The 288,358-nt window shown below is 48.2% G+C and overlaps 1 protein-coding gene and 2 pseudogenes across 5 annotated transcripts; all 3 read right to left on the reverse strand.

Moving 5' to 3' along the window:
* Nucleotides 1-18,422: 18,422 nt before the first annotated feature.
* Nucleotides 18,423-130,512, reverse strand: dag1 (dystroglycan 1). 5 transcript variants are annotated; one of them, XM_070895856.1, is made up of 5 exons: nucleotides 130,374-130,512; nucleotides 113,078-113,318; nucleotides 110,714-110,876; nucleotides 55,661-56,094; nucleotides 18,423-22,477 (listed from the first exon to the last, which is right to left on the reverse strand). In XM_070895856.1, the coding sequence occupies exons 4-5, from the start codon at nucleotides 55,919-55,921 to the stop codon at nucleotides 20,078-20,080; spliced, it is 2,661 nt and encodes an 886-aa protein (XP_070751957.1). In that variant the 5' UTR covers nucleotides 55,922-56,094; nucleotides 110,714-110,876; nucleotides 113,078-113,318; nucleotides 130,374-130,512; the 3' UTR covers nucleotides 18,423-20,077. The 5 variants fall into 5 exon arrangements, with proteins under 5 accessions (XP_070751957.1, XP_070751959.1, XP_070751956.1 ...); XM_070895858.1 differs by lacking the exons at nucleotides 110,714-110,876; nucleotides 113,078-113,318 and adding an exon at nucleotides 80,093-80,336; XM_070895855.1 differs by lacking the exons at nucleotides 110,714-110,876; nucleotides 113,078-113,318.
* Nucleotides 34,284-34,462, reverse strand: LOC139277876 (U2 spliceosomal RNA; annotated as a pseudogene).
* On the reverse strand, nucleotides 34,607-34,845 carry LOC139277778 (U2 spliceosomal RNA; annotated as a pseudogene).
* Nucleotides 130,513-288,358: the final 157,846 nt, after the last annotated feature.

The raw sequence follows: 288,358 nt of genomic DNA on the forward strand, positions 1-288,358 counted from the left end.
GGAGAAATTTAGAACTCAGCAAAGGAGGACAAAGGGTTTGATTAGGGCAGGGAAAATGGAGTACGAGAAGAAGCTTGCAGGGAACATTAAGGCGGATTGCAAAAGTTTCTATAGGTATGTAAAGAGAAAAAGGTTAGTAAAGACAAACGTAGGTCCCCTGCAGTCAGAATCAGGGGAAGTCATAACGGGGAACAAAGAAATGGCAGACCAATTGAACAAGTACTTTGGTTCAGTATTCACTAAGGAGGACACAAACAACCTTCCGGATATAAAAGTGGTCAGAGGGTCTAGTAAGGAGGAGGAACTGAGGGAAATCTTTATTAGTCGGGAAATTGTGTTGGGGAAATTAATGGGATTGAAGGCTGATAAATCCCCAGGGCCTGATAGTCTGCATCCCAGAGTACTTAAGAAAGTGGCTCTAGAAATAGTGGATGCATTGGTGATCATTTTCCACTATCGACTCTGGATCAGTTCCTATGGACTGGAGGGAAGCTAATGTAACACCACTTTTTAAAAAGGGAGGGAGAGAGAAAGCGGGTAATTATAGACCAGTTAGCCTGACATCAGTAGTGGGGAAAATGTTGGAATCAATTATTAAGGATGAAATAGCAGCGCATTTGGAAAGCAGTGACAGGATCGGTCCAAGTCAGCATGGATTTATGAAAGGGAAATCCTGCTTGACAAACCTACTGGAATTTTTTGAGGATGTAACTAGTAGAGTGGACAAGGGAGAACCAGTGGATGTGGTGTATTTGGACTTTCAAAAGGCTTTTGACAAGGTCCCACACAAGAGATTGGTGTGCAAAATCAAAGCACATGGTATTGGGGGTAATATTCTGACCTGGATAGAGAACTGTTGGCAGACAGGAAGCAGAGAGTCGGGATAAACGGGTCCTTTTCAGAATGGCCGGCAGTGACTAGTGGAGTGCCGCAGGGCTCAGTGCTGGGACCCCAGCTCTTTACAAAATGCATCAATAATTTGGATAAAGGAATTGAGTGTAATATCTCCAAGTTTGCAGATGACACTAAACTGGATGGTGGTGTGAGCTGTGAGAGGGATGGTAGGAGGCTGCAGGGTGACTTGGACAGGTTAGGTGAGTGGGCAAATGCATGGCAGATGCAGTATAATGTGGATAAATATGGGTTATCCACTTTGGTGGCAAAAACGCGAAGACAGAATATTATCTGAATGGCGCAGATTAGGAAAAGGGGAGGTGCAACGAGACCTGGGATGTCATGGTTCATCAGTCATTGAAAGTTGGCATACAGGTTCAGCAGGCGGTGAAGAAGGCAAATGGTCTTCACAGCTAGGGGATTTGAGTTTAGGAGCAGGGAGGTCTTACTGCAGTTGTACAGGGCCTTGGTGAGGCCTCACCTGGAATATTGTGTTCAGTTTTGGTCTCCTAATCTGAGGAAGGACGTTCTTGCTATTGAGGGAGTGCAGTGAAGGTTCACCAGACTGATTCCTGGAATGGCAGGACTGACATATGAGGAGAGACTGGATCAACTGGGCCTTTATACACTGGAGTTTAGAAGGATGAGAGGGGATCTCATAGAAACATAAATTCTGACGGGACTGGACAGGTTAGATGCGGGAAGAATGTGCCCGATGTTGGGGAAGTCCAGAACCAGGGGACATAATCTTAGGATAAGGGGTAGGCCATTTAGAACTGAGATGAGGAGAAACTTCTTCACTCAGAGAGTTGTTAACCTGTGGAATTCCCTGCCGCAGAGAGTTGTTGATGCCAGTTCATTGGATATATCCAAGAGGGAGTTAGATATGGCCCTTATGGCTAAGGGGATCAAGGGGTATGGAGAGAAAGCAGGAAAGAAGTACTGTGGGAATGATCTGCCATGCTCTTATTGAAATGGTGGTGTAGGCTCGAAGGGCCGAATGGCCTACTCCTGCACCTATTTTCTATGTTTCTATGTTTCCTTCGAAATTGAGGAAGACTTGCTTCCACTCCAAAAGTGAATTCTCAGGTGGCTGAACAGTCCAATACAGGAATTACAGTCTCTGTCACAGGTGGGACAGCCGTTGGAGGAAAGGGTAGTTGGGGAGTCTGGTTTGCCGCACGCTCCTTCCGCTGCCTGCGCTTATTTTCTGCATGCTCTCGGCGACAAGACTCAAGATGCTCAGCGCCCTCCCGGATGTTCTTCCTCCACTTTAAATATGTGTGGTCTGTTTTTTATTTTTTATTATTGTGTGTTTGGTTTTTCTCGCATTAATAGCAATGAGAACTCGTAGATACGGAGTTCTCAGTGCTATTTATGGGAATCTGTGAAATACGTACCTGATTGGCTGAGCAGTCACAAGTGACTACAGCTTCTGCGTGGGAACCCTCCGGACAGGAGCGTGCTTCGCAGCACGGGAAGAGAAGGCCTCCCCACCAGATTCCGGGGCGCCTCCGGGACCAATAGGTACTTTCGTAAAAATTCTCCGGTCGCGAGGCAATTGCCCGTGGGAAGACCTCGAGAGGAATTTCTGGGCCATTATCTTTGATCTGCCCAATATTTAGGTGGGAGGATGGGAGGAAATTTCTGCTCATCCAGTACTGGATGCCGGATAAACAGTGTGATAACTCGGAGAGAAAGGAAGGGTTGAGAGAGGTGGTGATGAGGCAGAGCTGAATGTCATCAGCAATTCGGCCAAATACCGCCCCATAAGTCTACTTTCAATCATCAGCAGAGTGATGGAAGATGCCGTCGACAGTGCTATCAAGCAACACTTACTCTCCAATAATCTGCTCATCGATGCCCAGTTTGGGTTCCGCCAGGACCACTCGGCTCCAGACCTCATTGCAGCCTTGGTCCAATCATGGACAATAGAGTTGAATTCGAGAGGTGAGGTGAGAGTGACTGCCCTCAACATCAAGGCAGAATTTGACTGAGTGTGGCATCAAGGAGCCCTTGTAAAACTTAAGTCAATGGGAATCAGGGGGAAAACTCTCCACTGGCTGGAGTCATACCTAGCACAAAGGAAGATGGTTGTGGGAGGTAAATCATCTCAGCCCCAGGACATCGTTGCAGGAGTTCCTCAGGGCAGTGTCCTAGGCCCAACCATCTTCAGCTGCTTCATCAATGACCTTCCCTCCAGCATAAGGTCAGAAATAGGGATATTTGCAATGATCGCACATTGTTCAGTTCCATTCACAACTCCTCAGATAATGAAGCAGTCCATGCCCACATGCAACAAGACCTGGACAACATTCAGGCTTGGGTTGATAATTGGCAATTAACATTCGCACCACACAAGTGCCAGGCAATGACCATCTCCAAAAAGCGAGAGTCTAATCACCGCCCTTTGATATTCAATGTCATTACCATCACCGAATCCCCCACCATCAACATCCTGGGGGTCACCATTGACCAGAAACTTAATTGGACTAGTCACATAAATATTGTGGCAACAAGAGCAAGTCAAAGGATGGGTTTTCTGCATTGAGTGTCTCACCTGACTCCCCAAAGCCTTTCCTCCATCTACAACACACAAGTCAAGAGTTTGATGTCATACTTTCCACTTACCTGGATGAGTGCAACTCTAAAAACACTCAAGAAGCTCGGCAACATCCAGGACAAAGCAGCCGCCATCTACCACCTTCAACATTCACTCCCTCCACCACCGGCGCACCGTGGCTGCAGTGTGTACCATCTACAAGATGCACTGCAGCAACTCGCCAAGGCTTCTTTGGCAGCACCTCCCAAACCCACAACCTCTACCACCTAGAAGGACAAGGGCAGCAGGCGCATGAGAACACCACCACCTCCATGTTCACCTCCAAGTCACACCCCATCCTGACTTGAGTCAAAATTCTGGAACTCCTTCCCTAACAGCACTGTGGCAGTACCTTCACCACACGGACTGCAGCGGTTCTATAGGTATATAAAAAGGAAAAGAGTGGCTAAAGTAAATGTTGGTCCCTTAGCGGGCGAGACCGGGGAATTAGTAATGGGGAACATGGAGATGGCAGAAACTCTGAACAAATATTTTGTATCAGTCGTTACGGTAGAGAACACTATCAATATTCCGACAGTGGATAGTCAAGGGGCTATAGGGGGGGATGAACTTAACACAATCACAATCACTAAGGAGGTGGTACTCAGTAAGATAATGGGACTAAAGGCAGATAAATCCCCTGGACCCGATGGCTTGCATCCTAGGATCTTAAGAGAAGGAGCGGCAGGGATAATGGCTGCATTGGTTATAATTTACCAAAATTCCCTGGATTCTGGGGAGGTCCCGGCAGATTGGAAAACTGCAAATGTAACGCCCCTATTTAAAAAAGGAAGCAGACGAAAAGCAGGAAACTATAGACCGGTTAGCTTAACATCTGTGGTTGAGAAAACATTGGAGTCCAATATTAAAGAAGCAGTAGCAGGACATTTGGAAAAGCATAATTCAGTTAGGCAGAGTCAGCATGGATTTATGACGGGGAAGTCATGTTTGACAAATTTGCTGGAGTTCTTTGACGATGTAACAAACAGAGTGGATAAAGGGGGACCAGTGGATGTGGTGTAGTTGGACTTCCAAAAGGCTTTTTACAAGGTGTCACATAAAAGGTTACTGTACAAGATAAAAGTTCACGGGGTTGCGAGTAATATATTAGCATGGATAGAGGATTGGCTAACTAACAGAGAACAGAGAGTCGGGATAAATGGTTCATTCTCTGGTTGGCAACCAGTAACTAGTGGGGTGCCACAGGGATCAGTGCTGGGACCCCAACTATTTACAATCTACATTAACGACTTGGAGGAAGGGACTGAGTGTAACGTAGCCAAGTTTGCTGACGATACAAAGATGGGAGGAAAAGCAATGTGTGAGGTGGACACAAAAAATCGGCAAAAGGACATAGGCAGGCTAAGTGAGTGGGCAAAAATTTGGCAGATAGAATATAATGTCGGAAAGTGTGAGGTTATGCACTTTGGCAGAAAAAAATCAAAGAGCAAGTTATTATTTAAATGGAGAAAGATTGCAAAGTGCTGCAGTACAGCAGGACCTGGGGTTACTTGTGCATGAAACACAAAAGGTTATTATGCAGGTTACAGCAAGTGGTCATGAAGGCCAATGGAATCTTAGCCTTTATTGCAAAGGGGATGGAGTATAAAAGCAGGGAGGTTTTGCTACAGTTCTACAATGTATTGGTGAGGCCACACCTGGAATACTGCGTGCAGTTTTGGTTTCCATATTTACGAAAGGATATACTTGCTTTGGAGGCAGTTCACTAGGTTGATTCTGGGATGAGGGGGTTGACTTGAGGAAACGTTGAGTAGGTTGGGCCTCTACTCATTGGAATTCAGAAGAATAAGAGGTGATCTTTTCAAAACATATAAGATTATGAGGGGGCTTAACAAGGTGGATGCAGAGAGGATGTTTCCACTGATGGGGGAGACTCGAACTAGAGGGCACGATCTTAGAATAAGGAGCCGCTCATTTAAAATTTCTTCTCTATGAGGGTTGTAAATCTGTGGAATTTGCTGCCTCAGGGAGCTGTGGAAGCTGGGACATTGAATAAATTTAAGACAGAAATAGATAGTTTCTTAAATGATAAGCAGATAAGGTGTTATGGGGAGCGGGCGGGGAAGTGGAGCTGAGTCCATGATCAGATCAGCCATTATCTTATTGAATGGCGGAGCAGGCTCGAGGGGCCATATGGCCTACTCCTGCTCCTATTTCTTACGTTCTTATGTAAGGTGGCGGCTCACCACCATCTTCTCAAGGGCACTTAGGGGATGGGCAATAAATGCTGGCCTTGCCAGCGACGCCCACATCCCGGGAACAAATAAAAAAAACACGTGGAACCTGATGTGTTTTCAGATGATGTCGCCGAGGAGCAGTGTGTAGACGAGAAATAGGAGGGGACCATGGATAGATCTTTGAAGGACTCCAGAGGTAATAGTGTGGGAGCGGGAAGAGAAGCCGTTACAAGTGATTGTCCGGCTAATGAGTGGATAGATAGATAAGAACCAGACGAGAGCAATCCCACCCAGGTGGATGACAGAAGAGAGGCATTGGAGGAGGAAGATGTGGTCATTTGTGTCAAAGGCTGCAGGCAGATACACTGGTTAATGGGATTTATAACAGGTGTATTATACCATGAAACAAACAATGTATAAGGAGGAAAAAAATGGATAAATCCAATTTACATTAAAAAGAAAATAGGCACTAAATCATGTCAGGCAGAAAGTAGGGCCCAATGATACTTAGAAAGGTCCAATTTGAAATGAAAACAAACATAAAGGAACACCATACAAAAATCTGAGAGAAATAATTAAATGAGGAAGTTATAAACACTGGAAGAGAAAAAACAATGGGCTCCCAGTTAAAGGCAAAATTCTGCAGGACTAAATCAAAATACATCCAGGAAGGGAAAGAAAATAAAAATGACAAACAGAATATGAATTTAGAAAGGATTCCACATGGGTAGAAACTTGGAGCCACTCACTACGCGTACACAGGTATGTTCAAATTTAAAGGGAAATGAACAGGCGACAAAGCCCAACTGAACCATTCAGCCTGGAGGCAAGCCCAAGACCTGGATAGGCCTCAGGAGGTGAGCAGTAAAGGCCCAAGACCAAGATAGGCCACAGGAGATGAGCATTAAAGGCTGAAGACTTGGATAGGCCACAGGAGGTGAGCAGTAAAGGCTGAAGACTTGGATAGGCCACAGGAGGTGAGCAGTAAAGGCCCAAGACCTGGATAGGTCTCAGGAGATGAGCATTAAAGGCCCAAGGCCTGGATAGGCCTCAGGAGGTAAACAATAAAGGCCCAAGGCCTGGATAGGCCTCAGGAGATGAGCATTAAAGGCCCAAGGCCTGGATAGGTCTCAGGAGATGAGCATTAAAGGCCCAAGGCCTGGATAGGCCTCAGGAGGTAAACAATAAAGGCCCAAGGCCTGGATAGGCCTCAGGAAGTGAACAGTTAAGGCCCAAGGCCTGGATAGGCCTCAGGAGGTGAGCAATTAAGGCCCAAGGCCTGGATAGGCCTCAGGAGGTGAGCAGGATCACCAAAATTACAAGCTTTTATCAGTTCTTGTGCCACCAGCTCCTAGTTTCTAGAAGCACAGCAACACAGAAGGAGGCAATTCAGCTTGAGTCTGCGCTGACTCTTTCAAAGAGCAATCCGGTTAGTCCGACTCCCCCGTTCTTTCCCCATATCCCTACAATTTATTTTCTCCTTCAACTATTTAGCTAATTCCCTTTTGAAGGCTGCTATTGAATTTGTATCAGGCAGTGCATTCCAAATCCTAACCACTCATTGAGTAAAGAAGCTTTTCTTCATGTCACCTCTTTTGACAATTATCTTAAATCTGTGCCCTCTTATTGACCTGGTCAGCCATTGGAAACAGTTTTCCTTTATTTACTCTGTCTAAACCCTTCATAATTTAAACACCTTTATCAAATCTCCTCTTAGCCTCCTCTGCTCCAAGGAAAACAATCCCAGCTTCTCCGGTCTATCCACGTATCTGCATTCCCTCATCCCTGGAACTATTCTGGTAAATCTCTCCTGTACCCTCTCCAAAACCTTCACATCCTTCCTAAAGTGTGGTGCCCAGAATTGGACACAATACTCCAGCTGGGGCTGAACTAGTGTTTTATACAGGTTTAGGACAACTTCCTGGCTTTTGTACTCTTGTGTCTCTATTTATAAAGCCCAGGGTGCCTCATGCTGTATTAACGCCGTTGTCCAGCCACCTTCAAAGACTTGTGCCCAAAAACTGTGTTCCTAGACCCCCTTTAAAATTGCACCATTTAATTTGATTTGTCTCTTCTCATTCTTCCTACCAAAATGTATCTCCTCACATTTTTTTGCATTGAATCTTATCAGCTATGTGTCTGCCTATTGCACCAGTCTGTCTATGACTTCTTGAAGTCTATGACTATCTTCCTCACTGTTTACTGCAATTCCAAGTTTCATGTCATCTGCAAATTTCAACATGGTACCCTGTACCCCCAAGTCCAAGTCATTAATGTATATCAAAAACAGCAGTGGTCTTGGTACAGAACATCGGGATCTCCACTGTATACCTCCCTCCAGTCCGAAAAGCAGCCATTCACAACAACTCTGCTTTCTATCCCTTGGCCAATTTTGTATCCATGCTGTTGCTGCCCCTTTGATCCCATGGGCTTCAATTGTGCTAACAAGCCTAATATGCGGCACTTTTATCAAATGCCTTTTGAAAGTCCACATACACTGCATCAACAGCACTGCCCTCATCCACCTTCTCCATTACCTCATCAAATAACTCAATCAAGTTAGTCAAACACAATTTGCCTTTAACAAATTCATGCTGGCTCTCCTGTATTGGTCCATACTAGTCCAGGTAGCAGTTAATTTTCTCCCGGATTCTTGACCCCGAAATCTCGGTTCTGGGCTTCCTGCGGGCGATCGCCTGAAAAGAAGAGAAAAGATGCGCACTTACCTTCCGCTCGGGCGCCCACCAGTGATTGCGGTTTTAGGCCTCTTCTGCATACGCATCGGAGCACGTGCATGTCTGAACGTACGTAGAGCTGGAGTCACGAGGGCCTGGACACCCAATCAAGGTAAAGTATTTTCTCATTCATAATAATGGGAACTCCGTAAGTAAGAGTTCTCATTATTATGAATGAGAACCTCCCCCCCGCAAAAAATAAATCATCCAAACACCTACATTTTAAAAAGACATCCCACATATTTAAATAAATGTGTAAAAAAAATATATTTTTCCGATTTTTAAAAAAGTTTTGTAATTAGGTTTAAAATAAACTTACCTTAGTGGGCAGGGCTTTTAACATAACATATGTTTTAAAATTTTATTTTTATATTTTTTGTATGTTTTAAAACTCTTGCGCTGGTAAAAGTAGGCTATGCACTTGCTTTTACCAGGCGCAAGAGTTTTAAGGACATTCGCTGGACAAGAGATAGGCAATTAGCGCAATCTTACCCATGCGAATGTCCTGGCTGCCGAGATGCGTTGGATCGGTCAAGCCAGAACTTGACAGATCGGAAAAGTCCGTTTTTGGCGCATGCGTATCGCGTGCCGGAAATCAGCTTTTGTGATGCCTTTCCGGGTCTGTACATAGTCCGTATGGACCTGGGGAGGCCGGGATTTCAGGGCCATTGTTATTAGACAATGCGCACAGAGGAAAAAGTGCAAAAGGAAATAAGAGGGGCAAAGAGACAGTACGAGAATAGATTGATGGCTAATATAAAAGGGATTCTAAAGGTCTTCTATAGGCATATTAACAGTAAAATTTAATGTCGTAAATGCCTGTAATTTTATCCTTCTCCCTTGAACAAGAGTGTAACAATCTTCCAGTCCTGTCACCACCCCTGTATCTGATTGGAACATTGTGGCCAGCACCTCAACAAATTATACCCTTACTTCCCTCAGCAGCCTTGGATGTATCCCATCCAGACCTATCCACTTTTAAGTACTGCCAGCCTGTCTAGTACCTCCTCTTTATCTATTTTTATCTCATCCAGTATCCCGACAACCTCCTTATTTACCGTAGTTTTGGCAAAGTCCTCTTCCTTGATAAACACAGATGCAAAGTACTCATTTAGTACCTCAGCTATGTACCTGCATCCACCAATAGTTCTCCATTTTGGTCCCTACTCTGCCCCACCGCTCCTCTGACGACATTAAATTTTACTGTTAATATGCCTATAGAAGACCTTTAGAATCCCTTTTATATTAGCCATCAATCTATTCTCGTACTGTCTCTTTGCCCCTCTTATTTCCTTTTGCACTTTTTCCTCTGTACTTTTTATATTCAGCCTGATTCTCCCTTGTGTCATCAAACTGGCATGTGTCATATGCCCCCTTTTTCTGCTTCGTCCTACTCTCTCATAACTCGGTCATTATCCAGGCAGCTCTGCCTCTGCTTGTCAGCCCTTTCCCCCTTGTGGGAATGTATCTCGACTTTACCTGAACCATTCTCCTCTTTAAAGGCTGCATTACATTTCTGCCTGCGGGTCTTTGACTAATTAGAATCATAGAAATTTACAGCTCGGAAGGAGGCCATTTCGGCCCATCGTGTCCGCGCTGGCCGACAAAGAGCTATCCAGCCTAATCCCACTTTCCAACTCTTGGTCCGTAGCCCTGTAGGCTTTGGCATTTTAAGTGCACAACCAAGTCTTTTTTTAAATGTGGTCTTTCTGCCTCTACCACCCTTTCAGGCACTGAGTTCCAGACCCCCACTACCCTCTGGGTGAAGAAATTTACCCTCATATCTCCTCTAAACCTCCCCCCAATTACTTTAAATTTATGCCCCCTGGTTGTTGACCCCTCTGCCAAGGGAATCAAGTCCTTCCTATCCACTCTATCCAGGCCCCTCATAATTTTATACACCTCAATCAGGCCTTCCCTCAGGCTCCTCTGTTCCAAAGAAAACAGACCCAGCATCTCCAATCTTTCCTCATAGCCAAAATTCTCCAGTCCAGGCAACATTCTTGTAAATCTCCTCTGCACCCTTTCCAGTGCAATCACATCTTTCCTGTAATGTGGTGACCAGAACTGCACGTAGTACTCTGGCTGCGGCCTAACCAGTGTTTTATACAGTTCAAGCATAACCTCCTTGCTCTTGTATTCCATGCCTCGACTAATAAAGGCAAGTATTCCATATGCCTTCTTAACCACCTTATCTACCTGGCCTGCTACCTTCAGGGATCTGTGGACCTGCACTCCAAGGACCCTTTGTTCCTTTACACTTTTCAGTGTCGTACCATTTAATGTGTATTCCCTTGGCTGGTTAGACCTCCCCAAATGCATTACCTCACACTTCGCTGGGTTGAATTCCATTTGCCACTGTTCTGACCACCTGACCAGTACATTGATATATTTCTGCAGTCTACAGCTTTCTTCTTCATTATCAACCACACGGCCTATTTTGGTGTCATCTGCAACTTCTTAATCATACCCCCAACATTCAAGTCAAAGTCATTGATATATACCACAAAAAGCAAGGGACCCAGCACTGAGCCCTGCAGAACCCCACTGGATACAGCCTTCCAGTCACACAAACACCCATCAACCAGTACCCTTTGTTTCCTGCCTCTGAGTCAATTTTGGATCCAACTTGTCACTTTGCTCTGGATCCCATGGGCTTTTACTTTCATGACTAGTCTGCCATGTGGGATCTTATCAAAAGCCTTGTTAAAATCCATATACACTACATCGTATGCACTGCCCTCATCGACCCTCCTTGTTACCTCCTCGAAAAATTCAATCAAGTTAGTCAGACATGACCTTCCCTCAACAAATCTGTGCTGACTGTCCTTGATTAATCCATGTCTTTCCAAATGAAGATTTATCCTGTCCCTTAGGATTTTTTCCAATAATTTTCCCACCACTGAGATTAGGCTGACTGGTCGGTAATTACTCGGTCTATCCCTTTCTCCCTTTTTAAACAACAGTACAACATTAGCAGTCCCCCAGTCCTCTGGCACCACACCTGTAGCCAGAGAGGATTGGAAAATAATGGGCAAAGCCTCTGCTATTTCCTCTTTTGCTTCTCTTAACAGCCTGGGATACATTTCACCGGGGCCTGGGGATTTATCCACTTACAAAGCTGTGAAGCCCCTTAATACTTCCTCTCTCACTATGTTTATCTCGTCTAATATTTCACACTCCTCCTCCCTCATTGCAAAGTCTGCATCGCCCCTCTCTTTTGTGAAAACAGATGCAAAGTATTCATTTTGTCTTCTGCCTCCACACAGATTTCCTTTATGGTCTCTAATAGGCCCCACTCTTTCTCTCGTTATCCTCTTGTTCTTAATGTATTTATAAAACATCTTTGGGTTTTCCCTAATTTTACTTGCCAACATTTTTTCATGCTCTCTTTGCTTTCCTGATAACTTTTTTAATTGCACCCCTGCACTTTTGAGTTTCTGCAGTATTGAGTTCTCGGTATCGGTCATAAGCTTCCTTTTTTTTCTTTATCTTACCCTGTATGTCCTTTGACATCCAGGGGGCTCTAGATTTGTTAGCCCCTCCCCTTTTTTCTCCTCCTTCAATGCCTCCCACTGCTCTGACACTGATTTACCATCAAGTAGCCGTTTCCAGTCCACCTTGGCCAAATCCCATCTCAGCTCAGCAAAACTGGCTTTACACCAATGGAGAACTTTTTTTCCTGGTCCACCTTTGTCCTTTTCCATAACTATCCTAATTCTTACTAAATTATGATCACTAGCACCAAAATGCCCTCCCACTGATACCCCTTTCACCTGCCCCTCTTCATTTCCCAAAACCAAGTCCAGAACTGCCCCCTCCCTTGATGGACTTGTTACATACTGGCTAAAGAAGTTCTCCTGCATTCATTTTAGGAATTCCACACCCTCTGTACCATTCACATTGCTTTTTTCCAGTTAATATTTCGGTAGTTGAAATCCTCCACTATTACAGCTCTACAGTTTTTGCACTTTGCAGCAATTTGCCCACATATTTGTTCTTCTATCTCCCTCTGACTGTTTAGAGGTCTATAGTACACTCCCAGTAATATGATTGCCCCTTTTGTTCTTCAATTCAACCCACATGAGCTCGTTTGATGATCCCTCTAACATATCATCCATTCTTAGCTGTAATTGTTTCTTGAATTAATACTGCGACCCTCGCTCCTTTTTTACCCCCCTCTCTATCCCATCTGAAAACCCTGTAACCAGGAATGTTGAGCTCCCATGCCTGTCCTTCTTTCAGCTATGTCTCAGTAATGGCAATATCGTACTGCCACATGTCTATCTGTGCTCCCAGCTCATCTGCCTTATTCCCTATTCTCTTTGCATTGAAGTATATACCATTTAGTGGTGCCAAACTCCCTTGTTATGTTTTCCAGCCTTTGTTCCCTCGGTCTTCCAAACTCACTTTCTACTTTTCTGTTGCCCAATTCCAGCTTTGCTTCTCTCCCCACTGAATCTATTCTCTGGTTCCCATCCCTCTGCCAAGCTAGTTTAAACCCTCCCCAACAGCACTAGCAAACTCTCCCATGAGGATACTGGTCCTGGCTCTGTTGAGGTGCAACCCATCCGGCTTGTACAGGTTCCACCTCCCCCAGAAACAGTCCCAATGCCTCAGCAATCTAAAGCCCCCCTGCCTGCACTCTCTCTCCAGCCGCACATTCATCTTCTCCATCCTATTTCTGTACTCACTAGCAGGTGGAACCGGCAGTAACCCACAACCCTCCTCAATTCGCTGAAATTAGCTCTCTGCCAGTTAAGTAATTTTATTCTAGATTGCTCTTTGTCTTTGTCCATAACTATTCTAAACGTTATGATATTACGATCACTATTCCCAAGCAATGTTCCCACTAATTTTATTTTGCCGCTGCGTGATCCCTTTAAAGGGCTGTGCGGACCATTCACAATACCTCACATACGCGATGTTTGTAATGAAAATCCGGCTGTGCAGGATCCCTGGAGTGCTGCACGGCAGCACCGCTTACAGGGAACATTTTTCCTGAGATGCTCACTGTGACATTCTCGACTTAACTCACTTCATTCCACAAGAATATGAGAAATAGGAGCAGGAGTAGGCCATAAGGCCCTTCGAGCCTGCTCCGCCATTCAATACAATCATGGCTGATCCCATCATGGACTCAGGTCCACTTGCCTGCCCGCTCCCAATAACCCCTTATTCCCTTATCGGTTAAGAAACTATCTATCTCTATCTTAAATTTATTCAATGACCCAGCTTCCACAGCTCTCTGAGGCAGCGAATTCCACAGATTTACAACCCTCAGAGAAGAAATTCCTCCTCATCTCAGTTTTAAATGGGCGGCCCCTATTCTAAGATCATGCTCTCTAGTTCTAGTCTCCCCCATCAGTGGGAACATCCTCTTTGCATCCATCTTGTCACGCCCCCTCATAACCTTATACGTTTCGAAAAGATTACCTCTCTGAATTCCAATTCAGAATTCCAATGAGTAGAGGCCCAACCTACTCAACCTTTCCTCATAAGTCAACCCCCTCATCTCTGGAATCAACCTAGTGAACCTTCTCTGAACTGCTTCCAAAGCAAGTATATCCTTTCGTAAATATGGAAACCAAAACTGTACACAGTATTCCAGATGTGGCCTCACCAATACCCTGTATAACTGTAGCAAGACTTCTCTTCTTTATACTCCATCCCCTTTGCAATAAAGGCCAACATTCCATTAGGCTTCCTGATCACTTGCTGTACCTGCATACTAACCTTTTGTGTTTCATGCACAAGTACCCCCAGGTCCCGCTGTACTGCAGCACTTTGCAATTTTTCTCCATTTAAATAATAACTTGCTCTTCCATTTTTTCTGCCAAAGTGCATGACCTCACACTTTCCAACATTATACTCCACCTGCCAAATTTTCATCCACTCACTTAGCCTGTCTATGTCCTTTTGCAGGTTTTTGGTGTCCTCCTCACACATTGCTTTTCCTCCCATCTTTGTATCGTTACACTCGGTCCCTTCATTAATATAGATTGTAAATAGTTGGGGTCCCAGCACTAATCCCTGCGGCACCCCACTGGTTACTGATTGCCAACCCGAGAATGAACCATTTATCCCAACTTTCTGTTTTCTGTTAGTTAGTCAATCCTCTATCCATGTTAATATATTACCCACAACCCCGTGAACTTTTATCTTATGCAATAACCTTTTGTGTGGCACCTTGTCAAATTCTTGCTGGAAGTCCAAATATACATCCACCGGTTCCCCTTTATCCACCCTGTTCGTTACATCCTCAAAGAATTCCAGCAAATTTGTCAAACATGACTTCCCCTTCATAAATCCATGCTGACTCTGCCTGACTGAATTATGCTTTTCCAAATGTCCTGCTACTGTTTCTTTAATAATGGACTCCAACATTTTCCCAACTACAGAGGTTAGGCTAACTGGTCTATAGTTTCCTGCTTTTTGTCTGCCTCCTTTTTTAAATAGGGGCATACATTTGCAGTTTTCCAATCTGCTGGGACCTCCCCAGAATCCAGGGAATTTTGGTAAATTACAACCAATGCATCCAGTGATGGTGATTGTGTTAAGTTCCTCCCCCGCTATCGCCCCTTGACTATCCACTGTCGGAATATTGTTTGTGTCCTCTACCATAAAGACTGATACAAAATATTTGTTCAGAGTTTCTGCCATCTCCATGTTCCCATCACTAATTCCCCGGTCTCGTCCTCTAAGGGACCAACATTCCCCAGGACTAGATCCAGCAATGCTAACAACACTTCCCAAACCCGCAACCTCTACGATCTAGAAGGATAAGGGCAGTAGGCACATGGGAACACCTCCAAGTCACACACTATCCTGACCGAAATATATCACCGTTCTTTCATCGTCGCTGGGTCAAAATCCTGGAACTCCCTCCCTAACAGCACTGTGGGAGTACCTTCACCACACTGACTGCAGTGGTTCAAGGCGGCGGCTCACTACCACGTTCTCAAGGGCAATTAGGGATGGACAATAAATGCTGGCCTTGCCAGCGATGCCCACATTGCATGAACGAATTAAAAAAAATTAAAACTGGTATCCCTCCTCTTGTTTCTTCCCTGAATACACTGTACCCAGGAATATTACGCATCCAATCCTCCTCTTTTTTGAGCCAGGTCTCAGGTATCACCACGACATCATATTTCCACGTGGCTATTTGTGCCTGCAGCTCACCAACCACACATGCACTCCAAACCTAACTTAGACAACTTTGTATTTTCTATGATCCCACTCTGTCTCTCCCAGTCCTCTATGTACCTGTTTTTTTCTTTGTAATACACCTTGGGTGCCCAACCCCCTGCCAAATTCATTTAAACCCCACCCCCCCCCCCCCCCGCCCCCCCTCACAGCATTAGTTAACCTGCCCATGAGGATATTGGTCTCTGTTCTGTTCAGGTGCAATCCGTCCATTTTGAACAGCTCCTGGTCCCAATGTCCCAGGAATTTCAAGCCCTCCCTCCTGTATCACATCTCTAGCCACCTGTCATATCCTCCTATTTCTACTCTCACTAGCACGTGGCACCAGAAGTAGTCCAGGAATCACTATCTTTAAGGTCCTGCTTTTCAACTTCCTCCCAAGCTCCTTAAACTTTTTGACTGCAGGACCTCAACCCTCTTCCAACTTCAAGTGGCCCTCTTTCCCCAGCCCTGTTTTTTTGTGTGAAAAAACCTGGGCTGCTGAGCCAGTGAGCAGCCATAGTGCATTCTTAAGCCGTGACTGGCCTGCATGTATGCACAACATACTCATCACAGTACATCGTACACTGAGAGCCCCACAAACACAGGAGAACTTCATACTCAGTCTGCTATCCTGGCTCAGCCTCAAGGTAAAAGAGCCTTAATACACCCAATGAGCAACATTATGGGGGTGTTTAGTCATTTTGGATTAAATGTACTTATGCTAAATTTTATTTATAGACTAGTCCATCTCCTGTTTCATTGCACACAGGGAGTCGAGACCAACTGCAGCCTTCCGGTGAAGCAGAATTGGTGAGGGATAATTGGACCAGGGTCCACAGAAGTAATCCATTCCCCATTTTAAAAGTCATTATGTCCTTATCTTGTATATTTAGTATTAGTTAGAGGGGTAAAGCTGTTTCGGGCAGCAAAACTGGTCAGAGCATGGAGCTACAAGCGGAGTTATATCCAAGTTTGCTGGCAATACCAAGTTAGGTGGCACAGTAAGTAGTGGAGATGGGAGCAGAAAGCTGCAAAGGAACATTGATAGATTAAGAGAGTGGGCAAAACAGCGGCAGATGGCGTTTAATGGGGGGAAATTTGAGGTTGTCCACTTTGGACCCAAGAAAGATAGATCAGAATATTTTTTAAATGGTGAGAAGCTAGAAACAGTGGCGGAGCAGAGAGATTTAGGGGTGTAAAGTACAGAAATCACTAAAATATAGTGGACAGGTACAAAAAAATAATTAAAAAGGCTAATAGAATGTTGGCCTTTATCGCGAGAGGATTGGAATACAAAGGAGGCGGAAGTTATGTTACAGCCGTATAGAGCTCTGATTATACCCCATCTGCATTCAGTTCTGGGCATCTCATCTCAGGAAGGACATATCCCCAAATAAATTGGCAAGAGGTAGTGAGAGCACGATGGAGTTTACAATGTGTGCAGGACCCCTTCTCATTCAGTATGCAAAAAGCCAAAGAGAGAGGGCTGCTGATCTAGTAATGGAAAACGAATCATAACGATGAGAAGCAAGTGTCAGGGAACAATTAGGCAATAGCTATCACAACATAATAAGGTTTAAGATAAAGATCGAGAAGTACATAAGACAAAGACCAAAGTAATAAATTGGGGGAACAAGTAGATTTTAAGGGGGTGAGGATGAAACTAAGGAAAATAAACAGGAAAAATTTACTGACAATGAAATAGAGCAACAGTGTGAAACGTTTAAAATGGTGATCAATAAAGTCTAGGAGAAATGTATCCCACTAAAAAGCAAGAACAAACTAGCCAGTAACTACATGCCACAGATGAAGAAAGAAATAAGGGCAACATTGAAACTAAAGAAAAAGGCATGCACTAATTAAGTACATAGACAAAGGAAAGGATGATAAAACGGAATACAAAAAGGTTAGGAAATTAGTCCAAAAAAATTAGGAAGGCAAAGAGAAACTAGAAAATCAAATTATCAAGGAGTATAAAATGAAATAGAATATTCTACAGGCACAAATACAAAAGAAAAAACAGGAAAGGGATAGGGACACTAAGGGATATACATAATAAACTCACAGGTAATGACAGCAAAATGGCTACTTTTCTCCAAATCAATATGCTGTACGCCCATCGATATGTTTAGTCTGACTGAAATTTTTGAGGGGCAAGAAATTTGAAGTGGGACAGCCGTTCCGCAGATGGAAAACTTTCAAATGACTGAGCACATCGAACTATGGGCAGTGTGGTGCTGTGACTCTCTCCCACTTCGAGCCAGGTCGAGACTGCCCAACCTATTTCACCTCCGGACCCTTATAGCTTTACATGACTGCACAGAGTGACACCACGGCACAGAATGGAGACGATTGGGTAATTCCCCCGTTAATAATGTCTGGAGACCGCACTGCTGTAGGTGACTGGGATTGATTTAATGCACATAATTTGAATGATGTTACTATCCTCCACTCATGGCATTTTGCTGGTGAAATAGCCCGGCTTTTTAAAAAATAGAATCGGGAGACTTTGCTGTAGTATCGTTCACGTGTTCGGTTTGCTGTAGTTCATAGAGTCTGTTTAAATAGACTGCTGTAAGTCCTGTCCTGCCTCCAATCATTCACTAACACAGTGCTCCCCATTGGCTGACACAGTGGTGTCAATAGGCACTGTGGTTTAATGTAGAGGAGAGTTTCATTCCATCAGTCTGGGCTAGATTCAATTGCATGCCTTTGGGGTAAAAGACCAGTGCTGAGATCACTACCACTCAATCCCATATATATATATATTAAACATCTTACAAGGAACAGAAAGAAAATCAGTTTGGTGAAAACACATTTTAATACAAGACTTCCAACATACAGTGCCTAGTGGCATAAATAAAATGTTTACTAATAACTGTAAAAAGTAAAATCGCTAACAATGCATTATTCTGTTTTGATTTGCCCGCCAATCACCGTGGTGATGGATGAATCAGTTCTCTCCTGGCCACTGCAGATCCAAGCGCACACGCGGGGCATGTGTGCCGTGTTCTATTATGGCTTCAAGATCCCATGGCGCGCGCGAGCATTAAGCCAGCCCTAGAGTCTGACCACCCAAGCTAGCGCAGCACGCGATTATTGCAATGATTTTTGCGAGTCCAAGTTCCAAATACCATCTCTTTGTGGTTCAGTCCAGTAAAGTATGGCAGGCATCACACCTACATGATATCCTGTGAGAATAATCATTTTTAAAAATAAAAGCAGGAAAACTTTTTTTTAAAAACCCCTCTAAATTAAAATTTATAAGGTGATCTATGAGAGGGAGGAGAGATAGAGACAGAGAGAGAAAGAGAGGAAAAAAATCAAAACCAATTTCATTTTAACAATTCCTAAGAAGCCAAGCGTTTACAAATTGCAGTATGCTTTTAATAAAAGGATTGAGGCTGTATCAAAAATTTAGTAAAAAAATTAGATTGAATTTTTTTATTTTAATCATTTCTGGCTGACTAGAATATAATCTACCATAAGACCCCTGTACGCCTGCAGCCAAGGAGCTGAGATGGGAGTAGCTGGATCTGACAAATGAGCAACTTTATACTAACTGCACAGATTGGAGAGGGAGAGGTCGCAAAGGAGCAAGAAATGGGGCGCGAATGAGGGGAGAGAGAGAGAACCCAGAGAGATAAAGAAAGCGTGCGAGGCGGAGGAGAACTGGTGAATGGTGCGCCAAACTTCAGCGTGAAAAGAGCGTGCAACGAGAGAATGGGCAGCGCCTTCACGCAGGGTGATGGCGCGCCGCGCGGCTTTGCAAGAGCGCCGGTGCCAAAGGGGCACGCAAGCCCCGGTGATGTTAAAGGAAACACAGTTGGAGAACCAGTGACAGGAGGCCAGACAGCAAGAAGTGGAAAACAAGCAAAATCGAAAGTTGACGAGGTGTCCCGAGAGCCAGAGAGCAGAGTAAAGTCCTACCTTAAAACAATTAACATGGCCAAAACTAGAAGTATAAGTTTAGGTACAGTGGATTAAATGTAAAACAAACTGATTTCAGTACAGTCTCTTGACATTTACATTAGGCTACCGTTTTGTTATACTTCCGTTGCTAGACACGTGTGAATAGAAAACAGTACAATTAGTGTTAAAGGCAAACCGTATCAAACATCCCCCAGTGCTGCCCGTGGTCTCTTTAGCATTTTAAAACAAATGTTCTGAAGCCTGCGGTAACAATGTACAGAAGAGATCGAGGAAACGATGCTGATTGGTGGAGACCCTCCCGCCAATCGGGGGAGGTGAACAACAGCGTTAAGGGCTGCAGTGGAACTTCAGCAATACGTGGCTTCCAAACCAACAAACCCAGTGCTCCAAAATTTTAAAATGGTGGCAGGCTTCCATTCCCCTACAGACAGCACTAGTGTGGAAAGGTGGCTGGGGGGGGGAGGGGGGGAGGGGGAGGGAGGGTGGGGAGGGGGCATGGGGGGGGTTCCAGTCTCCTCTGTGTATTAGGGTGGGACGTAGGGTGGTGGGGATCTGTATGGGGTCATGTTCTTTGGACGACAGCCTTTCCCTTCCATTGGCGCTGTGAAGGGCGGCGGAGGCTGGTAGGGGGGTGCGTTGGGATCTTCTTCCCTCAGAGGCGTGTATTCGCCAATCAGATCCTGGCCCAGGGGAATAGCCTCGTGGCCGGACTGACTGGGATACTCGGGGGGAGGGAGGGGGGGCTTCTCTTCCTGGAGGATGAGCGGGGCGCTCGATGAAGGTGGGGGCTTGGAGTCGTCGAGTTCGTCTGCGAAAATGATGGGAACGCCCTTCTTGATGAAGGTGGCTTGGTCCTCGATGGTGAGCTTGCCTTTCCGCTTCTTGCGGTAACAGATCATGGCGATGATGCCGGCAATGAGGAGGATGGCGGCCACCACCACTGCTGGAATGACCGTGTGCAGGTACACGTCATCGTTGCTGGTCCTGGACGGTCCCCTGCCCGCGCCCGTCGCCACGGTGGGCTCGGCGGGCGGCTCTCTCAGCTGAACCGCCGGCACAAACTGGATGTTCTTGCAGCCCCCTGTTCCGGTAACGGACACATTGATGGGGGAGAACTCTGGCTCCATGATGGCCTCGAACAACGCAGTAGGGTTGCCTTGGTCATTCGCAATGCGTCTACTCAAGGACCGAATCTGCTCCTCCGGGCAGGGGTCGAGTGGCAGAGTGTTGTTGGTCCATTCAACCACAATGGAGCCCTTCGAGATGCTGTGCAGGGTCACGGTGCTGCTGTTGCGATCACTGAAGACGTTGGCCAGCTTCTTGATCAGTTGGATTTTCTTGTTGACATCGTTGGCCACCTTCTGGTGATCCCCGTGAAACCGAGCGGCGAATTTGGCGCTCGACTTGCCGCCGTGAGGCCGGCTGTGCACGTGGACCTCGAAGGCGTCCACCGCGGTCAGGCCGTCCTTGTTGGCGGCATGCATGAAGTACTCATGCTTGCCTTCGTGGCCGGTGTCCGGCAGGCCATACAGCAGCTGGCTGGTGCCGTTGAACTTGACCCACGAGTTCTCGGCCAGTGGATGCTCCTCCTTGAGCTTGAGGGTCAGCTGCAGCTTGTCGGTGGTGCCGTCCACGACATCAAAGAACGTGTCGGACGGGATCTTCACCTCGAAGTAGGTGCCCACCCACGAGTCCACGCGGTCGATGGGGTTGGTGAGTTGAGGCCGATGCTTATCGGCCATTGGCTGCCGCGGAGACTTGGTGGCGTGGACGGGGCTGGTCGTGCGCCTGGCGGGGGGAGAGGTGGTTTGCAGCTTGGTGGTGGATGGCTTGGCGGTGACCCACGGCACCTTAGGGCGCCCCTTAGGCTTCCTGGTACTGGTGGTAATGGTGGGCGGAGTTGTAACCTGTGGCTTCAAGGTGGTTACCCGGGGCTTCTTGGTCGTACGTGGAGATGGCACAGCAGTGGGCTCGACGTAACCGGGCCTGGTCACGGTAGGTTCAATCTGACCAGGGACGGTTGTACTTGATTTCTCCAACACCCTGGTTGGCTGCACAGGCCCCAGAGTGGGAGTGTGGGTAATTGTATCTTTTGGTCGGACAGTTTTAATGGGTCGGCTGATCAACGGTTTCCTAATTGGTGGCGCCACTCTGTCCGTGGTGGGAGCAATAACCGGAGAGGTGGGCGTTGGGACTATACGAGTAGGGGGCTCTTTGATGGCGGTGCTTGGTGGCAGCGCTACAATGACAGCCGTTGGAGTGGGATTTATCTGCCTTCGCACTCTCTTAGTCGCGTGCAGTTTCTTGTTGGCAATGTGCCACCCTACTACGGGATAGCCAAGCTGAGCAGACATGGTCCCCTCCTTGGCGGAGATCTCGACGCTGCTGATGTTAGGGACATTGTTCTGGTTTAAGAAGCAACCAATTTTCCAGGACAGCAGAGCCCCGTTCTCCACGACCTTCTTGGCATTCCCGGGCCCGGCCATGAAGGCGGACATGTCGAACAGCCGGTTGTTGACAACGGGAACCAGCTTCATTTGATGGAGTCCCACCTCAGCAAACTTGCGCATTCGGTCCAACAGCCCCACACGTTGCTTGGCCGTCATCTTGGTCAGGTCCGCGTCCAGGATCACAGTCAAAATGGTAAGGGGCTCCTCCTGTGCACAGACCAGCGGCGTGACCTCACTGATCAACTGGGACGACAGAGCGAGGGGCGCGCTGTCCAGCGGGTCGTCCGGCAGAACCTCAATGGAGAAGACATCTTCAGCAAAAGGCACCAGGCTTCCATTGGCAGCCAGCTCCAGGGCAGTGGCCGAGATATAGTGAACTCCTCGGTCTGTGTCCAGCGGGAGCCCCTGCAGGGAGTGACTGATGTGATCCCAATGCAGCCATGAGGGCAGTGTCTCCTTCCCAGACTCCGTAATCTAGGAAAAGAATAGAGAGATATTGATTTACTGCCTGCGGCTCAGCACTTTCATATTTAATATCACCACTCAGGGATAAAAGCCCATTCAATTATTTTCTCAGGGTTCCATACAAACGGAATCAGCAGGCCGGATTCACTTTTTCCACTCTCTCAATTTGGCAGAATGTACCATTTAGTAATGCATGGCTCAGAGCATTATCTAAGGCATCACAGAACAGCCCTGCCACATTTGTTCAACAGGCAACAGATGCTATTAATTCCAGACACCAGCTTTACAAATGATGCAACACATGTTCAGAGCTTCTGTATTTGTAGAACACATTGGCCCGAGCTCATTTTGGTTCACAGAATGTAACGGCAAGAAAAGACAATTCTACCCCATTGAAGCTCTTCCCTTTCGTACCTTAGCACATCCTTCCATACCATCATTCCCCCAAAGCCCATCCCTCCAGTACCCCAACTCTCCCAAAACCCATCCCTCCAGTACCCCAACTCTCCCAAAGCCCATCCCTCCAGTACCCCAACTCTCCCAAAGCCCATCCCTCCAGTACCCCAACTCTCCCAAAGCCCATCCCTCCAGTACCCCAACTCTCCCAAAGCCCATCCCTCCAGTACCCCAACTCTCCCAAAGCCCATCCCTCCAGTACTCCAACTCTCCCAAAACCCAACCCTCCAGTACCATCACTCTCCCAAAGCCCATCCTTCCAGTACCCCAACTCTCCCAAAACCCATCCCTCCAGTACCCCAACTCTCCCAAAACCCAAACCCTCCAATACCCCAACTCTCCCAAAACCCAACCCTCCAGTACCATCACTCTCCCAAAGCCCATCCTTCCAGTACCCCAACTCTCCCAAAACCCATCCCTCCAGTATCCCAACTCTCCCAAAGCCCATCCTTCCAGTACCCCAACTTTCCAAAAGCCCATCCCTCCAGTACTCAAACTCTCCCACTGTAGCAACCAGCAGTCTGTGAACATCCCTAATGTTTTGTCTTCACCACATTCAACATTGCCGCTGCTTTACTTGCTTTGTTACATTGCCTTGACATTGAAAGTGACCACTGCCTATCATCACTCTCCCTCTGCCAGTTCTATTTATTGTAAAATTATGATTCACATTTTTTTTAACCAATGTACATGCTTTAAATTCATTAAATTTCATTTGGCATTAGTTTGTCCAATTCCATCGGCAAATCAAGATCCTTCTGCAAACTGCTCTCCACATTTTAATGTTGTAAGCATATTTGAGAATCTTGCATGTAGTTTGAATATACAGATCTGTAATGTAGATGACAAACCCAGTATCGATCCCTGCAGGACACAGTTCAACATTTCCCTCCATCCCAGTTGGACAGCGCACCTCACATGCAATGGTTTCTTTTCTTCCTGCCCTGTAGTTTAAAGATACTTGGATAATATAACTATCGTAGCTATTCACCTATCACATATTGCCTTAATTTACAAAATTGAACTTTTAGATATCTTTTGGAGCCCTTGTTCGCAGCTTTCATCCAGAGATAGATATAGGTAGTGTGAGTGTGAGTGATAGAACTAAAAAAAAGAGGCAAAAGAGAGTGAGAAAAAAAAAGTATTGCCCAGGACAGCGGCGAGAACTCCCCTTTCAAAATACTGCCATGGAATCCTGGTCCCATCCGGAAGACTGCACTGGAGTTTCATCCTCGGTTATGTGCTCAAGTCTTTGGACAGACTTCAGCACATATCCTAAGCTACACTAACAAAAACGCAAATGCTGGAAACTAGAAACAGAAACAGAATCTGTAGGGGACTCAAAACCGGCCATTTCTCTTTACACTTTCTGACTGACTATTTTCTAGAAATATAAAGCATGCCAGTCAGCATCTGTAAAAGAAAAGGCAGGGTTTGAGCAGTGTTATCCGGTTCCATGTTCTGGTTCCTAGTTGATGAATTAGAAGTCTTTCATGCAGAACTTTGCCAAAACCTTTCTGAAAGCTTAAATAAACGATACCAGTGGGAGATTCACGTTATACTTTATCTGTAAACTGCTCAAAGAAATCAACATGGTTTGTCAGGCAGAATCGTCCCCTTACAAACGCTGTAATATTTTTAAATTAAGTTATTGTTGTATGGGTTCTACTGCTTAGAAGAGAGTCAATGACTTTGTTCATTATAGACGTTAGACTAATGGGTCTGTAGCTGCCAGGGTCAAGCATGTCGGCCTCTAAAATATAGACGTATCGTCTTGCTTCCTTTGGGAGATCAGTCGCGCCTATTGATTAATTACAATAACCGCTGCCCTGTAAATCTCCTCCCCCATCTCCTTCAAAGTCCTAGGATATAAAGCATCTGGCTCAAGGAGAACTATCACTCTTCTGTCCTTTTCGCTTAATTACTGACAAGAATGAAGCGTTTGTGTCTAGTCTTTGTCTAGTGGCAGCACCTTTAATTCAGTCGCAATATGTAAAAGTGTTTAAAAACCAGCTGCATTCAAAGTCACGCCCCACTACCCAGCCTAATTCAACACAAGTGGCCAAAGATCTGTTCGCCTTGTGTTGTCTCAAGAGAATGCAGGCTCGAGGGAGGTGCCAAGCTACATTCAAATAAAAAAACATAAGTGTTGTTTGCCTGGTTATGTAATTTGCAGTTGCATGCGAGTTTAGCAAATCCATAACTGTTGGGGAGGGAGTAATTACAGGGTGAAATTACTGAGTTGGTTTGGAATTCCAAAGAACTAGGCCTGGCCTGTTGGCTCCTACAGTTAGTCAGACTATAAGAAAAGAATAACGGTATACATAAGAACATAAGAAATAGGAGCAGGAGTAGGCCATTCGGCCCCTCGAGCCTGCCCCTCCATTCAATAAGATCATGGCTGATCTGATCTTGGCCTCAACTCCACTTCCCTGCCCGCTCCCCATAACTCTTGACTCCCTTATCATTCAAAAATCTGTCTATCTCCACCTTAAATATATTCAATGACCCAGCCTCCACAGCTTTCTGGGATAGAGAATTCCAAAGATTTACAACCCTCAGAGAAGAAATTCCTCCTCATCTCAGTTTTAAATGGGCGCCCTCTTATTCTGAAACTATGCCCCCTTAGTTGTAGATTCCCCCATGAGGGGAAACATCCTCTCTGCATCTACCCTGTCAAGCCCCCTCAGAATCTTATGTTTCAATAAGATCACATCTCATTCTTCTACACTCCAATGAGTATAGGCCCAACCTTTCTTCACAAGACAACCCCTTCAGCTCAGGATATAAAAGTTTACATTGCGATTGTAACCATAATTTCCCTTTTGGCATATCATCTACTGTAAATATATCATACGTTATTGTGTGTCAGCTGTGGCTCAGTGGGCAGCACTCTCACCTCTAAGTCAGGGGTTGTAAGTTCAAGTCCCACTGCAGAGACTTGAGCACATAATCCAGGCTGATACTGAGGGAGTGCTGCAATGTTGAAGGTGGTGTCTTTCGGATGAGTAAGTGGACGTACAAGATCCCATGGCACTATTTCGAAGAACAGGAGAGTTCACCCTAGTGCCCTGGCCAATATATTATCCCTCAATCAACATCACTAAAAAACAGATTATCTGGTCCTTTTCACGTTGCTGTCTGTCGGTCCGTGCTGTGTGCAAATTGGCTGTAAAGTGCTTTTGGGATGCCCAGAGGTCATGAAAAGCACTATATAAAATGTAAGTTCTTTTTTTTATTATAGTACAGGGTACTGTAATTTATTTTATTTATCTACTGTTCAATAAATTTGCTAAAGTCTGAAAATCTAATGCTTTTGAAGGACTGAGAAAAGATCTACAGGACAAAAATCAAAGAAAACTTAGAGAAAAGAAAGAAAGACTTGCTTTACAACCAATGAAGTACTTTTTTGGAGTGTAGTCACTGTTGTAATGCGGGAAGAACGGCAGCCAACTTGCGCACAGCAAGCTCCCACAAACAGCAATGAGATAATGACCAGATAATCTGTTTTTGTTATGTTGATTGAGGGATAAATATTGGCCAAGAGAAAGGATTTCTGTTGATCATCAGCATGCTACCAAATCTTGAGAGGCCAGGACTGGTGAAGTTACAGTACTCACCAAGGCAGCGAGGAGCTAACAGCTATGGGAGTAAGTTAAAATACAGAAGCTTAAATATCTAGGATAGGAAGGGACAGAAAGATCGAAACACCTCAGCCATATATACTTCAATATCCTCTAGGATACTGGATGTACTACAGAAAACTGGATAGATAGCAAGTGTCTTTGGCTGATCATATTACTCTGTGCTTCTGGACTCTGTTCCTAGACGTTACATATACACAAAGACAACCCTGAAATTAGCTTCTACACAGGTGACATTTTAAGTGATTGATCTGAATAGGATGGTGCCACTAGTGCTTCCACTATATCTGAAGGACCCATCTTGCATGGGTTATATTTAACACCCACTCCTTGATGGTTATCAAACCATCCCTGCTGGGAGTGCACGTGTGTGGACTTTGGGAAGATGCTTGGGTTCAGCTGTGGTGCTGAGACAGTCTAGCTGGCCTCAGGAATGGCCACTGGGGAAGCTATTATTAGCTGTTTGTAGCAGTGTCTCATTATGTACAAAGAGGGCGGTCAGTGTATGGACAATGAACACGACAGTTGAAGAGGGGAGAAACAAGTGGGCAAAAGCACAGATGAAGGGGGTGTCTCGAGTTTTCTTTTTAAAAGGCAGGGAGGTGGCAAAGGTTAGGTGTGAGGGTAGTTCCAGAGGGACAAGTGTAGATGAAGGGGTGGCTGCAAATGGAGGAGCAGGGAAGAGGTGGGCAGGTGTTGGGATGGGTGGAGGGTGTACAGGGGGAACATCATGTTGAAGATCACTGAGGCCTTATCGGGATCAAAGGGAGGCGGAGAACCGAGAGGTTGATTTTCTGGGGCATTCGAAGGGTAAGTAGTCTCTTTGGAACTGTACCCCAGCATGAGTCAGTGCAATTTAGGCCAATTTCAAGTGACTTGCAGTAAAACAGTATGGGGCCACAAACTAAAACTGGTAACTTCCCCACAGCTAACAGTCTGTGTGGGTGGAGGAAAGACAGAACCTTTGGGAGCAATTTATTTCTTTTCTTTCTTTAAATGTGCCAAACAACAGGTAGGATAATGCCCAACCAATCCGACCCTCACAGCCTTTTCCAACAAGGCCCAGGCTGCTGTTGAAACTGTGCAGTACTTGTCGCAGCCACTTGGGGCCCTCAGCGAGCTGCCGGCTGCACAGCTCCATCTATTGGCAGGAAGCGGCAGTGAGGCGTTCCGATTCACTCCACTGGGCTCTCTGTTATCAAACACTGAACCAATACATTCTGAAATGCAGACAGACAGCATCTTTCCCAGTGATCCACGACGCCTGAAACTTTGATCATCTTGGAACAGCGCCACAAATGTAACCTTCAAGTGAGGATGTAATTGCGCATTAACTCAGGGATGTCCCCGCTTTCTGCGTTGATAGAAACATAGAAAATAGGTGCAGGAGTAGGCCATTCGGCCCTTCGAGCCTGCACCACCATTTAATAAGATCATGGCTGATCATTCACCTCAGTAACCCTTTCCTGCTTTCTCTCCGTACCCCTTGATCCCCTTAACCGTAAGGGCCATATCTAACTCCCTCTTGAATATATCCAATGAACTGGCATCAACAACTCTCTGCGGCAGGGAATTCCACAGGCTAACAACTCTCTGCGTGAAGAAGTTTCTCCTCATCTCAGTCCTAAATGGCCTGCCCCTTATCCTTAGACTGTGTCCCCTGGTTCTGGACTTCCCCAACATCAGGAACATTCTTCCTGCATCTAACCTGTCCAGTCCTGTCAGAATCTTATATGTTTCTATAAGATCCCCTCTCATCCTTCTAAACTCCAGTGTATAAAGGCCCAGTTGATCCAGTCTCTTCTCATATGTCAGTCCAGCCATCCCTGGAATCAGTCTGGTGAACCTTCGCTGCACTCTCTCAATAGCAAGAACGTCCTTCCTCAGATTAGGAAACCAAAACTGAACACAATATTCCAGGTGAGGCCTCACTAAGGCCCTGTACAACTGCAGTAAGTCTTTCCTGCTCCTATACTCAAATCCCCCAGCTATGAAGGCCATCATACCATTTGCCTTCTTCACCGCCTGCTGTACCTGCATGCCAACTTTCAATGACTGATGTACCATGACACCCAGGTCTCGCAGCACCTCCCCTTTTCCTAATCTGCCACCATTCAGATAATATTCTGCCTTCGTGTTTTTGCCCCCAAAGTGGATAACCTTACATTTATCCACATTATACTGCATCTGCCATGTATTTGCCCATTCGCCTAACCTGTCCAAGTCACCCTGCAGCCTCTTAGCATCCTCCTCACAGCTCACACCGCCACCCAGTTTAGCGTCATCTGATGGGCTGCATAGGTGCATATCATGGAGCCTCCCCTAAAATGCTGTGGGTGCTGGGTCAATCTCTAAACTGAGATTAACAGATTTTTGTTAGGTTAGTGTATTAAGGTGGGGGAAATGGCATTGAAGTACAGATCAGCCATGATCGAATTGAATGGCGGGACAGGCTCGAGGAACTGAATGGCCTCCACTATAAACTTTAAACCCATCAATTTAGAGAGCTCACGTTGCTGTCATGAACAGCTCTTGGGAAGGTCTGATTTGGGATTTATCTGCTCAAGAGGCAGCAACACTAAAAGCGGCCCTTTCCAAACCTCCCGGCCACAACACTCAAACAGGGCAAACCAATATGAAACACAAGTACACCCAATTTCCTGGGATTGGAGGGGCAGCTTGCCAGGATTTCAGGATGAACACCCCTGCCTTAACCAAAACCCACATTATATTTAATTTTCTTCCCTGTCTCTAGCCTGAAAACACTGGCTCTGTGCTGGGGATACGGTTCCATAAATGCCCAGTGGCTGTCTGCTGGATTGCGGTGAGGGGCAGGAACCTCGCCCAATCTTTCCCTCCCGGCGCCGACTGCAGCACCCTCACACCCTCTCCGCTTTGGATCAGCTAACAGCCAAGAGCTCTGTAAAAGTTCTTACACTCACTGGATCCTGAGCCGATCTACCAGGCAGTTCGAGGAGTAGGGCAGCTTAAATCACACTCAGCCCCTGGTCAGGTGTTCCCCACCAGCTCCCCCTGGAGGCCCAGATTCGAGAGGGAACCGAGTCTATTTAACTGGGGTAACCCTGACTCCCAGAACCTCAGCGATCACATATCGCCTTCTTTTACAAAATGGATCTTTCAGATGTCTTTGAGAGTCTTTACTTGTAGCTTTCATCCAGAGATGGATAAAGGTGTGTGTGTGAGAGAGCGCGAGAGAGCGCAAGAAGGAGAAAGAGCAAGCAGCGTGAGAGAAAAAGAATGAGAGTAAAAGTGGGAGAAAAAGTGAACGAGTGAGAGTCACTTTTCAATAGCTGCAAAATGATCTAATTCAAAGAATATGGGAAATCTTAAAGAATGCCAACTTCAAAAGTTGAGGACGCCCTGAAGTACTCCGATGGGACAATGAGACTGCAGTGGTAGATTATCTACTATGGCTAGAATCTCCCTCACTTTTACAAACCTCCAAATACTAGTGTGTGCTGCCTCACCCATCCTCCCCCCACCATCTCTGAAGTGGGGACTGACATATGAGGAGAGATTGGATCGACTGGAGTTTAGAAGAATGAGAGAGGATCTCAGAGAAACATATAAAATTCAGACGGGGCTGGACAGATTAGATGCGGGAGGAATGTTCCCAGTGTTGGGGAGGTCCACAACTAGGGGACATAGTCTAAGGATGGGGGGGGGGGGGGTGAGCCATCTGGGACCAGGATGAGGAAAAACTTCTTCACTCAAGAGAATTGTGAACCTGTGGAATTCTCTACCGCAGAAAGTTGTTGAGGCCAGTTCGTTACATATATTCAAGAGGGAGTTCGGTATGGCCCTTATGGCTAAAGGGATCAAGGGGTATGGAGAGAAAGCAGGAAAGGGGTACTGAGGTGACTGATCAGCCATGATCTTATTGAATGGTGGTGCAGGCTCGAAGGGCTGAATGGCCTACTCCTGTACCTATTTTCTATGTTTCTAAGTGAGCAATCGGTCCCCATGCAATCCCAGGCTCTGTGCCATCGGTTCATGGTGCTCCTCCAACAGACACGGGGTGCGACTTGGCAGGTTCTCTCCGGAGCATCTGGGAGACCAGTGGGCAACAGGCTGTTGGAAGAGAGTCACTTCCTCTGATAACAGCAAGGATATTTAATCAGATACCAGCACTCATTTTAGGCTGACAAGCCAAAGTACTGAGGGAACGACGCACTGTTAGAGGTACCATCTTCCGGATGAGACATTAAACCGAGGCCTGCCTGACCTCTCAGGTGGACGTAAAAGAGCCACAGTACTATGTCAAAGATCAGCGGGGGAGTTCTCCTAGGTGTCCTGGCCAATATTAATCCCTCAACTAATACTGCTGAAAACAGATGATCTGGTCATTTATTTATTGCTGTTTGCGGGAGCTTGCTGCGTGCAAATTAGCTGCCATGTTTCCTACAAAACAGTGACGAGACTTCATTGGCTGTAAAGCGCTTTGGGGTTTTCCGAGGTTGTGAAAGGCACTATATAAATGCAAGTCTCTGCCTTTCTCATTTACTTCTTGCTGTGAACTGCTGTGCTCATCAAAATGATGGATAGCTGTGCTGGAAAGTAGAACACTTCCCCATTTTAGGCCCCCAGTGTCAGCATCCAAGTGCTCCCAAGCTCGGGTACACAGTGGGTAGGTGCAAAGAAAGGCTTCTCTACTTTCTATACTCTGTCCCCTGCCTCAGCGTGGTGTTATTTAATTTCCTGTGACAACCACTCAATGGTCTCTCGGAGTGAGATTGACAATTGAGTGACATGTCTGGGGTAGCTCCTTGCTGTGGGCCCGTGCCTACTAGGAGCTGGATCAAGGCAGCCCGAACTCATTTCACCCCTTGCAGCCGGTGGACTTTCTCCCCTGCAATCCGAGCTGGATTTGAAGCCGAGTTATCGGAGGCAAAGGGTCTTTTCGCTTTAACCCAGTGCACCCCTGCGAGCTGCTCCAAAACAACGTACTTGCAAGCAGGAGAAAAAAACACAGTGCCAGCTCCCTTTAGTCAGGGCACAAGTGGTGCAAAATCGTGCCGGATCGCAGGAACCAAATGTGATCCTGGCAACAAGATCTGCATCTTTTACAAATGGCCCTTTGTGCGTAAGGGGATGAGGGGGGGGGATGAGGGAGGGCTGACCCACTTTTCATTGCAGTTAGGTCTGGATTAATTCCACAAGGACTATACAAGAAAGGCAGCTAATAAAGTATTTAACGTCTGCTAGGAATACTGCTGAACAGTTACCATACAACTTGCTGATAGCAGCACTTCTGGCCCATCCCCACACCTTCTCTTTAAGCTAGTCTTTCTGCAAAATTAACAATTATGGGGTTTTTTTTTGGTGGGGTGTAAAGGAGAGTAAAACTTCGCTTTAAAACACCGTAGAGATTGCAGGGCTGCATTGCGAACTTGGAAACCCATCCCATGCACAGCCTGTCAGGGGTGGGGCACTATTTACCGTAATGTTCATCAGCACCGATTCGTGCAATCTTTGATTGGTCCAGGAGATGCACCCTCCATTCCCAGTTCACCACTCATCCCCCACCCCTTGCCCCTCGCACCCTGTAACTTCAATCGTTGGTTCCCGCCCTCTAAATCTCGAAGACTAGTCTCTCTCTCTCTTCAAAGGCCTCCTTAAGACCAGTCTCTTAGATTATCCCTTTGCTCCCCTAAATCCCACCAGGCTCACCCGTTTTCTTTTAAAATGTAAACTTTATTTTAAAGGTGGAATATAAATCAAAGTTACTATTGTTTTCCCAGGCTCCTGCCAGCAGCTGTATGAATGGCCATTAAAATGGCTGTGCTGGGCACCATTTTCCAGGGCACATTCAGGCTGATCATGTGTCTTCCACAGCCATCGGAGTAAGTTCGACACTCTGGATGGGTGCAGCTCCAACAACACTCAAGCTCAACACCATCCCGGGACAAAGCAGTCCGCTTGATTGGCACCCCACCCATTGGCTTAAACATCCACTCCCTCCACCAACAGCACACCGTGGCTGCAGTGTGTTCCACCTATAGAATGCACTGAAGCAACTCGCCAAGCCTTCTTCGACAGCACCTCCAAAGAACCGCCAACCTCCACCACCTAGAAGGATAAGGGCAGCTGGTGCATTTACTCAAAAGACAGGATGCAAACTTCCAGCAGGGTCATGCAGCAGTGATTAACAGTAGGGAGGGAGCTTTGGCTCAGTGGCAGCAATCCCAACCTCAGTCAGAAGGTTATGGGATTAAGTCCCACTCCAGACAGTCCTGCTAAGCGGAGACAAGAGTACTGGGTTGTCATCAAATGGGGTACTTGCATCCGTTGAGAGTGGAGTTGTTCCCATCCGCCCGCCATCGTATCTAGCTGCTCCTCCTGGTAAGGAGTTGTGGCTCAAGCTAATGACCGGTTGATGTAAACAGGGATTTTGTTACGGAAACAACCCCTAGGGAGATCTGCTGAATGTAAAGCTAGATGTGGAAGAAATGGGTTGTGTCATGTCCCGTTAGGAGGCGGATAAGACGGAGGAAATGGAGAAGAAGGATGTTTAGCAGATGAGGGAGGAGAAGTATGGGGAGAAAGAGGGAGAGGAAAAGAGGGAGAAGGAGGGGGGATGAATAGAGGGAGAAGGAGGGGGGAGGAATAGAGGGAGAAGGAGAAGGCGAATCAGCAATTGGAACCCCAGCTATTTTTTCCTTTCCCTGACCCCTAGGCCCCGAGGTTAATTGTAGCACACCGGTCGCTATCCTGGCAGTGACTTGCAGTCGAGCATTGGGCCATCTGGCCTGTATGGGTCAGTACTACTCTGGGCTGTGTCTTTACCCACTTGGCCATCAGGGGAGTCGAGGAGATGGGTTCCAACACATGAGTGGATACTATTTGGGAGTTTTTCATCAGCTACAGGAGAAAAGAAAATTTGGGTGTGATAATTGACCACTGAATCCGATGCACAGCTGTTATTAACAGACTAATCTAGTGTTGGAATACATCTCAAGGGCATTTGAATAGATCAAAAATCAGGCTATTTTAGATCCTTCATAACTCATGGTATGTCCAGATTTAGAATGCTGTGCAGTTTGGACATCTTTAATTCTGAAGGGCACTGATGTATTGGCACAAGTTCAGGCCAATGTAGTAAGATTGATTCAGAGGCGAGAGAAAACTCCAGATTGTTAAGACAAGTTGCCAGAATAGAACTTGTTTTCACTGGAATGAGGAAAGATCAGAACCTCTGGCTGAGTTGTTCAAGGCACCAGTCTGTTGCAAGTCTTCCGATCTCATCTGGAGTGGCATTAGGGCCTCGACTGATCACAGCAGCCCCCGTACCCCCCTAAGCTGAGGGAGAGGGGTACACTATTCAAATGTCCTTCTAATTGGATCCTCATCCAGTTTGTTTTAATAATGATTTACCAACTGTTTCTCTTAGATGCCTGAACAACAGATAGATGATCTTTAAAAAAAAAATGTATTGCTGGGATGTGGCCGTTGCTGGCAAGGCCGGAATTTATTGCTTATCCTTAGTTACCCTAAAGGTGGTGGTGGTGGGTCATTTTAAATTGATGTTAGGTAGGAAGTTTCAGGGTTTTGACGATGAAGGAACAGTGATATATTTTTTTTATTTAAAAAAAAATTTTTTTTTATCCAATTTCTTTCCAGATCAACTCTAACGCCAAAGATCACTTTGCGCCAATATATTTGATCTTAGGCCAAAAGGCCGAGAGGCCGAGAGGCGAAGTTGCACCGTTCCTGGAAATATTGCAATACCAGGTCGGTGCATGGAGTGGACGGGGCATGCCCCTGATCCAGCTCCCTGTCCAAAAATCAATTCAATATCATGTCCCCATCGGGGATATTAAACTGATAAGAACAAATACTACACTTGATCTTAGCCAAAAGGCCGAGAAGCGATTTGACGATGAAGGAACAGTGATATTTTTTTTTTTTGAAATTCGTAGCCAATCGTTCCAATTCTTTGTCAAATCACAAACGCCAGAGGTCACCTTGCACACATCAAGGATCACTCTGCGCCAATGCTCTTAGCCAAAAGGCCTAGAGCCACTGCACCGTTCCTGGAAGTACTGCAATACCAGGTTCGTGCCATGGAGGTGGATGGGTCAGGCCCCCCACACACCTCCGTGGAGGTGGATGGGTCAAGCCACCCCACCCACCTCCTATTTCCAAAAAAGCAAGCATATACCTTCCTGATCCAGGGAGAACCACCTTGGGGTTATGGTGGTTACTCCCCTGTCAGGTCAGTTGCGCATGATCTTAGCCAAAAGGCCGAGAAGCGAAGGAACAGTGATATGCTCCAAGTCAAGATCGTGTGCAACATGGAGGGGAACGTGGAGGTGGTGGTGTTCCCATGTATATGCTGCCCTTGTCCTTCTAGGTGGTAGAGGTCACGGGTTTGGGAGGTGCTGTTGAAAACTGGACGGGGGGGCGGGGAAGAAAGAGAAGAAAGCTTAAAAAAAGGCACAGATACAGTAAACTAGGTAGAGAGAGAAAATTAACAAGTCTGAAACTAAAAGAAATTAAAATAAATTTGGCCCCTCTCTCAAAAGGGTAACTAGCTATGGAACAGGCATTTCATAAACGCTGTTCATGTCTTAACTTCAGGATGCAGATCCAATCTGCAATGAGATTGAAGAAGAACTTGCATTTAAATATCGTCTTTCACAACCTCAGGATGTCCCAGTGTTTCACAGACAATTAAGTACTTTTTAAAGTGCAGTCGCTGTTGTCATGAGCAAACGCGGTAGCAATGAGATAATGACCAGATCATCTTTTAAATAGAACCATAGGATCTCTTGCGTCCACCTGAGTAAACGTCTCATTTGAAAGATGGCACCTCTGAACCACGGGAGGTGTTAAGTTGAAAGGGACGACACTTGGTAGTGTAAATTGCAATGTTAGCTGGATGGCCAGGGGTTTCACTAATTACCTCAGGGATCACAGGACACTTTGCAGAGATTTACCTTGATGGAAGTGTTACCCACGGTTACTCCAGCTCCCTCAGATGAAACTGTTGGCTGAAGTGCATTACAGTACAGACTGTGCACAATCTGTGGCAAGGAGGTGGTCAGAAGAGTCAAACAGCTTCTGTTTGCTGTTGCCTACTTTATTTATTTTCTCAGCCCTTAAGCACTATTTCCCATGGAGCCAGGGCACTTCAATGAATAGTTAGCGATTGGGGAATAAAGTGATCTGATATCATCCAAGTTGCAATATTGACACTTGGTCTTTGATACATCACTTGTGTGCTAACATAAATATTGGATTCAAAACGCAAAAACCTGTTGTACAAACAGGTTAATTGTTGTGTACTTTGGCCCAAGTGTGTGAACGCGTATAACAGCATGCTTTGTAGTGCTACACAGGGGAACGATTTTATGTACTCACAAGCATGTGGTGCAGTGAGCATGTTTGAGATGGAGATACCAGCTTACTGGGGAGGAAAGGTTAAAGAAGGAATAGAACATTTTAAAACAGAACAAACAAATGCATTAACACATGCTCAAATACTGGACAGAGTCTGTGACTTCTAACACTTCAGCATTACCACTGGCTGGTTTCAATGCAACCCTGACACTTTAGGGGTGGGATTTGACCGTGGAAACCACTGATCTAAGTGTGAGCTGCACCAGATTTCTTTATATGCATTATCTTATTATGCAAACCACAGGAACAGGAGGAGCCCATTCAGTCCCTCGAGCCTGCTCAGCCATTCAGTTAGATCATGGTCAATCTGTACTCCGTGACATTTATCTGCATTGGCTCCATATCCCTCCGTAGCCTTACCAAACAAAAATCTATTGAACGGGAGTGGATTGTAGAGAGGAAGGAATAGGTGCGCCCAAGAGATTGGTCAATGATCGGTCAGCACTGTCCATATCGGTCACAAGACAGGCAGCGAGAAAGAAAGGGAAGGCAGGGGCCAAGCAGGAGAACGAAGAGAAAAATAGAACAGATTGGAAAAAAGATTGGAGCTGGATTGACAACTGCCCTAATTTACAGCCAGCAGAGACCGGAGACGTTTATCCCCTCAGCTTGGGTCACATTCAAACCAGTGCTCCCCGAGGTAACTGGAAAATGTATTAACCCACTGCACCATCCAGCACCGTGCTTGGCCACAACAAACACTGCTGGAAGAACTATAATCGACTTATACAAATGAAAAGCCTGTACTGATTACTACTATCAGACGGGAGCAAGTGAAAGCGATATCTACGTTAAAAATAAATTAATTCTAGGAAATGGGAGGCATTGGAAAGGGTGGCATTTATTGTCCATGCCTAATTACCCTAGGAGGTGGTGGTGGTGAGCCCTCTTGAACCGCTGCAGTCCGTGTGAAGGTGCTCCCACAGTGCTGTTAGGGAGGGAGTTCTAGGATTTTGACGATGAAGGAATATGTACTGTAGTATTTAGGTCTGTCCTCACAGGACAGCACGATGCACTTGCACCGTATCCTCGTGGACCAAGGCACATCTCTGGAGACATTTACAGGGTGCTGGACGAACATTACACACTGAGCAGGAAGAAGGCAGATATAAAATAGGAGTCAGGGGATCCGAATACCAAAAACTGTATTTTCCACTCCGGGCTGCCTCGGTTTTTGCCCCGGAAGGGTGGCAATAGTGGCGGTGAGCTCTCCCGGGCAGACGGCCAGCTTCTAGCGGGGGTTTCTGGGGCAGATTTCAGAGCATTGTCACCCCGAAGAGGCAAGGCGGTACGTGCAACATCCCTGGTTGCGACACCGGCTCGATTTTTGGCTCCCGCCAAATCTGTGGCCCTCCGTAGAGCACCGTGCTGGGACCACCTGTGAAAGCGGGTGGTTGAAGCTGCAGCGACTGCAGTGAGGCAAGTAATGGCCACCTCAGGTAAGTGTGATTGTTTTCCTTTTTTTGGCGATTTATATTGTATTGGGAATGTTGCTGGTGGGTTTTTTTTCTCCCCCGGCCTCGGAGCGCTCAGGGGCCGGCTGTTTAGCTCGGAATTTTCGCATGCTCAGCCGGTGTCTAGCTCCCTAAGAGAGGTGTGCAACGCCTCCCTTAGCGTTCCGCTCCACACTCAGGGCCCAGCTGTCCAATTTTGCTGACTGAGGCCCAAACTATTCCCGGGCGCTATTAGGACCATCCCGCTGCCATTACCGCCCCAAAAATGAGCATAACCGAAAATCCAGCCCCAAGGGTCTTAAGGCAGGATGGAAGGTGACATCACAATGGTGCAGCATGCCAAGGATGAATTCTTGGGACACGGAATCAAACACTTGCCATTTATTAAAGATTAAATGTTACACACACAAACTCGCGACTAACAGAGATTACAAAAGGATGCTTTGCCACAGAAGAGACACATATTACAGCTCAACCCTCCAGATATCTCCCTTCATCTCCCATCCTATGGCTATGATCTTACTCCATTTATACGGTTGCTATCTATGCTAATCCTACAGGTCTCGGCAATCCTTAACCCCTTGCACCCACTTCTCAATCTCCATGCTGACGTTTTATGGGCTTGGCTTGTACAGAAAAGCATGAATGTTTTAGGGTTGGCATCACATAAAAGGAGCCTTCCGAGCAAAACAACGACATTGAGTCTCCAACTTAGAGCGACAAAGTGAATGTAAATGTAAACATGTGCCAGCTAGCCTTAGAGAATGCTGTAGCAACCTTTTGTACAGATACATTTTCAATCTTTTCTGCAGTCGTTCAATTTTAGTTTTTTTTTCAAATTATAGAAATAATCCAAAATGGATTGTAGTATAATACAAGTCATTTTTTTCTTGTAAAATGGATTTCTTAACTATTTCTCAATCTTAATCTCCAACACTGGCAACATTACTTTGAGCAACAAATCTGCTCACTTCTAAAAGATCCCATTTACAATGAAGAAAGTAGCATGTTACTTCCCCAACTGACTCAGTTAGTAAGCGTCCAGTAGGGAGCCGAGCCATAAAGTTTGCTTGTTTTCCTCGCTTCTCTCTGGGATGGTAGGTACAGCCCAGCAATGGGCAAAAATGCACTGCTGGCTTGTTTAGACAGACTGAGAAATGGCGATCGGTGACGTCCAGTCCCAGGATGGGACAGTAGATAGAAACAGACCATTTCAGTGAACGAGGGGTCTAGAATGAGGGGACATAGATACAAGATTAAATGCAAGAGATTTAGGACAGAGAACAAGATTTGTTTTTAAATGCAGAGTTGCGCGAGCCTGTCGAACACACTACCAGAAACCATGCTAACTTTTAGATAAATTATTCAAGGAAAATAGAATAAAGGGAAACAGGAACAGGGCAGGAACATGGGATTAGGACTACAGCTCATGGATGTTAAACAACACAGACGGGATGGACTGAACAGCCCGTTTCCCTGTTGTAATATCGATGTACTTTCTCTGCTTCGAGGAGAGGAAACTAGTTCCCGAGGTGGACCTTTATGCTGCCTAGTTTACACGGCAACTTATTTGCGAGAGATCAGGTGGTGTGCTGCAAAAGAGCTGCCACCTCCTGCTAGCCAATTATAAAACAGCTGCAATGCCTGCTCGCCAGACCATCCTGGCCTCTGAGCTCATACGAACCCCTGCCTCCGCCAAAAACAACTTATTCAGCCCTGCCTAGTAAACCAAGAGGCCATCAAAACAGCTTCACAGCCGGCCTGCACGTTCAACCCCAGAGACAAAACAATGAGACGTTCCACCCGAAGGGGCAGATAGGGCCTCGGTGTATGTAAAAGATCCTATGCCAATATTCGAAAGTGAACAGGGGCGTTCTATCCGGTGTCCTGCCCTAGATTGATCCCTCAACCAACATCACATTGCTGTCTGTGGGAGCTTGCAGTGCGCAAATTGGCTGCCGCGTTCCCTACCCTACAACAGTGACTACACTCCAAATGTATGTCATCAGCTGTATCGCGCTTTGGGACATCGAGGTCATGAAAGGCCCGAATAAATGCAAGCTTATTATTTATTTAGACACTGTAAAATGTCAAAGGAGGCTTTGAATCTGCAGGTATCGCTGAGATCACACAGTGATAATATATGGCTGGACAGCAGTGTTTATTTATAGTGCATCAGGCCCAGTCCACATACATCCGTGTTTCTGCACAGGCGCACAACTGGTTTCCGTTTTTGTGAAAGAACTTGGACTTCTATTGGACCTAGAAGCATAGAAAATAGGTGCAGGAATCTTCGAGCCTGCACCACCATTCAATATCATGGCTGATCATGCAACTTCAGTACCCCATTCCTGCTTTCTCTCCATACCCTTTGATCCCTTAAGCCATAAGGGCCACATCTAACTCCCTTTTGAATATATCTAACGAACTGGCCTCAACAACTTTCTGCGGTAGGGAATTCCACAGGTTTAAAAACTCTGAAGAAGTTTCTCCTCATCTCGGTCCTAAATGGCTTACCCCTTATTCTTAGACTATGACCCCTGGTTCTGGACTTCCCCAACATCAGGAACATTCTTCCTGCATCTAACCTGTCCAGTCCCGTCAGAATTTTATATGTCTCAATGAGATCCCCTCTCATTCTTCTAAATTCCAGTGAATATAAGCCTAGTCGATCCAGTCTTTCTTCATATGTCAGTGTTGCCATCCTGGGAATCAGTCTGGTGAACCTTCGCTCTACTCCCTCAATAGCAAGAATGTCCTTCCTCAGATTAGGAGACCAAAACTGAACACAATACCTCCAGGTGTGGCCTCACCAAGGCCCTGTACAACTGCAGTAAGATCTCCCTGTTCCTATACTTAAATCCCCTAGCTATGAAGGCCAACATGCCATTTGCTTTCTTCACTGCCAGCTGTACCTGCATGCCAACTTTCAATGACTGATGGATGTACCCAGGTCTCGTGGCATCTCCCCTTTTCCTAATCTGTCACGTCCTTGGGCTGTTCCAAAGCATTTCACAGCCAATGGATAACTTTTCAAAGTTGAGTTAACTTTGTTATGCAAGCTGTGCTACTTGGCAAGTCACCGAGCGGAACCAGATGCTCTCATCGTTTTAACATTTCACGTCAAAGCCCATCGGGTTATTGTTCAACCAGAGGGGACGATCTTTGGCTGAGCTTAGAACTGAAGCAAGGGGTGGAGATCGCTACAGGTAGGGTGCAAGACAAAGGGAGGGGTGGTTATTTTTTTTTTTATAATTGCCTCGCTGTTGAACAGGACTCACAGCTACGGTCAGTGTTACGCAAAGTTTGGTGACATAGAAACATAGAAACATAGAAACATAGAAAATAGGTGCAGGAGCAGGCCATTCAGCCCTTCTAGCCTGCACCGCCATTCAACGAGTTCATGGCTGAACATGAAACTTCAGTACCCACTTCCTGCTTTCACGCCATACCCCTTGATCCCCCGAGTAGTAAGGACTTCATCTAACTCCCTTTTGAATATATTTAGTGAATTGGCCTCAACTACTTCCTGTGGTAGAGAATTCCACAGGTTCACCACTCTCTGGGTGAAGAAGTTTCTCCTTATCTCGGTCCTAAATGGCTTACCCCTTATCCTTAGACTGTGACCCCTGGTTCTGGACTTCCCCAACATTGGGAACATTCTTCCTGCATCCAACCTGTCCAAACCCGTCAGAATTTTAAACGTTTCTATGAGGTCCCCTCTCACTCTTCTGAACTCCAGTGAATACAAGCCCAGTTGATTCAGTCTTTCTTGATAGGTCAGTCCCACCATCCCGGGAATCAGTCTGGTGAATCTTCGCTGCACTCCCTCAACAGCAAGTATGTCCTTCCTCAAGTTAGGAGACCAAAACTGTACACAATACTCCAGGTGTGGCCTCACCAAGGCCCTGTACAACTGTAGCAACACCTCCCTGCCCCTGTACTCAAATCCCCTCGCTATGAAGGCCAACATGCCATTTGCTTTCTTAACCGCCTGCTGTACCTGCATGCCAACCTTCAATGACTGATGTACCATGACACCCAGGTCTCGTTGCACCTTCCCTTTTCCTAATCTGTCACCATTCAGATAATAGTCTGTCTCTCTGTTTTTACCACCAAAGTGGATAACCTCACATTTATCCACATTATACTTCATCTGCCACGCATTTGCCCACTCACCTAACCTATCCAAGTCACTCTGTAGCCTCATAGCATCCTCCTCGCAGCTCACACTGCCACCCAACTTAGTGTCATCCGCAAATTTGGAGATACTACATTTAATCCCCTCGTCTAAATCATTAATGTACAATGTAAACAGCTGGGGCCCCAGCACAGAACCCTGCGGTACCCCACTAGTCACTGCCTGCCATTCCGAAAAGTCCCCATTTACTCCTACTCTTTGCTTCCTGTCTGACAACCAGTTCTCAATCCACGTCAGCACACTACCCCCAATCCCATGTGCTTTAACTTTGCACATTAATCTCCTGTGTGGGACCTTGTCGAAAGCCTTCTGAAAGTCCAAATATACCACATCAACTGGTACTCCTTTGTCCACTTTATTGGAAACATCCTCAAAAAATTCCAGAAGATTTGTCAAGCATGATCTCCCTTTTACAAATCCATGCTGACTTGGACCTATCATGTCACCATTTTCCAAATGCGCTGCTATGACATCCTTAATAATTGATTCCATCATTTTACCCACTACTGAGGTCAGGCTGACAGTCTCACAATCCTGGTCACGATTCTGCTCTCTACTTGATAAGCTGTGGACTTCTTGAACTTATCAAAAAGTGGTATAGGCCTCCACTCATCGCGAATCAAGGTGGATTTACACATAGGGCAGTAGGCAGAACTTTATATACATTAATTTTTATATAAAACTTAGTTAATCACTGTTCCTGGGTACGAATGTGTGTTAATGAGACAACAGCAACTGTCCAGATATCTCGCTCTCGTGCTTGTTCTTCCCCTCCTCCCCCCTCCAATGGTCTTCAACTCCACATCAAAAGATGGTAGCACAGCCAGTTTATCTGCAAGGCCGGCCATTCCATCTTCAAAGACCCCAAATGGCAAATGGCAAATGGCTACCAAGCGTCTCAAAGTAAATGGAAGGTGATGGGTTAGCCTGCCATACATGGAGAATGTGGCTGCCTGCCAGCTGGCAGGGAAAAGACTAGTCTCCCATTATGAGACTGACTTTCCATCTATTACAGCCTACAGAATTCCTTACCCGTGTCAACTGCAAACACTTTGGGCAACTTGTGCACTACCTTAGCGTAGTGGTACTAATGTGATACAAAAAATCGTTCATGTGAATACATTTAATGTGCCAATATGTTTCTCATGTGATACACTTGATATCCCATGATCTGGAATACACTGTCTGAAAAGTTATTACATAGTATTTACAGCACAGGCCATTGGGCCCAACAGGGCCGATGTATATGCTCCACACGAGCCTCCTCTCACCATTCTTCTTCTAGCTCCATCAACATAACCTTCTATTCCTTTCTCCCCCATGTGTTTATCTAGCTTCCCCTTAAATCTATGCTAGTCGCCTCAACTCACTAGTCGCTAGTCACCTACATTACAACAGTGACCGCACTTCAAAAGTACTTCATTGGCTGTAGAGCGCTTTGGGAGGTCCCAAGGTCCCGAAAGGCTCTATACAAATGCAAACTCTTTCTAATGAAATTCTGTGGTTAAGACATTAACAAATAGAAACATTTTAGAAGATTAACTGCTCTTTTATAAACTTCAACTTGCCTCACATTGTGTAAATGCCGAAGGTGCTGTCTGTATGTTGAAAAATAATTAGACAGTTTAGGAATAGATCAGAAAGCAGCCAATTGCATTGTATGTGCAATTCAAGGGATCCTATATTTGATTTTCTTCTAATTTGCCTTTAGGGTTTGTACTCCTTTGACAGGCTAAGCAATTATTGCTATTTGTACTCGTTACCATATGGGTGGTGTAAGCAGATTCAGTAGCAACTTTCAAAAGGGAGTTACATAGAAACATAGAAAATAGGTACAGGTGTAAGCCATTCGGCTCTTCGAGCCAGCACCACCATTCAATAAGATCATGGCTGATCATTCCCTCAGTACCCCTTTCCTGCTTTCTCTCCATACCTCTTGATCCCTTTAGCCGAAAGGGCCATATCTAACTCCCTCTTGAATATATCCAATGAACTGGCATCAACGACTCTCTGCGGCAGGGAATTCCACAGGTTACCAACTCAGTGAAGAAGTTCCTCCTCATCTCAGTCCTAAATGGCCTATCACTTATCCTAAGACTGTGTCCCCTGGTTTTGGATTTTCCCAACATCGGGAACATTCTTCCCGCATTAACCTGTCCAGTCCCGTCAGAATCTTAAGTTTCTATGAGATCCCCTTCTAAACTCCAGTGTTTAAAGGCCCAGTTGATTCAGCCTCTCCTCATATGTCAATCCAGCCATCCCAGGAATCAGTCTGGTGAATCAGTTGGATACATACTTGAAAAGGAAACATTTGCAGGGTTATGGGGATAGAGCAGGAAATGTGGGACTAATTGGATAGCTCCTTCAAAGTGCCAGCACAGACACGATAGGCCAAATGGCCTCTTCCATTGTTGTATGATTCCATTACAGTGTTGCCCTATAAATGAAGTGTTGTATCCGCTACTAAATACTGAAGCCATTTTCAGGGGCAAAAGCCAATAAATGGCAACAGCAAACAGTGGCTGTTGCAGCCACTTGCTGTTGGCTAGATTTAGACCAACTGCATGTTATTCAGAAGATCAGAAAGACCATTTGGCCCTTGTTATAGCTCAGCCTCCCTCAAAGGCCCTACAATGTCCCCATCGCAGCCTCCAATTGATTCTTCAATGATTCCAGGGCTTTCACTACCCCAGCCAGAATTCCATTGCAGGATTGTGCGATATCAGTCGTAAATCTTTTATTGTTTTGAACCCACGTTTTTGTCCTGCGCTCATAAGTTGGTTTAAAGTAGTTTTCTGAATCTGCCTTCTCCATACCCTTTACGATCTTACTTTGATAGTTACCCATCAGTCACCTGTTTTTCCAGGGTGAACAGCCAGAGTTTCTCCACACACCAGTCCTGACACCAGGGATTATCCTCTTGGCCCTTCTCTGAGTTGCCTTCGTGTATCCTTTGTATCCGTGATCAAACTGCACAGATCTGAAGGAGTGGTCCAACTCTGTTTTGGCTCGATTGTTTAACATTCCAATGCTTTTGATGATTGCAGAAGTTGGACATGTTTAGCGCAGAGTCTAAAGAAATCCCCTTAGATCTCCCTCAACTTCATCCGTAGCTATTTCGACACCATTTACGGAGTATCACCCATTTTTGCTTCCCATGTCCAGTACTTTAACACTGCATTCAATTTAATTTGGCATTATTCTTCAACTTTATTGGCTTTTCCTGTCCCTGTGGTTACTTTACGTCAGTGTTACTCAGCCGCAAAAGGCTTTCTGCAAACACAATCCAAATTTGGAAGGGCAGAATCTGCACTTCCCACAGTTCAAGTGGACATACTGAAAGTGTCTTAGCACAAACATTTCACACGCCCCAGTGAAAGCACTACCATCTACATTTAGCAGGTACAGCAGATATTCTGGGCCCCATGAACTTTAGCCACCAGGCAAGTCTCCACCTGAAAACATCTTGGTAATGAGGAATGGATTATAGTTGCAATTGGCCACAGCAACGAGAGATAGTTGGGGCGCATGTGCTCTGGCTCTTAAATTGATAAACGCCCACTAGGATTTGCACCATATCCACTCAGAATTCCTCATACCCTTCCCTGCCCTCATGGGAAGTGTCGCTTCCCTTCAGCACAACTCATGCCTCCTATCTCAGAGCACCACTGCTCCCTTTGTTCCTTATTTTCTCCCCTCCCCCGCCGATTGATGCCAATTCCTACTGGGGTGTGGTGGGCATGCAATTCCCACAGGAATTGCAGCTCTTCAGTACCCAGCTCGAGTCACCTGGACAGGAACCTAGTGGGCTACATGTGTGCAGGAAGTCGCAGGCAAGCCCATCGCTGTCCCCACCCAGCACCCAAGCAGCAGTGGAACCCCACCAAGTTGTTGCACAGCCCATAATAAAGAGCTCACTCCCACTTTGTACTTTGTAGCATACCAATCAGTGCTCAGTACCAACCTGCCAGACATCATCTGTTTTTAAATACAGCTGGCAGCGCTGCTCTAAGTGGCAGCCCTTATGAGGAAGAAGTTATAGTTAGGTCCTCGTTGAACTTCACAAACGTGAGCCACTGCCAGACATTTACTGATCAGCAGTACTGCAGTACTGCAGAATCCAATAGGCAAGTCACAAAGATAGCTTCAAGGTTAAATATACTTCCCCATGTGGTAGAGCTAAACAGAACGGGACGGTGTCACCTTCAATCCACTTTGTACCAAGTGTCAGCCGTGGCTCAGTGGGAAGCTTCCTCGCCTCCCGAGTCAGATGGTTGTGGGTTTAAGCCCTACTTCAGGGGCTTGAGCTCAAAATCTAGGTTGACACTGCAGCACTGAGGGAGTGCTGCACTGTTTGAGTTGCCGTTAAACTGTGGCCCCATCTGGCTGGACAAGACCGATCCCAGGGAACTATTTTGAAGAACAGCATTGGAGTTCTCCCCGGTGTCCTGGCCAATATTTATCCCCCAGCCAACATCACTGAAACGGATTATCTGGTCATCACATTGCTTTTTGTGGGACCTTGCTGTGCAAAAATTGGCTGCTGTGTTTCCTACATTACAACAGTGACTACACTTCAAAAGTACTTCATTGGTTGTAATATACTTTGGGGCATCCTGAAGTTGTGAAACACGCTATAGAAATGCAAGTCCTTTTTGAGTGCACTGATCTCAGCCAGCATAGTAGCAGGAGTGCCACAATCAGGTTCCGTGTACCTGGGCTGGGGCGAAGAAATCTCAACCATTGTTTCCACTCTCAGTCGCTGCCCAGTGTCCTTGGTGGGGACCGAGTGTGGGAGTGTGGCGAGGGCAGGTCGCGGCTTGGCAGTGATCCCTCACGTAGTCAAACACAATACCAATACCTGTATTCACACTTGGAAAGAAACAGTCGTTTGAGGCGAGCTGCTTAGGGCCGCCAGTTCCTGTGGAAGGCATAAACCCAGACACCAATGAGCATCTTCAAGTAGCAACAACTTGCATTTAAAAAGTCTCAAGGCGTTTAAAATCTGCTGGCAGCGGAGGTCAAAGGGTGGAATGGAAATTTAAAAAACAAATGAAATGTATAGCAGAAGTTTGGAAAAGTTCCCTTAGAGTAGTAAAGCCAAGTAAGTAAGTAACTAAGTAAGTAACTAAGTGTGTGTATTTTATATTATAATATATATATATTTATATATAGATGTAATTTTTTTTTTTTTTAAATCGGTGGATATGGAATACTGAATTTTGATCCGAACTCTTTGCAAGGGTTTTTTCTAAGTGTTAAATAGTGCTGGCTACTTGAGAACAAGTGTGGAGTCTGAGCTTCCCGTACGTGCACAGCTGCAATATAAAGGTTCTTTGTGCAGTACAACAAAAACACTTCTCCTTTATTGCACAAGTTCCCAAAAGTTTTTCGGCGCCTGCGTTTTGTTCACAGCACAATTTTTTTTAAATTCCTTCCCCAGAATCAAAGCAGGGGTGGTGGGGAGTGAGGGCCCCAAATTCTACAGAGGAATGACGAAGAGGTGTGGGGGGGGGGGGTTGGTCAGGTTGCGATCATAGCAGATCGGAGTGACAAGGCACAAACAAAATATAAAGCTAAACCCATTCTAGCAGCGCCCTTTCTCCTCCTCGTCAGCAGCACATGAAATCACTAATCTGGCTAGGATGGAGCACACAAGCATCAGCTTGTTCCAACGGGATGGGGGGTAGAGGCGTGGAAGAGAAAGATCCAAAGCTCATTACTAAACATCTGTTGCATACCTTAATTATATACCAGCTCACAGCCTTGCTGTGTTCCTCTCGCTCAACAAAAACTTTCACACTACCACCCCAATTTACACGGAGGCGGCATCTCTCGCTAGCAACCCACGTTGATTTCGCAAAAATAACGTTGAGGTTAGCGTTGATTCCAATCTCCCAGCCCCTTGCATTTAATTCTCCACTCCACTTCTCCAAAAGGTGCAGTTCCACAGGCACGGGTCATCGTCCATTACCTTGCACCAAGGTCCACTTTTCGTTGACACTGCGGGTGGGCTATTCAGTCATGGAGGAGGGGCATGCCAGCGGAACCTGCTGCTGTCCTCACTCGTGACCCACACGGGTGTACTTCACCTCCTCCCCCGATCAGCAAATCCAAAGGCACAGAGGTCAAGTGCAGCGTCTTGCCACTGGCTCAGCCACCAACATGACCCAGTGCCATCAGGGAAGGAGGAGAATCATATGGGAGAACACAAGTACACAATGGAGATCTTGGATGACTTGCCGCTCATACACGTGAACTCCTCGGGCTGCAGTTACCACCCTCCCCCGCTACAATACAACTTTCTCTCCTCCTCTCCTCTCACTGGGATTATAGCCCTTATCTTGCCCAAGTAGCCATTCATGTGCAAGCGTTAGCTGGTTATTCAACCAAGGATGGTATGACAGCCAAACCCAATTAACAGAAAGGTGGACATTACAGCAGAGATCACTGGGTAGCAATGAGGAATGGAAAGGCTAGTCGGTTTTCACCTCTTCCAGACCCAGGGACACGATGGCCAATTGCATCAACTCAACCTCAATGTCAGCTAACTGGGGATAGACAGAGAATCAAACTTCTGGTCTGTACTGGTCAGCGTTAGCAGATTATTGGATGCAAAACACCATTCGTCACAAAATCAATGTGCACCTACGCTGGCCCAAGTTTAATCGTTAAAAGGATAATTAAAATCGTCTACATCAGGTAACTGGACCACATGCAATGCAAGTTGCTTATGAATTATGTTAATCAACCCCTCTGCTCCTAAATCCCAGTTCCCCACATACCCTCCATCTAACTACACCCTTGGTTGTTCGTAATATCTCAAGTTTTTCTCCTTCAGCAAGCAGATTTTGCCCATGAAGCTCACCACTTGATCCCCCCCCCACCCCTCCATCACATGAACATCCAAATTCACCCCTTCACGTCCATCTTGCAGACATCAACCGGTCTCTTGCTGCAGTATGCTTCTCCACCTCCTTCAAAACTGCCATCATTCCTCTCCTCAGCAAACCAACCCTAAATGCCACATCCATCATCTCCACCCTATCTCAATCCTTCTTTTGCTCGAAAGCATTACTGCCTCGCAACTATGCCCCCGTTGCTCGCCGCTCCTTATCTATGATGCCCTCCGATGCTGATTTGAAGTAAAAAGAACGAACTTGCATTTGTATAGCGTCTTTCCTGACCTCAGGACATCCCAAAGCACTTTACAGCACTTTTGAAGTGTAGTCACTGTTGTAATATAGAAAACGTGGCAGCCAATTTGTGCACAAGGTCCCACAAACAGCAATGTGAGAGTGACCAGATAATCTGTTAGTGATGTTGGTTAAGGAATAAATACTGGCCAGGACACGAAGGAGAAGTCCCCTGCTTTTCTTTGAATAGTGCCATGGGATCTTTTACATCTACCCAAGGCGGTAGACAGGGCCTCGGTTTAACATCTCATCTGAAAGACGCCACCTCCGACAGTGCAGCGCTGGAGCGACAGCCCATATTTTTTGCTCCAGTCTCTGGAGTGGGACTTGGACCCACGACTTTCTGATTAAAGGGGAGAATACTACCACTGAGCCATGATTGGCACCTATCATTTGTATGCAGGCCCTCACCAGCCAAGCTCATGCGAGTGGCCATTTGGAAGGCATACTGTAGATTGGCTAGCCCCTGGACCCGCGCATGGGTCAGCAACTTCAAGACAGGTCGAGGGAGCAGAAAACTGGACACAAAGGAGAAAACCAAAAGCAGGTCCTAATGACACGTCTGTTGCAGCCTCGACAGACGCTCTGTTTGGAGTTTTCTGATAATGCTGCATTTCACCACTGGGACTGCCCTCTGGCTGCTTTTTATTATACTTTTGATCTAATTTAATTTAATGACTTTGCACTGATCCATAAAACCAGCGCTGTATCCAGCTTCCGGACATGGGGAGCATCTGAACAAGTCCTCGAGTGCTTCCCACAAAATAAACTCCAAACTGTGAGGCGGAACAGTGCCCAGGTCTCAGATTCTCATTTTTTTTTTTAAAAAAGGAATCCCTAAAAGGAATTGCAATCACGTCCATCTCTACGATACCACGCCATACACAGACGCTAGCAAACCTGATCAGAGCTGCTATCTTTGCCCATTTGCCAGATTTATGGCAGAAACATGACGCACAGTCACCAATTCATTTGGGGAGGAGAGGGAGTCTTGTTGAGGCCTTCATGGCCTCGCCCCTCCCCATCTCCGTAACCTCCTCCAGCCCTACAACTTTGAGAACTCTGCACTTATGGCCTCTTGACCATGCCCCACCATTGGTGGCCGTGCAACATCCCCACCGACACCTGGGAGTCCCTGGCCAAAGACCGCCCTAAGTGGAGGAAGTGCATCCGGGAGGGCGCTGAGCACCTTGAGGCTCGCCGCCGAGAGCATGCAGAAATCAAACGCAGGCAGCGGAAAGAGCGTGCGGCAAACCAGTCCCACCCTCCCTTACCCTCAACGACCATCTGTCCCACCCGTTACGTGGACTGTAATTCCCGTATTGGATAGTTCAGTCACCGAAGGACTAATTTTAAGAGTGGAAGCAAGTCTTCCTCGATGCCGAGGGACTGCCTATGATGATGATGGGTGGCCGTACCTTCAGTTGTCTTGGCCCCAAGTTCTGGAATCCGCTCGCTAAATATCTCCCTCCCGATTATCACCCTCCATAACTCCTAGCTCTTTAGCTTTTAGTCACCTGTTCAAATGTCTCCTTCTTTGGCTCAGTGTCAAATTATTGTCTGATTGCGCTCCTGCAAGGCGGCTTGGGACGTTTTCCTACGTTAAAGACACTATATAAATACCGGTTGCTGTTGATGAGGTGTGACTGTGCCATATAAGGGAACATGGAGTATTTCTTCGGTGACTGCTTTCATCTCCTCACTGCTATACCGTCTCCTTGATCAAGAAGGGCAAGACTCCTTGATGGACAAAAAAGTTGCTTTTGTGAAGGCGCTACCTCCAGCTCAATAAATAGAACTCCCTTTGAGGATATGGACAGACAGGCACGCCAAGATATGGGATGTGATTCCATGGCTGGCGAGGTCCCATCCAGACCAGGAGGTGGCAATGCACAGCGTTGCACCACCAGGAACGCAATGGTGCAATGCACAAGCTGGTGAATGGTCTTTTTACTATATCCGCCTAAATTATGCGGAACACCCATTGCTACAATTCTGGATTTTGTCCTTGCACGAGTTGTATCTAGAGAGAACCTTTTTGGGTTAAACACTGGGTCAAAATATAGGTGGTCAGGGGGGAAAGCACTTTGTTATATGATACTCTTTGTTCATCTCGCTGAAGTGTATCGGCTCAAGTGTGATTGTTCCTATAACCAGCGCACGAAACAACTCTGGTGACAACAACTTGAATTTATATAGCGCCTTTAACATAGTAAAACGTCCCAAGGTGCTTTACAGGAGAGTTAGCAGACTAAATTTGACATGGAGCCATGCAAGGAGATATTAGAGGTGACTGTAAGCTTGGTCAGAGGGGTAGGTTTTAAGGAGCATCTTGAAGGAGGAGAAAGACGGAGAGAGGCGGAGGGGTTTAGGGAGGGAAAGCGGAGTTTTGGGCCTTGGCAGCTGAAGATACGGCTGCCATTGATGGGTGATGGAAATCGGGAGGGTACGCAGAAATCTCGGAGGGTTATGGGGCTGGAGGAGGTTAGAGAGAGAGAGGGAGGGGCGAGGCCATGGAGTGTTTTGAAAGCAAGGATGAGACTTTTAAGATCGAGGCGTTGCCAGGTCTGGAGCTTCTGTTCAGGTTTAGCAGAGTCTAAACAAAGCTCGCTGTGTGGCTTTACACTGGCGTGCTCTGTGTAATCTAAAGAGCGTGGAGGCATGCCACGACAAGATACAGCGCATGCTGCTGGCTGCAGGAGGGCGACAGCTGTGAAGAGGGCAACTGGGTTTGACATCACCCAAATCCACGTCGTCGATTGAAGCGTGGCTAGGTACAGCAGGAGTGGTGAGGTCGGGGCGAAGGAGCGACGAGAGTTCGTGGAGCGACGAGAGTTCGTAGAGCGACGTGATCGGACGTAGGAGGGGCGTGAGTTTGGGCCCAGAAGAGGTGAGGGCCCAGGTGGGCCCAGGTGCAGCACGGGCCAGCCCACACTGCGATATGTGTGCGCACTAGGTCAGTGCAGCAGAGCAGGTCTCCAGTCGTCTTGGTTAATCCTTGCCACTGGACCAAGACCTAGCTCTGTCAAGCCCGTGTGGTGGCTGGTGTGCAACGGCCACCCCACGTTAAAAAAATCTAAGCACAGGCATCTTCCACCCTTCAATATGTAGTTCGGGATCTGGAATATTAGGTCCTTCATTGAAACACCTGTGAACTTATCGCTTTTTGCCATGGAAGCAAGTCATCCGCGATTCGAGGGAGTGCCTATGATAATCTAAAAATCAGCTGCTCACTATTTTCCTGATTATGCAGGGCAGAAATCTCCGGTAACAAAAGAGGGAGAAACCGTGATGCTAAAACCCGAATTGTAATTGGTGACAGCCAAAAGGTGGAAGGAAATATCATGCAGCCCAAAAACAGACAGCTCTAAAATGAACAGCATCTAAACAACAACGTTGCTGGATGTGTGTAAAGCGAACTCAACAGTCCTCGCTTCAAAGAGAGATGCATCTCTGAAGCTGGGCGACAACAGATCTGCCCAATCCTTCCTCGCTCGGAATATAGCAAAAAAAAGTTGTTCCACAGTGAAAGCCTAGGTTAGGCTACACTCACAAAGGGAGCCTACACACAGAACTGGTAGCAGTGTAAAGCTTGTTGGACAGGAAAAGCAGTCATCGTAAATTGCCGTTTTAATGGCCTCCGTATATCTCGTGTATGACAAGAGTTTTGCACACACACACCCCCCCCCCTCCCCTCTCGATGCCTCAGGACTGTGCACACAAGAATTACAGATAAGAAAGGCCATTTGGCCCACCATCGTTCATCCATCCTGGTGCCTCCCATCCCCGATCATTGCAGCATCCAACTACAAGTGATTCCAGGCTTCTTGCCTCCACTACTCTATCTGGAAGTTTAATCCACAGTGAAGAAGAATTTCCTGATATTGGTCCTAAACTTACTGTTTACTGGCTTGAACCAGTGTCCCCGAGTTTAACTCCCAGTTGGAGTTGGATAAATACTTGAAGGGAAAAAATCAACAGGGTTATGGGGCAAGAGCAGTGGGTGTGAGACTATATTATGATTTGATATCTTTAATTTTATACTCCTCCATAAGATCACCTCACCTCCTCCTTTCAAGATCAAATAGCTCCAGTCTTTCCTCAGAACTCAGACCCCTGACACTGGGGATCAGCCTCATGGCTCTTCTCTGCACGACTAAAACTGTCTTATACTGCTTACTATTCGCCTCATCATCTTTACTTTTATAAGTCTATGAATTTAGTAGGAGATATTTTCCTTCTAGCGAGACACAGTGACTGTGCAACCTCCGGTACAGTTTACCACTATTAATTGGACTGGTTTCTGCTCGCAAAAGTTAGAAAGCAAAAGACCCCGATCTCAGACTGTTAGGAGCGAAGTCACTGTCTACAGGAGACTGAAGTTTGAAACTGTTAACGTGGAGATTGGAGTGTAGGGTCTGATCTCCACCACCAGAGGGAGCAGTCTTCTATTCAGCCCTCCGTGTAAAACAGCCACTCTGACCAAGAAAGCCTCGTGTTCAATCCCTGTTCTGTTCTGAGCTGGACCTGTTGTACGGGGGGAGCAACAACATATGGGGGTGGGGGGGTTGCTCCCCTTGTTTGGCCAGCGACAATTAGGGGAAAGTGGGTGTCACTCCCAAACCTACAATCTTCACTGAAAGTGCAACGGCAGATGTACGGGAACTCCATCACCTCCAAGTCGCACACCATCCTGACTCGGATATATATCGCCGTTCCTTCATCGTCGCTGGGTCTAAATCCTGAAACTCCCAACCCAATCGCACTGTGGGAGCACCTTCAGTTCACGGACTGCAGCGGTTCAAGAAGGACCATCACCACCTTCGAGGGCAGTTAGGGATGGGCAATAAATGCTGGCCTTGCCAGCGACACCCACATCCTGTGAATCTTTTTTTTAAAAACTATAAAGTGAAGGTGCGGTCAGCGTTGGCACTGGTGCTCACATTCAATACCTGTGCTCACAAGGAGGACCAGCATTTGTGTGAGGTACAGCGGGCTGACTCGTGCCCTTTGGAACCGACCCAAGCAAAGAGACGGAGGGAACAAGTAAAGGCGAAGTTAAAAATAAAAAGCTCATTCACAATATGCAGAGAGAACAGGCTACAAATTCCCCAGATTCCGGAGATAAGCTGCCCTGATACATTAGTCCCTCGTGAAATTGTTTTGAGATGCAAAATGTGAGAATTTATGAAAAAAATTTGCACAGTTATTAAAATACTGCAACATCTGCAGAAAGTTAAAGCTTTACATTGTGGCCAGACAGCTGTGGGTCATTGCTGAAGGCAGTGTACAGGCCTTCAGCTGGGGCTGCTCAGAATGTAATCCCGGATCTTAGACTGTGCAAATCATCTGGCTCATCAGTCGGACACTGGAATCACTAAATCACAATGAAGCCACACAACATCATCGCAAACATTCACCGTGTAAGGAAGGAGGATTAGTTATCATGGCACAGACCTGGGATCAAACTCCTACTGCTCAGTGCAGGTACCATTCGTCTGTGTATCTCAGTACAGGAATCTAACCTGGGCCCTCCCAGTCTGTGTCTCTCAGTACAGGAAACTAAGCTGGGCCCTCCCAGTCTGTGTATCTCAGTACAGGAAACTAAGCTGGGCCCTCCCGGTCTGTGTATCTCAGTACAGGAACCCAACCTGGCCCATCCCAGTCTGTGTATCTCAGTACAGGAACCTAACCCGGGCCCCTCTCAGTCTGTGTATCTCAGTACAGGAACCTAACCCGGCCCATCCCAGTCTGTGTATCTCAGTACAGGAAACTAAGCTGGGCCCTCTCGGTCTGTGTATCTCAGTACAGGAACCTAACCCGGCCCATCCCAGTCTGTGTCTCTCAGTACAAGAACCTAACCCGGCCCATCCCAGTCTGTGTATCTCAGTACAGGAACCTAACCCGGCCCATCCCAGTCTGTGTATCTCAGTACAGGAACCTAACCCGGCCCATCCCAGTCTGTGTATCTCAGTACAGGAACACAACCCGGGCCCCTCCCGGTCTGTGTATCTCAGTACAGGAACACAACCCGGGCCCATCCCAGTCTGCGTATCTCAGTACAGGAATGTAACCTGGGCCCCTCCCGGTCTGTGTATCTCAGTACAGGAACCTAACCCAGCCCCTCCCGGTCTGTGTATCTCAGTACAGGAAACTAACCCGGCCCCTCCCGGTCTGTGTATCTCAGTACAGGAAACTAACCCGGGCCCTCCCGGTCTGTGTATCTAAGTTCAGGAGCCTAACCCACCCCTCCCGGTCTGTGTATCTCAGTACAGGAACACAACCCGGGCCCCTCCCAGTCTGTGTATCTCAGTACAGGAACACAACCCGGGCCCCTCCCGGTCTGTGTATCTCAGTACAGGAACACAACTCGGGCCCCTCCCGGTCTGTGTATCTCAGTACAGGAATCTAACCTGTGCCCCTCCCGGTCTGTGTATCTCAGTGTATCTAGCAAATGTGATGCATGCTAGTGGAAGGCATGAGCTTCCCACTGTTAAAGTCAGCAAGACCACACTGTGGTAACGGCCTTGTGCAAAACCACGTGTAAAAAGCACATGCCCCAGTCCTTGTCGCTCACTGCCAACATCAACGATACAGTTAGATTAGTTTAGGACTTTTGAGATTTGTAATTTCATGCATTTTGGAAGGAGAGAGGGGTGGAAGAGGAAAAGGTCTGGTGAAAAAAAATTGACTGCCGAATGCTAATTCCAAAAGTAACAGGCCTTCTGCAATACAGAACGCACCTAGCTTGCAGTCGCTGTGCTCTCGTGTGGAGTTACAATGGTGCAGTGAATGTTGAGCAAGGGACGCTGGTTTACCTTGAGCATCGCGTGGGCGGGCAGCACCTCAGTTGGGATTTTCATGGTAAAGGCCCGACTGATGTACGCAGAACCGTCTGGCACGCTGAAGGACACGGCGGGGGTGTCCGGCCCCGACAGCACCGAATGCATGGAGGCCTCGATCTGGCTGTCCAAGTCTCTCATGATCTGCACTGGATCGTTCTGCCAGTGTGCCAACGCGGCAGCCTCCAGCAACTCCAATATCAACAGAGTCCTCCCCAGTCCGTGCAGGAGAAACATGCTCCAAATCCAGAAGAGACAAATTTTTATTAAAAAAACGTAGAGAAAGTTGATTGCGTAGTAAGCAGCCGCACAGAGCAAAAACACCAACACTGCTGCGAGACTCTTATTTTTAAACTCACGCCAGTTGCAATCCTATGGTTTATCCTCTGCGCTGGGCATCTGACAGTAACCTGCAAATAAAGGAGAAGAAAATAAATACATGATTTCTTTTTTTAAAGAGAAACTATTTTCTCGAGTGGGGGAATCCAGCACAATGGATTATAACCTTAAATTAGAGCTAGACCGTTCAGGGATGAAGTCAGGAAGCACTTCTTCACATAAATGATAGTGAAAATCTGGAATTCTCTCCACCAAAGAGCTGTTGAGGCTGGGGTTCAATTGAAAATTTCAAAACTGAGATCGATAGATTTTTGTTAGGCAAGGGTATTAAGGGTTATGGAACCAAGGCGGGTAGATGGAGTTAAGATACTGATAAGCCATGATCTAACTGAATGGTGGAATTACGCTCAAAGTGCTGAATGGCCTCCTCCTATCCCTAAATAGAACAGCATGAACAAATCTCATTTTAAACCGTGCAGGACCGTGTGTCTTACACGGAGCACCAACTAGTAAATGCAAATTTATTCAACTTGGGGCCCCACCCGAGTTGCTTACACTGTTCGCAGCCCCCAAATATTTGGGACGTGCGTGTGGCTGGCTAGTTGTGTTTCCCCCTTTGGGCCAGCATGCGCGACCGGCTGAATGCGGCGACGAGGTCAGCAACCAGCGGCCAGGCACGATCTCCAACAGCAAGGCAACGCGCAGTGCCACACCCACGCTGGAGCTGGATTAGCGCCGGTGAAGGAACGCAGATGGTCAGGAAAGATCGACTTTAAAAAGTAACATCTTCTCGACGGCCGGTTGGCCTCAGTGAATCAGACATGTTTATTGTGGGGGGGGATTGCCGTTGGCTGCAGCGAGACCAGATTGTCGAGGGCCAACAGCATTAGAGCAGCTCAAGACTCCACCGCCCATGTAATTCCCCACATTTTGTTCTGCTGTTAAACAGACATCATCTGAATACAGAGTGTGGAGCCAGGTGTGAACGGCGGCCAGTGGAATTTCATTAAAAGGATGGCCCAGTAATCGAATTCAGAATAAGCTCCTTTTCAAATGAATTTTTGCTGTGCGTAACGCTCGATTTTCAGACATGCTTTTTGCTGCCTCCTCATATCGCCCAACCAAGCTCATTTTCAGTCAAGCCTTTTCTTTGTTCTTTCCCCTTTTTGAAACCCCAAATTCTACACATCTGCTTCAATCTCTGGGACACAGCTCTGTTACCCCGGTACCAGGACTCCCAGTGAGAGAAGACATTTTTTTTAAAAAAGCATTAACCCTTGAGACCTGCAGCACATTAAACCATTGCTGCGCTGAGTACAGAAAGCTTTCGTGTGGCCGCTTTGTAGGATAAGTGATGGCTTCTGTTGTATATTTTTATAAAAAGCGACTTGCCAGGGTAAATCCTTGCATTGCCCATATATCCGTTCTTCTCTCAAGCTTCTACATTTGATCCTTCCAGAGTTTTACCTTCTGAACTCAGTGCACCAAAGGGCACTTTTCTTTTCAAGTTGCCTTGTTAAGACTTCAAATAACCATTTCAGCCAAGTGTAAGTAAACTGTGGCATGCTTGGGCAGAAGAGGTGACTTTGGACCTATGGTTCACAAAGCTCTCCCCCACAGAGTTTGCACACCTCGTGTCTGGGTGTGTTGTAGACGAGACTAATCGATAGAGGTTAATTGTCAACAATACCATTCACATTGAACCGTGATTACCAGGATGGTCAAAAGCCAGCTAGATGGACCTTGGCCTTCCTTAGTCCGACAACTTCTCCTACCTTCCTAATTTAAATGACATCAGAAATTAAATTACATATTCCCTCATTTACCCGATTAGGAAAAGGTACAAATCATACAGCTGCTATACAGCTTCCCTGCTTCAAATCCCGCTTGGTGTTAAGTTTGCTGATCTCAGGATCGGGAATGAGACGTTAGTTAAGTTGCCTCGGTTCGCATGTTTGCTTGGACTTCAGGAAGCACGATTGGGCTTGGCTGCAATGGCCCCATGCATTCTCCGTCAAAGCTCACATGTTAATGGCCACTTGGGTGAAGCCAGACAGGATGGTGGGCATCAGTAGAACTGTGCTCCAGTAAGAAACAGCACCTTCGAGCAGTCCCAGGTCACTCTCTACATTGAATAGGCAACTAGAGATAAGCAATAAATGCTGGCCAGGCCAGTTGCCCCATATCCCATTGACTAATAAAATATTGTTTTTCGCTTGGTGGGGAGAGTGTGCACTCTACACCTGAGCAAGCTGTGAATTCCTCAGTAGCTTGATTTGAGAGTCCGAAAGAACAATGATGCGATTTTATGGGTACAAGACTGACCATGTCAGGATTTTTCTTTATGGTGTACAAAAAACTGAGAGGTGCCCCATATCTGAGCAGTCCTACCCCCCACCCCCCAACACACCTTTTTAACCGAATGTCATCTCTCTGCCCATTATTTGGGTTTAACAACAAATCAATAGTTAAACTTGGTTGACTCAAACCAGCAATGGCCCAACTAGAGAGAGACCAGAGAGTACACTCCATGCACACACGGTGCTGCGTGTAGATTTGATTAGGAGGTAAGTCAATGTTTTGTTTCATGTGGGGCAGAGATTCCAGTTGGCTGCTGGTTCTGTGGTCTTCAAATGAAATACGTGACTGTGTGTGTGTGTGTGTGTGTGTGTGTGTGTGTGTGTGAGAGAGATCGAGCCATACTTCCACTGTGTCATTGGGTAATCAACATTCCAATTCCACCCCAAAAGAAAGGATCGATGGGGCCCAAACTGGACAACCCAATAAAATGAAGAACAGTATTGATATTCTAATACTAGATGCCACTCGCATTTAAAAATGCCAACATATGTACAGAAGTATGAGGGACAGTCTAAAGGGAAGAACATAGCTACTGTTCCAAGACAACAAAGTGCATTTATACGACGCCTTTAAGGCCCCACAGCAATGAAAAGGAGCGCCATCAAAGAAAGTCGACCTCTACTTAGACACCTCGAATCACAAACTTGACCCAAGTACAAATATAGGATCCAATTGGAGCTCCATCACAGCAAGCGAGCCCCAGGTGGGCAGAGGAAACCCTTCAAGAATACCCTCAAAGCCTCCTTGAAAAAATGTAACATCCCCACCGATTCCTGGGAATCTCTAGCCCAAGACCGCCCAAAGTGGAGGAAAAACATCCGGGAAGGTACTGAACACAGAGTCTCTTCGCCGGGAGCAAGCTGAAGCCAAGCGTCAACAACAGACGGAGCACATGGCAACCCAGGCACCCCACCCACCCGTTCCTTCAACCACCGTCTGCCCCACCTGTGACAGAGACTGTATTGATCTCATCAGTCACCTGAGAACTCATCTCTAGTGTGGAAGCAAGTCACCCTCGACTCCGAGGGACTGCCCATGATGGTGATAATTTCAATACCTTCTGAATCTCCGCAGCACAATGTAATAGTATTTTCCCTGCTCCCCAGTGCATGGACTCATGCCGAGGTACTACAATAAGTTACTATCCAGTACTGTACCAAGTGGCCACACTTCCCATGCAAGTGACAGTGAGGGCTGGCAAACTGTTAGACTGGGAGGCTGACACTTACTTACTTACCAGCAGGGGTGGGGGGAACCGGTTAGTTATCAGGAACAACAGCTCTGGGATTGATTTTCCCCCCCCCCACCCCCCCGATTGTAATGGCTTAGCTATCGCCTTGGCCGGGGATGGGACTGGCATGCCTCTCGCCTGTATGTTGCACGACCATTGGGGATGGTGCACGTACCAACTGAGCCACCAAGGAGAGCCCTAAAATAATTTGTAAGCTTAATGCCGTTGGCAAGTTTGAGGAGCAGAATAAATCACATTACACCTTCAATTGGAAACCTTCACTTGACTTGGCACCGAACAACCATTTCATTCAAGATCCTCCCGGGGGCCTTGGAATTATGTATCTAAACATATTCCTGCAGCTGAAGGTAACATACATTTAACAAGCAATTCATGACATCCCCAGTAAAACGTCGGCACGGAACATATACAATACATAGACTTGCATAAATAGACACACGATAAGGGTCGTCTGCCATTTCATATGGTGAAGTGAGTCACACAGAAAAAAATCCCACTTGACTCACATTTCTCGGGAGTTAATCAAAACAAAAATTACTGCCTGAACGTATTTCTGGTCAACCAGACTCCCTTCCCACCATCCTCAAACCACAGACTAGCTACATGCCAACATGGGATGGGACAGGAGTACAGCTGTCTTGCCGTATTTTTGTTTAAGGGTATTACGAGATATGGAAGCAAGGCGGGTGAATGGAGTTACGACACAGATCAGCCATGATCTAATTGAATGGGGTAAACAGACTCGAGGGTATGAATGACCTACTCCTATAGAATCATACAGCATAGAAGGAGGCCATTCAACCCATTGTGCCAGTGACCTTTGAGGGAGGGAGAGCAGGAAGGGGAAGACTTGCATTTATATAGTGCCTTTTCACAGCCTCAGGATGTCCCAAAGCACTTTACAGCCAATGAAGTACTTTTGAAGTGTAGCCACTGGTGTAATGTAGGAATTAACACTACTCCCCTGCTCTTCCCCAGAGCCCTGTAAGTTACTATTGAATCAGCTTCCATCTTTCAATCAGTGCACGCCAGATCAGAACTCGCTGCTTGGAAAAAAATGCTCAGCTCCCCTGGTTCTTTTGCCAATGACCTTAAATCGGTGTCCTCTGGTTGCCGACCCTGCCAGCTCCTACCTTCTGAAGCAGAGAGTCTGCAGAGCTTTCGAGCCCTACATGGAACTTATACATATTATTATGTAGTTAATTAAAAAATGCCGACACACAGAGCAGACTAGGACACGCCCATTCGGAGTTTAAGCACACATTAGTTGGAATGATTTGCTTCCAATTCTCACCCCACGGTTTCCATATATGAGAAGATTGCTTTTGTTTTGAAAGGTTTGCCTCTGGGCAGGGGGAGGGCGGGAGAAAAAAAACAGCTGATTTTCAAAGCTGAGCTACAAGTTCTTCAAAACCTTTTTTTGACCTTTCCGTTCAAGTGGATTAACGTAGTCTTGTGGGTGAAATTTATATACTATATCCAAAACAAACCCTCAAATGTTTTCTTTAACTCTGGCCTTGTCCTCTGTCCATTAGGGATCCAACTAAAACGGCCCTTAAAGCTGCAGTCTCCTTATTTATAGATGAGGCCCGCTCGTCACAATCCTTTCCCAACATTCACACAGCCTTTGCAGGTTACCCTGAAGTACTTTTCTTAAAGTCTGAAAGAATAGCCTTTTAATTCCCATTTGCCCAAGCTCTCGAAATAAAAAAAGCACCATTTCCCATCTGGATTACTCCCAACCCTCCCATAACTAATGCTTTGGAAAATAACCACAATCCACACAATTAGGGATCAGCTGACCTTTCCCACACTCAGTCTGCAGGCTGTGCACAAGTCAGTGATTCTGCTGGATTCCAATCAGTACCACCGGCAGCAGGAATATTTCAGATGGCCAATCATTCAAAGACTGTAAAGGTTCTGTACTATTCTCTACCAGTGGCATAATCATTATTTGGTTGACCAGATATATTGCCCGACATTCTCCACATCCTCTTGATATCAAGACTCATTGGACCATTCTCGGCTCCAAACTCTTTATTGCAAAGGGGAGTATAAAAGCAGGGAAGTCTTGCTATAGTTATAAAGGGTATTGGTGAGGCCACACCTGGAATACTGCGTGCAGTTTTGGTTTCCATATTTACGAAAGGATACAATTGCTTTGGAGGCAGTTCAGAGAAGGTTCACTAGGTTGATTCTGGAGATGAGGGGTTGACTTATGAGGAAAGGTTGAGTAGGTTGGTCTCTACTCATTGGAATTCAGAAGAATGAGATGTGATCTTATCGAAATGTATAAGATTATGGGGGGTCTTGACAAGGTGGATGCAGAGAGGATGTTTCCACCGATAGGGGAGTCTAGAACTAGGGGGCATAATCTTAGAATAAGGGGCTGCCCATTTAAAACAGAAATGAGGATGAATTTCTTCTCAGAGAGTTGTAAATCTGTGGAATTTGCTGCTTCAGAGAGCTGTGGAAGCTGAGTAAATTTAAGGCAGAGAGAGACAGTTTCTTAATCGATAAGGGAATACGGGGTTATGGGAAGTGGAGCTGAGTCCATGATCAGATAAGCCATGATTGTATTAAATGGCGGAGCAGGCTCGAGGGGCCATATGGCCTACTCCTGCTCCTATTTCTTATGTTCTTAAACTCATTCTTTCCCAGGATCTTCAACTATGGAACTCCGCACCTCGCTCCGTCCTCCCTGCCACCTACAATCTACAGGTTCTTAAACTCCAATTTCAGTGCTACCCAGTCACAGCCGCTCGCTCGTCAAACATGGTGGCATCTAGTGCCAAAGGCTTTGGCCTCGCACTTAGGTACCTCCATTTTTTTTTAAAAAGCATTTCCAGGAGCTAAAGGATCAGCAATACAGATGTTTTTGCCCATGCTTATTCATCTGCATTATCTATCCAGGCCACGGTGGCTGCAACCCACTCTTTTGGAGAAGGTCCTCTACTGGCACTCACAGGGCTTTGGCTGAAGCCTTCCAATACTGCTGTATCATTCATGGTTATTGAGCCACCCAACTTCAGGGCGATCAGTGAGGGATATTAATGTTCAAGGCGAGGGTCATTAGTGAAGGGGAATGGAATAGTTTTAGGCATCTAAAGCCGGCATCGAGCATTCTCAAAACTTGCAGTAGCGTAGCAGGATGTAGAGTAAGGTTATCTCCATACCACCTCAGTCGCTTCCAAGTCAGATGTATAATGCAGTGAAACCTCCATTATCCGTGCTCTGATTATCCAGTTCCCAATTACCTTCCAGAATTTTCAAAGCTCTGCTTGACACTTCGCCTCATTGCACAGCTCACTAACAGCAATTCCTTCCCGTCTGACAAAAATCAACCTTGCAGCCCATGAAATATTAAATTCAGTCTATGTTGTTTGTATTGCACTTTTCTTCATCCCTGTGCCTACAACACTGCTGTGGCAGACTTGCAAGAACATAACTTGGGAGCTCCCAATTATCTGTTAATTTCCATTAACTAGCCGATGAGCGTTTTCACTGTACTTTGACCCAGCTGAAAGTTCCCATCGAATGGAGAATCTTAGTTATGAGGACAGATTGGATAGGCTGGGTTTGTTCTCATTGGAACAGAGGAGATTGAGAGGAGACCTCATTGAGGTGTACAAAATATTGAGGGGGGCTGGTTATAATGGATAGCAAGGGCCTATTTTCATTGGTGGAGGGGTCTATTATTACAAGAGGGCATTATTTTAAGGTGGTCGGTGAAAGATTTAGAGGGGATTGGGGGGGGGGGGTGGGGGGTGGCTTCTTTACACAGAGGGTTGTGGGGATCTAGAACTCGCTGCCTGGAAGAGTGGTGGATGCAGAAACCCTCACCACATTTAAGAGATGGTTGGATGGGCACTTAAAGTGCCGTAACCTGCAGGGTTATGGACCTAGAGTTGGCAATTGGGATTAGACTGGATAACCTCTTGTTGGCCGGTGCACAAGTACTGCAGCAAATCGAATACGGCCAGGGTGATCGCCTGGACTAGTTTCGATCACCTGGATGGGTCAGAGAGGAATTTTCCCAGATTTTTTCCCCCAAATTGGCCTGGGTTTTCATCTGGTTTCTGCCTCTCCCAGGAGATCACATGGCTCCGGTTGGGGTGGAGTGTAGAATGTTTCAGTGTAAGGGGTGTCGTAGTTGTATGGGGCGGACTGGTTGGACTCTTTACATTTCCGCCTTTGTTCATAGGTTTATATGTAACCTTCAGGGCTGCTGACCGAGGGCCGTGTGTCTCTTTGTCGGCCGGCACGGACACGATGGGCCGAAATGGCCTCCTTCTGCGCTGTAAATTTCTATGTTTCTATCGTCCATACTGCTCCATCAATATACATTATTTGAACCTCAGGTAAACACCTTCTACTGCACCAGCATGATTTCCTTTTCTATTTTCCATAACTGTTGGTGCTAAATTGTGAGCAGTTGGGATAAGAATGCTCAATGTGGGTCCTCACTTATAAGCACAGAGATGAGAGATTCCCATTTCAGTAATTGAGGTTGGATTTGAACCGAGACTGCAGAGGTGAAAGAAAAGCAACTTGCATTCATATAGCGCCTCTAAAGTGGTAAAACGTCTCAAGACAAGAGTAATCAGACAAAAATTGGCACCGAGCCAAAGGAGGAGACATTAGGACAGGTGACCAAAAGCTTGGTCAGAGAGGTAGGTTTTAAGAAGTGTCTCGAAAGGAGGAGTGTGGTAAAGAGGTTTACAGAGAGAATTCCAGAGCTTATATTGTTCCTAGATTGTTGAAGGCATGGCCGCCAATGGTGGGGTGAAGGGGGCGGGGTGTACAAGGGGCCAGAGTTAAAGGAGCGCAGAGTTCTCAGAGGGTTGTAGGCTGGAGGAGGTTAGAGAGATAGGGAGGGGTGAAGCAATGCACTAACTTACTGCACTACCCAGTACCCTGCCAGTGAGTGAGTCATCCTCGATCCAAGTCTGCTGTATTACACACCTCCAACGTACTGGAGCCTCCCGTTTCTCCAAGGAACTATAACTTCTATGGGCTTTAATGGAATACCTCTAAAGAATCCTTAAAAAGCTGAAGCCATGGGTTTGCTAGATCAGTGTCAGCTGTAGCTGAGTTGCACCCTCACCTCGGAGTCCGAAGGTTGTGGGTTCAAGCCCCACTCGAGACGTGAGCACAAAAATCTAGGCGGACTCTCCAGTGCAGTACTGAGGGAGTGCTGCACTGTCGGAGGTGCCGTATTTTGGATGAGACGTTAAACAGAGGCCCCATCAGTCCTCTCAGGTGGATGTAAAAGATCCGATGGCACTATTTCGAAGATATGCAGGGGAGTTACCCCTGGTGTCCTGTCCAATATATATCCCTCAATTAACGTTATCAAAAACAGTGCATCTGGTCATTATCAAATTGCTGTTTGTGGGAGCTTGCTGTGCGAAAATTGGTAGCCCCGTTTCCTACATTGTATCAGTGACTACACTTCAAAAAGTACTTATTTGGCTGTAAAGCGCTTTGGGATATCCAGTGGTCATGAAAGGCGCTAGATAAATCCGGGGGAAAACTCTCCACTGGCTGGAGTCATACCAAGCACAAAGGAAGATGGTTGTGGTGGTTGGGGGTCAATCATCTCAGCCCCAGGACATCGCTGCAGGAGTTCCTCAGGGCAGTGTCCTAGGCCCAACCATCTGCATCAATGATCTTCCCTCCATCATAAGGTCAGAAGTGGGGATGCTCACTGATGTGCAGTTCCATTCGCAACTCCTCAGATAATGAATCAGTCCGTGCCCAAATGCAGCAAGAAATGGATGACATTCAGGCTGATTAGTGGCAAGTAACATTTGCGCCACACAAGTGCCAGGCAATGACCATCTCCAACAAGCGAGGGTCTAACCACTGCCCCTTGATATTCAACCGCATTACCATCACTGAATTCTCCCACCATCAACATCCTGGGGGTCACCATTGACCAGAAACTTAACATACTGTGGCAACAAGAGCAGGTCAGAGGCCGAGTATTCTGTGGCGAGTGTCTCACCTCCTGACTCCCCAAAGCCTTTGCACAAGTCAGGAGTGTGATGGAACACTCTCCACTTTCCTGGATGAGCGCAGCTCCAACACGACTCAAGAAGCTCAACACCATCCAGGGCAAAGCAGCCCGCTTGATCGGCACCCTATCCACCAACTTAAACATTCACTCCCTCCACCACCGGTGCACCGTGGCTGCAGTGTGTACCATCTACAAGATGCACTGCAGCAACTCGCCAAGGTTTCTTCGGCAACACCACCCAAACCTGCAACCTTTACCACCTAGAAGGACCAGGGCAGCAGGCGCATGGGAACACCATCACCTGCAAGTTACACACTATCCTGTCTTGGAAATACATCACTTGTTCCTTCATCGTCGCTGGATCAAAATCCTAGAACTCCCTACCCAATAGCACTGTGGGAGCAACTTCACCACACGGACTGCAGCGGTTCAAGGTGGCGGCTCACCACCACCTTCTCGAGGGGCAATGAGGGATGGGCAATAAATGCTGGCCTTGCCAGTGACGCCCACATCCCAGGAACGAACAACAAAAAAGTGTCCGTTTCCTTCTTTATCCAAAGTAGTTTTGACATGTGTTACTAAACTCAAAGTAGCACTCGCTATTCTGACGGGGTTGCCTGTTGCAAGGTGGGCAGTTCTGATGGATTTGTAGCAACATAAATTAGACAGTTCAGTATCAGAACAAAGTCAGGTGGATATTTTTTTAATGAACCAGGGAGCAATTGAATTGCTGAATATGTTACCACGGAAAATGAAGCAGACAGTATAGTTGGGCTCAGGGGGGAAATTACATGCATTTCTGGAGATTGTGGAATTATAGCGGGGTTGATCTGTGGAAGAGTGGGCTTTTGGGGCCAAATGCATAAAAAAAAGGGCTAGATTTTTCTCTCTCCTAGCCCAGGGGCACTGAACCCAATCAAACCGGGGACTTTGATTGTGTGATACACCTACACCTGGCTTTATTAAGTCAGCGATCGGGGAGCTGCGTATGCACTACCCTTAACATTGCACTACACGTACTTCATGTTTAGCTTCACCATATAGAGAACACTGTGCAACATATGTAGGGCAACAGCTCCCCACGTGTTCCCTGGGATAGTGCAGAAGGTTAATACACGATTTATAAAAACTGATGAAGGCGGCAGATCCTGCTGCTGGGAACTGTTGTTGATCTATCAGCCGCAGACTCTTCACCATATCACTGGCATGCAGCTCCGTTAATAGGAATGTTTCTTAAATTCACAATCAAAAGTTTTTTTTTGGAGAACAGCAGAGCCCTCAGCAATCCTGGGCTCAAAAAGAAAAGGTCAGCCAGGTTTCCCACTCCCGATTATTACCCGGCTCGGCTACATAACGACCACTGCATACACCGCCAGCGAAGCTCTTTGGGAATGTTTTGCAGTGACGCAATAAGACACTATATAAAGGCAAGCCTTTCTTTCCTCTTTCAGTGGTCCACCAGTCCTGCTGGAAAGTGCGCTTGTGAACTTTGGGCGAGGACAGGGACAGGCTGAGCTATAAAACCGCCCCCCCCCCCCCCCAATAAAGCTCGCTATCTGGGCTTGCTCAACCGAAGGTGTCCGTTACCCGTTTAGATGGTACTTCAGTAAGAGGCTGGATGTTGGGGGGTGGAGGGGGTTGGAAAGAGAGAGAGAGGAGTCTGGGCTGAAAGGAGTGGGCAGAAAATGAAAACAAGAACATTTCAAGACTTCAACTGCTGAGCAAGGTTCTACTGAAATAGTTTACTTGGATGTCGGGGGATTCCACAAGGCAAAGGAGAAAAAGACTTGCATTTATATAGCGCCTTTCACAACCTCAGGTTGGCCCAAAGTGCTTTATAGCCAAGTCTGAAGTGCAGTCACTGTTGTAATGTAGAAAACGCAGCAGCCAATTTGCGCACAGCAAGCTGCCACAAACAACAAGGACCTCAGTTTACCGTCTCATCCGAAAGCCGGCACCACCGACAGCGCAGCACAATCTCAATACAGCACTGGATGATCAGTCTAGATTATACATATGCTCAGGTCTCTGGAGTGGGTCTTGAATATCGAAGGGTTAATCTCAGCGTTGGGGGAACATGCTTCAACATGGTCGCCTGATGCTGATGAGTAGAAACACTGACAGTAACAAATGGATGGCAAGTCAACACTACTGGGCTGAGCTGCCAGCCTGCATCACCTTCGATCCACATCGCAAAGCCGACTGTACTGACACAACGAACGCACTCTCACATCAAATCACTCCAACCCACTGCGCCTGGGAAACACCACACCCCAGCTGTTTACAACTGGCTGCTTTCCTGCTTAATGCAAGGGCCTCAAGGGACACAAAACAAAGCCATTTCAACTCTAGTCAGACACCAGAGTCTGGACATAACCAGTTGGTGGTGCCTCGGCATCAGCTGCTAAGCGTTTAGGACTCCCAACTGTGAGCCATCAAGCTGGGCTCAACATCTCGCTTAAAAGCACACACTTCGTATCTACCACAGAGTCACTCAGGCAGCTATGGAGCGAGAAAGGTGGCGGGGGCAGAATGAGTTAGCTTAACATTAACTAATGTACCTCATAACACAGCTGGTGGGCGACAAATGTAGAGTCCTGCCACTTTAAGCTTAATACCTCAACCAAGCAGACAGTCCCCGGATCAGTTCGAAGCTGAGTAAACCAGTCACACAAAAGAAAGCTTTCTAACAGCCTGAAGGCTGGGACTTCAGAAGACCTTGAGAAGGGAGAGTTTGAAAGAACCAAACTAAAAAGGGAGACTTCAATTGAGCCTTGCATAAGAACATACGAAATAGGAGCAGGAGTAGGCCACCTGGCCCCTCGAGCCTGCTCGGCCATTTAATACGATCATGGCTGATCTAATCATGGACTCAGTTCCATTTCCCTGCCCGCTCCCCATAACCCTTTATTCCCTTATCTCTCAAAAATCTATCTATCTTCGCCTTAAATATATTCAATGACCCAGCCTCCACAGCTCTTTGGGGCAGAGAATTCCACAGATTTACAACCCTCAGAAGAAATTCCTCCTTATCACCGTTTTAAATGGGCGGCCCCTTATTCCGAGACTATGTCCCCTAGTTTTAGTTTCCCCTATGAGCGGAAATATCCTCTCTGCATCCAGAGCCCCCTCATTATCTTATATGTTTCGATAAGATCACCCTTCATTCTTCTGAACTCCAATGTGTATAGGCCCAAACTATCTTCATAAGTCAACCCCCTCATCTCTGGAATCAACCTAGTGAACCTTCACTGAACAGCCTCCAATGCAAGTATATCCTTCCTTAAATGCGGAGGTCACCAACCAGTAGTCGAGATTTTTGGGTACAAGCTACAGATTGCCTGGTACAGAAGTGTCATGTGGAACATTTTCTAAATAACAGGTGTCCTTCAGTCCCAGGCCATTCACATACAACCCAACTTGCCAAGTGATTATGCAAAAAATAGATGTTCCTGTCAAACTACATTTTGCAAAAAAATTAAATCTGGGACACCCAGACAAACGAACTAAGAACCTCAATGCACCCACACTGGCAAATAAAACACAAACTGTACAGGACAGCGAGCAATACTGGAAAATACAATCATATATAGATCCTTTCATCAGAACCCACCCAGAAAATCACATGGTCAAATGGATTATTATATACACCCCCCACCCAAAACAGATTCATCACACTAGACCCAAACAGATTTATATGTACATCTCCTCCCCCCTCCCATAACCAATCCAGAAAAATCACCAGTCCAAAACAGATTTATATGAAAATATATATATATATATATACACCCCCTCCGCAAAACCCACCCACAAGACCCAAACAGATTATTATATATAAATAAATATGTATAAACACACAAAATATATATATATACACACACACACACCTTCCCCGCTGCCCCCCGGCAACCCCTTCCTCCTAAAAAATCAAAGTGGATCCAAATCAAATGCAAGCACAGAAGTGCCAATCAAGCAACTTTTGCAAAAGTGAGTGGGTGCGAGTTGGAACTGTTTTTATTGCAGCCTGTACAGCAGTGAGGACATAGTCATTAATTAACCCAGGAGTTTAACTCCAATGATCCAACTGCACAAGATATTCAAGTGATGATTTACACTCAAACTCGGCACGCCGACAATGTGACCTTCGGGCAGGAATAGCATCTTAAACAATTTCTGCTCAAAAATTCCAACCCCTTGCACGCAAGAGAAAAATAATTTCTTCATTAAAAATATCCCAGCCTAGCAAGTGAAAAAAGGCAGAGGGGTGTTCAACTCTCTTTTTGCTGTTGTTAAACAGGCACCATATCTCATTCCCCGGAGGCCTCCCACCCAATGCATACACAATCAGCATTTTAACATTCCAAAGATTGCTGAGTGGGCCCCACACAAATATTTTCGATGCAATGCATTCCGTTTTTCAGTTACAAATCATGTGTTTCTTTCCCCTTCAACTGAGCCACATAGTAACTGGTTAGATACATCAAAGTTGACAAACTATTCCCTGGTTAAGGGAAAAGGAGTTGGTCTTGGCTACCAAATCCTTACTCTGTACAAGGCATTGGGTCTGACCACACCTAAAATACAGTGTCTGGTTTTGGTCCCTTCACATGGCGGGGGATAGATGTTCCGAGGGGAGCTAGATTGATGCCGAGTTTAAACGGCCCTTGGTTACTAGGACAGATTGAGAGATCTGCGGCTTTTTACTTTGGAAAAGTGTAGACTTCAAGGAAATATAATTGAGCTGTTTAAAATAATCTTCCAACTGTTTGAGCAAATAGGTTAGGGAGGATCAGGGGATATAACTAAGTTATGAGAGCATAGAGCTAGTTTAGATGCAAGGAGTTACTTCTTTTTGCAGAGGGGTGCCAACCTCTGGAATAAGTTACCGACATGTAGTGAGTGCAGATCCACTTTAATTGTTCATAAGGGCGAGACCCCGAGAGTGACCACAGAGAAAGTAGGTGGGTTATTGGTTTCACGAGCCACCTTAACCTCCTGGAGCTTACTCTGCGCATCAGAGATTAATGTTTCTCCTAAATTGACCTCTCCTGCGAGACTGCAGTGTGGGGCTGGAGGAGAAATTGGTTGTGATGGCATGAAGCAATTGCACCATGCAGGATGGACTGGCTGGGGTTTAAATGTCCTTTTTCGCATCTTTTTTATGTATGGATCTCAAATGAGGGCAGAATCAGGCTCAGCTGTGGTGCATTCCGTGGTTGAGTAACCTTGCTACATTCACTAGCATGGATCACACAAGAATGGTTATCTGAGCGAGTAGTTGAAGCCCTGCTAAAGACTTAAGCATATATCCTGGGCAGACACTTCAGTGCAATACAGAGGGAGTGCAGCATTGTCAGAGGTGCTGACTTTCAGGAGAGACATTAAACGGAGAGCCCTCGACCTGTTCAGGTGGACGTAAAGTCCAAAATACTGTTCCGAGAGCAGCGAGTTCATCCGACATCCTGCTCAACATTTATCCTTCAACCAACACTATCAAAACATACCAACCCGTCAGTTACCGTTTGTTATTCACGGGATCTTGCTATGTACATATTAACTGTACTGCTGGCATACAAAACAGCTGTTACTTGCACTTCAGAAGTAATGACTTGGCTGTGCAATACTTGGGATGTCTGCGGGATGTAAAAGATGCTCTATCAATGATAGCTTCCTTCTGCAAGCATTAATCAAATGTCTGCAAGGGAAAATTGGAGAAAGGGGACTTTTAAAACGTGCTCTTGTACTAATGTCACTGGCCTCAGCAGCCATGTCTGCACTGTGCTTTCAAAGATCTCAATCTGCTCCCAATGTAGGGAGAAGAGTGCAATCTGTCCCAGCTACAAAAGGGCAGATGGTCCCTGATCACCATCCAACCCCTTAAAAAAATGGGCTTCCACAGTGCTATCCTTCATTTGACACAATGGTAGCCAATAAAACGTAACACTGCAAACTATTCTGGTACATATTTTCTTGTAAAGTTCCATGTTTTGTCAGCAAAAAAAACTAACTTTCTTTAAAATGTAATGTTCTGATGAAAGATTAACCTGAAATGGCAACTCTGTCTCCACACACATGCTGCGTGACTCGATGAATGTTTCCAGCATCTGCAGAATTTTGCTTTTAAGTTTCTTGTTTGGTTAATTTAACTACAGGTCTTTCACTATCTGCTCACTATAGTCCTGTCAATTGGCAATAGGACAAACTGCACAAGTAAACCAATATGCTTTAATGTCATGTGGTGAGAAGTTCTTAATACAGCTCTCACCACCAATACCAGTAAGAGACCTAGCCATCAGTAACTGACCCGAGTGCAATGTCACTTCTATAACAGTGTTTCTATACTTCTGGCCACAAGAAATCAGGGTGTGTGTGCCACTTTCCCATGTTAACTAGCTCTCTTATCCCAATGGCAGGATTGCAAACCCACATAATAGGACGAGAAAGTTGGGTTGAACTCTGACCTCAGCTGCAGAACTGCCAAATGTAGTAGCACATTTATACGTCTCAAAAAAAGCTCACTCCAGCCACAACCCAAGCTTGGAAGAGAAGAATCTACAGTTGGATTACCCAGGTGCCTCTCATGTGGACATGGTATGAAAGTTTCATGCACCCACGTTATGCTTTACTCAAATCCTAGTGACATAACTGGCCGTCGATAGGCTACCATTGGGTCCTTGCTGGTTTGATATAATTAGGACTACACAACTGTGTGCGCGCGTGCGTGTGGGTGCATATGCGCGTGCGCGAAATACAAATGTATCTATGTGTGCATTCGACCTACAGGAGCTTCTTCACAAACTGAGTCCAACAGTTTAGAAGACAGTAATAGTCTCAGTTGTAATCATGCCTCACATCCAAGTTAACTACGCAAAATGGGGAGGCGGGAGAAATAGGAAGGAGTTGCGGGAGAAATAGGAAGGAGTTGCGGGAGAAATAAGAAGGAGTTGCGGGAGAAATAGGAAGGAGTTGCGGGAGAAATAGGAAGGAGTTGCGAGAGAAATAGGAAGGAGTTGCGAGAGGGTTCAAACTAGTGGATTAATCACAATCAGCCAGGCTTCATACATCTGGAAAGCAATTGTTTATGAATATCGACATAAAAGAAATTGCATTTCTATAGCGTCTTTCACAGACATGTCCTAAAGCGCTTTACAGTCAATGAAGTACCTTTCAAAAGTTGTAGGGCAATGCAGCAGCCAAATTGCGAACCCCCTCCCCCACCCACATCTTGCGATGTAACTATTTGTACTGCACTTTTTTGCGTATGCGTCTGACAAGCTCCACCCCCCCCCCACCCCCCCCATCATGCCGTGTCTGACAAGCTCCACCCCGCCCCCCCATCATTCCCTCCACGTGGTGCCAAGAAACATAGAAACATAGAAAAATAGGTGCAGGAGTAGGCCATTCGGAGAAGCAGAATCCGAGGCCAGAAACTGCCGACCTAAAAGAGGCGGGCTGAGGGGGGGGGGAAAGGGAGGAGAGGGGGAACTCAGGGAAGGCGGATAACATTCTTCCAACCCCCTACAAGGGACATCATTGGGGTGGATGAAATCCAGAAGTCACGACACTGTCACTATTCACTTCATATCCAATAAACCTGTTAACAATCTGTACACAATGGGGGGGGGGGTGGGGGGGAGGGTAAGGTCATGCACTTGCGCTGGTGAAAGGAGGGACTTTGGCTGGGGGAGGCATGCACTTGCACTGGGATAAGGCACTTTGGCTGGCCCTTGCTGTCTTCTGGGGAGCTCTGCCCTCTGTCGCTTCAGGAAGTCAAAGCAGATCGAGTTACAATTTGCAAAGTCAGTGAGACCTTGGGATGGCCAGTTCCAATTACACATTCCTGGGAAACTTCAGAGTGTGGCTTATCCTCCTAAGGTACCAATCATAGACAAAGGGTGGAGCATGGCAACCATTTTGGCAGTACAAATAAGTATGTCCCCGATCATGGTTTTTTTCTCTTTGTCTCCAATGGCAGCTGGTCATTACTCTGCCATTCATACTCCATCTGGATTAACCTTTTTCTAACTTCTGCTATTACCATTTCAATTTGGCCCATCATCCCTTTTGTGTCTCTAATTTCTCCTGCCTCCCACCCTATCACAGACCTTCCCTTTTGTTCTTTCTTCCCCTCCTCAAGAATGTTCTTTTTGAACATTCGCCAGTTCTGACGAAGGGTCATCGATCTGAAATGTTAACTCTGTTTCTCTCTCCACAGATGTTGCCTGACCTGCTGAGATAGCCAGCATTTTCTGTTTTTATTCCAAGATTAAAAAAAACTTGTTTTATTTAGAAGTGATTTGGTTGAGAGATGAATATTAACCAGGACACCGGGGCGAACTCCCCTGCTCTTCCACCATGGGCAGACGGAGCTTTGGTTGAACTGCTCATCTGAAATACAGCACTTCCAACAGTGCAGCACTCCCTCAGTGGGACTTGAACCCACAACATTCTGACTCAGAGGCGTGAGTACAGAGCCAAGACACAGCTGACACCAGAGCAAGGAGAGAATACAGGTGTTAAAGGCTCCCATGGTCAAATCACCTGTTCACACATTGGGAGGGGAAAGCTAGCAAAGAGCCACACATACAGCACAGCAGTGTTACTGCTTTCAGGCTGGAGGAAGGAGGGTTTGAAAAGTAAAAGTAATCCAGTTTCAGTTATGTGTAATATCAAGAAGCAAAAATGCACAAACCATGCTCTTTATAATGTTTACAGATCTCTGCAGCACTATCAGAAAGAATTCAGCAAACCTCACCACTACAGTGGATTTAAAAATGCCATTAATTTAAATAACCATGTAATCAGTGAGCTCAGTTAGGCAGAAACTCAAGGGCTGGCCTGACTAGTGAGGGCTAAAATCTCTGAACTTTCCCAAGGCTGATTTACATCAGCGGATATGGGAGGCGGAGGGGGCTGGCCCCAGACAACATGGCCCCATCCAACAGCTGCTGGGGAACAGGCCAAGGCGAGCACAGACCCCAGCAGGGACAGAAATAATCAACTCTGTCTGTCCTGTCTGAGCAGATATCTATGAATACATGTTGACCCAATGAGTCTTCCCAGGCCCTTATCACCCCTTTATATATAAATATTAAAAACACTTCACATTAAACAAAGTCAAAGCTCAGATTAACCCAACTCTATGGACAGCGATTCCCACAAGCAGAGTTATTTTATCTCTTCACCTGCGTGGGGAAAACTGAGCAGCCCACCACAACTCACCCAAGCATCAGTTCCCCCACTACCACCCTCCTCACCCCCCGGATTGTCTACAGGTTATTCAACAGTTGGAATATTCACGGCCAAGTCCAATCTGGATATATACTTGAAAAGGAAAGATTTGCAGGGCTATGGAGAAAGAGCAGGGGAAGTGGAACAAATCAGGTAGCTCGTTCTAAGACCTGGCACAGACACGATGGGCCCAATGGCCTCTTTCTGTGCTGTAAAATTCTACGATAATCCTTCCCGCTGACTCTCGATAAGGTCAATTGACAATGATTAGAAGCACAAACGCAGGCCAGTCAGGTTCTGATTGCTGTTCATTGCCCCCATCCCCTTTTCAAAAAGCCTTGAGGCATCAGCGGAGAGCTCCACCATGATGCCATTACAGTTGAATAGCCTGTGCTTACCGTCTGTAGGCGCAGAGTGGTACGGATATTTGGAACAGGTGTCAAGAGGCTGACGCGCACCTGGTGGAGCCTACCCCAATGTCAGTCCATGGTCTCGGGAAAGATAGGGAGAAAACTGAAGGACAGAAGAATGAAGTATGTTGCTTGTATCGAGCCTGGAGATGGTTGCTGAATTCACCCTGGCCCATGCCCGGATTCCAGTGTTCATCTCTGGCAAGGTTGAGAAATGTTTTCCATGTAAATTCGCTGTGTGAATCTCCTGCTTTGGGTAAAGGCACCGTCCAATGTACTCATCATAGACAGTCCCTTGGAATCGAGAAGACTTGCTTCCACTCTAAAAATGAGTTCTTGGGTGGCTGAACAGTCCAATACAAGAGCCACAGTCCCTGTTACAGGTGGGACAGATAGTTGTTGAGGGAAAGGGTGGGTGGGGAGTCTGGTTTGCCGCACGCTCTTTCCGCTGCCTGCGCTTGTTTTCTGCGTGCTCTCAGCGATGAGAGTCCAGGTGCTCAGCGCCCTCCCGGATGCACTTCCTCCACTTAGGAATGTCTTTGGCCAGGGACTTCCAGGTGTCGGTGGGCATGTTGCACTTGACCAGGGAGGCTTGGAGGGTGTCCCTGTAACATTTCCTCTGCCCACCTTTGGCTCGTTTGCTGTGAAGGGAGTTCAGAGTAGAGCGTTTGCTTTGGGAGTTTTGTGTCTAGCATGTGAACAATGCGGCCCTCCCGGTGGAGCTGATCAAGTGTAGTCAGTGCTTCAATGCTGGGGATGTTGGCCCCGTCGAGAACGCTAATGTTGGTGCGTCTGTTCTTCCATGGACAGTGTAGTATTAAGCCGCACTGACCACAAGCTCGGACCTGCACTGACTTAGCTGATCTCAGCAGAAGTTAAGAGTTGGGATTTCACAACTCCCGATGCTGTGCACTGTCCAGTGACGCTTACTGGAAAGTGGGGAGTGCGTGTGCACGTGCCTTCAGGTTAGGACAGTACTCAACTCAGCTGTGAAGAAGAATGGAGATGGGGCCAAGATACCAGAGACAGGAAAGAACAAACTTGTATTTATGCAGCACCGTAACACGTTCACAACCAATGAAGTACTTTTGAAGTGCCCTCTCTGTTGGTATGTAGGTAAACACGGCAGCCAATTGCGCACAGCAATATCTCACAGCTCACTAACAGCAGTGAGATGCATGACCAATTAATCTGCTTTTGGTGGTGTTGGCCAAGAGATAAATGCTGGCCAAGGCATTGCGAGAACGCCCCTGTTCTACTTCAAAGTAGTGGCGTGGGATCTTTTACATCCACCTGAGAGGGCAGATGTTCAGGTTAAAGTCTCATGTGAAAGACAGCACCTCCAACAGGGGAGCGCTCCCTCAGTATTGCGCCGATTATGCAAAGTCTGTAATTGGGCAGGAGCACACATCCGATTCTAGGCGAGAATGCTACCAACTGAGCCAGGCTGACAAACACATGAACTTTTACCAAAAACACACTCCCACTAATGAGTCTATTTATAATAATGTGCCATTTACCTCCTTGTACGATTCATATACTTCTGCCACAAGTCATTGTGAGAAAAATCCTGGAGAATGAAAGAACTGAGAAACTGAGGGTAGTAACATCGCAGTTTTCTAGTTGAGACTCCCCTCTACGGGGACTTGGAAGAATTTGCTCCATTTAGTGGGAGCACAGCAACCAGCAACAAAACAAAACACGACTCAGCCAGACCTCTGTTCAAACATTCACATCATTGCACACAAGTACAGCGACTGATTTAAATCCATCAGACCTTCTTCCCTACCTCCCCCTGCAAACGCCCATGTTTATTAAATTACTGAACACAATACTCACAGATAAACTGAGAGGGGAGGGGGTGGGGGTGGAAGCTTTTTGCCAAAGAAACACTTACTTCTTCCAAGGAATGGTTAAAACCTGCCAACGTGCATTCTCCCTGAAGCTGAGATGGGCTCCCTTCCAGTCATGCATTTTATTTCTCTGACCAATTCCAAAAGCAAGATCCGAGATTACGGTATAATCGCTGAATAGCATAGCCGTATCACCAGCCTTTCAACAGCAGCTGCCCTGAAAAGGTTTGCCAGGCAGCAGAGTATTTTAAGTTTGTTGGCAGTGGTGCGAGGCTACATACTCGGGAAAAGAGCTCGGAATAAAGCAGGAACATTATCCAGCGGTCCTGATAAAAAAAAGCCTGTTTGCATTCACTTATACGTGAAGGTCATCAAACAATGACCTTGACTGGACATGACGGGAACAAAGATGGTCACACCCTAACCCAGGAACCTCCTCCAGTCCTACATCGCTTCTCGAGGGCTCTCTGTTGCTCCGACAGTGGCCTTTTAGGAACAGGAGTATGCCATTGAGCCCCTCGAGCCTGTTCCACCATTCTACTGGGGCACAACTGAACTGCATCTTAACTCCATTTACACAACAGCTGTTATTTATATAGCACCTCCAACATAGCAAAACAGCCCAAGGCACGTTTAGACAAATTGTGATACGGAGCCATATAAGATGTTAGGACAGGTGACCCAAAGCTTGGTCAAATAGGTAGGTTTTAAAAATCTGAAGGAGGAGAGGTTGAAGGGCAGAGACATTTAGGGAGGGAATTCCAGAGCTTAGAGCCTACCCACCCCTGCTCCATATCCCTCAATACTCTTTTATGTAACCCTCTGCCTCCCTCCAACTCCACCATTGGGATCATTCAACCATGGTCCTACTTATTGGAACTCCCTCCTTAAACCCCTCCACCTCTATTTCTCCCTCCACCTTTTTTTTTTTTTTAAAAGTGACATAGGGTGAGAGCCCCATATCTTGCCACTCTAATATGTTAGAAGTCTTACGCTGGCATACATCACAACTTAATTAGCCTTTAGCTTAAAAACCTCACGTTGGCACTTAAGAACGTGGAGCTAATTTTAAAAAAAACAGGGTCTCCTACCATCCATACCCTTAAAATCTGCCCGACCAATGCTCCACGACATCCAATAGTAATAGTATGTTATGAAAAGGGACAGGGCCAGTGTATTTGCTGACCGATTCTGACAATTCTACATGCCCTATAGGTTGCAGAGCCAAGCATACGTTTGATCTCCGGTATTATGCAGAGTTAATTAATCTCAGTTTGGACAGCAGCTGAAGTGTTGCAGTTAACCTCAGCACGGCTGGGTGGGTGGGAGGGGGGGTGAAGAGAGAAATTCAACCAGAAGTCCCACTCCTGACCGCTATCCAGTGTGTCCTGCTGGAAAGCATGTGCATCAGGCAGAACACAACCCAGTTCATCTGCCTGCTGACACGGTCTAGGCTTAAGCATGAAGAACTGTCACTTCAGTGTCACAGCGAATGGAGGATGCCTACCATCCTTGAAAGCATATGAGAGGAGAGCTGGGGAGAAAACTGGAAAGATAAATGCTATGAAGTGAAACAGAGAGGGTTAATGCGACAGAGTACAAGCTGCCTGGAAAGATCAGTGCCTCTGTGGCTCACACGCCCCAGAATTTTGCTGCTGAAGTCCCTTTTTAAAAAAAAAAAATCAGACCATCATTCCTGGGGCTAAAAGCTTCTTTTATATTGGGTTAATGAGGCACTCGGGGCCATTGACTCCCAACACACGGTTTCTCAGCCAGCGGCAGGGTCTGCTGCCTCTCGCTGGGTTCAGCGAGTGACCTTAGCAAAGTTTATTTTGCACGAGCATCCACTAAACGCAACAAAGAAGCCTCAAACTTGCTCAGCACAGTGGCAGTTCCGCCCCGTCCTTTTCACGAAAGAACATGATAGGTTCCACAACTCTGCCTACAGAAACCAGCAGCTCCCATATTTCAACTCTCATTCCAGTCTGTGCCTATACCTGTACACAAAATACGAGTAAGCAGTAACAGATTTTCTATAAAGCGTCACAAATCAACACCTGTTATTGCATCATTTTCCTGTCAAGAGATGTTACCAGAGTGGGCTCCATTCCTCCATGAGACATCTCCCACTCAAAGATGCTGGATTTGTGCCAGCACTGTATAGCCTGACTACCTGCTATCCTCCTGTTCCAGTCCCACTCAGCTGACATTTCAGTCTAATACTGAGGGAGGGCTGCACTGTCACAGGGCTCATCTTTCGGATGAGACATTAAACTGAGGCCACTTCTACCCTCTCAGCTGGGCATAAAAGATCCCACGGCACCATTCAAAGAAGTTTGGGAAAGTCATTTTGAAGTGCTGAGAACACAAACTCAAACGCACCAGCCGCATAAATGATGTGGCTACTGGTCATTCTGCGACGAGTGGCTCACCTCCTGACTCCCCAAAATATCACTGCCACCTCCAAGGCACCTATGTGAGAACACCACCGTAGGCTATAAATAGAGCTGGAGCGCCGGGCCCTGGAACATCGTGGGCGGAGGTGCAGCGAATGAGGGTACGGGGCCCAGAAGAGCCGAAGGCCCGGGGCAGTACGGACTAGCCCACACTGCGATATATGTTTGTGTGTGTGTGTGTGTGTGTGTGCACTCGGTCAGTGCAGCAGAGCAGGTCTCCAGTCGTCCTGGTTCAACCCTTGCCACTGGATAAAGGCCTAGCTCTGTCGAGCCCGTGTGGTGGCTAGTGTGCAACGGTCACCACACGTTAAAAAAATCCATGCACAGGCATCTTCCACCCCCTCAATTGGACTTCAGGACTGGAACATCGGGTCCTTCATTGAAACATCTGTGAACTCATGTGTAAGCAAGTCATCCTCGTTCGAGGGACCGCCTATGGCATGACATGACAATTAAGAAGTACGATGGAATACTCTCCACTTGCCTGGATGAGTGCAGCTGCAAAATCACTCAAAAGGCTCGATATCATCCAGGACAAAGCAGTCCATTTGGTTGGCAGCCCATCCACCACCTTAAGCCTCCACTGCCAGTGCACTGTGGCTATTGTGTGTACTATCTACAGGATACCCAAATGTTTCACCACAAGAACTGCAGCGGCTCACCACCACCTTCTCAGGGGCCACTAGGTATGGGCAATAAATGCTGGCTTTGCCAGCGACCCCCACATCCTGTGAATGAATAAAAAACAAACAAGTTATACAGAAGCAATGACAGAATATTTTGTTTGTAAATGATTTTCTTTGTGGGTAGGGAAGGTCTGGAGAGAATTTGAGGAGACTCTGCACGTCCCTTGCCATGACCCATTTCGCAATGACCACAGTCAGTACATAATAAGCTCACTATAACTTTGAGACTGTACCTGCCTTCGGGTGAACACACTAGAGGAAATGGAAGATATTTTTTTTAAGTTAAGCAAAGAAAAAATCCCCACAAGTTACAGCTGGAAGACAGGAAACAGCAGGCCATGTTTCTAAAATAACTTGCATTTAAATTAGGTCTTTCACAACATCCCAAAGAGATTCACAGCCAATTAAGTACTTTTGAGTAGTCACCATTGTGATGTTGGAAACATAACTACTTTGCGTACAAGCAAGCTCCAACAAACAACAATGAGATCGATGTCAATCTGTTCCAGTGGTGTTGGTCGAGGGATAAATATTGGCCAGGACACCAGAGAGAACTTCACTGCTCTTGTTCGAATAAGCCTGTGGGATTTTTTACAACCACCCGAGGGGACAGACGGGTTTAATGTCTCATTCGAAAGACGCCATCTCCAACAGCGCAGCGTTGCATCAGTACTGCACTGAGGTGCCCTCCTGAAAATAACGGGCTGAAAAATGAAACAACAGACGTACGTTTTCCCTACATCATGAGATTTAATTTACTGCTTGGTGAAATGAAACCAACCCAGATAGAAAACAAATATATAAACCCAGTTACTCAGCAGTAAATATTAGATTGAGGGTAATTACTGAATTGATACATTTCTCTGTTGATCTGCTGCCTATGTCAAATTAAGGCAAAATGTTTCCATTTATCAGTAAAGTACAAATAATCCTAGAACTAGTTTGTTTCACTGGAATTATTTAGCATATTGGTGCAGTACCAAAAGAGTAAGAGACAGCATACTTAACTCAGATACACTTTTCAGATTGCTTGATACCCATCCTCTGATGCTTTTAAGTATCACTTTGTACTTCTCCCACTGCAACAATCATCATCAAAGGTGCTTTAATATTTAGTTGTTAGTTCAGATCTAGGTAGCCCAGTGCATTCATTCCAGTTCCCCATTGGTTAACATGCTAAAACCAGAATAAAGGAGTTGGTTTTAACAAGGCGAGTTGGCATCGGAATGGCTTATCTCGAACTTCAAAAATAACAAGGCTAACGGTACTTTTGACTAAGTGCTTCACCCTAGTATTATGCAGCTTAGAAAGGCTGTCTGCAACTAAGTTTTATACATTAAGAAAATTCTGCACGCCCATTATTATTCTTACTAAAAGCCCGACACAAACACTGCAGCTCAGATTAAAACTTGTACTGGCATACGACAATCCACAAACAAGGGACACACCCCTGTTGTTCTTGTCTGCACAGCACTGGATTATACGCTGTCAAATATGATAATAAACACAAGTTCAACTTTTCCTCAGGCTGGGACTACAATGGACTCCTGTGTTACTCAGAATCACTAAAACAAAGGCTGTTTCAATGACGATGGAAATTAAAAAGTCTGAGCAACGTGTTCGAGCTTCCTACACTTGATCTTTATCAAGTTCCAGACTTGCTCAAAGGCTCCTTTTCAACAATGACAGTTACAAACTCGCAACCTGTGCTGGCAAAGAATTAGGCAAAAAATAAAAAATCTTTGAGCTATGGTAAAGAAATGGACCAGGTTGCCTACCCACCTGCGACATGAAGCAGACACGAAACTGTGCAAAGGATAGGAAACAACATTTCAGGGTTCACTTTTCAGTTCTCCACCCCACCAATTTTCTCCTCTCCTGAAGGTGAAGACTCTCGATGAACTACAATCATTGCTCATGCCTAGACAAGTGATGGCTTTGCGACTAGGGAGTCACCACAGCCAAGCCTGATTTTGTCCTCACCCGATACGCACACAGACCCACTCCCAGGACTCACTTCGACAGCATTCAAATGAGATCTGGGTGAATCGTGAATAAGATGGCTGCTCACTGACCACAATTTGATACACTGCCTCAACCGTGCTCCAGTGTAAAATCTTAACCCTAAATCAGTCCCTCACACTGGGCTCCCCATGTCCCACCCGGGCACAGAACTGGCCCCAATACTACACCTGACAATGACCGCCCCACCCCGCCATAACCCACACCTGACACTGCCCCCCCGCCCCCACCCCCCGAATATCCCACACCTGGCACCCTCCCCCCACCCCCGCCATATGCAACACCTGGCACTGCCCCCCCCCCCCGCCCCCGGGATCCGTCGCACGAGCACTCGGGCGGTCAGCGGTGTGAAGCCGGGACCCGGGCCATGCTCTTGCACGGTCACACCAGCTCCGGACCCAGTGCTGGTCTCGGGACCAGGACGGGCACCAAGCACAGCCCACCTGAGGCCCCGCGCACCCGGAGCAGCTGCTGCAAACTGTCCCGACCCTGGGCCCGCCCCGCAGCGGCTCTCAGGCCCGACTGCAGCCCATGTGCCGTCCGCACACTCACCCGCCCAGGTTCCTCACACAACACGGCCCGAGAACCGGGGGGAAAGCGGGAGAGGGGGGGAAAGCGGGAGGGCAAAAGAGAGAGGGGAGCGAGATAAAGGAAGGGGTAACCGAGAGTGGAAAGTGAGTGGATAGTGAGAGCGAGACAGAGAGTGGTGTGAGATGGGCACACCGAGGGGGAGCTAGGGAGGCATGGGTAAAGAGGGTAAGTGCGAAAGAGACACAGACAGATAAGCAAACAGAAACTCAGATATTCTGGCAGAAAGAGGAAGGGTGAAACACATAGATGTAAGCAACCATGTTTTTGAAACTCACTAGTCGCACTTGCAATGTTCTGACCTTGGGATAAAAGTGTCACTTGTGTATGGGGAGTTGGCTCTCTCTCACACTCAGCCAGAGTTTGTGCATGCTTCCCTGCAGCTCAGTCCTCCTTGCTGGAACTCACTGCAGCTGTCTGTGTGCGTGTGTGTGTGTCTCTGTGACCCCAACCCCAAAAACAGGTTATTTGAAACCTTTGAAAGGAGGCAATTTACATTCAATTGGAAAGGGGGCCAGCATTTCAGCCCCTCTGATCCTCCATTGCCAGAGAAAAGCCCCTTGTATAGCTGAACAAAGAATGGCTAAAAAAAAAATCTTTGACCCCTTCCCTTCGTGCAAAGGAGTCAATTCCTCAACATCCTGTTTCTATGGTAACCAAACAAAGGCCTGTTTTTTTTAAATCAAGCTTGCTGGAATTCCAGGGAAATCGTGCATTTTGGAAGGGAGGATTTTAAAATGATCAGCTCCTGCGTCTCACTCTGTAGGATACCTTAGTTCCAATTCATACACCTGGGGGAAGAGAGTTTACTAGACTGGACAGGAGGGGTGGGGGGGCGGGGGAGAAATGACTGCAGCTCTCAGTTTGCTGACCAGCAGCTCTCCCTTCCCCCATCCATCTTTAGTGCACAGCCACCAAGGTAAAACAAAACACAGAAAATAAAATAATGAGAGCAAGTGTTGTACCCAACTCAAGTCTTGCTTTTACTTTCCTTACGTGTCTTCGGCCAGTAACTGCAGTGGGCAAGATGGGTTAGAGAAACCGTGCAGCGGGAACTACATGCTATGTGCATTTAATCTGCACTGCTGTTAGTGATCGGGGAGTCAGGCCTGAATTTATGCATAGCTTTGGGATAAACGATGGCTAGTAAGTGCCTCGATGTACCAACTCCTGCCTCAAGGCATTAATGCCCCCCTTGACACTCCGTGTAAACCCAGCCTGAGCACTCATCATCATAGGCAGTCCCTCGGAATCGAGGAAGACTTGCTTCCACTCTTAAAATCAGTCCTTAGGTGGCTGAACAGTCAAATACGAGAACCACGGTCCCTGATGGAAGGGGTGGGTGGGACAGGTTTGTCGCACGCTCCTTCAGCTGCCTGCGCTTGATTTCTGCATGCTCTCGGCGATGAGACTCGAGATGCTCAGCGCCCTCCCGGATGCACTTCCTCTACTTAGGGCGGTCTTTGGCCAGGGACTTCAGGAAGACTTTGAGGGTGTCCTTGTAACATTTCCTCTGCCCACCTTTGGCTCATTTGCTGTGAAGGAGTTCCGAGTACAGCGCTTGCTTTGGGAGTCTCGTGTCTGGCATGCGAACGATGTGGCCCGCCCAGCGGAGCTGATCCTCGCACTAATGCAGCTACTAAGTCATCCCAGATTGTCCTGGAGTCTCCAGGAATTGAAGACCGCAAGTGACCTGGGAGAGAAATTGTAGGGAATTCGAATATAGTGCAGCTGGTCTCTGACATGTCGCGGCTGTGCGATCTTGCCACCTCTCAACTATCTTATCGGTATACGGACAATGCATCTTGCGGGGTTACAATGTTAGTGCTGGCTCACTTTACCATGGCTCCTGTGCAATCTCTCTATCAAATAGGAAAAACCTCCTGGAATACATCCAGGATATCGAGCGATAACAACAATGTCCCAAGATGCTTCACAGGAGTATTGAGACACAACAGCGCAGGAGGGGACTGCTGCGAAGCCAGGTCACTGATTGCAGTGCGGGCAAGTACAACAGGAGAGGCGAAGGAGCGGCAAGAGGTTGTAGAAGGAAGTGACCAGGGCCCAGGAGAGGCGCGAGTCTGGAGCCCGTGGCAGCATGGGCCAGCCCACACTGCGATATGTTTGCGCACTGGGTCCATGCAGCCGAGCTGGTCTCCAGTCGCCTTGGTTAATCCTTGCCACTGGATAAAGACCTAGCTCTGTCAAGCCCGTGTGGTGGCTGGTGTGCAACGGCCACCACATGTTAAAAAAATCCACGCACAGGCATCTTCCACCCTTTAGAATGTAGTTCAGGATCTGGAATATTAGGTCCTTCATTGAAACACCTGTGAACTCATTCATTTTTGGCGTGGAAGCAAGTCATCCTCACTTCGAGGGACTGCCTATGATGACAATGGATGAGACAAAAATTTTTGACACCGAGCCACATAAGGAGAAATTAGGACAGATGACCAAAAGCTTGTTCAAAGCAGTAAGTTTTAAGGAGCCTCTTAAAGGATGAAAGAGAGGTAGAGAGGCAGAGAGGTTCAGGCAGGGAATTCCAGAGCTTGGGGCCTAGGCAACAGAAGGCACGGCCACCAATGGTTGAGCGATTATAATCAGGGATGCTCAAGAGGAGCGCAGACATCTTGTGGGGGGGGGGGGGGGCACTGGAGGAGATTAGAGAGATAGGGAGGGGCAAGGCCAGAGAGGGATTTGAAAATGAGGAGAATTTTGAAAATCGAGGTATTGCTGAACCGAGAGCCAATGTAAGTTAGCGAGCACAGGGGTGATGGGTGAGCAGGACCCTGTGCAAGATAGGACACGGGCAGCCGAGTTTTGGGATCACCGTTCGTTTACACAGGGTAGAATGCAAGAGGCCAGCCAGGAGTGTGTTGGAATAGTCAAGTCTAGAGGGTAACAAAGGCATGGATGAGGCCTTCAGCTGTAGATGAGCTGAGGCAAGGGCAGAGGCGGGCGATGTTACGGGAGGTGGAAACAGGCAGTCTTACTTATGCTGCAGATATGTGATCAAAGGCAAACTTCCTTTCAGGGTCAAATATGACACCAAGGTTGCAAAGGCTGGTTCAGCCTCAGACAGAGGTTAGGGAGAGGGATGGAGTCTGTGGCGGGGACCAAAAACAATGGCTTTGGTCTTCCCAATATTCAACTGGAGAAGATTTCTGCTCATCTAAAGCTGGATATCAGACAAGCAGTCTGACAATTTAGAGACCGAGGAGGGGTTGAGAGAAGTGGTAGTGAGGTAGAGCTGGGTATAATCAGCGTGCATGTGGAAACTGTGCTGTGTTTTCGGATGATGTCGCCAAGGGGCAACATGTGATGAGAAAGAAGAAATAAAAAAGAAATAGATCCTTGGGTGACCAGAGGTAACTACGCGGGAGTGGGAAGAGAAGCCATTGCAGGTGATTTCTGGCTACGATTAGATAGACAAGAATGGAACCAGGCGAGTGCAGTCCCACCCAGCTGGACAGCAGTGGAGAGGCGTTGGAGGAGGATGGAGTGGTCAACCGTGTCAAAGGCTGCAGACAGGTCGAGAAGGACAAGGAGGGATAGTTTGCCTTTGTCACAAAGGATGTCATTTGTGACTCTGATGAGAGCCGTTTTGGTGCTGTGGCAGGGGCGGAAACCGGACTAGAGGGATTCAAATATGGAATTGCAGGAAAGATAGGCACGGATTTGACAACATGTTCAAGGACTTGAGAGGAAAGGGAGGTTGGAGATGGAGTGGTAGTTTGCAAGGATGGAGGGGTCGAGGGTTGTTTTGAGGTGTGATGACAGCAGATCTGAGGGAGATTGGGCCAGTACCCGAGGAGAGGGAACCAGAAAAGGAAGGTCAGCAATTTGGTGGGAATAGGGTCAAGGGAGCAGGAAGTGGGTCTTGGACAGGATGAGCTGGGAAAGGTCACCACGGGAGATCGGAGAGAAACTAGAGAAAGATGGGAAGTCATTGAATATATTTAAGGTGGAGATAGACAGATTTTTGAACTATGGGGAGTCAAGGGTTATGGGGAGTGGGCAGGAAAGTGGAGTTGAAGCCAAGATCAGATCAGCCATGATCTTATTGAATGGCGGAGCGGGCTCAAGGGGCCAAACTGACCTACTCCTGCTCCTATTTCTTTTGATCTTGTTCAGGACTAGGGCAGGGGGGATCCTTAAAGGAAGTTCGGCCCAGGTAGGCTAGAAGGAAGGGAAGAGGCAGAGGCAGCTGAACGGATGATCTCAATCTTAGAGACAAAGTCGTCCATGAGCTCCTCACACTTATTGTCAGAGGTGAGACTGGGGAGAGGGGTTTAAAAAGACAGTTAGCAGTGGTAATAGAAGCAGCGGTTGATCTTTACTTCCAGAATGATTCTGGAATAGTGAGCAGTTTTGGCAGATGAGAGCAAGACCCGATAATGCTTTATGTGGTCCAGCCAGATCTGGCGGTGAATGGCTAAACCAGTTGTCCACCATATCCATTCCTGTTTGCAACCCTTGGACTTAAGGGAGCGAAGAGGGGAAGGGAAAGAGGCCAGATGAGACGGTAATTGTTTTAACAGGGACTAGGGCATCAAAGGTGGTGGTGGGGGTGTGATTGAGCAGATCAGTTACTGCAGAAATGTCATGGTGAATGGAGGGCCAAAGGCTGGACAGTTGAGAGTTCATAAGTGCAGTCGGGAGAGAGTTATTTTCGTTAGATTTGGATAGCCCACATAAGCCTTCTCCAGCTATTGGGCAGGTGCAACGGTCAAGAAACAATGTCACAATTCACAATTTCATACATGGGGGAGTTGGGAAATCACCCGACTTAAAGAAATAAAACAAGGCTTAATTCACATAAAATCAGCTATCTTGTATTGTAGATAAGCTTTTGAAGGACTATGCGTAGCAGCAATCACACCAAGGCTCTCTCCCCAACAAAGGCCGGCTCTGCATGCCATCCATTATACGCATTACAATGAAGGGTGTGTCAACGTTTCTGTAATACAATGCAAGCCTGAAGCAACAGAATCGGAGGTAGTGGCACGCATCAGAAAGGCTGTTTTACAATGTTATCTGGAGCTACTATGCTGCACATGCTGATCGAATTCAAGCCCTCGTTATATGTGCATTTGGTAGCAGAACTCAACCATCTCTTTGTTCCAAGTTAATTCACCCATCTGTCTCCCCACCCTGTCTGTATACTGGTATCATTGGTCACTCTGCTTCCAGAATGGTTTTTGTGTTTTGTTTCGGGGGGTCATTGGTATCTCCCAAATCTGGTCATAAAAACAGGGTAGATGATGAGATGGTTCCAGATTAAAATGCGAGGTCCCCAAGGAAGCAGCTGAAAGTTGAGACCTGCAACTTCTATGCACTGAGTCTCTGAGGAGTTCGCCAACCCCATGTTAGCGACCACCATCTGCCATCAACTTCTAAACATGACAAAACAAACTCGGAGGTGGGGGGGGGGGGGGAGGAGGGGGAGATCCATGATGTCAGATTTCTGATAGACTATCAAGGGTTTCGGTATTTTTCCCTATTTGAGATTTGCTCATACATTACTTCCGATGAAGTAGGTGATGCCGCTGTTTTCCGCTCCGGTGGACATAAAAGATCCCATGGCACTACTTTGATGAGGAACACGGACGTTCTTACAGGTGTCCTAGTCAATATAAATCCCTTAACCAACATCACAAACAGATAATCTGGTCATTTATACTCTGTGGGAGCTTGCTGTTCTCCTACATTATAACAGTGACTACACTTCAAAAATACTTCATTGACTGTAAAGCGCTTTAGGGAGTCTTGAGGTTGTGAAGGCATTATGTAAATGCAAGTTACAAAAGAAGTAAAAAAGATAATTAAAGCATTCTTTCAAACTACAAAGTGACCAAGATCGATCAGAATTAATCCAGACTTTAAAAATAAAACAAGTATTTCTTTGTTTGCAGACAAAATTTATGACCTTTCTGAGCAAGTGCCTGCAGATGGAACAAATCTCGGCTAACAATCGGCCTCATTTCCTTCCCCCACCCCCAACCCAGAATGAGTTTTGGGGAGGGGAGGAGGACGAGGAATCTACCAAGGTTCACGATACACTACTGATCACTATCCAGGGGATTGCTATTGGAAAGTACGTGTGGGAGGGTTGAGCGAAGACAAGATCACGTAAAGCCTACTTGGTGAGCAGCAGAGTGACCAGGACACAAGGGACGGTACCCAATGAGTCAGTGTCAGAGCAACCAGAAAGCAATACCCAAGGGACGGTACCCAACAGGTCAGTGTCTGCAGGCAGTAACCATGACTCAAGGGATGGTACTCCACAGGTCAGTGTCTGCAGACAGTAACCATGACTCAAGGGACGGTACTCCACAGGTCAGTGTCTGCAGGCAGTAACCATGACCCATTGGACAGTACGGTACCCCACAGGACGGTACGGTACCTCACAGGGCGGTGTCTGCAGGCAGCAACCATGACCCATGGAACGGTGAGTCAAAATCTAAGATAGAAAAGTTTGGAAAAAGTTAAAATAAAAAAAGCATTCCACTCACTTGGATTCACATATTGAGCCCACATTGCACCAAAATGGCAGAGATAACATTCCACTCTTCACAATGTGCCAAGAGCAGACTTAAGTGCATCTCCATGAACCACACTGGTTACTAGGACAGGAAACCCTACATAACAAGCACTGAAGACACCCCTACCACCCCCCCCCCCCCCACCCACACACACTACCCACCACCAAGGAAAAAACTGTCTTTGAATTGCTGGACAGAAAGCCCAAACACAATACAGTTCTTAATATTTTATCTGCTTCATCCATTTTCTCCTCCCACGTGCACCTCCCCCAGTGTTTGTCTTTTCCCATGGGTTTGCCAATTTTACAGCAGGTTTGGCCAACTGTCAGTATGGTGTGGATGGTCTTTGCACCGAATGTGAATGGCATCCACATGTGTGATGGTTATCGTCCTAGGCAACCATACGCAATGTCATGAGTTCAAATACCACTATGGGAGGTTGGCACCTCAACCTGGTCTGGCCTATCCTTGACTGCAATCCTGGAGAACAAACACTGCTCCAGCGTTCAAAGGGTGAGCAGTGGATTAATTCTGGCCAAGTATCGCCATGCTGACTGCATCCAGATCTTGCTCGGTAAGGAAATAAAAAGCAGATTGCATTGGTTGACTGGGTCCCAATCTCCCAACATCTCCTGTATTGATTGAGAAATAAACAATTGCTTTTTCTATTTTAGGCTATTTTTCTTCCTACCCAGTTTTTCTCCCCCTCCTTGCCTGAATACAGCGACACTTCCTGGGCGCCCAACAGGCCACTCCCTGAGCGAGAGTCTAGACCGGATATTTGACCATCAAAGGCATCACAACCCAGCCCAATCTCATTCTCGCCCATCGTGCACAGGCACACACTTTCCAGTGGGGATTGCCAAGCGGACTAAGGAACATCGACCCTGGCTGAAAGAAGCTAAACACTCTGGAATCACCAAACGATCCACTCCTGACCTTATGACGAAGGGAAGATCGTCGATGAAGCAGCTGAAAATGGCTGGGCCGAGGAACACCTGCAGTGATGTCCTGGGAGCTCCGACAACCACCACAACTTTCCGTTACGTCAGGTATGACTCCAGCCACCAGAGGGATTCCCCTTTAACCCTCAGTTTTGCTAGGGCTCATTGATGCCATATTCAGTCAAATTCTGCCTTGATGTTAAGGGCATCTACTCCCACCTCTCCTCTGGCATTCAGTTCTTGGATCCATGTCTGGATCAAGACTATAATGGCATTTGGAGTTAAATGGTTCTGGCTGAACCCAAACTAAGAACAAGTGAGCAAGTTATTGGATGAGTACATGCCATTTGATGGCACTGTTTTTGACTCCTTCCTTCATTTTACTATTGATTGGGAGGAGACTGATATAGTAGTTGGCCAGGTAGATTTATCCTGTTTTTTGTGGATAGGACAAATCTGAGCAATCTTTCACAGTGCTGAGTAGATGCCAGTGCCAGCTAGACTGGAACAGCTTGGCTAGGGGAGCGTCAGGTCATCAGCACTGCAGCCGCAATCTTGTCTAGGCCCACAGACTTTGCTGTGTCCAGTGCCGATGGTGAGCTACCAAGACCTTCTTGGGTCAGTTAGCGATAGGCAATAAATGGCAGCCTTGCCAGCAATGTCCACATCCAGAGAATGAATTAGGATATATATATATGGTACTAATGCACAAGTGTGGGATGGGGGTAGAGGTAAATAATCCCACTCCTTGAATGATTTTAACATCCCCTGTAACTGCTCCCACCACTACCTTCATCACAGGCCTGTAACCACCATTCCTTCACCCAGCAGCAAAATCCGAGACCCAGTTTCTCATGGGTCCAGGGCTCTGCTACTAGGATGAGAGCACTGCTTTTCATCATCATAGGCAATCCCTCGAAACGAGGATGACTTGCTTCCATACCAAAAAAGGATGAGTTCACAGGTGTTTCAATGAAGGACCTAATATTCCAGATCATGAACTACATCCTGAAGGGTGGAAGATGCCTGTGCGTGGATTTTTTTTTTTTTTTTAAAAACATGGGGTGGCCGTTGCACACCAGCCACCATACAGGCTTGACAGAGCTAGGTCTTTATCCAGTGGCAAGGATTAACCAAGACTACTGGAGACCTGCTCTGCTGTACAGACCTAGTGAGCACACATATCGCAGTGTGGGCTGGCCCGTGCTGCTCCTGGGCCCCTGGCCCGAACACACGCCTCTCCTGGGCCCCGATCACATCGCTACACAGTCTCTCACCACTCCTGCTGTATCTGCCCACGTTCAAATCACCGACCTGGACCTTGATGGCGTCCCTCTTCGCTGCCGTCGCCCTCCTGCACCAGCTTGCGCTGCTCGAGGGCTGCTGCACCTCCGCTCCCTTTATGGCCCCGACCTGCCGCTGGCCGCCACACCTCCACAATCCACACGTTCAGCTTTGTAAACACGGAGAGCTAGTGTAAAGATACATTTCCCCCCACAACACCAGCTCAACAAGCCTCAGCGTAAAAGTATTTGACAGCTAAAAATATACTCTGGACTGTGTGTAGTCTGACATGTGGGTGTTTTTCACAGTTTAATTGAATGTGGTATTAAACTTTCACGCTCGTTATACTTTACGGAAACCCTAGTGACATCACTGCTGCGCGATGGGTTGATTTCCCAGAATCTATTCAAGACGTCAGCAGTGGCTCCCACTTCAGAGACGTGAGCATGTAATCCAGACCAACACTCAAATACAGTGCTGAGGGAGTGCTGCACTGTTGGAGGTGCCATCTTTCAGATGAGACATTAAACTGAGCCCTGTCTGCCCCCTCAGGTGGGTAAAGAACTACCCATGGCACTATTTCAAATCAGAGCAGAGGAGCTATCCCCATGACCCTGGCTAATATTTGTCAACCAACATCTACAACAGATTATCTGGTCATTTAACTCATTGCTTTTTGTGGGACCTTGCTGAGCGCAAATTGGTTGCTGCGTTTCCTAAATTACAACAGTGGCTACACTTCAAGAAAGTATTTAATTGGCTGTAAGGCACTTTGGGACATGCAGGGGTCATGAATGGTGCTATATAAATAAAGGCAGGAGCGAGGAGCGTGGGCAGGTACTGCAGGAGCGGCGAGGCTGGGGCGAAGGAGCAGCAAGACTTCGTATAGTGATGTGATCAAGGCCCAGAAGAGGCAAGGGCCCAGGGGCAGCATGGGCCAGCCCACACTGCGATACGTGTGCGCACTAGGTCCATGCAGCAAAGCTGGTCTCCAGTCGTCTTGGTTAATCCTTGCCACTGGACCAAAACCTAGCTCTGTCAAGCCCATGTGGTGGCTGATGTGCAACGGCCACCCCATGTTAAACAAATCCACGCACAGGCATCTTCCAGGGATCTAGAATATTAGGTCCTTCATTGAAACACCTGTGAACTCATTCTTTTTTGGCGTGGAAGGTGGTCATCCTCGTTTCGAGGGACTGCCTATGAGGATAAATGCAAGTCTTTCTTTTGTTTTTAAAAGAGGTTATTCAAGCCTTTGGATCTATTTGGTCCCACTGTTGAATTGGGATTTTACTTTCTTTCCCAGGGAACAGGGTGTCTCATCAGTTTCTGAACTCCAGACTTTTCCACTCGTCGTCCTCAGGCCACTTAACAACTGGCAGGGTCTTTGAGCCGCGTAGCAATGACAATCAGCGCTGGGGAGGGAGCGAAGGGGCTTGTGCAGTGGGGGGGGGGGGAAAAGAGACTTGGAAATTGCTTTGTTTCTGAATCCCGCAAGAGGGACAGCTGCCGAGCGTGATACAACACAGTGATTGGGGGCCAGCAGTAATTCGGGCATTCGTTTGCACCCCATAGTTCTGGCTGCACATTACAAATGCAACAAAAAGCTGGATCAATGAGTCCCAGTCAGATGGTGATCAACGGCATCCCCCGACATTCTCATCATTGTAACTTAAAAAACAGCGTCACTCATTCACAAATAACCCTCCCCAGCGCAGTCTGGTAAATGACGTCTTCCTGTATTCACTTATGTTGTTTCTTCATGCTGGAATCCAGCTCCGCAGGTCCCAGCCAACCCGTGGCACCTCACTCAGACTTCGCACTCAAAACACAGAAAAACTTGCATTTATACAGCATTTTTCACATTCCTCAGGATGTCCCAAAGCGCTTTTGCGCACGGCGAAGTTCTGCCAACAGCAACGTGATAGACAATGACCAGATAACCTGTTTTTCAAATCCCTCCATGGTCTCGTCCCTCCCTATCTCTAATCACCTCCAGCCCACAACGCACCCCCACCCCCCTCCAAAAGATGTCTGCCTTCCTGAACATCCCTGATTATAATCGCTCAACGATTGGTGGCCGTGCCTCCTGTTACCCAGGCCCCAAGCTCTGAAACTCCCTGCCTAAAATCTCCACCTCTCTCCTCCTTCAAGACGCTCCTTAAAACCTACCTCTTTGACCAAGCTGCGGTAATTTCTACTTAAGCAGCTCGATGTCAAATTTTCATTGCATAATACTCCCGTGAAGCGCCTGGGGACATTTTTAAGGTGCTATATAAATACAAGTTGGTTGATGGATAAGTATTGGCCAGGGTACCGAGGGGAATGCACCTGCTCTTCCAATAGCAACGTGGGATCTTTTACATCCACCTGAAGGCAGACAGGGCCTCGGTTTAACTTCTTATCCAAAAGACAGCACCTCCATTTGTGCAGCACTCCCTCAGTACTGCACTGAAGTGTAAGCCTAGATTCTGTGGTCAGGTCAGTAAGGCTTGAACCCACGACCTTCTGACTCAGATGCAAGAGTGCTACCAATTTGTAAATACACGCTCAGTTGGCAGCACACTCGCCTGAGTCACGGCAAACACCCGGCGGCTGGGCCTTCTCAGCCTAGGCCGAGTTGCTCCGAGGAGAACAATCCCAGCTTCTCTTGTCTCTCCACACAACTAAAGTCCCTCATCTGACTTGGAGGCTGGGTACTATGATTGGCCTTGGCACCCCAGGGCCTCAGGTGGGGAATATCAGCCAGGGTACTTGTTTCTAATGAGTACCAGTGACCGTTAAATGGGCATCAGGCAAGACAGGCTCGGTCAAATAGCCTCACATACAGAAAACATGCGCAACAGAGTTACGAGATATAGATTTGATTAATAAAACACAATTGCATCCCAACATACACTCCAACTGTACAGTGCACCACTTCTGATATAAAGCACATTGTTCACAGCTGTCTTGTTAATGGAGAGCCAGTGTCAAACTCACTCTGTGGGCCCAAGTTTCCACACGCGCCTAGAACGGCGCAGTCCCGACCTGGACGCCTGTTTTTGGCGCCACAAAGTGCGTCTAAAAACATCCTCGGTATTCTCCACCTCCTTGCAGGTCCTCTGGCCCTCGGCGCAGCGCAGCACGAGCTGTGGGGGGGCGGAGCCAGGTCCCTGCGCTGAAAACAGTGCCGGGACCTCTGCACATGCGCACAAGTGCAGTAGCTCCAGGCGCCCGAAACTGTGTGGGAGGGGCCAGAAGCACGCAGCCCCGAACCCTGGCCCAATGGCCTCACTGGGACTGCGTGAATAAGGCTCCTCCCATGGCCAGCTGCTGCTCCACCACCCCCCACCCCCCCGACCAGACCTGACACCCCCTCCCCCACCCCCCTGCCTCCGAAAACAGATCCGACACCCGCTCCCCCCCCGGACCGACTCCCTCTCCACCCCCCCGCCCCCCGCCTCCGGACCCGACCCCCGCTCCCCCTCCCCACCCCCGACTGGACCCGACCTGACTCCCGCCCCCCCCCCCACTCCCCCCACTGGACCTGACCCGCGCTCCTGCTCCAGCGACTGGACCCGACCGGCCCCGCGCTTCCGCCCCCCAACCCGACCACCCCCACCACCACTGGACTCGACCCGACTCACGATCCGACCTCCCCCCCTCTCTCTCTCTCTCTCACCCCCCCCTCTCTCCCCTCCCCTCCCCTCTTCGCACACTCTCTCCCCTCCCCTCCCCTCTTCGCACACTCTCTCCCTCCCCTCCCCTCTTCGCACACTCTCTCCCCTCCCCTCCCCTCTTCGCACACTCTCTCCCCTCCCCTCCCCTCTTCGCACACTCTCTCCCCTCCCCTCCCCTCTTCGCACACTCTCTCCCCTCCCCTCCCCTCTTCGCACACTCTCTCCCCTCCCCTCCCCTCTTCGCACACTCTCTCCCCTCCCCTCCCCTCTTCGCACACTCTCTCCCCTCCCCTCCCCTCTTCGCACACTCTCTCCCCTCCCCTCCCCTCTTCGCACACTCTCTCCCCTCCCCTCCCCTCTTCGCACACTCTCTCCCCTCCCCTCCCCTCTTCGCACACTCTCTCCCCTCCCCTCCCCTCTTCGCACACTCTCTCCCCTCCCCTCCCCTCTTCGCACACTCTCTCCCCTCCCCTCCCCTCTTCGCACACTCTCTCCCCTCCCCTCCCCTCTTCGCACACTCTCTCCCCTCCCCTCCCCTCTTCGCACACTCTCTCCCCTCCCCTCCCCTCTTCGCACACTCTCTCCCCTCCCCTCCCCTCTTCGCACACTCTCTCCCCTCCCCTCCCCTCTTCGCACACTCTCTCCCCTCCCCTCCCCTCTTCGCACACTCTCTCCCCTCCCCTCCCCTCTTCGCACACTCTCTCCCCTCCCCTCCCCTCTTCGCACACTCTCTCCCCTCCCCTCCCCTCTTCGCACACTCTCTCCCCTCCCCTCCCCTCTTCGCACACTCTCTCCCCTCCCCTCCCCTCTTCGCACACTCTCTCCCCTCCCCTCCCCTCTTCGCACACTCTCTCCCCTCCCCTCCCCTCTTCGCACACTCTCTCCCCTCCCCTCCCCTCTTCGCACACTCTCTCCCCTCCCCTCCCCTCTTCGCACACTCTCTCCCCTCCCCTCCCCTCTTCGCACACTCTCTCCCCTCCCCTCCCCTCTTCGCACACTCTCTCCCCTCCCCTCCCCTCTTCGCACACTCTCTCCCCTCCCCTCCCCTCTTCGCACACTCTCTCCCCTCCCCTCCCCTCTTCGCACACTCTCTCCCCTCCCCTCCCCTCTTCGCACACTCTCTCCCCTCCCCTCCCCTCTTCGCACACTCTCTCCCCTCCCCTCCCCTCTTCGCACACTCTCTCCCCTCCCCTCCCCTCTTCGCACACTCTCTCCCCTCCCCTCCCCTCTTCGCACACTCTCTCCCCTCCCCTCCCCTCTTCGCACACTCTCTCCCCTCCCCTCCCCTCTTCGCACACTCTCTCCCCTCCCCTCTTCGCACACTCTCTCCCTCCCCTCCCCTCTTCGCACACTCTCTCCTCTCCCCTCCCCTCTTCGCACACTCTCTCCTCTCCCCTCCCCTCTTCGCACACTCTCTCCTCTCCCCTCCCCTCTTCGCACACTCTCTCCTCTCCCCTCCCCTCTTCGCACACTCTCTCCTCTCCCCTCCCCTCTTCGCACACTCTCTCCTCTCCCCTCCCCTCTTCGCACACTCTCTCGCTCCCCTCCCCTCTTCGCACCTCTCTCCGCTCCCCTCCCCTCTTCGCACTCTCTCGCGCTCCCCTCCCCCCTTCGCACTCTCTCGCGCTCCCTCCCCCCTTCGCACTCTCTCGCGCTCCCTCCCCCCTTCGCACTCTCTCGCGCTCCCTCCCCCCTTCGCACTCTCTCGCGCTCCCTCCCCCCTTCGCACTCTCTCGCGCTCCCTCCCCCCTTCGCACTCTCTCGCGCTCCCTCCCCCCTTCGCACTCTCTCGCGCTCCCTCCCCCCTTCGCACTCTCTCGCGCTCCCTCCCCCCTTCGCACTCTCTCGCGCTCCCTCCCCCCTTCGCACTCTCTCGCGCTCCCTCCCCCCTTCGCACTCTCTCGCGCTCCCTCCCCCCTTCGCACTCTCTCGCGCTCCCTCCCCCCTTCGCACTCTCTCGCGCTCCCTCCCCCCTTCGCACTCTCTCGCGCTCCCTCCCCCCTTCGCACTCTCTCGCGCTCCCTCCCCCCTTCGCACTCTCTCGCGCTCCCTCCCCCCTTCGCACTCTCTCGCGCTCCCTCCCCCCTTCGCACTCTCTCGCGCTCCCTCCCCCCTTCGCACTCTCTCGCGCTCCCTCCCCCCTTCGCACTCTCTCGCGCTCCCTCCCCCCTTCGCACGCTCTCTCGCCCCTCCTCCCCCTTCGCACTCTCTCGCGCTCCCTCCCCCCTTCGCACTCTCTCGCGCTCCCTCCCCCCTTCGCACTCTCTCGCGCTCCCTCCCTCCCCTCTTCGCACTCTCTCGCGCTCCCTCCCCCCTTCGCACTCTCTCGCGCTCCCTCCCCCCTTCGCACTCTCTCGCGCTCCCTCCCCCCTTCGCACTCTCTCGCGCTCCCTCCCCCCTTCGCACTCTCTCGCGCTCCCTCCCCCCACTCTCTCGCGCTCCCTCCCCCCACTCTCTCGCGCTCCCTCCCCCCACTCTCTCGCGCTCCCTCCCCCCACTCTCTCGCGCTCCCTCCCCCCACTCTCTCGCGCTCCCTCCCCCCACTCTCTCGCGCTCCCTCCCCCCACTCTCTCGCGCTCCCTCCCCCCACTCTCTCGCGCTCCCTCCCCCCACTCTCTCGCGCTCCCTCCCCCCACTCTCTCGCGCTCCCTCCCCCCACTCTCTCGCGCTCCCTCCCCCCACTCTCTCGCGCTCCCTCCCCCCACTCTCTCGCGCTCCCTCCCCCCACTCTCTCGCGCTCCCTCCCCCCACTCTCTCGCGCTCCCTCCCCCCACTCTCTCGCGCTCCCTCCCCCCACTCTCTCGCGCTCCCTCCCCCCACTCTCTCGCGCTCCCTCCCCCCACTCTCTCGCGCTCCCTCCCCCCACTCTCTCGCGCTCCCTCCCCCCACTCTCTCGCGCTCCCTCCCCCCACTCTCTCGCGCTCCCTCCCCCCACTCTCTCGCGCTCCCTCCCCCCACTCTCTCGCGCTCCCTCCCCCCACTCTCTCGCGCTCCCTCCCCCCACTCTCTCGCGCTCCCTCCCCCCACTCTCTCGCGCTCCCTCCCCCCACTCTCTCGCGCTCCCTCCCCCCACTCTCTCGCGCTCCCTCCCCCCACTCTCTCGCGCTCCCTCCCCCCACTCTCTCGCGCTCCCTCCCCCCACTCTCTCGCGCTCCCTCCCCCCACTCTCTCGCGCTCCCTCCCCCCACTCTCTCGCGCTCCCTCCCCCCACTCTCTCGCGCTCCCTCCCCCCACTCTCTCGCGCTCCCTCCCCCCACTCTCTCGCGCTCCCTCCCCCCACTCTCTCGCGCTCCCTCCCCCCACTCTCTCGCGCTCCCTCCCCCCACTCTCTCGCGCTCCCTCGCTCCCTCCCCCCACTCTCTCGCGCTCCCTCCCCCCACTCTCTCGCGCTCCCTCCCCCCACTCTCTCGCGCTCCCTCCCCCCACTCTCTCGCGCTCCCTCCCCCCACTCTCTCGCGCTCCCTCCCCCCATTCTCTCGCGCTCCCTCCACACCGAACCGAACCTCCCCGACCCAACGCCACCTACCTGTAAATCTGGTGCTGGGGACGGGCCCTGCCCGAAGTCTCGGGCCGGCCCGTTCAGCCTTCGGTCCCGAAAGGCCTGCCTGAAGCACTTTCACACAGGTAGGAAGATGGTTTATTTAATCTTTTCTTTGCTTATAAATGTTTATTCAGGTTGGATTTATTTGTATAATATATGTATAAGTATAAATAAGGATTTATTATAGAATTTAATGACTTCCCTTCCCCCCCCCCCACCTCGTTCTGGACTCCTAATTTGTAACCTGCGCCTGATTTTTTTAATGTGTAGAACAGGTTTTTTCAGTTCTACAAAAATCTTCACTTGCTCCATTCTAAGTTAGTTTGGAGTACGTTTTCACTGTGGAAACTTTGAAATCAGGCGTCAGTGGCCGGACACGCCCCCTTTTGAAGAAAAAATTCTGTTCCAAAGTAGAACTGTTCTACCTGACTAGAACTGCAGAAAAAAAAATGTGGAGAATTGCGATTTTTAAGATAGTCCGTTCTCCACCAGTTGCTCCTAAAAATCAGGCGCAAATCATGTGGAAACTTGGGCCCATAAAGGGGCGCCTCACAAGCACGCCCTTTCGCCAGGACTTCTAATGGCAGGCTTACAGAAACTCCACTGTACAGCAGATGGTAAGAAACCCATCGAAGGCAGTTAACACAGCTCCGTACCACAGGCTAAATCAGGCTGTTTTACTCTGAAGGAGTGTTGCTGCTTTTAACACAAGTTACCTCCGCCATCAACTACACTAGTTGCACTCTCCAATATAAGCAGGGCACCACTTTTTAAAATCGGTCTCTGATTCTATTGCTGGGTTAAGGGAGCTTAACCCAGCAAGAGGCTTCAGCGGGGTAAACGCTGGGAGCAAATGCACAGATTTTACTCTCCACAGGTTTAAACAAACCCCAGTGTAAAAGTGCCTTCGGAGTGGTAGCAGGTAGAGGGGTAAATGAGGATAGCAGCACACGGAGCTGGTGGTCTCCCTTTGAGCACTGCACTCTGGGGTACCATTTAAATGTAAAAAGTGCCTATTGTCTCTCTCCTGAGGACATGGCCTGGATCAATAAGCACAGCCTTAATGAGTTTCTTACCCCAGAATCATTGTCTTCTTCCTGTCAAAGATCACATACTAAGTTTGAATAGTTTTAACAAAGAGAAAACCGCAGCAGAGGTAATCTACAGCCAATGCCCGTGCAGTTTCCTTCGGACAGAAGTTGAAGCAGGTTTAGAATTGTAAACAGTCCTCTTCTTCCCATCGCCCCTCCGTCAATGGTCCAGTTAGCTGAACGCTCAATCTGTCCGCTGCTCAAATCAAAATGGCAGCTAAATGCCTGTGGGAAGGACGGCACAGTGACCCTACGACCCAAGTGAGGGCTGCCAAATCTCCTGGATTATTCTAGAATTAATGCCCTGGAGAAACCTGAGAGTAAAGTCTTTGGGGCATTAAAAAGAAATTGGGCAAAACAGGTTGTTTGACTGACAGTCAAGAATCATCAAATTGGGTAATAAAGAGTGTTCACCCACCAATTGGCATGGGGAAGGTTGAGGCGCCGCAAGGATGGGCGACCAATAGCGGGAGCATTGGGACGGGGGGGGGGGGGGTGGGGGGTAGAGCAATGGGGATGGTAACATGATGAAACCTCCTAAAATACATTTACCCAGATTTGGAGGGGATGGAGGGTGGGTTATTTACATTTAAGGCAGCCTCCGACAACGCTGACCATCAGAGGCAACCCCACAAGGCAAAGACACCCACAGGGTGTAGAGCGTTTCCCGAACTAAGCAGCATCAATCATTTTGGAGTGCACGCACCATGAAAAGCAAAAACAGTACCAAGCACATTATCCCTTAATGAATGGCAGCTCAGTACACTAATAGACTCAGAAAATAGGAGTAGTAGGCCATTCGGCCCTTCGAGTCTGCACCACCATTCAATATGATCATGGCTGATCCTCCATCTCAACACCATATTCCCACGTTTTCCCCATACCCCTTGATGTCTTTTGTTTCTAGAAATCTATCTATCTCCCTCTTAAATATATTCAGTGACTTGGCCTCCACAGCCTTCTGTGGTAGAGAATTCCCTCTGAGTGAAAACATTTCTCCTCATCTCGGTCCTAAATTTCCTACCCCATATCCTAAGACTGTGACCCCTTGTTCTAGACTTCCCAGCCAGGGGAAACACCCCCCCAGCATCCAGTCTATCCAACCCCATCAGAATGTTATACTTTTCAATGAGATACCCTCTCATTCTTCTAAACTCTAGTGAATATAGGCCTAGTCGACCCAATCTCTCCTCATACGACAGTCCTGCCATCCCAGGAATCAGTCTGGTGAACCTTCACTGCACTCCCTCTATGGCAAGTATATCCTTTCTTAGGTAAGGAGAACAAAACTGCACACAATACTCCAGGTGCGGAACACATGGAATAAACTGTGACTTAACATCTACACAGTGCGTCAGAGCTTCATAAGGCAAGTCACTGGCATCAAGCACGAGTTGGGAAGAGAAGGAAGGATGGAGACTGAAGGTACAACAACTTGCATTTGTATAGCTCCTTTAACATAGGAAAATCAGTAACGAGGCAGAGGTTTAGGAAGGAAATTCCAGACCGAAGACACAGCTGCCAATGGCGGGGCGAAGAAAATCGGGGATGCACAAGAAGCCAGAATTGGAGGAGAGCATGATCTCGGAGGGTTGTAGGGCTGGAGGAGGTTACAGAGAAAGGAGCGAAGCAGTGGAGGGATTTGAAAACAAGGAAGAGAATTTTAAAATCGAGGCGTTGCTGGACCAGTTAAAGGAAAATCTATTCTCACAGTTAGGGGAGAGATAGATTTTTTTTTAAGGGAGGCTTTTGAAAGCAATGCGGCTTTAGAAGATGATTAAGAGCTGAAAGATCTGATGGCAGAGAGAGGGCAAGCAATCAAGCAATAACCAAATCCAGGGAAATGGTGGGTTACAGGAATTAGATTACCTAAAGAGGCTGGGACAAGGCCACGGAGGGAAACTGAAACAAAGAATTCTGAAATCGATTCAACAGGAGCCAGCAGATCTGGATGTGCTGGAGAAATTGGACCGCAGAGTTCTGGATTAGATGAAGGTGGGAAGCTCAGTTCGGGCATTATTGGACAAATCGACCCTCGAGGTAATGAAGGTTTCAGCAGTGGACAGGGGAAGTAGCAGCAGAGACGAGATCAAAAGGTCCTATATGTTGGTTCTCAGTTCCCCAACGCAAAAATTTTAAATTCTCACATTCATCCCTCCCTATCTCTAAGAAACTCTGTAATCTTCGAACTCTGACCTCTTCACATCCCCCACTTCCTTCGCCCCACCACGGTGGCCATACCTGCAGCTGCCTAGGCCCCACGCGCTGAAATTCTTTCCCTAAACCTTTCTGCCTCTCTACTCCTCTCTCCTCCTTAAAACCCACTTCTTCGACTAGACATTCAGTCACCACTCCTAATATCAGCTGCGTCGATTGCTGTCTGATTACACATTGACGAAGAGTCTTGGGGCACTTTTCTACAGGTCAGAGGCCGGTGCAGTATGAGCTGTGACTGATCTTTTAATGTCGAAATTTAAAGTCAGTGCGGAATGAACACTCCCCGCACTCTAACCACATTGGAATCCTCTAGAGTACAGTTTAAATAGTTTATGCTGTAGGAAAAAACTATTACTTCACACAAACAGGGACTGCAATTGTGGCAGCCTGAAAAAAAACAATTTAAGCATTGTCTTGTAAGTCACAGTGGCTACACTGAGCATGCTCATTTATTTTCCCAGTGACTCCTCTATGTCAATTTTCCTCACAATCACCGGAACCACTCCAAACCAGCAGTCCGGCATAACGCAGTGTCTGCTCTTATAGCAAGCCATGAACCCCGCTCGCGGCGCTGGTCACTTATCCACGCACCTTCTTCGGCTGAGCGATACTTGAACTCATGGATTCACCCCCACTTCATAGACTTGAGCGCACAACTTAGGCTGACACCTCCATGCCAGTACTGAGGAAGTGCTGCACTGTCAGAGATGCTTTCTTTCAGATGAGACGTTAATCTTCATCATCATAGGCAATCCCGCGGAATCGAGGAAGACTTGCTTCCACTCTTAAAATGAGTTCTTCGTTGACTGAACAGTCCAATACGAGAACCACAGTCCGTCACAGGTGGGACAGATAGTTGTTGAGGGAAAGGGAGGGTGGGACAGGTTTGCCGCACGCTCTTTCTGCTACCTGCGCTTAATTTCTGCATGCTCTCGGCGATGAGACTCGAGGTTAAACCGAGGTGCCGTCTGCCCCCTCAGGTGGACATAAAAGATCCCACAGCTCTATTTCGAAGAGAAGCAGGGTTCTTCCCCATGTCCAGGGCAATATATATCCCTCAATCAGCATCATTAAAACAGATTACCTGGTCATTATTTCATTGCTGTTTCCGGGACCTTATTTGGGCAAATTGGCTGCCGCGTTTTCTACATTGCAACCGTGACTACACTTCAAAAGTACTTCATTGGCTATAAGGCACTTTGGGATGTCCTGAGATTGTGAAAGGCTCTAAATAAATGCACGTTCCTGTGTTATCCCAAAAATAAACTTGATGCGATGTTAAAGAGCAAGGCAGGACAGCCAGTTCTTTACCAGGATTATAGGGCCGCGAGGTTTACCCCCTCCAGCTGAGGTGCACCGGGAGCTTGTGCCACTCCCGCGTAATGCACAAGCTGCTGCAGACTGTACTGTACACAAGGGTCCCCTAGCAGGGCCCTCACCTGCTCCAGCATTGCCCTAGAGTGTCTAAGAATTGAAGATTAATTTCCAAGACACTGCTTGCTGTGAGCAAACCAGGTTACACGACTCCAGGTGGGTAGGGAGTGTCTGTATCATAAGGCATCACAACTATAAGAAAAATAAGAACTTGCATTTATATAGTGCCTTTCATGATCTCAGGGCATCCCAAAGTGCTTTACAGCTAATGAAGTACACATTTGAATTGTAGGAAACAGGGCAGCAAATTTGCGCACAGCAAGGTCTCACAAACAGCAATGAGGGGCCAGATAGGGCCTCAGTATAATGTCCCACTTGAAAGACGGCACCTCTGATAGCACTGCAGTGTCAACCTAGATTTTATTCTCGGGTCCCAGGCCCAGGACTTGCCCCATGACCTTCTCACTCAGAGGCGAGTGCCCTACTGCTGAGCCACTGTGGGACAAGCTTGATGGACCAGTGGACCTTTTCCTGTCCGTCATTTTTGTATTCATCATTTAAGCAGTGCCAGCTGTGGTTCAGTGGGTAGCACACTCACCTCTGAGTCAGAAGGTTGTTGGGTTCAAGTCGCACTCCACTGGCTGCTGTGTTTCCCACATTACACCAGTGACTACACTCCAAAAGTACTTCATTGGCTGTAAAGCACTTTGAGACGTCCGGTGGTCATGAAAGACGCTATATAAATACAAGTCTTTTCTTTTTATATTTATGATCCGAGAGAAAAATTAGGAGTTAAAAAAATGCTTTAAAATTTTCCACCACCACTTTGGTTATAAAAATATTGGCGATGGGAGAAAAAAGTATTTTTGACTGGCATTTGACTCTCAAGAAGCATCCAATCAGGAACAAAGAGTCTGTTCTCCTTCCACTTGGCGCGAGTATGGACCTGCAGGGAGACCATTGGTGCGAGGGCAGGGGGGTGGGGCAGTTGGAGGTCATGCGATTAAACCTCCAGGAATACATCCAACCAGAATTGGTAACCCTACCCACCAGGGACATCGAACAATGTAGATCTTTGTCTCATACGTTGCAGGTACGGTATCTTAGTGGTTATAGTGCTGACTTGCTCCTCCGAGGTCGAGAGTTTAATTCCCACCAATGCAAGCTGTAAAATAAATCAATGCACCAGAAAATAAACTGACCAGGGAGTGTGCAGCTCTAGCACAGTTTCCGTAACTCGAGTCCCACCCAATGCCGCTGACTCAATGCCTTATGAAGTGGCTCAGCTTTATAAAAATGATCACTTTGGCTGAGGGATGGGCAAAAAAGTGACCCAGCCCACATACCAAGAACAAAAAGGAAAAAATGACTAACAGATGTACCTGAGGTTACGGAGAATGTGGGTGATGCAATTCGAAGGAGCTCAGAGGCAGTCTTTGCTAGCACATCTGCAGGCAGCAATATGAGCCCCCGCCTCCAATGTCCCCGGGACTATGGGTAGGGCCGTCACGTGATGATCCACATCAGCCGAGGATGCGATTAAGTTCTGCTGTTACGTCCCCGTGCAGCAACAACTTGCATTTATATAGTGCCTTTAACGTAGTAAAACCTCCCATGGCACTTCAAGGAGCGATTATCAAACAAAATTCGGCACTGAGCCACACAAGGAGATATTAGGATGGGTGACTAAAGGCTTGGTCAAAGAGATCGGTTTTAAGGAGCGCGTTAAAAAGGAGAGAGGTAGAAAGGTTCATCGCTCCACGATTGGCGACCGTGTCTTCAGTCAAGTCAGCCCCAAGCTCTGGAATGCCCTGCCTAACCCTCTCTGCCTCTTTATCTCTCTCTCTTTCCTCCTTAAAACCTACCTTTTTGACCAAGCTTTTGGTCACCTGTCCTAATATCACCTTATGTGGCGTGATGCAAAATTGTGTCAGACAACATCCCTGAAAAGTCTCTTGGAACGTTTGACTATGTTAAAGGTGCTCTACAAATGCAAGTTGCTGTGGCCTGGCCGGGCAGAGCCAGTCCCCGTGGCGAAAGCTCCCTCATGACGCACACCAACTTGGATCCCTGCAAATCCTTAAGTCGGGTGGATGGTTCCACTCCTCACCAGGGCCTCATGGAAGAGGGGGAAAAAATGGAAAGGGTGCAGAGCTGTTGCTTGTGATCCTGCTCTTCTGGCACTCATTTATAATGCTAGAGCTGCACTCTCCCTGCCTGCTCACAAATTCCATGCCCACATGTGCCCTTCCCCAACGTGCAATGAGTCACACAGCTGTTTCCGTCAGTTAGGAAATTTCCCGAAGCCTGATGCTCACAGTGCAATCACTGAAATTACACACTGCGCAGTTTAAACCCAGGGCTGGCTGGGAGGGGGGGGGGGGGGCGGGGAGGAAAGAGAAGGGCCCAACGTGTTGGGTTCAGAGGGTCATTTCGCTGTAACTGAATGCCGAGTTCACATTACAGCCATGTTAGGATGTGTTGCTATCCAAAGGATCAGATCCAATGGCAGATGCAGGGCGAGAGGATAAATGATTACATTATGTTAAAGATAGAGCTACAGCAATACGAGATCATATCGCCCTACGTCCAATCGCTGAGACCAATATCTCAGCCAACATGGTTAATTAGGAACCCAGATGTGGCTAATTGAAATTTCTGATCAACAAATTGAAAATGAGTAACAGACACCGTCGTTGGGTATGTGATCTCGTACGCATGTAAACTTTAACCTTCTTGCGAGTTTGTTGGTAAAATGGTAAGGTGAAAAACAGAGTGTGAAATCAGCATAAAGTAACCTCACCACTAGCAGCTCAGCTCGCAACTCCTCTGCACTCTCAAACCCATTCTAAGATGAGGAATGTGGTGTGTGCAGGGGTGGAACTGGGGGCGGGGGGCAGGTTGTGTAAGCAGCCCAGACTCGATGATTAGCCGTTGGGCTTATCTGGCATGGCACAGGTTGGGGCTGGTGGGTAAACCTTCTTGAAACAGAGGAAGTGGTAACAAAGGAAACTGTGTCATGAACAGCTGAAATGTATCAAACGAGTACGAGAGGGCTCTTCTCGTTCTTATTTCTGCAACACTTCAAGCTTTACAGCAAAGTTTCTCCCGCAGAAGTGTCTCATTTCTCATGGTGGATGCCGAGTGCTGTGACTCATCCGCTGTCGCCCCGACTTGTGAGAGACTACCACCGCAGGTCAGGGCTATATATAGAGCTGGAGCGCCGGGCCCTGGAACATTGTGGGCTGTCCCAACCTGTGTGAGAACACCACCGCAGGTCAGGGCCATAAATAGAGCTGGAGCGCTGGGTCCTGGAATGAGTGTGCGTGCGGAGCCCAGGGGCAGCCCACACTGCGATGTGTGCGCACTAGGTCCGTGCAGCAGAGCAGGTCTCCAGTCGTCCTGGTTAACCCTCGCCACTGGATAAAGGCCTAGCTTTGTCAAGCCCGTGTGGTGGCTGATGTGCAACGGCCACCACGTTAAAAATATCTACCCACAGGCATCTTCCACCCCTGGAGTTCAGGACTGGAATATCGCGTCCTCCATTGAAACATCAGTGAACTCATCTCTTTTGGTGTGGAAGCGAGTCATCCTCGTTCGAGGGACTGCCTATGATGATGATGATGCACTCTTGCTGTGGTGGAGTCAGAGGATTAGCCTGATGAGGATTACGCTAGTCACCCCACCGCCCTCCAACAGCACCTTTAAACAGTCTCTGAAGGACGATCTTTATTTTTGTTGGGCACAGTATCAAGGGATATAGAGCAAAGATGGGTAAATGGAGTTAAGGTACAGGTCAGCCATAATCTAATAAAAGGCGGAGCAGGCTTGAGGGGCTGAATGGTCTTCTTCTGTTCTAATAAATGCAAGAAAGAACTTGCATTGCTCTAGCACCTTTCACAACCTCAGGACGTCCCAGAGCGCTTTACAGCGAATGAAGTACTTTTGAAGTGCAGTCACTGTTGTAATGTAGGGATGTTACGGTGATCTGACGCAGCAGGAAGGTGGAAGGCTTCCAAGGAAGCTCACGAAGCTTAACGATATGGGAGAACCGTGTGTCACATTCATCGCACAAACGGCAATCCCAGCCCGGCAGGCGAAGCCACACGAGGCACTAAGGACTGCCAAAACACACTCATCACTGGCACATTTTCTCAGCTGCCCCCTGTGGATCACTGACCTTAATTTAACCAGAGAAGCCAAGTTCTCTCCCGCTTCCCCATCTGCTCCCTTGACTCACTGAAAATGGCATTCTTTAAATAAGGTGAATGAAACACCATTAAACTTCGCTGTAGCATCACCCACATAAGACTTGGAACCTCGAATGGCACACGAAGAGTCCCACAATACAGTGGAGGTGGCCTGCAGGCTTCACACTTTGTTCGACCCTTCACAGCGTGTGGAGGGAGGCGGAAAGGCAGTGTTGGGTTTGATTTGGCCGACTTGGCAGGAAGGGGGCTCTGCTGGGAACTGGGGGCATTACCGAGTTGGAAGGCCGAGCCAGGAACCGCACGGGACTCGCCAGCGAACCTGGAGGCAGAAGACGGGCGACAGCGGCTCCTGGGAGCAAAATGGAGATGGCCCTCCAAAGCCACGTTGGCCGATCACAAAACGATTGGGGTCACACCCCTTGTGAAAGAGAGAAGATACATGTTCATATTGGCAGGGTTTGCGCTTTCTCTGCTTGCCAACCCACCACCTTCCGACCATTCATTTTAACAGGCAGAAAACGACAGGCTGCTGAGCTTAGAAACAAGAAACCCCAACCACTACGTCCACTCTAATTCACTGGCACTACCATTAAACATTTTGTCCTCACAAAATTTGGGTTGTGTAAAGAACAATTCAAATTTTATTAACACTAGGGTGAAGTACTGGTAGTTGCAGATATTGGCAACACAATTTGAAGGGACGAACGGAGATCTCACAAGCAGCATATTGATACAAATTTTAAGCAAATATACAAGTTTGGTGTGATTTTTCACACCATAATGCACTAAACAAGCACACGGACAACTCTTCTGCCACTAGATCCAGGTTTCATTGTGACATATGGATATGGACAACACCGGTATCACGGGACTCGGGTCCCACCGACACACAGACAACACAGGTATCACAAGGCCCAGGTTCCGCCAAATGGAGACAGCACCGATGTCACATGACCCAGCTCCCAGTCACATGGAGACAGCACCGACATCACATGTCCCAGCTCCCACAGTCACATGGAGACAGTGCCGATGCCACATGACCCAGGTTCCGCCACATGGAGACAACACCGATGTCACATGGCCCAGCTCCCACAGTCACATGGAAACAGCACCGATGTCACATGGCCTAGCTTCCAGTCACATGGAGACAGCACCGATGTCACACATCCACTTAATACCGACATCACTGCGGTCACTAGCCCAGATCCTACAATCACAATCGACAATACTGTTGTTATGAGTCCCAATTCCTGCCAACATATACCAGACCCATTTGTTCGAGGCTACAGCTGATAATGAAAACAACAGGTTCAACAGCATTAAAAGTGCATTGGGTGTTTCACTTCAGTGAGCAGACATTCCGTGCATACATTCTTCAACTACAAAAGATACACAGTTTGGTAAGCCAGCACCAGCTTTGACTCTTTGCCCAGCTTAAACCTTTCAAATCCAACTCTGCATGAGACACACGTGCACAAATTACATATTTGTACAGGCAGAAAGCAGCAAGCAGTCAGTACCTTGGCTACTGGGTTTTAACACAGGCCTAATGTAACCCTGTCCCCTTTATACCACACGGAGGCCTTGCTGCATACAAATCCTACCAACAAACTACTTCACAGAGTGGTCACATGGTTGCTTCCTCATCTCCACCACCTCCATCACACGTTCCTCATATCACAAGATCCCAGGGAAGTGAAGAGTGAAGTCAGGGGAAACAATGAAACAATGGCAGCAGTGGAAGGTCAGGATCACATACAAAGCATGTAGGAAGAACTTGCAGTTATATAGCACCTTTCATAATCTCAGGGGGTACCAAAACGCTTTACAGCCAATGAAGTACTTCTGAAGTGTAGTCACTGTTGTAATGTATTAAACGCAGCAGCCAATTTGTGCACAGCAAGCTCCCACAGTTATGTGAATGACCAAATCTGTTTTTTTTAGGCATTGGTTGAGGGATAAATATTGACCTGGACAGTAGGGAGAATTCCCTTGCTCTTCAACAGAATAGTGCCATGGGATTTTTTTTACATTCACCCAAGGTGGCAGGCAGGACGTCGATTCAATGTCTCATCTGAAAGACGGCACCTTCAACAGTGCCTGTAGATTGCAGGAGATAGGTGAAGAACTGCAGTTTTGAGGTCCTGGGAGAAAGAATGCATTAGAGTAGGTTGCAGTGCGATAAGTCTTGATTCCCTAAAGATGCACGTCGGTGTACTGGCAACTTATGAGGAAGAAAAAAATTCAGAGCAATGGCCGCAGTAAAACAGACCCAGTGCGTCACTTGGATGGTACAGGGCTGTTGTACGAGGCTCTGGATATCAATTCAAATGACTCAAATTTCAAGATTGGGCTCCAAATTATTATTGCACACACTGCACCAACACAGGTTAGACCAGTGATGCTCGTAATACTGCCCAGGGACCATTTGCAACCCACCTCCTCTTCACCCATGGCCCCCGGTTCACCCACATTACACAGTGACTGTAATTCAAAGTGATTCATTGCATGTGAATCACTCTGGGATGTGATGAGATGCTTTTTAAATGCAAATCTTTTTTTCCCCTTCAGTAGACTGTATGCGCCTTGTGCCCCCAGGGCCTCTCCGTCCCTGTCCCAACCTGCTGTAGAATGTTGCCAGGCTGGGAATAGGTGCTGTTCCCCCTGGTTTTTAATCCCTTGCCAATGAAAGGCTGGTTTATCCTGTATTATCCCAGTTTCCGTACACCGAGTGAGAGAGACTGCTGCATTCCAAGAGTGATGTCTGAGGAAGACATAGGTTTCGATTCCGCCTCAACAACTGGCACGACTGGGTTAGATAAGTGTACCGAGTGTGAGAGCAGGGTAGGATATTGTACATACGCTGTTGTAGTGCAGTACGCACAGAGCAAGGTACAGCATAGATCATATAGACAGAGTGTCTAATCTATCATAATATACCTGCTTTGGCGGGGCCCAGGTACGGCGGAGGAGCGGTGAGGGCCCAGGGGCAGCACGAGCCAGCCCACACTGCGACACGTGCGCGTACTCAGTCCGGGCAGCAGAGCTAGTCCCCAGTTGTCTTGGTTAATCCTTGCCACTGGACCAAGACCTAGCTCTGTTTCTATAGATATGTAAAGAGAAAAAGGTTAGTAAAGACAAACGTAGGTCCCCTGCAGTCAGAATCAGGGGAAGTCATAACGGGGAACAAAGAAATGGCGGACCAATTGAACAAGTACTTTGGTTCGGTATTCACGAAGGAGGACACGAACAACCTTCCGGTTATAAAAGGGGTCGGGGGGTCTAGTAAGGAGGAGGAACTGAGGGAAATCCTTATTAGCCGGGAAATTGTGTTGGGGAAATTGATGGGATTGAAGGCCGATAAATCCCCAGGGCCTGATGGACTGCATCCCAGAGTACTTAAGGAGGTGGCCTTGGAAATAGTGGATGCGTTGACAGTCATTTTCCAACATTCCATTGACTCTGGATCAGTTCCTATGGAGTGGAGGGTAGCCAATGTAACCCCACTTTTTAAAAAAGGAGGGAGAGAGAAAACAGGGAATTATAGACCGGTCAGCCTGACATCGGTAGTGGGTAAAATGATGGAATCAATTATTAAGGATGTCATAGCAGTGCATTTGGAAAGAGGTGACATGATAGGTCCAAGTCAGCATGGATTTGTGAAAGGGAAATCATGCTTGACAAATCTTCTGGAATTTTTTGAGGATGTTTCCAGTAGAGTGGATAAGGGAGAACCAGTTGATGTGGTATATTTGGACTTTCAGAAGGCGTTCGACAAGGTCCCACACAAGAGATTGATGTGCAAAGTTAGAGCACATGGGATTGGGGGTAGTGTACTGACATGGATTGAGAACTGGTTGTCAGACAGGAAGCAAAGAGTAGGAGTAAATGGGTACTTTTCAGAATGGCAGGCAGTGACTAGTGGGGTACCGCAGGGTTCTGTGCTGGGGCCCCAGCTGTTTACACTGTACATTAATGATTTAGATGAGGGGATTGAGTGTAGTATCTCCAAGTTTGCGGATGACACTAAGTTGGGTGGCAGTGTGAGCTGCGAGGAGGATGCTGTGAGGCTGCAGAGCGACTTGGATAGGTTAGGTGAGTGGGCAAATGCATGGCAGATGAAGTATAATGTGGATAAATGTGAGGTTATCCACTTTGGTGGTAAAAACAGAGAGACAGACTATTATCTGAATGGTGACAGATTAGGAAAAGGGGAGGTGCAAAGAGACCTGGGTGTCATGGTACATCAGTCATTGAAGGTTGGCATGCAGGTGCAGCAGGCGGTTAAGAAAGCAAATGGCATGTTGGCCTTCATAGCAAGGGGATTTGAGTACAGGGGCAGGGAGGTGTTGCTACAGTTGTACAGGGCATTGGTGAGGCCACACCTGGAGTATTGTGTACAGTTTTGGTCTCCTAACCTGAGGAAGGACATTCTTGCTATTGAGGGAGTGCAGCGAAGGTTCACCAGACTGATTCCCGGGATGGCGGGACTGACCTATCAAGAAAGACTGGATCAACTGGGCTTGTATTCACTGGAGTTCAGAAGAATGAGAGGGGACCTCATAGAAACATATAAAATTCTGACGGGGTTAGACAGGTTAGATGCAGGAAGAATGTTCCCAATGTTGGGGAAGTCCAGAACCAGGGGTCACAGTCTAAGGATAAGGGGTAAGCCATTTAGGACCGAGATGCGGAGGAACTTCTTCACCCAGAGAGTGGTGAACCTGTGGAATTCTCTACCACAGAAAGTTGTTGAGGCCAATTCACTAAATATATTCAAAAAGGAGTTAGATGAGGTCCTTACTGCTAGGGGGATCAAGGGGTATGGCGAGAAAGCAGGAATGGGGTACTGAAGTTGAATGTTCAGCCATGAACTCATTGAATGGCGGTGCAGGCTAGAAGGGCCGAATGGCCTACTCCTGCACCTATTTTCTATGTTTCTATGTTTCTATGTGTGGTGACTGGTGAGCAACGGTCACCACACATTAAAAAAATCCACGCACAGGCATCTTCCACCCTTCAATATTTCGTTTGTAACCTGGAATATTAGGTCCTTCATGGAAACACTTGTGAACTCATCCCTTTTTGGTGTGGAAGCAAGTCATCCTCGATACGAGGGACTGCCTAAGAAGTAGTATACCCGAGACGGTATATATTCACAGTGAGCATGAGCTTTACATTACCAGTCCCATGTCCTGATTAAGGTCTCCCCGCAGCTCGGTTATTTATTAACTACCCACAGAGCAATTTATTAACAAACAGGCCCCGCTAACATCAGCATTCAGACAGCAAAGTCGCCCTGACCTGACGGCAACAGACAGCTCAGTGCTGGCTCACACCACTTCATTTCTCGTGCGCAAATGGGAGTAGAATTGAAAATCCAGGGATGGACAGATGGAGAGGCAAGAACACAGGTGGTTGGGGGTACGACAGTGACTCAGTCACTGGCTCAGGTACAGTCAGATCAAGATCCCAGGTTCCATCTCCAGTCTGCGCTGGGCGAGTGGATCACAGCCAGTGCAGCAATTGGCCTCTACATCGTGGCCTAAACAGACAGGAAGGAAGGGAATAATATCAGCCAGGCTTCCGACCAATGTTCCCTCTCATTTTTTGTTGCGCAGTCTCTTTAAATTGGGGACACACCGTGGGGGGGGGGGGGGGGGGGTGAAGGAGGAGACATTGCATCCTGCTCCTGATTACTATCCAACCATTTCTGCTGGAAAGTTATGGGCGAGGGAGGTTGGGAGGAGCGGAGTGGGGAGGGAAAATCAGGCTTTTGAATAGCCTACCACCACACACTGAGGAACAACCACTTGGGTGAAGTACCACAGCATCGTCAACGACTGGAACTGCACCCCACCAAACTCATCACCTTCGCATGAGGAGAGAATATAGGCCGAGCAGTGATACCTCTATTGCCACAGGACTATTTTAGACCATCCCAAACCTCGCCTTTGACCAGATTCCACATCACTGCCTTCGATATACAACCATATTCTAGTTCAAAGAGAAACCAAAGTGCACCACACAGCCACCTCCAAAAAAGAACCCCTTCAATAGTTAGGGATAGAGAGATAATTTACGATCACAAATATCTCAAAATAAATATAACTCCATGCACTACATTCAAACACAACGACGCCCCTCTCCCACCGCACCATAAATCCCAGCAACTGAGCGATTAAACTCCAGCTCCACGCTGTAGGGGCCACAGCAAAGATATACATGGAAGTTACAAGGAAACAGACCAACCAGTCCCCATTCGTTCTCACACACACACTCTCAACAACTTGTACTTATATCGCGCCTTTAGCATAGTAAAACAACAAAATTTGATACCAAACCATACAAGGACATGGCTCCAGTTGGGGTGGAGTATAGATGTTTTTAGTATAAGGAATGTTGCAATGGTGTGGGGTGGACTGGTTGGGCTGGGTACTCTGCCTTTCCGTCATTGGTCATGGGTTTGTATGCAACCTTTAGGGCTGCTGACAAAGAGCCTTGCAGTTCTTTGTCGGCCGGCACAGATACGATGGGCCGAAATGGCCTCCTTCTGCGCTGAAAATTTCGATGTTTCTATACTGGGACAGGGGGTAGGTTTCAGGAGCCTCTTAAAAAGGAGGAGAGAGCAGTAGAGAGGTGGAGGGGTTTAGGGAGGGAATTCCGGAGCTTGGGACCAAGATAGCAGAAGACACGCCAATGTTGGAGTGATTAAAAGTGGGGTTGCTCAAGAGGCCAGAATTGAAGGAGCACAGAGATCTCGTTGGATTGAAGGGCTGGAGGAGATTACAGGTGAAGCCATGGAGGAAAGTGAACACAAGGATTAAATTATTATTTAAAAAAAAATAAAATCGAGGCTTGAACCACGAGTGAACCGTCGAGCCTGTTGGGTAGTATAGCTTAGCACAGGGCAATGATTAAATTAAACATTTTTTATATTTGCTCAGGGGGGCGGAGGGGGGGTTGGGGGAAGAGCAAATTCTTGGAGCTCCGATGGACAGAGTCACCGAAAGGTTGGGTGATTAAGGAATCTTTGGGGAGGGGGCACAATCACGGCCCACCTCAGAGCGGTTGCTATGGAGAGGTACTTTCTCTCTCCCCCACCCCACCGAGGCTTACTGCAATGAGATATAAATACTGCATCGTTAGATGTGGAAGTGGTGGAGTCGCTCTGAAGATGGATCTGAGCAGCTTTAAACCTCCCTCCCATCATGGGTATTGAAACGACCTTTCACCTCCACGGTACAGGCCAAATTATTCAACTCTGCTCTGCGCAGTGAACGAAGACACGTAGAAGGAATCTCGATACTGAAGAGCAAAAGGGAGAGTCCCCTGCTTCATTCAATGCTCGGCAATCAAAAAAAAATACCGCACAGACACTGAATTAGCCACCCAAAGGCCACAGGCTTTTACTACACCATTAATTAGTCGCTTCAATCAGGCAGCTTAAACCTACTCCTTTACTACAAGCAGTCCACGCCATCTAAAAATACCTGCACTATGAATATCCTGGAATATTTTTAATCACTGAATACACTCAGCAACTTTAACCCTCTCATTCCCCACCCCCACCAAATTATCGGGGCCCATGGACTGTGCTTTCCACTGCTCACTTCTTTTAAATTAGTCCTGACACACAGTTAGCACGGATTCTAGGCCCTTTTGGTTCATGCAGCATCTAGCCTCCTGCTTCACTCCTTCCATTTTCTCCCCTCCTGTCCTTAAGCATTCAAGGTTTACGGGAGGTGAGAGGTCTCTCTCTCATCATTATCATAGGTAGCCCCTCAGAATCGAGGAAGACTTGCTTCCACTCTTAAAATGATTCCTTAGGTAGCTGAACAGCCCAATACGAGCGCCACAGTCCGTTACAGGTGGGACAGATAGCCGTTGAGGAAAGGGGTGGATGGGACAGGTTTGCCGCACGCTCTTTCCGCTGCCTGCGCTTGATTTCTGCATTCTCTCGGAGACGAGACTCAAGGTGCTCAGTGCCCTCCCGGATGCACTTCCTCCACTTAGGGCGGCCTTTGGCCAGGGACTCCCAGGTGTCAGTGGAGATGTTGCACTTCATCAGGGAGGCTTTGAGGGTGTCCTTGTAACGTTTCCTCTGCCCACCTTTGGCTCATTTGCCATGAAAGAGTTCCAAGTTGAGCGCTTGCTTTGGGAGCCTCGTGTCTGACATGCGGACAATGTGGCCCGCCCAGCGGAGCTGATCAAGTGTGGTCAGTGCTTCAATGATGCCAGTCAGTGCTCTGTCACTGCTGCAGCAAACAGGTGCCCTCCCTGCATGGAACATCGAGCAGAAAGATCCCAGGTTCAGTGGCCAGGCTGAACCGTTCTCAACCAACGCGTCAATTGTCCTCATCTAGGCAGGGGCCGGGGGAAAGCTCCCGATTACCATCCAGTATCTCTTGTAGATCGAGCGAATACGGGATTGACTCAGTTGCGATGCGCCCATGGTTGAACAGGGTGCCGGAGCTCACCGTCTAGGCTTAAGCACACAGAAGACACTCGGCAAGAGTCCCGAAAGCCGGACGTTGCCTGTGGAACTGCACCTAATGTCTTCAGGAAGAGAACCGGGGAAGAGGTAGAGACTGGGAAAACAGCACTTTCAGATTTAAACCGTGGAAGCACTGTTGTTTCTCACCAGTCTGTCACACCGCAGCGAGGCCAGTCACTGGAGAATTTACTCCAAGAGCAAGCGAGGACCGATAACTCACAGGGGACCAAGTCTCCAGGGAAGACAGGTTGGCCCCACAAGTACATAATTGGTGTTCCTTAAAAGTGCAGCAAGTTGCCCTGTGAGGGATGCACAGGAAAGGATGTTACTGGCTAGCAACTGATGGCACCTGCACAGGCTGTACAACTGTGCGCGAAATGAAACACAGACATCAGTTAGTCTTCGCTGGCCCAATGACTGCGCTTAAGGAGTCTCATTCATCACAATGGGCTAATGTCTCAATGGTGTGCCGCAAGAGCATGGATTTGTGCCCTTGACCCACTCTCATGGCCAAGGAGATGGGAAGAAAAAAAAAAATGGTGAATGCAGGGCAAGGTGCCCCTCAGAGATGGAGAGAAAAATGTTCAGAGGGCAAGTGAGCAGGGACAGCTGCCTCATACCTCTCAATCATCTGACTACTTGCTGCAGGGTGCCCAAAGAGTTTTTGTGAGAGGGGGGGGGTTGGGGGGGCAGGCAAAGAGGAGCTGGTTATTTCTGTGGCTCCATTGATAAATGCACCACAGTGAACCAGGAAGGTCCGAGGCTCAATGCCAGGTCTATGGTGAGCTAGCTGATCAAGCCAAAACAGGAGTTGGTATGCTACAAGTGGCCACAGGGCCTCTCCCTGAAGGCCTGCTGCTCCTCATCTCTATCCATTCACTCCCATTGGGAACTACATGCCTGGATGTCAGATGATGTACTGGAGGGCGCCAAATGCAGATCTGTGGATTGAAATCATCAGATGTGCATGTGGGAAAACTTGGTTGGGGGGGGGGGGGGGGGGTGGATAAGGGGAGGGACGAGCCACTCAGATTTACTTGTATTTAAGCAGTAGTATCTAGCATATCACAATCTGACAGCCTTTCAACAGCTATCAACATCCTCCATCAAAGCTGCTTTCAACATGCAGGTGAAATTATACACAAAATGGATGTCAGGGGCACTTCAACATTACAACTGCAAACTGGGCCTACCTTGGAAGGAGTCAGCAAGAAAGGCAAGAAAAACCTCAGAATCCTCAGTTTTGAAATGAGGCGTATGAGCGAAGGACCTTGCAGAGAGGAGCCAAGGTAAGGAGTGGAAAGGGAAAAGTTAATCCAGGACACTATTTTAAGGTAACCGGCAAACTGGTTCAGGGGTGCTGTCAGGGTGGGCCTCTCTTCACACAGGGCAATATCTGGAGTGCTCTCGAGTACGGAGGTCAAAACTCTGGAATCAGTCAATGGAGTTGGGTATGCTTGTGGGGAAAGGGTGGGTGGATTCACAGGCCATTATAGAAGGATGAGCTAGATGAACTGAATGGCCTGCCCATTCTATAGCTGTGTGTGCTGTGTCCTCACAAATGACCTTTCAGCCATTACATTCTGTTCTTTTTAAATTCAGATTTTTGTTGTTCTTTCCAACGAGAGAGAATGAAAGGCCCTTACCCAACGCCTTCTGACATTTTAGTGAGGGGGAAAGATGTTGGAACAATGCTGACTTTCAGCTCCTCAGGCATTCTGGGGGCAATTCCAGCATCTGCATTGTGTCAGCCGTAAACAACACTCACCAAAAGGTACACGTGACCGTGTCAAACACTCATTTAACTCACACAATCCCAAGAAACAGGCTCGATTCCTCAAATGATCTGGGCAAGTATATCTCGCTGCTTCATACTGTCGTCAGTTAGCTTTCAGCTCAAGTTAAAAATGTGTTGCAATTTGATTTTTCAAGCCACCCCAACAACCTGTCTTTATATAGCACCTCTAACCTAGTGAAACATCCCAAGGTGCTTCACAGGATTATTGGGAGATAAAACAATTTGGCACCGAGCCGCACAAATAGAAATTAGCGCAAGTGACCGAAAGCTTGGTCAAAGAGGTATGTTTTGAGGAGCGTCTTGAAGGAGGAAAGAAAGGTAGAGAGGCGGAGGGAGTTCCAGAGCTTGGAGCCTCGGCAACAGAAGGCACAGCCACCAATGGTTGTGCGATTATAACCAGGGATGCTCAAGAGAATAACAATTTCAGAAGTGTTCTCACAATCTAGATTAAAAACCATTAATGTTTGAATGCACTTCCTGTTTACATAACCGTACTCTGTTGTTGTCACACTTTTCCCCATTAAAAATTCTTATGTCCACATTTATAATGGAAAACTGCCTCGGTAAACTAGTCACGCTGTAGTTACACTTCCTCGCCACCAGTTGTACTGTAGAAGCCAGCTTTGTCTCTCCCAGCTCCTCAGCCTACACTGTAGAGAAACATACCACTCCAACGAATTACTTCTCTGCTTCCCAAACTGCCATTAAGTTAATCAAAGTATATGAAAAATAAGAATCTACACTGTTAAAATGGGGATTGAATTACATCAATGCACCCTGCTCCAATTGTCCCCTGCCCGCTATGTCCACTTCACCTGTAGGCTACACTTGGTCTTGGTGATTCATGTGGAATGCAAATGGAAATTAACTAGTAATTCAGAGTTGTCCTGGAGGTGCAAAGCTACCTGGACATGATCATGAACCACAGGAAATCTCAGGCCATCTTTTGAGTTTCTAACAGGAAACCGATTCAGCTGTCAATGGTTGTTGAGCAGAGCTGTATGCAAGTGTTCCAGACAGGTGTGCATAAAGGTCACCCTGGATTGGTGCGAGAGGATAATGCAACTCCCTGCTGTATCCTGCACTAGTCCAAAAACGTTGTACCTGTATAACAGGCATGAACTGCAGACCATTCTAACCTACTCCAGCTTCTATTGCTTGTGGTCTTTATCACCTGCAGTGACTCCAAATGGCACACCAAAGGGGTACAAGGCCAGATGCAATAAAGCTAACTGTACTTGTGCATTGGGCTTGCACTCAAGTGTAACTGTACTCCAAGAGGGATTGCAGCTCTTAAACTATCCTTCATCCTAAAGGTCAGAATGAACTGCTCCAGTCCACTCAACGCTTGCCAAGAAAATGTCAGCCATATTTGCTTTTGTAAGTAACATACGAGCCCCATCTCTCTGACTGACGCTCATTCTTCACTTCTTGCTTTCATTATCCAGCCAATCTCTTTGCAAGAGTCCTTGAAAAGCACCTGTTATGTAGTTAATGGATTATGAAATATTGCCTCAAAACGTACAACAGTAAGGTGATCCTGAAGGGAAAATTTGAACAGAATTCAAAAACCACCAGGTATACCTAGGCACCAATGAACAGGTGTTGGCCATTCAGCCCCCAAACCTGCTCCACCATTCAATTAGACCAAGGCTGATCTGTATTTCAAATCCATTTACCCACCGTTGCTCCAAATCCCTTGATACTCTTACCCAACAAAAATCTATTGATTTTCAGCTTCCAGAGTGTTTTGGGGGAAGAGTTCGAGATTTCATCTACCCTTTGTGTGAAGAAGTGCCTCCTGACATCACCCCTGAATGGGATAGCTCAAATTTTGTTCTGGACTCTCCCCACCATAGGAAATGATTTCTCTCCATCTTACCCCATCAACTCCTTCAAATCACCTTAAACACCTCAGTTAGATCACACCGCAATCTTCTGCACTTGGTCTACCTCCCACCAAGATCTACTGTAACATTCAGCATGAGTCACAAGGGAGTCCCAATCCCCAGTACACCGAGGTGTGACAACCCCCACCACATCCAATAGCCCATGGGCATTCACCGTGAAGGCTCACATGTGAAGAACGGTCACTCGGGTGAGATTCAGGAGCCCACAGGCAATCACGGAACCCCCCCATCCCCAGCCATTGCCTTTGGGAGAAATTCCCCTTCAGCAACAGAATGTTTTACACAAAACTTTTAGTTCAACCACTAGAGGCCAAGGACTCAGTTGTGAAACCCGATGGTTAAAGATGGATGGGAACAAGGTGCATGGAAGGCCATTGATTGCCGTAACCTCCACCCGAGACCCATTTTTCCTTTCAGCTTTCACTTCCTTGAGATGCAAACTCAAATCATGGAATATCCTTGCCTTGGAGTGTTAATCATGTTTCCGCCTATTCAAATTCACTTTATTCCCCCAGTACCCCAAAACTCTGGAACTCCCTATTGCCCAGAGATCTTCCACTCTCCTAAAGTCTACAATTTTTTAAAAACCCAAACCTAAATGCTAACCCATGAAACTTATTTTCTCCTACTCTTTTCAGGCCTTGGTGCTGCCCTGAATGACAGGCCCCCATAGATGAATTGCAGTAGCGCATTATCTATGTCCCGGGTGACACCCCCACCATTTGTGTGCAGACGAAAAGTGGGGAGCTACAGGCTTAAACCTTCGTGCATTTGCTAATGTGCCGTAGATCAGATGGGACACTAGGCCTTTGCTGGAGGTGCCTTGGATTTTGTTTAATGTAAAGTAAAAAAAAATCACACACACAAGGGGAGGAATTAAGCCATTTATCATTTCATTATGACTTTTTCTTGAAATTGTAATATGGACAGTTTCCATGACAATATACCCCGTAGTTGCAGTTCTTATACAAAACCAACTGTACGTGGGAGGAGAAAGGCATCAGTATAATGAAGAGGAATGCATCCTGCTAATTCCCATTATCCAAAGGATGGGGCTCTAGATGAGGTCAGTCTTCCACACGTGGGAGATAAATATAACACTGACAAGCCCGGAGCACCTGCTTATTTTTACCGAGGCTTCCTGACCCCTCTTCCCCAGGTACCTTTCCTACGGCAGGTGAACATGCTGCTCTGGTGCTAACAACGCGCACTACTGTTATTGTCACAGCACCGCATATTCAGGCCTCAGCCGCACAGGGAGGCCAGTTTACAGTTTGCGGTCAGTCCGCAAGCGTGACATTGAGCTTCCGGTCACTTGCCGTTTTAATTCTGAGTCCCACTTCCACGGCCTCCTACACTGTTCCAATGGAAACTCGAGGAACAGCACCTCATCTTTCGATTATGCACTTTACAGCCTTCCAGACGCAACATCACGTTCAACAATTTCAGATCATAACCACTGCTCCCAGGTGCTGGTAATAGTTCTGCTGTTGCCATCGGGTTTATTTGTAACACCTAAAAGCTCCGATTGGGTCCCCTTAATCACATGACTGATTGCTGATTGGTCCCCCTGGAGGATAAGCCACACCCTGCAGTTTCTCTGGAATGTGTAATTAGAACTGCCCTGACGACATAATCAGTAACTTTCCAAAGTGTAATTCGAGCCATTCTGACTGCTGACTCCAGACAGGATAGAAGCTCAATCTCACAGGTTAAGCCCTCTCCCAAGTTCATGACCTATCCCCCACCCTGACAATTTTCCGATCTAATTTCCCCACCCTCCCCATCCCCAAGTTGCTGACCTAATCCCTCGCCATCCCCACCCAGCACAGGTTGCTGCCCTACCACCCCTCCTAACCACCCATCTCCCACCCCCAAGCCCAAGTTCCTGACCTAATCACTCCCCAAGTTCCTGACCTAATCACTCCCCAAGTTCCTGACCTCTTTCCCCCAGTGCTCCCCCGGGTTCCTGACCTTCTCCCCCAGCCCAAGTTCCTCCCCCACGGATTCATGACCAGCTCCCCTTATCCCCCCACCCGTCATTGAGCCGATCTCTCACGAGCCGAGCGCTGACCTCCCCCACCCCGAGCCGAGCGCCGACCTCCCCCCTCCCGCAGCCCCCCGAGCCGAGAGCCGACCTCGCCCCTCCCGCAGCCCCCCGAGCCGAGAGCCGACCTCCCCCTCCCGCAGCCCCCCGAGCCCCCCCTTCCCCAGCGGCCCCCCTCCCCCTCCAGCTCCCCCCTCCCCCACCTCCTCGAGCTCCCCCCTCCCCCTCCTCGAGCTCCCCCCTCCCCTCCCCCTCCTCGAGCTCCCCCCTCCCTCGAGCTCCCCCCTCCCTCCCCGAGCTCCTACCCCCTCGAGCTCCCCCCTCCCCTCCCCGAGCTGCCCGCCTCCCCTCCCCGAGCTGCCCGCCTCCCCTCCCCTCCCCGAGCTTCCCCCCTCCCGTCCTCGAGCTCCCTGTCTCCCCTCCGAGCTTCCCCCCCTCCCCTCCCCCTCCTCGAGCTCACCCTTCCCCTCCCCCTCCCCGAGCTCCCCCAGGTCCCCCTCCCCGAGCTCCCCCCCCTCCGAGCTCCCCCCCTCCTCTCCTCTTCCCCGAGCTCCGCCCTCCTCGAGTTCCCCCCCCCCTCCTCCCCCCCTCGAGCTCCCCCCCCCTCCCCGAGCTCTCCCCCCCTCCCCCTCCAGCTCCCCCTCCTCCTCCTCGAGCTCCCCCCTCCTCCTCCTCCTCCTCCTCGAGCTCCCTCCTCCTCGAGCTCCCCTCCTCCTCCTCCTCCAGCTCCAGCTCCCCCCTCCTCCTCCTCCAGCTCCCTCCTCCTCCAGCTCCCCCTCCTCCTCCTCCTCCTCCTCCTCCAGCTCCCCCTCCTCCTCCAGCTCCTCCTCCTCCTCCTCCAGCTCTCCCCCCCCTCCTCCTCCTCCTCCTCGAGCTCGAGCTCCCCCCTCCGACTCCTCGAGCTCGAGCTCCCCCCTCCGACTCCTCGAGCTCGAGCTCCCCCCTCCGACTCCTCGAGCTCGAGCTCCCCCCTCCGACTCCTCGAGCTCGAGCTCCCCCCTCCGACTCCTCCTCGAGCTCGAGCTCCCCCCTCCGACTCCTCCTCGAGCTCGAGCTCCCCCCTCCGACTCCTCCTCGAGCTCGAGCTCCCCCCTCCTCCTCCTCGAGCTCCCCCCTCCTCCTCGAGCTCGAGCTCCCCCCTCCTCCTCGAGCTCGAGCTCCCCCCTCCTCCTCCTCGAGCTCCCCCCTCCTCCTCCTCGAGCTCGAGCTCCCCCCTCCTCCTCCTCCTCCAGCTCCCCCCTCCTCCTCCTCCTCCTCCTCCTCCTCCAGCTCCCCCCTCCTCCTCCTCCTCCAGCTCCCCCCTCCTCCTCCTCCTCCTCCTCCAGCTCCCCCCTCCTCCTCCTCCTCCTCCTCCAGCTCCCCCCTCCTCCTCCTCCTCCTCCTCCAGCTCCCCCCTCCTCCTCCTCCTCCTCCAGCTCCCCCCTCCTCCTCCTCCTCCTCCAGCTCCCCCCCCTCCTCCTCGAGCTCGAGCTCCCCCCTCCTCGAGCTCCTCCTCCAACTCCCCCCCCCCCCTCGAGCTCGAGCTCCCCCCTCCTCGAGCTCCTCCTCCAACTCCCCCCCCCCTCCTCGAGCTCGAGCTCCCCCCTCCTCGAGCTCGAGCTCCCCCCTCCTCGAGCTCGAGCTCCCCCCTCCTCGAGCTCGAGCTCCCCCCTCCTCGAGCTCGAGCTCCCCCCTCCTCGAGCTCGAGCTCCCCCCTCCTCGAGCTCCCCCCTCCTCGAGCTCGAGCTCCCCCCTCCCCCTCCTCGAGTGCCCCCCCTCCCCAAGCCGACCTCGCCCTCCCTCTCCCCCTCCCCAAGCCGACCTCCCCCTCCCTCTCCCACTCCCACTCCCCAAGCCGACCTCCCCCTCCCTCTCCCACTCCCCAAGCCGACCTCCCCCCCCACTCCCCAAGCCGACCTCGCCCTCCCTCTCCCCCTCCCCAAGCCGACCTCCCCCTCCCTCTCCCACTCCCCAAGCCGACCTCCCCCTCCCACTCCCCAAGCCGACCTCCCCCCTCACTCCCCAAGCCGACCTCCCCCTCCCTCTCCCACTCCCCAAGCCGACCTCCCCCTCCTCTCCCACTCCCCAAGCCGACCTCCCCCTCCCACTCCCCAAGCCGACCTCCCGCTCCCTCTCCCACTCCCCAAGCCGACCTCCCCCTCCCTCTCCCCAAGCCGACCTCCCCCTCCCTCTCCCACTCCCCAAGCCGACCTCCCCCTCCCTCTCCCCAAGCCGACTTCCCCCTCCCTCTCCCACTCCCCAAGCCGACCTCCCCCTCCCTCTCCCCAAGCCGACCTCCCCCTCCCTCTCCCCAAGCCGACCTCCCCCTCCCTCTCCCCAAGCCGACCTCCCCCTCCCTCTCCCCAAGCCGACCTCCCCCTCCCTCTCCCCAAGCCGACCTCCCCCTTCCTCCTCTATTCTCTCCAAGATCCAGGAGGGGCTGTCTCCCAGAGCTGAGCAAAGTATGGGCCAGACCACACGGCAGCTACAACTGTGGGATACTGAACGTGTGGCCAGACCTTGGACATTGTGCATGCGCATAAGGGGATCGTGTACTCATGTGCAAAAAGGGGCAGTGTCGTCAGTGTGCATGCGCAGAAGGACACAAAAATGTTATTGCAGATAATCACTTTGTTGCCATTTACAGCTCCTCTAAACCCATCTTTTCTTTCTTTACATGCCCCATTACCACTCCCTTTTCCCTTGCAGAATCATCACTTTTGCTATTTAAATTACTCTCTGCCTTCCACCATATCACAGACCTTCCCTTTTGTTCTTTCCCTGCCTCTGTACTTGCTTAAAACCTATTGCATCTGTAACATTTTCCAGTTCTGACGAAAGGCCACAGATCTGAAACATTACATAAAAACAGAAAATACTGCAAATACTCAGGTTCGGCAGCATCTGTGAAAAGAGAAACAGTTATCTTTTCAGGTTGATGACTCTTCGTCAGAACTGAACAAAAGTTAGAGATGTAACAGGTTTCTAAGCAAGTGCAGGGGCAGGGTAAGTGGGGAGAGGAGGAAAGAACGATAGGGAAGGTCTGTGATAGTGGAAGGCAGAAGAGATTCAGAGACAAGAGATGATGGTGCAAAGCAAAAGCAGATGGTAATGGGAACTCTCTCCACAGATGCAGCCTGACCTGCTGAGTATGTCCAGCATTTTCTTTTTATATTCCAGTTTACAGAAAAGCTGGCTGCACATTAGATCCTGGCTGTGACAGAAACTCACCTGTAGCATTTTTACCATATTGGTGCCAGGGCTAAAAGGGATAAATTATGAGGACAGGTTGCATAAACTTGGCTTACATTCCCTTGAGTATAGGAGATTGAGAGGTGATCTGATTGAGGTTTTTTTCCAAATGATAAAGAGATTCGATAGGGTAGGCAGAGAGAAGCGACTTCCTCTGGTGGGGAATCCGGAACAAGTGGGCATAATCTTAAGAGCTAGGCCATTTAGGAGTGAAATCAGGAAACACTTTTTCCACGCGTGGTAGCGGAACCTCCCCCCCCCCCCCCCCCGGACGTTCGATCATTTTTGTTAGGTGTGGATATCAAGGGATATGGAGTAAAGGAGGGTAAATGGGGTTGAGGTACAGATCAGCCATGATCTAGCTGAATGGCAAAACAGGTTTGAGGGGCCAAATAGCCTATTCCTGTTCCTAAGATCCTGTACTGAAACAAACAAAAATTACACTCAAGCTAAACCCTTTAAATGATCGGTGCGAATCTTAATTCATTACCTCAAATTGCTCCCATCATTTCCCCCCAACCAACCAGTGACAGGCCTGTACCCACCAGTACTTCAGCCTAAATGCTCTGCATAATAAAGGAGCCACGGGTTACGGGAAGCGGAGCCCAAGATCAGATCAACCATGATCTTATTAAATGGCGGAGCAGGCTCGAGGGACCAAATGGCCAACTCCTGCTCCTATTTCTTATGTTCTTATGACACAAGCCAACAGATTTGGAAGGAGAAAAATCTACAGGAGGGTACTTAAATGACAGGACCGCAGATACAAGGTGTTCCTACACTAGCCACTCTACAGTGCAAATACCCTAATGTCCAGGTTACTGACCCATGTCAATGCCACCAGTTTCAGCAGAGTAAATGCAGGAACGAATCCCATAGCATTGAAAATACATTAACCAGTTGGTATCTGCTCAACAGAGAGGTGTCGGACACTGTGGCAGGACTTTATCACAATACACTGGGTCAATTTTTCCATAAACTCTGCATTCTTTAGTAAGGAGAGCTGGATAGGTGAATGCAGATGTGCCAGTTACACTTTCTGTGAGCACCTCAAGATGTATAACTTGATTATCAAGCATTCATCACTGTTAATCCCAGAGAGATTTACATTTTCTTCATGAATAACCTCTCTCCTCGAGCCAAAACAGAACCTGTGCAATAAATTACTCATGGAGAGACTCTCCCAATGTCAATGATTCACATTCAGTTTAATTTGCATTCTGGATCTTATTATAACAACTTGCAATTTTAGAATGCCTTTAACGCGTGAAACATCCCAAGGCGCTTCACAGGAGCGTAATCAGACAAAAACTGACACCGAATATTTGGACAGACGACGAGGTAGCTTTTAGGGAGCATCTTAAAAGGAGGAAAGAGGGGTGGAGGGGTTTAGGGAAGGAATTCCAGAGCTTAGGGCCTAGACTTGTGACAGTATGATCGCCAATGGTGGGGCGAAGAGAGTGGGGGATGCACACGAGGCCACAATTGGAGGAACGCAGAGTTCTCGGAGTATGTCGGGCTGGCGGAGCCCTACAATCTCTATGCAAAGGAGAGTGTAAAAGTAACTTATTGTTGTACAACTGGACACAGTTTCAAAATTTCACATACCCACCATTATTCTGAACTCCAATTAAAACAAAATGTCCAAGGTTTATCGACAAGAGTAATCTCATTGAAGGATATTTGGTGTCATATACTACTGCAAAAAAAAACAGATTAACACCCAACACTGGGAGTTAAGAAGGGCCAGACTCCAAACTGTACCAGTATACAACACACACTATTTTCACACCAAAACTGCAACTTGCAGCCCATCATTTAACAGGCACTGACACATGAGCCAGCATAGTGGATCTCCATACACTGCTGAAGGGAAAGGGTAAAGGGAAGGGCTATCCACTCAACAACTTGCATTTATATCGCATGGGGGGGGGGGGGGGGGGGGGGGGGAAGAGCAAGGGGATGCAGACAAAGGCTGGTTATTGCACTGTGAAAGACACAAATAGGACAAGCCAACCGCTCCATTTAATGGTGCTCCGCAACCTAAAGGGCAGTTCACCACCAGATTCCTCATTTATATTAGATGTTAGCCGTGGCTCAATCACAGCTCAGCCATGCAATACTGAGGGAGTGCTACACTGTCGGAGGTAGCGTCTTTCGGATGTGACGTCTGACCTCTCAGCTGGATGAAAAAGATCCACAGCACTATTCAAAGAGGAGCAGGGGAGTTCTCCTGGCCAATATCTATCCGTAAACCAGAATCCCGAAAACAGATTAACTGGTCATTATCACATTGCTGTTTGGAATCTTGCTGTGCGCATGGGTGCCGCATTCAAAAGAATTGGCTGTGAAGCACTTTGGGACATTCGGAGCTCATGGAAGGAGCTGTATAAATGTACGTCTTTCTCTCAAGGTAGACAAGACTTTATTTCCTCTCCAAACCAGTCAGCAGCCAGTTACTCTGCACCTAGGCATCGGCCAACAACTTGCATTGATATAGCACCTTTAACGTAGCAAAATGTCCCAAGGTGCTTCACAGGACTATTGGAAGACAAATCATTTTGACACTGAGCCACATAAGGAGAAATTAGGGCAGATGACCAAAAGCTTGGTCAAAGAGGAAGGTTTTAAGGTGCCTCTTGAGGAAAGAAAAGTAGAGAGGTTTAGAGAAGGAATTGTAGAGTTTAGGACCGAGGCAATTGAAGATACAGCCACCAATGGTTGAGCAATTATAATCAGGGATGCTCAAGAGGCCAGAATTGGCAGATATCTCGGGGGGGGGGAGGGGGGGGTGTTGGAAGAGATTCCAGAGATAGGGAGGGGCAAGGCCATGGAGGGATTTGAAAACAAGTATGAGAATTTTGAAATTGAAGCGTTGCTTAACTGGGAGATAATGTAGGCCAGCGAGCACAGGGGTGACAGGTGAATGGGACTTGGTGCAAGTTAGGACAGGAGGATGGAGAATGTGGGGGACCAGCCAGGAGTGCGTTGGAATAGTTAAGTCTAGAGGTAACAAAGGCACGGATGAGGGTTTCAGCAGTGGATGAGCTGAGGCAAGGCCGGAGATGGGCGATGATCCGGAGGTGGAAATAGGCGGTTTTAGTTATGCCGTGGATATATGGTTGGAAGCTCAGGGTTAAATATAACTCCAAGGTTGCGAACAGTGGGGTTCAGCCTCAGACAGATGTTCAGGAGAGGAATGGAATCAGTGGCTAGGGAACGCAGTTTGTGGCGGGGACTGAAAACAATGGTTTCAATCTTCCCAATATTTAATTGGAGAAAATTTGCACTCATCCCAAACTGGAGTCGAACAAGCAGTCTGACAATTTAGAGATCGTGGAGGAATCGAGAGAAGTGGTGGAGAGGTAAAGCTGGGTGTCGTCAGCGTAAATGTGGAAACTGACACTGTGGTTTCAGATGATGTCGCCAAGGGGCAGCATGTCGATGAGAACAAGGAGAGGCCAAGGATAGATCCTTGGGGGACACCAGAGGTAATGGTATGGGGGCAGGAAGAGAAGCTACTACTCGAGGTAATCAGTAAGAGGGGGTCAAGATCTAGTTCTGGGGCAATCCCACCTCAAGACCCCGCATCACATGGACAGGTTTTAAATCAGTTACAAAGTATTTTAAATTAGCTTCATTACTTTGCCCTGAATTAACTTTTTTTTTTAAATCAAGGAGCATTAAACAGATTGGAATGGATTGACAATCCCAATGGTACAAGGCAGCTAGACAATTACAAAGAGTCTCTCTCTCTTCTCCCCCAAGGAGAATCTCTAAACCATGTTAAACAACCTGCCTCACCAAGTCAATCTTAGTAACTCCTTCAATGAAAACAGAAAACACATCTGTGAAGAGAAGAGAGTTTTCGGGTGTAAACCCAGTCTGCTGAAACACTGACTCCTGTTCTCTCCACATTCTGCCCGGCATGTTGAGTGTTGAAAATGTTGTGTTTTTGCTTTCCAGCACTTGCAGTTTAGTAACCTCTTCATTCAGTTTAAGCAGCCCTCAAAGAATTCTCGTTACCTCTAGCGCTTGGTAACATAGGAAGGACCCAGATGGTTTCAACCAGGTTCTGATCGTGGGATGGTTTCTAAGAAGGAGGCTGCCGCGAGCTTCTTGTCAATTCACACGGTATCACTGCGTTACCAACCGAGTCACAAATCGCTCAAATTTTAACATTGGTCGATTAAATTGGTGTAATTGCGGGAAAACAAGACGCTGAACCTGCTGCGGCAAGGAATACGACACTCTTGTTTAAATCTGGCTGTCGAGCCCCCTTCAAAAACTCCAGCACAACCTCCGAAACAACCCGCTCCCTGATGGCGAGACACTCTTTCAAAAAAGTTTCATTTTCATAACTGCTCGTTAAAAACGAGAGAGAGAGAGAAATAGATCAATAATTAATTAACCGAGTAATCTTTGGGGGGAGGGAGGGGGTCAGTTAAGTGTATTGCTTGTCTAACACAGTTGTCACTGGGACTTATTTACCATGTTGGTACCCAGTGCAATCCAGGCAACTAAACGCTCCAGTGTAATGGGCGACGGTGCCCTTTGTGGGGGCCAGACTGCCCGGCTCAGTGCCTTGGCCTGCAGCCCGGTGCCAGCCACGGGGCCTGCAGCCAGTGCCAGCCACGCCAAACAGTGCCCACCCCGGCAGGTGTGAGCGGGCACAACCCGGGTCCAGGGGTGGGTAGCCCTGGGTGCACAGTGTGGGCACACACCCCCACAGCCGGACCACCCACTGGGTGCCCAGGCCAGGCAGGTGGGCAAGCGCCTCTCCCCGGGGCCCCGGCTCCTTCACCACCAGCCCGGGGAGTTGGCCAAACTTGCAGCGGCTTTGGAAGGTCACTTTGAAGCGGCGGCCCTGATCCTGGCAGCAGGTTTAATGGCGGAGCGGGGGGGGGGGGGGGGGGTGTGGGCAAGGCCGGCTTGCCTTTCAAAGCCGGTGTGGGGTGGGAGGGGGGAGCCGGCAGCTGATCGGAGCGGAGCGGTGCGCTGGCCGCCGGCCAGGGTCTGAGCGCGGCGGGGAGAGGGAGAGCCCCGCTCTGAGGTAAAACCCCCCCCCCCGCACAGCCCGCGGCTGGGCCTTCCACCTTCCCGCACTCCGCCTGTACCTGAGCGGCGCTGCACCGACTGCTCCTTGACCCCGACCGCCGCGGGACTGTGTCCGGCACCGAGCACTGTCTCCCAGGCCGGTCACTACATCCATTCCATTCGCAGCCGCGACTGCGCTCACTGCAGCTGCGGCCGGAGACAGCCGGCCCCGCCCCCTTTCTCCCGCTCTCCCCCCCTCCGCCGGCTCTACCAATCACAGCCAGGCTCTGCCACTAACACCCGCCCCACCACCCCCAGCGCTGTCAATCTTACCCACACATCCAATCGGAGCCCAAGTCTAGTCGCCAAGCAGTCCGCCCACCCCGACTGTCAATCAACTCCCCCTTAACGTCCAATCATCGTCCGTCTCCGTCAAACGGCCCGCCCGCACGCGGGGCCCGTCCCACTATCATGTCAGGCCAGCCAATCAGAGTCGGGAACCCGTCACTCCGACCCGGCCTCCAACCGTCACTCACAAGCCACACAGCCAATCGCCTTTCCGCTTGCTCCCGGCCGTCATTCAAAGCGGCCCACCCAATCACCGGCCATCACACCGGCCGTGTCACTCACAGAAGCGAGCAACCAACCGCGGCAGGGCCCCGGGGCTCTTGCGCGGATCGGTAGTCGCGGCCAATGAACGGCCGCCTTCAGCAGGAGGTACGATCTCTTCTCCGAGACTCCGTCTTTCGCCGGCCGGTGCAGAATATCTCTCTCCACACCATTCTCTCCCGTCTTGTACTGGAGAGGGAGAGGAGGTGGGGGCCCCAATGGTGGGGCAAAGGGAGGCACTAAAGGTCTGAGCAACAGAGAGGGAGGCAGTGAAGGGATTTTAAAGAACATGAGAAACAGGAGTAGGCCATACGGCCCCTTGAGCCTGCTCCACCATTTAATACGATCATGGCTGATCTGATCATGGACTCAGCTCCACTTCCCTGCCCGCTCTCCATAACCCCTTATTCCCTTATTGGTTAAGAAACTGTCTATTTCTGTATTAAATTTATTCAACGTCCCAGCTTCCACAGCTCTCTGAGGCAGCGAATTCCACAGATTTACAACCCTCTGAGGAAAGAAATTTCTCCTCGTCTCAGTTTTAAATGGGCGGCCCCTTTTTCTAAGATTATGCCCCCTAGTTCTAGTCTCCTCCATCAGTGGAAACATCCTCTCTGCATCCACCTTGTCAAGCCCCCTCATAATCTTATACGTTTTGATAAGATCACCTCTCATTCTTCTGAATTCCAATGAGTAGAGGCCCAACCTACTCAACTTTTCCTCATAAGTCAACCTCATCTCCGGAATCAACCTAGTGAACCTTCTCTGACTGCCTCCAAAGCAAGTTTATCCTTTCGTAAATACCCTTCCAGAAGCCCAAGGATGCAAATTTTAAATCGGGGGGGGGGGCGTCTGGGAGTGGGAGCCAGGATGCAAATTTTAAATCGGGGGAGGGGGGATGGGTGTCTGGGAGTGGGAGCCAGTGTTGGACCTGGTGGGTGAACAGGACCACATGTGGGGCCCCCCAAGTTCCTCAACCAGCTCCATTTCCCCCAGACCGACCCAGATTCCTTCTCTGTCTCTGGCCCCAGATCCTCCTTCCTCAAACTGCCATGACTGCTTTCCGCTCCTCCCCTGCACCGGAACCGACTCCTGCATCCCTAGTCCCGCTTGCTCCATGTCATCCGGCGGGAGGTGCCAGCACTCAACATTCTCTCTGGCTCCAGTCAATGATTTTGGAACACAGCTCTCTACCTCATCACCACCTCTCGCAACCCAACCACTGCCTCTGATTTGTCACAGTGCTTGTCTGACATCCAATATTGGATGAACAGAAATTTTCTCCCAACTAAATATTTGAAGACCAAAGACATTGTCTTCGGCCCCCACCACAAATTCCGTTCCCTAGCCACAGATTCCCAACAAAATATGTAGGCAAATTTCTGAAAAGTGCAAAGGCAATAGGGCAGTAATAGTAGGGGATTTCACCTAACCTAATACTAACTGGGATAGAATTAATGTGAAAGGTATAGAGGAAGTAGAATTCTTAAAATGCATTCAAAAGAACTTATTTTACCGAGTACGTAGCAAGCCGTTCTGGATTTTGTTTTAGGGAATAAAGCTGGGCTGGTGAAAGGGGTATCAGTGGCAGAGCATTTTGGTGGTAGTGATCACAATTCAGTTCGATTTAGGGTAGTTATGGAAAAGGACAAAGATAGACCAGGAATACAAGCTCTCAATTGGGGAAAAGCCAATTTTACTAAGCTGAGACGTAATTTAACGATAGTGGACTGGAAACAGCTACTTGAATCAGTGTCAGCAGTGGGAGGCATTCAAGGAGGAGGTCCTGAGGGTTCAGAGCAAGTATGTTCCCTTAAAATAAAGGATGGGACAAACATATCTAGAGCCCCCTGGATGTCAAGGAGCATACAGGGAAGAATAAAGAAGAAAAGAGAAGCTTATGACGGATATTGAGGGCTCAATATGATAGAAACCCTAGAGGAGTATAGAAAGTGCAGGGGTGAAATTAAAACGGAAATTAGGAAAGCAAAGAGATGGTATGAAAAAATATTGGCAAGTAAAATCTAGGAAAACCCAAAGATGTTTTATATCTGCATTAAGAACAAAAGGATAACTAAATAAATAGTAGGGTCTATTAGAGACCATGAAGATAACGTGTGTATAGAGACGGAAGACATGGGTATGGTTCTGAATGAATACTTTGGGGGCAAAATTCAGGCTCACCAGAAAGTTAACGCACTTACGATTTTTTAAGTGTTTTTACCGCCGTCTCAGAAGAGGTCGACTCTTGATCGATATTCAGGTCTTTGTATTTTTTTCCGAGCGGACCGGAAGTTGGTCATAATGGGAGTGGAAGTGCGGTGGTAAGTGCTGGTGAGGAGCAGAAGTGAAGGAAGGACGGATTTTCCACCGCTGTCACCTGCTTTAAAGGGGAGAGAATCAGCCATTATTTAGGATCGGCCACTGGGCCACTCGGGAGTGTTTCGGCCGGACCAGCGGCCTGGCACCCAAGAGGTATTAGGTTGCCTGTTGGCGGCCCAGCCGAACCCGGGGACACAATAACCCGGCCAACGTGGAAGTCGACCGTCAAAATAAAATGGCGGCCGCGGCAATGGGCCCTTGCCTTTAATGGCCGCCACGCAGGCAGGGCTCGCAATGATGATAGAAGGTGTCGGGGGCACCGCTCGGCAGGGATTTGATTTTTCGGCTTGAATATAGACAGAGGTAGGATGTCCCAGTGGTACGTCGTAATCACTTATGGCCAGTCAGCAGTGGCGGGGTGGAAGTGGGGACCGCCAGAAAAAAACCCTGCTTAATTTAGCTTGCAGCGGCCATTCGACCAGAAATCAGTGGCCATTGATTTCCGTCGCATGGCCGCCTCAAACCGGCAATAACTATTTCAGCTCCTTTGTGTCTGTTTTCACAAAAGAGAGGGGCGATGCAGACATTGCAATCAGGAAGGAGGAGTGTGAAATATTAGATGAAATAAACATAGTGATAGGAAGTATTAAGGAGTTTAGCATCCCCAGGCCCGGATGAAATGTATCCCAGGCTGTTAAGAGAAGCAAGAAAGGAAATAGCAGAGGTTCTGACCAACATTTTCTAATCCTATCTGGCTACGGTGTGGTGCTGGAGGACTGCTAATGTGTTAACCTTTGTTTAAAAAGGGATAGACCAAGTAATTACAGGCCAGTCAGCCTAACCTCAGTGGTGAAAAAAGTATTGGAACAAATTCTGAGGGACAGGATAAATCTTCATTTAGAAAGACACAGATTAATCAAGGACAGTCAGCATGGATATGTTAAGGGAAGGTCGTGTCTGACTAACTTGATTGAATTTGTTGAGGAGGTAACAAGGAGGGTCGATGAGGGTAGTGCATTTGATGTATTGTATATGGACTTTAGCACGGCTTTTGATAAGGTCCCACATGACAGATTGGTCACAAAAAGTAAAAGCCCATGGGTTCCAGGGAAAAGCATAATGGTTGATGGGTGTTTTTGTGACTGGAAGGCTATTTCCAGTGTGATTCAGCTGGGCTCAGTACTAGGTCCCTTGCTTTTTGTGGTATATATAAATGATTTAAACTTGAATGTAGGGGTATGATTAAGAAGTTTGCAGATGATTGGCTGTGTGGTTAATAATGAAGAAGAAAATTGTAGACTGCAGGTGGGCAGAACAGTGGCAAATGGAATTCAATCCAGAGAAGTGTGAGGTCATGCATTTGGGGAGGTCTAACAAGGCAAGGGAATACACAATAAATGATAGGACACTGAGAAGTGCAGAGGAACAAAGGGACCTTGGAGTGCAGGTCCACAGATCCCTGAAGAAAGCAGGGCAGGTAGATAAGGTGGTTAAGAAGGCATACGGAATACTTGCCTTTATTAGCCGAGGTGTACAATATAAGAGCAGGGAGGTTATGCTTGAACTGTATAAAACACTAGTTAGGCCACAGCTGGAGTACTGCGTGCAGTTGTGATCACTACATTACAGGAAAAATGTGATTACACCGGAGAGGGTACAGAGGAGATTTACGAGGATGTTGCCTGGACTGAAGAATTTTCGTTATGAGGAAAGAATGGATAGGCTGGGGTTGTTTTCTTTGGAACAGAAGGCTGAGGGAAAACCTTATTGAGGTGCATAAAATTATAAGGGGTCAACAACCCTATCAGGCAGTGCATTCCAGATCCTAACCACTCCCTGTGTAAAAAAGTTTTTCCTCATGTCGCCTTTGGTTCTGCTGCCAATCACCTTAAAACTGTATCCTCTGGTTCTCGACTCTTCTGCCAATGGGAACAGTTTATCTCTACTTTGTCTAGACCCATCTTGATTTTGAACACTTCTATCAAATCTCCTCTCAACCTTCACTGCGCTAGGGAGAATAACCCCAGCTTCTCCAGTCTATCCACGTAACTGAAGTCTCTCATCCTTGGAACCATTCTCGTAAATCTTTTCTGCACCCTCTCTAAGGCCTTCACATCCATCCATCCAGCCCAGGATTGGGCACAAGACTTCACATCCATCCATCCATCCAGCCCAAGATTGGGCACAATACTTCAGTTGAGACCGGACCAGTGTTTTATAAAGGTTCAGGATCTAGGAAGTCTATCAACAGACAAAATAGACTAATTCATGAAGAATCATTTAACGTCCGGGCGGGAAGTCTCGCCCCCGGCATGGAATTGCCATTTGCACTGTCTCAGGCGCTCTATCTCGTTGGATGGGCGCTCCCGGGACATTAGCACGGCGCTGAGGACAGCGCTACGCGGCTGCTCTGTGTAGCACTGACGCGTCACAACATCCCTTCCCTTCATTCAGACTCTGCATGGCCCTTTGGTGGGCCACCGCTGGGCCACCAGGGATATTCTTGACCTGGCCAGCGGCCCGGCACGCAAAGAGGAGTGCCGGGCTGCATGATGGTGGCCCAGGGCGCACACACCCTCCCCTTTTTCAACGGGGTCGGCACGCACGGCAATGATGTCATCGCCGGGTGTGCGCTGGCTTGGGGTGCAAATCGCAGGGTGCGGCACAAACTCCAAACTGCCCCTTTGCCCCAGGTGTCACCGCCACCCGCCCCCAGGCAAAAAGGCAATTGCGCTCATTGGCGTCTACTGGCAGCACTAACGGGATGCAAAAAAGGGGCAATTTTGGCTCCACAGAAGTTCACAGCACAATAGAAACATAGAAACATAGAAAATAGGTGCAGGAGTAGGCCATTCGGCCCTTCTAACCTGCACCGCCATTCAATGAGTTCATGGCTGAACATGCAACTTCAGTACCCCATTCCTGCTTTCTCACCATACCCCTTGATTCCCCTAGTAGTAAGGACTTCATCTAACTCCTTTTTGAATATATTTCGTGAATTGGCCTCAACAACTTTCTGTGGTAGAGAATTCCACAGGTTCACCACTCTCTGGGTGAAGAAATTCCTCCTCATCTCGGTCCGAAATGGCTTCCCCCTTATCCTTAGACTGTGTCCCCTGGTTCTGGACTTCCCCAACATTGGGAACATTCTTCCTGCATCTAACCTGTCTAACCCCGTCAGAATTTTAAACGTTTCTATGAGGTCCCCTCTCATTCTTCTGAACTCCAGTGAATATAAGCCCAGTTGATCCAGTCTTTCTTGATAGGTCAGTCCCGCCATCCCGGGAATCAGTCTGGTGAACCTTCGCTGCACTCCCTCAATAGCAAGAATGTCCTTCCTCAGGTTAGGAGACCAAAACTGTACACAATACTCCAGGTGTGGCCTCACCAAGGCCCTGTACAATCGTAGCAACACCTCCCTGCCCTTGTACTCAAATCCCCTCGCTATGAAGGCCAACATGCCATTTGCTTTCTTAACCGCCTGCTGTACCTGCATGCCAACCTTCAATGACTGATGTACCATGACACCCAGGTCTCTTTGCACCTCCCCTTTTCCTAATCTGTCACCATTCAGATAATAGTCTCTCTGTTTTTATCACCAAAGTGGATAACCTCACATTTATCCACATTATACTTCATCTGCCATGCATTTGCCCACTCACCTAACCTATCCAAGTCGCTCTGCAGCCTCATAGAATCCTCCTTGCAGCTCACACTGCCACCCAACTTAGTGTCATCCTCAAATTTGGAGATACTACATTTAATCCCCTCGTCTAAATCATTAATGTACAGTGTAAACAGCTGGAGCCCCAGCACAGAACCTTGCGGTACCCCACTAGTCACTGCCTGCCATTCTGAAAAGTCCCCATTTACTCCTACTCTTTGCTTCCTGTCTGACAACCAGTTCTCAATCCATGTCAGCACACTACCCCCAATCCCATGTGCTTTAACTTTGCACATTAATCTCTTGTGTGGGACCTTGTCGAAAGCCTTCTGAAAGTCCAAATATACCACATCAACTGGTTCTCCCTTGTCCACTCTACTGGAAACATCCTCAAAAAATTCCAGAAGATTTGTCAAGCATGATTTCCCTTTCACAAATCCATGCTGACTTGGACCTATCATATTACCTCTTTCCAAATGCACTGCTATGACATCCTTAATAATTGATTCCATCATTTTACCCACTACCGATGTCAGGCTGACCGGTCTGTAATTCCCTGTTTTCTCTCTCCCTCCTTTTTTAAAAAGTGGGGTTACATTGGCTACCCTCCACTCCAGAGTCAATGGAATGTTGGAAAATGACTGTCAATGCATCCACTATTTCCAAGGCCACCTCCTTAAGTACTCTGGGATGCAGTCCATCAGGCCCTGGGGATTTATCAGCCTTCAATCCCATCAATTTCCCCAACACAATTTCCCGACTAATAAGGATTTCCCTCAGTTCCTCCTCCTTACTAGACCCCCCGACCCCTTTTATATCCGGAAGGTTGTTTGTGTCCTCCTTAGTGAATACCGAACCAAAGTACTTGTTCAATTGGTCCGCCATTTCTTTGTTCCCCGTTATGACTTCCCCTGATTCTGACTGCAGGGGACCTACGTTTGTCTTTACTAACCTTTTTCTCTTTACATATCTATAGAAACTTTTGCAATCCGTCTTAATGTTCCCTGCAAGCTTCTTCTCGTACTCCATTTTCCCTGCCCTAATCAAACCCTTTGTCCTCCTCTGCTGAGTTCTAAATTTCTCCCAGTCCCTGGGTTCGCTGCTATTTCTGGCCAATTTGTATGCCACTTCCTTGGCTTTAATGCTATCCCTGATTTCCCTTGATAGCCACGGTTGAGCCACCTTCCCTTTTTTATTTTTACGACAGACAGGAATGTACAATTGTTGTAGTTCATCCATGCGGTCTCTAAATGTCTGCCATTGCCCATCCACAGTCAACCCCTTCAGTATCATTCATCAATCTATCCTAGCCAATTCACGCCTCATACCTTCAAAGTTACCCTTCTTTAAGTTCTGGACCATTCTCCATCCTAATGCAGAATTCCACCATATTATGGTCACTCTTCCCCAAGGGGCCTCGCACAACGAGATTGCTAATTAATCCTCTCTCATTACACAACACCCAGTCTAAGATGGCCTCCCCCCTAGTTGGTTCCTCGACATAGTGGTCTAAAAAACCATCCCTTATGCACTCCAGGAAATCCTCCTCTACCGTATTGCTTCCAGTTTGGTTAACCCAATCTATGTGCATATTAAAGTCACCCATTATAACTGCTGCACCTTTATTGCACGCACCCCTAATTTCATGTTTGATGCCCTCCCCAACATCACTACTACTGTTTGGAGGTCTGTACACAACTCCCACTAACGTTTTTTGTCCTTTGGTATTCTGCAGCTCTACCCATATAGATTCCACATCATCCAAGCTAATGTCCTTCCGAACTATTGCCTTAATTTGCTCCTTAACCAGCAATGCTACCACACCTCCTTTTCCTTTTATTCTATCTTTCCTGAATGTTGAATACCCCTGGATGTTGAGTTCCCAGCCCTGATCATCCTGGAGCCACGTCTCCGTAATCCCAATCACATCATATTTGTTAACATCTATTTGCACAGTTAATTCATCCACTTTATTGCGGATACTCCTTGCATTAAGACACAAAGCCTTCAGGCTTGTTCTTTTAACACCCTTTGTCCTTTTAGAATTTTGCTGTACAGTGGCCCTTTTTGTTCTTTGCCTTGGGTTTCTCTGCCCTCCACTTTTCCTCATCTCCTTTCTGTCTTTTGCTTTTGCCTCCTTTTTGTTTCCCTCTGTCTCCCTGCATTGGTTCCCATCCCCCTGCCATATCAGTTTAAATCCTCCCCAACAGCACTAGCAAACACTCCCCCTAGGACATTGGTTCCGGTCCTGCCCAGGTGCAGACCATCCGGTTTGTACTGGTCCCACCTCCTCCAGAACCGGTTCCAATGCCCCAGGAATTTGAATCCCTCCCTGTTGCACCACTGCTCAAGCCACGTATTCATCTGCGCTATCCTGCGATTCCTACTCTGACTATCACGTGGCACTGGTAGCAATCCCGAGATTACTACTTTTGAGGTCCTACTTTTTAATTTAGCTCCTAGCTCCTTAAATTCGTTTCGTAGGACCTCATCCCTTTTTTTACCTATGTCGTTGGTACCAATGTGCACCATGACAACTGGCTGTTCTCCCTCCCTTTTTAGAATGTCCTGCACCCGCTCCGAGACATCCTTGACCCTTGCACCAGGGAGGCAACATACCATCCTGGAGTCTCGGTTGCGGCCGCAGAAACGCCTATCTATTCCCCTCACCATTGAATCCCCAATCACTATTGCTCTCCCACTCTTTTTCCTGCCCTCCTGTGCAGCAGAGCCAGCCATGGTGCCATGAACTTGGCTGCTGCTGCCCTCCCCTGATGAGTCATCCCCCTCAACAGTACCCAAAGCAGTGTATCTGTTTTGCAGAGGGATGACCACAGGGGACTCCTGCACTACCTTCCTTGCACTGCTCTTCCTGTTGGTCTTCCATTCCCTATCTGGCTGTGGACCCTTTCCCTGCGGTACGACCAACTCGCTACACGTGATACTCACGTCATTCTCAGCATCGTGGATGCTCCAGAGTGAATCCACCCTCAGCTCCAACTCCGCAACGCGGACCGTCAGGAGCTTGAGGTGGACACACTTCCTGCAAATATAGTCGTCAGGGACACTGGTGTCGTCCCTGAGTTCCCACATGGTACAGGAGGAGCATAACACCCGACCGAGCTCTCCTGCCATGACTTAACCCTTAGATACACTTAAATTGGCAACAACAATGTTAAAAGTTACTCACTGATATAGAAGAGAAAAAAGAAAAACTACTCACCAATCACCAGCCAATCACTTACCCTCTTGGCTGTGACGTCACCTTTTGATTTCTTTCTACTTCTTTTTGCCTTCTCCCTGTAGCTGCACAAGTATGCCTTTTATAGGCCTCTCCACGCACCTCCTCGACGCTGCTCCCGACTGCCGCCGATGCTGGGCCCCGGACTCCCTGCTGTGCCTTTTATAGGCCTCTCCACGCACCTCCTCGACGCTGCTCCCGACTGCCGCCGACGCTGGGCCCCGGACTCCCTGCTGTGCCTTTTATAGGCCTCTCCACGCACCTCCTCGACGCTGCTCCTGACTGCCGCCGACGCTGGGCCCCGGAATCCCTGCTGTGCCTTTTATAGGCCTCTCCATGCACCTCCGACGCTGCTCCCGACTGCCGCCCATTGTTTCTGCACAGTTCTTTGCTCAAGTAATCCAAAACGAATTCCACTTTCCTCCTCTCCCCATAGCCTTCTGTTTCAAATATCTTCCCTTAAAAGAAGCAATGGCATCTTCCTCAACTACTCCCTGTTGCAAAGCATTCCATACCCTAACAACTATGCATATAGTTATTTCTCTTAACCTCTCTTCTTGCTGTCCTAGTGGTAATGTTAAATAGATGACGCTTGACCATTGATCCACAACCAGAAGAAATGATCTTTCCCTATTCATCCTATCAAAACCCTTCATAATTAAAAAAATCTGCTCTTGGCCACCTTTGCTCCAATGGAACTATTCCCAGTGGGGTAAAGTTTCTGCTTTGGGTGGAATTGGCGATTCCAGCGCAAATTGTGCCCAAACACGTTTTGAAACGTGTTTCTTTTCCCCGCTCAAACACATTTGCATATCAGTGAATGGCAAAATCTGCCCTAAACTTGCGCAATCAGGCAGCAGTTGAAAACATAGTTTTAAAAAGTTTGCTTTAAAAAATATTCATTGATATATTTCAGAGTGGTAACTTGGTGCAGTTTGATTAATACAGCTGAAAATGGGTTTATCACAAAGAATAAGAGTTTTTAATCACAGTGTCAATCCACCACCTGTAAGCAGCGCAATTTTAATTACTGAAAATGTTTTTTAATAAAAATATTCTAAACTATTTTCTAAAAGAAAGACTTGGATTTATGTAGCACCTTGCACGACCACCGGATGTCTCAAAGCGCTTTACAGCCAATGAAGTTCTTATTGGACTGTAGTTACTGTTGTAATGTAGGAAATGTTGTAATTCTAGTTAGATTGGGATGGAGTAGTCCGTTTCTTAGTAATGAAAACATTTGTAAGCAAGAGCAATTAGTGGAGACTCTCAAAGGTGATGAATTCACCCTGGGGATGTGGTCAGTTTAGAGGGCGGGGTCGGCTTCAAGCACGAGGTTTTTAAAACTAGCACAAAAAATTGCAGAAACTCGATTTGCACTGAACACAATTTGCACTTAAAATTCCGTGATCTTTTGCATTAGTTACACCAATTTGGGGTGAAATGTGCTGGAAAAAACAGCACAATCGAGCAGAAATTCAGGGCCAGTATCTCTGTTTTTTTCTCATAACTAGTTTATCATCCCTGGTGAATCTATACTGTATGGCTTTAATGTTCTTTCTGGTAACGAGACGTCCAAAATTGCACACAGTATCCAAACTGTAGGCTGACTATTGCATTGTTCAAATTTATCTTGATCTCTTCTATTGTATTCTATGACCCTATTTGCAAAACCCAAAATGCAATTGACCTTTTTTTTATGACTTTACCTGCGCTCTCACTTTCAATGAATTATTTATTTGAACCCTTAGGTCTTTCTCTTCCTCCACATCCTTCAATCTCCTTTTTTTATTGAGTTTAAACTCCCATTCCTTGTTTTTCTTTGCAAAATGCATGACCTCAAACTTCTCTGCCCATTCCGTTAATCTGTCTATGTGCCTTGCCGTCTTTTACAATCCGTTTTGCTGTTTTCCAATCCTCCTACTTGTGTGTTCACAGCAGATACCAATATTGTGCTCCCTGTGCCCAAGTCATCTATATATATCGCAAAGTGGACCCAGCACGGACCCTTGAGGTGCACCACCTCCAATCCTTCTTCAACCCGAGGAATATTCATTAACCTTAACTTCAAATCTCCTGTCTATCACCTTATCAACCACCTGAAAATCCATGTATCTTTATCAGTACAGTCAGTCACTTCTTCAAACATACGTTTCAGATTTGTTAGGCATGACTTGGCATTAACAAATCCATTCTGGCTATTTGCTGAACCCATGCATCTTTAAATGCTTACAAGTTTGATTTTGAATTATGGATTCTAAGAGTTCGTGCACAACTGGTATTAGATTAACGTGTCCCAATTACTCAGTTTATCTTGCCCCTCAACAGAGGTGTTACATTTTGGGTGATTTTATTCTCTTTTACTCTCGAATAATAGACATCAAATTGACTTTTAAGTGTCTGTCTTGGCTCAGTGATAGCACTCTTAACTCTGAGTAGAAAGTTGTGGGTTCAAGTCCGTCTCCAAAGACTTGAGTGCATAATCTAGGCTGACACTTCAGTGCTGTGGGAGAGGTGCACTGTCAAAGGTGCCGTCTTTCAGATGAGATGTTAGACCGAGTCTGCATAAAAGATCCCGTGGCACTATTTTGAAGAAGAGCAGGGGAGTTATTCCCAATATTTTGGCTAATGTTTATCCCTCAACCAACATCACTAAAAACAGATCATCTGGTCATTTATCACATTGCTGTTTGTGGGATCTTGCTGTGTGCAAATTAGCTACCGTGTTCCCTATATTACAACAGTGACTACACTTCAAAAAGTACTTCATTGGCTGTAAAACACTTTGGAACGTCCTGCGGTTGTGAAAGGCACTATATAAATGCAAGTTTTTTTAGATTTTTTTGTGCAGCTTCATCAGCTACTCCCCTTGGTGAACCATTGCTCCATATGTCCCAGAGGGTGCTTCCACTTGCCTGTTGATGTGCTCAGGGATTGAACAGAGAGCCCTCTTCACTTTGTTTCTGTTTACTGATTTGGTCTTAGGCTTTGGAAAGCAGCAGAATAACATTACACTAGACTCTGACATAAGCTTTCAGTGCCTAACAAGTTTACTAAACTGTAAAAGAACTAATGAAAACAAGTAACTGTGAGATTTTACAATAGTTATTAAACTGAATTATTTCCTCGAGTAAAGAGAAAAATAGTTTGCGATTGGTGCTCTAAGCTCACTATTCTTACATGGTAGTTCTTTTCCTTTCCTCACTGTGTATGGAAGCTATCTGGCCATGATATCACTTTTTAAATACTTCGGAACGACTGTCTAATTTTCCAGAAAATTTCTGGGAGCAAGCAAATGTCTGTTATTTTTTTTAAAAACCTGACAATCGCATATCTAAACAAATCTGACAACTCCGACAAGATGTTTCTATTTGAATTGAGTTGTACAAAGATAAACTTGGCCATTTTGTTTTCTGTGAGTGAACAGGTTTTTAAACCCCCTATTATGGTGATACAAATAAAGAAGCCAATATCATCACATACATTAGCGAAAAAACACTTTCTTTTCACCATGTTGATGTTTTATGGCTAGTGACTACCTGCTCATCTTGGGCATCTTTTTAACAAGCAGACATCAATGGTGTCTGTCATGTGACTACCTAGAGTAATCTGCCGACTTCTCTAAAGAACTATTGCCTAGAATAAACAGGGACTCCCAGATATTTGTAATGTGGAGCACTCTCTTCCTGTAAGAGCCTTCCTTCTATATCAACTGTGGCTCAGTGGGTAGCACTCTTGCCTCTGAGGCAAAAGGTTGTGGGTTCAAAGGGACTTGAGCACAAAAAAATCTAAGTTGACACTCCAGTGCAGTGTCGAAGGAGTGCTGCACTGTTGGAGGTGCCGGCTTTCGGATGAGATGTTAAACCGAGGCCCTGTCTGCTCTCTCAAGTGGACGTAAAAAATGTCACACCACTATTTTGAAGAAGAGCAGGGGAGTTATCCCCGGTGTCCTGGCCAATATTTATCCCTCAGTCAACATAACAAAAAGATTATCTGGTCATTATCATATATTGCTGTTTGTGGGAGCTTGCTTGTGCGCAAATTGGCTGCCGCGTTTCCCACATTCCAACAGTGATTACACTCCAAAAGTACATCATTGGTTGTAAAGCGCTTTGAACCTTCTGGTGGTCGTGAAAGGTGCTATAGAAATCCAAGTCTTTCTTTTTCTCCTAAAGTAGGGTTCACTTTTTCTTTTTTCTGAAGAAGCCACCTTTCTTCTAGTCGGATGCTACTTGGTTAGTCTCTAGCCATTTACGTTGATTATATACCGAAGAAAAAAGAGAAAACTCCTCTCTTTGGGCTAGAAATTAATCTCCTTACTGGTACTCTGTAGTGCCATGAAATGGCAATAAAATGGCGGCCGCCGCTCTTTCGCCAGCTGGTGGTGGGTCCTGCGGCGGCCGGCATATTGCTCTCCCCTTTACACTGCCGGTAACTTGGCAACACCCTGGAAAAAAATGGTGGGTTGGTGATGTCAATCGGCGTGCAATGCCAACTTAACATTATTAATGCGAAGTTCGAGTTGAATTTAGCACTTGGTCCTAAGTATGCCAGGTTAACCTGGCATGCAAGCAGGCTGACGGTGGCGATGTCTGCAGCTCTTAAAGGAACACACACATCATTCAGGTAAGTTTGAATTTAAGGGTCTGGACTACTTTTTGATTTTATTGAAGTGGTGGCTTGCTGCAATAGATGTGAAAAGTTTTTTTAAATGTGTAGGGATTGCTGCTGGACGCTTGCAAGGGCTCGGATGGTAAATGAAGGTCTTTGAGAAGACAGAACATGCTGCAAATACTCAGCAGGTCAGGCAACATCCGTGGAGAGAAAAACAGAGTTCACGTCTCAGGTCAACATGCTGCCTGACCAACTGAGCATCTCCAGCATTTTATGCAGTCATTTCACATTTACAGCATCCACTTGCAAGAAGAAGAGGCAGAAGAGGAGGAAGCCAAAGAGGAGGAATCAGATGGAAGGATGCATTCCAGACAGCCCCTTTGTGGCTCGGATATCTGGGATGGAATAATCCTCCTGCAGTCCTGCTGATTGGGCAGGCTGCATCTTGTTGACCCACTGCCTGGGCAGGCTGTCTCTTGTTGATTCACTGCCTGGGCAAGCTGCATTTCCTGTGGTGAAATGAGGAAGGCTCAAGGGTGCAGTTGTGCTGAGTGAAGGGCAGGAAAGCAAGATGTGCATGCCAGAAGGAGGATAATGTACGAGGATACCAGCATCTTGCATCCTTTCAGCCCTACTACTGGCCAAGGGTTCATCAATGCCCCTGTCAAGAATGGCCTGCACCGTCTCCTTCAAGGGAGTGAGCTGAGGCTAGGAATGGGAAATGTGCCTTGTCATTGGTGCAGATTGTTGGGGGTCGTACATTGTGTGAGACTAGTAGTGCAGTTGGTAGGAGACAGCTTTTGAAGATGCATTCACTGACCTTGACCAGTGGTCTGAGGTCATGAAGCTACTTTGGGTACTGGAGCCAGGTGGTGGGAGCGACACTGTTGGCAGTGACAGTCTTAGTGATGTACTCCCACACATTCTTTCTGGTGGGCCTCCTGGCCCCTGTGGGGTAGAGGGTTGCTCTTGCAGTGTTGTTCCCTTGCACAAAGTAGGAGTGCTGTATGTGAGACCCTCGGTGCCCCTTCCCGGGCTTGCTGAGCCATTTGTGTTTGAGCTGAGGCAGTTTTCCCAGTTGTTGAGGTTAGGAAGGTAATTCAGCTTTAATAGCTGATTATTCACATTTGAAACTTCTTTTAAATATTAATTATTTTTAAAAGACAGAAAAGGCTGAAAAATGTATTGATACACTGGATTTTAATTTGTATTGCTTCAGTGTGCATGGCTCCTTTAATTCTCATACCTCTTCATTGCCCACAATTCCTTGCGAGCTCCACAGCTTCGCTCACAGAGGCTGTGGGAAGCTGCAATGCCGCGCCTGGATACAAACTTTGTCCCGGATCCCTCCAACAACGCCACTAGGACGGAAGGTGAGCGCTGTGCCACCTATCTCCATGCCCTGCTGGACCAATTTGACTCGGTTAGCATTGCGGCCATTTCCAGTGGTCGTTAACTCACCGGCAACTTTGGCGTCACGCACAAATTTTTCCCCCTTTGTTTTCTTTGAAAGTGCATCCTAGACACTCCCATCTACACACCCAGTCATCCCCACAAGCTTTGCATGGCTGTGCTCACCTTCCATTTGCCTTAATTAGATTGCAAGAGTCTGAAGTGTCACCTCTGACGTCACAGTGACGTCACAAGACCTCTTAAAGGAAGGTAGTCCCTTACTTAATTTTGTTTTCTTCCAATAACATAAGCCAGTGCTCATTTAGCTCTGTGTGGAGGGTGCTCTGCAAGGATGAATACTCTCCCAACGGCAAGCAACCTCTCTAGGTGGTATGTTTACACACAGTAACTCAGCGTGTCCATACGGCAGGTGCAGGTTCAACCCTCTGCCACTCTTCAGCACTGCATGTGCAGGTTCATGAACCAGATGCCAGAGTTAATCAGCTTGCTGATTCTCTGGAGGGCACTGTGCCACACCCTTTTTTTGTGATAGTGACCATTGCCGCAAACTCATCTCCTCCTAAACTGGAAGTGGGGGAGAGGAGACTTAAGAAACATAGAAAAAACATAGAAAATAGGTGCAGGAGTAGGCCATTTGGCCCTTCGAGTCTGCACCGCCATTCAACAAGATCATGGCTGATCACCCACCCCAGCACCTCCCCCCCACGCCCCCTCCACACCCCCTGACCCCCCCAACCGCAAGGACCACATCCAACTCCCTCCCGAACACATCCAATGAACTGGCATCAACAACTCTCCATGGCAGGGAACCCCACAGGCCAACAACTCCCTGAGTGAAGAAGTCTCACCCAATCCCAGCCCCAAACAGCCCACCCCCCATCCCAAGAGCGTGCCCCCCCCCGGCTCCGGACCCACCCAACACTGACCCACTTGCACAGAGATTGAGAAAAAGAGACCCAAGCACACAGATAGCACCAAGAGACCTCCTACACTGTATGCACAACAAAGCTCAAGTCGAACTGAGACACTTGCCACCAGCACAAGAGCAAGGCCACTTCCTTCATTTAGACAGTGCACTAATTCCTTGATTTAAAAATTCTCCCTCCAGAATAGCAAGTACTACTTTCAGTTTAGTAACAAATCAAAACTACTTAGAATAAACTAATGAACAGTTGATTTCAGCATTTAAAGGCTCTCTTTAGAGGTATTACATTCAGATCCATAGAAGTTACAGTTTCTTGGAGATGTACTAGGCTCCAATATATTGGAGGTGTGTAATACCGCAAACATTAGCAGGGGACTGGGTGGTGCAGTGCGTTAGTGCCTAGCTATGGTCTTTCAATTACATGTCTTTGGGTTTGCTCTTCTGGCTGGTTCATCGTCGCTGCACACCAACCCCATCCTACCCACACCAGGAACTGGCTTCCTTTCCTACCTTTGTCATCGGAACCGACACCCCCATACACAAGTATTGCCCTCCGCTGAGCTCCAAGCAGGGACCTAAGGTAGCGTAGCCCATGAAAGGGAAGATGACAACCTGGGAACAAATTCATTAAATGGCTTCCAAAGAGAGACTGGCTGATTATTTCAACAGACCTAAGTTGACCATAGACTTCATCATTTCCCAACTAGGATTCATTCCATCACCCTCTGGGCTTGTCAACGTTGAGCTGTTTGACACAAGTACTGTGCCAATTGCAATCTTCTCACTCCTCTTCATTGCTTGGTCTGTTTGTCCTCCCAACTGATAGCTGGCATTTTCCATACAAAGTACATACCAGAAACCTTCAACCTCTGCTTCAGGGTCTTTGTCAGGGCCTAGCTCTCAGTACTACACAGAAGTGTGGACACTCACCTCATACCTCATCATCATAGGCAGTCCCTAGTATCAAGGATGATTCCACGCCAAAAGGGAATGAGTTTGCAGGTGTTTCAATGAAGGACCTAATATTCCAGATCCCGAACTACATGCTGAAGGGTGGAAGATGCCTGTGCGTGGATTTTTTTTAACGTGTGGTGCACACCAGCCACCACACTGTCTTGGTCCAGTGGCAAGAATTAACCAAGATGACTGGAGACCAGCTCTGCTGATTGGACCTAGTGCACACACACATCGCAGTGTGGGCTGGCTGTGCTGCCCCTGGGCCCTCGCCTCTTCTGGGCCCCAAACTCACGCCTCTCCTGGGCCCCAATCACGTTGCAGCACGATCACTCGTTGCTCCTGCTGTACCTGCCCATGCTCCAATCAGCAACCTGGACCTTGGCGACTTCCAATCCAGTCACCCTCTTCACAGCCGTTGCTCTCCAGCACACGCTATACCTTGAAGTGGTACGCTCCTTTGAAGGCCCCGGCCTGCTGATGATCCTTGCAGGTTGGGGCCATCGCGCTAAATGCCGGCATTCAGAGGCTTCGTTTAAAGGTAGGGTGTCATCATCCCTCAGCCAAGTTTCTGTCAGGGCCATGATGTCAATTCAATCATCAAGGATAAGCTCATGGATGGCAAGAGCCTTGTTTGCAAGTGAACGGACATTCTGCAAGGAGATTCAGAGAGGATCTGTGATGGCTGATCCACAGCATCCACAGAGTCAGCACTTGGAGGGATGAGTTTGATGGGGAGATTGGCAAACTTGGCGGCAAGGTCGGTGAGACAGTAGGATGGGACAGTAGTTGAGGCTGCTGCTCGGGAGGAGACAGCGACGTGTGCCACAGTGGGCCCATACCTCGCCTCACATAGTATCCTGTTCATAATGCGTCTCACCCCTTTCAGAGTGGTCTCCATAGTCCATTTAAAACTTTCCAACCCAAACAATAGTGTCTCTTCGGCTAGGTTCCACACTACATTTTACCCAGCATACAACAGATGTTGTGTAATATCTTTAACATAACCAAATGCCCCAAGGTGTTTTTGAAAAGGGCAGGAGAAATTGATACCAAGCAGAGATTAGGAGAAGAGTTAGGGAAGGTGACCGGACACAGTGACTTCTGAAGATGGGGAAAGATTAGCAAAGTGGAGGAGTTTAGAAAGAGAATTCCACAGCACAGGCTGTGATGGATGAAGGTTCTGCCATTAATGGGGTGGAGGGAGGGGCTATGCACAGTAGGCCAGGGTTAGAAATGTGGAGGGTGTATGTGTCAGGTTCCCGAGGTAGGTGGAAGAGAGGAGACCGTCAAATGATTTGTAAATCACATCAAAGATTTTAAAGTAAATGCGTTGAGGAACCTGGACAAGTCAGTGGAGGACAGAAACATAACGCAGAATGCAGATGGTGGAATTTTGAATGAGTTAAAGTTCATGAAGGGTGATGCTTGGGAGCCCAGTGTGATGGCGTCTGGAGGTCATAAAGGCATGGATTAAAGATTCAGCAGGTGTGCGGTGGGGGGCAAGAGGGAGGAATGGATGTGTGGTAAGGTAAGAGGTGGGTAACGTTATAGTGGAAATAGGTGGTTTTGGTAATGAATAGAATATGAGATTTTAAGTTAAATACGACAGAGGCTGTGCACCATTGGATCCCGTTAGTTGCAAGGGTATGGAGTTTCTGGCAGGTGCCAAATGGGATGGCTCACCCATAAGTTGATGTTAAACAAGCAGTTTGACAGTACAGTGACGGTCAAGGAATCTAAGGTAATAGTGGAGAAATAGAGCTTATAGTATACATGTGAAATCTAACCCCTTACGCAAGGGGCAAAACATGAAAACTAGTGGCTACTATGTGGGAGTAGGAGGAAAAGTTCATCACAGGAGATGTGCTGGCTACATTTGGCCAGGTAGGAAATGGAGCCTTAAAAAGTGGTATCTGGTGGAGGTGTACCACAAGGGGTGAAGGACAATCGTGTCAAAGACTGCAGAGAGATCAAGGAGGATGTCGATGGCAGTCTTTGTCTAGGAGGGAAGCCAGATTGAAAGGATTCAAACTTGGACTGCTGAGACACAGGAGCAAAAATCTGTGTGAAGGTGACATTCAAGTACCTTAGAGAAGAAAGGGAAGTTAGAAGCATATAGTAATTGAAAGGGTCAAAAGTAATCATTTTAATGTGGGATGAACAATGTCCATGAAAGGGAAATCATTAACCATGTAAATGAACATTGGACAGAGGAGAAGTAGTTGAGTTATCAAAAGTTGGATTGGGAGCCAGTATTTGGGGTGCAGGCCTCATGGAAGAGATGAAGCTGAGTCTGGGAAGGAGCTGTAAATGCAGTTACTGAGTGTTATACAGTCAGGGCTACTGGTGAGGCTGGAGTTTGTTGGCAGGAGAAAGGAAAGAGGAGACAACAGCTGAGTGGATTGCCTCAGTTTTGAAAATCGCACAGTCCTCACACTTGGCATTTGAGGTATGGTCGAAGGGGAAGGGCCCAAAGTTGCTGGTTAGTGGTGAGGAAGAGGTGTTTGCATTTTTTCTTTCTCTGCAGGATGACCTAGAGTAGTAGGAGGTTTTGGCTGTGGAGAGAACAGCAATATTGCTTGAGGTAGTCAAACTACATCTGGCAGTGGACAACCAGGCCATTTATGCAGCAAGTGTGCACAAGCCTTCATCAATCAGGTTTGAGGTGGGAGTGCATTGGAGAATGGGAGACCTTGAGGGATGTGGTGTGGTGAGGGAGTCAAAAATGAGAGCAAGAGATCTGTTGAGCTGGTGAACAGAGCTGGCAGTGCAAGAGGAGGGAAATCTAGGAGAGGATGCTGATGAGGAACTGGAAGGAGTGGGGGGTGCTTCTAGGGGTGGAAAATGGTAATGGGATTGGCAATGGATTGGGAAGTGTGGGCAATTAAAACCTTGAGGTGCCAAGGTCTCGTGAGTTTGAAGGAAAGAAGTAAGCATGTGTGAGAGAGTTAATGTGCAGGATAGGTGAAGTGAGGTGACAGAGAAGTCGGAGGAGCAGGGACTGGGGCAAACTTAGATGTGGGATGAAATAACCGAAGATGATGAGTTGTTTGGTTCAGACGTCCAATGAGGAGAACAAGGGTAGCATTGGTGAGGAAGTTGTCTTGGGGCTTTGGGGCGGTGATAAACAATGAGAACTTTGAGGAAAGACAAGAGAGCTGGAAGATAGGAGATGCTCCAAAGAAAATGTTCCAGAGGAGTAAGGGGGTGGGATGAGCTTGATGAAATGTACAGTCTTAGTGAAGGGAAGGAATCGCTGTCTGTGAGCCAGCTTTCAGTCAGGCCTAGGAGGTCACTGAATAGAATTTGCAAGGGAGCGATCATTTTGAAGGGTGGCCGAGAATGCTGCCATAGAAGGCCCAAAGAGGTGGTCAGGGAGGGAGCAGGATTAGTGGAACAGGGAACGTCATGTAGGTTGCTGAAATTAAACCTCAGAGCAAGGTGGAGATGAGGCTGTTGTGGTTAGTGCTCTGGGAGAGCCAGCAAGCAGGTTGCCAGGATGAGCATACAGGGGGCTGCCTCAGTAGGAAGCTGTGGGTTTGATAAGCTGGGACTTAAGCCTGAGGAAGTCGTAGGGGAGGAGATCAGATGAAGAGTAGCATTAGGTGGGATGAGAGGGGCATGATTGTAGAAAGGGGCAGTGGGAAGGGGTGAATTTGGTGAGTTAACATATTGTAGTAATTATAGAAACTTAGCAATCCTGGTAATTCTTCCCTATGAACGTTACTCAAGGAACAACATTATAACTAAACACTAAATCTAGGCTGACACTCCAGTGTAGTGCTGAGGGAGCGCTGCACTGTCGGAGGTGCCGTCTTTCGGATGAGGCGTTAAACCGAGGCCCCGTTTGCCCTCTCAGGTGGACGTAAAAGATCCCATGGCACTATTTGGAAGAAGAGCAGGAGAGTTATCCCCGGTGTCCCGGCCAATATTTATCCCTCAATCAAAATAACAAAAAATCAGAATATCTGGTCATTATCACATTGCTGTTTGTGGGAGCTTGCTGTGCGCAAGTTGGCTGCCACGTTTCCCAACATTACAACAGTGACTACATGCCAAAAGTACTTCATTGGCTGTAAAGCGCTTTGAGATTTCTGGCGGTCATGAAAGGCACTATATAAATGCAAGTCTTTCTTTAATCACATTATTGCCAGAAACAATTATACCCTCATGAGTCAGGGAATACCAGGACTAAGGCTATAATTACCCGGAGCAGCTGGTAACTGTAGGAATAAACTGTCCAGTTATTATCAGAACAGCTATTTTATTTCCTCAGTAAACAAGCGACGCTTTGGAATGTATAGGTACTCCCTCAATTGCCTAAGTGCATGGCTGTTTAAACTGTGGATCTATAGAGCCAAGTATGATCCACCTGAGCCTGGCAATCTGGCCTTTACACCCCAGGATACTCAGTCCTATTTGTGCTAATTGTTGGTTTGCCCTGCTTGGATTTTCTGAGTCTGGAAGTTTTGGAAAGGGCTGTTTTTAGCGTTATTGCCTCACTGGTGGATAAATCCTAAATTGGAACTGAGTGTTGGTAAAGAAAGAACTTGCAGCACCTTTCACGACCTCAGGATGTCCCAATGCACTTTACAGCCAATTAAGTATTTTTTCAAGTGTAGTCAATGTTGTAATGTAGGGAAATGTGGCAACAAATTTGCACAGGGCAAAGTCCCACAAACAGCAGAGAGATAATGACCAGATCGAGTGAAGTTGGTTGAAGGATAAATATTGGCCAGGACTAGGGCAATGGGGTCTTTTATGTCTACCTGAAAAGGCAGACGGGGCCTCGGTTTAACGTCTCATCCAAAATACAGCACCTCCAACAGTGCAGCACTCCCTCAGTACTGCACTGAAATTTCAGCTTAGATTTTGTGCTCAAGTCTCTGGAGCTGGACTTGAACCCACAGAGGCAAGTGTGCTACCGACTTGTAAATATAAGCTCAGTAGGTAGCACACTTGCCTCTAAGTCAGAAGGTTGTGGGTTCAAGTCCCACCACAGAAACTTGAGCACAAAAATCTAGGCTGACACTCCAGTGCTGCACTGTCGGAGGTGCCGTTTTTCAACAGAGACAAAAACCGAAGGCCATGCCTGCTCTCTCAGGTGGATGTAAAAGATCCCATGGCACTATTTTGAAGAAGAACAGGGGAGTTATCCCTGGCCAATATTTATCCCTCAACCAACATCACTAAAAACACATTACCTGGTCATTGCTGTTTGTGGGAGCTTGCTGTGTGCAAATTGGCTGCTGTGTTTCCTACATTACAACAGTGACTACACTCCAAAAGCACTTCATTGGCTGTAATGAGCTATGGGAGGTCCTGAGGTCATGAAAGGTGCTATATAAATGTAAGTCTATCTTTTTTTCTTTTAAGCATTGAGCAGCTCGGTTGGTGACTCAATCAGAGAATGCATCTCTGATGTGGGACTTGACCTGGTCTGGTCCCCAGGGAAGACTTGCTTGCAAGATTCTGAAAGGGATTGACAGGGTAGATGCTGAGAGGTTGTTTCCCCTGGCTGGAGTGTCTAGAACTAGGGGGCCACAGTCTCAGGATAAGGGGTCGGCCATTTAAGTCCGAGATGAGGAGGAATTTCTTCACTCAGAGGGTTGTGATTCTTTGGAATTCTCTGCCCGAGAGAGCTGTGGATGCTGAGTCTCTGAGTATATTCAAGGCTGACATAGATAGATTTTTGGGGTCTAGGGGAATCAAGGGATATGGAAATTGGGCGGGAAAGTGGAATTGAGGTCGATGCTCAGCCGTAATCTTATTAAATGGCAGAGCAGGCTCGAGGGGCCGTATGGCCTACTCCTGCTCCTATTTCTTATGACCCTGAGAGCTGTACCATTAGGACATTGTTAGGGCCACTCAAGCCAGATGGGTCGAAAGGTAAGAGGCGGACTAAAGACACTGCCCTCCTGATAGGGGTTCATAAATCAGACTAATGACTTGTTCAGGTAAAAATGCCTTTTGCTACGGAAACAACACTATTACAGCCTTGTAACTGTAAGCATCAACTGTGGAGAACCACAGAAGAGAAGGAAGTGAGAGAGAAAAAAAACAATGAACAAAATTAATTTCCAGCCATACGCCTGCACATATAAATAGGCATCAACACTCCCTGCTCTTGCTCAGAATAAACTGATTCTGCAAAATGGGCTCACGTAAAGACGTAAGTCATCCAACTGGGCTGTAACTTGGCTGAATCAAATCTCGCAGCTATATTTAGCAGCTTCTAATGTTCCAAGTGAACAGTATCAAAGTTCAGCTCAAGTATTAGATCCAAATCCATTGACAATTTGGCGACTTTCAGCTTCAATCACTTGCTCTACTTTCATAGAATCAAAGAATGATACAGCGCCGAAGGAAGCCATTTGTCCCATCGTGCCTGTGTTGGCTCTTTGAAAGAGCTATCTAATTAGTCCCCTGCCCTTTCCCCATAGCCCTGCAAATTTTTCCTTCAAGTATTTATTCAATTCTCTTTTGAAAGTTACTATTGAATCTGCTTCCACCACCCTTTCAGGCAGCGCGTTCCAGATCGTAACAACTCACTGCGTAAAACAATTTCTCTTCATCTCGCCTCTGGTTCTTTTGCCAATCACTTTGTCCTGTTAAATTATGATACAAAGACATGAATAATGTACAACAGTCTGAATAGTTCTAACTGTTTGTGATGGTAGCTGGAAGTGAGATAGTTGAAAGACAGCTATCACCTCTCTTAAAAATTACTCGTTCACGGGAGGTCCTTCATCATGAAACTAGCCCACCGTCGCTGATTTGTATTCTTTGTGCTGAATTGTATGTACACAACCCAAAAGCAATTTGTGAACTTTGAATAGCCAACTGTACAGACTGGCTGCGATTTTCCCATCCTTAGCAGGTCCCGACCTCGTTGCTGGCTCCAGCCCCGCTCTGTGAAATGATTTTATGCTGATTGGGCTTGTTAAGCCCGCCCAACACGTTTGCCGGACAGTTGAAGGAAGCGGGTTTGATGATGTCATTTGATGACGCCTCATCAGCCAGTTTCCTTAAAGGGACCAAGCACAAATTAATTTAAACAGTGACAAGCACTGCATTCAGGTGCATGGCTGCACCCAGGCTCTCTTATTGCTCACTCCCTATGCTTATGGAGGGAGTCACAGCACACCCTCTGTAAACTTGAGCTCATCCAAAACTCTGCTGCCCATATCCTGACTCGCACCAAGTTTCATTCACCCAGTACTCCTGAGCTCGCTGACCTACACTGGTTCCTGATGCAACAATGCTTCGATTTTAAGATTCTCATCCTTATTTTCAAATCCCTCCATGGCCTTGCCCCTCCCTACCTCTGTAACCTCCTCCAGCCCCACAATCTTCCGCGATCTCTAAATTCCTGCAATTCTGGCCTCTTGTGCATCCTGATTCTCAATGTTCCACCATTGCCAGCCACGCCATCAGCTGCCTTGGCCCTAAGCTCTGGAATTGCCTCCTTAAACTTCTCCACAGCTCTATCTCTCTTCCCTTAAGACGCTCCTAAAAACCTGCCTCTTCATCTGTCCTAATATTTCCTTTATGTGACTCGGTGCCAAATGTTGATTGAATCCTGTGAAGTGCCTCGGGATGGGTGAGGCCATGGAGGAATTTGAAAATAAGGATGAGAATTTTAAAATAAAAGCATAGTTGTATCAGGAACCAGTGTAGGTCAGAGACTTGGTGTAAGTCAGAGTTTTGGATGAGTTTTACTAAGTTAAAGGTGCTATATAAATGCCAGTTGTTGTTGTTTTGAAATAGTAAATAAGGAGAAACTGTTTCCATTGGCAGGTAGGTCGTTAACCAGAGGGCATAGATTGAAGATAATTGGAAAAGAACCAGGCGGGGGGGGGAAATGAAGATTTTTTAATGCAGTGAGCTGTTATGATTTGGAACGCACTGCCTGAAAGGTTAGCGGAAGCAGATTCAAAAGTAACTTTCAAATTGGATATATACTTGAAAAGAAAAAAAATACAGGGCTATGGATAAAGAGCAGGAGGAGTGGGACTAATTGGACCGCTCGTTCAAAGACCCAGTACAGGTACGATGGGCCGAATGACCTCCTTTTGCACTGTATGATTCTGTGAAGTTTTATGCTATGGGTTCATGCCCATGAGGAACTAGACAGAGACTGACCATACTCATTTCACAGGGGACCTTTGCAGACAGCAGTCCTTTCATCCCATCAGTCGGGGCTGGACTTAAGCCCAAAGCCTCAGAGACAAAAAGCCAAAGTCTAACCCAATCGCCCAGAGATTCTGAAGTTGAAACATTTGTCAAAGCGTCCAATTCAACCAGCATATTCATACCTCCTGTAAAAGTAGTTTCTGATGAATAAACTGCTGGAACTGCCTTAGGATACTGTCAGTTGGAATAAGTCATTTTAATCTATTACCCTTTTTTTCAGTTACAATAGGCATCAATCATCTTCAACTACTAAATGTAGAACAAAAACCTGCAATCCCTCTCCCCTGTTAGCACTGCAGCTACAGGCACTATGAATGTGAGCTGTACAGATCAGAGGTACGCAGTCTCATTGCATGGACCTCTGATCTGCAGCCTCCCATGTTGACTTATCTCAGTTGAGGTGGCATTAGGGGTGTGATAATTGGTTTTCATTCCCCCTGGTATGGGGGAGGAGAATAATCAGCCAGGGTTCTTTCTCCTGATTGCTATCTAGTCACCCCACTAAGAAATATGAACGTATGGAGACTGAGGGAAACAAAAAGGAGCCAAAAGCAAAAGACAGAAAGGAGATGAGGAAAAGTGTAGGGCAGAGAAACCCAAGGCAAAGAACAAAAAGGGCCACTGTACAGCAAAATTCTAAAAGGACAAAGGGTGTTAATAAAACAAGCCTGAAGGCTTTGTGTCTTAATGCAAGGAGTATCCGCAATAAGGTGGATGAATTAATTGTGCAAATAGATGTTAACAAATATGATGTGATTGGGATTACGGAGACGTGGCTCCAGGATGATCAGGGCTGGGAACTCAACATTCAGGAGTATTCAACATTCAGGAAGGATAGAATAAAAGGAAAAGGAGGTGGGGTAGCATTGCTGGTTAAAGAGGAGATTAATGCAATAGTTAGGAAAGACATTAGCTTGGATGATGTGGAATCTATATGGGTAGAGCTGCAGAACACCAAAGGGCAAAAAACGTTAGTAGGAGTTGTGTACAGACCTCCAAACAGTAATAGGGATGTTGGGGAGGGCATCAAACAGGAAATTAGGGGTGCATGCAATAAAGGTGTAGCAGTTATAATGGGTGACTTTAATATGCACATAGATTGGGCTAGCCAAACTGGAAGCAATACGGTGGAGGAGGATTTCCTGGAGTGCATAAGGGATGGTTTTCTAGACCAATATGTTGAGGAACCAACTAGGGGGGAGGCCATCTTAGACTGGGTGTTGTGTAATGAGAGAGGATTAATTAGCAATCTCATTGTGCGAGGCCCCTTGGGGAAGAGTGACCATAATATGGTGGAATTCTGCATTAGGATGGAGAATGAAACAGTAATTTCAGAGACCATGGTCCAGAACTTAAAGAAGGGTAACTTTGAAGGTATGAGGCGTGAATTGGCTAGGATAGATTGGCGAATGATACTTAGGGGGTTGACTGTGGATGGGCAATGGCAGACATTTAGAGACCGCATGGATGAAGTACAACAATTGTACATTCCTGTCTGGCGTAAAAATAAAAAGGGGAAGGTGGCTCAACCGTGGCTATCTAGGGAAATCAGGGATAGTATTAAAGCCAAGGAAGTGGCATACAAATTGGCCAGAAATAGCAGCGAACCTGGGGACTGGGAGAAATTTAGAACTCAGCAGAGGAGGACAAAGGGTTTGATTAGGACAGGGAAAATGGAGTACGAGAAGAAGCTTGCAGGGAACATTAAGGCGGATTGCAAAAGTTTCTATAGGTATGTAAAGAGAAAAAGGTTGGTGAAGACAAACGTAGGTCCCCTGCAGTCAGAATCAGGGGAAGTCATAACGGGGAACAAAGAAATGGCGGATCAATTGAACAAGTACTTTGGTTCGGTATTCACTAAGGAGGATACAAACAACCTTCCGGATATAAAAGGGGTCAGAGGGTCTAGTAAGGAAGAGGAACTGAGGGAAATCTTTATTAGTCGGGAAATTGTGTTGGGGAAATTGATGGGATTGAAGGCAGATAAATCCCCAGGGCCTGATGGCCTGCATCCTAGAGTACTTAAGGAGGTGGCCTTGGAAATAGCGGATGCATTGACAGTCATTTTCCAACATTCCATTGACTCTGGATCAGTTCCTATGGAGTGGAGGGTAGCCAATGTAACCCCACTTTTTAAAAAAGGAGGGAGAGAGAAAACAGGGAATTATAGACCGGTCAGCCTGACCTCAGTAGTGGGTAAAATTATGGAATCAATTATTAAGGATGTCATAGCAGTGCATCTGGAAAATGGTGACATGATAGGTCCAAGTCAGCATGGATTTGTGAAAGGGAAATCATGCTTGACAAATCTTCTGGAATTTTTTGAGGATGTTTCCAGTAAAGTGGACAAAGGAGAACCAGTTGATGTGGTATATTTGGACTTTCAGAAGGCTTTCGACAAGGTCCCACACAAGAGATTAATGTGCAAAGTTAAAGCACATGGGATTGGGGGTAGTGTGCTGACGTGGATTGAGAACTGGTTGTCAGACAGGAAGCAAAGAGTAGGAGTAAACGGGTACTTTTCAGAATGGCAGGCAGTGACTAGTGGAGTGCCGCAAGGTTCTGTGCTGGGGCCCCAGCTGTTTACATTGTACATTAATGATTTAGACGAGGGGATTAAATGCAGTATCTCCAAATTTGCGGATGATACTAAATTGGGTGGCAGTGTGAGCTGCGAGGAGGATGCTATTAGGCTGCAGAGTGACTTGGATAGGTTAGGTGAGTGGGCAAATGCATGGCAGATGAAGTATAATGTGGATAAATGTGAGGTTATCCACTTTGGTGGTAAAAACAGAGAGACAGACTATTATCTGAATGGTGACAGATTAGGAAAAGGGAAGGTGCAACGAGACCTGGGTGTCATGGTACATCAGTCATTGAAGGTTGGCATGCAGGTACAGCAGGCGGTTAAGAAAGCAAATGGCATGTTGGCCTTCATAGCGAGGGGATTTGAATACAGGGGCAGGGAGGTGTTGCTACAGTTGTACAGGGCCTTGGTGAGGCCACACCTGGAGTATTGTGTACAGTTTTGGTCTCCTAACTTGAGGAAGGACATTCTTGCTATTGAGGGAGTGCAGCGAAGGTTCACCAGACTGATTCCCGGGATGGCGGGACTGACCTATCAAGAAAGATTGGATCAATTGGGCTTGTATTCACTGGAGTTCAGAAGAATGAGAGGGGACCTCATAGAAACGTTTAAAATTCTGACGGGTTTAGACAGGTTAGATGCAGAAAGAATGTTCCCAATGTTGGGGAAGTCCAGAACCAGGGGTCACAGTCTGAGGATAAGGGGTAAGCCATTTAGGACCGAGATGAGGAGAAACTTCTTCACCCAGAGAGTGGTGAACCTGTGGAATTCTCTACCACAGAAAGTAGTTGAGGCCAATTCACTAAATATATTCAAAAGTGAGTTAGATGAAGTCCTTACTACTCGGGGGATCAAGGGTTATGGCGAGAAAGCAGGAAGGGGGTACTGAAGTTTCATGTTCAGCCATGAACTCATTGAATGGCGGTGCAGGCTAGAAGGGCTGAATGGCCTGCTCCTGCACCTATTTTCTATGTTTCTATGTTTCTATGTTTCTAATAGGACACGAATATAGTAAAGAGGAAAGGAAGACTTGCATTTCGATAGTTCCTTTCACGGCCTCTGAACTCCTATGAACTATAACTACCTGCACCCAACAACAACAATATATTTACAAACACTTAAAGTAAAACAATGTAAAAACATTTTTACAAACAAACTGTGCCTTATTGGCCCTTCTTCATTCTTTCCCTCCCCTTCGCTTCCCCCCCCTCCCAACTCTACTGCTCCTCCTTAACCGGGCCTGAGTGGCTGCAGCAAGGCTGGTGAGGCTGCTCAGTCTCCAACACAGAGACTGCAGATGGCCTAGCAGGACGCCATGGACCAGCTCTGGGCCTGGAAGTCCCGGCTGCAGACTGCACCACCTCAGCATGGACAGCAGCAGTCTCGGATGGCTGGGGTGCACACAGCAGCAGGTACAATGGAGAGGTGGCAGTGGTGGGAGCCAGAATGCTGTCATCCTGGGGCAGAGCCTCAGCATCTGGAGCAATCTGCTCGAGCATAGATTGCTGGCCTGCTTCGGCACCGTGAGATCCCCATTGGACTGGGGGAGGGGGAGAACCCAAGGATGATGGCAGCAGTCAGCGCTTGCGAGGGCTATAAATAGAGCTGGAGTGCCAGGCCCTAGAACATTGTGGGCCACCCTGACCTGTGTGAGAACACCACCACAGGTCGGGGCTATAAATAGAGCTGGAGTGCCAGGCCCTAGAACATTGTGGGCCACCCTGACCTGTGTGAGAACACCACCGCAGGTCGGGGCTATAAATACAGCTGGAGCACCGGGCCCTGGGACATCGTGGGCCACCCTGACCTGTGTGAGAACACCACCGCAGGTCGGGGCTATAAATACAGCTGGAGCACCAGGCCCTGGGACATTGTGGGCCGCCCTGACCTGTGTGAGAACACCACCGCAGGTCGGGGCTATAAATACAGCTGGAGCACCGGGCCCTGGGACATTGTGGGCCACCCTGACCTGTGTGAGAACACCACCGCAGGTCGGGGCTATAAATACAGCTGGAGCGCGGGCCCTGGGACATCGTGGGTGAAGGTGCGGCGAATGAGGGTACGGGGCCCAGAAGAGCCGAGGGCCCAGAGGCAGCATGGGCCAGCCCACACTGCGATATGTGTGCGCACTAGGTCCGTGCAGCAGAGCTGGTCTCCAGTCGTCCTGGTTAACCCTTGCCACTGGACCAAGACCTAGCTCTGTCAAGCCCGTGTGGTGCTGGTGTGCAATGGTCACCACACGTTAAAAATATCCACCCACAGGCATCTTCCACCCACTCAATTGGAGTTCAGGATTGGAACATCGGGCCCTTCATTGAAACATCTGTGAACTCTTGTGGAAGCAAGTCATCCTGGTTCGAGGGACGGCCGATGATGATGGCATCTGAGAGCAGACTGAGTTTGGATACCACTAAGCACGGACTCCATTACAGCACAAAGCCGTTGTGTGGCTTCAGCCTGTGCTGCAATAGCTGCTGCCACCTCACCCATGACATGCGGCATGAGGTCTGGGTCCCCATGGTCTCTCTTCCATCCTTTGCAAACTGCCAATGATGGGCCTGATGGTGTGCACAGAGACGAGTGCAATGCATGAGGTGCACTCCTCCAAGCTCCTAGCCAGTGCATCCATATTCTCGGGCACCTTGCCATTGCACGCAGAAGCTCACTGTGCAAAGCCTCCACATCGAGGTCCTCATCTGAGTCCTGTTGAGCAGCACTCATGCACGAACACATGCGGAGATGGCCCCCGAGCTTCCCTTTCCACGTGGTATTGCTGCATGTGGCTGGGTCCCGGAGCTTCACCCACATCAGAGCCCTCGAACACGGCCTCCTCCGGCGACATCGTCACCCCAGTGTCCGAGCCAGCTTGCTCTGCAGACACAGGCAGTGATGCTGTCTCGTCCCCTTCCTCCTCCTCTCCCTTGTCACTGCCAGTGGGAGGGTCCTTTGCTGGTGGCTAATTATCTGAAAGAATAAAGGCACAAGAGTTGAGGGGAGGGGGGCAGGAAGGGAGCAAGGAATAGAGACAGTATACTTAGATGGAAAGTGGGAAAGGCTTGTGGTGTAGGGGAAGTGGTATGGGAGAAGAAGGAGAGGTGAAAATACCGTTATCGGCCTCTCCCACTGCTGCAGCGCCCACGACTTGGGCCCCAATTATCGCGACCACTCGCTCCTCCAGGTCAGTAAAAGGCGTCCACCTAACTTCCTCCTGTGCGTAGCTGCTCACACCTGTTATGAGCAAGCTTGGCCTGCAAGAAAAAAGAAAATGTGTGAGTGAGTGTACAGCTATGTGTTTGTCAGATGTGCCTACAGTTGGATACCTATTAATGTATGCAAGGCAGGAGATGTGGATGTCACGTTCATTAGGTGGGCACAGTTGGGTGAATGCTGGGATGTGGCAGTTTATACAGTGTGTGCTCCTGCAAATCCCCTGGGAGGACAGATGTACCAACATTAGCGTCCTCGACCAGGTCAACATCCCCAGCATTGAAGCACTGACCACACTTGATCAGCTCCGCTGGGCAGGTCATATTGTTCGCATGCCAGACACGGGACTCCCAAAGCAAGCGCTCTATTTGGAGCTCCTTCACGGAAAACGAGCCAAAGGTGGGCAGAGGAAACGTTACAAGGACACCCTCAAAGCCTTCCTGACACCTGACACCTGGCAAACCAGTCCCACCCACCCTTTCCCACAACGACTATCTGTCCCACCTGTGACAGGGACTGTGGTTCTTGTATTGGACTGTTCAGACACCTAAACCTAAGGACTCATTTTTAAAGTGGAAGCAAGTTTTCATCCGCTTCTTGTCGATAAACATTTGGTTCTGGCCTCCTGTCAGTGTTCGAATACATGGAGGCCCTTCACCTCTCCACAGCCGCCTCCAGGGAGCTCTCACTGAAACGGTGAGCTCCTGGCGAGGCCTCTGTGCTGCCATGATGCATCTTCATGGCCCAGTGCACAGGCTGCAATGATGAGATTGAGGCTGTGCAGCATCATTGAACCTCCCCTTTAAGATCCAGAAGGCCCCAGAATGTCTGATTACTCTCTAAATTAACGCGGCGGAACTTGATCAGCGCTCTGACGTTAGTGTCCAGCTTGTCGACTGTATCGCCCTAAGAGAAGCGTGTACCGCTTGAGTTAACGCGCCACTTCCCTCTTGGGGCGCTAATACTGAAATTTGCGGTCGTCGGCTCAAATTATCGCCAAGTGCTAAACTTACCGACCAGTCGATATAATGGTCAATACTACATTTTTAGTCCATTGAATAATAAACATGGGCAATTTCAACGACCCTCAAATAAACTGCCAAGAAGAGGTAGGGAAAGAGGAAAAGAGAAAGGAGTTTTTACAGTGTGTTCAGGACTCCTTTCTTACCTACCAAAGGCCCCAATGTTGCCCATCACTGGTCGCCGTTTTTTCACTGCTCAGTGAATTTTTAGGCGCCAAAGCTCAGTCTAAAGATTCCCCAGTGTTGGGGCGCCGGCGTCTACTACCAGCGGCGGAACATTCTGCTGCTGGAGTACCTGTAAAACATGGTTCCGCACTATTTCTCCACATAAGGGAAATTTTCCCCACTGACAAAATTTTTAAAACCGCCGCAGAGACCCGAGAAACACCATCAGAAAAACCCTTCCCCACAGTTCGAGAATCCTTGCTGGCCCGCTGCTATCCCTGGCCGAAGGGACTTCCATTTAGCTCACAATTAAACTCTAAGGTCATTTAAAGACCACATTTTAACTATAAGCAGGTATAAAATAAAAAATAAATAAAAACTTACCCATCCTGATATTCCTGCGATGAAAAAAGAATGAAGGCAAAAAAATAAAAAAATAATAAAATCTTTACCTTTTTCCATCGATGTCCTCACAGCCCAAAATAATCCAAATAGTTGAAGGAAAACATTAAAAAGTTCCAAAAATGAAGAATCACCATACCAAACGTCTTCTGGGATCCAGTGCAGCCTTCTCCTCACTCTCTTGGAAATCGACTGGAGCCCCTGCTAGCCCAGGCCGAAGGTCCTACTCCCACGAGGCCTGCGGCTAGCCCAGGCCGAAGGACTGCACACAAAGGACTGTGCAAGACACTCCAGGCTCAAATTGAAAAAAAAAATCTCACCTCAAATCTTTTCGGTTTTTATGGAGTGTTGGAATGCTTAAGTGGAAAATATATAATTTATGTTAAATGTTACCACCACAACTTTTTTATGTTTCAAAGGAGTGTTGGAAGTGCTTAGACGGACATCACATAGTGGCTATTAAATATTCCCTCCACCAATCTTTTAAGTTTTAAAGGAGTGTTGCAGTGCTTAGATAGGCATAACCTTATGTTTATTAAATATTCCCACCACAAATCTTTTGTGTTTTAATGGAGTTTCGGAATGTTGGAGTGCATGGTGGAAAATAAGACAAAGTTGTTGATGGATCCAGACCGGGTGAGGGTCACTGATATATGCACCATGGTCCTTCGTTGCATGCATCAGTGACCCAGAGCAAGGCAGGATCCATGAACACCTTAGTACTGGATCATTTAAACCAATAGATTGCAAGGGGTGAGGCCATTTTACATGTTGAGTCCGGTTATCCTGTAATATTTATTAGTGCAGCATTAAAAAATGAAGAGCAGGAGTCAAGTTAGAAGTCCAAAATTAAAATGTTTATTAAACATGTGTACAGCACAGTTGTAATTAGCTTGACTTGACTTATGTTTAAACCTTCAAAACTTTAAAAACTTTATTCAGTGCCGTGGAAAACTTTACAAAGAACAATCAACTAAATCAATCAAAAAACAAACAAGACATCTATCCTCTTCATTAGCGATGTGCGCCAATCCTGCCCCTGTAGATGCCGCCGCCCCTGCGCGTGCCTGTAGTTGCAGACTTCTGCTTCCTTGCCCCCCACCGTACCCCCAGGTGTAGTCTGTTACTTTTCTGCCGGCGTTTCTTGATGCTGGGTACCTCTTAATCGTCAATCTCATCCTCAGGATCAACCCTTGAATTTGGTGTAGAGTGGAAAGTGCTCCGCGCATTAAGGACAGCCTGGGTGAGACCCTCTATTGCCGATACTACCTCGTTCAACCGTCCTGAAAGTCTTTCAACCTGTAATGACAGTCTCCCCAAATCTGCCCTCACGCCACCAACGGCTTCCAGGAACAATCGGGATTGCTCAATGTTCTCCCCGCTCATCCCCACAAGATGTCCTATGTTCTTGGAGTCCATTGTTTCTGAATCAGGTCTGGAGTTCGCCCCCCTATGATGTCTCGCAGGTGCGGCTTGCTGCGACACACTTGTAGCCGCAGCCTCAGACCTAGAAAAATCCTCTCGCTTGATTCGCCCATGAAAGGACTTGGAATCCTCGAGGGGTTCAGCATCTCCAAATCCAGGGTGACCATCTCATCGTCTATGACTTCTCGCTGCCCATCATTGTCCTGAGTTGGAATATTTGGCGTTCCGTTTCCTTGAACATTCTCGCCTTCAGCTTCAAGTGCACCTTCGGTCTCCTCCTGATGCTCAACCCCTGCAAAACAAAATGTCATGTATGTACATGCTGTTTGTAGCCACCAGATGGTGTCCTTGTTGGAGGCCACTGAGCAGCACATACATGGTGCTGCTCTGGTATAAAAGGCCAACCATTTGGTGAGTCAGGCACTTTGAGACTAAATAAAGCAGAGCCAAGGTTGTACCTTGCTTAGTTAAACAGTGCTCAGTTTGAACCTTTATTGCATATATAACATTTGGCGACGAGAATACAAGAACCTTTGTTTGCAAAATGAGCACGATTGGATTTTTAGAGCGATTCGTAGAGGGAGAAGATTGGGCAGACTTTGTGAGCCGTTTGAACCAGTATTTCGTGGCTAACAAAATGAAGGGGGTCGACGATGCAGATCGGCGCCGGGCCGTGTTCCTCACTGTGTGCGGTTCAAAGATCCACGGTCTGATAAAGAATCTACTCATGCCTAGTGATCCAACAGAGAAAATATACGAGGAGTTGTGTACATTGGTACGGGAGCACCTCAAACCAGACGACGGCATCATCAGCTCGAGATACAGGTTTTATACACACGTTCGATCGGAGGGCCAGAGCGCGGCGGAATTCGTTGCTGACCTGAGACGTCTTGCGGGACCGTGCAAGTTTGCGACGGTATTGGCAGACATGCTGATGGACTTCTTTGTTATCAGTATCAACCACGAGGTGATCCTGCGCAAACTTCTGGCGGTGGAGGAGTTGGATTTAAAAAGGACCATCCAGATCGCTCAATCATGTATGATGACGGACAGGAGTCTAAAGCAAATAGTGGTGAAGAACCGAAACTCGGCAAGTACTGTAAATGTGATTGATTTTGCCGTTCGGCAGAGCGGCACATGGCAGGGCCTATCCGACGGCGTTCGCGAAACCATGTGGCTGCCCAAAGTCCACCAGCGGGAATGCATCCGATTTCTCCGTGTTGGCGTTGTGGGGAAATCATCGGCACCAGCAGTGCCGATTTAAGCAATATAGTTGCAAAGGCTATCTGAAAGTGGGGCATCTCCAGCGCAAGTGTCCGCAGATGAGCAAGCGTGCTGCGACACACCATGTGGAGGATGAGAGTCAGTCTAGCGCGGATCCGGATACACAATTCGAGATGCCAGAGGAGAAAGTGTAAGGACTGTACTCCTTCATAACCAAGAGTAAACCAATTTGATTAATGTGAAGTTTAACGGGATACTGGTATCAACGAGGGCGAGTCAATCGATCATGAATGAGGGGGCATTTATTAAGCTGTGGGATACTAAGTGTGACCTTAATTCCTTTATTCAGACTCCAGAATGCCGGTACAGCATGGGAGGCCTCCTTATATACAGTGCTCTCAAGGTATGCTGGGATCCCTTGGGACTCCAACAGGTAAGCCCTCTGGTGGCGGTATTATACAGGTTGCCTAGGGTTGCATACATAACAGATAGAATGCATGATCATGTCATCCAGTATGTCCACAGCAACCATAGAGAATCTCAATATCATGTTCACGACACATGGTCTGCCTGACATAGTGGTGAGCGACAATGGTTCATGCTTCACCAGTCAGGTGTTTCAGGAGTTTATAAAACTTAACGGCATAAAACATGTAAGGTCAGTACCTTTCAAGCCTGCGTCCAACGGGCAAGCAGAACGTGCAGTACAAATTATCAAGCAAAGCATGAGGAGAGTAACCCAAGGGTCACTGCAGACCCGCTTGTCTTGCATACTGCTGAGTTACAGGACAAGACCCCACACACTCACAGGGGTCTCGCCTGCTGAACTCATAATGAAAAGAGGTCTTAAGACTAAGTTATCTCTCATACACCCGGATTTAAGTAATCATGTTGAATACAGAAGACAAAGTCAACAAGGGTACCACGATCACGCAACTATGTCACGCGAGATTTCTGTTAATGATCCTGTACATGTGTTGAATTATGGTCAGGGTCCCAAATGGATTGCTGGTACGGTCATGGCCAAGGAGGGTAACAGAGTAATTGTTATTAAGTTCAAGATTGGGCAAACTTGCAGGAAACATGTGGATCAAACAAAGCTGAGGCACAAGGACGAGCCAAAGCAGTCAGACGAAGAAACTGTCAACGACCAACCAACCTACCAGCAGCCTTCAGTGGACCCAAGGGTCATCAGTGAACCTGGAATTTCCATCATGGACTTGTTCAATAAAAATTGACTTGCAAGTCAGCCATCTAGCCACCAGCCACAACAGACTCCGCACATTCACCCAAGGCCGGAATCGAACTGAGACAGTCAACCCGGGAGCGTAAAGCACCGGACCGTCTCAACCTGTGAAAGACTGTGATAAGGTCTCAGAGGAGGATATTGTCATGTATGTACATGCTGTTTGTAGCCACCAGATGGTGTCATTGTTGGAAGCCACTGAGCAGCACGCACATGGTGTAAAAGGCCAACCATTTGGTGAGTCAGGCACTTTGGGACTAAATAAAGCAGAAGCAAGGTTGTACCTTGCTTAGTTAAATAAACAGTTTGAACCTTTATTGCATACATAACACAAAAGATAGATGCTTAGTTAGCAGCATTGAGGAAGGAGAAGCATAGGAAGCACACGCAGTATGTAACATTTAGCAATTTGCAATTTGCAGAGCTTACCCACTAATGGAAAACTGGACCCAGCTTCCGCATTGATTGTTGGTCTTCTCCTGTGGCATTTAATCATTGACGCTATCCTCCGCTCCACGGCTGTTAATTGGAGACTAATTGGCAAAGACCGTTCATGGTTGATCTGTGACACCATCTTCTGCAAAGCTACAAATGCAACTTTTTAAAGAGAGGGTCCTTGTGAACACACACGCACATGCACACGGATCACATTTACAGATGTTATTGCAGTGCATAAATATACATAAACTTATATTTATTTGGGCTTTAAAATATAACATATTACTTACAGTCACTGCTTGTCCAAGGTCCTGCCGCTTCTTTTTCAGCTGCTCACCAGTTCTCGGAGGTCATGGACATTCCATTAAACTCGACTGCGACCTGGTCCCAAACTTTTGTGAGTGCAGACGGTTTAAGCTTATTTTTTCCAAAGCTCCCCTTGTTCTCAAGGCACTCAATTTTATCCGCACAAAATCTCTTCGCCTTACGGTTTCCCCTTCTCCGTCCCTGGCCCTTTCGCCTTCTCTGCGCTCTTCCATTGCAGCCATCTTGTGAACGAAGCTGTATTTCCTACCTGCGAATCTACCTCTGCCACCAATGGATTCTCAATGGTGATCCACACAGTCCCCACACGTGCTGCTTTTTATTACTTTGCGCTGCGCATGTGTAGATGGATCTTTTTTTTGTGTGCATGCGCAGTGGGATTACGAAAAAAAAATTTGTGCGCATGCACAGTGGGTTAACATTTTGTTTTAAATTTCCGCGCATGCGCTGTGCCATTTCAGCGCACATTGGAGGCTCCGCCCTGCAGAGTTGGATTGGGTAGTGTCGGCGCAAGAGCATACGCATATGGTGAGGAAACTACGCATTTTTATTTTCAGCACTGAGGGGCCTAAAAAAAAAATGGGTACCCAGGTAAGTTAGGGCCATTTTACCTCTTTGGAGAAAATTGGGGCCTTGAAGCCCAACAAGAGCGGAATCACTACTGGATTATAGTAATGGGAAATGAACCAGAGCAGATCGAGAAGAAAGCATCAGGGAATATCTAGGCAATAGCGACCATAAAATAATAAGGTTTAAAATAATTATTGAAAAAGATAAAGAGCAAAGTATTAGATTTTAAAAAAGCTAATTTTGAGGAGATGGGAATGGAGCTACGGAAGATAAACTGGAAAAAATGTTGACAGAAAAAGAGATAAAGCAGCAATGGAAAATATTTAAAATGGACAACAGAGTCCAGGGGAAATATATTACGCTAAAAAACAAGAACAAATTAGCCAATAAGGAAATACCATGGATGGTTAAAGAGATAAGGGTGAAACTGAAACTAAAGAAAAAGGCATACACTAATTACATAGACAGTAAAGGTGAGAATGACTATAGGAATACAAAGGTTAGGAAAGAAGTTTAAAAAAATAGGAAAGCAAAGAAGTACTACAGCATTAAATTATCAAGGAATATTAAAAGAAATAGTATTCTACAGACACATAAATGACAGAAGAAAAATCAGGACAGGAATAGGACCACAAAGGGATGCACAAGATAAACTCACAGGTAATGACAGCGAAATGTCAGAAATATTGAATAGTTACTTTGCCTCAGTATGTACCAGAGAGTCTAACAAGGTGGGTATGACATTAGAAGAGATCAAAAAAGATATAAAGACATTTAAGATAGAAAGGGGGAGATAATTGATAAACTAATCAAACTTAGAGAGGATAAAAACCCCTGGTCAGGATGGATTACATCTGTACATACTAAAACTAGTTAGGGAATAGATAGCAGAGGCAGTATTACATATATATAAAAATTAATTAGAAAAGGGAATAGTGCCAGAGGACTAACAGCCGGCTAATGTTATTCCTGTACTTAAAAAGGGAGATAGAACAAGTTCAGGAAACTATAGACCAATTTGCTTAATATCAGTGGTCGGAAAGATAATGGAATCTTTACTGAAAGTTCTAATAGAAAAACATCTAGAAACCAAAAATATAATAAAGAGATTTCATGCCTGATGAACCTCATTGAATTCTTTGAAGAAGTAACAGAAAGAGTAGACAAGGATAATGCAGTAGATGTAATATATTTGGATTTTCAAAAGGCTTTCGATAAGGTACTGCATAGTAGACTCGTAACTAAGATCAGAGCGTGTGGAATCAGAGGACAAGTAGCAGAATGGTTACAAGAAAGCTGGCTACAAAACAGAAAACAGAGAGTAGAGGTTAAGGGCGGCTACTCAGACTGGCAAAAGGTGGGAAGTGGTGTAGCACAAGGATCAGTGCTGGGAGCACTATTGTTCACAAGTTACATTAATGATTTGGACTCTGGAATTGGAAGTACAATTTAAAAATTTGCAGGCTACACCAAATTGGAAGTATATTTACTATAGAGGAAGAATGCAATAAAATACAGGAAGACATTAGTAAACATTGCAGAATGGGCGTGTAATTGGCAAATGAATTTTAATGTAGATAACTGTGAGGTGGTGAATTTTGGTAAGAAGAATAAGGAGGTCACATACTGCTTGAATAATAAGAGTATGAATGGGGTCGAGGAGTAAAGCGATCGGGGTATAGATAATCAAATCACTAACATTAGCAACGCAGATTAATAAGGACATATATAGCAAACAAAGCACGGGTTCATTTCTAGAGGGATAGAATTGAAAAACAGAAAAGTTATGCTAAACTTGTATTGAACCTTGGTTAGACCACACTTGGAGTACCATACACAGTTCTGGTCTCCATATTATAAAAATGATATCGAGGCATTGGGGAAGATTCTCAAGGATGATACCAGAACTGAGAGGATATTCTTATCAGGAAAGATGAACAGACTTGAGCTCTTTTCCCTAGAAAAGAGAAGGCTGAGTAATCAACTGATAAATCCAATGGGGAATTCAGGAGAAACTTCTTCTCCCAGAGAGTGTTGGAATGTGAAACTCACTACCACAGAGAGTACTTGACGTGAATAGTTTAGATGCATTCAAGGGAAAACTAGATAAACGCATGAGGGAGAAAGGAATAGAAGGATATGTTGATGGGGTGAGATGAAAAAGGGTGGGAGAAGGAACGTGTGGGGCATAAACACGTGTATGGACCAATTAGGCCAAATGGCCTGTTTCTGTGCTGTAGATGGTTTCAGTCGATGTATGGCAGTATCAGCTTTGAGTCCCAAGGTGTGGTGAGTTAGTTGAGCTCAGCTGAAGTAGCAGTTGTGATGCTATAACCCTCAGTTTTTTTCTCCTTGATTACCTTTTCCCCTTGATTACTTTACGAGACCTATCAGGAGTGAAATTAGGAAACACTTCTACGCACAAAGGGTGGTAGAAGTTTGGAACTCTCTTCCACAAACGACAATTGATGCGAGATCAACTGTTCATTTTAAATCTGAGATTGATCGTTTTTTGTTTACCAAAGGTATTAAGAGATATGGGGCAAAGGTATGGAGTTAGGTCACAGATCAGCCATGATCTCATTGAATGGTGGAACAGGCTCGAGGGGCTGAATGGTCTCCTCCTGTTCCTATGTTCCTATAAAAGTTTCCTATCGCTATTCAATTTCAATTTTTGTTCTCTTCCAGCTTTTTCATCACCTATCTTAATTTCTCCTTCTTTGGCTCGATGTCCATTTTTTGTCTGATAACACTGATGTGAAGCACCTTGGGACCTTTTATCACATTAAAGGTGCTGTATAAAGTTGTTAAAAAGTATATATTTTTTTTCGAACATTTGTGCTCATAGTGCGGGATAATGGGACACCATCCCATTTCAGACACCTAATGCCAGCTTCAAACATCATCATCATCATCATCATAGGCGGTCCCTCGAAACGAAGATGACTTGCTTCCAAAAAGGCGTTTCAATGAAGGACCTAATATTCCAGATCCTGAACTACATCCTGAAGGGTGGAAGATGCCTGTGCATGGATTTTTTTAACGTGTGGTGGCCGTTGTACACCAGCCACTACACGGGCTTGACAGAGCTAGGTCTTGGTCCAGTGGCAAGGATTAACCAGGACGACTGGAGACCAGCTCTGCTGCACGGACCTAGTGTGCACACATATCGCAGTGTTGGCTGACCCGTGCTGCCCCTGGGCCCTCGCCTCTTCTGAGCCCCAGACTCACGCCTCTCTGAGGCCCCGGTCACTTCCATCTACAAACTCTTGCCGCTCCTTCGTCCCTCCTGCTGTACCTGCCCGCACTGCAATCAGCGACCTGGCTTCGCAGCCGTCGCCCTCCTGCAGCAGCACACGCAGCTTCCTGAAGTGGTATGCTGCTGCACGCTGCTCCCTCCAATGGCCCCGGCCTGCTGATTGTCTTGCAGGCCGGGAACGCGCCGATTTCTGGGCTGGGCCACCGCACGCTGCTCACACCCGTTATGGTATCCCTCCCTGTTCCTTGCCCCCAACAGTGGGCTTGACCTCCAGCCTCAGAGTGACGCCCTATTCTACAGCAGTGCAAAAATGTGTCATTTCCCACACCCCGGCCTCTCTGAGTCAGACCGCCAGTTTCATATCTAATTAGAGACAGTTCTGTGCTTTGGGTGCTTGTGCCTAGTAGAAACCAGGCTAACACTTTCTGGACATCAATCCAGACTGAACATGGAGCAGGTCCCAGAGGTGAAAAGACAGTGTGATAGCCCCTGAACCAGTCAGTGTCCCGTGCACTCTAATTATTAATAGTCCAATGTAATTATGATGGTTTTTAATACACACCTTCCTATTTTTTGTGGCTTTACTTTTCAGTACCTTGGATCTCTAGACACACGAGGCGGGTAACATTACGAACAGGAATAGGCCATTCAACCCTTCGAGCCTGCTCTGCCATTCAGTTAGATTAACAATTATGTCAGGCTCATAATACAATGGAGAACCAAGCTGAATACAGAAAGTACAGAGGAGAACCGAAAAAGGATATAAGAGGGGCAAAGAGAGTTTATGAGAATAGATTAGCGGGTAATATAAAAGGGAAACCAGAAGTCTTTTATAAACATATAAATAGTCAAAGGAAGGGTGGGGCGATTAGGGACCTAAGAGATCTTCTTGTGGAGGCAGACAGCATGGCTGAGGCGCTAAATGAGTACTTAGCATTTTCACTGAAGAGGATGCTGCCAATGCCTCAGTAACTGAGGCGATATCAGAGAAATTGGATTGGATAAATAAGTAGATAAAGAGGAGGCATTCAAAAAGGTTGGCAGCACTCAAAGTAGAAAAGTCACCCCTTCTGAATGGGAAGCATCCTCGGTTGCTGAGGGAAATGTGTGTGGAGATTGCAATACTCCTTAGATTATGGGAGTGGTAACAAAGGTCTGGAGGTTACATCCCTATTTAAAAAGGGGAGCGGGATAACCCTGGCAGCTACAGCCCAGGCAGTCTAAGGTCAGTGGTGGGGAAACCTTTAGAGCTAATAATCCAGGACAAAATTAGTTGAAACATGAAAAAGTATGGGTTCATAAATGAAAATCAGCATGGATTTGTTAAAGTAGTGCAGTTGCTATTGTGTATCAGGACTTTCAAAAGGTGTTTGATAAAGCACCGCTTAATAGACTTGGATTAAAGGGGAAGTGGCAGCGTGTATACGAGATTGTCTAAGGGACACAAAGCAGAGACTAGTGGTGAATGGTTGTTTTTCAGACTGCAGGAAAGTGTACAATGTGTTCCCCAGAGGTCAGTATTTGGACCACTGCACTTTTTGATATATATTGATGACCTGGACTTGGATATACAGGTCATAATTTCAAAATTGTCACATGATACGAAATGAGGAAATGTAGTGAACAATGAGGAGGATAGTAGCTGACTTCAAAAGGACATAGACAGACTGGTGAAATGGGCAGGCACGTGGCAGATGCAATTTAAAGCACAGAAGTGTGAAGTAATGAAATTTGGTCGGAAGAATGAGGAGAGGCTATATAAACTACATGGTACAGTTTTAAAGTGGATGCAGGAATAGAGAGACCTGGGGGTGTACGTACACAAACCTTTAAAGGTTGTGGGACAAGTAGAGAAGGCCGTTAAAAAAGCATACGGGATCCTTGGCTTTATAAATAGAGACAGAGAGTACAAAAGCAAGGAAGCTATGCTCAACCTTTCTAAAACACGGGTTCAGCCTCAGCTGGAGAATGCTGTCCAATTTTTGGCACCGCACTTTAAGCCTTAGAGAGGGTGCAGAGAGAATGACTACAATGGTACCAGGGGTGCAGAACTTTAGATACACGGAGAGACTAGTGAAGCTGGGGTTGTTCTCCTTAGAGCAGGGAGGTTAAGGGGAGATTTAATAGAAGTGTTCAAAATCATTCAGGGTTTTAATCGTAAATAAGTGAGAGACTGTTTCTAGTGGCAGAAGGACACAGGTTTAAGGTAATTGGTAAAAGGACCAGAGGTATGATGAGGACAATTAATGCAGCGAGTTGTTATGATCTGGAAAGGGTGGTGGAAGATACAATATTACATTTCAAAAGGAAATGGGATAAATACTTGAAGGGAAAAATTTTCAGGGCTATGGGAAAAGGCAGGGGAGTGCGACTAATTGGATAGCTCTTTCAAAGAGCTGGCACAGGCCCGGTGGGCCAAATGGCCTCTTTCTATTTTGTATCATTCTATGATTGCAGATCATGGCTGATCTGTACCTCAACTCCATTTACCTGCCTTTGACCCATTTCCCATGTTACCCTTACCCAACCATCTTGGTGTTGAATGCTCCAATTGACCCAGCATCCACAGCCTTTTGAGGGAGAGTTCCAGATTCCCACTACTCTTTGTGTGAAAAAGTACTGACATTGGTCCAAAATGTGTTGGAGAAGGGCCATCTCGTGGCAAGCACCGTGAGTCAGATTGTGTCGCTCACTCTTCAGCTCCAATTATTTTTGTGGCACAAATTGCTGGGAATGGAACCTGATAACAGAACGACGAGGTCAACGGGGCATCTGGGACCTCGGTGACAACGGGACCAACAATCTGCCTCCTTAATCAATAAGATTTAAGAATGGAGAAAGAAACAAAGGAATGACAGAGAATGAAATAGGGCAAATTAGATACAGAACGAGAAATAAAGAGAAGGAAGAAAGATTGGATTAAGCGAGAGAGAAAAGAGACAGAAAGGAAACATAAGAATGTACATTTAATAAACCTCTCGGAACAAATTGCTATCTGCAGAAGTGAGACTCCATGATTTCAATTATTCCCTTTCTGAGCCTCCAAGGTTGAGTCACATTACAACAACATAAGTCACCCCATTAACAGGGTCCTTACGCTGTGAAATACCAGCCCTAACTTGCTGCAGCGAGTTTAATTCATATTTATGGCACAAATGCAGCAAATTCTTGACAGTCATGTGGAGGTTGATGGTGAGCTCTGGTTTTTGTGAGGCTACCGGCAGAGCGGCATAAATCATCCAGCATTTTATGGCGATTCTCAACTCCCGCCATAACTCTTCCCAGCCACAAATTGCACATTAAAGTTGCTGTTATTTTTCCAGCAAGTCAATGTGATCTACAACAGTGTCAGATTATTAAATTATGGGAGCGGTGATCGAGGATTGGGGGATTGATTCGAGACTTGAGCACAAAATCTAGGCTGACACTCCCAGTGCAGTACTGAGAGGGTGCTGCACTGTTGGAGGTGCCATCTTTCGAATGAGAAGTTAAACTGAGGCCTCATCTGCCCCCTCAGGTAGATGTAAATGATCCCATGGCCACTATTTTGAAGAAGAGCAGGGGAGTGTCAGCCGAGATTATGTGCTCAAGTCTCTGGGGCTTGAACCCACAACCTCCTGTGTGTGTCACTGAGCCATGCTGGACACTGGTGGAGTACTCTGTCGACACTCGCGGTCCAGGCTCCCACACCAGGATTTGGAAGGGTAACTGGAGGGCATGGGACCTTAGCTCCGCAAGAGTGAGCTCCTTCAGAAAGGATGGGAAACATAGAAACATAGAAAATGGGTGCAGGAGTAAGCCATTCGGCCCTTCGAGCCTGCACCACCATTCAATAAGATCATGGCTGATCATTCACCTCAGTACCCCTTTCCTGCTTTCTCTCCATACCCCTTGATCCCTTTAGCCGTAAGGGCCATATCTAACTCGCTCTTGAATATATCCAACGAACTGGCATCAATAACTCTCTGTGGTAGGGAATTTCACAGGTTAATAACTCTCTGAGTGAAGAAGTTTCTCCTCATCTCAGTCCTAAATGGCTTACCCCTTATCCTTAGACTGTGTCCCCTGGTTCTGGACTTCCCCAACATCGGGAATATTCTTCCTGCATCTAATCTGTCCAGTCCCGTCAGAATTTTATATGTTTCTATGAGATCCCCTCTCATCCTTCAAAACTCCAGTGAATACAGGCCCAGTTTCTCCTCATATGTCAGTCCTGCCATCCCGGGAATCAATCTGGTGAACCTTCGCTGCACTCCCTCAATAGCAAGAACGTTCTTCCTCAGATTAGGAGAGAAAAACAGAGTTGGAGCAGGTGAGTGAAGAAAGAAAAAGTGAGGCGATGAAGTGCCCTAAGCAGTGTGGGGACATCAGCCCGACCCTCCTCCTGCACTGCCTTCCTCTACCAGTTTAAGGTGTATACCTGCTTTTCACCTGTACTGACTGGGAGAGGGAGGCTAGTCTTTATTAGACTATTATTCCACATGTGAATATTTCACTGTCAGTCGATCTGTGCATTCTCCAAACACCATCTGCTACCACTGAGAGCTCAGTATAGCTTGCCACTTCCTGTAATCTGTTTTCTATCTAACTGTTGAAATTGGTGATATTTCACAGTTCTGGCTGTGATGGAAAAAGCGTGGGAGATCCCGGAGTCTGCTATTCAGTCTCGCTTCTTTCCTGGGCTGGGTGGATTTTGTTTGCTGCTCTGTGCTGGCGGAAGAATTTCTTTCCTCCTTCAATCACTGGGTAATTGTCATCATCATCATAGACAGTCCCTCGAAGCGAGGATGACTTGCTTCCACGCCAAATAAGTATAAGTTCACAGGTGTTTCAATGAAGGACCTGATATTCCAGATCCCAAACTACATCCTGAAGGGTGGAACATGTGGTAACCGTTGCACACCAGCCACCACACGGGCTTGACAGAGCTAGGTCTTGGTCCAGTGGCAAGGGTTACCCAAGATGACTGAAGACCAGCTCTGCTGCACGGACCTAGTGTGCACACATATCGCAGTGTGGGCTGGCCCGTGCTGCCCCTGGGTCCCTGGCCCCGAACTTACGTCTCTCCTGGGCCTCGATCACATCCCTCCACAATCTCTCGCCGCTCCTTCGCCCCGACGTCGCCGCTCCTGCTGTACCTGCCCGCGCTGCAGTCAGCCGTCGCCCTCCTGCAGCAGCACGCACTGCTCCCTGCAGTGGAATGCCACTGCACGCTGCTCCCTCTAATGACCCCGGCCTGCTGATGGACATGCAGGCCTGGACCGCGCGATACAGTTAATAGCCCTCTGATGGCTCACCTGATGTGGTACTGAGTGCTACATACCAGCAGGGTCCCTGCTTCCATCCCTCGTCAATGCTGAGCTAGCAATGCTAAGAGTGCTGCCAATGGCCTCGGCAGTCGCCGGCTGTGAGGGGAAGGATATCGGCCGGCAATCCCAGTCGTTTGTTGGATGGTGCCATATCGGGACGCTGGGTGATACTCCCCGAGGTTGAATAGACTCCTGGCGTTCACTGTCTGAGCTCATATGTGAAGAATTGCCACTTGGGTGAGGTGAGGGAAATAGCCACCTCCGATGAAACCATAGCTCGGCAAGAAAAAGGCGCCTTCTGAAGAGGAGGGGAGAAGATTGTAAGGGGGGATGTGGGAGCATTAAGGATGAGACATGTGTCGATCAATGTTCCCTGTAATCTTTTCTTTAGTGGGCTGCGTAGGTTCCGTGGAGCACTAGTTAGCTGCGTCATCGCGCACCTTGCTGGGATCATTCTGTGTGCTTCAGTCACTGATCGTTTGAATCAATAGAGCCATTGTGGGAGCCAGTTAAAGGAAAAGGAAAGGACTTGCATTTATATAGCGCCTTTCACGACCGCAGACTGTCCCAAAGTGCTTTAGAACCAGTGAAGTGTAGTCACTGTTGTAATGATGCATTTAAGCAGAAGCTAGATACGTACATGAGGGAGAAAGGAATAGAAGGATATGGTGATGGAACATTGGTGCAGATTATCTCTGATGGTCTGGAACACATTGGTCCAATAAAACAAAATATTGAGCCAGCCCCCGGATATCTTACCTACATTAATGGTGCTCTCAAGATGTGGACCTTACAATCTCAGTAAAGGAACAAAAATAACTAGATTACATAGAACTACATAGAATTTTACAGCACAGAAATAGGCCATTCAGCCCAACTGATCTATGCCGATGTTTATGCTCCACACGAGCCTTCGCCCACCCTACTTCATCTAACCCCATCAGCATATCCTTCTATTCTCTTTCTCCCTCGTGCACGTATCTAGCTTCTCCTTAAATGCATCATTGCAACAGTGACTACACTTCAAAAGTACTTCATTGGCTCTGAAGCGCTTTGGGATATTTTGCGGTCGTGAAAGGCGCTATATAGATGCAAGTCCTTTCCTTTTCCTTTAACTGCCTCACACAATGGCTCTCTTGAACCATACAGAGCAGAATAATCCCAGTTTTGATTCTTGGTCAATGTTAGTTTTTTTTTATTCATTCATGGGATGTGAACATCACTGCTAAGGCCAGCATTTATTGCCCATCATTAGTTGCAATTGAGAAGGTGGTGGTGACCTGTCTTCTTGAACCGCAGCAGTCTGTGTGGTGAAGGAACTCTCACAGTACTGTTAGGGAGTGCCAGGATTTTGACCCAGCGAGATGAAGGAACGGCGATATATTTCCAAGTCAGGATTGTGTGTGACTTAAAGGGGAACTTTGAGGTGGTGGTGTTCCCATGCGCTTGCTGCCCATGTCCTTCTAGGTGGTAGAGGTCGTGGGTTTGGGAGGTGCTCTCGATGAAGTCTTGGCGAGTTGCTGCTGTGCATCTTGTCGATGGTACACACTGCAGCCATGATGCGCCGGTGGTGGAGGGAGTGAATGTTGAAGGTGGTGGATGGGATGTCAATCCAGTGGGCTGCTTTGTCCTGGATGGTGTAGATGGTGGAAAGGCTTTGGGGAGTCCGGAGGTGGGACACTCACTGCAGAATATCCAGCCTCTGACCTGCTCTTATAGCCATGGCATTTATGTGGTTGGTCCAGTTACGTTTCTGGTCAATGATGACCCCCAGGATGTTGATGGTGGGGGATTCGACGATGCTAATGCCATTAAGGGGCGGTGGTTAGACTCTCACTTACTGGGGATAGACATTACCTGGCACTTAAGTAGCACAAATGTTACTTGCAACTTCTCAGCCCAAGCCAAATCTTACTGCATGGGCTGCTCCATTACATGAGGTGTTGCGAATGGCACTGAACACTGTAAAATCATCAGCGATCATCCCCACTTCTGATCTTATGATGGAGGGAAGGTCATTAATGAAGCAGCTGAAGATGGTTGGGCCGAGGACACTGCCCTGAGGAACCCCTGCAGTGATGTTCTGGGGCTGTGATGATTGACCTTCAACAACCACAACCATCTTCCTTTGTGCTAGGTATGACTCCGGCCAGTGAAGAGTTTTCCACCTGTTTCTCATTGACTTCAATTTTACTAGGGCTCCTTGATGCCACATTCGGTCAAATGCTGCCTTGATGTCGAGGGCAGTCACTCTCACCTCATCTCTGGAAATCAGCTCCTTTGTCCATGTTTGGACCAAGGCTGTAATGAGGTCTGGAGCCAAATGGTCCTTGCGGAACCCAAACTGGGCATTGTTGAGCAAATGTCGCTTGATAATAATGTTGATGACACCTTCCATCACTAGGCGATTTCAGGTTGAGTCTGTTGGCCTCAGCGCCCCTCTTTTTGGGAGAGAAAACCTGGCCAGGGCTCTTGATTCTCATCACTATCCAATGTCCTCTGGTGGAAAGGGCTCATCAGTGTAAATTTTCTCTCTCACGCACTAGCCTCTCTAAGTAAGTTTTCCAGTTGGCACCAAATTAGGAGTTTGCGGAAAGTTTTGTTGCCGTCGTCCCAAGCCCGCTAGGAACTGTATTTAAGTGTAAGCAGGCAGAGGAGAAGAGCTGTGATGCCTCCTGTGCTTGAACAGCCCGCTGTCACTTTCACTTTCTGGGCTCCTGTAGAATGGTCACTCGGAAGTACTCAAGTGTGACTGGTTCCTGTATCCCGGCGAATCTGTGTTTTCAGGAGAGGAGGGGAGAAATTTGGGAGGAAAAAGTCTGGTGTGAGGTATGATGTAGGGATCAACAACGTGCATTTATATGGTGCATTTAACGTAGATAAACTTCCCAGGGTGCTTCACACAGGTGTAAGGCAAACCAGACCCCAAGCCAAGGAAGGAGATATTTGGTGGGATGATCAAAAGCTTCATCAAAGAAGTAGGTTTTAAGGAGGATCTTAAAAGAGGCTGTCCATGGGAAAAGATAGGAACAATAGACCATTCAGCTCCTTGAGCTGGTTCCCCCATTCAATCAGATCATGGCTGATCTGTACCTCAACTTCACTTTTCATCCTTGATCCATATCCCTTGATACCCTGACCTTATAAAAATATCTATTCCAGTCCCATTGAGATAAAGGCAAACTCCCGATTAGCCTTTTTGATTACTTCATGTAACTGTGCACTAAACTTTTAGTTATTTGAGTTCCTGGACACCTAAATCCCTTCGATCCTCCACAGTTTCTAGTTTCCCACAATTAAGAAAATATTCTGATTTGTCTTTCTTGTATCCAAAGTAGATGACCTCACACTTCTCCACATTAAACTTCACCTGCCACAGTTTTGCCCACTCGCTTAATCTATGTAACTTCCCACTTCCATCTGTGCTACTTATTGTGCCTCATAAATTAGTGTCAACTGCAAACTTGGATGTACAACTCTACTCCTTCATCCAAGTCATTAATAAATATGGTGAAAAGCTGAGGCCTCTGGGGAACGGTCCTTGCCACATCCCACAGCTCAGAGTGCAATCTCATTATTCTCTGCCCCAACACCCATTTCACAAGGTTACATCCAATTCCATGAGCTTTCATCGATGCTAATAATTTCTTGTGTGGGAGGACAAATGGATGGTGGGACGCAAAAGAGATCTGAGTTGGAGGAGCGCAGAGATGTCGGGAGGTGGGGGAGGGGTTTTAGGGCTGGAGGAGGTTACAGAGATAGGGAGGGGTGAGGCCATGGAGGGATTTCAACACAAGGATGTGCATTTTAAATTGGAGGCATTGGGTAACTGGGAGCCAATATAGGTCATTGAGGACATGTGTGATGGGTGTGTGGGACTTGGTGCAGGATAGGATATAGAAACATAGAAAATAGGAGCAGTAGTAGGCCATTCGGCCCTTCGAGTCTGCACCACCATTCAATATGATCATGGCTGATCCTCCATCTCAACACCACATTCCCGCCTTTTCCCCATACTCCTGGATGCCTTTTGTGTCTAGAAATCTATCTATCTTCTTCTTAACTATATTCAGTGATTTGGCCTCAACAGCCTTCTGTGATAGAGAATTCCACAGGTTCACCATCCTCTGAGTGAAAAAATGTCTCCCCATCTCGGTCCTAAATTTCCTACCCCGTATCCTGAGACTGTGACCCTTTGTTCTAGACTTCCCAGCCCCGGGGAAACATCCTCCCCGCATCCAGTCTATCCAACCCAGTCAGAATTTTACTTTACAATGAGATCCCCTCTCATTCTTCTAAACTCTAGTGAATACAGGCCGAGTCGACCCAGTCTCTCATATGACAGTCCTGCCATCCCAGGAATCAGTCTGGGCAGCAAAACTTTGAATAAGCTGAAGCTGAAGGAGGGTGGAGACAGGGGGGCAAGCCAGGAGAGCATTGGAATAGTGAAATCTGGAGCTGACAAAGGCTTGATGAGTGTTTCAACAGCAGATGGGCTGAGGTAGGGGCAGAGGTGGGCGACGTTACGGAGGTGGAGATGATTTGGGGTCAGAAGCTCAGCCCAGGATGAAATAGAACACTGAGATTGCAAACAGTTGGGTTCAACCAGCAGCAGCAGGGGAATGGAATCAGTGGTAAGGGTTAGTGGTGGGGCCAGAAAATGATGGGGTGGAAATTCGCTGCCGCCCGCATTGAGGCAATGACACCACCTGGCCACTAACTTTATCGCCGGGTGGTGTCTCCCACCTCAAAGTACGAAGTTCAGTTGTTTTCCCCCAAGGTGCGGCTGGAGCACGAAGAGAAGTGTTGCACACTCCTTCTCGGACCCCAACGGAGCAATGGCGCAGGAAGCCCACTCAATTCTTTGTCACTAGGATGCCGGCACCCTGGCAACTGAAGATGAGAAAATAAATGTTAGTGAAAATTTCAATGACTGACACCCACACTTCCCCACTGCTGCCATAAATAAATCATCATCATAGACGGCCCCTTGAACAAGTATGACTTGCTTCCACATGAGTTCACAGATGTTACAATGAAGGACCCGATGTTCCAGTCCTGAACTCCAGTTGAGGGGTGGAAGATGCCTGTGCGTGGATATTTTTAACGTGTGGTGACCGTTGCACATCAGCCACCACACGGGCTCGACAGATGAAGGCCTTTATCCAGTGGCAAGGGTTAACCAGGGCGACTGGAGACCAGCTCTGCTGCATGGACTGAGTGTGCACACATATCGCAGTGTGGGCTGGCCCGTACTGCCCCTGGTCCCTCGGCTCTTCTGGGCCCCGTACCCTCATTCGCCGCACCTTCACCCACGATGTTCCAGGGCCGGCGCTCCAGCTCTATTTATAGCCCCGACCTGCGGTGGTGTTCTCACACAGGTCAGGGCGGCCCACAAATAAATAAATAGAAGTTAAATGAATTAAAGTGCTCTCCAGAGGATATCGCCCCGGGATCGCCGATATACCGACTGCTTTCCCTGTCGGGAACAGTGCCTGCCGGTAAAGCATGTGATCCAAATCAATTTTGCCGCCACGGCGTCAAGGGGGCGGTGCACGATCGATGACGCCACCACATGGGTGGCGCTAGAGTGTGCAGCGCTACCTTTTAGTGCCGTTCCCATTGCTCCATTGAAGTTTACGGGAGGCGAGGAGTCGGTCGGTGCGTAGCGGTCTTCTCCGGTGCTAACGGATGGCGCAAACCATTGAATTTCGGCCCCGATAGCTTTTGTCTTCTCAGTATTTAGATGGAGGAAATTAAGGCTCATCCAAGACTGGATGTTGGATAAGCAGTCTGACAGCATAGATACAGTCATCATCATAGGCAGTCCCTCGTATGGAGGATGACTTGCTTCCACGCCAAAAAGTTCACAGGTGTTTCAATGAAAGACCTAATATTCCAGGTCCCGAACTACATGTTGAAGGGTGGAAGATTTCTGTGCGTGGATTTTTTTTAATGTGTGGTGGCAGAGCTAGGTCTTGGTCCAGTGGCAAGGGTTAACCAGGACGACTGGAGACCAGCTCTGCTCCACGGACCTAGTGCGCACACATATCGCAATGTGGGCTGGCCCGTGCTGCCCCTGCGCCCTCGCCTCAGTTGGGCCCCGAACTCGCGCCTCTCCTGGGCCCCGGTCACGTCCCTTTACAATCTCTCGCCGCTCCTTCGCCCCGACCTCGCCGATCCTGCTGTACCTGCCCACGCTCCAATCACCGACCTGGACCTTGATGACGTCCCTTTTCATTGCCGTTGCTCTCCTGCTCCAGCACGTGCTCCTCTCTGGAGTGGTACACCGCCACACTGCTCCTTCCGCTCTCCGGCCTGCCCAATGGTGCTGGCAGGTCGGGGGCCACGCAGTCTATTTGAACAGACCTAGATTCTCTCACCAGTTTCTGTGAGAAATTTCCGCGCCCCCACGTGTTTTGCCCAGAAACAGGTTTCTTCCTAATCCAGACCAGCCATCTTGTGTCACCGTATTTCAAAAGTCCTTTTCAGGGTGTACAGCCTGATGTAGATGCAGTAGAGGGATCGAGAAAGATGGTGGAGAGGTAGAACTGGGTGCCATTGGTGTACGTATGGAAGCCGTTGGCAGAGTTGCTCTGGCTATGATTGGTTAGTTACGAGTGAAACCAAACGAGAGCCATCCTGCGGTGGTGGACAATGGCTTTGGAGGCAGATGGTGTGGTCAACTGTGTCAAAGGCTGCAGAGAGGTAAAGGAGGAATAGTGCACCATGGTCGTAGTCACAGAGAAGGCCATTGGTTAGGGCTGTTTAATTTAAGGTGTTTCCTCTTTTCCCAGAGAGTAGTGGATCTTTGCAAAAAGTTGCGGACTTGTGCATTGTGCGCTGGACCACTTCTTGGCTGGGGCAGAGATCGCATCTTATAAAACGTCAGCGATTTACCACTTAACTCACTCACTCATCATCTCACTTATTGGCAGTCCCTCAAAATGAGGATGACTTGCTTCCACACCAAAAAAAGGATGAGTTCACAAGTGTTTCTACGATGGGCCTGAACTACATCCTGAAGCGTGGAAGATGCCTGTGCATGGATTTTTTTAACATGTGGTGGCCGTTGCACACCAGCCACTACACGGGCTTGACAGAGATAGGTCTTGGTCCAGTGGCAAGGGTTACCCAAGACGACTGGAGACCAGCTCTGCTGCACGGACCTAGTGCACACACATATCGCAATGTGGGCTGGCCCATGCTGCCCCTGGGCTCCTGGCCCAGAACTCACACCTCTCCTCAGGCAAGTTAACATAAGCATGGTCAATGAGGTCTACTGTGATATGTCCTTACTATACAGTATAAATGCACACAAGGCCCATACTTGAGAGAAGGTCATTTTGTGACCAGATACCTTTATTACCAAGACCTCAAGTGATGAAGGTGGGTGGAGCTTCCCCTTTTATACCTGAAAGTCCAGGTTAGGAGTGCCTCCCACATGTTCACCCTCTTGTGGTCAATGTTCTCAAGGTGTACAACTTAGGTCAGCTTATACATGGGTTACAATGATAGTTGAATACATGACATCATCTCCCCCCCAAAGTCTTATTGGGATCACAGGTTAAGTCTCTCTGGTGGTTTATGCTCCCTTGTAGAGCGCCTGAGTTGGGGCTCCAGTTGTTGGGCGCTGGCCTGAGTGTCTGCTGTTTGCGGTGCCTCAGGCCTGTCCGGACTGCCCACAGTGACTGGGCTCTCCTCCACTTGTGTTCGGTCACCTGTGGTGGAGTGAACTCTATATCGTGTTCTTCCTCTGCTTCTTCTATGGGGTTGCTGAATCTCCTTTTAGTTTGATCCACGTGTTTGTGGCAGATTTGTCCATTGGTAAGTTTAACTACCAAAACCCTATTCCCCTCTTTGGCAATCACGGTGCCTGCAAGCCATTTGGGCCCTGCAGCGTAATTAAGGACAAAAACAGGGTCATTGACATCAATGCATCGCGCCCTCGCATTCCTGTCATGGTAATCACATTGTGACTGACGTCTGCTCTCAACAATTTCCTTCATAGTGGGGTGTATAAGGGGTACCTGGTTTTGAGCGTCCTTTTCATTAGCAGCTCTGAGGGTGGAACCCCTGTGAGCGAGTGTGGTCGGGATCTATTGGCCAACAGGAGGCATGATAAGCGGCTTTGTAGGGAACCCCCTTGGATTCTGAGCATCACCTGTTTGATTATCTGAACTGCTTGTTCCGCCTGGCCGTTTGAAGTGCCGTTTTGACATGGTTGATTCCATTGCCTGCCATGGATTGCTGGAATTCCGTGCTTGTGAAGCATGGGCCATTGTCGCTGACCAAGACATCCGGTAGACCATGGGCGGCGAACATTGCCCGTAGACTTTCTACCATGGCAGAGGATGTGCTTGAATTTAAAATGGCACACTCAATCTATTTGGAGTAGGCGTCTACTACAACCAAAAACATTTTCCCCATGAAAGGACCTGCGTAGTCCACATGGATGCATGACCATGGCTTGGCGGGCCAGGACCAGGGACTAAGGGGGGCTTCCCTGGATGCGTTGCTCAGCTGAGCACACGTGTTGCACCTGCGAACACAAAGTTCCAGGTCTGCATCTATCCCTGGCCATCAAGCGTATGACCTGGCAATTGCCTTCATCATGACAATGCCCGGGTGCTCATTGTGAAGTTCTCTGATAAACACCTCTCTGCCCATCTGGGGCATGACTACTCAGTTTCCCCACAGTAGGCAATCAGCCTGAATCGAGAGTTCATCCTTGTGTCTATGAAATGTTTAAAATTCCTCAGTGCATGCCCTGTACGTGGCTGCCCAGTCCCCATTCAGGACACATTTCTTAACTAAAGACAGTAGCGGGTCTTTTTTGTCCAGACTTTAATCTGACGGGCCGTCACAGGTGAGCCTTCGCTTTCGAAACCTTCAACAGCCATGACCATCTCAGCATCATGCTCAGTTGCCCCCTCAGTGGTGGCTAGTGGGAGCCTGCTGAATGCATCGGCGCAGTTTTCGGTGCCCGGTCTGTGCCGAATTGTGTAGTCATAGGCGGCTAACGTGAGTGTCCACCTCTGTATGCGGGCCGATGCATTAGCATTTGTGGCCTTGTTGTTGGCCAAAAGGGATGTTAGGGGTTTGTGATCTGTCTCCAGCTCAAATTTTCTGCCAAACAGGTCGTGGTGCATTTTTTTTACTGCATATATACATGCTAGCGCTTCCTTTTCTACCATCCCATAGCCCCTTTCTGCCTGGGACAGACTTCTGGAGGCATAAGCTACTGGCTGTAACTGACCATTGGCATTCACATGCTGCAACACATACCCGCATCCCACGTTAAAACAAGTTTCTTACACGGGTTATATAATGTTAACAGTTTGTTGGAACATAACAAATTGCGTGCTCTATCAAAAGCTCTTTCCTAGCTGTCCCCCCATATCCAATCATGACCTTTGCGTAGGAGCACGTGTAGTGGCTCTAACAGCGTGCTCAATTTGGGAAGAAAGTTACCAAAATAGTTCATGAGCCCCAAGAACGAATGCAGCTCCATCGTGTTACGGGGTCTGGGTGCTCTCTGGATCGCTTCCGTTTTGGACGCAGTAGGTCTGATCCCGTCTGCTGCTATCCTCCTCCCCAGGAATTCTACCTCTGGAGCTAAGAAGACGCATTTCGCCTTTTTCAGTCGCAGCCCTACCCGGTCCAGTCTGCGTAGCACCTCCTCCAGGTTGTGGAGGTGTTCTTCAGTATCGCGACCCATGATGAGGATGTCGTCTTGAAAAACCACCGTCCTTGGAATCGACTTGAGGAAGTTTTCCAGATTTCACTGAAAGATCGCGGTGGCCGAACGAATCCTGAACGGATATCTGTTATACTCAAACAATCCCTTGTGTGTCGTGATGGTGGTCAGCTTCTTCGACTCACTCGCCGGCTCCTGGGTCATGTAAGCTGAGGTCAGGTCCAATTTTGAAAAAGGTTTGCCACCAAATAACGTCACAAAGAGGTCCCCCACTCTCGGTAGCGGGTACTGTTCTTGGAGTGACACCCGATTGATGGTGGCCTTGTAATCGGCACATATCCTGACCGACCCATCTGCCTTGAGCACTGGCAGGATTGGGCTTGCCCAGTCACTGAATTCGACTGGCGAGATGATGCCTTCCCTCAGCAGGCGGTCCAATTCGCATTCTAACTTTTCCCGCATCACGTACGGCAGTGCTCTGGCCTTGTGGTGTACTGGCCTGGCATCCGGGTTTATGTGAATCACTACCTTGGTCCCCATGAAAGTGCCGATGCCGGGTTGAAATAATGAGCATGATACTCTCTCCACAGAAGAAATTGCATTGACATCGCCCCGTTTCCAGTTCATGACAGTAAGCCAACTCCTCCCCAGTAGTGCGGGACCGTCCCCCGGGACAATCCAGAGTGGCAACCTGTTCTCCGAATCTTTGTGGGTCATGACTACCGTGGCGCTGCCTAGCACCGGAATGATCTCCTTTGTATATGTCCATAGCTGTGCGTCAATCGGCAATAATTTTGGCCTCCTGGCCTTGGACACCCACAACCTTTTGAACTGTTTGATACTCACAGGGACTGGCTGGCCCTCGTGTCTAGCTCCATTAATACTGGGATGTCATTGAGGAGTACTTTCATCATTATCGGTTGCGTCCTGGTATATGAACTGTATATGTGCTCCACATGAACTCGCTGAACATCAGCTTCCAGCGATTTCCCCAGTGTCCATTTGGCCTCGTAGGACTTACATTGGGCCCGTCCTCCTCGTACATTAATCTGGCTGCGGGCTTCCTGCACATACGTGCCAAGTGCAGTTTCTGCAGGTATATTGCTGATACCTGCAAGCTCTGGCTGGGTGTTTGCCTCCACAGCTCCAGCATGAGCTGGAGACCCTGTTGTTGAAAACAAAAGGTCCATTACCAGTCGATCGTCTCTGACTGTCTCTGTAACTGTCCCTAAGCGCACCATTGACAGATGTTGATGGCCCCATTACTGGCCGCATTGTCCATTGCGATGGCATGAATCGCCGTTCAGCTAGCCATTGTCTCTGTTGAATTCCCCCTTTGGGTTCGACTACATGCTGGGGCATGTCCGATTGCCCTTGTCTGCCTGGAGAACTGTGTACCGCGTTAACAATGTTGACTCCCTGGTCATTTGCCGCATTTGAGCCAAGATTTTTGTCAAATATCATTCAGGTCTCTTCCTCCCCTGAGATAATTGTCTGGACTATCAGAGCAGCCACTTCCAAGGTCAAGTCTTTGGTCTCAATCAGTTTCCTGAAAACTCCAGCGTGCCCGATGCCCTCAATAAAAAAGTCTCGCAGCATCTCCGCTGTGCATGCACCTGGGAACTTACATAGGCTCGCCAGTCGCCAGAGGTCTGCCACGAAGTCTAGAATGCTTTGCCCTTCTCGCCGCTGGTGCGTGTAAAACCGGTGTCTCGCCATGTGCATCCTGCTCGGCAGTTTAAGGTGTTCCCCGATCAACTTACTGAGCTTTTCGAACGTCTTGTCCGCCGGCTTCTCTGGCGCTAGAAGGTCTTTCATCAGGGAGTACGTTCTGGATCCACAAACCGTCAGGAGATGAGCCCTGCGTTTGTCGGTCGAATCTTCTCCCAACCATTCCTTAGTGACAAAACTTTGCTGTAGTCTCTCAATAAAGTCATCCCAATCATCACCAACACAGTACCTCTCTTCTGTGCTGCTAGTGACCATGCTCACGTGGTTTAAATCCCAGTTTCTCGTTGCCAATGATATCTCCTTACTATACAGTATAAATGCACACGAGGCCCTTACTTGAGAGAAGGTCACTCTGTGACCAGTTACCTTTATTACCAAGACCTCAAGTGATGAAGGTGGGTGGAGCTTTCCCTTTTATACCTGAAAGTCCAGGTTAGGAGTGTCTCCCACAAGTTCACCCCCTTGTGTTCAATGTTCTCAAGGTGTACAACTTCGGTCAGCTTATACATGGGTTACAATGATGGTTGAATACATGACATACTGGACTGGTTTAAATTGCTGTAGGCGGTCGGAGTGGAATTTCTGGCCTGCTATGTTTTTTTTTCCTGTATTTTTGGCTCTCCCAGTAGATCACATGGCTGAGGGAGGCAGGGAGGAAATGTCTTGTCATGCTGCTCCAGGCATTATGAAAGTGGGGCAGGCTTGATGGAGCAGCCAGTCATTTTCCTGACCATTATTTTTGATTTTTCAGTGGCGTGGGAGTGATGGGCATGGATTTGGAAGATGACAGCACCCTCCAAGTCCTAGGAGAGGAAGCGGAGGTTGGCGAGGGGGCGGCAGTTCGCGAGGATAGAGATCTGGAGAACACAGTGAGCCGAGAGTTGGGACGTGATTAAGCAGCTCCCCTGTTGGTCCTACTCCCCTTGTGCTTTGGGGCTTGATTCCTTGTGGCACCTTGTCCCCTGCCCCAGGTTGTGTAGCTGTCCCCGAGCCTTTGTCCGACTTTCTCCGGCAGCTGTTGAGTTGTTTAATGCCCGTCCATTCCAGTTGTGTTGCTTCGTCTTGCCTGCGACGTATTTGATCTGTTTCAGCTGCGTGTTCGCACAAGCTAAGTTTAGATTTTTTTAAATTGTCATTCACAATTTATGTTAAAGGGATGCACTTGAAGCATTTACACACAGTTTAATCTCCAAGCAATCGCTCCGAATCCAGCATTTCCCACCATGCCGCCTCTTGGAATAATAAATGGGGCATAGGTTAAAACTATCCTATCCTCTTCTGTTCCTCATTATTCTCCAGATGGTATCTTTTTCCAGGATATTGTTTTGATTTCCAGTTGCAACACACACAAAGAGCCCCAACCATGCTCCTCTTTAATGACAGTATTTTCCACTTGTCTGACAACGACCCTGTGGTTTGTGCCCCAATGTTTACGGGTTGGCGGGGGGCGGAGCGCGTGTTTGCAGGGGGAAACCTGGAAATCCCGGGAATGCTGAGGTCCTGCCAAAAACGGCAGATACTTAGCATTTTCTTTACTCTTTTTCGCAACCAGCTGGATTAACGGGTTGACCGGCTGCCGGGTGGGAAAGCCTGCGATACAAGGCCGCAGCCGGTGACCATTGGGGCTAGTTCCCCGGACAACCGGGCGAGATCGTGGGCACGGGTGCGGCGTTGGGAGGAGGTTCAGGCCGGCAATCTTGAGGGAGGGGTACCGGGCGAGATCGCAGGGCAAAAGGCACGGGATCAGGGATATATTGGGGATGCCAGCCAATCACGACAGAGGATTTGCTTGAGGGGCCGGGGGGGAGGGGAGGGGCAGCACTTCTGCCTCTCCTGGCTCACAAGCAGTGATATAAAAAGCCATCATCATAGGCGGTCCCTCATATCGAGGATGACTTACATCCACGCCAAAAAAGGATGAGTTCACAGGTGATTCAATGAAGGAGCTAATATTCCAGATCCCAAACTACATCCTGAAGGGTGGAAGATGCCTGTGCGTGGATTTATTTAACGTGTGGTGACCGTTGCACACCAGCCACCACATGGGCTCGACAGAGCTAGGTCTTGGTCCGGTGGCAAGGATTAACCAAGATAACTGGAGACCAGCTCTGCTGCACGGACCTAGTGTGCACACATATTGCAGTGTGGGCTGGCCTGTGCTGCCCCTTGGCCCCTGGCCCCAAACTCATGCCTCTCCTGGACCCCGATCACATCCCTCTACAATCTCTCGCTGCTCCTTTGCCCTGACCTCGCCGCTCCTGCTGTACCTGCCCACACTCCAATCACCGACCTGGACCTTGATGACGTCACTCTTCACTGCCGTCGCCCTCCAGCACCAGCTCACGCTGTACCTTGAAGTGGTACACCGCCACGCTGCCCATGGCCACCGCTCGCCGCTCGTTTTATGGCCCCAACCTGCCGCTGATGGTCTCTCGCAGGTCGGGGCCGCCATGTACTTACCTGCTGGATCCAGCTGCTGCTGTCTCCATTTCGATGCCGGGTTTCCCGAGTATTAAATTTAAATCAGGCTCCCCACTGCTCCGAGAGCGGGTCACTGACACTCCTCGCAAACCACCGCTGTATAAATGGCGGCAGGTGCATACGCAATTGTTTATTTTTAACCCACCCCCTGTGACCCACCTGTCGCGGTGGGTTAGAAATCCCCCTTTTATGTTAGGTGCCTGTACAATTAACGCTGGTCATTTCTCGATCAGTTTGCGTGATTGTCTGGCGGTTTCTGCCGAAGTTACAGCGGCCGAGCGGGAAACCCCCCCACACATGTAGAAGGTGATCACAGTCCATCAGTAATTATCCACACTGTCACACGTCTCAAGCCATTCACCAGCTGTTTAACTAGTTGGGAGGTTTAAACAGTACATATACCAGGGAGTTTACTCACAGCAGTGCAAAGGAAGATACAGTGTGAGCAGGAAATGTTCACAGGTCCCGATTAACCGCTTTAGTCGTGTGTGTCATCTTAATGGATGCAGTCTTCACACAGCCTCGCACCACCCTTCAACTCTCCCCCCATCAGTCAACTCCCCTTGCACCCTTCAGACTCCCCCCCCCCCACCGTCCTTCAGACACCCCACCCCTCCCTTCACACTCCCCCCGCCCCACCCCTCCCTTCACAATCCCCCCGCCCCACCCCTCCCTTCACAATCCCCCCGCCCCACCCCCACCCTTCACACTCCCCCACCCACCCCCGCCCCAACCCTCCCTTCACACTGCCCCCGCATCACCCCCATCCCACTCCCGCCTTTCACAATCCCCCCGCCCCACCCCCACCCTTCACACTCCACCCACCCCACCCCTCCCTTCACACTCCCCCCGCCCCACCCCCACCCTTCACACTCCCCCCGCCCCCTCCCCCACCCTTCACACTCCCCCCACCTCACCCCCGCCCTTCACACTCTCCCCCTGCCCCAACCCCCCTCACACTCCCTCCTGCCCCCCCCGCCCCCCCGCACTTCACACTCCCCCCGCCCTACCCCCGCCCTTCAGACTCCCCCCCACTCCTGCTCCGCCCCTCCTTGTATTCCCTTGAATATAGAAGATTAAGGGGTGATCTAATTGCGGTGTTTATGATGATTAAAGGATTCGATGAGGTAGATAGACAGAAACTATTTCCTCTGGTACGTGAGTCCAGAATAAGGAGGCATAACCTTAAAATTAGAGCAAGGTTGTTCAGGGTGATGTCAGGCACTTCATATGAAGGGTGGTGGGAATCTGGAACTTTAACCCAAACGCTGTTGAGGCTGGGGAGTCAATTGAAAATATCAAAACTGCCAATCTGTACCCTAACTCCATTTACCACCTCTGCTCCATATCCCTTGATACCTTTATCAATATATCGAAAACCAGTCTGTCAACTTTAATTTTGATTGTGCAGAAATAAGTAATATCTTTTAAGCTCCTGTTATCACAATGTGACCTCACTCTAAAGCCGGCCAACCTATCCAACCTTCAGAATTGTGTTGTGATGAGCACTTAATTTTTAAATGCCCATTCCAATACTGCGGATGCTGGCCATCGGAAATGCTGGAAACACTCAGCAGGTCAGGCAGCATCTGTGAAGAAAGGGGTTAAAAAACATTTCAGGTGTAACCCTTCACCAGAACCGGCCCTCTGATGAAGGATTATACCTGAGACGTTAGCTTTTTTCTGTCCTGGCCAATATTTATCCCTCAATCAACATAACAAAAACAGATGATCTGGTCTTTATCGCATCGCTGTGTGTGGGAGCTTGCTGTACGCAAATTGGCTGCTGCGTTTCCTACATTACAACAGTGACTACACTCCAAAAGTACCTTGTTGGCTGTAAAGCGCTTTGAGACGTCCAGTGGTCATGAAAGGCGCTAGATAAATCCAAGTCCTTGTTTCTTTAAAGATTGGAGATGGAAATTCTGGTCGCTACTATTTCCTAGGGTTTCCCACTCTGGTTAGGTCATATTCCAGGAGGTTTTCATCACATGACTCCCCCTGCTACCATTGGTCACTTAATGTGTCCATCCTCTTGGTAATTGGTCAATAATGGTGGCTACAATACCCACAATCCTCTGCACTCCAGAAATCCCACTATCCATGTAGCGCTCACAGCGCGCATGCATTGGACCCACACTGCATCACGACTGTGAACTTTGTGATAAATTCATTTCCTGGTGGTGCTAACAGTTGCCAACATTGTAAGCTCAAAGTAGTGCAAATGCTTTTTTACGTCTGGGTTGCTCACAGCAGTGCATGGGAGATATATGTGCACACTAGGTCCGTGCAGCAGAGCAGGTCTCCAGTTATTTTGGTTAATCCTTGCCACTGGACCAAGACCTAACTCTGTCAAGCCCGTGTGGTGGCTGATGTGCAACGGCCACCACACGTTAAAAAAATCCAAGCACAGGCATCTTCCACTCTACACTCTGAGCACCATCGGAGCAGGCCGGGGAGTGGAAGGAGCAGCGTGGCAGCCTAGCCCAGCAGTCTGTGCGGCCCCCGGCCTGCGAGCACCATCGGAGCAGGCCGGGGAGCGCAAGGACCAGCGTGGCGGTGTACCACTCCAGGGAGCAGCACGAGCTGGAGCAGGAGAGCAACGGCAGTGAAAAGGGACGTCATCAAGGTCCAGGTGAGTGATTGGAGCATGGGCAGGTACAGCAGGAGCGGGCAAAGGAGCGGCGAGAGATTATAGAGGGACATGATCGGGGCCCAGGAGAGGCGCGGGTTCAGGGCCCAGAAGAGGCGAGGGCCCAGGGGCAACGGTCACCACACGTTAAAAATATCCACACACAGGCATCTTCCACCCTTCAGGATGTAGTTCAGGATCCGGAATATTAGGTCCATCATTGAAACACCTGTGAACTTTTTTGACGTGGAAGCAAGTCATCCTCGATTCGAGGGACTGCCTGTGATGATGATGAATCTTCTGCTGCGGGAGAATCCGGGAGGGTTGGCAACACTCCTGTTTCTATCGGGATGCTTATCGGGCCAAATTCTTCTTTGTGCCATGTCAATGTAGGCATTGACCCAAAGAAGTGCGTTAACGCACCGCAGACAGGAAGTTGCTATGAGTGCCCGCACAAGTGCAGACGAGACCCACCTCAGCGTTCTGACCTGACAACCACCAAGCAGCCAACTCAAACCCACATTATCCCTGAGATTGATGAATATTTGTTACATGAGGGTATCAAGGGATATGGAGCTAAGGCGGATAAATAGAATTGAGATACAGATCAGTGATGATCTAATCGAATGACGGAACAGACTTGAGTGGCTGAATGGCCTACTCCTGCTTCTATGAATGGGACAGCCTCTCTGGTTGACCCATGCCCCAGCGTGAGTCAGTGTCTTTTGGAGAAGAGGAAAGAAAACTGGGGAAAGAAAGTAAGTGTCGCCAGATCCCTGCAGTAGATTTACTTACCACAGAGCCAACACTTTGAAATTCTTACTGAATTCCATTCCTTGGGGAAAAAAAGCCTGCACCTGTCAAAGATTGCATTCCTCTGTAGCTGTTGACTAAAGCCTATCCCTTGTAGATGCCTATCAGCGCCCAGGTAAAATACTCCGCCTTCTTCTAGGAGAATATACACAAGCTATGAATGGTAGCTCGCTGCAACAAGACACAATTTCCTTGTCATTATCTGGTTGCTAATCACAAGTCCGTCAGCGTGACAATGTTATCTGTACATAGCAGGCAAGGACTGGTGCTTTACAATGCATTCTTTGCAGAGATGTTAAGCACACTCCAAAGCCGGGAGGGCTTTGATCATCTCTCTCCTATTTCTTAAACCTCAACCGCCCACAAATCTCTTCTCCTGAGGTGCTGGCCATACAACCGACGACCACTGCCCTGTGATTTTCACAAGTAGCCATTCTTAAAGTGAGCTTGGGCAGTGAGAGTCCAACGGCCTATTCTACTGCGTGAGGATACTGCAACCAAGCCTACTGTAGGCCAAACCTAATCCTGTCCACCTGTGGGATAGTCAGGAGTCAAGCAGTTGGCCGCTCTGATGTCATCATTCCCAGAATCCATTGCACACTAGGCTCAAGGAAAAGGGCGTTGGAGACATATTGACCAGTATGAAGTAGTGGAAGGATTAATCTCTGTGTGTTCGGGAGAAAGAAAGAACTTGCAATTATCTTCCTCTTAAGCAGTTGCCCAGAGTCGAGGATGACTTGCTTCCACACTAAAGAGGGTGGAAGATGCCTGTGCATGAATTCTTTTAACGTGGTGTTATGTATGTAAACTTTACTAAGGTGTAAGACTTGCCACCAGGGGCGCACCTGTGGGAGACCCAAGGGTCACCTGCACACCCTGGGCAAGCAGGTATAAAAGGCAGTCTACCATGCTGCTTCCTCACTCTGGAGTTACATTAATGAGAGCAAGGTCACAATAGTTTGAGCTTACAGAACACAGTCTGATGGAGTTATTCTGAACACAACACATGGGGTGGCCATTGCACACCAGCCAACACATGAACTTGACAGAGCAAGGTCTTGGTCCAATGGCAAGGGGACCCAAGACGATTGGAGACCAGGCTCTGGTGCATGGGCCTCGTGCGCGCACACACACACACACACACACATATTCCCACGAATCCTCTCCCTCCCTCCCTCAGGTCCTCTCACCCTGATTTTGGAGGATTGCAGTGTGGGTGAGCACTTTGAGCTTGGAGCAGCTTGTGAGTTTGTGCATATAGTGCTGGCACTGTACCCCGTGCTCCCCCCGGCTCCAGCACCAGCACGCTGCTCTCCATTCACAGGCTCTGCTGCACTTTCCCCTCTCTTTCTCCAGCAACTCACGCTCAAGCGTTGCATTTATACAGCTTCTTTAATGACATCATGACGTCCCAAAGCACCACACAAGCAATCTGAAACACATTACTTCCATCAGTGCAGCACTGCAGTGCAGTGACAGCTTGGATTTTGCACAACAAGTCTCTGGAGTGGGACTTGAACCCAGGACCTTCTGGCTGAGAGCTGTGAGTGCTACCCACCGAGCCATGGCTGGCACACAAGGAAGATCCTTTACATCAACAAAGAGGAAATAAGCTGGAAAAGGATGAAGGTTAAAAATCTCAACTCCTTGTCATCGGCCCCCGCCACAGTCTCCGTTCCCTCCTCGCCATCTCCATCCCCTCTCTGGCCACGCTCTCATGCTTTTTCTTCATGTGACCATCAGTAACCGTTGCTACTCTGAATGATTTGTGTATCTGCACCCTCAGATCCCTTTGCTCCTCTTCCCCATTTGCACTCGTATTCCCATCATCATCACTGTCGTCATAGGCAGCCCCTCGAAATCGAGGAAGACATGCCTCCACTCTAAAAGTGAGTTCTCAGGTGACTGAACAGTCCAATACGGGAATTACAGTCTCTGTCACAGGTGGGACAGTCAGTGGTTGAAGGAAAGGGTGGGTGGGGCTGGTTTGCCGCACGCTCTTTCCGCTGCCTGCGCTTGATTTCTGCATGCTCTCGGCGACGAGACTCGAGATTCTCAGCGCCCTCCCGGATGCTCTTCCTCCACTTAGGGCGGTCTTTGGCCAGGGACTCCCAGGTGTTAGTGGGGATGTTGCACATTATCAGGGAGGCTTTGAGGGTGTCCTTGAAACGTTTCCCTTGTCCACCTGGGGCTCACTTTCCATGTAGGAGTTCTGAGTAGAGCGCTTGCTTAGGGAGCCTTGTGTCGGGCATGCGGACAATGTGGCCTGCCCAACGGTATTGAGTACTTCCAAAGCTTATTCTTCCTACCAAAATGCACCACCTTACACTCAACTCTCTGAGAAATATGTGTTCCTCCAACGCTAGCCCCTTGTGCATCCATCAATTCCTTCACCTCAACATTGGTAGTCGTGCCTTGAGCATTCTAGGCCGTAATGTCTGGAATTTACTCCACAAACCTCTCCACCTCGCTCTCCCACTTTAAGATGCTCCTTAAAACCTAGCTCTCACCTGTCCAGTATTTATTTATGTGGCTCGGTGTTAATTTTTGTCAGATTACGCTCCTGTGAAGCACCTTGGGACATTTTATTGCATTAAAGGTGCTATATGAATGCAAATTGTCGTTTTTGGGCACCCAAAACATCGCACGAAAATTATTATTTAGATGTTATTGTTCTTAGACAATTTGGACAAAAAAACCCACATCATCATCATCATAGGCAGTCCCTCGGAATCGAGGAAGACTTGCTTCCACTCTTAAAATGAGTCCTTTGGTGGCTGAACAGTCTAATACGAGAACCACAGTCCCTGTCACAGGGTGGGACAGATAGTCGTTGAGAGAAGGGGTGGGGGACAGGTTTGCCGCACGCTCTTTCTCGCTGCCATGCACCACGCGATTATAGCGACAACTCATGTTCCCTCGAAGCTGCTCGGCCGTGCAGCGGGTTGACAGTCTCGCATAGCCCAGGACCGGCTTTTCCTTAAAGGGGAAGCGCACCCCAAAAAAAATTAGGGGGAGCATTGGCGGCAACTGCCGGGTAAAAAGTGATTACTTCCGATATTGTAGCGGCCGCCACTTAGGTTTGGGCATTCTTCCTGTGTGAGGCAAGGCAGTGGGTTCCAGCAAGCTATCCAGCACGAAGGTCATCACAGCGGAGCTCCAATCTTACTCACACTCTCACACGCACTTTCCAGCGGGAAGCGCTGGATAGCCATCAGGATCGAGAACCCTTCCTAACCCAGGGGCACTGATGCCAACACTGGTATCTCCACCACCTCATTGGCTGAAACCAACCAACCCAGAGCAGGGATCTAGCCTGGTCTGCAAAGTCCACTGGGCAGCGCTGGGCAGCGCACATACTGACTGAGCCATCGAGCGAGCTCAAGATTTGCCATCAATTTAACAGAATGGATTTTGCTGTAAAGGAGCTCTTTCTGTGGTCACAATCTCAGCTCAGTTATTCTGTGAGACCTGTTGCTCATTACTGAAACATTATTGTGCCAACAGCTGGTTGCAGTTTATCTGATTAGATCAAATCTGGGCTCCCATCAGCTCAGGCTCCTGTTGTTTTAGTATGTTCGGGCCGTTTCCTTAGGAGAACAGTGTGAAGCAGCGGAAGGATTAACAGTCTGACAGGGTGGCATTTTCGCCATTGGAGAGTTTGGACACAGTGCCCGAGAAACTCAGGGACGATGCGCCCACTTTGTCGGCGGGAAATGGGCGGAAAAGCGTCCAGTATGTCAGGTGGCGCATTCTGAGCCGGAATTGAGCCATCCGCCATACTGCTATACGCACAGCACTGCACCCCAGTCATCAAGATCCACAGCGCGGCCCTGGACAATGTGGACCATTTCCCATACCTCGGGAGCCTCTTATCAACAAGAGCAGACATTGATGACGAGGTTTAACACCGCCTCCAATGCGAGAGTGCAGCCTTCGGCCGCCTGAGGAAAAGTGCGATCAGGCCCTCAAAACTGCCACCAAGCTCATGGTCTACAGGGCTGTAGTAATACCCGCCCTCCTATATGGCATAGAGATATGGATCATGTACAATACACCTCAAGTCGCTGGAAAAAAAACACCAACGATGTCTTCGCAAGATCCTACAAATCCCCTGGGAGGACGGATGCACCAATGTTAGCGTCCTCGACCAGGCCAACATCCCCAGCATTGAAGCACTGACCACACTTGATCAGCTCCGCTGGGCAGGCCACATAGTTCACATGCCAGACACAAAACTCCCAAAGCAAGCGCTCTACTCGGAACTCCTTCACGGCAAACGAGCCAAAGGTGGGCAGAGGAAACGTTACAGGGACACCCTCAAAGCCTCCCTGATAAAGTGCAACATCCCCACCGACACCTGGGAGTCCCTGGCCAAAGACCGCCCTAAGTGGAGGAAGTGCATCCGGGAGGGCGCTGAGCTCCTCGCGTCTCATCGCCGAGAGCATGCAGAAACCAAGCGCAGGCAGCGGAAAGAGCGTGCGGCAAACCTGTCCCACCCACCCTTTCCCTCAATGACTATTTATCCCACCTGTGACAGAGACTGTGGTTCTCGTACTGGACTGTTCAGCCACCTAAGGACTCATTTTAAGAGTGGAAGCAAGTCTTCCTCGATTCCGAGGGACTGCCTATGATGATGATATGCATCAAAAAGGTTGGACACCCCATCGGATGGGTCTTGGGAGCCCATGAAACCCTCCTGCCATGCAGGGCTAGCCTTCCTCTCGGCCGGTATAAAGATGGTTACGGCCTGTCAGACCGTTAATTCTTCCATGACTTCACATGGTTCTCCCAGGGAACAGCACATTATACAAAAACAGTGAAATAACTGCCCTGTCACATTGTTATACCTCCCTGCAGAGATAGTGGATGCATTGGTTGTAATCTACCAAAATTCCCTGGATTCTGGGGCGGTTCCAGCAGATTGGAAAACCATAAATGTAACGCGCCGATTTAAAAAAGGAGGCAGACAAAAAGCAGGAAACTGTAGACCAGTTAGCCTAACATCTGTCGTTGGGAAAATGCTGGAGTCCATTAGTAAGGAAGCAGTAGCAGGACATTTGGAAAAGCATAATATAATCAAGCAGAGTCAGCATGGTTTTATGAAAGGGGAAGTCATGTTTGACAAATCTGCTGGAGTTCTTTGAGGATGTAACGAGCAGGGTGGATAAGGGGGAACCAGTGGATGTGGTGTATTTGGATTTCCAGAAGGCATTTGATAAGGTACCACATAAAAGGTCACTGCACAAGATAAAAGCTCACGGGTTGGGGTAATATATTAGCATGGATAGAGGATTGGCTAACTAACAGAAAACAGAGAGTCGGGATAAATGGGTCATTTTCCGATTGGCAAACAGTAACTAGTGGGGTGCCGCAGGGATCGGTGCTGGGTCCTCAACTATTTACAATCTATATTAATAACTTGGATGAAGGGACTGAGTGTAATGTAACCAAGTTTGCTGATGATACAAAGATGGGTGGGAAAGCAAATTGTGAGGAGGACACAAAACATCTGTAAAGGGATATAGACAGGCTAAGTGAGTGGGCAAAAATTTGGAGTATAATGTGACAAAAAGTGAGGTTATCCACTTTGGCAGAAATAATAGCAAAGCAAATTACAATTTAAATGGAGAAAAATTGCAAAATGCTGCAGTACAGAGACCTGGGGGTCCTTGTGCATGAAACACAAAAAGTTAGTCTGCAGGTACAGCAAGTAATCAGGAAGGCAAATGGAACGTTGGCCTTTATTACAAGGGGAATGGAGTATAAAAGCAGAGAAGTCCTGCTACAACTGTACAGGGTATTGGTGAGGCCACACCTGGAGTACTGCATACAGTTTTGGTCTCCGTATTTAAGGAAGGATATATTTGCGTTGGAGGCTGTTCAGAGAAGGTTCACTAGGTTGATTCTGGAGATGAGGGGGTTGACTTATGAAGATAGGTTGAGTAGGTTGGGCCTATACACATTAGAGTTCAGAAGAAAGAGAGGTGATCTTATGAAACTTATAAGATAATGAAGGGGCTCGACAAGGTGGATGCAGAGAGAACATTTTCACTCATAGGGGAAACTAAAACTAGGGGACATAGTCTTAGAATAAGGGGCTGCCTATTTAACACTGAGATGAGAAAAAATTTCTTCTCTCAGAGATTTATAAATCTATGGAATTCTCTGCCGTAGAGACTGTGTCATTGAATATATTTAAGGCGGAGAGATACAGATTTTTGAGCGATAAAGGAGTAAAGGGTTATGGGGAGTGGGCAGGGAAGTGGAGCTGAGTTCATGATCTGATCAGCCATGATCTTATTGAATGGCGGAGCAGGCTTGAGGGGCCAAATGGCCGACTCCTGTTCCTATTTCTTATGTTCTCCCACTACTTTACACTGTTTTCCAAGGAAAGAGGGTGAAGTTATCAAAGCAACAACCACGCTACCTTGTCACACTGTAAACTTTCCACTACTGCACACTATACTCCAATCATATCAATGATTTAAACTTGAATGTAGGGCGTATGATTAAGAAGTTTTCAGACGATACAAAAATTGGCTGTGTGGTTGATAATGAAGAAGAAAGCTGTAGACTGCAGGAAGATATCAATGAACTGGTCAGGTAGGCAGAACAGTGGCAAATGGAATTCAATCCGGAGAAGTGTGAGGTAATGCATTTTGGGGAGGGCTAACAAGGCAAGGGAATACAGATTAAATGGTATGACACTGAGAAGTGTAGAGGAACAAAGGGACCTTGGAGTGCATGTCCACAGATTCCTGAAGGTAGCAGGCCAGGTAGATAAAATGGTTAATAAGGCATACGGGATACTTGCCTTTATTAGCCGAGGTATAGAATACAAGAGCAGGGAGGTTATGCTTGAAATGCATAAAACATTAGTTAGGCCGCAGCTGGAGTACTGTGTGCAGTTCTGCTCATCACATTACAGGAAAGATCTGATTGCACTCAAGAGGGTACAAAGGAGATTTACGAGGATGATGCCTGTACTGGAGAATTTTAGCTATGAGGAAAGATTGGATAGGCTAGGGTTGTCTTCTTTGGAACAGAGGAGGTGAGGGGAGACCTTATTGAGGTGCATAAAATTATGAGGGGCCTAGATAGAGTGGATAGGAAGGACCTGTTTCCCTTATAGGGGCATAGTTTTAAAGTAATTGGTAGGAGGTTTAGAGGGGATTTGAGGGGAATTTTTTTCACCCAGAGGGTGGTAGGGGTCTGGAACTCGCTGCCTGAAAGGGTGGTAGAGGCAGAAACCCTCACCACATTTAAAAAGTAATTGGATGTGCACTTGAAGTGCTGTAACCTACAGGGCTACGGACCCAGAGCTGGAAAGTGGGATTAGGCTGGGTGGCTCTTGATTGGCCGGTACAGATATGATCGGCGAAATGGCCTCCAAAGTTCAATGATTCTATGATTCAAGGAAAGATGGCGGTAGTATCAAAGCAACAACAACATGACACAATACACAGAATTCCCTCAGTGGCTTGTTTCGTGAGTGCACTGCCCGGTATGGTACTGCATGCTCCATGAAAGCTATCAAGAGACTTGGAAAGGATTCTCAGAAGGGACATCACCAGCCATTAAGCTGCGATTTAACGTACTTATGCTCTCAGAGACACGAGACTCCCAAAGCAAGCGCTCTACTCAGAACTCCTACAGGGCAAACAAGCCAAAGGTGGGCAGAGGAAACATTACAAGGACACCCTCAAAGCCTCCTTGATAAAGTGCAACATCCCCACTGACACCTGGGAGTCCCTGGCCAAAGAGCGCCCTAAGTGGAGGAAGTGCATCCGGGAGGGTGCTGAGCACCTCGAGTCTCATCGCCGAGAGCATGCAGAAATCAAGCGCAGGCAGCGGAGCGTGCGGCAAACCAATCCCATCCACCCCTTCCTCAATGACTATCTGTCCCACCTGTGACAGGGACTGTGGCTCTCATATTGGGCTGTTCAGCCACCTAAGAACTCATTTTTAGAGTGGAAGCAAGTCTTCCTCGATTCCGAGGGACTGCCTATGATGATGATGATGGGGATGATGGCTCTCAATGCATCTGGCAGAGGACTGGACTCAGCTCTATCCTGTATGAGTCAGTGCCTTTGGCAGAGAAGAGGAGGAGGACATTGAGAAATGAATTTTGCAGGAGCCACGATAAGTGTAAATAAATGTTAACAGCTGAGGAAAAAAAAACATTCGTGAAAACAAAGTGATAAATATTCTGTTAGTGGTGGCAGTGGATTCCCTCGGGATATAGTGGGACGGACCTCATTAAGGGCTTGTTAAATCTGCTCATAGCCGTTCTAATCCTTTTATAGTTACTGAGAGCAGGCTTTAATGTAGGAAAGAATGTGCAAGTGACTTTAATGTGTTCTGACGGCTGTCGCTGATGTCCTTAGCCAACCCTGCATGCACTCTTCCGTTCTCTGTCTGACAGATTGGAGGTGTGTGCTTTTTAACATCACAAGAATCCCTGTTTTATCAAGGGCTTGTGACTTGGCCTTGTGTAACTGCACCAGTTTGATTCTCATTTGCGGGAAGCATCATCATCAGAGGCGGTCCCTCGAACGAGGATGACTTGCTTCCACAAGAGTTCACAGATGTTTCAATGAAGGACCCGATGTTCCAGTCCTGAACTCCAATTGAGAGGGTGGAAGATGCCTGTGTGTGGATTTTTTTAATGTGTGGTGACCGTTGCACACCAGCCACCACACGGGCTCGACAGAGCTAGGTCTTTATCCAGTGGCAAGGGTTGAACCAGGACGACTGGAGACCTGCTCTGCTGCACAGACCGAGTGCGCACACATATCGCAGTGTGGTCTGGCCCATGCTGCTCCTGGGCCCTCGCCTCTTCTGCGCCCCGTACCGTCATTCGCCGCATCTCCCCCACGGTCTCTCGCCGCTCCTCCGTCACAAAAACACTCGCCGCACCTCCGCCACGATTTCCCTCCGCACCTCCGCACCAAACATTCGCCAAACCTCCGTCACGATCACCCACCAAATCTCAGCCACGATCCCTCATCGCTCCTCCACCCCGATCACTCGTCGCAAGTCCGCCACGACCTTCCCGTTCCTCTGCTTTACCAGGGCCCCGCCGATGCGCCAGCCCACGCTCCAAACGGCGCCCTGGGTCCTGATGACGTCACCCAGTCGCCCACCTCGAAGCCGTCGCACACTTGGAACGCTGGAAGCCGCAGTGGCTTGCTCGAGTTCTTTTTATAGCCCCCACCCGACCCGACAGCCTGTCTGTGGGTCACACGTTGGCCCCGAGATTTCTTTGTGTGGTGATCCCAGTGGTCACATTGGCATCGCGTGCACCGGTGTCCCAGTTCACAGGGTCAGTGGGAGAGACAAGCGCCAATCACAGCTACAGGAGCACCTCCCCCACCCCCCATACCCACAGGAACTTGGCCGTTCTCCCAGCTTTAGGAGAAGGGGTGGAGCTCCAGTCCCTGACTCCGCCCATATTATCCCCAGCCCCTCGAGTAAGGGGCTGATTTTTTAAATATGAAGCATTCAGGGTTCATGGCCTTTGCCTGGGCTCGACCCCCCCTGGTGGGGCCTCCTCCTGTTCCTATGTTCATATCTTCTTTCGTACGTGCTCATTTCTTCCCCTCCCCCTTTACCCCTTTCCCTTGCTCTGTTCCTTCTGATGAGTGTCATGTATCCTATATGGCTCCTGTTGGTATTATCACAAGGTGTGTCACCAGAGGGCACAGCAGTGGGAGACTTGTAGGTTACCTGTACAGGTGTGCCTGGCCTAGTATAAAAGGCAGGCCACCAGGTGTGATCCTCACTCTGGAGTTAACAAATAAAGGACTAAGGTCACTACAGTTCAAGTACAACACTCTGCCTCGTGGAGTCATTACTGGAGCATCTAAGGACACAACAATTGGCGACGAGATTCCGAACTTTCACGCGGAAATGGCTCCCCTTGGTTCGTTGCAGCAGTTCGCCGATGGTGATGATTGGGATGCCTTTGTGGAGGGGCTAGAACATTTCTTCACAGCAAATGACCTGGCAGGGACAACCCGGCCACACTGGCTGATAAACGCTGCACTATCCTGCTAACCAGTTGTGGGCCCAACGTCTATGGTCTCATCAGGGACTTGCTGGCACCAGCGAAGACAACGACCAAGACGTACTAGGAGCTCGTAACCCTGATCCAGGAGCAACTCAAGCCCAAGGAGAGCATCCTCACAGCCAGACACCGGTTCTACACTCACCGATGGCCCGAAGGCTAGGAAGTCGCAAAATACGCTGCAGACCTCAGGAGGCTGGTGGCACCGTGCGAGTTCGGCATCCACCTCAACGAAGTGCTGCGGGACATTTTTGTCATTGGAATCGGCCATGAGGGCCTTCTTCACAAGCTACTGTCGGCGGATACCACAGTCACACTGCAGAAGGCCATCTCTGTGAGCCAGTCATTCATGACCTCGACCTGCGGCTCTAGGCAGATGTCTCACCCTCAGGACTCAAACCTGGCAAGTACTGTACACAGAGTGGTGCTGTTTAGAGGCTGGACTGTAGAGCACGAATCCTCTTAGGAAAGAGAGAACAGGCACCCGAGTTCCTTAACTCAGAGTCCGCCGAGGGAGGCTAATCGAGTAGCACCATGCTGGCGTTGTGGAGGGAATCACAGGGCTCACTGTGTCGCTTTAAAGACCATGTATGCAAAGGCTGCAGCGCAAAGGGCCACCTCCAGCGAATGTGTAAGAGAAATATGACTCACTGTGTTGCTGAAGAGTCTGCAGATGGCCAGGAATCCAGCACGGATTATGAATCGATAGGCAGAGAGGCAGCCCAGTCCCACGGGGTGGTATATGGTATGTTTACCTGCACCACCGAGTGCTCCCTGCTGAAGATGGAAGACGAGATAGATGGCGTTCCAGTCTTCATGGAAGTGGACACGGGGGCGAGCCAGTCAGTGATGAATCAAGAAGCCTTTGAGAGGCTATGGAACAATCAAGCTGAACGACCCGAGTTGGTCCGGGCTCAGGCAGACCTACACCGATGAAATCATCCCAGTCATTGGTAGTTTGAATGTAAAGGTACTCCATGATGGCGCAGTGCACAAGTTGCCTCTGTGGATTGTTGCAGGTGATGGACCAATGCTGCTCGGCAGAAGATGGATGGAGAAGATCCATTGGAAGTGGGAAGACTTCACCCCTCCAGCGATCTACGCTTTCCGCGCTCAGAGACAAAGCAAGCCCTCACCTGAGAGTGGACCCGGCACTGGAGAGCAGACCAGCACAGCACCCGAGGCACAGGCAGCTCAGCACGACTGCGTGGAGATGATTCAGCTGAGAAGACCCAAACGCACCTTCCAGGCTCCAGTATCAGGACTCCGGAGGAAGAAAATTGGATCCAAAGGCAACTTCCCAGCTTCGGAGGCAGAACCCGGGGAGAAGAGTGTCATGTATGTAACCTCTATGTAACATCACTACAATATTGTACATAGAAACATAGAAACATAGAAAATAGGTGCAGGAGCAGGCCATTCAGCCCTTCTAGCCTGCACCGCCATTCAATGAGTTCATGGCTGAACATGAAACTTCAGTACCCGCTTCCTGCTTTCTCGCCATACCCCTTGATCCCCCGAGTAGTAAGGACTTCATCTAACTCCCTTTTGAATATATTTAGTGAATTGGCTTCAACTACTTTCTGTGGTAGAGAATTCCACAGGTTCACCACTCTCTGGGTGAAGAAGTTTCTCCTCATCTCGGTCCTAAATGGCTTACCCCTTATCCTTAGACTGTGATCCCTGGTTCTGGACTTCCCCAACATTGGGAACATTCTTCCTGCATCCAACGTGTCCAAACCCGTCAGAATTTTAAACGTTTCTATGAGGTCCCCTCTCACTCTTCTGAACTCCAGTGAATACAAGCCCAGTTGATCCAGTCTTTCTTGATAGGTCAGTCCCACCATCCCAGGAATCAGTCTGGTGAATCTTCGCTGCACTCCCTCAATAGCAAGAACGTCCTTCCTCAAGTTAGGAGACCAAAACTGTACACAATACTCCAGGTGTGGCCTCACCAAGGCCCTATACAACTGTAGCAACACTTCCCTGCCCCTGTACTCAAATCCCCTCGCTATGAAGGCCAACATGCCATTTGCTTTCTTAACCGCCTGCTGTACCTGCATGCCAACCTTCAATGACTGATGTACCATGACACCCAGGTCTCGCTGCACCTTCCCCCTTCCTAATTCAGATAATAGTCTGTCTCTCTGTTTTTACCACCAAATTGGATAACCTCACATTTATCCACATTATACTTCATCTGCCATGCATTTGCCCACTCACCTAACCTATCCAAGTCACTCTGCGGCCTCATAGCATCCTCCTCGCAGCTCACACTGCCACCCAATTTAGTGTCATCCGCAAATTTGAAGATACTACATTTAATCCCCTCGTCTAAATCATTAATGTACAATGTAAACAGCTGGGGCCCCAGCACAGAACCTTAGCAATGCACACCTTGACCACAGGGGGTGAACTTGTGGGAGACACTCCTTACCTGGTCATCCAGGTATATAAAGGGAGGTCCCACGCAGGGTCATCACTTCTTGGTCCTGTGAATAAAGGTTCAGGTCATAGAGTAACCTTGTCCATAGAATGTACCTCGTGTTGGTTTTGTGCCATTGATTAAGGACATTACATTTGGCGACGAGAAACGGGAATCAACGACCCACAAGAATGGCCACCGGTAGCACAGAGGAATGGTACTGTGTTGGTGAGGACTGGGACAATTTCATTGAGAGGCTCCAGCAGAGCTTTGTCACGAAAGAATGACTGGGAGATGCAGCGGCTGACAAGCGTAGGGCCCATCTGCTGACCAGCTGCGGACCTAGGACTTACGCGCTCATGAAGGACCTACTAGCACCCGAAAAGCCGGCGGACAAAACCTTTGAAGAGCTCAGCAAACTAATCGGTGAACACCTCAAACCGTCAAGCAGCGTACACATGGCCCGACACAGATTCTATACCCACCGACGTCGTGAAGGACAGAGCATACCGGACTTCGTTGCGGACCTCCGGCGGTTGGCCAGCCTCTGTAAGTTCACAGACGCCTGCAGGGGGGAGATGCTAAGGGATTTCTTTACTGAGGGCATTGGTCATGCAGGGATTTTCTGAAAGTTAATTGAGACCAAGGACTTGACCTTGGAAGCGGCGGCGTTGATAGCTCAGACTTTCATGGCGGGGGAGGAGGAAACCAAAATAATATACGCGCGCAATTCTGCCTCCAACGCAGCGGGGGATCAGGGAGTCAATATCATAAACGCGACTCAGAGCCCCACAATCAGGCAAGGGCAGTTCGACACACCCCAAGCAGCAATAGATCCCAGAGCAGGTTTTCAACAGAGACAATGGCAGGCTGAACGGGCATTTATGCCATCACAGTGGACAATGCGGTCCTGGATGGGGCCATTGACACCCACTAACAGGGTACTCAAGGGCAGTCAAAGGGACAATCAGCGAGGAATGCCGGGTCATAGCTCCTTTGTTCACAACAATGGGAATCTCAGCTCATGCTGGAGGTGTCGGGGCAGACATGCTGCCAGGACTTGCAGGTTTCAGAAAGTGGAACCGCAGTGGCCATTTAGCCAGAATGTGCAGGAAGCCTGCGACCAGGCTAATTTACGAGGCGGATGAACCAGATAAGGGGTCTGTGATGCAGGATGACTCTTGGGGCAAATCAATGAACGCTGAAGTTCAACGGGTTCATGTGGCAAACATTCACAGCTCATATACCAAAACGCCACCAATGATGATGAAGGTTTTATTAAACGGCATCCCTATACGCATGGAGCTGGACACGGGGGCCAGCCAGTCACTCATGAGTGCTCAACTATTCGAAAAGCTATGGCCACTCAAAGCCAGTAGACCCAAACTAGAACGCATTGAGACACAACTGCGGACGTATACCAAAGAAATCATTCCAGTCCTTGGCAGTGCAATGTTGGCGGTCACACACAATGGATCAGTGAACCGGCTGCCGCTCTGGATTGTCCCGGGCCATGTCCGCACTGTTGGTAAGGAGCTGGTTAGCTGAGATGAACTGGAAATGGGGGGATATGCAGGCAATGTCATCTGTGGAGCGAAGTTTGTGCTCACAAGTCCTACAACAATTTGAGTCACTATTCCAACCTGGCGTCGGGATGCTCAAAGGTACCAAAGTAGTGATACACATCACCCCGGACGCCAGACCAGTGCACCACAAAGCCAGAGCTGTGCCGTATCTGATGCGGGAGAAAATTGAGAGCGAATTGGACCGTTTGCTGAGAGAGGGCATCATCTCGCCCGTTGAATTCAGCGACTGGGTGAGCCCCATCGTTCCCGTCCTAAAAGCGGATGGTTCTGTCAGGATCTGTGGCGACTACAAGGCCACTATCAATCGTATGTCCATATAAGACCAATACCATCTCCCGAGAGCGGAGGATCCTTTTGCCACGCTGGCAGGCGGCAAGCTGTTTACCGAGTTGGACCTCACTTCAGCCTACATGACCCAAGAACTGGCCGACGAATCTAAACTACTGACCACCATCACTACGCACAGGGGACTGTTCGTTTACAGCAGATGCCCATTTGGCATTCGATCAGCGGCCGCGATTTTTCAAAGAAACATGTAAAGCCTGCTTAAATCCATTCCTGAAATGATCGTATTTCAGGACAACATCCTCATCACGGGTCGTGACACCGAGGAACATCTCCACAACCTGGAGGAGGTGCTACGCCGCCAACTGGACCGGGTAGGCCTGCGACTCAAGAAGTCTAAATGTGTGTTTTTGGCTCCTGAGGTTGAGTTCCTGGGCAGGAGGGTTGCTGCAGATGGGATTCGGCCCACCGAATCCAAAACAGAAGCAATTTGACGAGCGCCCAGGCCCTGCAACACATCGGAGTTGTGTTCATTTCTGGGACTCTTGAACTATTTCGGGAACTTTCTGCTGAATGTAAGCATGTTGTTGGAGCAGCTTCACGTGCTTCTGCGTAAGGGTTGTGATTGGTTTTGGGAGGACTGTCAAGAACGGGCTTTCAATCGGGCATGGAACCTACTTTGTTCAAATAAGTTATTGACCCTGTACAACCCCTGTAAGAGATTGGTTCTGACATGTGATGCATCGTCCTATGGGGTTGGGTGCGTGTTGCAGCAGAGTAATGCTGAGGGCGAACTACAACCTGTGGCTTATGCTTCCAGGTCGCTCTCTCAAGCAGAACGGGGATATGGGATGGTTGAGAAGGAGGCACTTGCATGTGTCTATGGTGTAAAAAAAATGCATCAGTAATTTTTTGGCAGGAGGTTCGAATTAGAAATGGACCACAAACCGTTAACATCCCTGCTGTCAGACAGCAAGGCTGTCAATGCCAACGTGTCAGCCTGCACAGAGTGATGGGCTCTCACACTGGCTGCTTATGACCACTCCATCCGGCACCGGCCTGGCACAGAAAATTGCGCTGACGGGCACAGCAGGCTTCCACTGGCCACCAAAGAGGGGGCAGTGGAGCAAAGTGCTGAGATGGTCATGGCCGTTGATGCCTTTGACAGCGCTGGCTCCCCCATCACAGCCCGCCAGATCAAAATCTGGACAAACAGAGATCCCCTCCTGTCATGTATGTAACCTTTATGTAACAACACTGCAATACTGTATATATGTAAGAAATGCACACCTTGGTCACAGGGGGTGAACTTGTGGGAGACACTCCTCACCTGGTCATCCAGGTATATAAAGGGAGGTCCCACGCAGGGTCTTGGTCCTGTAAATGAAGGTTCAGGTCATGGAGTGACCTTGTCCATAGAATGTGCCTTGTGTGGATTTGTGGTATTGTGTAAGGACTTTACATTGGCGACGAGAAACAGGAATCAACGACCCACGAGAATGGCCACCAGCAGCACAGATGAGCGGTACTGTGTTGGTGAGGACTGGGACGATTTCATTGAGAGGCTTCAGCAGAGTTTTGTCACGAAGGACTGGCTGGGAGACGCAGCGGCCGACAAGTGAAGGGCTCATCTACTGACCAGCTGTGGACCTAAGACTTACGCGCTCATGAAAGACCTGCTAGCACCCGAGAAGCCAGCGGAGAAAACCTTTGAAGAGCTTAGCAAACTAATCGGTGAGCACCTCAAACCAGCGAGCAGCGTACACATGGCCCGACACAGATTCTATACCCATCGACGTCGGGAAGGACAGAGCATACCGGATTTCGTTGCGGACCTCCGGCGCTTGGCCAGCTTCTGTAAGTTCACAGATGCCTGCAGGGGGGAGATGCTAAGGGATTTCTTTATTGAGGGCATGCTGGGATTTTCAGAAAGCTAATTGAGACCAAGAACTTGACCTTGGAAGCGGCGGCTTTGATGGCTCAGACTTTTATGACGGGGCGGAAGAAACCAAGATAATATATGCGCGCAATTCTGCCTCCAACGTGGCGATGGATCAGGGAGTCAATATCATAAACGCGACACAGAGCCCCGCAGGCAGGCAAGGGCAGGTCGATACACCCCAGGCAGCAATAGACCCAAGAGTAAGTCTTCAACAGAGACAATGGCAGGCTGAACGGACATTTACGCCCCCCCCCCCCAGTGGACAATGCGGCCTGGGATTGGGCCATTGACACCCACTAACAGGATGCGCAAGAGCAGTCAAAGGGACAATCAGCGAGAAATGCCTTGTAACAACTCTTTTGTTCACAACAATGGGAATCTCAGTTCATGCTGGAGGTGTGGGGGCAGACATGCTGCCAGGACTTGCAGGTTTCAACAGTTCGTCTGCAGAAATTGTAACCTCACTGGCCATTTAGCCAGAATGTGCAGAAAGCCTGTAGCCAGGCTAATATACGAGGCGGATGAACCAGATAAGGGGTCTGTGAGGCAGGATGACGCTTGGGGCAAATCAATGGACGCTGAAGTTCAGCGGGTTCATGTGGCAAACATTCACAGCTCATATTTTTTTTACATTTCAAAATATACTTTATTCCTAAAAAATTTGCACAATACATTGGAAGACATTTCAGTACATTTGGATGCGGTCAGCAATTCTATACAATACATTTGGATGCTAACTGCAGTTCCGTTCAATAGATTTGCTTGCTTTACATTTCGAGGTACATTTCAGTACAATCCAGGATACAGTGGCACTATACAGTACATGGGTGAGGGTACAGTTACATTTCTTTGCAACATACATTACTAAACAGAACTTGCATTATACATGGCACTACATAGGTTTTCTCAGATCATGGTGCTCTATGTATACAAAAAGTTTACAAGTACAGCCCGAGGGGAGTTTTATACTGATTCCATCCCCTGGGTTTACCGTGGCGGAAGGGCTTTAAACTGTGGCCCTTCCCCACTGTGCCTTTGCGGCGACTGCACCAATTTTTATTGCGTCCCTCAGCACGTAATCCTGGATTGTGCCAGTCTGCAACACACAGACGTGGACATCTCCTTGCTCTGGAAGACAAGCAAGTTTCGGCAAGACCAAAGTGCATCTTTCACCAAGTTGATGGCCCTCCAGCAGCAGATGATGTCTGTCTCGGTGTGTATCCCTGGGAACAGCCCATAGAGCACTGAGTCCTGTGTTACGGAGCTGCTTGGGATGAACCTCGACAGCAACCACTGCATCTCCATCCAGACCTGCCTTGCAAAGGAGCAATCCCAAAGGAGATGGATGACTGTCTCGTCCACACCACAGCCAACTCGGGGGCAGAGTGCCGTGTCTCTGAAACCCCGGCTGTGCATGAAGGATCTGATGGGTAGGGCCCTCCTCACCGCCAACCAAGCTACGTCTTGGTGCTTGTGTGAAAGCTCTGGCGATGAGACGTTCTGCCAGACGAGTTCGACAGTCTGCTCAGGGAACCACCCGACAGGGTCCACCCCCTCCTTCTTTCGTAGGACATCCAGGACCTTACGTGCTGACCACTGCTTTATGGCCTTGTGGTCAAAGGGGTTTTTTCTGAAAAACTTTTCCACGAAGGACAGGTGGACAGGCATGGTCCAGCTGGTGGGGGCGTTTCGCGGCAGCATGGCCAGACCCATCCTTCGCAACACTGGGGACAGGTAGAACCTTAGCACGTAGTGACACTTGGTGTTTGCGTACCGGGAGTCTGTGCACAGCTTGATGCAGCCGCACACAAAGGTGGCCATCAGGATGAGGGCCACGTTCGGAACCAGATGAGAGATCTGCGAGGCAGGATGATGCTTGTGGCATATCAATGCACGCTGAAGTTCAGCGGGTTCCAATGGCAAACATTCACAGCTCATATACCAAAACGCCACCCATGATGATGGAAGTCCTATTAAACGGCATCCCTGTAAGCATGGAGCTGGACACGGGGGCCAGCCAGTCACTCATGAGTGTTCAAAAATTCGTAAAGCTGTGGCCATTCAAAGCCAGCAGACCCAAACTAGAACGCATTGAGGCGCAATTACGGACGTACACCAAAGGAATCATTCCAGTGCTCGGCAGTGCAATGTTGGCGGTCACACACAATGGATCAGTGAACCAGCTGCCGCTCTGGATTGTCCCGGGCAATGGTCCCACACTGTTGGGGAGGAGCTGGTTAGCTGAGATGAACTGGAAATGGGGGGATGTGAACACCAGGTCATCTGTGGAGCGAAGTTCATGCTCACAGGTCCTACAGCAATTTGAGTCACTATTTCAACCTGGCGTCAGGACGTTCAAAGGTACCAAAGTAGTTATACACATCACCCCGGACGCCAGACCAGTGCACCACAAAGCCAGAGCATGTGATGCGGGAGAAAATTAAAAGCGAGTTGGACCAGTTGCTGAGAGAGGGTATCATCTCGCCCGTTGAATTCAGCGTCTAAGCGACCCCATTGTTCCCGTCCTAAAAGCAGATGGCTCGGTCAGGATCTGTGGTGACTACAAGGTCACTATCAACCGGGTGTCCCTACAAGACCAATACCTGCTCGTGAGAGCGGAGGACCTTTTTGCCACGCTGGCAGGCGGCAAGCTGTTCACCAAGTTGGACCTCACTTCAGCCTACATGACCCAAGAACTGGTCGACGAATCTAAACTACCATCATCACGCACAAGGGACTGTTTGTTTACAACAGGTGTCCGTTTGGCATTCGATCAGCGGCCGCGATTTTTCAAAGAAACATGGAAAGTGTCATGTTTGTAACCTCACATAATTGTAACCTTTATGTAACAACACTGTACAATGTATACACTGAGAAATGCACACCTTGACCACAGGGGGTGAACTTGTAGGAGACACTCCTCACCTGGTCATCCAGATATATAAAGGGAAGTCCCACTCAGGGTCATCACTTCTTGGTCCTGTGAATAAAGGTACAGGTCACAGAGTGACCTTGTCTCCAGTATGTGCCTCGTGTTGATTTGCTGTAGTGTGTAAGGACACAACATTTGGCGATGAGAAACGGGAATCAACTACTCAAGAGAATGGCCACCGGTAGCACGGAGAAACGGTACTGTGTTGGTGAGAACTGGGACGATTTCATTGAGAGGCTCCAGCAAAGCTTTGTCACAAAGGACTGGTTGGGAGCGGCAGCGGCTGACAAGCGAAGGGCGCATCTATTGACCAGCTGTGGACCTAAGACGTACGCGCTGATGAAAGACCTGCTCGCACCCGAGAAGCCGGTGGACAAGACCTTCGAGGAGCTCAGCAATCTGATCAGTGAGCACCTCAAACCGGCGAGCAGTATACACATGGCCCGACACCGATTTTATCTGCACCGATGTCGGGAAGGGCAGAGCATACAGGACTTTGTTGCAGACCTTCGGCGCTTGGCCAGCCTCTGTAAATTCACAGACACCTGCAGGGGGGAGATGTTATGGGATTTCTTCATTGAGGGCATTGGTTATGCCTGGATTTTTCGGAAGTTAATTGAGACCAAGGACTTGACCTTGGAAGCAGCGGCATTGATGGCTCAAACCTTCATGGCGGGGGAGGAGGAAACCAGGATCATATACATGCGCAACTCTGCTCCCAACGTCGCGATGGAGCAAGGAGTTAACATGGTAAGCACGACTCAGAACCCCGCAGGCAGGCAAGGGCAATTCGACACCAACCAGGTAGTAACAGACTCGAGGGTGGCTCCGCAACAGAGACAATGGCAGGTTGAACGGACATTTACACCATCACAAGGGACAATACGTCCCGGGATGGGACCATTGACACCCACAAACAGAGCGCTTAAGAGTAATCAAAGTGACAATCAGAGAGAAATGCCTGGTAACAGCTCTTTTATTCACAACAATCTCAGCTCATGCTGGAGGTGCGGGGGCAAACATGCTGCGAAGACCTGCCGGTTTCAACAATTCATCTGCAGAAATTGTAACTTGAGTGGACATTTAGCCAGGATGTGCAGGAAGCCCGCATCGAGGCTGGTTTACGAAGTGGCGGAACCACAAGAGGGGTCTGCAAGGCAGAGGTATGCCTGGGATACAGCAATGATCGCTGAAGTTCAGCGGGTTCATGTACCAAACATTCAGAGCTCATATACCAAAACGCCACCCATGATGATGAAAGTCCTATTAAACGGTATCCCTGTACGCATGGAGCTGGACACAGGAGCCAGCTAGTCACTTATGAGTGTCCATCAATTCGAGAAACTGTGGCCACTCAGAGCTAGCAGACCCAAACTAGAATGCATTGACACGCAATTACGGACATACACCAAAGAGATCATCCCAGTGCTAGGCAGTGCAATGTTGGTGGTTACACATAATGGATCTCAGAACCGGCTGTTACTCTGGATTGTCCCGGGAAATGGTCCTGCGCTTTTGGGGAGGAGCTGGCTAGCCGAGATGAATTGGAAATGAGGGGATGTGCATGCCATTTCATCTGTGGAGCGAGTTCATGCTCACAGGTGCTACAAGTCACTATTTCAACCTGGCGTCGGGACTTTCAAAGGCAGGCCGGAATCACCACAGAGGACAGAGACGCAGGCCAAGGCTCAACAACCAGAGCCCCAACTGCGGCGCTCCACGAGAGCGCGTCGACCACCTGAAAGACTCAATCTTTGACCCAAAGACATTGGGGGGGAGGTGATGTCATGTTTGTAACCTTCACATAACTGTAACCTTTATGTAACAACACAGTACACTGTATACACCTGAGAAATGCACACCTTGACCACAGGGGGTGAACTTGTGGGAGACACTCCTCACCTGGTCATCCAGGTATATAAAGGGAAGTCCCACGCAGGGTCATCACTTCTTGGTCCTGTGAATAAAGGTACAGGTCACAGGGTGACCTTGTCTCCAGTATGTGCCTCGTGTTGATTTGCTGTAGTGTGTAAGGACACAACAGAAAGCCTGCTCAAATCCATTCCCGGAACAATCGTATTTCAGGACGACATCCTCATCACCGGTCGTGGCACCGAGGAACACCTCCACAACCTGGAGGAGGTGCTACGCCAACTGGACCGGGTAGGCCTGCGACTCAAGAAGTCTAAGTGTGTGTTTTTGGCTCCCGAAGTCGAGTTTCTGGGCAGGAGGGTTGCTGCAGACGGGATTCGGCCTACCGAATCCAAAACAGAGGCGATTCGATGAGCGCCCAGACCCTGCAACACTTCGGAGTTGCGTTCATTTCTGGGACTCTTGAACTATTTTGGAAACTTTCTGCCGAGCTTAAGCACATTGTTGGAGCTGCTACACATGCTCCTGTGTAAGGGTTGCGATTGGTTTAAGTGGACTGTCAGGAACGGGCTTTCAATCGGGCGCGGAACCTACTTTGTTCAAATAAGTTGTTGACCCTGTACGACCCCTGTAAGAAATTGATTCTGACATGTGATGCATCGTCCTATGGGGTTGGGTGTGTGTTGCAGCAGGGTAACGCTGAGGGCCAACTACAACCTGTGGCTTATGCCTCCAGGTCGCTCTCTGAAGCAGAACGGGGATATGGGATGGTTGAGAAGGAAGCACTCGCATGTGTCGATGGGGTGAAAAAGATGCATCAGTACCTTTTTGACAGGAGGTTCGAATTAGAAACGGACCACAAGTCGTTAACATCCCTGCTGTTAGACAGCAAGGCTGTCACTGCCAATGCGTCAGCTCGCATACAGCGATGGGCTCTCATGCTCGCTGTGTATGACTACACCATCTGGCACCGGTCCGGCACCGAAAGCTGCGCTGACGCGCTCAGCAGGCTTACACTGGCCACCACTGAGGGGGCAGCGGAGCAAAGCGCTGAGATGGTCATGGCTGTCGATGCCTTTGACAATGCAGGCTCCCCCATCACAGCCCGCCAGATCAAAATCTGGACCAACAGAGATCCCCTCTTAACCTTGATTAAGAAATGTGTCCTGACTGGGGATTGGGTGCCCGCACATGGAGCATGCCCTGAGAAGGTCAGACCATTCCACAGATGGATGGATGAGCTCTCCATCCAAGCCGACTGCCGACTATGGGGCAGCCGGGTAGTCATACCCCAGAGGGGCAGGGAAGCATTCATCGGGAACTCCACAGTGAGCACCCAGGCATCGTGCTGATGAAGGCCATTGCCTGGGCACATGTGTGGTGGCCGGGAATTGATTCAGACCTGGAACACTGTGTTCGCAGGTGCACGATGTGTGCCCAGCTAGGTAATTCCCCCAGGGAGGCCCCGTTCAGCCCGTGGCCCTGGCCGACCAGGACATGGTCACATATTCATGTAGACTGCGCGGGCCCGTTCATGGGAAAAATGTTTTTTTCTCATTGTTGTTGATGCGTACTCAAAATGGATCGAGTGCATCATTTTGAATCCGTGCACGACATAGAAATATAGAAACATAGAAAGTAGGTGCAGGAGTAGGCCATTCGGCCCTTCGAGCCTGCACGCCATTCAATGAGTTCATGGCTGAACATGCAACTTCAGTACCCCATTCCTGCTTTCTCGCCATACCCCTTGATCCCCCTAGTAGTAAGGACTACATCTAACTCCTTTTTGAATATATTTAATGAATTGACCTCAACAACTTTCTGTGGTGGAGAATTCCACAGGTTCACCACTCTCTGGGTGAAGAATTTTCTCCTCATGTCGGTCCTAAATGGCTTACCCCTTATCCTTAGACTGTGATCCCTGGTTCTGGACTTCCCCAACATTGGGAACATTCTTCCTGCACCTAACCTGTCTTAACCCGTCAGAATTTTAAACGTTTCTATGAGGTCCCCTCTCATTCTTCTGAACTCCAGTGAATACAAGCCCAGTTGATCCAGTCTTTCTTGATATGTCAGTCCCGCCATCCCGGGAATCAGTCTGGTGAACCTTCGCTGCACTCCCTCAATAGCAAGAATGTCCTTCTTCAAGTTAAGAGACCAAAACTGTACCCAATACTCCAGGTGTGGCCTCACCAAGGCCTTGTACAACTGTAGTAACACCTCGCTGCCCCTGTACTTAAATCCCCTAGTTATGAAGGCCAACATGCCATTTGCCTTCTTAACCGCCTGCTGTACCTGCATGCCAACCTTAATGACTGATGTACCATGACACCCAGGTCTCGTTGCACCTCCCCTTTTCCTAATCTGTCACCATTCAGATAATAGTCTGTCTCTCTGTTTTTACCACCAAAGTGGATAACCTCACATTTATCCACATTATACTTCATCTGTCATGCATTTGCCCACTCACCTAACTTATCCAAGTCACTCTGCAGCCTCATAGCATCCTCCTCGCAGCTCACACTGCCACCCAACTTGGTGTCATCCGCAAATTTGGAGATACTACATTTAATCCCCTCGTCTAAATCATTAATGTACAATGTAAACAGCTGGGGCCCCAGCACAGAACCTTGCGGTACCCCACTAGTCACTGCCTGCCATTCTGAAGAGTACCCATTTACTCCTACTCTTTGCTTCCTGTCTGCCAATCAGTTCTCAATCCACATCAGCACACTACCCCCAATCCCATGTGTTTTAACTTTGCACATTAATCTCTTGTGTGGGACCTTGTCGAAAGCCTTCTGAAAGTCCAAATACACCACATCAACTGGTTCTCCCTTGTCCACTCTACTGGAAACATCCTCAAAAAATTCCAGAAGATTTGTCAAACATGATTTCCCTTTCACAAATCCATGCTGACTTGGACCTATCATGTCATCTCTTTCCAAATGCGCTGCTATGACATCCTTAATAATTGATTCCATCATTTTACCCATTACCGATGTCAGGCTGACCGGTCTATAATTCCCTGTTTTCTCTCTCCCTCCTTTTTTAAAAAGTGGGGTTACATTGGCTACCCTCCACTCCATAGGAACTGATCCAGAGTCTATGGAATGTTGGAAAATGACTGTCAATGCATCCGCTATTTCCAAGGCCACCTCCTTACGTACTCTGGGATGCAGACCATCAGGTCCTGGGAAATTATCGGTCTTCAATCCCATCAATTTCCCCAACACAATTTCCCGACTGTGGAGAGTCTGCGCGCGGTCTTTGCGACCCACGGCTTGCCGGATATCCTTGTTAGCGATAATGGCGCATGTTTCACAAGCAATGAATTCCAAGAGTTCATGTCGGGTAATGGCATTAACCATGTCAGGACAGCACCATTCAAGCCGGCCTCCAATGGCCAGGCAGAACATGCGGTCCAAATCATAAAACAAGGCATGCTCCGGATTCAAGGACCCTCCCTTCAATGCCGTCTATCGCGCCTCCTGCTGGCCTATAGGTCCCGACCGCACTCACTCACGGGGGCCCGCCCGCGGAGCTACTCATGAAACGAACACTCAAAACTCGGCTGTCCCTCATTCATCCAGTCCTGTCCGACATTGTTGAGGACAAGCGTCAGTCCCAAAACGTGTGCCATGACCGAAATTCAAGGGGGAGATGTATAGAAAAAATTATCCTGTATTCGTCCTCAATCACGCCATGGGGGGGGGAACCAAATGGCTTGAGGGCATTGTAATTGACAAAGAGGGGAATAGGGTCATCGTGGTAAAACTCAACAATAGTTAGATATGCCGTAAGCATCTAGACCAAGTAAAAAAAAGGTTCAGCATCGACACGGAGGAACCTGAAGAAGACCATGAGATGGAACTCACACCACCGCCAGTGAACGAGAAACCAGAGCAATCAGAAGAATGCACAGTCCCTGCGGTCAGCCCGTACAGGCCGGAATCACCACAGGTGACAGACACTCACGTCAGTGTCCAACAACCAGAGCCCCAACTGCGGCACTCCACGAGGGAGCGTAGACCACCTGAGAGACTAAACCTATGATCCCAATAAGACTTTGGGGGGGGGGGGGGGAGGTGATGTCATGTATGTAACCACAATGTAACACCACTGTATTACTGTATACACTCAACCTAGATGCACACCTTGACCACAAGGGATGAATTTGTGGGAGACACTCCTTACCTGATCACACAGGTATAAAAAGGGAGGTCTCATGCAGAGTTACTGTCTTTAGAGTCCTGTGAATAAAGAGTTAAGGTCACAGAGTGACCTTGTCCCCAGAATGTGCCTCATGTGGTTTCATACTGTGAGTAAGGACTTTACGTTAACCTTTATCATTTAGCCAAATTAGGTTAATTTAAGGGTTAAGTCATGGCAGGAAAGCCCAGACCTGTGTCATGCTCCTCCTGTGCTGTGAGGGAACTCAGGGACGCTTGCAGTGTCCCTGACGACTACACGTGCAGGAAGTGTATCCTGCTGCAGCTCCTGACAGACCGCATTGCGGCACTGGAGCTGCGCATGGATTCACTCTGGAGCATCTGCGATGCTGAGGATATCGTGAATAGCACATTTAGTGAGTTGGTCATACCGCAGGCAAAGATTACAAAGGCAGAGAGGGAATGGATGACCAACAGGAAGAGCAGTGGAAGGAAGGTAGTGCAGGGGCCCCTGTGGTCATCCCCCTGCCACGAATATTGTAACAAGGGTTTAGGAGCAGAGGTCACTCCGCCCTCTCTACCCCTCGAGGAATATCTGCACCCATTTTAAATGTGAAAAGTAAAAGTTGTTTTTTTTGGACTTCAGCAACTTGCATTGATATACCACCGTTAATGTAATAAAACTTGTCAAGGGGCTTCACAGGGGCGTTATCAAACAATATTTGATGCCAAGCCACATAAGGAGATATTAGGACAGTTGACCAAAACGCTTGGTCAAAGAGGTAGGTTTTAAGGAGTGACTTAAAGGAGGAAAGATAGCGAGGTGGAGAGGTTTAGAAAGGGAGTTCCAGAGCTTGGGACCCAGGTCACCAATGGTGGAGTGATTAAAATCAGGGATGCATAAGAGGCCAGAATTGGAGGAGCGCAGAGATCTCGGAGGGTTATAGGAGGTTACAGAGATAGGGAGGGGTGGGGCCATGGAGCGATTTGAAAACTAGTCAAAATAAATGGGTTAATACTATCCACAAAGATAATGGAGCGAGGAATGTCACACTAATGTGTTAAGCATGTTTGTCCAATATTATTACCAGCAGTCATCTCTAGCCTCTTTCTCTTTTTTTGAACTCGTCAAAAAGATTTATCTTCTTCTGCTAGGAATAAAAATTGTTACATCTTATCAAAAGTTAAACACAAAAAAGTGGTTTCCAGGATCAGGCATGGACAGCCAAATATTTTGTTCTCTTGATGCACGTGACTGATTACCTCAAGTGTACAGGTGCTTATTATGCTCCTTAGCCTCTCCAACTCTCTCCTCCTTTAAGACACATCTTAAAACATACCTCTTTGACCAAACTTTTGGTCACCTGTCCTAATGTCTCCTTCTTTGCCTGGGTCTCAATTTTATTTGATAATGCCCCTGTTTTACTACATTATGCTATATGCTGCCACTTGGCGACATTATCCGAAAACACGGCATCAGTTTCCACATGTACGCTGACGACACCCAGCTCTACCTCACCACCACCTCTCGTGAATGGTCTCTAAATTGTCAGACTGCTCGTCCGACATCCAGTACTGGATGGGCAGAAATTTTCTCCAATTAAATATTGAGAAGACCAAAGCCATAGTCTTCGGTCCCCACCATGAACTGCATTCCCTAGCCGCTGACTTCATCCCTCTCCCTAGCATCTGTCTGAGGTGGAACCAGGCTGTTTGCAACCGGTGTCATATTTGACCCTTAATTGAGTTTCCGGCCACATATCCGCAGCATAACTAAAATCGTCAATCTCCACCTCCGTAACATCGCCCGCCTCCACCCCTGCCTCAGCTCATCCGCTGCTGAAACCCTCATCCATGCCGTTGTTACCGCTAGATTTGACTATTCCATCGCACTCCTGACTGGCCTCCCACATTCTACACTATGTAAACTTAATGTCATCCAAAACTCGGCAGCCCGTGTCCTAACTCACACCAAGTCCCACTCACCCATCACCGCTGTGCTCGCTGACCTACATTGGCTCCCGGTTAAGCAACGCCTCAAATTCAAAATTCTCAGAATTGTTTACAAATCTTCCATGGCCTCGCCCCTCCCTACCTCTGTAATTTATTTCAGTCCCACAACCCCCCGAGATGTCTACGTTCCTCAAATTCTGCCCTCCTGAGCATCCCCGATTATAATCGCTCAACCATCGGTGGTCACCTGCCCTAATTTCTCCTTATGTGGCTTAGTGTCAAATTTATCTATTTTGTCATAATACTCCTGTGAAGCGCCTTGGGACATTTTTCTACGTTAAAGGCGTAGAAATAAAAGTTATTGTTGTTAAAGGCGCTGTTGTTGCATTGCGTGCTTTAGAGACATCTCACGCTGCATATGTGAACCAACTTGTGGTGCAATCCTGACTTGGTGTAGCATTCTCTTATATTTAACTTTTGACCTCCAGAGCGTCATAACATGTTTGCTGTTGTAAAGATGCTTCTGCTCTCAGTCCCTGCTCTGTGAGTGCTTGTGTCCTGAATTCATGCTTTACAGGGACTTGTACACGCACTGGGGTGGGTCTTGTCTTTGTGCGATGGGGTCAAACGGGTGATTGCAAGTTGATAGCCTGTTTTGCACCTAACCCGACGGAATTAAAACCCGGGAGAGATGGAGAACGACTGGCTATCACCCATTTAACACCATCGCACAAAGTCAAGATCTCCGCCAATCTCTCTGCAGGGAGCCCTCTTAAAAACACCTTTGGACTCAGTGGAAAATGTGCTCTGACTGTGGTGTGACAAAAATAAATTAAAAGAATATATGGTTGAAATAAATTCCACTCTTTGGTGTAGCAACAAGTAATGAAGTAATCAACCCAGATGGAGAATGTAATTTGATGAACTCAGTACAATGGACGAGGAAGCATTCGGATCACTGCATGGATGAATCACATGGGCCGAATGGCCTTTCTCATGCATAATTATCAGCGAATCTTACAGCACAGGATGCCATTCGGCCCATCGTGCATGTGCCAGATCTTTGAAACAGCTATCCAATTAATCCCACTCTCCCCATAGCTCTGCTAATTCTTCCTTTACAAGCATGTATCTAATTCCCTTTTGGAAGATACTATTCAACCTGCTACCCCCACTCTTCCAGGTCATGCATTCCAGATCGTAACAACTCGCTGCATAAATGTTTTTCTCCCCTCATCTCCTCCCTAAAAATTATCTTGTGATTTTGTAAAGTTGAACACATTACTGTGAAATGAAAATGTAACCCGGCAGTGATGTCACCTAACTGATTTGCTTCCAAGGCAGGTATTTGCTATAATTGACCTCACAGGCTGAGGAGGGGAGAGAGCAGCCGAGCTTTCCTGTCTGGAATTGTTATTGAGTTTCTGCAGGAAATGGGTGTGGCTAGCCAGCCACCACTCCAGCCAATATGGAGTGTTTGGGAGCGTGGGCGGGAGCATCGGCGGGGCCCTGATAAAGCAGAGGAGCGGGAAGGGATTGTGGTGGAGGTTAGGCGAATGTTTGGTGCGGAGATGCGGTGGGAGATCGTGGCGAAGGTGCGGCAAGTGTTTTGTGGCGGAGGAGCGGGAGAGATCGTGGCAGAGGTGCGGCAATTGAGGATACGGGGCCCAGAAGAGCCGAGTGCCCAGAGGCAGCATGGGCCAGCCCACACTGCGATATCTGTGCGCACTGGGTCCGTGCAGCAGAGCTGGTCTCCAGTCGTCCTGGTTAACCCTTGCCACTGGATAAAGGACTAGCTCTGTCAAGCCCGTGTGGTGGCTGATGTGTAACGGTCACCACACGTTAAAAATATCCACGCACAGGCATCTTCCACCCCCTCAATTAGAATTCAGGTTTGGAACATCGGGTCCTTCATTGAAACATCTGTGAACTCTTATGGAAGCAAGTCATCCTCGTTCGAAGGACCGCCTATGATGATGATGATGATGGTGAGGTGGTGGGGACCACCAATGTGGCTCAGTCCCACTCTAGACAGTACAGTGACCATTGAGGGAACTTATATATCCCTCAGGATTTTACCATAAAACCAAGTGTTAGCCATGGCTCAGTGGACTTCAAACCGGGAGAGACACAAACCGGGCTGTTGAGTGAGAAGGTCGTGGGTTCAAGCCCCACTCCCGAAACTCGAACATATAATCCTAGCTGATGCTCCCAGCCCAGTACTGTCATCATAGGAGGTCCTTCGTCTCGAGGATGACTTGCTTCCACGCCGAAAAGGGATGAGTTACAGGTGTTTCAATGAAGGACCTAATATTCCAGGTCCTGAACTACATCCTGAAGGGTGGAAGATGCCTGTGCGTGGATTTTTTTAACGTGTGTTATCGCAGTGTGGGCCGGCCCATGCTGCCCCTGGGCCCTCGCCTCCCCTGGGCCCCGATCACATCCCTCTACAATCTCGCGCCGCTCCTTCGCCCCAACCTCGCTGCTTCTGCTGTACCTGCTCACGCTCCAATCACCGACCTGGACCTTGATGACATCACTCTTCGCTGCCGTCGCCCTCCTGCACCAGCTCACGCTGGACCTTGCCGTGGTACACCACCACGCTGCCCATGGCCGCCACTCGCTGCTCCTTTTATGGCCCCGACCTGCCGCTGATGGTCTCTCGCAGATCGGAGCCACCACTCTAAAAAGCCAAGCACTGAGTGTTGCAGTGTCAGGAGATTCTGTCTTTCGAATGAAATGTTAAGATGAAACCCTGTCTGCTCTTTCAGGTGGATGTAAAAGAGCCCACGGCACTATTTTGAAGAAGAACAGTGGAGTTATCCCTCAGTCAACTTCACTAAAAACGGATTATCTGGTCATTAATACATTGCAGTTTGCTGTGCGCATTTCCTATATTACAACTTAATTGGCTGCACAGCGCTTTGAGACAGTCCGCACAACATTAAGATCTACCGCCGTATATTTTTCCACCTGTTCCTAGTCACCATGGCCCTCGCTCGCAGTGCTTCTTTGGGTAATGTTTTAGGGTTAATACATGGCACCCCCCCAAAAAAAAATACCCACCAGAGTTTCAGTGACTGGTGCAATAGTTAAGAACATGGACATTGACCCCCTAAATACCAGGTTCCCACAGGATGAAAACTGGGGCAGATTTTGAATTTGCCTACCTGGTTTTAGAACTGAAATCAATGAAAATGAAAAATGGGCGCTTTCTATAATCGACAGCCGATCCACAGTGCTAGTTTCACACTTGGTCAGAAAGATGGAAATCAGCTCGACTGAATCTGACTTGTTTTTCAGTGACCATAAAACCACGGCCCTGATTCTAATCAAATTGATAAGGGCAGCCTTGGTTCAAGAGCTGTTCAAGTGGGTTCTTATTGACTGGATTAAGGTCAGATAGCCTTTAAGTTTGATCATTACATGCATAGAGTACCTGATAAAATACTGCACTTCAAGGGCTAAGTTTCACCATCAGGACTTATTCAAGAATTCAATCAGCTCGCCCGAAGGCTCAATAAATGACTGTAGTAGCCAGGGTGGTCCTCAGCCATACAGATAAGGTCGGGGCGAGATGGCTCCCATGGTTCGTTAGCTGATCCACTCTAAAAATGAGTCCTTATGTGACTGAACAGTCCAATACGAGAATGGCATCTCTGACACAGGTGGGACAGACAGTCGTTGAGGGAATGGGTGGGTGGGACTGGTTTGCCGCACGCTCCTTCCGCTGCCTGCGCTTGATTCCTGCATGCTCTCGGCGATGAGACTCGAGGTGCTCAGTGGCCTCCCGGAAGCACTTCATCCACTTAGGGCAGTCTTTGGCCAGGGACCCCCAAGTGTCAGTGGGGATGTTGCATTTTATCAGGGTGTCCTTGTAACGTTTCCTCTGCCCACCTTTGGATCGTTTGCCGTGAAGAAGATCCGAGTAGAACACTTGCTTTGGGAGTCTCAGTCTGGCATGCGAACAAAAAAACATAGAAAGTAGGTGCAGGAGTAGGCCATTCGGCCCTTCGAGCCTGCACCACCATTCAATAAGATCATTGCTGATCATTCACTTCAGTACCCCTTTCCTGCTTTCTCTCCATACCCCTTGATCTCTTTAGCTGTAAGGGCCATATCCAACTCCCTCTTGAATATATCTAACGAACTGGCATCAACAACTCTCTGGGGAAGAGAATTCCACAGGTTAATAACTCTCTGAGTGAAGAATTTTCTCCTCATCTCAGTCCTAAATGGCCTACCCCTTATCCTCAGACTATGACCCCTGGTTCTGGACTCCCCCAACATCGGGAACATTCTTCCCGCATCTAACCTGTCCAGTCCTGTCAGAATTTTATATGTTTCTATTCTTCTAAACTCCAGTGAATACAGACCCAGTCGATCCAGTCTCTCCTCATATGTCAGTCCTGCCATCTCGGGAATCAGTCTGGTGAACCTTCGCTGCACTCCCTCAATAGCAAGAATGTCCTTCCTCAGATTAGGAGACCAAAACTGAACACAATATTCCCGGTGAGGCCTCACCAAAAGTGGATAACCTCACATTTATCCACATTATTCTGCATCTGCCATGCATTTGCCCACTCACCTAACCTGTCCAAGTCACCCTGCAGCCTCTTAACATCCTCCTCTCAGCTCACACCACCACACAGCTTAGTGTCATCTGCAAACTTAGAGACATTACTCTCAATTCCTTCATCTAAATCATTGATGTATATTGTAAATAGCTGGGGTCCCAGCACTGAGCCCTGCGGCACCCCACTAGTCACTGCCTGCCATTTTGAAAAGGACCCATTTATCCTGATTCTCTGCTTCTGTCTGCCAACCAGTTCTCCATCCACATCAATACATTACCCCCAATACCATGTGCTTTAATTTTGCACACCAATCTCTTGTGTGGGACCTTGTCAAAAGCCTTTTGAAAGTCCAAATACACCACATCCACTGGTTCTCACCTGTCCACTCTGCTAGTTACATCCTCAAAAAATTCTAGAAGATTTGTCAAGCATGATTTCCCTTTCATAAATCCATGCTGACTTGGACCGATCCTGTCACTGCTTTCCAAATGCGCTGCTATTTCATCCTTAATAATTGATTCCAATATTTTCCCCACTACTGAAGTCAGGCTAACTGGTCTGTAATTCCCTGTTTTCTCACTCCCCCCTTTTTTTAAAAGTGGTGTTACATTAGTTACCCTCCAGTCCATAGGAACTGATCCAGAGTCAATAGACTGCTGGAAAATGATCACCGATGCATCCACTATTTTTAGGGCTACTTCCTTAAGTACTCTGGGATGCAGACTATCAGGCCGTGGGGATTTATTGGCCTTCAATCCCATCAATTTCCCAAACACAATTTCCTGACTAATAAGGATTTCCTCAGTTCCCCCTCTCGCTAGACCGTCAGTCCCCGAGTATTTCCGGAAGGTTATTTGTGGCTTCCTTCATGAAGACAGAACCAAAGTATTTGTTCAATTGGTCTGCCATTTCTTTGTTCCCCATTATAAATTCATCTGATTCTGACTGCAAGGGACCCTACGTTTGTCTTCACTAATCTTTTTTGCTTCACATATTTATAGAAGCTTTCGCAGTCAGTTTTTATCTTCCCAGCAAGCTTCCTCTCATATTCTATTTTCCCCCTCCTAATTAAACCCTTTGTCCTCCTCTGCTGAATTCTAAATTTCTCCCAGTCCGCAGGTTTGCTGCTTTTTCTGGCCAATTTATATGGCTCTACCTTGTATTTAACACTATCCCTAATTTCCCTTGTTAGCCACGGTTGAGCCACCTTCCCCGTTTTATTTTTACTCCAGACAGGGTTGAACATTTGTTGAAATTCATCCATGTGTTCCTAAAATGTTTCTATTGCCTATCCACCATCAACCCTTTCACGTCTCACACCATCGAAGTTACCTTTTCTTAAGTTCAGGACCCTAGTCTCTGAATTAACTATGTCACTCTCCATCTTAATAAAGAATTCTACCATATTATGATCACTCTTCCCCAAGGGGCCTCGCACAACAAGATTGCTAATTAGTCCTTTCTCATTACACATCACCCAGTCTGGGATGGCCAGCCCTCTAGTTAGTTTCTCGACATGTTGGTCGAGTAGCTTAAAGTCGCCCAGGATAACTGCTGTACCTTTATTGCACACATCCCTTATTTCTTGTTTGATGCTGTCCCCAACCTCACTACTACTGTTTGGTGGTCTGTACACAACTCCCACTATGTTTTCTGCCCTTTGGTATTCCGCAGCTCTACCCATACAGATTCCACATCATCCAAGCTAATGTCCTTCCTTACTATTGCGTTAATTTCCAGCAACGCTACTCCACCTCCTTTTCCTAATCTATCTATCCTTCCGAAATGTTGAATACCCCTGGATGTTGAAACATAGAAACATAGAAAATAGGTGCAGCAGTAGGCCATTTGGCTCTTTGAGCCTGCACTGCCATTCAATGAGATCATGGCTGATCATTCCCTCAGTAACCCTTTCCTGCTTTCTCTCCATACCCCTTGATTCCCTTAGCCGTAAGGGCCATATCTAACTCCCTCTTGAATATATCCAATGAACTGTCATCAACAACTCTCTGCGGCAGGGAATTCCATAGGTTAACAACTCTCTGAGTGAAGAAGTTTCTCCTCATCTCAATCCTAAATGGCCTACCCCTTATCCTAAGTCTATATCCCCTGGTTCTGGACTTCCCCAACATCGGAACATTCTTCCCGCATCTAACCTGTCCCGTCAGAATCTTATATGTTTCTATGAGATCCCCTCTCATTCTTCTAAACTTCAGTGAATAAAGGCCCAGTTGATCCAGTCTCTCCTCATATGACAGTCCATCCATCCCTGGAATCAGTCTGGTGAACCTTTGCTGCACTCCCTCAATAGCAAGAACGTCCTTCCTCAGATTAGGAGACCAAAACTGAACACAATATTCCAGGTGAGGCCTCACTAAGGCCTTGTACAACTGCAGTAGGACTTCCCTGCTCCTATACTCAAATCCCCTAGCTATGAAGGCCAACATACCATTTGCCTTCTTCACTGCCTGCTGTACCTGCATGCCAACTTTCAGTGACTGATGAACCATGACACCCAGGTCTCGTTGCATTATCCCTTTTCCTAATCTGCCGCCTAAATCGTTGATGTATATTGTAAAGAGCTGGGGTCCCAGCACTGAGCCCTGCGGCACTCCACTAGTCACTGCCTGCCATTCTGAAAAGGATCTGTTTATTCCGACTCTCTGCTGCCTGTCTGCCAACTAGTTCTCTATCCACGTCAGTACATTACCCCCAATACCATGCGCTTTGATTTTGCACACCAATCTCTTGTGCGGGACCTTGTCAAAAGCCTTTTGAAAGTCCAAATACACCACATCCACTGGTTCTCCCTTGTCCACTCTGCTAGTTACGTCCTCAAAAAATTCCAGATGATTCGTCAATTATGATTTCCCTTTCATAAATCCATGCTGACTTGGTCCGATCTTGTCACTGCTTTCCAAATGCGCTGCTATTTCATTCTTAATGATTGATTCCAACATTTTGCCCACTACTGATGTCAGGCTAACTGGTCTATAATTATCCATTTTCTCTCACATTCCTTTTTTAAAAAGTGGTGTTACATTAGCTACCCTCCAGTCCATAGGAACTGATCCAGAGTCGATAAACTGTTGGAAAATGATCACCAATGCATCCACTATTTCTAGGGCCACTTCCTTAAGTACTCTGGGATGCAGACTATCAGGCCCCGGGGATTTATCGACCTTCAATCCCATCAATTTCCCTAACACAATTTCCCGCCTGATAAGGATATCCTTCAGTTCCTTCTTCTCACTAGACCCACTATCCCCTAGTACATTCGGAAGGTTATTTGTGTCTTCCTTTGTGAAGACGGAACCGAAGTATTTGTTAAATTGATCTGCCATTTCTTTGTTCCCCATTATAAATTCACCTGAATCCGACTGCAAGACACCTACGTTTGTCTTTACTAATCTTTTTCTCTTCACATATTTATAGAAGCGTTTGCAGTCAGTTTTTATATTCCCTGCAAGCTTCCTCTTGTAATCTATTTTCCCCCTCATAATTAAACCCTTAGTCCTCCTCTGTTGGATTCTAAATTTCTCTCAGTCCTCAGGTTTGTTGCTTTTTCTAGCCAATTTACATGCCTCTTCCTTGGATTTATCACTATCCTTAATTTTCCTTGTTAGCCATGGTTGAGCCACCTTCCCCGTTTTATTTTTACTCCAGACAGGGATGTACAATTGCTGAAGTTCATCCATGTGATCTTTAAATGTTTGCCATTGCCTATCCACCGTCAACCCTTTAAGTATCCTTTGCCAGTCTATTCTAGCCAGTTGACGCCTCATACCATCGAAGTTACCTTTCCTTAAGTTCAGGATCCTAGTTTCCGAATTAACTGTGTCACTCTCCATCTTAATAAAGAATTCTACCATATTATGGTCACTCTTCCCCAAGGGACCCCGCACAACAAGATTGCCAATTAGTCCGTTCTCATTACACATCACCCAGTCTCGGATGCCAGCTCTCTAGTTGGTTCCTTGAGATATTGGTCTAGAAAACCATCCCTAATACACTCCAGGAAATCCTCCTCCACCGCTTTGCAACCAGTTAGGTTAGCCCAATCAATATGTAGATTAAAGTCGCCCATGATAACTGCTGTACCTTTATTGCATACATCCCTTATTTCTTGTTTGATTCTGTCCCCAACCTCACTACTACTGTTTGGTGGTCTGTACACAACTCCCACTAACATTTTCTGCCCTTTGGTATTCCGGAGCTCTACCCATACCGATTCCACATCATCCAGGCTAATGTCCCTCCTTACTATTGCATTAATTTCCTCTTTAACCAGCAATGCCACCCCACCTCCTTTCCCTTTCTGTCTATCCTTCCTAAATGCTGAATACCCCTGGATGTTGAGTTCCCAGCCTTGGTCACCCTGAAGCCATGTCTCCGTGATGCCAATTACATCATACCCTTTAACTGCTATCTGCACAGTTAATTTGTCCACCTTATTCCGAATACTCCTCGCATTGAGGCACAGAACCTTCAGGCTTGTGTTTTTAACACACTTTGCCCCTTTAGAATTTTTCTGTAATGTGGCCCTTTTTGTTTTATGCCTTGGGTTTCTCTGCCCTCCACTTTTACTATTCTCCTTTCTATCTTTTGCTTCTGCCTCCACTTTATTTCCCTCTTTCTCCCTCCATTCCCCTGCAATGTTAGTTTAAGTCCTCCCCAACAGCACTTGCAAACACTCCCCCTCGGACATTGGTTCCGGTCCTGCCCAGGTGCAGACCATCCGGTTTGTACTGGTCCCACCTCCCCCAGAACCGATTCCAGTGTCCCAGGAATTTGAACCCCTCCCTCTTGCACCACTGCTCAAGCCACGTATTCATCTGGGCTATCCTGCGATTCCTACTCTGACTAGCACGTGGCACTGGTAGCAATCCTGAGATTACTACCTTTGAGGTCCTACTTTTTAATTTAGCTCCTAGCTCCCTAAATTCATCTCGTAGGACCTCATCCCGTTTTTTACCTATATCGTTGGTACCTATGTGCACCACGACAACTGGCTGTTCACTCTCCCTTTTCAGAATGTCCTGCACCCGCTCCGAGATATCCGTGACCCTAGCACCAGGGAGGCAACATACCATCCTGGAGTCTCGGTTGCGGCCTGTTCAGTCACCTGAGAACTCACTTCAGGAGTGGAAGCAAGTCTTTCTCGATTCCGAGGGACTGCCTATGATGATGATGATCTACTCGATCAAAGCCCTTCATCATTTGAACACTTCTGTTAAATATTCCCTTAACTTCTGACGAATCACCACCATCACACGCAAAAGAAAAGATACAAATATTCAGAAAATTTACCTTTTGCCTCAATTTGGATTCAGCAACTAATCACGGCACTGATGGCCAGAAACATCATAAGCAAAGTTCGGGATGAAAGGTGGCCATCAGCCTAGTGAAACCAGTCCTTCTGGTCAGATAACTCTCCCGTCTAACTGTGTTTTGAATAACGTCTTTACCTTTCATTAGACTGTCCTGATGTTTCTCACTCTTTAGGGGGACTTTTAATTCCTGGGAAGGAAAGCGGCCTAGCAGGCGGTCGAGCCTGTCCGGGAGTGGCAGCCGGAAGCCCTGCCGATTTTAATGGCCGGGCCTTATTAGCATGTTGCCAGTCAACTTCCTGATTTAAAAACATGCAAGGAGTTGGTGGGAAGTATTGGGAAGTTAGGCAGCCCAGATGCCGCCCGCTGGGCCCATGGAAAGGGCGGGGATGAAGGCGGGGGAGGTGGGGAGTCCGGGCACGGAAGGCCGACACTTCCCTTGCAAGGTCTCCTTGACCCCACAAAGGAACCTTTTAAACCTATCTGGAATGGGCTCTTCAACCTTCAGACCTGTTTGTTGGAGTGGCCATAGCGAGCAAACTGCTCTTCGGGTTAATATGGCATCGGGTCCTATTGATTCCCTACTTCAGCCCATCTCAACCCACCCCTACCTGACCCTGACCCCACCCTACTCTACCCACTCCTCATACCAGCCCTTCCTTACCTTAATGGCTCAGTGAGTGAGTGCACTTCCTGCAATAGAACTGTGCCACATAGACCAGGAATGTCAGGGTGGTATCGCTAGTCCACGCTGAGTTAGTTGACAGCAACCAGGATGGCAGTAGGGGCCAACTGACCTCAGTATCCTGGAGCTGGGAAGCCCATCAAAAGGGAGGTGAACACACTGATCAATACCCAATAGCCTGAATTTTAATCAGATGTTCTGTCACTGAACTGTCAACTAAACCCAGCTGGGCGGGCCACATTGTCCGGGCCAACACTCCCAGCATTGAAACACTGACCACACTCGATCAGCTCCGCTGGACAGGCCACATTGTTCGCATGCCAGACACGAGACTCTCAAAGCAAGCACTCCACTCAGAACTCCTTCACGGCAAACGAGCCAAAGGTGGGCAGAGGAAACGTTACAGGGACACCTCAAAGCCTCCCTGATAAAGTGCAACATCTCCACTGACACCTGGCAGTCCCTGGATAAAGACTGCCCTAAGTGGAGGAAGTGCATCCGGGAGGGCGCTGAGCACCTCGAGTCTCGTCGCCGAGAGCATGCAGAAAGGTGCTATATAAATGTATGTTCTTTCTTTATACCAGAGTAGCAGACAGCTCAAGGGCTAATGCAAATGCCCAACGCAGCAGAAATGCCAAGAAGGCGAATGAGTTCAGCATCCCTGAGCTAATGAGAGGAAAGATCAAAGTCCCCACTCCTTGTCACTCTTCAGTTGGAAGACGGGTGGGTGTGAGTGATAAGTAAAAGAATGTGAATTTATACAGCGCCTTTCACATCCCAAAGCATTTCACAAGCAGTGAATTACTCTCAACGTGTAGTCACTGCTGTTTTTTATGCAGATACAGAAGCCAATTTGCGCACAGCAAGGTCCCACAAACAGCAATCTGATTTAGTAATGTTGGTCGAGGGATAAATATTGGACCTGTTCTTCTTCGAATGGTCTCATGGGATCTTTTACATCCACCTGAGAGGGAAGATGGGGCCTCGATTTAATGACTCCTCCAAAAGACGGCATCTCCAACAATGTTCCCCCTAATATTCTTTGGATGCGTGGCCCCTTTAAGTGGCTATGCAGCCCTATCATAGTTTTGCACTTGAGCGAAATTTCCGATTGGAAAAGCCAGACCTGGGCTGTGCGGACAAGCAGCTCAGAGGGAACGTTGACCTCCGACACTGCAGCACTCCGTCTGTACTGCACTGAAGTGTCAGCCTAGATTACATGCTCAAGTCCCTGGAGTGAGGATTAAACCCACAGCCTTCTGACTCAAGAGGCGAGAGTGCAACCGACTCATCATCATTATAGGCAGTCCCTCGAAATCGATCGAAGACTTGTTTCCACTCTAAAAGTGAGTTCTCAGGTGACAGTCCAATACGGGAATTACAGTCTCTGTCACAGGTGGGACAGACAGTGGTTGAGGGAAGGTCTTTCCGCTGCCTGCGCTTGGTCTCTGCATGCTCTCGGCGACGAAACTCGAGGTACTCAGCGCCCTCCCGGATGCACTTCCTCCACTTAGGACGATCTTTGGCCAGGGACTCCCAGGTGTCGGTGGAGATGTTGCACTTTATCAGGAAGGCTTTGAGGGTGTCCTTGAAACATTTCCTCTGCCTACCTTGGGCTCGTTTGTCGTGAAGGAGTTCCGAGTAGAGCGCTTGTTTTGGGACTCTTGTGTCTGGCATGCGAACAATGTGGCCTGCCCAGCGGAGCAGATCAAGTGTGGTCAGTGCTTCGATACTGGGGATGTTGGCCTGGTCGAGGACGCTAATGTTCGTACGTCTGTCCTCTCAGGGAATTTGCAGAGACATCGTTGGTGGTATTTCTCCAGCGATTTGAGGTGTCTACTGTACATGAGGCACTGCTAACACCTGTGTGGGCTCAGCCGCAGTGTAGCGTTTACTGAAGACTGGGCTCCCTGGATCCTGAGCATTACCCAGTCGCAATTGGAAAGTCCTGCCCCCTCAGTACAGATTCACACGAGGCATGTAGTGAAGTCAAGGTCACTCTGGACCTGCACCTTTATTTCACAGCTCTGGAATGCTGCACTTGCCTGAGACCTGTCTCTTGCAAGTGCACCCCTGGTGGTAAGGTATGCTGGTGGTTACAGGTCATATCTTGTTACAGTCATGTATAGCATGTTGGGATATAGTAATATATAATAATGTAAGATACATGACAGCAATGTTCATTCCTGGGAACTACAGCCACCATTTCTGCACTGAAAATAAACTTCCTTCACTCTGTTTATTAATAGAATACCTTGAACTGAAAGAGTCCTCCACAGGCTCAGCTCCAGAGTGTGGGAAGGGATTTACTTGGTCATCCCACCCGCTGACACACCAGCAAGTTCACACCGGGGAGAGGCTATTCACCTGCTCTGAGTGTGGGAAGGGAATCAAGGGAGTCAAGGGTTATGGGGAGCGGGCAGGGAAGTGGAGTTGAGGTCAAGATCAGATCAGCCATGATCTTCTTGAAATGTGGAGCAGGCTCGAGGGGCCGAATGGCCTGCTCTTGCTCCTATTTCTTATGTTCTTATGTTATCTTCTGACAACATATGGAGCAGTCCCTCTGCTATCATCCTGTTGGGGAGGCGGTTGAGGTTGGTGCATTAACATGATTTATATCTGACATAGGATGGACGAATCTGGTGAGATCGTATTCGTGGGTGGGTTCATCACACTCCCCAACTGCCCCCCCCCTCCCCACACTCCCGCCATTGGTCGACATTGGTCAACAACGGTGGCTACAATACCCACAATCCTTTGTGCTCTATTCACTTTGTGCCAGTGCCCCATTGCACCCTGGGCATGTTGCAGCCCCGCCGGTCGTTGTGTGTTTGGCCAAAGCGGGAAGGGAGGAGAATATTTCCTTACAGTTTTTTTCCCGGATTTCTTGAAAAAGTTTCGGGGAGATTGATCTTCATTTCTGGGAGACTCCTGGGCAACCCAAATCTGACTGGGATTTATCGCCTCCTCTCCTGAAGGCACTGAATCTTGCCGGGGTACAATTCCATTGTTCCTGGCGGCCCTGGTGGTATTTCAGGCAAATGGCCCTTTGACCGTGGAGACCGAATGGCTGAACCCGATCCTGTTCTTACCCAACGCCCAACGTATACATACTTTTCCCGCAGGAGGCAAAGGATAGTGAATCATCATCATCATCATCATAGGCAGTTCCTCGGAATCGAGAATGACTTGCTTCCACTCTAAAAATAAGTTCTCAGGTGACTGAACAGTCCAATACGGGAATTACAGTCCCTGACAGAGGTGGGACAGACAGTGGTTGAAGGGAAAGTGTGGGTGAGACTGGTTTGCCGCATGCTCCTTCCACTGCCTGCGCTTGGTTTCTGCATGCTCTCGGCGATGAGATTTGAGGTGCTCAGCGTCCTCCCGGATGCACTTCCTCTACTTAGGGCAGACTCCCAGGTGTCGGTGGGGATGTTGCACTTTATCAGGGAGGCATTGAGGGTGTCCTTGTAACGTTTCCTCTGCCTACTTTGGGCTCGTTTGCCGTGTAGGAGTTCCGAGTAGAGCACTTGCTTTGGGAGTCTTGTGTCAGGCATGTGAACAATGTGGCCTGCCCAATGGAGCTGGTCGAGTGTGGTCAGTGCTTCAATGCTGGGGAGGTTGGCCTGGTCGAAAAGAGTGTTCGAAGACCAGGCCCTCAAATTTACCACCAAGCTCATGGTCTACATGGCTGTTTTAATACCCACCCTCCTGTATGGCTCAGAGACATGGACCTTGTACAGCAGACACCTCAAGTCACTGGAGAAATACCACCAACGATGTCTCCGCAAGATCCTGCAAATCCCCAGGGAGGACAGACGCACCAACGTTAGATAGTGAATAAGGGACAGAGGAATGGGGGAACCTTTATTCCCCTCCCTACCCAGGGGACGACGATTGTTGCTCTCTGCTGTCTGAGATCAGCTATGTCAGCACGGACCAGGAGTGCCGCTCTGGGTGGTGCCTTTAACCTGCTGAGCCATCTGTACTAAGCACATCAGCCAAAGAACAACTGTCTCCATCTGAATTGGTACCTTTGTCTGACACTACAGTGCAGTACTGAGGGAGTGCTGCACTGTTGGAGGTGCGTCTTTCAGATGACACATTAAGCCATGTCTGCCCGCTCACGTGAACGTAAAAGATCCCGGAGTCCTGGCCAATATTTATCCCTCAATCAATACCCAACAGCAGATTATCCGGTCATTATCACATTGCTGTTTGTGGGATCAAGCTGGCTGCCATTTTCCTACATCTCATCATCATCATAGGCAGTCCCCCTTGCTTCCACTCTGAAAATGAGTCCTTAGGTGACTGAACAGTCCAATACCAGAACCACAGTCTCTGTCACAGGTGGGACAGATAGTCGTTGAGGGAAGGGATGGGTGGGACAGGTTTGCCGCACGCTCCTTCCGCTGCCTGCGCTTGGTTTCTAAATGCTCTCGGCGATGAGACTCGAGGTGCTCAGCGCCCTCCCGGATGTGCTTCCTCCACTTAGGGCGGTCTTTGGCCAGGGACTCCCAGGTGTCTGTGGGATGTTGCACTTTATCAGGGAGGCTTTGATGGTGTCCTTGTAACATTTCCTCTGCCCACCTTTGGCTCATTTTTCGTGAAGGAGCTCTGAGTAGAGCGCTTGCTTTGGGAGTCTCGTGTCAGTCATGCAGACTGTAAAGTCCTGACCCTGCAGTACAGACTCACACGAAGCACATGCTGAAGTCAAGGTCACTCAGGACCTGCACCTTTATTACACAGCTCTCGAATGCCACACTTGCCTGAGACCTGTCTTTATATACCTGTCTGGGACAGGTATCCAGTGTCTCCTGCAAGTGCACCTCTGGTGGTTACAGGTCATCTCTAGTTACAGTCATGAATAGCATGGTAAGATACAGTTATGTACAGTAGTGTGAGATACATGACACAGACAATGTGGCCTGCCCAGCGGAGCTGATCAAGTGTGGTTAGTGCTTTAATGTTGGGGATGTTGGCCTGGTCGAAGACACTAACGTTGGTGCATCTGTCCTGCCAGGGGATTTGCAGGATCTTGCACATTCCTACATTACAACAGTAAACTACACTTCAAACTACTTCATTGAATTAAAAGCACTTTGAGATGTCTTGATGTTGTGAAAGGTGGTATATAAATGCAAATCTATCTTCTTAATTACACAGGGAACCACACCCGGCACCTGGGTGTCTCCCTCTCAATCATGCAGCAAAGTACATCCAGGCTCTTTTCGGAGAAGTAATGTTGAGAGAAGGGCACATCTCCATTTGTTTATGGTAAAGAGAGAACCAGAGGGAGAGCTCAGGGAGACCCAGAACCATTTTGTATAAACAATCCCGCATTGTCAGGAGCCGCTGCCACACATTCTGAACACCCGCCACTCAACAATGCAACAGTGACGGCACTTCAAACATCATCATCACAGGCAGTCCCTCAGAATCGAGGAAGACATGCCTCCACTCTTAACATGAGTCCTTCGGTGGCTGAACAGTCCAATACGGGAATGACAGTCTCTGTCACAGGTGGGACAGACTGTGGTTGGAGGAAAGGATGGGCAGGGAGTCTGGTTTGCCGCACGCTCCTTCCGCTGTCTGCGCTAGATTTCTGCATGCTCTCGGCGACGAGACTCGAGGTGCTCAGTGAACAGGCAGTGAGTGACCTCTTCTTACACAAGAGTTGTGAATTGACTCAGAAACATGCATCCCCAGCGAGACAGGACAGGTCCTTAAACGTGCCTGTTGTCTGCAACCATCCCGAGAGGCATGGCTTCCAGGCCCCGTCTCCTGGTCCTGCGGGTGTTGCACATCCTCTCTCGCTCGTTGACCAATGAGAGACTGCGTAGCAGTGTGTGTTCCGTCAGCTGGGTCTGAGAGCAGAGGGGAGCTTGTCAGCGGAGGAGTGTGCAGTGCTGGGACAAGGAGCTGTGAGGAGTCTGCTCCTGGCGGCAAATGTATTCAGTCAGCAGAAAGACTGCACGGACCATGTGATTTATTTTTATTTAGCTCGAGGAGTTTGTTGGCCTGTGGCCTGTTGCTGGGATGTTATTGGAGCTACTCCGTTAAAGTGCAGTGCAGGCATCCAAGTGAGAGCTTGACGTCTCCAGCTGATCGGTCTTGTACTTTGCCAGCATCCTCCCCTACCACCTGACTGTGCTCAACCCCACCGGGTTTTCCGTTCTATTGATGCCGGTACTAGAGTTGTCTACCCTCCTAGATTGTTCAGGAATTACAGATTCATCTCCTGGACACTGCTGTGAGCAAATCCGGGAGAAAAATTATCAGAGCACAAAAAACAGATTACGACTTGTATTTATACAGTGCCCTTAATGCAGTAAAACGTCGCAAGGTGCTTCTTCTTCTCAGGCACTCTCCCGGAGTCGAGGATGACTTGCTGCCACACTAATATGAGTTCTAAGGTGACTGATGAGACCAATGCGGGTTCTACAGTCTCTGTCACAGTTGGGGCAGGTGGTGGTTGGAGGGACGGGTGGGTGGGGTGCTTGGTTTGTCGTACGCTCCTTCCGCTGTTTGTACCTGGCTTCCTTGTGCTCCCGGCGAAGAGACTCAAAGTGTTCGGCACCTTCTCGGATGTTTCTCCTCCACTTTGAGCGGTCTTGGGCCAGGAATTCCCAAGAGTCAGTGGGGATGTTGCACTTTTTCGAGGAGGCTCTGAGGATGTCCGTGAAGCGTTTTCTCTGCCCTCCTGGGGCTCGCCTGCCGTGTCGGAGCTCGGAGTAGAGTGCTTGTTTTGGGAGTCTCGTGTCAGGCATGCGGACAATGTGGCCTGCCCATCGGAGCTGATCGAGCGTGGTCAATGCTTCGATGCTGGGGATGTTGGCTAAGGCGCCTCACAGGAGCGTTAACAAACAAAATTTGACACTGAGCCACATAAGGAGACATTAGGGCAGATGACCAAAAGCTTGGTCAAAGAGGTAGGTTTTAAGGAACATCTTAGAGAGAGAGAGGTAGAGATGCGGAGAGGTTTAGGGAGGGAATTTCAGAGCTTAGGGCCTTGGCAGCTGAAGGCACAGCTGACAATGGTTGAGCGATTAAAATTAGGGATGCTCAAGAGGGCAGAAATAGGGAGGCACAGATATGTTGAAGGGTTGTTTGGCTGGAGGGGTTTACAGAGACAGGGAGGAGTTCCCATTATTATGAATGAGAACCCCCCCCCCTGCCAAACACTAATAACTAATAATAAAAGATAGAAAAAATGCGCAACATATTTTTATTAATTTAAATTAGTTATTTATGTATTTTAAAAATATGTATTTTTCCGATTTTTAAAAAAGATTTTTTAATTATGGTTTAAAATAAACTTACTGTAGTGGGGAGGGTTTTTAACAATAGCACGTGTTTTAAAAATTTTATTTTACAATGTTTTTGTGTGTTTTAAAACACTTCCGCCTGTAACAGTAGGCTATGTGCTTTTATCAGGCGCAAGAGTTTTGAGGACATTTGCTGGGTAATATATGGGTAAATCCTGCAATCTTGCCCAAGCAAATGTCCGTGCTCCTGATCTGCGGATGATCTGTCAAGCCAGAAACTTGGCAGATCGGAAAAGACAGTTTCAGTGCATGCGCATTGCACTCTGAAAACCGGCTTTTGCGATACCTTCCCGGGTCCGTAGACACTTCGTACAGACCCGGGGAGGCCAGGGTTTCTGGGCCAATAGCTTTAGTCTTCCCACTATTTAGTTCGATGAAATTTCTGCTCAGTACTGGATGCCTGACAATTTAGAGACCGAGGAGGGGTCGAGAGAGGTGGTGGTGAGGTAGAGCTGGGTATCATCAGCGTGCATGTGGAAACTGTGCTGTGTTTTCGGATGATGTCGCCAAGGGGCAACATGTAGATGAGAAATAGGAGGGGGCCAAGGATAGATCCTCGGGGGACACCAGAGGTAACTACGCGGGAGTGAGAAGAGAAGCCATTGCAGGTGCTTCTCTGGCTACGATTAGATAGATAAGACTGAAACCAGGCGAGTGCAGTCTCACCCAGCTGGAAGGCGGTGGAGAGGCGTTGGAGGGGGATGGAGTGGCCAACCGTGTCAAAGGCTGCAAACAGGTCAAGAAGGACGAGGAGGGATAGTTTACCACGGTCACAATCACAAAGGATGTCATTTGTGACTTTGATGAGAGCTGTTTCCGTGCTGTGACAGGCACAGAAACCGGATTGGAGGGATTCAAACATGGAGTTGGGGGAAAGATGGGCACGGATTTGGTAGGCGACAACACGTTCAAGGACTTTGGAGAGGAAAGGGAGGTTGGAGATGGGGCGGTAGTTTCCAAGGACAGAGGGGTCAAAGGTTGTTTTTTTGAGCAGTGGGGTGATGACCAAACTCCCCCTAATTTTTGGGGCGTGCGCGGCTCCTTTAAGGCAAAATTTAACATCGAAGCAGTCGATCCCGGCTCAGGGGGAATATTGCTGATGACAACAGGTTTGAAGGGGAAGGGGACAGTACCTGAGGAGAGAGAGCTGTTATTACTATCAGCTAACCTGGGAGCCAGCAAGGAAAGTTGGGTGATTGGTGGTTTAGAGGGAAAAGGGTCTGGGGAGCAGAAAAGGGGGCTCATGGACAACGTGAGCTCGAAAGGGCATGGCGGGAGATCAGAGAGAAACTAGAGAAAGATACGAGTTCAGGGCTAGGGTAGGGGGGACCCTTAGAGGAAGTTTGGCCCGGTGGGCTAGGGGCAGGAAAGGACGGGGCAGAAGCAGCTGAATGGATGGTCTCAATCTTAGAGACAGATAAGTCCATGAGCTCCTCGCACTTGTTGGAGGTGAGGGTGGAGGAGACAGGGACGAGGGGTCTAACGGAGATGGTTAGCAGTAGAGAAAAGAAGCTGGGAGTTATCTTTGCATTTAGGATGATCCTGGACTAGTGAGCAGGCTTGGCAGATGAGAGCAGGACCCGGCAGTGAAAGGCGCTATACAAATGGCAGTTCTGTTTTTTCTTTCTTTCCTGTCTCTCAGAGTTGGACTGTGCGGCACATTCTGTGCTCTCTGTAGGGAGCCTGACAATAGCTCCAAGGTAAAACTGCGGGTTTGGGAGTCTCTCAGCTTTGCCTGGAACGCCATCAAAGCAGCTTCCGAACCTTGTGTTACATCTCCCAACAGGTGCACGGCTTCAGCATCAAAGACGTCAAAGGACACGCCACGTGTTTAACCTCTGAATTGTGACCCGATTAAAGATCCTTCTCTCACTCAACTCAGCACCAACACCATTGAGCTATTTCACAATATCGCTGTGAAGAGAATATTAGTGGGCGAGCAATAGACAGTGACACAGACAGTAACGGAGAGTAACTGAGAGAGCATAGCAGGAGATTGACACACACAACAATACAGTAGCACAAAAAAGAAAGAATTTGCATTTGTTTTCAAATCCCTCCATGGCCTCGCTCCTCCCTATCTCTGTAATCTCCTCCAGCCCCACAACCCCCCGAGGCGTCTGCGCTCCTCTAATTCTGTCCTCTTGAGCATCCCGGATTATAATCGCTCCACCATCCCGCACTCAGATCAGCACAAACACCATTGAACTATTTCACAATATTGCTATGAAGAGAATATTAGTAGGTCCCAAGCTCTGGAACTCCCTCCCGAGACCTCGCCGCCTCTCTTTCCTCCTTTAAGACGCTCCTTAAAACCTACCTCTTTGACCCAGCTTTTGGTCATCTGCCGTAATTTCTTCTTATGTGGCTCGGTGTCAAATTTATTTGTTTTGTCTTATAACACTGCTGTGAAGCAGCTTGGGACGTGTCACTACGTTAAAGGCGCTATCTAAATATAAGTTGCTGTTGTTGTTGTATAGCACCTTGCACGACCGCAGGAACTCTGAAAGCACTATCGGGTCCTGCTCTCTGCCCATGGACGACAGTAACACAATAAATACGAAGTAGAAGACGGAAGCCGAGTAGTTGTGGTACGTGGAACTGAATTTAATAAATCTGGTAATGTGGGGACTTGCACGAGGAAATGGCCATGAAAGCTGCAGGATTCTTGTAAACACCAAACTGGGTCACTAATGTCCCTCAGTGAGGAGAGCCTGGTCTGTCTACATGTGACTCCAGTTCTACATGATCTGTTAACTCAGTACCCTCAGGGTAAGTAAGGATGGGTAATTAAAAACTGGCTTGTCAGTGTCATTCACAGTAATTAGGGGAATAATAGAGTGATTGAAAGGAGTAACATAAAAGGTAATAGAATAGATTAATGCAGATTATTAACGGAGAGAAGCAAATAGAGGAATCATCATCATCATAGGCAGTCCCTCGGAATCCACCCTAAACATGAGTCCTTAGGCGGCTGACCAGTTCAATATGAGAACCACAGTCCCTGTCACAGGTGGGGCAGACAGACTAACCAAAAATTAGAACAATGCAGAGATAGACAGAATGGAGAGAAAAAGAAAGAAAGACTTGCATTTATATAGCACCTTTCACGACCACAGACATCCAAAAGGGCTTTGCAGCCAATGAAGTCCGTTTGAAATGTAGTCACTGTTGTAATGTAGGAAACATGGTAGCTGATTTGCACATAGCAAGCGCCCACAAACAGCAATGTGATAATAAACAGATCATTTGTTTCAGTGATATTGATTGAGGGACGAATGTTGGCCAGGACACCGGGGAGAACTCCACAGCTCTTCTTCGAAACAGTGCCATGGGATCCTTTGCATCCACCTGAGAGGGCAGACGGGGTTTAATGTCTCATCCGAACGACGGCACCTCCGACAATGCAGCAACTCCCTCAGCACTGCACTGGAGTATCAGCCTACAATTTTGTGTTCCAATTTCTGAAGTGGGACCTTCTGGCTCAGAGGCAAGAGTGCTACCCACTGAAACAGAGCTGACAGCAATATAGACAGCGAGAGAATAATAGAAGAGAGTTAGACCGAGAGCAATCAAGGAGCGTGACAAGGAGCACAGAAGATGATAGACACCTGGGAGTCCCTGGCCAAAGATCGCCCTAAGTGGAGGAAGTGCATCCGGGAGGGTGCTGAGCTCCTCGAGTCTCGTCGCCAAGAGCATGCAGAAAACAAGCGCAGGCAGTGGAAAGAGCGTGTGGCAAACCAGTCCCACCCACCCCTTCCCTCAACAGCTATCTGTCCAACCTGTGACACTGTAGCTCTCATATTGGACTATTCAGCCACCTAAGGACTCATTTTAAGAGTGGAAGCAGTCATCCTAGACTGGGTCTTCTGTAGAGAGGATTAATTAGCAATCTTATTGTGCAAGGCCTCTTGGGGAAGAGTGACCATGATATGGTAGAATTCTTCATTAAGATGGAGAGTGACACAGTTAATTCAGAGACTAGGATCCTGAACTTAAAGAAAGGTAACTTCGACGGCGTGATACGTGAATTGGTTAGAATAGACTGGCGAATGATACTAAAAGGGTTGACGGTGGATAGGCAATGGCAGACATTTAAAGATCACATGGATGAACTTCAACAATTGTCCATCTCTGTCTGGCGTAAAAATAAAACGGGGAAGGTGGCTCAACCGTAGCTAACAAGGGAAATTAGGGATAGTGTTAAATCCAAGGAAGAGGCATATAAATTGGCCAGAAAAAGCAGCAAACCTGAGGACTGGGAGAAATTTAGAATTCAGCAGGGTAGGGCAAAGGGTTTAATTAGGAGGGGGAAAATAGTGTATGAGAGTAAGCTTGCAGGGAACATAAAAACTGACTGCAAAAGCTTCTACAGGTATGTAAAGAGAAAAAGATGAGTGAAGACAAACGTAGGTCCCTTGCAGTCAGAATCATGTGAATTTATAATGGGGAACAAAGAACTGGCAGATCAATTGAACAAATACTTTGATTCTGTCTTCACGAAGGAAGACACAAATAACCTTCAGAAATACTATGGGACCGAGGGCCTAGCGAGAAGGAGGAACTGAAGGAAATCCTTATTCGTCAGGAAATGGTGTGAGGGAAATTGATGGGATTGAAGGCCGATAAATCCCTAGGGCCTGATCGTCTGCATCCCAGAGTACTTAAGGAAGTGGCCCTAGAAATAGTAGATGCATTGGTGGTCATTTTCCAACATTCTATAGACTCTGGATCAGTTCCTATGGATTGGAGGGTAGCTAATGTACCACCAGTTTTTAAAAAAGGAGGGAGAGAGAAAACAGGGAATTATAGACCGGTTAGCCTCAGATCGGTAGTGGGGAAAATGTTGGAAACAATTATTAAAGACGTAATAGCAGCGCATTTGGAAAGCAGTGACAGGATCGGTCCAAGTCAGCATGGATTTATGAAAGGGAAATCATGCTTGACAAATGTTCTAGAATTTTTTGAGGATGTAACTAGTAGAGTGGACAAGGGAGAACCAGTGGATGTGGTGTATTTGGACTTTCCAAAAGCTTTTGACAAGGTCCCACATAAGAGATTAGTTTGCAACATTAACGCACATGGTATTGGGGTTAATATATTGACGTGGATCGAGAACTGGTTGGCAGACAGAAAGGAGTGAGAATAAACGGGTCCTTTTCAGAATGGTAGGCAGTGACTAGTGGAGTTCACTAGTTCAGTACAAAGTTCAGTGCTGGGACCTCAGCTATTTACAATATATATTAATGATTTAGTTGAAGGAATTGAATGTAATATCTCCAAGTTTGCAGATAAGCTAGGTGGCAGTGCGAGCTGCGAGGAGGATGCTAGGAGGCTGCAGGGGGACTTGGACAGGTTAGGTGAATGGGCAAATGCACGGCAGATGCAGTATAATGTAGATAAATGTGAGGTTATCCACTTTGGTGACAAAAACAGGGAGGAAGAATATTATCTGAATGGTGACAGATTTGGAAAAGGGGAGGTGCAATGCGACCTGGGTGTCATGGTACATCAGTCATTGAAAGTTGGCATGCAGGTACAGGCAGGCGGTGAAGAAGGCAAATGGCATGTTGGCCTTCATAGCTAGGGGATCTGAGTATAGGAACAGGGAACTGCAGTTGTACAAGGCCTTGGTGAGGCCTCATCTGGAATATTGTGTACAGTTTGGTCTCCTAATCTGAGGAAGGATGTTCTTGCTTTTGAGGGAGTGCAGCGAAGGTTCACCAGACTGATTCCCAGGCTGGCAGGACTGACATATGAAGAAAGACTGAATCGACTCGGCTTATATTCACTGGAGTTTAGAAGAATGAGAGGGGATCTCATGGAAACATAACATCCTGACGGGATTGGACAGGTTAGATGCAGGAAGAATGTTCCCGATGCTGGGGAAATCCAGAACCAGGGGTCACAGTCTAAGGATAAGGGGTAAGCCATTTAGGACCGAGATGAGGAGAAACTTCTTCACTCAGAGAGTTGTGAACCTGTGGAATTCTCTACCGCAGAAATTTGTTGAGGCCAGTTCGTTAGATATATTCAAGAGGGAGTTAGATGTGGCCCTTACGGCTGAAGGGATCAAGGAGTATGGAGAGAAATCAGGAATGGGGTACTAAAGTTGCATGATCAGCCATGATCATATTGAATGGTGGTGCAGGCTCGAAGGGACGAATGGCCTACTCCTGCACCTATTTTCTATGTTTCTATGTTTCAATATTTCCTCGACTCCAAGGGACTGCTTTTGATGATGATGAGGAAGTACTGGAGGTGGTAATACTAGAACATTCCTTCCAGCATCAGTGTCTGCAGTCAGAGTGTGTGAAGGGACTGACACGGTCGGCTGACACTGACTCCAGCTTCACCTGTCAGTCAGTCATACCTGCTCATTCCTTAGATAAACACAAGGAAGGCTTCAGCTGCACTGGAGCAGGAACAGCACTGCGTTTAGCTGACTGCAGCAAGATAGGTGAGCACCATGTCTGAGCAGGCCCCATCACACAGGCACACCGAGAATATTCTGTGACTTGCTCTGATCTGAACCTATCTGCCTGGGCGCTCACTCTCCAGGCGTGATTTACGCCTCCGAGCATTTCTTAGCTACTTAATGTACTTCCAAAGTCAGCCTTACTCACCGCTATCCTCACACCAGCAGCCCAGAGCAAAGAACACATTAAAGAATGGCTTCTGGGATTAATAAACTAGCGTTAGACTTGCCAACAACTCAGGCTCCTGACCACAGCACAGTTCCCCGGAGATTCTCCGACAGTCAAGCCAAGAATGACTGGTGTGAGAGGAATTTTAATGCGGGTTGGTCTGTTTGTGAACGGGTAACATAGAAACATAGAAACATAGAAAATAGGTGCAGGAGTAGGCCATTCGGCCCTTCTAGCCTGCACCGCCATTCAATGAGTTCATGGCTGAACATTCAACTTCAGTACCCCATTCCTGCTTTCTCGCCATACCCCTTGATCCCCCTAGTAGTAAGGACCTCATCTAACTCCTTTTTAAATATATTTAGTGAATTGGCCTCAACAACTTTCTGTGGTAGAGAATTCCACAGGTTCACCACTCTCTGGGTGAAGAAGTTCCTCCGCATCTCGGTCCTAAATGGCTTACCCCTTATCCTTAGACTGTGACCTCTGGTTCTGGACTTCCCCAACATTGGGAACATTCTTCCTGCATCTAACCTGTCTAACCCCGTCAGAATTTTAAATGTTTCTATGAGGTCCCCTCTCATTCTTCTGAACTCCAGTGAATACAAGCCCAGTTGATCCAGTCTTTCTTGATAGATCAGTCCCGCCATCCCGGGTAGCTTGCTCACTGGCTTGGAACTGGATTCAGCAACAGAACAGCAGTCAAGTGCATACCTGAAACCACCGAGATGTAGGCTCGTGTGTTAGCCACGGCTGTCGGTAGCACTCTCGCCTCTGAGTCAGAGGGTGCTGGGTTCATCGTCCAGAGACTTGAACAGGATACTCCCAGTACAGTGCTGAGGGAGTGCTGCACTGTCGGAGGTGCCATCTTTCCGATCAGACAAACCGATACCCCGTCTGCCCTTTCAGGTGGATGTAAAAGATCCCACGGCACTATTTTGAAGAAGAGCAGGGGAGATCTTCTCAGTGGCCTGGCCAATATTTATCCCTCAACTAACATCGCTGAAAAACATCACGTTGGTCATTTATCGCATTGCTGTTTGTGGAATCCTGCTGTGCGCAAATTGACTGCCGCATTTCCTAAATTATAACAGTGACTACACTTTAAAAAGAACTTCATTGTCGTTAAACTCTTTGGGACATCCTTAGATCGCGAAAAACCTTACATAAAGGCAAGTTCATTCTTGCTATTTTACAAAGGCAGAGAGATTAATGGAAGGGAAGCCGAAAGCTTGGCTGAGAAGATGGCTTTTGAGTAGGTTTTAAAGTTGGAGCGAGAAGTCGAGAGGGGGAGGCTTTAGGGATAGAGATCCATAGAGGGGCCAATGTGGTTGTAAACTCTGCCAGCAATGGTGGGGAGAGGTGGGTGACATGGTGGGGTATGACAGAGTCAGAGATTGAAGGGTGCAAGAGAGTTGTGAGAGGGAGCCCACTTCGCCCCCTCCTATTTCTCATCTACATGTTGTCCCTCGGCGACATCATCCGAAAACACAGCGTCAGTTTCCACATGTACGCTGACGACACCCAGCTCTACCTCTCGCAACCTCTCTACGGTCTCTAAATTGTCAGACTGCTTGTCCAACATCCAGTTCGGGAAGACCAAAGCCATTGTTTTTGGTCCCCGCCACAAACTCCGTTCGCTAGCCACTAACTCCATCCCTCTCCCCAACTTCTGTCTGAGGCTGAACCAGACTGTGCGCAACTTTGATATATTGTTTGACCCTGAAATGAACTTCGGACCACATTTTCACAGCATAACTCAGACCACCTATTTCCATCTCCGTAACATCGCCTGTCTCCAACCTTGCCTCAGCTCATCCGCTGCTGAAGCCCTCATCCATGCCTTTGTTACCTCTAGACTTGACTATTCCAACACACTCCTGGTTGGCCTCCCACATTCTACCCTACGTAAACTAGAGGTGATCTAAAACTCGGCTGCCCGTGTCCTAACTCTCATCAAGTCCTGCTCACCCCTGGACTCGCTGACCCACATTGGCTTCCGGTTAAGCAATGCCTCAATTTCAAAAGTCTCATCCTTGTTTTCAAATCCCTCCATGGCCTCGCCCCTCCCTATCTCTGTAATCTCTGCCAAGCCACAATCCCCCCGAGATGTCTGTGCTCCTGTAATTCTGCCCTCTTGAGCATCCCTGATTATAATCGCTCAACCATTGGTGGCTGTGCCTTCTGTTGCCTGGGCCCCAAGCTCTGGAACTCCTTCCCTAAACCTCTCCGCCTCTCTACCTTTCTTTCATCCTTTAAGTCGCTCCTAAAAACCAACCTCTTTGACCAAGCTTTTGGTCACCTGCGCTAATTTCTCCTTATGCGGCTCGGTGTCAAATTTTTAAAAATCTCATAATTCTCCTGAGAAGGCCTTGGGATGTTTCACTACATTAAAGGCGCTATATAAATACAAGTTGTTGTTGTGGACAAGATTGCAGAGATATGGTGTGATGAGGCCCGGGAGAGATTTGAAGATGAGGACAAGTATTTTAAATTCAATGCGCTTGGGGGACTAGGAGCCAGTGTAGTCCTAGTAAGGATGGGTGTGATGGACAAAAGGGACTTAGTACAGGCAGGATATGGGCAGCTCAGTTTTGTGGAGTTTATGGAGGGTGGAGGATGGAAGGCCAACAAGGAAGACATTGGAGAAATCAAGTGTAATGGTGACCAAAGTCATGGATAAGAGTATTAGTGGATAGGGATAAGGTGGGGGCAGAGATGGGTGATATTGCACAGTTGGAACATAGAAACATAGGGCTAGATTTTCCGCTAGGTGTCCATCGCCCCCAAAAATGGGCTTTGTTCCAGCGATGTACGACCTCTCAGCCTTACTGATCGCTGAAACATGGCCCATTTTTTTTTGCAATTTTCCTCTCGGTCATAGGCCAGTGATGTGGAATGGGCGATCTGAAAGTTCAGCGATGTCACATTCGCCCACCAAACGTGGAAGACAAAAGCTTCCCTAGCAACGGGCTTCTAGGCATGTGTGGGTTTGTTTTCGGCCAACCAGGTTTCCCACGTTTCAGGAGGTTATGGGTCATCGACACATGCGCAGAAGACACATGTAGGGACAGAGAGAGAGAGAGAGAGAGAGAGAGGAGATAGAGATAGAGGAGGAAGGCAGAGAGGAAAGAGAGGAGAGGGAATGGCTAATCGACAAGTGTAAAATAATTGCAAAAATTATGTCTGTGGAAGGAGAATGGGAGAGGAAAAGGGCCAAGCCCTTCAGTAACGAAGCCAATGAGGCCCTGGTTAACGAGGTGCATTCCAGGTGGACTGACTTGACTCGGGGTGTGCATGGGAAACCTCCACCCCGAGTGTACCGAAAGATTTGGGGTGAGATTGCAGATGTCATCTCATCTGCATCACATGAGGCGAGGGGGCGGGGGAGAGGGGAGACCAGTGCCGAAAACGCTAGAATAGCTTGGTCACGGCAACAAGAGTAAGTTGCATTTTATATTTTATATTTTATATTTTACTGATGCATGCAAATTTTTATTAGAACAATGAATCTCCTGCATTGAATTTAAGTTTTTCATTCATAAATGTATTACGTAAACCATGTTAAAATCCGGACAGTGCTCTGAACCAGCAGCATGTCACGTTTTAAACTGCTGTGACCTCAAGATATTACCTAGCCAATTAGCTTATGCTATGCCATGCTCTTTTCTCATTTGCAGAAGAAGGTATCTATCAACCGGGCTGAGCAAAGACGGACGGGGGGGGGTGGGGAGGGGCAGGGGGTGTGGCTCTGCTCACCTGCAGCCCCTGACTGAAATAAAGGAGCTGGGCCGCGCTGGTTGGCCATGAGAGCCGTTCAGCCAACACCCGCCATCTGGTGGAGCCCAGCCATGCGTCTCGTGAGTAATGTGTAATGTGTCAAATAGTATTAAAAACTTAAATAAGTAACTAATCTAATGTCCTGTAATTATAATGCAATATGCAATTGACTTGTACTGTACTTATGATATACTAATGATGTCATGTCACGTGATGCATGTATGTATGCATCCCTTGTGCATAAGAAGCAGGGGATGCAGCCGCTACAGATTTCTGGCGTAATGAAAAGTATTGCTATGTAACGTCTCTTGGTAATATTCACCGTTATGTTCTAATAAGCTCTGTAAAAATGAAATATGTGTCAAGGTCAACCTGATACACTGGTTCACATCCAGCCAGCACCAGCAGCTGCACCCATATTCTCGGAGGAGGAAGAGGAGCAGCAGGAGCAGGAGGAGCAGGAGGAATAGGAACACTTTCCTCAGCTGGAGGAGGAGGAGGAGGAGGAGGAGCTCCTGCATGAGCCGTCCATTGTTGTGCGGGGGGGATGAACCTGCGGTCATCTCTGTTGAGAGGGAAGAGGCACCGAGACCAAGCGGTGTGCAGCCGGCAATGCCAAGGCACATCATGTCACGCACGCCGATCCCACGGAGGTCGGGTCAGTGAGGTCAGCAATCGCCGACCTCAGGCGGGTAAACGGAGTGCTTGATCTCCCCATGCAGGGAGACAGTCGCGATAGGTCGCGAGCTTATCCAGGGGCTCCATCAGTTCTCCACGCACTTCTCCAACTGGTCTGCTATGCAAACAGAGTTAGCGCGACAGACCTTGGAGGGGGATCAGAGAACAGACCGCCGCAACCAATGCCCTTTGGCAGGCGTTGCTGGCTGGACACGGCGCTGCACCCCAAGGTGTCGTGCTGGGCCCAAGTGCAACCTCGAGCACTCAAGCGAGTACGGAGGATGCAGTTCCTCCTGACTCGGAAGAAGAGCTTCGTCTTCCACTGCGACACCTCCACCATGGCAGGAAGTCTTGCCGTCGCCCGCTGCACGCCAGCTTCGTCTGGGTCTGCGGGCACCAGAATGGGTGGGTGGTGTTAAAACACGGGGTGGTAAAGGACCTGGAGGGAAACGTGGCCGCAGGTAGGGAGGGGGGGTTGTTTTTTCAACGTTACATTGTTTAAAGTTCATGTGTGTTCATTGTTGTTTGGGGTGGGAGGCGGGGAGGGGGCAGGTGCACTGGGTGGAGGGGAGGGGGCGTTGAGAAAATAATTTTAAAAATTCATTGTTTAAATTAAAATTTTTACTAAGTTTAACAATTGTTGCGCATTCTCTTATAGTTACGTTAAGCATAACATTTTTTAATTGCTCTGCATTTGTTGTGCATTCTCTTGTTATAACATAAGTTTACTTAAGTTAAGCATTAATGAACATGCCAGGCCAGTGCAGCCAAGGCAGAAAATTAACTCAACGCAAATTCAACTTTTGTTTAACCTTAACTGTAAATGTAAATGTGACTATCCCCAATGTAAGTTCATGCAAAGCATTCATAAATGAACTGCTAACGCATCAGCTTAGCAGCTGCGTAACTGCCATTGGGTACTGGTCTTCGGGGGCGGGGGTGGGACCATGGCTAGATCGCCAGGCTGATTGGCCTCCCCTAGGTCCTCACCAGCTGCCTCTTCCTCCTCGCCGGCTGGCTCTTCCGTCTCCCCTCCTTCTGGCATTAGTTGTCCTCTCCTTACAGTTAGGTTATGCAGCATGCAACACACCACAATAAACTCAGCGACCTGGTCAGGGTGGTACTGTAGGCTGCCACCAGAATGGTCCAGGCATCTGAAGCGCTGCTTTAGGACTCCAATTGTCTTTTTGACGATGTTGTGTGTCGCTATGTGGCTTTCGTTCAAACGTTTCTCTGCTTCAGTGACGGGATTACATAGTGGGGTCATCAGCCAACTGGCAAGGCCATATCCCTTATCCCCCAGCATCCAACCGTGACCTACTGGCTGATTGAGAAACAGGTCAGGGATAGCACTCTCACGTTGGATGTGCGCATCATGGATGCTGCCAGGAAATGTAGCATTTTCTGTCATGATCATGGGAGAGTTCGGGCAAGTGGGAGCGGGAGGTGTTGCTTTGTCTTGTTTTCCCCACCAGTGCTGACTCCCTGATCTGGGAAGAAAAGAAAACTAAGTCTAACGTCACAGCAAGAGGTTTGGGATCGTCGGAGCGGCCTATAAAGGCCCAGCGGCAATCGAGAGGCGGCGGCAGTCGGAGAGGCGGGAGTTCAGGGACGTCGGAGCGGCCTATAAAGGCCAGCTGGTGCAGCTGCAGCAGGGAGAGAAGGTAAAAAGTAGAAAGAAATCGAAAAGTGACGTTACAGCCAAGGGGGTAAGTGATTGGCTGGTGATTGGTGAGTAGTTTTTTCTTTTTCTTTTCTTTATCAGTAAGTAACCTTTAGCATTATTGCTGCCAAATTAAGTCATGGCAAGAGAGCTCAGACACGTGTTATGCTTCTCCTGTACTATGTGGGAAGTCAGGGATGCTTACAGTGTCCCTGACGACTACATATGCGGGAAGTGTATCTGGCTGCAGCTCCTGACAGACCGCATTGCGGCACTGGAGCTGCGGGTGGATTCACTCTGGCGCATTCACAATGCTGAGAATGACGTGAATAGCATGTTTAGTGAGTTGGTCTTACCGCAGGTAAAAGTTACACAGCCAGATAGGGAATGGGTGACCAACAGGAAGAGCAGTGGAAGGAAGGTAGTACAGGTGTCCCCTGCGGTCATCCCCCTGGAAAACAGATACACCGCTTTGGGTACTGTTGATGGGGATCACTCATCAGGGGAGGGCAGCAGCAGCCAAGTGCATGGCATCGTGGGTGGCTCTGCTGCACAGGAGGGCAGGAAAAAGAATGGGAGAGCGATAGTAATGGGGATTCTATTGTAAGGGGAATATATAGACGTTTCTGCGGCCGCAACCAAGACTCCAGGATGGTATGTTGCCTCTCTGGTGCAAGGGTCAAGCAGGTGCAGGACATTTTGAAGGGGGAGGATAAACAGCCAGTTGTCGTGGTGCATATAGGTACCAACAATATAGGTAAAAAACGTGATGAGGTCCTATAAGATGAATTTAGGGAGCTTGGAGCTAAATTAAAAAGTAGGACCTCAAAAGTAGCAATCTCAGGATTGCTACCAGTGCCAAGTGCTAGTCAGAGGAGGAATCGCAGGATAGCTCAGATGAATACGTGGCTTGAGCAGTGGTGCAGAAGGGAGAGATTCAAATTCCTGGGACATTGGAACCGGTTCTGGGGGAGGTGGGACCAGTACAAATCGGACGGTCTGCACCTGGGCAGGACCGGAACCAATGTCCTAGGGGGAGTGTTTGCTAGTGCTGTTGGAGAGGGGTTAAACTAATATGGCAGGGGGATGGGAACCTATGCAGGGAAACAGAGGGAAGTAGAATGGGGGCAGAAGTAAAAGATAGAAAGAAGAAAAGTAAAAGTGGAGGGCAGAGAAACCCAAGGCAAAAAGCAAAAAGGGCCACATTACAGCAAAATCCTAAAGGGGCAAAGGGTGTTAAAAAGACAAGCCTGAAGCCTCAATGCGAGGAGTATTTATAATAAAGTGGACGAATTAACTGCGCAGATAGTAGTTAACGGATATGATGTCATTGGCATCACGGAGACATGGCTCCAGGGTGACCAAGGCTGGGAACTCAGCATCCAGGGGTATTCAACATTTAGGAAGGATGGACAGAAAGGAAAAGGAGGTGGGGTGGCGTTGCTGGTTAAAGAAGAAATTAATGCAATAGTAAGGAAGGACATTAGCCTGTATGATGTGGAATCTGTATGGGAGGAGCTACGGAATATCAAAGGGCAGAAAACGCTATTGGGAGTTGTGTACAGACCACCAAACAGTAGTAATGAGGATGGGGACAGCATCAAACAAGAAATTAGGGATGCGTGCAACAAAGGTACAGCAGTTATCATGGGTGACTTTAATCTACATATTGACTGGGCTAACCAAACTGCTGGCAATGCGGTGGAGGAGGATTTCCTGGAGTGTATTAGGGATGGTTTTCTCGACCAATATGTCGAGGAACCAACTAGAGAGCTGGCCATCCTAGACTGGGTGATGTGTAATGAGAAAGGACTAATTAGCAATCTTGTTGTGCGAGGCCCCTTGGGGAAGAGTGACCATAACATGGTAGAATTCTTTATTAAGATGGCGAGTGACACAGTTAATTCAGAGACTAGGGTCCTGAACTTGGGGAAAGGTAACTTCAACGTGACTTGGCTAGAATAGACTGAGGAGTGATACTTAAAGGGTTGACAGTGGATAGTGAATGGCAAACATTTAAAGATCACATAGATGAACTTCAATAATTGTACCTCCGTGTCTGGAGTAAAAATAAAACAGGGAAGGTGGCTCGACCGTGGCTAACAAGGGAAATTAATGATAGTGTTAAGTCCAAGGAAGAGGCATATAAATTGGCCAGAAAAAGCAGCAAACCAGAGGACTGGGAGAATTTTGTAACACAGCAGAGGAGGACAAAGGGTTTAATTAGGAGGGGGAAAATAGAATATGAGAGGAAGCTTGCTGGGAACATAAAAACTGACTGCAAAAGTTTCAATAGATATGTGAAGATATTGCAGTCAGATTCAGGTGAATTCATAATGCGGAACAAAGAAATGGCGGACCAGTTAAACAAATACTTTGGTTCTGTTTTCACAAAGGAAGACACAAATAACCTTCCGGAAGTACTAGTGGAACGAGGGTCTAGTGAGAAGGAGGAACTGAAGGATATCCTTATAAAGCAGGAAATTGTGTTAGGGAAATTGATGGGATTGAAGGCCGATAAATCCCCGGGGCCTGATAGTCTGCATCCCAGAGTACTTAAGGAAGTGACCATAGAAATAGTGGATGCATTGTTGATCATTTTCCAACATTCTATCGACTGTGCATCAGTTCCTATGGACTGGAGGGTAGCTAATGTAACACCACTTTTTAAAAAAGGAGGGGGAGAGGAAATAAGTAATTATAGACCAGTTAGCCTGACATCAGTAGTGGGGAAAATGTTGGAATCAATCATTAAGGATGAAATAGCAGTACATTTGGAAAGCAGCGACAGGATTGGTCCAAGTCAGCATGGATTTATGAAAGGGAAATCATGCTTGACAAATCTTCTGGAATTTTTTGAGGATGTAACTAGTGGAGTGGTCAAGGGAGAACCAGTGGATATGGTGTATTTGGACTTTCAAAAGGCTTTTGACAAGGTCCCACACAAGAGATTGGTGTGCAAAATTAAGGCACATGGTATTGGGGGTAATGTACTGACGTGGATAGAGAACTGGTTGGCAGACAGGAAGCAGAGAGTTAGGATAAACGGGTCCTTTTCAGAATGACAGGCAGTGACTAGTGGGGTGGCGCAGGGCTCAGTGCTGGGACCCCAGCTCTTTACAATATACATTAATGATTTAGATGAAGGAATTGAGTGTAATATCTCCAAGTTTGCAGATGACACTAAACTGGGTGGCGGTGTGAGCAGTGAGGAGGACGCTAAAAGGCTGCAGAGTGACTTGGACAGGTTAGGTGAGTGGGCAAATACATGGCAAATGCAGTATAACATGGCAAAAACAAGAAGGCAGAATATTATCTGAATGGTGACAGATTAGGAAAAGGGGAGATGCAACGAGACCTGGGTGTCATGGTTCATTAGTCATTGAAAGTTGGCATGCAGGTACAGCAGGCAGTGAAGAAGGCAAATGGTATGTTGGCCTTCATAGCGAGAGGATTTGAGTACAGGGGCAGGGAGGTGTTACTACAGTTGTACAGGGCCTTAATGAGGCCTCACCTGGAATATTGTGTTCAGTTTTGGTCTCCTAATCTAAGGAAGGACGTTCTTGCTATTGAGGGAGTGCAGCGAAGGTTCACCAGACTGATTCCCGGGATGGCGGGACTGACATATGAGGAGAGACGGGATCAACTGGGCCTTTAGACACTGGAGTTTAGAAGAATGAGAGGGGATCTCATAGAAACTTACAAGATTCTGACGGGACTGGACGGGTTAGATGCGGGAAGAATGTTCCCGATGATGGGGAAGTCCAGAACCGGGGACACAGTCTTAGAATAAGGACTAGGCATTTAGGACTGAGATGAGGAGAAACTTCTTCACTCAGAGAGTTGGTAACCTGTGGAATTCCCTGCCGCAGAGATTTGTTGATGCCAGTTCATTGGATATATTCAAAAGGGAGTTAGATATGGCTCTTACGGCTAAAGGGATCAAGGGGTATGGAGAGAAAGCAGGAAAGGGGTACTGAGGGAATGATCAGCCATGATCTTATTGAATGGTGGTGCAGGCTCGAAGGGCCGAATGGCCTACTCCTGCACCTATTTTCTATGTTTCTATGTTTCTATTTGTTTGTGGTCGACAACAAGCTGCACATTCAGGGAGTGGACTCTCTTTCTGTTACGAAACACCTCCGCGTTCGTTAAGGGGGCTTTCAGGGCAATGTGTGTATGGTCTATTGCTCCCTGCACCCTGGGGAAGTTTGCTATTCTCGAGAAATCCAAAGCCCTCCCAGTCTGAGCCTCCCTGGTCTTAGGGAAGCTTATAAAGTCCATCCTGCGTGCGTAAAGGGCTTCAGTCACCTGCCGAATGCAGCAGTGCGTGGCGTGCTGAGAGATATGACAGATGTCGCCAGCTAAAGCCTGAAAAGATCCCAATGCGTAGAAGGCTAGTGCTGCAGTAACCTTCGCGTTAACGGATAGTACGGTTCTGATGATGCTCGAAGGCTGCAAATCCTCCTTGACGAGTTGGCATATCTCAACGATGACCTCCTTCCGGAATCGCAGCCTCCTAAGACACGTGTTGTCAGACAAGTTGAGGTAAGATTGCTTTTCCAAGTACCTTTATTGCCTGTATGCTCACCTCCTCTGTCTCCTCCATCTCTGTCTACGCATTACTCTGCCACCTCTTCGATTGATCCTGTCAGAAACCAACGTGTGAGCAGTTACAAGTATTGGCACAGAAAGCATAGGCCCCATCACTATCAATAATTACTTTCACTTGCTATAAATGCACTTTTCACTAATAAATGCCTAATTTATTAAACTACTCTCTCTATACCAGCCCCAGTCTAACACTAGGCCCCATCACTATCAATAATTGTTTCACTTACTATAAATGCACTTTTCACTAAAAAATGCCTAATTCAATAAGCTACTATCAGTAAAATTTAATATAATTAATAATCTGAGTCGATTTATCTAAAGGACCCTTAAATAACTCATAACTATCTTAGCTCGATTTTTTTAGCTGCCTCCCCCCTTCCTCCGAACTTCAAAATGGCCCATTTCCTTCAGTAAATCCCGGGAAAAGCAACTATTACCCAGCGATGTTCTCGGTGAGCGATCAGCCCGGCCATGTGATGGCGATTTGCCGAAACTTCAAATCGGCCATGTGTGGGCGATCACCTCGGTGAAGTGAGCCGAAACTTGGGGGCTTATTTTTCCGTCGATGTTTCTGGCCTAGCTTCCATTTTTTGGTCAAAATGGGCAATAGAGGTCCACTTTGGCCGATATATGGGCCATATATGGACGATGTGAAGTGGAAAGTCTAGCCCATAGAAATTTACAGCGCAGAAGGAGGCCATTTCGGCCCATCATGTCCTCGCCGGCCGACATAGAGCCGCACGGCCCTGAAGGTTACATATAAACCTAAGAACAATGACGGAAAGGCAAAGCGCACCCAGCCCAACCAGTCCGCCCCACACAACTGCGACACCCCTCATACTGAAACATTCTACACTCCACACCAACCAGAGCCATGTGATCTCCTAGGAGAGGCAAAAACCAGATAAAAACCCAGGCCAATTTAGGGAGAAACAATCGGGGAAAATTCCTCTCCGGCCCATCCAGGCAATTGAAACTAGTCCAGGAGATCACCCTGGCCTTATTCTATTCCCTGCAGTACTTACCATTATATCTGCACCGGCCAACAAGAGGTCATCCAGTCTAATCCCAATTACCAGCTCTAGGTCTGTAACTCTGCAGGTTACGGCACTTTAAGTGCCCATCCAACCATCTCTTAAAAGTGGTGAGGGTTTCTGCATCCACCACTCTTCCAGGCAGCGAGTTCCAGACCCCCACAACCCTCTGAGAGGTTTTGATGATGAATAGGATGTGAGGCTGAAGTGCAGCTTGGATAGAATGTGGGGTTTGCAACTCAGCTGTGGGTCGAAGGACAGCGGGCCGATGAACAAGGCGATGGGATAAAAGAGATCATTGGGGCACTCTGGAGGTGACAGGGCAGGTGTGGGAAGAGAAGCCATTGTCGGCTGCATCTGGACAAGAGGAGTGGAATCGCATATGGGGCAGTCACATGGAGCTGGACATCATCATAATAGGCAGTCCCTCAGAATCGAGGAAGACTTGCTTCCACTCTAAAAATGAGTTCTTAGGTGGCTGACCAGTCCAATACGAGAACCACAGTCCCTGTCACAGGTGGGACAGATAGTCGTTGAGGGAAGGGTGGGTGGGACTGGTTTGCCGCACGTTCCTTCCGCTGCCTGTGCTTGGTTTCTGCATGCTCTCGGCGATGAGACTCGAGGTGCTCAGCGCCCTCCTGGATGAACTTCCTCCACTTAGGGCGGTCTTTGGTCAGGGACTCCTAGGTGTCAGTGGGGATGTTGTACGTTATCAGGGAGGCTTTGAGGGTGTCCTTGTAACGTTTCCTCTGGAGCTGGACAATGGAGAAGAGGCGAAGGAGGATTATTTCTGCATAGAAGAGGGTCTAATACCTGGAAGAGGCCAGGGTCTTCCTGCAACATTATTTGTGTTCACTAGGTCACATAAGAGGCTGCAATGCGATGCAATCATCTTTAATCAAATCAATTGTCCTTCAACAGGCAGCCCCTGGTTGAAGTGTTAACCAGCTTACACAAAGTAAGATTGATTAGATTGGCTTTCCAAATGAAGAGGGGGAAGGAAGAAGATACAATTGAGATTCCGTCCTGGAGTTCAGAGGCTTTGAAGATACAAGCCGATTCAAAATGAGATACAGCATTTAAATTCTGTAAGTTGAAGGACAAAGAAGTTACTGCAGCAGGAGAGCCAACATCTTTGGACTAACTACAGTGAACAATGGAGCAGGAACAATGACAAGGGTTTCTTCTCTTGCCGGGTACTGTACACATCCCGTTTAACACTAATCCAACAATCCATGATTACTGAAGGATTAGTGCTTTTAATCTTAACCAGATTTATTTAGGTTCACACAGTCTTTGCAAGCTCCAATTGTTTGGCCAGAGGAAGCGTCTCAGCACCATTGTATCACGTAGTGGCCTTATCCCGTTTCACAAATTCTCACCTCTGCTCCCGGCTCTTGCTCGGTTTAGGCTCCACCAGTGCCAGCTGCTCAGGTGCCAGCCGTGACTCAGCGGGTAGCACTCTTGCCCCTCGAGCCAAGAAGGTCGTGGGTTCAAGCACCAGTTCTTGGATTTGAGCACATAATCCAGGCTGACACTTCAGTGCTGTGATGAGGGAGTGCTGCACTTTCAGAGGTGCCGTTGTTCAGACAAAACGTTAAACCGAGATCCTGTCTACTGTTGTGCCTCCTCTCCCTCGAAGCTTCCGATCCCCCACCCCGAGACTATCACTTGCCTGTGGGTTTCTGTGGATCCTTCTCCATTCCTGATAAGGAAGTTATGATGAACCTGTGTAAAACACTGGTTTGGCCTCAACTGGAGTGTGTGTCCAATTCTGGGCACCGCGCTTTAGGAAGGATGTGAAGGCCTTCAAGAGGGTGCAGTAAAGATTTATGAGAATGATTCCAGGGATGAGAAACTTCAGTTACGTGGATAGACTGGAGAAGCTGTTGTTCTCCTTGGAGCAGAGAAGGTTGAGAGGAGATTTGATCGAGGTGTTCAAAATCATGAGGGGTCTGGCCAGATCAGATAGAGAGAAACTGTTCCCATTGGTGGAAGGGTCGAGAACCAGAGGACACAGATTTAAGGCGATTGGCAGAAGATCCAAAGGCGACATGAGGGAAAACGTTTTTACACAGCAAGTGCTTAGGATCTGGAATGCACTGTCTGAGAGGGTGGTGGGAGCAGATTCAAATGTGGCTTTCAAAAGGGAATTGGATATGTACCGGAAGGAAACTAATTTGCAGGGCTACGGGGAAAGGGCGGGGGAGTGAGACTGGCTGAGGTGCTCCAGCAGAGATGCGGCACAGGCTCGACGGGCCGAATGGCCTCCTGCTATATGTAACCATTCTATGATTCTAGGATTCCTCTGTGTTGGGCTCCTTCTGCAGCTCCGTCCTTATTCCAATAAAGTCAAAGGCCCCATATCCCCTGTACGTATCCTGTGTGCGCTCCCAAAATGTCAGCACAATCGTGTTGCTGTCCCATAATCCACACCGCAGAAGCAGCAAATAGAAAAGTAATTTAACAAATGGTAATTTTTTTTATTCGTTATCGAGATGTGGGTGTCACTGGCAAGGCCAGCATTTATTGTCCATCACTAATTGCCCTTGAGAAGGTGGTGGTGAGCCTCCTTCTTGAACCGTTGCAGTCCGTGTGGTGAAGGTACTCCCACAGTGCTGTTAGGGAGGGAGTTCCAGGATATTGACCCAGCGACTATGAAGGAATGGTGATATATTTCCAACTCAGGATGGTGTGTGACTTGGAGGGAAATTTGCAGGTGATGGTGTTCCCAGATACCTGCTGCACGTGTCCCTACAGGTGATAGATGTCTGGCTTTGGGCATCATCGTCTCTGGAATAAACCACTTGAAATTGGAACTTGTAAATCAACGGAAGGAATTTCTATATCAGAAAAATATATTTCTACATCTATAATTAAAAACAAGTGTTTCAAGCCGATCCACGGTCTAAATCAGTTTTCATTCACTGGGTTGTGTGGTTGCGATGCGGGAGGTGCGGTGAAGGTTTGTGGCGGAGGAGCGGCGGGAGATCGTGGCGGAGGTGCGGCACATGAGGGTACAGGGCTCAGACGAGCCGAGGGCCCAGGGGCAGCACGGGCCAGCCCACACTGCGATATGTGTGTGCTCTAGGTCCGTGCAGCACAGCTGGTCTCCAGTCGTCATGGTTAACCCTTGCCACTGGACCAAGACCTAGCTCTGTCAAGCCCGTGTGGTGGCTGGTGTGCAACGGTCACCACATGTTAAAAAAATCCACGCACAGGCATCTTCCACCCCAGGTGTTCAGGACTGGAACATCGGGTCCTTCATTGAAACATCTGTGAACTCATCCCTTTTGGTGTGGAAGCAAATCATCCTCGTTCGAGGGACTACCTGTGATGATGACCCATGGTAGAGGTCACGGGATGGGGAGGTGCTGCACAGATCCCACAATAACAACTCACAGCTATGTGTCTCTTTGACAGAGGAAACATCCCAAGGTGCCTTAAAATGAGACATTAAACCGAGGGCCCATCTACTCTCTCAGGTGGACATAAAAGATCCCACGGCACTATTTCAAAGTAGAACAGAATGACGAGAGCTCTGTGCTAACTGAGAGACTTGTAAGGGGGTGGTCCCAGGGGTCAGGTTCACCTCTGACCTACCTGAGTGGTTCGAATCGCTCCCACTCCCTTGGGTTCTAGACTCTGGGTTTATTTGGGGGATGTGACAAAGTGCAAAGGGCAACTGATTTGATGCAAAAGAACGTCATCTTTATTACAGACAAGAAAAATACAATGTCAGACTTATAATCACTCTAATAAAGAACAATACATTACACATTCAAAGGGGGTTACAGTAAGATTACACCTCCCACCTCCCAATACCTAATTCTAGCTAGGTTAGACTCCAGGGCAGGCAGGGACTATGCTTACCAATCCTTTCTGGTCAGTTAGCGGTAGTTCACGATTTCGGGGTTCATTGAGTTCTGTAGGTTCTGTTTCCATACCCCGAACGTCGGAGAAGACTTCTTACTGCGCAGTCTTCAGTTGGGTTGAGTCCGCTGATGCGGTAAGGCGCGTTTTGGATCTATGGGGTAAGTACCTGGTTTTCTTCGTTAGAAATAGGTTCAAAGTCTCTTTAGGTAATGTTTTCACCTGTTGGTAGTCAGGACTTAGATTGTGGAGTGGAAACTTTTCAATTCTTTGGTTTCTTCCTGTTTTTGTTTTGAGTTTGGTCGATCGCGGTGATTTTTCGTTGGTACCACATTGGCTGTGGTCGGTCGCTGCCACGATGGTGATGTTCTTCCTTCCTTCAGGACTTCAGGACTTCGAGGCTGGAGAAGTTAGTTTTCAACTGTCGCGTTGGTCTCTCTCCCTTCTTGATGGCATGCTCGTAGTATAGCACCTGGTGTAGTATGGCATACAGTGTCTCCTGAGGTAGTAGCAACCTACCCTCTGTTCAAACAGGAGCCAGTTATACGATTTGAGCTGTTCTAATCTTCACGTTAAATCAGTCCAGAATCCTTTGTTTAAATTTGGCGGGCTTGATTTTTCTTTGTAATATTTTGGCGGGCTCGTTAAAAGTTAATATGTCTAGGGTGGGTTGCATTTCTAAAACTGTTTCCTGATGGAAATATTAGCTTGGTAATCGCAATGTCCTTTTGTGCTTACAGGCTTTGTTCTTATTCATGTTGAAGATGGCTTTTCTCAGTTTGGTTTGATGGCTGGCCATCGCTGAGTTGTTGTTGTAATGTAAATGTCTCTTGTGGAGAAGGGTTTACGAATGTCCATTCCTCCAGACAATTTAACTTAATCCCAACACCCAGACAGTTCCAATAATCAAGTGGGCTTCTTTAGTTCTTTAGGCCCGCCCACAGGCTCGAATTTGTCTTGTAAAAGTCCTAAATTCGATGAAAGTTCGTAGTTTCTTCCATAAGCACTTTAGGATTTCAAACTTTCCGGTAGATAGTCCCAAATTAAATTTCCTTTCGAATGAGCCCAAACACTGGGTGGGGGGGGAGTTTCTTGTCAATTTTGCACCCTACAGATGGATTGTTTCCCTCCAGTGTCCGCTCCATTTCCCCTCTGGAACTTGTGCGATAGTGTAAGATAGCGAGTCGGCCGCCCCTTTTACCCTACCCCCCACCCCCGTTTTATTTCCATTGACTTCAGATCGGGAGAACCTTAAACTGGGCTGCTGAGTTGGAAAGTCGTGGGTTCAAGCCCCACTCCCGAGACTTGAACAAATAATGCCAGCTGACACTCCCAGCCCAGTACTGAGTGCTGCACTGTCAGAGGTGGGGTCTTTCGGATGAGATGTCAGACGAGGCCCCATCTGCCCTTTCAGGTGGACGTAAAAGATCCCACGACACTATTTCAAAGTAGAGCAGGGGAGTTCTCCGCAGTGTTCTTTCTGATACTTATTGGGGGGGGGAGAAGAAAATTGCAGTTAGGAACATAGAAACAGGAGTCCGACCAGCTGGAACATCTAATCCCAGGGTAGGCCATTCTGCCCCTCGGGCTTGTTCCGCCATTCATTTAGATCATGGCCGATCTGTTATTTAACTCCATTGACCTGCTTTGGTTCCGTAGCCCTTTCTTAACAAAAATTGATCAATCTCAGTTTTGAAATTTTCAATTGCCTCTCCAGCCACAGCAGCTTTTTGTGGGAGAGAGTGGCTGATTTCCACCACCCTTTGCATGAAGAAATGTTTCCTGACATCACCCCTGAACAGCTTTGTTCTAATTTTAAGGTTCCGCCCCCTTGTTCTGGACTCCATAACCAGAGGAAAGTTTCTCTCTATCCACCCTATCAACTCTTTTAATCATCTTAAACATCTCGATTGGATCACCCCTTCAAGTGACATTTGAAGGGATTAGGACACTTGTAGACTAGTGGCAACGTGGGGATGCAACAGTTCCTTCGTCCCTGGGAATCCACTGCCAGCCTTTACCAAGGCTAAATGGGGAGAGGGGAATGAGTCACAGCACACATGAAGCCAAAGAAAAACCAATATGGGAGTCAGGATCATCATCATAGGCAGACCCTTGAAACGAGGATGACTTACCTCCACGCCAAAAAAGGATGAGTTCACAGGTGATTCAATGAAGGATCTAATATTCCAGATCCCGAACTATATCGAAGGGTGGAAGATGCCTGTGTGTGGATTTTTTTAACATGTGGTGGCCGTTGCACACCAGCCACCACACGGGCTTGACAGAGCTAGGTCTTGGTCCAGTGGCAAGGGTTAACTAGGACGACTGGAGACCAGCTCTGCTGCACGGACCTAGTGCGCACACATATCGCAGTGTGGGCTGGCCCGTGCTACCCTGGACCCTTGGTTCTTCTGGGCCCTGAACTCACGCCTCTCCTGGGCCCCGATCACATCCCTCTACAATCTCTCGCCGCTCCTTCGTCCTGACCTCGCCGCTCCTGCTGTACCTGCCCACGCTCCAATCACCGACCTGGACCTTGATGATGTCCCTCTTCGCTGCCGTCGCCCTTCAGCACCAGCTCGCGCTGGACCTTACCGTGGTACGCCGCCACGCTGCCTATGGCCGCCGCTCGCCACGGTGGGGGTCGGGGGAGGGCATGAAACAGGTAAGTGACAGGGTAGAGTGATCACTGCCCAATTTTCCGCTGGTCAGCGAGCAAGTTTAACGCGGCTGTTTCACCCTTAACAGATGTACCCTCATCAATCCAATAACATGGTGTCAACCACAGTTCAGTGGGTGGCACTCTCGCCTCTGAGTCAGAAGGTCGTGGAGCCACTCCGCAGACCTGAGCACCAAACCTAGACTCCCACTCTAGTACCGTACTGAGGGAGCGCTGCACTGCCGGAGGAGCCGTCTTTTCAGATGAGACTTTACATCGGGAGACCCAACTGCCCTCCCATCGCTACCCTGACTGCAGCATGGGCAGGTACAGCAGGAGCAGCGGGGTCGGGGCGAAGGAGCGGCGAGAGATTGTAGAGGGATGTGATCGGGGCTCAGGAGAGGTGAGAGTTCGGTGCCCAGAAGAGGCGAGGGCTCAGGGGCAGCACGGACCAGCCCACACTGCGATATGTGTGTGCACTAGTCCCGTGCAGCAGAGCTGGTCTCCAGGTCAATCCGTGCCACTGGACCAAGACCTAGCTCTGTCAAGCCCGTGTGGTGGCTGGTGTGCAACGGCCACCACATGTTAAAAAAATCCACACACAGGCATCTTCCACCCTTCAGGATGTAGTTCGGGATCTGGAATATTAGGTCCTTCATTGAAACACCTGTGAACTCATCCCTTTTTGACGTGGAAGCAAGTCATCCTCGCTTCGAGGGACAGCCTATGATGACCTCTGGGGGTGCTGAGGTGACTTGTGGCCGCCTCGGCTTAGCTCAGCACAGAGCCAGCGACTGACCCCTGTGTGATTCAGTGCCACACTGTGCTGACCCATTGGGGAGCAATCTCTCGGGCACAACACACAGCTAAAGAGAAAATTGAATAAAGGCAGAGTGCTGTTACAATGACAGCCCCCTCTCCTGCACTGCGCTCTATTTATCGCGTGCTGTGAACTTGCACTGACTCGTCAGACTTGTTAGTCAGTGACCTTGTGTGAAACGGAATGTAGGAAGGAATGTCCTACCAGCTGGAACATCTAATCCCAGGGTAAAAACCACACAGCGTGGAAAATACGGCCCGCGGACTGCTGCTCATTCACCTGAATACTCACGCACACCCTCGTACATCCAGAGAGAGGCACACTGCAACATGGCTAGATTGGTAACAAGCCCCAGTTCCAGATTCAAGCACATCACTAGGCCGGCACTGCACTGAGCAAGTGTTGCATTGTCAGATTGGTTTAACCTAACGCATCTGACAGAAACACACCAGCTGCCCGTTTTACACTCCGCCCAATTTTACTTTTCATTGGCTGCAGGTTAAACTGACCCTTCCTGTCGTCCTTGTGAACTGAGCCTCGGTCAGAGAGAGAGACTGACTGAGGGACCGGGGTCAGAGGGAGAGACTGACTGAGGGACTGGGGTCAGAGGGAAAGGCAGACAGAGAGAGAGACTGACTGAGGGAGGGACAGACTGAGGGAGGGAGAGACTGAGGGATCGACTGACTGAGGGAGAGGCTGACTGAGGGAGGGACTGACTGTGGGAGGGACTGAGTGAGGGAGAGACTGACTGAGGGAGGGAGAGACTGAGGGAGCGACTAACTGAGGGAGAGACAGACTGAGGGAGGGACTGACTGAGGGAGGGACTGAGTGAGGGAGAGACTGACTGAGGGAGGGAGAGACTGAGGGAGCGACTGACTGAGGGAGAGACAGACTGAGGGAGGGACTGACTGAGGGAGAGACAGGCTGAGGGAGAGACTGACTGAGGGAGGGACTGACTGAGGGAGCGACTGACTGAGGGAGAGACTGACTGAGGGAGGGACTGACTGAGGGAGGGACTGAGTGAGAGAGGGACTGAGTGAGGGAGAGACTGACTGAAGGAAGGACTGAGGGAGAGACAGACTGAGGGAGGGACAGACTGAGGGAGGGAGAGACTGAGGGAGCGACTGACTGAGGGAGAGACAGACTGAGAGAGGGACTGACTGAGGGAAAGACAGACTGAGGGAGGGACTGACTGAAGGAGAGACTGACTGAGGGAGAGACAGACTGAGGGAGAGACTTACTGAGGGAGGGACTGACTGAGGGAGAGAGAGTCTGAGGGAGAGATAGACTGAGGGATCGATCGGGGACAGGGGGAGACACTCATTAAATCACTCCACCTTTCCATCTCTCTCTCTTTTTCCAAGATAATCCTTAAAACCCGGCTCTTTGACCAAGCTTTGTCTAAAATTAATTCTTGGGATGTGGGCAAAACTGGCAAGGCCGGCATTTATTGTAGTTTCATCTCTTTCACTGGCACCAACTTTTTATTTCTTGGATGTTTTAAAACTGAACTGAGCCTTTCAATGTGTAGTGGTGGGATGTAAGGTCGTGTTCCCAGGATTAGTAGGTCAGTAACATCACCACTCTACTGTACTGGTCATCCCTCCTAAAATCGGCTTCTTTGGCTTGCAGTCCATTTTTTTTGATTGCGCCTGTGAAGCGCCTTGGGACGTATTTCTACGATAACGTCATGGCTCAGTGGGTAGCACACTCACCTCTGAGTCGGAAGGTTGTGGGTTCAAGTCCCACTCCACGGACTTGAGCACAAAAACTAGACTGACACTCCCAGCGCAATACTGAGGGAGTCCTGATCTGTCGGAGGTACCGTCTTTCGGATGAGACGTTGAAATGAGGCCCCATCTACCCTCTCAGGTGGATGTAAAAGATTCCGTTGCACTATTTGAACAAGAGCAGGGGAGTTCTCCCCAGTTTTCCGGGCCAATATCCCTCAAGCAACATCACTAAAACAGATTATCTGGTCATTATCACATTGCTGTGTGTGGGAGCTTGCTGTGCGCAAGTTGGCTGCCGTGTTTCCCACATTACAACAGTGACTACCCTTCAGAAGTACTTCATTGGCTGTAAAATATTTGGGATATCCTGAGGTCATGAAAGGAGCTATATAAATGCAAGGCTTTCTTTTCTGTCATATAAAGGCAAGTTATTTTTATTGTTGTTGTTGTTGTTGTACCTCAACAAGAGCCAATTCTTTCTGAAAAGGAGAAAACTGGAGTGGAAAAAATGCATTTTTGCAGGAATTATCGCAACCCATGTATTGTGTAACTCAGCAGCCCAGCCAGTGACAAGCTGATTCACAAACAACTCTTTCTTCATGCTGATAACCTCACTGACCTTCTGCCCACTCCAGGCTGCAACACACCAACTGTGCCTGGGGTTAACCAGCTCCGCTGGGCAGGCCACATTGTCCGCATGCCAGACACCGGGCTCCCAAAGCAAGCGCTCTACTTGGAACTCCTTCACGACAAACGATCCAAAGGTGGGCAGAGGAAACATTACAAGGACACCCTCAAAGCCTCCCTGATAAAGTGCAACATCCCCACCGACACCTGGGAGTCCCTGGCCAAAGATCGCCCTAAGTGGAGGAAGTGCATCCGGGAGGGCGCTGAGCTCCTCGAGTCTCATCGCCGAGAACATGCAGAAATCAAGCGCAGGCAGCGGAAAGAGTGTGCGGCAAACCAGTCCCACCCACCCTCCCTTACCCTCAATGACTATCTGTCCCACCTGTGACAGGGACTGTAGTTCTTGTATTGGACTGTTCAGTCACCTAAGGACTCACTTTAAGAGTGGAAGCAAGTCTTCCTCGATTCCGAGACACTGCCTATGATGATGATGATGCCCAGGGTTTGACAGGCCCCCGACTGGACACTATGTCTAACTGTGACTTCATGGAAGCAAAGTAAGATAAGAAATTTTGGCAAAAATACCGAGGGGGTAGATGAGGAAAATATTGTTTTTAAGCAGTGAGTTGCTATGATCTGAAACACACTGCCTTAAAGGGTGGTAGAAGCAGATTCAATAGAAACTTTCAAAAAGAAACTGGATAAATATTTGAAAAGAGAAATAAACTGCGGGCTATGGGGAAAGTGAGTTGGAGGGGGACAGAGCTGGAAGAGGCTCGCTGGGCCGAACGGCCTCCTTCTGTACTGTATGATTCTAAAATCTTATTGAAACCGAAGTGATGTAGCACGTACATACCAACCGTCCTACTTTAAGTGTGCTAGTTACACTGCAGTTGCCCACATCCAACACCTCCCACGTATCTATTAGCAGAGACTACAATATCTCTGATGAGCATGTCTAGGTACAGTGAGTCATGTTGTGTGAAAGGGAGATTACAGGTACCAAAACAGCAAAAAAGCTTGCAAATATCTGAGACCGATTTTATTGTACAAATGTTTACCGTTCACCTCCAGCTCTCCAACTACTCTTTCAAAAGAGGCGTTAACCCATTCAGGAAACATTGTTGAGAAAGTCATTGCATGTGGCTGTGTTAAGTGCTTGTTATGTAGTGATGTACACATTTATGGTCTCAAGTTACTGGGGTCACCCAGGATGTGTCCAGACGAAGGGATTCAGTTGGATCCAGAGTGTTTTTCACCTGCACTGTACTCCCCATTTCCCACGAGGATGGTCACTCAAGCTGGAGTACAGTTCCAAATGTCTGTTGAGCCTTAACACTGAGTATTGGCAGGATATTCAGCCATAGAGCCGCATTACACCCAAAGCATCGATTCACCTCGCACCCAAATCCAGGGACTGGCATCAAACCCAAATCCATAGACTGGCATCAAACCCAAATCCACGGATTCACATCAATCCCAAATCCATAGACTGGCATCAAACCCAAATCCATAGACTCACATCAAACCCAAATCCACAGACTGGCATCAAACCCAAATCTACGGACTCACGTCAAACCCAAATCCACAGACTGGCATCAAACCCAAATCCACGGACTCACATCAAACCCAAATCCACAGACTCACATCAAACCCAAATCCACAGACTGGCATCAAACCCAAATCCACGGACTCACATCAAACCCAAATCCACAGACTGGCATCAAACCCAAATCCACAGACTGGCATCAAACCCAAATCCACGGACTCGCATCAAACCCAAATCCACAGACTGGCATCAAACCCAAATCCACGGACTCACATCAAACCCAAATCCACCGACTGGCACCAAACCCAAATCCACGGACTCGCATCAAACCCAAATCCACAGACTGGCATCAAACCCAAATCCACGGACTGGCATCAAACCCAAATTCACAGACTGGCATCAAACCCAAATCCACGGACTCGCATCAAACCCAAATCCACAGACTGGCATCAAACCCAAATCCACAGACTGGCATCAAACCCAAATCCACGGACTCACATCAAACCCAAATCCACAGACTGGCATCAAACCCAAATCCACAGACTGGCATCAAACCCAAATCCACGGACTCGCATCAAACCCAAATCCACAGACTGGCATCAAACCCAAATCCACGGACTCACATCAAACCCAAATCCACAGACTGGCATCAAACCCAAATCCACAGACTGGCATCAAACCCAAATCCACGGACTCGCATCAAACCCAAATCCACGGACTCACATCAAACCCAAATCCACCGATTGGCACCAAACCCAAATCCACGGACTCACATCAAACCCAAATCCACAGACTGGCATCAAACCCAAATCCACAGACTGGCATCAAACCCAAATCTACAGACTGGCATCAAATCCAAATCCACAGACTGGCATCAAACCCAAATCCACAGACTGGCATCAAACCCAAATCTACGGACTCGCATCAAACCCAAATCCACAGACTGGCATCAAACCCAAATCCACAGACTGGCATCAAACCCAAATCCACAGACTGGCATCAAACCCAAATCCGTGGGGTTGAAATTCGTTCCCGCCGTTTTTAAGGCAGTGTCACCATCTGAATGCAGATTTTAACTCCAGGCAGCAGTTACCACCTCCAACCACAGAATTCAGTATTCCCGTCTGAAAAGGGGATTGCAGCGTTAAATCAGGCATTACACATTCCTCTGGAGGCGGTAAACGGCGGTAAATGAGTGGCAACATCCAGGCGGCAATCATCATTTGTAACTGCGCCACAGACATACTGCCTCCACTTGGATTCACTTGAGGCGGTGATTGGGTATGGCACCACCTTGCGCCTATCTACCCTTCCTACACACTCACTCACAGAGTGAAGATGGCAGATGCAGCAGCCGCTCGCCAGCGCGCTGACCGCTTCTCCGATGCCGTTCTCAATGCCCTGCTTGATGCCCTGGAGAGGCGTTGAGAATTACTCAGCACGGAGGCTGGAAGCAGGCCATGGCACCAAACGTCTCGCAGGCTCTGGCGGGAAGTCGCTGAGATAGTGTCTGCGACTGAGACAGTGCCCAGGACAGCCACCCAATGTCGCAAGAAGTGGAACGACATGACACAGGTGGTGAGGGTGGGTATCTTTGACATTAACCTGAGCATGCTCTGAGCTCATTGTGCCGTCTCTCCTCAACGTGAAAGTATCTGACCCCCATGCTCTACGTGGATCAGGCCAGATGCAAGGTTCACATTTGCAGCTTTACCCACTCTAAGGGCCTGAATGCACAGTTAACCTTCCTATTCCGTTGTGGACACCCAACCCTCATCTTGTTACCTCCTCAGTCTTTTTTCATATGCGTCTGGAAGACGCTATCCTTACAATTACTGTTAGGTCCTCGCCCCCTCATTCAAGCATGGCCACACCAAGTACTCGCAGCCAATGCAAATTACATCGACCTGTGAGGACTCTCATACAGTAACATGTTCTGAACTATGAGCAGAACGCAGATCAGAACGCACCAGATTCAGAGCGGAGGAGGGGACTCTGAGGTGGAGGACTGTGTCTCGGCCCTGATGGGCACACAAGTGGCTGTGGTGGTGGTGGGTGAGGCCGAGCCCGCTCAGGACAGTGACGGTTTGTTGAGTTCCTTTGCTGCCTCTAGCAGGCCACTTATCCCTGACACCACAATCCTTCGCCGCTTTCCATCGTACTGGCATTTCCGAATGCCTTTCCCAGCCCTGGACCCCTCCCCTGCGGGTAACCACTCTTCTTTGGCTTTGTGCTTTCAGATGATGACTCAGACGGCCAGGGGCCTGCCTTCCACTGTGGGTGAAGTGGAGAGGAGAGAATGAGGAGGTGGAGGACAGCTCCCTGGATGTGACGGAGGATCCAGCAGCCTCAGAACACGGAGCCAGCAGTTTTATTGCAGAAGGCGAGGTTGGAGAGATGGAGGTGGGTGATGTTCCGGGACCCAGTGACCTGCAGCAACACCACAGGGGAGGGGAGATCAGGGGGCCAGCTCCCCGGAGGCTGAGTGCGTGCCTGAGTGATGCTCAGCAGTACTCTGATGATGAGCTTGAATTAGCGGCTCTCACAAGACAGTCATTGCGGATGCACAGCAATCTGCTGAGTGTACCAACACGGGTGCCCGAGAGTGTCGATGTAGCAGCTGTGAGGATGGAGGAGTCCACTGCAACCTTTGCATTTGTGTCTCAGCAGCCTATCGAGTCCATCCTTAGTAGATACCAATGGATGTTGGATGCTTCAAGAGACCATGTGTCCAGACAAGGTGGCACGGGCTACGGCTGACGTGGCAGTAGCCATTGAGCACCAGGCCGATGCCATGGTAGGCCTGCAGTCTGTCATGTCGTCAGTGCATGGTGGCATCAATCAGCTCCGTGGTGTGCTACAATCTCAATCTGCCCTGATGCACAGCCAACGTGAATCCACGCAAGCACTGACCACCGCCATCGTGTCTGGGGCCCCATTAGTTGCATGGGAAACTGACGTTGGTGAAGCACGGCAGCAATCAGATGCTGAGGCTCTGCCCCGGGAGGTAGCAGTGTGTCGGGCCTGTTGAAACGTGATGTCTTCTCTCAGGACGACATCATTCCGCCCTTTTCAGTGCAGCTCTCAGCAACTGTTCCATCACAGAGTGCTGCCGCCCAAGCTGAGGTGATGCAGTCCACAGCTGGGCATTCCTGGGTCCGAGCTGGTGCGGAACGTCCCGTTAAACCATCAGCTGTGGCAGCGACACCAACACAGCGACCTTCTACCAGCCTTGCTGCAGGCGCTGAGATCCCATTGAGGAGAAGCAGTCGGCCTGGGAGGGAGGAGAAGGGAAAGGGTGGGAAAGCACTGAGAAAGGGCCACTAAATATGTGTGTGCTAGTGGCCAGAAATAGTCACCTTGCTCGAATATGAACTAATGTGAATAGTTGCACGTGGATGTGGGTGATAATGTTTCAAGGGGTCTGGTTTCAATTATTGTTTGCTGTGGATGATAGCGTCCTTTAGTGCTTCTTTACAGCACACGATGGTTTTTGTTGTAAATAAAAATTATTTTAATTTGTCACAATCTTGTCTTGCCATTTATATACACGGAGGCTTGTATGGTGGGCCGAGATGTCTTCAGCAGATCGGCAGGTGAATAGGCTGGCCAGGTGAGGTGGGGCCCGCAATGCCACATGCGTACAATCAATGGCCCCCTGAACCCTGAAGCCACGGGAGCACTCATCCTGAACTGTCTGTGGTCCATGGGTCGACTGCAGAGAGCGCCGGCCACCTGGCGAATGCAGCAATGTACTGCACACTGCAAAATGTTGCATGTATTGCCGACAGGAGAATGGAAGGACCCGGTAGTGTAGAAGCTGAGGGCAGCAGTCACTTTCACTGGCACTTACAGCGAGGTCCTGGTGATGATGTCAGCTCAAGGTCTGTGTGCAGGAGGTGGCAGAGCTCCGTGACCAACTGCTTGCGGAACCTCAGCCTTCTTATGCACTGCTCCTCGGACATATCAAGGTAAGAATAAAGTACACAGTAAACCCTGCGTCTGTACGGCCTCCTGCCCCGAGGTCTGGGGCCTCTCCTCTGGCGTGGACCCACATTCGCCTGAAGTCGTCTTCATAGAAACATAGAAACATAGAAACATAGAAACATAGAAAATAGGTGCAGGAGTAGGCCATTCGGCCCTTCTAGCCTGCACCGCCATTCAATGAGTTCATGGCTGAACATTCAACTTCAGTACCCCATTCCTGCTTTCTCGCCATACCCCTTGATCCCCCTAGTAGTAAGGAACTCATCTAACTCCTTTTTGAATATATTTAGTGAATTGGCCTCAACAACTTTCTGTGGTAGAGAATTCCACAGGTTCACCACTCTCTGGGTGAAGAAGTTCCTCCGCATCTCGGTCCTAAATGGCTTACCCCTTATCCTTAGACTGTGACCTCTGGTTCTGGACTTCCCCAACATTGGGAACATTCTTCCTGCATCTAACCTGTCTAACCCCGTCAGAATTTTAAATGTTTCTATGAGGTCCCCTCTCATTCTTCTGAACTCCAGTGAATACAAGCCCAGTTGATCCAGTCTTTCTTGATAGGTCAGTCCCACCATCCCGGGAATCAGTCTGGTGAACCTTCGCTGCACTCCCTCAATAGCAAGAATGTCCTTCCTCAGGTTAGGAGACCAAAACTGTACACAATACTCCAGGTGTGGCCTCACCAATGCCCTGTACAACTGTAGCAACACCTCCCTGCCCCTGTACTCAAATCCCCTTGCTATGAAGGCCAACATGCCATTTGCTTTCTTAACCGCCTGCTGCACCTGCATGCCAACCTTCAATGACTGATGTACCATGACACCCAGGTCTCTTTGCACCTCCCCTTTTCCTAATCTGTCACCATTCAGATAATAGTCTGTCTCTCTGTTTTTACCACCAAAGTGGATAACCTCACATTTATCCACATTATACTTCATCTGCCATGCATTTGCCCACTCACCTAACCTATCCAAGTCGCTCTGCAGCTTCACAGCATCCTCCTCGCAGCTCACACTGCCACCCAACTTAGTGTCATCCGCAAATTTGGAGATACTACATTTAATCCCCTCATCTAAATCATTAATGTACAGTGTAAACAGCTGGGGCCCCAGCACAGAACCTTGCGGTACCCCACTAGTCACTGCCTGCCATTCTGAAAAGTACCCATTTACTCCTACTCTTTGCTTCCTGTCTGACAACCAGTTCTCAATCCATGTCAGTACACTACCCCCAATCCCATGTGCTCTAACTTTGCACATCAATCTCTTGTGTGGGACCTTGTCGAACGCCTCCTGAAAGTCCAAATATACCACATCAACTGGTTCTCCCTTGTCCACTTTACTGGAAACATCCTCAAAAAATTCCAGAAGATTTGTCAAGCATGATTTCCCTTTCACAAATCCATGCTGACTTGGACCTATCATGTCACCTCTTTCCAAATGCACTGCTATGACATCCTTAATAATTGATTCCATCATTTTACCCACTACCGATGTCAGGCTGACCGGTCTATAATTCCCTGTTTTCTCTCTCCCTCCTTTTTTAAAAAGTGGGGTTACATTGGCTACCCTCCACTCCATAGGAACTGATCCCGAGTCAATGGAATGTTGGAAAATGACTGTCAACGCATCCACTATTTCCAAGGCCACCTCCTTAAGTACTCTGGGATGCAGTCCATCAGGCCCTGGGGATTTATCGGCCTTCAATCCCATCAATTTCCCCAACACAATTTCCCGGCTAATAAGGATTTCCCTCAGTTCCTCCTCCTTACTAGACCCCCCGACCCCTTTTATAACCGGAAGGTTGTTCGTGTCCTCCTTCGTGAATACCGAACCAAAGTACTTGTTCAATTGGTCCGCTATTTCTTTGTTCCCCGTTATGACTTCCCCTGATTCTGACTGCAGCGGACCTACGTTTGTCTTTACTAACCTTTTTCTCTTTACATATCCATAGAAACTTTTGCAATCCGTCTTAATGTTCCCTGCAAGCTTCTTCTCATACTCCATTTTCCCTGCCCTAATCAAACCCTTTGTCCTCCTCTGCTGAGTTCTAAATTTCTCCCAGTCCCCAGGTTCGCTGCTATTTCTGGCCAATTTGTATGCCACTTCCTTGGCTTTAATACTATCCCTGATTTCCCTTGATAGCCACGGTTGAGCCACCTTACCTTTTTTATTTTTATGCCAGACAGGAATGTACAATTGTTGTAGTTCATCCATGCGGTCTCTAAATGTCTGCCATTGCCCATCCACAGTCAACCCCTTAAGTATCATTCGCCAATCCATCCCAGCCAATTCACGCCTCATACCTTCAAAGTTAGCCTTCTTTAAGTTCTGGACCATGGTCTCTGAATTAACTGTTTCATTCTCCATCCCAATGCAGAATTCCACCATATTATGGTCACTCTTCTCCAAGGGGCCTCGCACAACGAGATTGCTAATTAATCCTCTCTCATTACATAACACCCAGTCTAAGATGGCCTCCCTCCTAGTTGGTTCCTCGACATATTGGTCTAAAAAACCATCCCTTATGCACTCCAGAAAATCCTCCTCCACCGTATTGCTTCCAGTTTGGTTAGCCCAATCTATGTGCATATTAAAGTCACCCATTATAACTGCTGCACCTTTATTGCACGCACCCCTAATTTCATGTTTGATGCCCTCCCCAACATCACTACTACTGTTTGGAGGTCTGTACACAACTCCCACTAACGTTTTTTGCCCTTTGGTGTTCTGCAGCTCTACCCATATAGATTCCACATCATCCAAGCTAATGTCCTTCCTAACTATTGCCTTAATCTCCTCCTTAACCAGCAATGCTACCCCACCTCCTTTTCCTTTTATTCTATCCTTCCTGAATGTTGAATACCCCTGGATGTTGAGTTCCCAGCCCTGATCATCCTGGAGCCACGTCTCCGTCTTCACCACAGGATGACATGGTGTGCCATCACTGCCCCCATTAAGTTGTAGAAGGAAGCCACGATGTGCTAGTCGCCAATGGATGTGACCTTAAATCCACCAATGTTTGCGAAATGCTCGTTGTGAAGCTGAGTGGTTACAGCACGCCAACACCCAGGTACTCTGCGAGGAGAGAACGCAGCACTGACCGTCAGACCTCGCCTGGCTGCAACTCCCTTTAAATACCGCCGCAGAATCTTTACTTCGACTTGACAACGGCAACTTTTTGTGGCGTGTCCCCCGCCAACCGTTAAGTGAATTTGGCGAGACCTGCGCCAAGGAGGTGTTGCACGTGTCCTGATCTTAGGATTTCCATGGCGGTAGTCGGTGGGATGGCAAATATTTACGGTCTTGAAAAAGGACAACCGAATTTCCCATCAGGAGGCACCCCTGCCTAACGCCACCGCCCAGCCATTCACACCCCATTGCTGCCCCACTCAGGCAGTAGGAACCGAATTTCGACTCCATGGTCTCACTTCAAACCCAAATCCACGGTCTCACTTCAAACCAAATCCATGGACGTGCATCAAATCCAAATCCACAGATTGGAATCAAACCCAAATCCATGGATTCACATTAAACCCAAATCCACGGACTGACTTCAAAACAAATCCTTGGAATCTCATCAAAGACAAATCAATGGATTCACATCAAGCTCAAATCTACGGACTCACATGAAAGCCAAATCAATAAGCTGGAATCAAACCCAAATCGTGTAAGCATCGGCTCCCCAAGGATCTGTTGGACATTATCTGGACATTGTGTTTTAATCCCCAAGGATTTGTTGGACATATTTTTCTCACTGCAGAAAAAGCTGGAAACTTTATGGGAAGTTCCCAGGTACTTCTCCATGTTGGACTTGGAATGATGGGCAGGTGTGGTCTGGGAAGACAATGGCCAAGATAAGGCAATTCATCGCAGCTGATGGACAAATGGAGAGTCCACTGTTAAGCAATGTGAAGTCGTCAAAGGTAGATCAGGTGAACTGATCTGTGATCGAGCCATTACCTGAATGAGATACCAGAACAACAGAAAGCCATTAAGCCCAGACCTGTCGGAAGCAATACCCATCACTGGCAAAGCAGGAAGCCTCAAAACAAAGGAAAAAACTTTATTGGGCCAGGAGATCACACACAAACAGGAAGCTTCGGAATAAGAACAAACTTTATTCGGCCTGAAAAGGCAAATGAACTGGGGGCATAAAAGAGGCCGTGTGGCCACAGCTCACTCTGTCTTGCTCTCGCTGCTTCGCCTCTACAAGGACGGAGAGAAGAAACCCAGAAGAGACACGTTCTCTTCAGGAGAAGCAGCAAGTAAGCCAACAAATCGGTGAGCATCATCTCTGCACATGCATCTTTTAAGATCACAGCCACAGTGTGAGGGGGTATCGTGTGTTCTCCCAACCAAATCTTAGGGGTTTTCAGGGGAGGTTTTAGACGTGGGTATGTTGTGATAGGGGCCTGTTTAGATGGGCCAGACGGTGTGTTGTACTGTATTTGTTTGATTTACACACCAGGGTGTGTGTGGTTTTATTGGGTGAAGGTGTGTGCATTAACTTTAATAAAAGCATTGCCGGTTGAGCCCAAGGTATTCGTCCCTGACTCAGTCATCTGTTCAGTGCAGTACTCACCCCCAGCTCTAGAACTATTGTAAAGTGGGGGGGGGGGGGGGTGTCGAAAACACCTAAGGGAAACCACTTACAATCCACGGAATCTCATCAAACCCAGATTCACGGACGGGCATCAAACCCAATTCCATGGACTGACATCAAGAACAAATCCATGGATTCACATCAAAGCTAAACCCACGGACTGACATCAAATCCAGATCCAATCTTACACTCACTCCACATCCACACACATACATTTTCTAAAATGGGTCACTGGATATTGATCAGAGACTCAGTATGGGTTTCCAAGCCCAGAAGCAGAGAGTCCAGTTGTAGTGCCCCTTTAATGGAGTCAGCAAACATGCATCCAGAGAAAATATTGTAGCTTTTGGAGGGCAGTTTGAGGGGGAGACAGGGGTGAGAACATAGAACAGTCCTTGTATTCTGATTACAAAGCCAGCAGTTCTGGATAGTCCTAATTAAAGCTGATTTTTACATTTTAATATTGATTAAATAGCTATAACCTACGGAACAGTGCCCTTTGTAAAAACTGTATTGATTAAATTATGATTTAAACATTTTTAGAATTTTTACAAAGACTGAATCTTTGTTACAACAAATACAGGGACATTAATATTTGTAATATGACATCTGGGGCAGTTTGTAATCCCCAATTTGTTTAAAATTTAAACAACGGAATACGAGTCCAATGCGATCGGACACCTGAATAAGAAAACATAATCAGGGCTAATTTAGAAGGGATCTCCTCAACTTGGACTGGAAAATGCGAAACCGTGGCTGGCTCTGGATTTGAGTGTAGTTCTGCAAATCGGATGGATACCATTCTCACACAACCAATCACACAGCACCGAAGGAGGCTATGTGGCCGATCATGCCGGTGCTGGTGGTGGAAATGGTGGTATCCGGGGAACGTCTACGGTTTGCAATTGGAAGTGGATTTTCATCAACTTGTCCTTTCTCCACCCCCCCTCCCCACGCCTTCTACCCTCTCCCCCCCACCCCCAGCGGCACTTGAGGGTACGGGTTCCACAGGTGTTAGCATTTCTCAGCGACACTGGGAAGCAGGCAGGGCAAAGGTCATTTGGTAGCAGCGACACAGAATACAGAACAGGATGGAGCAGCTAGTCAGAGGCCGCACCCTTCTCTGCTCCCGCGCACCCAATCCCTGGCGCTTCTCCGGCGGGAGTCTGCTGATCTCTCCTGGCAAATCTGCCGGGATCGTCAATGAGGTCAGCGGGCAGGACAATGATCCGTGAGAAAGTTACCAGCCACTTGGACAAACAAAGACTAATAAAGAAGTGTTTTGATGAGGTATCAGAGAGGATAGATGAGGACGGTGTTGTTAATGCTATGCATACGGAATTTTGAAAGGCATTTGATATAACGTACTACATAATTGGTTTCTTAGCAGATTTGAAGTCCATGCGACAAAATTGACGAAGGGATAAAAAACAAAACGTTCTGGTGAATGGCTGTTTCTCAGACTGGAGGTAGGTATACAGTGGCAAGGTCCGCAAGGTTCAATACTTGGACCACTGCTGTTTTTGGTGTACGTTAATGATTTGGACATAATTTCAAAATTTTCAGATGACACAAAACTTGGAAGTCCAGTAATCAATGAAGAAGATAGTAATATACTTCAAGAAAACATAGACAGGTTGGTGGGCAGACATGTGGCAGATGAAATTTAATGCAGAGAATTGTGAGGTGATACATTTTGGTAGGAAGAATGAAGAGAGCTGGTGCTTGTGCAAAATTCTTTGAAGGTGGAAGGACATGTTAATAAAGCATATGGGATCCTGAGCTTTATAAATAGAGGCACAGAGTACAAAAGCAAGGAAGTTATGCTAAACCTATATAAAACACTCATTCGGCCCCAGTTGGAGTATTGTGTCCAATTCTGGGGACCACACTTTAGGATGGACGTGAAGGCTTTGGAGAGGGTACCTTCTCTGTTCCAATGAGAATAAAGCCAGCCTATCCAATCTTTTTTAAAATTTCAAAATATACTTTATTCATATAAAAATTTGCACAATACATTGGAAGACAGTTCAGTACATTTGGATGCGGTCAGCAATTCCATACAATACATTTGGATGCTAACGGCAGTTCCGTTCAATAGATTTGCTTGCTTTACATTTCGAGGTACATTTCAGTACAATCCAGGATACATTGTAATACAGTCATCAAATTACTTTACTAGTGGCACTATACGGTACACAGGTGAGGGTACAGTTACATTTCTTTGCAACATACATTACTAACCAGAACTTGCATTATACATGGCACTACATAGGTTTTTTCAGATCATGGTGCTCTATGTATACAAAAAGTTTACAAGTACAGCCCGAGGGGAGTTTTATACTGATTCCATCCCCTGGGTTTACCGTGGCGGAAGGGCTTTAAACTGTGGCCCTTCCCCACTGTGCCTTTGCGGCGACTGCACCAATTTTTATTGCATCCCTCAGCATGTAATCCTGGATCGTGCCAGTCTGCAACACACAGACGTGGACATCTCCTTGCTCTGGAAGACAAGCAAGTTTCGGCAAAACCAAAGTGCGTGTTTCACCGAGTTGATGGCCCTCCAGCAGCAGATGATGTCTGTCACGGTGTGTATCCCTGGGAACAGCTCGTAGAGCACTGAGTCCTGTGTTACGGAGCTGCTAGGGATGAACCTCGACAGCAACCACTGCATCTCCATCCAGACCTGCCTTGCAAAGGAGCAATCCCAAAGGAGATGGATGACTGTCTCGTCCACACCACAGCCAACTCGGGGGCAGAGTGCCGTGTCTCTGAAACTTCAGCTGTGCATGAAGGATCTGACAGGTAAGGCCCTCCTCACCGCCGACCAAGCTACGTCTTGGTGCTTGTGTGAAAGCTCTGTCGATGAGACGTTCTTCCAGACGAGTTTGACAGTCTGCTCAGGGAACCACCCGACAGGGTCCACCCTCTTCTTCTTTCGTAGGGCGTCCAGGACCTTACGTGCTGACCACTGCTTTATGGTCTTGTGGTCAAAGGGGTTTTTTCTGAAAAACTTTTCCACGAAGGACAGGTGGGCAGGCATGGTCCAGCTGGTGGGGGTGTTTCGCGGCAGCGTGGCCAAACCCATCCTTCGCAACACTGGGGACAGGTAGAACCTTAGCACGTAGTGACACTTGGTGTTTGCGTACCGGGAGTCTGTGCACAGCTTGATGCAGCCGCACACAAAGGTGGCCATCAGGATGAGGGCCACGTTCGGAACGTCCTTTCCTCCACTGTCCAGAGATTTGTACATCCAGACAAAGAGAGCTGGGCCAGACCTGCGCCATGTACAACAACCCCGAGAGCACCTCACTCCTGATAACCAGGTTCTTTCCTGCCATGGAGAGGAAGTGTAGCTTCCACCATCCCAGTTTTTGTTTGACCTTGGCGATACGCTCTTCCCAGTTTTTGCCGCACGCCCCGTCCACTCCGAACCATATTCCCAACACCTTCAGGTAATCTGGCTTAACCGTAAAGGGAATAAAGGATCGGTCGGCCCAGTTGCCAAAGAACATGGCCTCGCTTTTGCTGCGATTGACCTTTGCTCCCGAGGCCAGTTCAAACTGGCCGCAGATTGTGAGCAATCTGTGGACCGACTGCGGATCCGAGCAAAAGACGGTGACGTCGTCCATGTACAGGGAGGTCTTGACCTGAGCACCTCCGCTGCCTGGGATCATCACCCCTCTAATGCCCGCATCCTTCCTGATGGACCCGGCAAAGGGCTTGATACAGCACACAAACAAGACAGAGGAAAGGGAACAGCCTTGCCTGACTCCAGATCTGAGCGGAAAGCTTTCAGTTTCCCACCCGTTGTTTAGAACTGTACTACTGATGTCTCTGTAGAGCAGTTGGATCCTATTGCGGATACACTCCCCAAACCCCATCTTGGACAGCACGTCCATCAGGTACGTGTGCGATATCCTGTCAAAGGTCTTCTCCTGGTCCAAGCTGATTAAACAGGTGTCCACCCTCCTGTCCCGCACGTAGGCGATCGTATCCCTGAGTAGCGCCAGGCTATCAGAGATCTTCCTGCCAGGAACAGCACAGGTCTGGTCTGGGTGGATCACCAGCTCCAGAGCAGACTTCACCCTGTTTGCAGGATCTTGTAGTCAACATTGATCAGCGAAATGGGCCGCCAGTTTTTGATTTCCTCCCTCTCCCCCTTCTGCTTGTAGATGAGGGTGATGATGCCTTTCCTCATCGATTCTGACATGCTGCCGGCCAGAAGCATACCCTCGTACACTTCCAGCAGGTCTGGGCCTCCAGCCGCACAGAACCGAATACAACTCGACCGGTAAGCCGTCGCTTCTGGGAGTTTTACTCGTCGCGAGGGACCGGACGGCCTTTGTCAGCTCGTCCAGAGTAAGCGGGTGGTCCAGACACTCCCGCTCGCTGTCGTCTAAGACCTCTGAGATAAACGACAGGAAAGACTAGGAGGCCGTGCGGTCTGTGGGCTTGACGTCGTACAGCCCGGCAAAGAAGGATTTGTTGATCCTCTGCATGTCAGGCTGCGAAGACGTCACAGAACCATCTTCTTCCTTTAGGCTAGTGATCACAAAGCTCCCCCTGTGTACCTTTTGGAAGAAGAAATACGAACACGTCTCATTCTGCTCGACGGAGCGGACTCTGGAGCGGAAGATGATTTTGGAGGACACTGAGGCAAAGAGCGAGGCTTGCTGGCCCTTCACCTCTTGGAGTTCCTCTGCGACATCGACCCCCATCGACTGCAGCAAGAGCAGGTTTTGCAAACTCTTCTGGAGTTGGGACAATTCCCTCTGTCTCCCTCTCGCCTCCTGAACACCTTTGAGGATGAAGAACCTCTTGATGTTTGTCTTGATTGTTTCCCACCAGTGCATCGAGGAATCGCAGAGGGGTTTTACAGTTCTCCAACCTTTGTAATCCCTCTTGAGTTCCTCAATGTTTTCCGGGGTCAACAGTTTCACGTTGAGCTTCCATATCCCCCTGCCAACTTTCTGGTCTTCCTGTGGGAGGCAGTCGGCCAGGAGAAGGCAGTGGTCAGAGAAGAACACCGGCGTGACGTCGGTGGATCTGACCTTGAGCGTGTGGGACACAAATAGGAAGTCTATTCTGGAACGGATGGACCCGTCTGGTCCCAACCAGGTGTATCTGAGCGGTGCTCCGTCTGCAGGGTTGCTGACGACGTCGCACAGCTTGGCATCTTTTACCACGTCCATCAGGAGTTTGGATGTGGTGTCCAGTTTGCTGTCGGCTCTGCTGGATCGTCCAACTGCATCGATGATGCAGTTGAAATCACCGCCCAGAACGACCGGTCTGAACGTCGCCAGCAGCAGTGGGAGCTGCTGGAGGAGGGCCAGCCGCTCGCTTCTGAGAGGCGAGGCATACACGTTAATTAGCCTTAGAGGAACATTTTTATACATTACATCTGCTACAAGGAGGCGGCCGCCCACCACCTCCTTAACTTCGGGGATGGTGAAGTGGCCTCCCCACTGCAGAATGCCCAGGCCGGAGGAACGGCAATCGTTGCCTCCTGACCAAACGGATGGTCCGTACCATTGCGACCACTGCTGGTAACTGCTGAAGTGCGGCAGGCGATACGTCTGCAAGAATAGCAGGTCTGCCTTCACCTTGTCAAGGTACCCCAAGGTGGAAACACATCGTGTAATCGACTTAATGCTACACACGTTAATGGATGCAATCTTTAAACCCATTTTAAACCCATTACATTTCGAACACGCAGTCCTTTGGCCCTGTAGCCTGTTCCTATATACATAGATTAGCTTTGAACTTTTCTACTGCACCTTGGCTGAGATATGGGTTGTCCTCTGCCTTGGGGATGGTTCGACCAGGGGATGCCAGCAGAGTGGACGGGAGATCCTCCTCACCTATGAACTCACGTGGAAGCAAGTCATCCTCGTTCGAGGGACCGCCTATGATGATGATGAAGATCCTATAAATCCTCTGAGAGGACAGACGAACCAATGCTAGTGTCCTCGACCAGGCCAACACTCCCAGCATCGAAGCACTGACCACATTTGATCAGCTCCGCTGGGCGGGCCACGTTGTTCGCATGCCAGACACGAGACTCCCAAAGCAAGCGCTCTACTCAGAACTTCTTCACTGCAAATGAACCAAAGGTGGGCAGAGGAAACGTTACAGGGACACCCTCAACTTGATAAAGTTCAACATCCCACCAACACCTGGGAGTCCCTGGCCAAAGACCGCCCTAAGTGGAGGAAGTGCATCCAGGAGGGCGCTGAGCACCTCGAGTCTCATCGTCGAGAGCATTTAGAAATCAAGCACAGGCAGCGGAAAGAGCGTGCGGCAAACCAGTCCCACCCTCCCTTATCCTCAACCACTATCTGTCCCACCTGTGACAGGGACTGTGGTTCTTGTATTGGACTGTTCAGCTACCTAAGAACTCATTTTAAGAGTGAAAGCAAGTCTTCCTTGATTCCGAGGGACTACCTATGATGATGATGAGATGAGAAGCGTACTCCCGCTACACTTCCAATGGGGACAATGTGAACTAGATAGTCCGGTGCCGTGTGCCTGCACTGAACTCTCTTGTCACGTGATAATGACACGAGCTGAAGCATCAGTTTACTCAGGACAAGTGGAGTGTCAATTAAACACTAAAAATAGCTTCACAGAGTTTTAACAACCAGATTGGAGTTAGACTCAGCAGTGCAGATTGAGGCTTGGCCCCGAGCACCTGAGCAATAACAGTATTAAACGTGAGACTTATCAGCCACACCAGGGATTCACTGCCAAAGCCTGAGCTGTTTTTGATACCATTTCTCCGATTCCAGATGAGTTGAAAAGGTACACATTATTGTGTGTGGTCATGTGTAGGTAAGCTTGTGGAAGGGTGAGGAGCTATTGGGGCCACCCAAAGCCATAGGTCAGGAACAGGCAGCTCCCAGGTAGAGAAAGGCTGATTTGTGGAAGAGTGATGGGTTTATGAAGGTTGTCCGAGATTAGCATTGGCAGTTCGACATGCGTTTAGGCCACATGGGCTGAAGACACCAGGGTGACGTGGAGACACTTGATATCTTAACACACAAAAAAGAACAAACGCCCAATTGTTCAGAGACACTACTCCTCTAATGCTTGAATATGGAAAGAAAGACTTGCATTTATAGATAGCCATTTATGTCCTCACGACATCCCAAAGCACTTGACAGCCAATGAAGTACTTTTGAATTGTAGTCACTGTTGAAATGTAGGAAACCCGACACCCAATTTGAGCACAAAAAGACCCCACACACAACAATGAGATAATGACCAGATAATTTGATTGTTGTGATGTTGGTTGAGGGATAAATATTGAACCAGATACCGAGGGAATACCCCATCGCTTCTCCAAATAGTGTGGTAGGATCTTTTACGTCCACTTGAGAGGGCAGACAGGGCCTTGGATTAGCATCTCATCTGAAAAATGGCAACTCCGACAGTGCAGCACTCCATCAGTACTGCGCTGGAGTGTCAGCGTAGATATTGGGCTCAAATCTCTAGAGTGGGACTTGAACCCACAATCTTCTGACTCAGAGGTGAGTGTGCTACTCACAGGGCTGACACTGCCAGTGAGGCCAGGAGTGGTCTCAGCTCTAATGCCCTACATGGCTGAATAACCTACCAGCACTCACAGTCTAAGCTCACATATGGACAATGAGCGTTTGGGTGAGGTACCCATGACACTATCGCCCAGCCGGTGCCAGCTTTTTCAGGAGAGATGGGGAAAGTGAGGCAGAGCGAAAAAGCAAAGGCTGAGCCACTGAACAGGGGATGAAACGTGTGGTGTGGATCTAGTTATTGACAATGGACATCTGGCACAAGAAGCCCTTCAGCACCCATTAAATCAGTTAATTAAGGATCCACGATGGAGATAGCTTCATTCCTTCTGTTCCAGATGTGGCTGCTCACCACACTGCTTCGCACAGCTTCCTGTCCTTACCTTCATTACCTCTGATTAGCCCCTGGGCGTGGGCAATGTTTGGCCCACGTCCTCCAGTAACCGAAAACAAGGACAGTCAGCCAAACATCACAGTTTGTCTAACAAATTAAATAGCCAGTATGCTCTTTCTTTTATACTGAGCCACTGGTGTTTTACAGGACCCGCCCGGCACCACATTGTATTCACAGGTTGTTTCACCCCCAGCTGAAGGAGCTAGTAACAGCTGTTTTGTTAAAGTGTTGTCCCACCACACAACATGTCGGGGTTATCAGCAAGTTTAAGGACTCCAGTTGTTTGTCCCAAAAGATAGGTGAGAACTTGTTATGGTTTTAGATTCTGCACCAGACACTTTATTGGTTTTAATATAATAACCTCTACCCTGCTGAATAAACGGTAACTCCATACAGTGAGTAACCCTTCCCTTGCTGAATAAATGGTAACTCCATACAGTGAGTAACCCTTCCCTTGCTGAATAAACGGTAACTCCATACAGTGAGTAACCCTTCCCCTGCTGAATAAACGGTAACTCCATACAGTGAGTAACCCTTCCCTTGCTGAATAAACGGTAACTCCATACAGTGAGTAACCCTTCCCCTGCTGAATAAACAGTAACTCCATACAGTGAGTAACCCTTCCCTTGCTGAATAAACGGTAACTCCATACAGTGAGTAACCCTTCCCCTGCTGAATAAACAGTAACTCCATACAGTGAGTAACCCTTCCCTTGCTGAATAAACAGTAACTCCATACAGTGAGTAACCCTTCCCTTGCTGAATAAACAGTAACTCCATACAGTGAGTAACCCTTCCCTTGCTGAATAAACAGTAACTCCATACAGTGAGTAAGTTATTATTTAAGTTAGAGGGAGCAGCGTGCGATGGCCCGGCCAGGAGATCAGCACGGTCCCGGCCTGCAAGACCATCAGCAGGCCGGGGCCATTAGAGGGAGCAATGTTCAGCGGCATACCACTGCAGGAAGGCGACGGCTGCGAAGCCAGGTCGCTGATTGCAGTGCGGGCAGGCACAGCAGGAGGGGCGAAGGAGCGGCAAGAGTCTGTAGATGAAAGTGACCAGAGCCCAGGAGAGGCGTGAGTCTGAGGTCCAGAAGAGGCGAGGGCCCAGGGGCAGCACGGGCCAGCCCACACTACGATATGTGTGCGCACTAGGTCCGTGCAGCAGAGCTGGTCTCCAGTCGTCTTTTTTAACCCTTGCCACTGGACCAAGACCTAGCTCTGTCAAGCTCGTGTGGTGGCTGGTGTGCAACGGTCACCACACGTTAAAAAAATCCACGCACAAGCATCTTCCACCCTTCAGGATGTAGTTCGGGATCTGGAATATTAGGTCCTTCATTGAAACACCTGTGAACTCACCCCTTTTTTGGCGTGGAAGCAAATCATCCTCGTTTCGAGGGATTGCCTATGATGATGATGATTTAAATGGAGAAAGATTGCAAAGTGCTGCAGTATAGCAGGACCTGGGGGTACTTGTGCATGAAACACAAAAGGTTAGTGTGCAGGTACAGCAAGTGATCAGGAAGGCCAATGGTATATTGGCCTTTATTGCAAAGGGGATGGAGTATAAAAGCAGGGAAGTCTTGCTACAGTTATACAAGGTATTGGTGAGGCCACACCTGGAATACTGCGTGCAGTTTTGGTTTCCATATTTACGAAAGGATATACTTGCTTTGGAGGCAGTTCAGAGAAGGTTCACTAGGTTGATTCCAGGGATGAGAGGGTTGACTTATGAGGAAAGGTTGAGTAGGTTGGGCCTCTACTCATTGGAATTCAGAAGAATGAGAGGTGATCTTACCTAAACGTATAAGATTATGAGGGGGCTCGACAAGCTGGATGCAGAGAGGATGTTTCCACTGATGGGGGAGACTAGAACTAGGGGGCATAATCTTAGAATAAGGGACTGCCCATTTAAAACTGAGATGAGGAGAAATTTCTTCTCTCAGAGAGTTGTAAATCTGTGGAATTCGCTGCCTCAGAGAGCTGTGGAATAAATTTAAGACGGAAATAGACAGTTTCTTAAATGTTAAGGGAATAAGGGGTTATGGAGAGCGGGTGGGGAAGTGGAGCTGAGTCCATGATCGGATCAGCCATGATCATATTGAATGGCAGAGCAGGCTCGAGGGTCTGTATGGCCTACTCCTGCTCCTATTTCTTCTGTTCTTATGTAACCCTTCCCCTGCTGAATAAACGGTAACTCCATGCAGTGAGTA

Source organism: Pristiophorus japonicus, chromosome 12 (genome assembly GCF_044704955.1).
Source record: "Pristiophorus japonicus isolate sPriJap1 chromosome 12, sPriJap1.hap1, whole genome shotgun sequence".
NCBI lineage: Eukaryota > Metazoa > Chordata > Chondrichthyes > Pristiophoridae > Pristiophorus > Pristiophorus japonicus.

Bases quoted from the DNA above. Each gene is read 5' to 3' on its own strand.
- dag1 (XM_070895855.1), bottom strand. From the start codon at position 55,921: ATGTTTCTCCTGCACGGACTGGGGAGGACTCTGTTGATATTGGAGTTG. The intron at 22,478-55,660 runs GTAAACCAGCGT...TTCTTTTCCTAG, and splicing joins CCGCCCACGCGATGCTCAAG to ATTACGGAGTCTGGGAAGGA.